The sequence below is a fragment of the Phyllobates terribilis genome, unplaced genomic scaffold, assembly GCF_046119375.1.
Source record: "Phyllobates terribilis strain yellow unplaced genomic scaffold, ASM4611937v1 Scaffold_487__1_contigs__length_1357975, whole genome shotgun sequence".
Taxonomy (NCBI): Eukaryota; Metazoa; Chordata; class Amphibia; order Anura; family Dendrobatidae; genus Phyllobates; species Phyllobates terribilis.
Window position 1 is genome coordinate 471,311 of NW_027363247.1, and position 280,600 is coordinate 751,910.

General features: G+C 46.5%; 75 non-coding genes and 13 pseudogenes across 75 annotated transcripts; all 88 read left to right on the plus strand.

The window, feature by feature from the left end:
- Positions 1-65,931: 65,931 nt before the first annotated feature.
- Positions 65,932-66,122, plus strand: LOC141229747 (U2 spliceosomal RNA). The gene has a single exon (XR_012296369.1). It is a non-coding gene; the product is annotated as a U2 spliceosomal RNA (small nuclear RNA).
- A 1,109-nt stretch (positions 66,123-67,231) lies between these two features.
- LOC141229513 (U2 spliceosomal RNA) lies at positions 67,232-67,422 on the plus strand. Its single transcript, XR_012296172.1, has one exon. It is a non-coding gene; the product is annotated as a U2 spliceosomal RNA (small nuclear RNA).
- A 6,167-nt stretch (positions 67,423-73,589) lies between these two features.
- On the plus strand, positions 73,590-73,779 carry LOC141229681 (U2 spliceosomal RNA). The gene has a single exon (XR_012296330.1). It is a non-coding gene; the product is annotated as a U2 spliceosomal RNA (small nuclear RNA).
- A 1,115-nt stretch (positions 73,780-74,894) lies between these two features.
- LOC141229716 (U2 spliceosomal RNA) lies at positions 74,895-74,986 on the plus strand (annotated as a pseudogene).
- A 792-nt stretch (positions 74,987-75,778) lies between these two features.
- LOC141229698 (U2 spliceosomal RNA) lies at positions 75,779-75,966 on the plus strand. The gene has a single exon (XR_012296343.1). It is a non-coding gene; the product is annotated as a U2 spliceosomal RNA (small nuclear RNA).
- Positions 75,967-77,075: 1,109 nt separating this feature from the next.
- Positions 77,076-77,266, plus strand: LOC141229644 (U2 spliceosomal RNA). Its single transcript, XR_012296299.1, has one exon. It is a non-coding gene; the product is annotated as a U2 spliceosomal RNA (small nuclear RNA).
- Positions 77,267-78,381: 1,115 nt separating this feature from the next.
- LOC141229524 (U2 spliceosomal RNA) lies at positions 78,382-78,572 on the plus strand. Its single transcript, XR_012296183.1, has one exon. It is a non-coding gene; the product is annotated as a U2 spliceosomal RNA (small nuclear RNA).
- Positions 78,573-79,687: 1,115 nt separating this feature from the next.
- Positions 79,688-79,878, plus strand: LOC141229535 (U2 spliceosomal RNA). The gene has a single exon (XR_012296194.1). It is a non-coding gene; the product is annotated as a U2 spliceosomal RNA (small nuclear RNA).
- A 1,115-nt stretch (positions 79,879-80,993) lies between these two features.
- LOC141229546 (U2 spliceosomal RNA) lies at positions 80,994-81,184 on the plus strand. Its single transcript, XR_012296205.1, has one exon. It is a non-coding gene; the product is annotated as a U2 spliceosomal RNA (small nuclear RNA).
- A 1,115-nt stretch (positions 81,185-82,299) lies between these two features.
- Positions 82,300-82,490, plus strand: LOC141229557 (U2 spliceosomal RNA). The gene has a single exon (XR_012296216.1). It is a non-coding gene; the product is annotated as a U2 spliceosomal RNA (small nuclear RNA).
- Positions 82,491-83,605: 1,115 nt separating this feature from the next.
- LOC141229715 (U2 spliceosomal RNA) lies at positions 83,606-83,697 on the plus strand (annotated as a pseudogene).
- A 794-nt stretch (positions 83,698-84,491) lies between these two features.
- On the plus strand, positions 84,492-84,677 carry LOC141229697 (U2 spliceosomal RNA). Its single transcript, XR_012296342.1, has one exon. It is a non-coding gene; the product is annotated as a U2 spliceosomal RNA (small nuclear RNA).
- A 1,115-nt stretch (positions 84,678-85,792) lies between these two features.
- LOC141229635 (U2 spliceosomal RNA) lies at positions 85,793-85,983 on the plus strand. The gene has a single exon (XR_012296290.1). It is a non-coding gene; the product is annotated as a U2 spliceosomal RNA (small nuclear RNA).
- A 1,112-nt stretch (positions 85,984-87,095) lies between these two features.
- Positions 87,096-87,286, plus strand: LOC141229570 (U2 spliceosomal RNA). The gene has a single exon (XR_012296227.1). It is a non-coding gene; the product is annotated as a U2 spliceosomal RNA (small nuclear RNA).
- Positions 87,287-88,401: 1,115 nt separating this feature from the next.
- On the plus strand, positions 88,402-88,517 carry LOC141229714 (U2 spliceosomal RNA; annotated as a pseudogene).
- Positions 88,518-89,040: 523 nt separating this feature from the next.
- On the plus strand, positions 89,041-89,225 carry LOC141229659 (U2 spliceosomal RNA). The gene has a single exon (XR_012296313.1). It is a non-coding gene; the product is annotated as a U2 spliceosomal RNA (small nuclear RNA).
- A 1,115-nt stretch (positions 89,226-90,340) lies between these two features.
- LOC141229581 (U2 spliceosomal RNA) lies at positions 90,341-90,531 on the plus strand. The gene has a single exon (XR_012296238.1). It is a non-coding gene; the product is annotated as a U2 spliceosomal RNA (small nuclear RNA).
- A 1,115-nt stretch (positions 90,532-91,646) lies between these two features.
- LOC141229593 (U2 spliceosomal RNA) lies at positions 91,647-91,837 on the plus strand. The gene has a single exon (XR_012296249.1). It is a non-coding gene; the product is annotated as a U2 spliceosomal RNA (small nuclear RNA).
- A 1,115-nt stretch (positions 91,838-92,952) lies between these two features.
- On the plus strand, positions 92,953-93,143 carry LOC141229604 (U2 spliceosomal RNA). The gene has a single exon (XR_012296260.1). It is a non-coding gene; the product is annotated as a U2 spliceosomal RNA (small nuclear RNA).
- A 1,115-nt stretch (positions 93,144-94,258) lies between these two features.
- On the plus strand, positions 94,259-94,449 carry LOC141229616 (U2 spliceosomal RNA). The gene has a single exon (XR_012296271.1). It is a non-coding gene; the product is annotated as a U2 spliceosomal RNA (small nuclear RNA).
- Positions 94,450-95,564: 1,115 nt separating this feature from the next.
- On the plus strand, positions 95,565-95,727 carry LOC141229701 (U2 spliceosomal RNA; annotated as a pseudogene).
- Positions 95,728-96,250: 523 nt separating this feature from the next.
- Positions 96,251-96,432, plus strand: LOC141229653 (U2 spliceosomal RNA). The gene has a single exon (XR_012296308.1). It is a non-coding gene; the product is annotated as a U2 spliceosomal RNA (small nuclear RNA).
- Positions 96,433-97,547: 1,115 nt separating this feature from the next.
- LOC141229628 (U2 spliceosomal RNA) lies at positions 97,548-97,738 on the plus strand. The gene has a single exon (XR_012296283.1). It is a non-coding gene; the product is annotated as a U2 spliceosomal RNA (small nuclear RNA).
- Positions 97,739-98,853: 1,115 nt separating this feature from the next.
- LOC141229639 (U2 spliceosomal RNA) lies at positions 98,854-99,044 on the plus strand. Its single transcript, XR_012296294.1, has one exon. It is a non-coding gene; the product is annotated as a U2 spliceosomal RNA (small nuclear RNA).
- A 1,115-nt stretch (positions 99,045-100,159) lies between these two features.
- LOC141229650 (U2 spliceosomal RNA) lies at positions 100,160-100,350 on the plus strand. Its single transcript, XR_012296305.1, has one exon. It is a non-coding gene; the product is annotated as a U2 spliceosomal RNA (small nuclear RNA).
- A 1,115-nt stretch (positions 100,351-101,465) lies between these two features.
- LOC141229661 (U2 spliceosomal RNA) lies at positions 101,466-101,656 on the plus strand. Its single transcript, XR_012296315.1, has one exon. It is a non-coding gene; the product is annotated as a U2 spliceosomal RNA (small nuclear RNA).
- Positions 101,657-102,771: 1,115 nt separating this feature from the next.
- On the plus strand, positions 102,772-102,962 carry LOC141229672 (U2 spliceosomal RNA). The gene has a single exon (XR_012296324.1). It is a non-coding gene; the product is annotated as a U2 spliceosomal RNA (small nuclear RNA).
- Positions 102,963-104,077: 1,115 nt separating this feature from the next.
- Positions 104,078-104,268, plus strand: LOC141229684 (U2 spliceosomal RNA). Its single transcript, XR_012296333.1, has one exon. It is a non-coding gene; the product is annotated as a U2 spliceosomal RNA (small nuclear RNA).
- A 1,115-nt stretch (positions 104,269-105,383) lies between these two features.
- LOC141229696 (U2 spliceosomal RNA) lies at positions 105,384-105,574 on the plus strand. The gene has a single exon (XR_012296341.1). It is a non-coding gene; the product is annotated as a U2 spliceosomal RNA (small nuclear RNA).
- Positions 105,575-106,689: 1,115 nt separating this feature from the next.
- Positions 106,690-106,880, plus strand: LOC141229708 (U2 spliceosomal RNA). The gene has a single exon (XR_012296344.1). It is a non-coding gene; the product is annotated as a U2 spliceosomal RNA (small nuclear RNA).
- Positions 106,881-107,995: 1,115 nt separating this feature from the next.
- Positions 107,996-108,111, plus strand: LOC141229711 (U2 spliceosomal RNA; annotated as a pseudogene).
- A 524-nt stretch (positions 108,112-108,635) lies between these two features.
- LOC141229658 (U2 spliceosomal RNA) lies at positions 108,636-108,816 on the plus strand (annotated as a pseudogene).
- A 1,115-nt stretch (positions 108,817-109,931) lies between these two features.
- On the plus strand, positions 109,932-110,122 carry LOC141229720 (U2 spliceosomal RNA). The gene has a single exon (XR_012296345.1). It is a non-coding gene; the product is annotated as a U2 spliceosomal RNA (small nuclear RNA).
- Positions 110,123-111,237: 1,115 nt separating this feature from the next.
- Positions 111,238-111,428, plus strand: LOC141229723 (U2 spliceosomal RNA). Its single transcript, XR_012296346.1, has one exon. It is a non-coding gene; the product is annotated as a U2 spliceosomal RNA (small nuclear RNA).
- Positions 111,429-112,543: 1,115 nt separating this feature from the next.
- Positions 112,544-112,734, plus strand: LOC141229725 (U2 spliceosomal RNA). Its single transcript, XR_012296348.1, has one exon. It is a non-coding gene; the product is annotated as a U2 spliceosomal RNA (small nuclear RNA).
- A 1,115-nt stretch (positions 112,735-113,849) lies between these two features.
- Positions 113,850-114,040, plus strand: LOC141229506 (U2 spliceosomal RNA). Its single transcript, XR_012296166.1, has one exon. It is a non-coding gene; the product is annotated as a U2 spliceosomal RNA (small nuclear RNA).
- Positions 114,041-115,155: 1,115 nt separating this feature from the next.
- LOC141229726 (U2 spliceosomal RNA) lies at positions 115,156-115,346 on the plus strand. The gene has a single exon (XR_012296349.1). It is a non-coding gene; the product is annotated as a U2 spliceosomal RNA (small nuclear RNA).
- Positions 115,347-116,461: 1,115 nt separating this feature from the next.
- Positions 116,462-116,652, plus strand: LOC141229727 (U2 spliceosomal RNA). Its single transcript, XR_012296350.1, has one exon. It is a non-coding gene; the product is annotated as a U2 spliceosomal RNA (small nuclear RNA).
- Positions 116,653-117,767: 1,115 nt separating this feature from the next.
- On the plus strand, positions 117,768-117,958 carry LOC141229728 (U2 spliceosomal RNA). The gene has a single exon (XR_012296351.1). It is a non-coding gene; the product is annotated as a U2 spliceosomal RNA (small nuclear RNA).
- A 1,112-nt stretch (positions 117,959-119,070) lies between these two features.
- LOC141229710 (U2 spliceosomal RNA) lies at positions 119,071-119,186 on the plus strand (annotated as a pseudogene).
- A 524-nt stretch (positions 119,187-119,710) lies between these two features.
- Positions 119,711-119,892, plus strand: LOC141229654 (U2 spliceosomal RNA). The gene has a single exon (XR_012296309.1). It is a non-coding gene; the product is annotated as a U2 spliceosomal RNA (small nuclear RNA).
- Positions 119,893-121,007: 1,115 nt separating this feature from the next.
- Positions 121,008-121,198, plus strand: LOC141229632 (U2 spliceosomal RNA). Its single transcript, XR_012296287.1, has one exon. It is a non-coding gene; the product is annotated as a U2 spliceosomal RNA (small nuclear RNA).
- A 1,115-nt stretch (positions 121,199-122,313) lies between these two features.
- Positions 122,314-122,504, plus strand: LOC141229729 (U2 spliceosomal RNA). The gene has a single exon (XR_012296352.1). It is a non-coding gene; the product is annotated as a U2 spliceosomal RNA (small nuclear RNA).
- Positions 122,505-123,619: 1,115 nt separating this feature from the next.
- LOC141229704 (U2 spliceosomal RNA) lies at positions 123,620-123,697 on the plus strand (annotated as a pseudogene).
- A 5,564-nt stretch (positions 123,698-129,261) lies between these two features.
- LOC141229664 (U2 spliceosomal RNA) lies at positions 129,262-129,455 on the plus strand. Its single transcript, XR_012296318.1, has one exon. It is a non-coding gene; the product is annotated as a U2 spliceosomal RNA (small nuclear RNA).
- Positions 129,456-130,570: 1,115 nt separating this feature from the next.
- On the plus strand, positions 130,571-130,761 carry LOC141229730 (U2 spliceosomal RNA). Its single transcript, XR_012296353.1, has one exon. It is a non-coding gene; the product is annotated as a U2 spliceosomal RNA (small nuclear RNA).
- Positions 130,762-131,876: 1,115 nt separating this feature from the next.
- LOC141229646 (U2 spliceosomal RNA) lies at positions 131,877-132,067 on the plus strand. The gene has a single exon (XR_012296301.1). It is a non-coding gene; the product is annotated as a U2 spliceosomal RNA (small nuclear RNA).
- A 1,118-nt stretch (positions 132,068-133,185) lies between these two features.
- Positions 133,186-133,376, plus strand: LOC141229645 (U2 spliceosomal RNA). The gene has a single exon (XR_012296300.1). It is a non-coding gene; the product is annotated as a U2 spliceosomal RNA (small nuclear RNA).
- Positions 133,377-134,491: 1,115 nt separating this feature from the next.
- LOC141229641 (U2 spliceosomal RNA) lies at positions 134,492-134,682 on the plus strand. The gene has a single exon (XR_012296296.1). It is a non-coding gene; the product is annotated as a U2 spliceosomal RNA (small nuclear RNA).
- Positions 134,683-135,797: 1,115 nt separating this feature from the next.
- On the plus strand, positions 135,798-135,988 carry LOC141229631 (U2 spliceosomal RNA). Its single transcript, XR_012296286.1, has one exon. It is a non-coding gene; the product is annotated as a U2 spliceosomal RNA (small nuclear RNA).
- Positions 135,989-137,103: 1,115 nt separating this feature from the next.
- Positions 137,104-137,219, plus strand: LOC141229712 (U2 spliceosomal RNA; annotated as a pseudogene).
- Positions 137,220-137,743: 524 nt separating this feature from the next.
- Positions 137,744-137,925, plus strand: LOC141229655 (U2 spliceosomal RNA). Its single transcript, XR_012296310.1, has one exon. It is a non-coding gene; the product is annotated as a U2 spliceosomal RNA (small nuclear RNA).
- A 1,115-nt stretch (positions 137,926-139,040) lies between these two features.
- On the plus strand, positions 139,041-139,231 carry LOC141229731 (U2 spliceosomal RNA). Its single transcript, XR_012296354.1, has one exon. It is a non-coding gene; the product is annotated as a U2 spliceosomal RNA (small nuclear RNA).
- A 1,115-nt stretch (positions 139,232-140,346) lies between these two features.
- On the plus strand, positions 140,347-140,537 carry LOC141229732 (U2 spliceosomal RNA). The gene has a single exon (XR_012296355.1). It is a non-coding gene; the product is annotated as a U2 spliceosomal RNA (small nuclear RNA).
- Positions 140,538-141,652: 1,115 nt separating this feature from the next.
- On the plus strand, positions 141,653-141,843 carry LOC141229733 (U2 spliceosomal RNA). The gene has a single exon (XR_012296356.1). It is a non-coding gene; the product is annotated as a U2 spliceosomal RNA (small nuclear RNA).
- A 2,412-nt stretch (positions 141,844-144,255) lies between these two features.
- LOC141229660 (U2 spliceosomal RNA) lies at positions 144,256-144,442 on the plus strand. The gene has a single exon (XR_012296314.1). It is a non-coding gene; the product is annotated as a U2 spliceosomal RNA (small nuclear RNA).
- Positions 144,443-145,557: 1,115 nt separating this feature from the next.
- Positions 145,558-145,748, plus strand: LOC141229734 (U2 spliceosomal RNA). The gene has a single exon (XR_012296357.1). It is a non-coding gene; the product is annotated as a U2 spliceosomal RNA (small nuclear RNA).
- A 1,115-nt stretch (positions 145,749-146,863) lies between these two features.
- LOC141229736 (U2 spliceosomal RNA) lies at positions 146,864-147,054 on the plus strand. The gene has a single exon (XR_012296359.1). It is a non-coding gene; the product is annotated as a U2 spliceosomal RNA (small nuclear RNA).
- Positions 147,055-148,169: 1,115 nt separating this feature from the next.
- LOC141229737 (U2 spliceosomal RNA) lies at positions 148,170-148,360 on the plus strand. Its single transcript, XR_012296360.1, has one exon. It is a non-coding gene; the product is annotated as a U2 spliceosomal RNA (small nuclear RNA).
- Positions 148,361-159,211: 10,851 nt separating this feature from the next.
- Positions 159,212-159,303, plus strand: LOC141229718 (U2 spliceosomal RNA; annotated as a pseudogene).
- Positions 159,304-160,093: 790 nt separating this feature from the next.
- LOC141229676 (U2 spliceosomal RNA) lies at positions 160,094-160,275 on the plus strand. Its single transcript, XR_012296325.1, has one exon. It is a non-coding gene; the product is annotated as a U2 spliceosomal RNA (small nuclear RNA).
- Positions 160,276-161,390: 1,115 nt separating this feature from the next.
- Positions 161,391-161,581, plus strand: LOC141229738 (U2 spliceosomal RNA). Its single transcript, XR_012296361.1, has one exon. It is a non-coding gene; the product is annotated as a U2 spliceosomal RNA (small nuclear RNA).
- A 1,115-nt stretch (positions 161,582-162,696) lies between these two features.
- On the plus strand, positions 162,697-162,887 carry LOC141229739 (U2 spliceosomal RNA). Its single transcript, XR_012296362.1, has one exon. It is a non-coding gene; the product is annotated as a U2 spliceosomal RNA (small nuclear RNA).
- Positions 162,888-164,005: 1,118 nt separating this feature from the next.
- LOC141229740 (U2 spliceosomal RNA) lies at positions 164,006-164,196 on the plus strand. The gene has a single exon (XR_012296363.1). It is a non-coding gene; the product is annotated as a U2 spliceosomal RNA (small nuclear RNA).
- Positions 164,197-165,311: 1,115 nt separating this feature from the next.
- LOC141229652 (U2 spliceosomal RNA) lies at positions 165,312-165,502 on the plus strand. Its single transcript, XR_012296307.1, has one exon. It is a non-coding gene; the product is annotated as a U2 spliceosomal RNA (small nuclear RNA).
- A 1,115-nt stretch (positions 165,503-166,617) lies between these two features.
- LOC141229741 (U2 spliceosomal RNA) lies at positions 166,618-166,808 on the plus strand. The gene has a single exon (XR_012296364.1). It is a non-coding gene; the product is annotated as a U2 spliceosomal RNA (small nuclear RNA).
- A 1,115-nt stretch (positions 166,809-167,923) lies between these two features.
- LOC141229742 (U2 spliceosomal RNA) lies at positions 167,924-168,114 on the plus strand. Its single transcript, XR_012296365.1, has one exon. It is a non-coding gene; the product is annotated as a U2 spliceosomal RNA (small nuclear RNA).
- A 1,118-nt stretch (positions 168,115-169,232) lies between these two features.
- Positions 169,233-169,423, plus strand: LOC141229626 (U2 spliceosomal RNA). The gene has a single exon (XR_012296281.1). It is a non-coding gene; the product is annotated as a U2 spliceosomal RNA (small nuclear RNA).
- A 1,115-nt stretch (positions 169,424-170,538) lies between these two features.
- Positions 170,539-170,729, plus strand: LOC141229627 (U2 spliceosomal RNA). The gene has a single exon (XR_012296282.1). It is a non-coding gene; the product is annotated as a U2 spliceosomal RNA (small nuclear RNA).
- Positions 170,730-171,844: 1,115 nt separating this feature from the next.
- On the plus strand, positions 171,845-172,035 carry LOC141229744 (U2 spliceosomal RNA). Its single transcript, XR_012296366.1, has one exon. It is a non-coding gene; the product is annotated as a U2 spliceosomal RNA (small nuclear RNA).
- A 1,118-nt stretch (positions 172,036-173,153) lies between these two features.
- LOC141229745 (U2 spliceosomal RNA) lies at positions 173,154-173,344 on the plus strand. Its single transcript, XR_012296367.1, has one exon. It is a non-coding gene; the product is annotated as a U2 spliceosomal RNA (small nuclear RNA).
- Positions 173,345-174,459: 1,115 nt separating this feature from the next.
- On the plus strand, positions 174,460-174,650 carry LOC141229746 (U2 spliceosomal RNA). The gene has a single exon (XR_012296368.1). It is a non-coding gene; the product is annotated as a U2 spliceosomal RNA (small nuclear RNA).
- Positions 174,651-175,759: 1,109 nt separating this feature from the next.
- Positions 175,760-175,950, plus strand: LOC141229748 (U2 spliceosomal RNA). The gene has a single exon (XR_012296370.1). It is a non-coding gene; the product is annotated as a U2 spliceosomal RNA (small nuclear RNA).
- Positions 175,951-177,065: 1,115 nt separating this feature from the next.
- On the plus strand, positions 177,066-177,256 carry LOC141229749 (U2 spliceosomal RNA). Its single transcript, XR_012296371.1, has one exon. It is a non-coding gene; the product is annotated as a U2 spliceosomal RNA (small nuclear RNA).
- Positions 177,257-178,374: 1,118 nt separating this feature from the next.
- LOC141229750 (U2 spliceosomal RNA) lies at positions 178,375-178,565 on the plus strand. The gene has a single exon (XR_012296372.1). It is a non-coding gene; the product is annotated as a U2 spliceosomal RNA (small nuclear RNA).
- A 1,109-nt stretch (positions 178,566-179,674) lies between these two features.
- Positions 179,675-179,865, plus strand: LOC141229751 (U2 spliceosomal RNA). The gene has a single exon (XR_012296373.1). It is a non-coding gene; the product is annotated as a U2 spliceosomal RNA (small nuclear RNA).
- Positions 179,866-180,974: 1,109 nt separating this feature from the next.
- On the plus strand, positions 180,975-181,165 carry LOC141229752 (U2 spliceosomal RNA). Its single transcript, XR_012296374.1, has one exon. It is a non-coding gene; the product is annotated as a U2 spliceosomal RNA (small nuclear RNA).
- A 1,115-nt stretch (positions 181,166-182,280) lies between these two features.
- Positions 182,281-182,471, plus strand: LOC141229507 (U2 spliceosomal RNA). Its single transcript, XR_012296167.1, has one exon. It is a non-coding gene; the product is annotated as a U2 spliceosomal RNA (small nuclear RNA).
- Positions 182,472-183,589: 1,118 nt separating this feature from the next.
- LOC141229508 (U2 spliceosomal RNA) lies at positions 183,590-183,780 on the plus strand. Its single transcript, XR_012296168.1, has one exon. It is a non-coding gene; the product is annotated as a U2 spliceosomal RNA (small nuclear RNA).
- Positions 183,781-184,892: 1,112 nt separating this feature from the next.
- LOC141229510 (U2 spliceosomal RNA) lies at positions 184,893-185,083 on the plus strand. Its single transcript, XR_012296169.1, has one exon. It is a non-coding gene; the product is annotated as a U2 spliceosomal RNA (small nuclear RNA).
- Positions 185,084-186,198: 1,115 nt separating this feature from the next.
- Positions 186,199-186,389, plus strand: LOC141229511 (U2 spliceosomal RNA). The gene has a single exon (XR_012296170.1). It is a non-coding gene; the product is annotated as a U2 spliceosomal RNA (small nuclear RNA).
- A 6,384-nt stretch (positions 186,390-192,773) lies between these two features.
- Positions 192,774-192,985, plus strand: LOC141229666 (U2 spliceosomal RNA; annotated as a pseudogene).
- A 1,109-nt stretch (positions 192,986-194,094) lies between these two features.
- LOC141229713 (U2 spliceosomal RNA) lies at positions 194,095-194,210 on the plus strand (annotated as a pseudogene).
- A 524-nt stretch (positions 194,211-194,734) lies between these two features.
- LOC141229671 (U2 spliceosomal RNA) lies at positions 194,735-194,920 on the plus strand. Its single transcript, XR_012296323.1, has one exon. It is a non-coding gene; the product is annotated as a U2 spliceosomal RNA (small nuclear RNA).
- Positions 194,921-196,029: 1,109 nt separating this feature from the next.
- On the plus strand, positions 196,030-196,220 carry LOC141229512 (U2 spliceosomal RNA). Its single transcript, XR_012296171.1, has one exon. It is a non-coding gene; the product is annotated as a U2 spliceosomal RNA (small nuclear RNA).
- A 1,109-nt stretch (positions 196,221-197,329) lies between these two features.
- Positions 197,330-197,520, plus strand: LOC141229514 (U2 spliceosomal RNA). Its single transcript, XR_012296173.1, has one exon. It is a non-coding gene; the product is annotated as a U2 spliceosomal RNA (small nuclear RNA).
- A 6,126-nt stretch (positions 197,521-203,646) lies between these two features.
- Positions 203,647-203,825, plus strand: LOC141229673 (U2 spliceosomal RNA; annotated as a pseudogene).
- A 1,108-nt stretch (positions 203,826-204,933) lies between these two features.
- On the plus strand, positions 204,934-205,124 carry LOC141229515 (U2 spliceosomal RNA). Its single transcript, XR_012296174.1, has one exon. It is a non-coding gene; the product is annotated as a U2 spliceosomal RNA (small nuclear RNA).
- The last annotated feature ends 75,476 nt before the right edge of the window (positions 205,125-280,600 follow it).

Sequence of the window (280,600 nt, forward strand, 5' to 3'; positions counted from 1 at the left end):
CCGCGGCCCAGGGGGCAGCGAGTCACCACTTGGCGTCACGAACAGGATACGTGACCAGCCTGCCATCTGCGGGTAATGTGCGCCTAAAGAAGTGTTTTCTGCCTTGAATGTGGCGCCCGCTCCAGAAGAACGGGCGCCATTATGTGCGTGCTAAAGAACAACAGAATGGAACCTCCCGTTGTGGGCCGGGTCCCAGAATGGCTCCAAAAGCAGTCCCTGCCCCTTGCAACAGTGACTGTCCGCATAGATGTGTCCGTCAAAGCGGGGAGGCCGACACAGGGAGTGACCGACAGCAAAGTGCCATGGGACCGCCCCCGAAAGAGGAGAGGCGGTGGAGAGAAGCTGCGTAAAGACTGGGAGGTGTCAGGCCGAGCTGACGCAGTCGCGGGAGCAGGTCGGAGTGATGTCCCTGTCCCAAATGCGGCTGGCGCTGCTCCATCCCTGGTCCCCCTGCAGCCTGAGGCTGATGACCAGGCTGGGTCAGCCTGCAGAAACCAGGGGTTCCCCCGGAGGGGGCCCCACTGTTAAACTGTTTTAGTTAACTGGACTGTACATAAGTTGCCCGGAAGGGTGCAGTTGACTTCATGTTTGCTACCCAGTTACCCGTCAGGGTACAGAGACTGACAGGCTGAGGACTGTGAGAAGCCGGACGTTGACATTGTACATAGTTTAGCACTTCTTAAAGTGCATCCTATTGGTTTTATAATTACAAATATACCTCAGAACAAAAACCCGTTTGGCGTGGCGGAAGACGAGGTCCAGGATTGGATCGTCTATGCCCTGCAGCCATGCCCAGGGCCTACGTTGAGGGTTTGTGGACGGGTCCCTCATGCTGCTACTGTTGCACCCTGGTGCTGGAACTGTCTTGAAAATTGTTTTATATGACAATACTCTTATGATGTTTTATAATGTAACCAGTAACGTTAAAAAGGGAAGAAATGTTGTTTTATGGTCAAATATGCTGATGCATCTTAAAAATTTTGCATGTCAGTTATGCCTGGTTTTGCTCTGTTCCAGCCCGCGGACGTGCTGTGTTTTACCGGGGGGGGGAATGTGGCGCCCCTGAGTGTTCAGTCGCCACAGTGGTACTGCACCTCACCCAGAGGTGTGGTGTCTCCCTTCACTCAGGTAAGATGGGAGTGCTGCACAGAACCCCCCAAAACACCTGCATCCAACATGCAGAGTGCAGCTGCTGAGCCCTGTCCCTGGCTGGAGTGGGGGGAACCCAAAGGTAGGGGGAACCAGTAGTGGGTGTGGGTGGAGGAAGCCGTTAGAGGGAGCACTTATACAGAAGGTATATAATGGGAAGCCATCTTAGGGTGGCAGTTCAGAACAGAATGGTCAGTCAGTCTACCATTGGGCCCTATAAGACGTTCTTCATCTCCCGTTGCAGTGGGGTTTTTATTTGTCAAAAAAAAAGACTGGGGGTTGCGCCCCCGCCTTGATTTTCGCGAGTTTAATCGGATCACGGTCTGGGATGCATATCCTCTCCCTCTCATCCCCGACCTCTTTAGAAAAAAATTGGCTCCTACGATTTGATTAAACTAGACCTCAGGGGGGCTTATAATCTCATTCACATTGAGGAGATGAGTGGAAGATGGCCTTCAATACTCCTGAGGGGCACTATGAAAAGCTTGTGATGGCATTTGGGTTGACTAATGCTCCCGCTTTCTTTCAACACTGTTAGTGACATTTTTAGTCATCTGGCAGGTAGATCACAACAAACCAATCTTGATGACATATTAATTGACTTACCTCCAGTCACATCAGGTACATATCAGGCAGGTCTTACAGATACTCAAAGATAATAAATTATTTGTCAAACCAGAGAAATGTATGTTCTCCATTCAGGGTTAGTTCTTATCATTCACCGTTTTTGCATGGATCTGGCCAAAGTCCGGACGGTACTGGATTGGTATTATATTCAAGACTTAAAGGCATTACAAAGTTTTTTGGGTTTCGCCAGCTACTACTGTAAGTTCATCAAAAACTTTTCGGTATTTTGCTAAATAGAAAAAAAAAATTAAGATTTTATTATTTTACTTTCCATTCTTGTAGCTAAACACAATCCAGCTAAGTTTAAAATTGAAATGAAGCCCCTGTACCCCCCTCTCTAGGTGCTTCTGTACCAAGTCTTCCCTGGTCCAGGATGATCTCTATATCACAGGCTCCAGCAATAACCTATTGACACATGATTGTGGCAGCCCTCACGTGCTGATATATCACAGTGCCAATAGAAGTGGGAAGCGGCACAGAAATCACAAAATAAAGGCAGTGTTTGTGGTAATGCAAGAATCCAGCAAGCAGAGTAATCCACACGTCATACAACAGCCCAACATGGATGATGAAAAGCTGCGTCTTCAGGCGTCTGTGTAAGAACATCATATTTTTGTTTTCCTTCCAGAATAAGCACCAAATGGAATAGCTGAATGCCAGGATACGGAGACCGGCGGGGGAAAGGAAAGCGCTGTCCGCTGGATTTTGTGCTGGTTTCACAAGCGGTCACCCTGCAGTTTTCTCCGGATAATGCTGTGGAGACTTTTCACAACACATCTAATAATTGTGAACCTTCCACTCACATGTTTATTATCTTGTCCGCTGGTCAGACTGGGGGGGATGAAAGCTGGACAAGGGATGAAGAATGATCCTTATTACATATAATGGGTGCACTGAGCGATTGTGAAAAGTCGCAGAGGACTGAGAGCAGAAGGGCAGAGGGTTTCCTCTTCCTCACAGGGACCAGCACAGAAGCCGGAGCAGAAGGGCAGAGGGTTTCCTCTTCCTCACAAGGACCAGCACAGAAGCCGGAGCAGAAGGGGAGACAAGGGCTGAGCCACTTACACAGACAGAAAGCTGAGGAGAGGAGGGCATGTTATTACTCCAGGATCCGCTCCATTCATTCCCTATGTGGCATTCAAGTGCTGAGCTCGGCTTTTCCGGAGCCCCATAGAGAATGAATGAATGGAGCAGCAGTTGATTCCTGACTTTCCACTCCTTCCCGATCAGACGATGGCTCGCAGCGGTCAGACCCCACGATCAGTAAGTGATCACCGAGCCTGTGGATAAGTGATAACTTGTTTTCTACAGACATCCCCTTTAAGTAATGGAGCATGCCAGCAGAGAAGGTGGGAGGAGGCGCTGGTTACAGGGGAAACTTTACCTCTGGAGGCCGCATTTAGGGCATGTGAGGGGCGGACACTTCCCATATTCATCATTACTGAACCCCCGCTATGTGCGGCTCTTATCTGAGCTGCAGGAGACGCAGCAGTTACTAATCAGCCGCTCTCTGTTCACTTGCAGCCGTCCGAGCTCTGCTGTGCCTGTTAGGGGTGAAGTTCGGGTCCTTCGAGGCATCTACTATGCAGCCTGCACAGCAGATCACAGCCCGAGCACAGCGTCTCCGGGTAAATCTCCACCTTGTGAGTTGCTTCTTGTGCAGCAGCCCCATGCAAGTTGCTCTGCTCTCCTCGGCCAGCTCCTGCTGAATACTGAGCTCCTCTGCCCAATCTAGGAGCTCAATAGCCCTGATCACGTCAGTGGTAGCCCAACGCTGCTGGATCAGATTTACAAATGGCAAACTAATCAGCCCTAGGTATTTCTAATATGTGCAGAGCAGGCGACATAAGTCTGACCGGTGTCCTCATAGACCTTTCCTCAGCCGGGGTCTAATAGGAGCAGTAAAATGGCCGTCATGGGGTCCATTGTTAGATCTCAGCTGCCATAGAAACTCATTGGCACCATGATCATGCCTCCCTCTCCTGTCTAAAGTGCCTAAATGCTGTGGAAGCCCCCTACTGTGTCATACAATGGATTAAGCTGCCAGGATCAAGGTTGGCTCCACTGTGGGCAGCTGAGGCAGGAGCAGGACTGTGTTACACAGCCACACTTCTGCCGCAGATCTTGTAAGGACCTGCCTGATGATAATGTGTCCTATAGAGCAGGTCTTGGTACCGGACTGCCCTGTACATATTTACCACTAGCTGGGAACCAGTTACTTACAAGGTCTAGTTTCGAATGTGTTTCCAGGATCTGTAGTTATCAGCATTTTATCCTTAAGGCCGAGTTATAATATCACTGTAACACTCTCGCCCTGTACCTGTATACTTGCCCTGTGTGCTGCACAAAAGTATATAACAAAATGTGTGTACACAGATATCTCCTGAATGGTATTACTGCTAGATCTCCTGTACATAGAAATATGAGGTTCTTAGCGCACATTTTGAGCAAATTGTGCGAGCCCATCTGCCAACGTCAAGGCGACCTCTTCAGATGGGTCCCTACACTAACATTACACTAACTTACTAACTGGGACTAGTTTTTTGTATTATTATTATTACCACCATTTTTACTATTTATTATTATTGCATTAATGCAATTAATTGTAACTGTTATAAAACGAATTAAAAAAATGTAATTCTAATTTTTTTTTATTAATCTTGTGATTCTAATAATGGTATTACTAAAATCCCTATGCCTAAAGCTGTTGATCCAGAAGAAGGCAAAAACCCCAGGACACCTTCAGCCAATTTGTGTCACAGGGGAAAAATTCCTTCTTGACCCCGGGAAAAGGCGATCAGTCCTAGGACCCTGGATCAAACCTAATAATGTTATTACAAGTTATATAATATTACACTAATTATTGTACTACTGGAGTTATTTTAATTTGTTTTTATAAATCTATTTGATATGGTTATTATTACATTGTGCTATCTTATTACAGTATTATTCTTCTTTCCTTTCACTACTAATACTGCCCTATACCTACAGTGTTGATCCAGAAGAAGGCAAAAACCCCAGGACACCTTCAGCCAATTTGTGTCACAGGGGAAAAATTCCTTCTTGACCCCGGGAAAAGGCGATCAGTCCTAGGACCCTGGATCAAACCTATTAATGTTATTACAAGTTATATAATATTACACTAATTATTGTACTACTGGAGTTATTTTAATTTGTTTTTATAAATCTATTTGATATGGTTATTATTACATTGTGCTATCTTATTACAGTATTATTCTTCTTTCCTATCACTACTAATACTGCCCTATACCTACAGTGTTGATCCAGAAGAAGGCAAAAACCCCAGGACACCTTCAGCCAATTTGTGTCACAGGGGAAAAATTCCTTCTTGACCCCGAGAAAAGGCGATCAGTCCTAGGACCCTGGATCACACTGCTATTCTACCTACTACTATTACTACTGTTATTTTATTACTTTCTTACTATTATCACTAGTATTATTACTCATATTACACTAATACGGATATACTACCACTATATTACTACCATCCCTTTCCCCCTAGAGATCTTAAGGTGCAGTTCTGTCCTCCTCCTCCTATTCTGTCCTCCTCCTCTTCCATCCTCCTCCACTTTCGTCCTCCTCCTCTTCCGTCCTCTTCCTCTTCCGTCCTCCTCCTCTTCTGTCCTCCTCCTCTTCTGTCCTCCTCCTCTTCCGTCCTCCTTCTCTTCCATCCTCCTCCTCTTCTGTCCTCCGCCTCTTCCGTCCTCCGCCTCTTCTGTCCTCCGCCTCTTCCGTCCTCCGCCTTTTCCGTCCTCCGCCTCTTCCGTCCTCTTCCTCTTCCGTCCTCTTCCTCTTACGTCCTCCTCCTCTTTGGTCCTCCTCATCTTCCGTCCTCCTCCTCTTCCATCCTCCTTCTCTTCCGTCCTCCACCTCTTCCGTCCTCCGCCTCTTCTGTCCTCTGCCTCTTCCATCCTCCGCCTCTTCCGTCCTCCGCCTCTTCCATCCTCCTTCTCTTCCATCCTCCTCCTCTTCCGTCCTCCTCCTTTTCCGTCCTCCTCTTCTTCTGTCCTCCTCCTCTTCCGTCCTCCGCCTCTTCCATCCTCCATCTCTTCCGTCCTCCGCCTCTTCCGTCCTCTTCCTCTTCCGTCCTCCTCCTGAGACGTAATAAATAGCATTAAAGCTGCAGTAATTATTTATATTATATATACACACTGCTCAAAAAAATAAAGGGAACACTCAAATAACACATCCTAGATCTGAATGAATGAAATATTCTCATTGAATACTTTGTTCTGTACAAAGTTGAATGTGTTGACAACAAAATCACACAAAAATCATCAATGGAAATCAAATTTATTAACCAATGGAGGCCTGGATTCGGAGTCACCCCCAAAATTAAAGTGGAAAAACACACTACAGGCTGATCCAACTTTGATGTAATGTCCTTAAAACAAGTCAAAATGAGGCTCAGTATTGTGTGTGGCCTCCACGTGCCTGTATAACCTCCCTACAACGCCTGGACATGCTCCTGATGAGGTTGCGGATGGTCTCCTGTGGGATCTCCTCCCAGACCTGGACTAAAGCATCCACCAACTCCTGGACAGTCTGTGGTGCTACGTGACGTTGGTGGATGGAGTGAGACATGATGTCCCAGATGTGCTCAATGGGATTCAGGTCTGGGGAACGGGCGGGCTAGTCCATAGCTTCAATGCCTTCATCTTGCAGGAACTGCTGACATACTCCAGCCACATGAGGTCTGGCATTGGGCACAACCCCCATCTGTGGACGTCTGGCCCTCATCCCACTCTCATGGAGTCGGTTTCTAACCGTTTATGCAGACACATGCACATTTGTGGCCTGCTGGAGGTCATTTTGCATGGCTCTGGAAGTGCTCCTCCTGTTCCTCCTTGCACAAAGGCAGAGGTAGGGGTCCTGCTGCTGGGTTGTTGCCCTGCTATGGCCCCCTCCACGTCTCCTGGTGTACTGGCCTGTCTCCTGGTAGCGCCTCCAGCCTCTGGACACTACGCTGACAGACGCAGCAAACCTTCTTGCCACAGCTCGCAATGATGTGCCATCCTGGATGAGCTGCACTACCTGAGCAACTTCTGTGGGTTGTAGAGTCCGTCTCATGCTACCACGAGTGTGAAAGCACAACCAACATTCAAAAGTGACCAAAACATCAGCCAGAAAGAATTGGTACTGAGATGTGGTCTGTGGTCTCCACCTGCAGAACCACTCCTTTATTGAGTGTGTCTTGATAATTGCCAATAATTTCCATCTATTGTCTTCCATTTGCACAACAGCATGTGAAATTGATTGTCAATCAGTGTTGCTTCCTAAGTGGACAGTTTGATTTCACAGAAGTTTGATTTACTTGGAGTTATATTCTGTTGTTTAAGTGTTCCCTTTATTTTTTTGAGCAGTGTATATTTTCTCATGTCATGTATTTACTACTAAAAGTAATTTTTTACATTTAGGTTTCATTAAGTGTTTTACACCGACTATTACAGACTTATTGTTTCCCTGCACATTCAAGTTTTGTGTTTTCTTTGGGCATAGATCAGCTAATAGGCACTCAGGAAAAAAAAACAGATGAAAGATCTACAAACTCTCCCTTAAGACTAAGGAGCTCACTGATAGATTCTCAGTTAGCTAATTTTGCAGCCAGCAATAGACAGTGCAGCACAGATGCTACAGAAGGCAACATTTTTAATGAAACTCAATTACAGAAATCGATTTTAGCCCCAAATACTTGCATTAAAGTAAAAAAAATGGCCCCAAAGCTGGACAACCGCTTTAACTCCTTACCAACATCTGCCGTACATGTCTGGTATAAGTCAGTAGCGGGTGTATGGAGCAGGGTCAGCTCGCCCCGTACATGGCAGATAATGGCTGTGACAAACAACCAGGACCTGCCTCTAACAGCTGTGAGTGGAGCGAAGATCTGCCCACCACTGTTAACCTGTTCAGTGCTGCTGTCAATCTCTAACAGCAGCATTAACAGTGCGCCAGCATTGGGACGCGTCGTTCCATACGCCCACCGGCGCTCCTGTGACGCGATCATAGGGCGCCGATGGACTGCTATGACATCCGGGGGTCTGCTGAAGCCTCCGTGCCTGTCATCATAAAGCTTCATTTGGGCTGTAAAGAAGACCGTGGTTTTGCTATATGGAGCATTACTGTGGTATCGCTGTATATAGCACAAGCAATCAGATGATGTATACAAATACAGTGAAAAAAAGTATATATATATTTATTAAAACCCCACACGTTCAACTCACCTCCCACTAAAAATAAAGATAATAAAAATATACACATTTTGTGGTTTGGTCTCTTTCAGAGAAATACAATCTATCAAAATATAAAAAAAAAAAACGATCAGTGAACACAGAAAAAAATTCAAAAAGACAAAATTGCATTTTTTCGTTCGCCTCAATACTGCAGAAAATCCTGTAAGAAGCGATGACCATGACATTTGTGTCCCAAAATGTTATCAATAAAGTCCTCTTGCCCTTCAAAAAATAAGCCCCCACACAGCTCCATCAACCCGGAAACTGAAAATGTTTCGGGTCTCAGAAAAAATGGTGACAGCATCAAAAAAAAGTTTTTTTCTTTTGCCAAAACTAGTGGAGAAGTTTGGTCTTGCTGTAATCACACTGAGGAGTAGGATCCTATTACCAGGTCATTTTTACCACACAATGTGCGCCGTTAAAACCGTTCCCAGAAAAACAATGTCAGGCTTTTTTTCCGCACTTTTACTGCACTTGAAATGTTTTTCCCGTTTTCTAGGACTATGTGGTAAATGAATGGTGTCATTTATAAGGACAGCTCATCCTACAAAATAACAAGACCTCACACTATGTGGACAGATACCAAAAAGTTAGAAAAGTTGGAAAAAGCGGAGGAAAAAACAGAAAAAAAACATAAATTGGTTATGTCGGGAAGGGGTAAAGCTGAAGAAACGCATGTAAGAGCAGAATATGGAGGAAGGTCAGATATCACAGACTGGTGGATACTACCTGCTCCATCGCTGGCAGAATACTCCACCCCCATGGTGTCCGCTGATATCTTCTCTTGTAGCAACGTCTCCAAACTCTATAAAACATCGGGAACAGTCAGCAGAGGGTTTGATGATTGGCTCATATTGGCGATATACTCAGGGGCATTACTGGGGCCAGGGAAGATTGGGAATGAATAGCGTATTGACTGTTAGAGATGTGATCTCTTCCATTAAAGGGGATGTCTAGTTGGAACAAGTTATCACTGATCTCTGGATAGGTGATGACCTGTCCAAGTGGGAGCACCCCTTTATTATGTGGTATATATGGAGGATGTGATATCATGCAGAGTTCTAGCAGTATTACACTTCGGTCCGTTCTGCGTGCATCTGGGCCATTCCCTATAGAGGAGCGGAGCTGGGGGAAATATCAGGATCTCGTCGCTGGATCCATCCAGATGGGAGATGTAACGAGTGCAGCGCCCCCCACTGGTGTCTCAGCGTATTATGTGTTGGGGAATAATAACTTATTGTCTGGTAAATGTGCTGATTCCTGTGAGTTGTGGTCGCTGAGTGCGTGTGATGGGATGTGGCTCCGTCCGTTATATTATATCACGTCTTATACCTATAATCTCTCGCTGATCGCAGGTGTCTGTCTTCACACTCAGATGAGAAGGAACAAACTGACGATATAGGACTTTTTTTTTTTTTCAAAATTCAAACCGAGCAATCCTATTGGCCGAGTATGAATGCAGTTACCATGGTGACAGAAGTAGCAGCAGATTTAAAGGGACAAAACACTAATATTGTACTAAAGTGTATTTTATTATATATTGCACATAACTGACTGGGTACACCTTGGTGTGGGTGGGATGGCTTTTTTTAAATCAAAAACCATGTTTACTAAGTACCCTATATTATATATATTCACTATTGCTTTTTACTTACTTATAGCAGGGTATATGCTCATATTGTTTCTATCCTAAGTTTATCTATTTTCTAATAGAGACATGACCAGTCCTCTTTAGAATTTTATAGTGACCCCATTGAGGTCATGGACTGATATTGGGGATTGCAGAGTTGGGGCAAGGTGACAGGTGACAATAAGTGACATCAAATGAAGGCTATGGTGCATACACAGTACATCAGTCGTGTTATTTCACAGAAATGCTGTTCTATAAAACACAAAATATCTTCATATGGTGAGGAGTTGTGTTGTGTTTTCATCATTTACATTCTAGCGTGGTGATCAATAAAATGTAAAATTCCTATTAAATAATTACTGAATGACAGTAGCCTGTATCCCTGGAGGACAAGTCATTTACCGCTTCACCAGGTTTGATGTTCTAATGCATTTAGATGTTTCAGTATTTGTATATATGTATATATATATTTTTTTCCCCTCTTAAGGGTATTCAAGCGCAGACAGTGACCAACTTATTCCTCGCCTTTGAAGCACAGCTTTCAATTATTCCTGTCGTAAACAAGGTAAAAAGCTTAGAGCCGAACACTATCAGACTCCTTCAGTCCCGCAGCAGGTAAATCTGTGAACATCGCCGGCACTCCTGCTGTTCCTAGTACCGATCCCTCTATGAGCGGCTGTGCAGTAATGAAGGCAGGATTCACCCCAAACTTGCTCGTCTTTTTTTTCGATTTCCAGTTCTGGTAATTAGTTATACACATGTGTATATCCAGTGGTCAACTCAAAACCTGTGTATGGAAAATGAATTGTTTGCTGTATGCATCGCATTTGTAGGATGCACACTGTTCATTTCATTATGGAGCGGAGTAGGAGGAGACTTTCATTACTGTTCCCTTTACTTCCTCCCTGCTGATAGGAAATGCCATGCTGTTTGCTTGTGTCCTGTGATTACAGCAGCCTGCAACAGTTTTCAAGCGTGCACTTCCCGACTCAGGCATCAAGCAGTAAATGATAAAATTAAAACGCTGCTATCCCTTTGTTAGTCACTTTTTTATCTTCTTCCCCCTTCTACGAATGCTGTAGTCCGTTATTCTAGAACTGCTCTAAAATAGTTCTCTCTGGAGTGTTGGGATTTGGGTTTAGGGTGGGTTAGGGAATTGAAGTTCAGATACTTTGTTCATGTTTTATACTATGGAATTACTATGTCATGTATGTTATTTGAAAGATGGAAAATTTGTATTTGGAGTTTTTCAATAAAAATTATTTGATTAAAAAAAAATCATGAAATTAAAATTCCTCCCGTTCTTGAGAAAGAATAGGATTTTTACTAAGAGGTAAATTGCACGTTCCTTGTTTTACAGGCACTTTACATTTTTGCTAGTTTTGTGCGATTACACAATTCCTTTTAAAGGCCAGTGCCAGTTGTACATCTCTCCCTAAACTCTTGTTCAGCACTATATTTTATGCCAGTTTTATTATATGGTTTCTAGATTTTGTCCAGCTTTGATAAATAATTAGTATTTATACTTTTGCTTTTAGGCTGCGTGCCCACATTGCGGATTACAAGCGTTTTTGATGTGGAATTTCCGCAGCGGAAATGCTTGTAAAACGCATGGTAATCCGCACCCCATGGTCCCCAAGGGGATTCCGCAAGTTCTATGCACATGCTGCGGATTTTTCCGCAGCTTTTATGCTGCGTTCAAAAATCCGCAGCATGTCAATTAATTTTGCGTTTCCGCAAGCTGAATTGCCTTGTGCAATGCATTAAAAACGCAAGGCAATTCCGCATGTGGAAAACGCGAGATAAACGCATGAAAAACGCGCGATAAACGCGTGCGGAATTCCGCATGCGTTTTTCCGGGAGAGGACTTGCAGAAATGAAGCAGAAATTTTCTGCTTCATTTCTGCAACGTGGGCACATAGCCTGAGGCTGAGTTCACACGATGCGTTTTTCATGCGTTTCCGCGGCATTTTTGCAGTTGCGTAAACGCCGCGGAAACGCATGAAAAACGCATGGTAGAAGGGCAGCAATGTTCCCCAATTGAAATCCGCATGTGCAGGTTTGCCTTGGTTAAAACTGCACAATCCTTTACTGGACTGGTCTACTAATGAGATTAAGTCTTGGAGTCCTAAGTGCTATGATAAATGTTGTAATGGTCGCATTGCGGCTGTGGAAAAAGGGGAATTACCTGTACCTATTCAGAATTTTTGGAAGGTTTTTTCAGAGGAGGAGTCGCAAGTTTTACCTCCTCATAGGGACTATGATTGCACCATTGAGTTTGTTTCTGGAGCTACTCTTCCCAAGAGTCGCTTATTAAATCTGACTATCCCTGAAAGAAAGGCCTTGGAGGAATACATACAGACGAGCTTGGCTGCTGGTCACATTAGACCTTCTAAGTCGCCTGTGGCCGTTGGATTTTTCTTTGCTAAAAAAAAAGACGGTGGTTTATGTCCATGTCTGGACTTTCGTGAAATTAATAAGATAACCGTACGCAATTCCTACCCATTGCCGTTAATTCCAGACTTGTTTAACCAGTTAGTGGGGACCAAGTGGTTCTATAAAATTGATCTCCGGGAGGCATACAATTTGTTACGAATGAAGGAGGGTGATGAATGGAAAACTGCTTTTAACACTCCGGTAGGTCATTTTGTGAATCTGGTGATGCCCTTCGGTCTTACCAATGCACCCGCGTTTTTTCAGAACCTTATTAATGACATCCTGAGACCTTTGATTGGCAAGAATGTGGTTGTGTATTTGGATGACATTCTGATTTATTCACCAGATCTGGATTCCCATTGGCAGAGCGTACGTGAGGTGTTGCAGTTATTGAGTGATAATTCACTTTTTGCTAAGCTGGAGAAATGTGAGTTCGCTGTGCAGAGAATTAGTTTTTTGGGCTACATTATCTCCAGCGAGGGCTTTGAGATGGACCCGGTGAAAGTTCAGGCTGTGCAGGAATGGCCTAGGCCTATTGGTTTGAAATCGATACAGAGATTTTTGGGTTTCGCCAATTATTACAGGAAATTCATTAAGAATTTTTCTATAATTGTTAAGCCACTGACTGATCTCACCAGGAAAGGTGCGAATACGGTCCAGTGGACTACTGAGGCCATTGAAGCTTTTGTGTATCTCAAGGAGAGGTTCAGTTCTGCCCCTATCCTTATGCAGCCTGATGAGACCAAGCCTTTTTTGGTCGAGGTTGATGCTTCTTCGGTGGGGGTCGGTGCAGTTTTGTCTCAGGAGAACAAGGATGGAGTACATCCCTGTGATTTTTTTTCAAAAAAATTTTCAGAAACCGAACTTAATTACGATGTTGGTAATCGGGAATTGTTGGCTATTAAACTTGCGTTTGAACATTGGCATCATTTCTTGGAAGGTGCTAAATTTCCTGTTCAGGTTTTCACAGATCATAAGAATTTGATCTATCTGGATGCTGCCAAACGCTTGAATGCCCGTCAAGCTAGGTGAGCACTTTTTTTTTCTCGGTTTAATTTTTCTGTTACCTATATCCCTGGTACTAGGAATGTTAAAGCCGATGCTTTATCTCGCAGCTTTTCCCCCATGGTTGGTACCGAGGAGGAGGAGAGCATTTTACAGGAAGGAGTTGTGGTAGCAGCATTAGACTCTGTTTTGGAAGAAGGGATTCTGAAAGCCCAAGAGGATGCCCCATCTAACACTCCTCATGGGAGATTGTTTGCGCCTAGAACCTCTAGGAGAGATTTGTTTGTGGGGTATCATGAGTCTCGGTTGGCAGGTCATCCAGGAATTTCTGGGACTAAGAGACTTATCAGTCGCAGTTTTTGGTGGCCCGGGTGGCAGAAGGAAGTCATCAAGTGGGTGCGTCAGTGTACGGTGTGTGCTAGGTCAAAGGCTTCCCATACCCCTGCTGCGGGGTTGCTTTGACCTCTGGAGGTTCCTAGTGCGCCTTGGACGCATTTGGCAATGGATTTTATTACTGACCTTCCTGTGTCCGAGGGTTTCACTGACATCTGGGTGGTCGTGGACCGTTTTAGCAAGATGTGTCATTTGGTTCCATTCATTAAGCTACCCTGCGCTAAGACACTCGCTAAGGCGTTTGTTAAGGAAATTGTCAGGCACCATGGCGTTCCCACCAACATTGTTTCTGATAGGAGACCTCAGTTTGTGGCTCGCTTTTGGCGTGCTTTTTGTGACAGGTTGGGAGTCCATTTGTCATTTTCGTCTGGTTATCATCCTGAGTCTAATGGACAGACTGAAAGAAAGAACCAGGATGTGGAACAGTTTTTGCGTTGATTTGTGGCAGACAATCAAGAGGAGTGGTCTGAGTTTCTGCCACTCGCAGAATTTGCTCTTAACAACCATACATCCTCCTCTGCTGGGTGTTCTTTTTTTGTTGTACTGGGAGACATCCGTCTTTTGGTTCGTTCTCCAAATTGCGGTCGGCGGTGCCGGAGGAGTAGAATTTTTCCGGTGACTTGGAGAGAGTTTGGACTAATGTACGTTGTAACCTACAAGAGGCTAAAAAAAAGTCCAAGAAGTATTTTAACAGGAAATGTAAAGAGGTTTTGTTTACTGTGGGTGACATGGTTTGGTTGTCCTCAAAGAATCTGCGATTGAGGATTTCCTCTAAAAAATTGGGTCCGAAGTTTGTGGGGCCTTTTAAGGTGCTTCAGGTGGTTAACCAGTCTGCTGTTAGGTTGGAGGTTCCCTCCTCCTGGAAGATTAATCCTGTGTTTCATGTTTCCTTGTTGAAAAAGGCTGATGTATCGGATAGGGAGGCCACTGTCACAGTTCCTCCGGTGGTGGAAGACGGCGAATATGAAATTTCTCGTATCCTGAATTCCAGAGAGCATAGAGGGAGATTGCAGTATCTCGTCGCTTGGAAAGGTTTCGGTCCCGAGGAATAACTCCTGGGTTAAGGCGGATGATGTCTCTGCCCCTAGACTTGTCAGAGCTTTCCACAGGAGATTTCCAGATAGGCCTGGGCCTGGAGGATCCGGAGGATCCTCATAAAAGAGGGGGTACTGTTAGAACCCTCCTGTTTGTTTTTGTTTCTATCTTGTGTTTTGCGGTCATGTGACCATCTTCCTATTTATTCCAGCTCCACCCTTCTGGCCTTGCTAGACTTCAGTGTTGTTTAGACTGTCTTTCTAGCCAGGTGCTTTTGTGCCTATCTATCTCTAGTTTGCTTGGTCCTCTGGACCTCTAGTACTTTTGTCAGTTTTTCTTTTGCTCTGCAACAACTTCTGTTAGGAGGTGTCCCATTTTTGTCCCAGTCCTTAGTTCTTTTAGGGACCCCTTCCTTTCTCTATAGGTCTCCGTACAGACTAGCCGAGGACGAAGGCGGGTCTGTTCACAAGGAACAGGTTGCCTGCTACAACGTAGGGACTCAGCTTAGTCTTACTGTGGGGACAGCTCTCCCCTTCTTTCCCTAGTTTATGTTGCAGATCATAATAATCTTGGATCTACTCATACTTAACAGACAGAACCTTCAGTGTTTCTCACTCACACACCACCTCCTCATCTCGCATCCTATCTGTCAGTGTTCCCCAAGGTTAAGTCATAGGACCCCTGCTCTTCTCCATCTACACCTTCGGCCTGGGACAGCTCATAGAGTCCCACGGCTTTCAGTATCATCTCTATGCTAACGACACACAGATTTACCTCTCTGGACCTGATATCACCTCCTTACTAACCAGAACCCCAAAATGTCTGTTCGCTATCTCATCCTTCTTCTCTGCTAGATTTCTAAAACTTAACATGGATAAAACAGAATTCATCATCTTTCCCCCATTTCACTCAGCCTCCCCATCTGACCTATCCATCAAAATCAATGGCTGTCCACTTTCCCCAGCCCACAAGCTCGCTGCATCAGAGTAACCCTGGACTCTAACCTCTCCTTCAAGCCACATATCAAAGCCCTTTCCTCCTCCTGCCGACTCCAACTCAAAAACATGGATCCGCATATTCCTCAACCATGAATCTGCAAAAACACTAGTGCACGCCCTCATCATCTCCCGCCTCGACTACTACAACCTCCTGCTCTGTGGCCTCCCCGCTAACACTCCCGTACCCCTCCAATCTATCCTAAACTCTGCTGCCCGACTAATCCACCTGCCTTCCGCCTACTCCCCGGCCTCTCCTCTCTGTCAAATGCTTCACTGACTCCCCATTGCCCAGAGACTCCAGTTCAAAACCCTAACCGTGGCATACCAAGCCATCCACTACCTGTCTCCTCCATACATCTGTGACCTAGTCTCCCGGTACACACCTACACGCAACCTACGATCCTCACAAGATCTCCTTCTCTACTCCCCTCTTATCGTTTCTTCTCACAATTGCATACAAGATTTCTCCCGTGCATCCCCCCTACTCTAGAACTCTCTACCCCAAAACATCAGACTCTCGCCTACCGTGGAAACCTTCTAAAGGAACCTGAAAACCCACCTCTTCCGAAAAGCCTACAACCTGCAGTAATCATTGCTCCACCACACCGCTGCATGACCAGCTCTACCCTCACCTACTGTATCCTCACCCATCCCTTGAAGATTGTGAGACATCGCAGGTAGGGTTCTCTCTCCTCCAGTACCAGTTTGCCATTGCGTTTTTGTTCAAGATTTTTGCAATTGTGTTTGCTATGTATACCCCCTTTTTCACATGTAAAGCACCATGGAATAAATGGAGCTAGAATAATAAATAATAATAATAATAAAGTGCCACACACAGTGTCCTGGTATCTCATCCATGCTCTTTCTATTTTATCTTTCATTTGCAGAGATATTAGCAATGAAAGTATTTGGCGCCTAATGAGTTAAAAAAAATTAAGTCCAAGTAGATGTTATCAGAGTTTTCACTGGGGGTGCGAAATTCTTCTCCCTGCATGATGCTGACCAATTATAAGCAGACGACAACACTGAAAAGAAAGATGATCACATCCCCACCATAGCTTAGAGCAGATTTCTCAGTGTCTAAGATGTAAGGATACAGACCTGGTCTCCTGGGCTAACCTCCTACATGATTAGAGCACACAACTGACTAATACCTTTCAGTTAAGGTCTCTGTGGGTGAAGGGGCAGCACAAGAGAGTTTAGTTGTGCAACATTACAAACCTTTCTAACAGCTTTCCTCCTCTTATGGCACTCTCACCTCTGCTGTTCTGCGCCTATCCCAAACTGCCTGTCCAGAAATGAGAGCACAGTGTCAGTATCACACTTAGATCCGTTGTGCTCAACTTGTACTCATTCTGCAGTGAGATTAGAGCAGACTGTCATTGCATTTCACCATAGAAGTAACCCAGAACACACTGCTCCTGTGTGAGGTGTAATAACAGCCTAATATCACTGCAGAAAGAATACAAGTTGCTTGAGCACAGAAGATATAAGTGTGATACTGGCACACTCCATAATCAGGAGAGTCAATAAAAGGGTTTGTAATGTGACACAGAGAAACTCAGCTGTGCGGCTCCTTCCTTGTCTAAGAGCTGTTACCTCTGCTTTCTAATCATGCAGAAGGTTAGACCAGGAGATCAGGACTCTCCATCATTACACATCTTAGGCTAGGTTCCCACGATGAGCTTTTGGTGAGTTTTTGATGTTGCAGAATTTCTGCACCCATTAAGATAGGTTACTTGCATTATTTCTAAAATATGCAGCGTAAAAATTCACTGAAAACTCATAGTGAGAACGTAGCTTTATACCCTAAGAAACCCGCTTTGAGCTATGGTGGGGGCGTGTTCTTCTTTTCTTTGAGTGTTGCTGCTTGCTTATGATTGGTCAGCATCATACAGGAGAAATCTGCTGCATATTTAAGGATTTCTCACAAGCCTCATTCGGGTAAGGCTGAGTGCCCACGTAGCGTTTTTCAAGCGTTTATGCTGTGGAATTTCCACAGCATAAACGCTTGTGAAACGCTAGGTAATCCGCACCCCATGGTCCCCAAGGGGATTCCGCATGTTCTATGCACATGCTGCGGATTTTTCCGCAGCGTTTATGCTGCGTACAAAAATCCGCAGCATGTCATTTAATTTTGCAGAAGCGCAGCGGAACTCCCGCCATTGACTTGCATTGAGACGCATAGAAACCGCGACTGTACATTTTTACAAGCGGCTTCTATGCGTCTCTATGTGCGGATGGTACCCAGTTCTGGAGGAGAGAAGACAATCCTCCAGACCTGGGTACCATTGTACCTTTGTACCTGTAAAAAAAGAATAAAAAAACAAATAAAGTTTATATTCACCTGTCCGGCGGCTTCTCTCTGAATGCCGGCATCGCTTGAGGACCTGCGGTGACGTCACAGTCATGTGACCGCAGGCCCTTCACCGCTCTGTCTCGCGATATGCCGGCATCCAGGAACGAGACAGGAACGAGCGCTGCAGCCACGTCGGGCATCAGGGGTGAGTATAGCTTTATTTGTTTTCATTTTTACGGTTCACACTATATAAATCCATGCTGTTTGCATGGATTTATACAGTGTGACCTAGTTGTCAAGCACTTTCCAAGTGATGCTAAAATCGCCTGGAAAGCGCTTGTCAATCTGCATGCGTTTTTTCTGCCAGGGAGATGCAGAAATGCTGCAGAAATTTTCTGCTTCATTTCTGCATCGTGGGCACATAGCCTAAATGCAAAAAGGTAAATAAAATTACCAAAATTTCCACAACAAAAGTGTAGCTATACCTACAGCGTATTCACACCCAGACTATAAGATTATGGCCGGTCTCTGGGTGGGTGTTTTTTTACACAGTAGTCAGAACCTACAACATTGTGGTGCCGTGCATTACATGAGCTATACTAATGGAGCGCCTGTCAGCATAGAGCGAATACGTCCATATACCGAGCAGCAGAAAGTGTAAGAGAAGAACTATAGAAGGATGGACCATAGTGGAGCATTCCGGACTGGAGCAACATAAGGAGCCAGAAGGCTTCCCCCCGGTATTCCATGCTATGTGCTCCTTATAAAGAGACATCTCTCCATAGACCCCTCTGTGAAGACCACCCCCTTATCCAGATGATACATTCTCACTTCCACCATATATAATGCAGACTGGCCATTTTTTTTTTTTTTTTCAGAAAATCACCAATTTTGGGTCGTCAGCTGTAAAAGAAGAAAAGCTTTACACCAGTGCTGGGAACCTATGGCAGCGTGCAGAGGGGGCAGCAGAGCCCTCCTGGGGGGCACCATGGCCGCAGCACTAGCGCTACTGGATCGGGCCGGCGGGGAGAACTCTGAGCCGCCGAGTGCCGGCACCAGCTCCGCTACTGCAGCTAGATGTGCGATCTCTCTCGGACGGAAACACATCGAGCTGAAGTGTATTGCAGCGCACGAACTAGCCAGACCCGTGCGCTGCAATACACGCTGCCGGCCAATCAGAGGCCAGCGGCTGCCGGTCAATCAGAGGCCAGCATGAATTCGGCCGGACAATCAGAGGCTAGCGGCTTCCGGACAATCAGAAGCGGCTGCCGGCCAATCAGAGGCCAGCATGACGTCAACCGGTCAATCAGAGGCCAGCATCTGCCGGCCAATCAGAGGCCAGCATGACGTCAGCCGGCCAATCAGAGGCCAGCGGCTTCCTTCCAATCAGAGGCCAGCATGAATTCGGCCGGCCAATCAGAGGCCTGCGGCTTCTGGCCAATCAGAGACCAGCATGACGTTGGCCGGCCAATCAGAGGCTAGCGACTTCCGGACAATCAGAAGCGGCTGCCGGCAAATCAGAGGCCAGCATGACGTCGGCTGGCCAATCTGAGGCCAGCGGCCGCTGGCCTCTGATTGGCCGGCAGCGTGTACTACAGCGCGCACGGACCTGGCTAGTACGTGCGCGGCAATACACTTCAGCTAGATGTGCCGACTACAGGAGAGGACGCTGCGCGGGAGAAGAAGGAAGGTGAGGAGGAGGGTTTATTATGTGTTTTTTTTTTTTTTTTTTAATATGGGATGCACAATGGCTGGGGGGGGGGAGAGGAGCATATATACGAGGATTGAGGGGAGGGCCAGCATATATACCAGGATTGAGGGGAGGGCCAGCATATATACCAGGATTGAGGGGAGGGGCAGCATATATACCAGGATTGAGGGGAGGGGCAGCATATATACCAGGATTGAGGAGAGGGCCAGCATATATACCAGGATTGAAGAGAGGGCCAGCATATATACCAGGATTGAAGGGAGTGCCAGCATATATACCAGGATTGAGGGGAGGGCCAGCATATATACCAGGATTGAAGGGAGGGCCAGCATATATACCAGGATTCAGGGGAGGGCCAGCATATATACCAGGATTGAAGGGAGGGCCAGCATATATACCAGGATTGAAGGGAGGGCCAGCATATATACCAGGATTGAGGGGAGGCCCACCATATATACCAGGATTGAGGGGAGGGCCAGCATATATACCAGGATTGAGGGGAGGGCAGCATATATACCAGGATTGAGGGGAGGGCAGCATATATACCAGGATTGAGGGGAGGGCCAGCATATATACGAGGATTGAGGGGAGGGCCAGCATATATACCAGGATTGAGGGGAGGGCCAGCATATATACCAGTATTGAGGGGAGGGCCAGCATATATACCAGGATTGAGGGGAGGGCCAGCATATATACCAGGATTGAGGGGAGGGCCAGCATATATACCAGGATTGAGGGGAGGGCAGCATATATACCAGGATTGAGGGGAGGGCCAGCATATATACCAGGATTGAGGGGAGGGCCAGCATTTATACCAGGATTGAGGGGAGGGCCAGCATATATACCAGGATTGAGGGGAGGGCCAGCATATATACCAGGATTGAGGGGAGGGCCAGCATATATACCAGGATTGAGGAGAGGGCCAGCATATATACCAGGATTGAAGGGAGGGCCAGCATATATACCAGGATTGAGGGGAGGGCCAGCATATATACCAGGATTGAGGGGAGGGCCAGCATATATACCAGGATTGAGGGGAGGGCCAGCATATATACCAGGATTGAGGAGAGGGCCAGCATATATACCACGATTGAAGGGAGGGCCAGCATATATACCAGGATTGAGGGGAGGGCCAGCATATATACCAGGATTGAGGGGAGGGCCAGCATATACACCAGGATTGAGGGGAGGGCCAGCATATATACCAGGATTGAGGGGAGGGCAGCATATATACCAGGATTGAGGGGAGGGCCAGCATATATACCAGGATTGAGGGGAGGGCCAGCATATATACCAGGATTGAGGGGAGGGCCAGCATATATACCAGGATTGAGGGGAGGGCCAGCATATATATCAGGATTAAGGAGAGGGCCAGCATATATACCAGGATTAAGGAGAGGGCCAGCATATATACCAGGATTGAAGAGAGGGCCAGCATATATACCAGGATTGAAGGGAGGGCCAGCATATATACCAGGATTGAGGGGAGGGCCAGCATAAATACCAGGATTGAAGGGAGGGCCAGCATATATACCAGGATTGAGGGGAGGGCCAGCATATATACCAGGATTGAGGGGAGAGCCAGCATATATACCAGGATTGAAGGGAGGGCCAGCATATATACCAGGATTGAGGGGAGGCCCACCATATATACCAGGATTGAGGGGAGGGCCAGCATATATACCAGGATTGAGGGGAGGGGCAGCATATATACCAGGATTGAGGGGAGGGGCAGCATATATACCAGGATTGAGGAGAGGGCCAGCATATATACCAGGATTGAAGAGAGGGCCAGCATATATACCAGGATTGAAGGGAGTGCCAGCATATATACCAGGATTGAGGGGAGGGCCAGCATATATACCAGGATTGAATGGAGGGCCAGCATATATACCAGGATTCAGGGGAGGGCCAGCATATATACCAGGATTGAAGGGAGGGCCAGCATATATACCAGGATTGAAGGGAGGGCCAGCATATATACCAGGATTGAGGGGAGGCCCACCATATATACCAGGATTGAGGGGAGGGCCAGCATATATACCAGGATTGAGGGGGGGCAGCATATATACCAGGATTGAGGGGAGGGGCAGCATATATACCAGGATTGAGGGGAGGGGCAACATATATACCAGGATTGAAGGGAGGGCCAGCATATATACCAGGATTGAGGGAAGGGCCAGCATATATACCAGGATTGAGGGGAGGGCCAGCATATACACCAGGATTGAGGGGAGGGCCAGCATATATACCAGGATTGAGGGGAGGGCAGCATATATACCAGGATTGAGGGGAGGGCCAGCATATATACCAGGATTGAGGGGAGGGCCAGCATATATACCAGGATTGAGGGGAGGGCAGCATATATACCAGAATTGAGGGGAGGGCCAGCATTTATACCAGGATTGAGGGGAGGGCCAGCATATATACCAGGATTGAGGGGAGGGCCAGCATATATACCAGGATTGAGGGGAGGGCCAGCATATATACCAGGATTGAAGAGAGGGCCAGCATATATACCAGGATTGAAGGGAGGGCCAGCATATATACCAGGATTGAAGGGAGGGCCAGCATATATACCAGGATTGAGGGGAGGGCCAGCATATATACCAGGATTGAAGGGAGGGCCAGCATATATACCAGGATTCAGGGGAGTGCCAGCATATATACCAGGATTGAGGGGGGGCAGCATGTATACCAGGATTGAGGGGAGGGCCAGCATATATACCAGGATTGAGGGGAGGGCCAGCATATATACCAGGATTGAGGGGAGGGCCAGCATATATACCAGGATTGAGGGGAGGGCCAGCATATATACCAGGATTGAGGGGAGGGCCAGCATATATACCAGGATTGAGGGGAGGGCCAGCATATATACCAGGATTCAGGGGAGGGCCAGCATATTTACCAGGATTGAGGGGAGGGCCAGCATATATACCAGGATTGAAGGGAGGGCCAGCATATATACCAGGATTGAGGGGAGGGCCAGCATATATACCAGGATTGAGGGGGGGGCAGCATATATACCAGGATTGAGGGGAGGGCCAGCACATATACCAGGATTGAGGGGAGGGCCAGCATATATACCAGGATTGAGGGGAGGGCCAGCATATATACCAGGATTGAGGGGAGGGCCAGCATATATACCAGGATTGAGAGGAGGGCCAGCTTATACACCAGGATGGGGGTGAGCACATTCTTTATTTCTGCAGTCTCTTACCCCTGCTCCTGTCTGTGGCTGCTCTATGCTGCCCTCGCCTGCTCTTTGTATCAGTTGTTTGTATCAGTAAAACCTCAATATTTAGGATAAATTGGCACTTGGCGATAAATAAGTGGGTTTTGGATTGCAGTTTGGGCACTCGGTCTCTAAAAGATTCGCCATCACTGTTTTAAACCAATCAATGTGCAAATATCAACATTTTTGAGAAAATACAATACATTTGATCAGATGTCAAAAAATATTCCAGAAAAAAAAAATTGTGATCAGAAATCATAAAGAAAAATTAACTCTTTAATACCATTTTTACCAAAAATACATTGTAAAAAAAAGAAGTGTAATTTTCTACAGTACAATATTTATTTCTATTTTTCTCAAATGAATTTTCATTTTAGGCCCCCCAAAAATTGAAAATCAATGTAAAAAGTGTATTTTAATACAATAAAAAAAATCAGGGTAATTGTTCAGTTGTATTGCCAGTTTTACAGCACGACCCGTAGCGATTTACGATCCCACAGGCCGATGAGCTACAATCTTCCTGAGAAAGGATTCATCAATGTATCAGATGCTTTCTTGCATGTTTCTACATGGAGCAATACACATATGTTCCATGTCCCTTCCTCTAAGAAACCTTCAATGAACCCTGATAGGATCTACAGAGAATAGACAAGACGTCCTTTACAGTGTTACACACTTACTCCATACTCAGTCTAATTTCATCATTCATTTTACTTTCTGCTTATAAATGCTTTCATTAAAATAATGAATATCTGCATTGAGGACAGTAGAAGAACTAGTTTGTGTTTGTTCATCAAGATGCATTATCTTGGTTTCGTCTTGGCACTGTTAACTGTTGGTAGGTAGGCAGAGTACTGGAGAGGTTGCTCCCGTCGTTCAGAGCGTTGCTCCGGTGCGGTGTTCTGTTGGTAGACTGACCGCTTTGTTGGTTTGCTATCAGGTGGTGAATCATATCGGTTATGAGATTGAGTTTATGATCCATTTGAGTTACCTACAAATATATAAAAAAAAATTCAAACAAAGAGAATAGCATAGATACAGACCACACTCCATACACATTTCACACTACCCATGAGCGCTGCCTGATATTGTAGCTTATCCCTAACCAAATCAATGGGGCACTGAGTTGCAATACCAGACACACCCCATGGACAAGAGAGGCACAGTTTTGGGGAGAAATAAAGTAGATAGATCCTTTAATGCAATATTGGTTAGCCATTTAGACATTGTTGTTTTAATTGAAAACTATAGTTGGTGCGATTCTTTTCGCAGCACTGGGTCCATCAGCCATGTCAGTAATCTTTGGATGCTGGACAGGAGCCTCAAGACCTGCCTTCTACCTTCCAAGATTCCCTGCTTCTCTTCTGATTAGCTGCATCTTTATGGTTACAGCATGATGCATATGTGACATTGCATCAGGCCGGCTAATCAGTAGAACAGCTGTGGATGCCGGGATGTAGGAGGTGGTTCTCAGGGCTCCGATGCAGCCGTCACAGATTATGGATGTGGCTGATGGACTGGGTCCTGTGAATTGACACGCACCAACTCTATTGGAAACCTTTGTCAGATTGAACTACTTAATGAACTCAGAAAGAGCTTTCTGTCCACATCCATGAAAGTAGTAGCCAACACTTAAAGGGGTTTTCTACTACTCGGACATCTCCTTCTCCATATATATATTTTTGCCCTCAGTAAAATAATAACACCTATACTCCCTTCCAGTGTTCCAGCCGTGTCGGCATTGGCTCTCCTTGGGATCACGTGACATTGTTATGTCAAGTGATCCCTGCTGCCAATCAGCGCTGGCTTCACTCTTCCTGCCTCCAGTTATAGCACATACCTGTACATCCGGAGGAAGTAAGAGCAGCAACATCTCTCACTTCCTCTGGATGTATGCAAGTTGGCCAAAGGCGGGGAGAGTAAAGTCAGCACTGATTGCCCCTAGGAATCATGAGACATAATGTCATGCTGTCACGCAAGGTGTGGGAAAGACTAAGTGCAACACAAAGGGAAAACGGAAAGGGAACCCAGACTAGGGAAAGTGGGGAGTGGAGAACTCCTAGGCTGATCTAGTGTCACCCTGTCTCCACTAATGTCCCTTTATTGGTTCTTCACCAATCGCCGCACGCATACCTCAGCCTGTCTATCCCTGGCATTAGGCTCAGGCTAGGGAACAGAAAGGATGAGCACTAGTTGATCCCCACTGAACACTAAAGACAACAAGGGGGGACAAACAAGGGAAAATCGCTTAGCTTTACTCGACTCCAGACAAATGCGCACACGTTCTCTAGCACCAGAGAGATAGAAGTACTGCTCTTGCTCAAGCCTTCACAAGGGGCAATGAATATCGCTGGCACCTCCCTCTGGCTCACAACAGGTATTTATACATCCAGGCCAGGGTGTTAATTAGCCCGAGGAAGCTAGCCCCTGGGTCCTAGAGATACATATTCTAAGAAGTTGTCTGTAAGGCCAAATGAAGAGATCTCCTGCAACCAACTGCAGGATGACTGTCTGTCACTTCTGACACACCCATGACACACGCAATCCCCAGGAGAGCCAGTGCAGACACCGCTGGAATAGTGCTGGCACTGGAGGTGAGTATAGGTGTTATTATTTTACTGGGGGACACACATATGGATTGAGAAGGAGTTGTCTGAGTAATGGAAAACCCCTTTAAGCCTCCATACACAATAGACTAAGCTAATAGTCTAAGGGGACATCCAGACTCTTCCCTGACAGATGAGGTCAGAGGAGGTAAAATTCAAACTGCCTGACCCTTAATGCCCGACCCTTTTGTTATTCAGGTGATAAGCTGCTGTCAGAGCCGTTTGGCAGTTATTTTCACAGTTCTCCACTTTGAAAACACATGAACATTTAACCACGCCAAACCTTCTCGTGTATGAGAGTTGGGAGAGGTAGTGGACGGCCGAACCAGCAATCAACGTTCAGTTATTGTGTGTGGCCACCTTAACTTGTGTGTGCAAGTCACAGATGACCACAGGTATTTAGACTCTTTGCAGTGTATGAGCAGCGCTGTAGAATTGGTGTCTGGATGCGCCATTATGTATTTTACACTTTTTCAGAGAGTGAGAAATCTTCTGTATGTAGTATGTGGTAATTGTCTGTATATCCTGTACTCCATGTGTGTATGTGTAAGTAGTAGCTGTGCATAATATAAATATATATGGTTTTATCTTATTTTCTTACCTTGTCCTCGACACGGTTCAATCTTGACCCAATTGTATTAGAGCCTCGATCTTTCACTTTATCTGGAAATAAATAAAAGTAAAAAAAAGTCATTTTTAAATTTACTATTAGAAATTAGCATTTTTTTGGGTCTACTGGCATTGAACCAAATTTGTGAAACCGTTTATGATTTACAGTTCAGAGAATATAACATGAGAAACGATTTACCTATTTTTCCACAAAGCGATGAAATATGGCATCCTTATTCTGGACAACCTCTTAAAAAAAGGCTTTCCCATTGTTACAAATGACGGCATGTTGCTTGGATTTGCTATCATATGGTGTCAGATTATTACCATTACTATTGTTAATTTCTCTAAAACATAGCATTTATTCCATTTCATAGTGGTAGGAAGTGGAATCTATCCAGAAAGAAACAGTGAGGGCTTCCCCAATGACTGGTCCAGTCTGTAAGAAACTAGAATCTCAATTTGCAGCCATGCTGTTTTGGGGTGTTGCCCCTCAGCAGTGCAAAGCATGAGATCTGATTTAGCTGTGTGAGAGACTTCAGAAGGAAAAACTTTACCCCTTAGATCCTAGTGAGGAGAGTGAAATGCCAGAGTAAGGAGGCTTATAAACCATGCAATGGCTCCCCGGGGAGCTTACGAGCCTCCTTACACTGGCATTTTTTAGACAAATCATCTTACTTTTCCTCTAAGGATTCAATTTTCTTCCTTTTTTTCTATTATTTTATCACTGTTGATGACTCCCACTGATTTGCTATAGCAATGAGATGTGCACATATATACATATATACAGTTGAAACCAGAAGTTTACATACACTATATAAAAAGACACATATGCATGTTTTTCTCAAAATCTGACATGAAATAAGAATAAACTTTTCCCGTTTTAGGTCAATTAGGATTACCATAATTTTTAATATTTGCCAAATGTTAGAATAATAAGAAAGATAATGTTTTAACCACTTCGCTCCAGAGCCTGTTTTTGCCTTCGTGACCGGGCCAATTTTTTCAATTCTGACCACTGTCACTTTATGAAGTAATTACTCTGGAACGCTTCAACGGATTCCCCTGATTCTGAGAATGTTTTTTCGTGACATATTGTACTTCATGATAGTGGTAAAATTTCTTCGATATCACTTGCGTTTATATGTGAAAAAATCGGAAATTTGGCAAAAATTTTGAAAATTTTGCAATTTTCAAACTTTGAATTTTCATGCCCTTAAATCAGAGAGATATGTCACACAAAATAGTTAATAAATAACATTTCCCACATGTCTACTTTACATCAGCACAATTTTGGAACCAAAATTTTTTTTTTGTTAGGGAGCTATAAGGGTTAAAAGTTGACCAGCGATTTCTCATTTTTCCAACAAAATTTACAAAAACATTTTTTTAGGGACCATATCTTATTTGAAGTCACTTTGAGGGGTCTTTATGACAGAAAATACCCAAAAGTGACACCATTCAAAAAACTGCACCCCTCAAGGTGCTCAAAACCACATTCAAGAACTTTATTAACCCTTCAGGTGCTTCACAGGAATTTTTGGAATGTGGAAGAAAAATATTAACATTTAACTTTTTTCACAAAAATGTTACTTTAGACCTAATTTTTTTTATTTTCACAGGGGTAACAGGAAAAAATGGACCCCAAATTTTTTTGTGCAATTTCTCTTGAGCGCGCTGATACCCCATATGTGAGGGAAAACCACTGTTTGGGCGCACTGCAGGGCTCGGAAGGGAAGGAGCGCCATTAGACTTTTTGAATATAAAATTTGTCTGAATAATTAGCAGACGCCATGTTGCGTTTGGAGAGCCCCTGATGTTCCTAAACAGTGGAAACCTCCCACAAGTGACACCATTTTGGAAACTAGACCCCTTAGGGAACATATCTAGATGTGAGGTGAGCACCTTGAACCCCAAGGTGCTTCACAGAAGTTTATAATATTGAGCTGTAAAAATAAAATTTTCACATTTTTCCCACAAAAACGTTTTATATCCCTTAATTTTGCATTATCATAAGGGTAATAGGATAAATTGCACCATGAAATTTGTTGTGCAATTTCTCCTGAACACGCCGATACCCCATATGTGGAGGCAAATTACTGTTTGGGCGCACGGCAGGGTTTGAAAGGGAAGGAGCGCCATTTGACTTTTTGAATGGAAAATTTGTTTGAATAATTAGCAGACGCCATGTCGCATTTGGGGGGCCCCTAATGTGCCTAAACAGTGGAAACCCCCCACAAGTGCCACCATTTTGGAAACTAGACCCCTTAGGAAACTTATCTAGATGTGTGGTGAGCACCTTGCACCCCAAGTGCTTCACAGAAGTTTATAATATTGAGCCGTAAAAATATAATTTTCCCACAAAAAATGTTTTTCATTCCCTAATTTTGCATTATCATAAGGGTAACAGGATAAATTGCACCATGAAATTTGTTGTGCAATTTCTCCTGAGTACGCCGATACCCCATATGTGGGGGAAAAGCACTGCTTTGGTGTACGGCAGGGTTCGGAAGAGAAAGGAGCGCTATGTTGGCTGGGATAGGTGGCAGACACCATGTCACATTTGAAGAGTCGCTGACATGCCTAAACAGCAGAAACCCCCACAAGTGACCCCGTTTTGTAAACTACATCTCTCAAGGAATTCATCTAGGGAAGTAGTGAGTATTTTTTAATTTTTAAATTTATACCATTGGGCAGTGAAAAAAGCATAATTATATTTTTACCACAAAAAAATGTTTTACCCTCAGATTTTACATTTTCACACAGGGCAATGGGTAAAAATGGTGCCGAAATGTGTCACACAATTTCTACTAAAAGTGGCAATACCCCATATGTGGCTGTATTGTACCGCTCAGCCATACGGCGAGATCTGGGGGGACGGAGTGCTATTTGACAATTGGAGAACAAATTATTGTAGAATTTGAATTTGGGAGCACAACATTTTCTGAATTTCTTTTGGGGGGCAAGGGCCATTTTGCTTTTCCAGAGCCTTTCTGCTACCAGTAACTTGGAAGTCCCTTATATTTTTAACAGATGACGGACCTGAGTGGGGACTAGCTTTTTTTGAGGACTGAGTTGAAGCTTTTATTGGGAACATTTTACGTAACATTTATCCGGCGCTCTAGGCTGAGCACTTACATCGGGGTTTCCATCTAAATTTCCAAGTGATGTAATTCAGATGAAACCCCTGCGGGATCCATTCACTATAATGAGGCAGCAGAGTTACTCTGGACTCCGTCTGGCCTCTGTTTAGCGGTGTCCTTTTTTTCAGAAGTGCACAAAACTGTGGCCAACCGCACTTTTATGCACGCCTAAAACAAATGACACCGTGGGATCCCAGGCCAGACGGCATCCACAGTGGCCTATATCTGCCTCATTAGAGGGAATCTTCCGTCATGGGTTTTGTCTGAATCACGTATTTCAGAGATTTACACGGAAACTCTTGTGTAAGCGCTCAGCGCAGAGCGCAGGATAAATGTGGGCAGAGCCTTACTGCGATCTTTGGGAGACATAATAAACAAATCAGTAGCCGGTGAAGAATTGGTTTTATTTATTTTTTACTCCTTTCCTCGTGTGATATAACTGATTAGATTACTTTATTCTTCGGGTCGGTGTGATTACAGCGATACCAGAATCATATCGGGTTTTTATGATTGACAGCTGTCACAGACTAAAAGACGCTTTTTTTTTGCAAAATCTAGTTTTTGCATCACCATATTTTGAGAGCTATAATTTTTCCATATTTTGGCTGACAGAGTCATGTGATGGCTTGTTTTTTGCGGGACGAGTTGACATTTTTATTGGTACCATTTTTGGGTACGTGACATTTTTTGATCGCTTTCTATTCCGTTTTTTGGGAGGTAAAATTAACAAAAACCAACAATTCAGGAATTGTTTTTTGAGGGTTTTTTTTATGCCGTTCTGCGTGTGGTAAAAGTGATCAGGCAGCGTTATTCTTCGGGTCAGTACATTTACAGCGATGCTACACTTACTGTATTTTTTTTATTTTTTGGCGCTTTTACACAATAAAACAATTTTATAGAAAAAAATATTTTTTTTGCATTGCTTTATTCTGAGCGCTATAACTTTTTTATTTTTCGGCTGATGGAGCTGTATGGCGGCTTTTTTTTTTGCGGAACAAGATGACGTTTTCAGCGGTACCATTTTTATTTCTATTTTGCTTTTTGATCGCATTTTTTTCCACTTTTTGTTTGGCGATATGATGAAAAAGCATATTTTTTTGCCCCGTTTTTTATTTATTTTTATTACGGTGTGCACAGAAGGAGTTAATTAGTGTGACACTTTTATAGCTTGGGTTGTTTCGGACGCGGTGATACCAAATATGTGTACTTTTTTTGGTTTTGTAAAAATATACGGATTTATTGGTTTAATATTTTATTTATTTTTTATTTATTTTGTGATTTTTTTTTAACAGTTTAAAAACTTTTTTTTTACTTTTTTTTACATTTTTACTTAGTCCCTGTATGGGACATTAATTTTTATTTTTCTGATCACTGATCTCATGTAATGTAATAGACATGTATTACATTACATGAGATCTTTGCTGACTGTTTCACACCGTGTCTCCTGCCAGGCTTCAGCTGCAGGCTGAGCCAGGCAGGACACCATATATGGCAGATCTGGAGGTGGTCATGTGACCTCCAGCTGCCATAGCTACCCCAGGTCCTGGAAGGTATCAGGGGTCGTCGGAGAGGTAAGTAAGACGACCCCCTCTCCTCTGTCTATCTTCTATATGCCGCGATCACTATAGATCGCGGCATATAGAACATAGCAAAGGGTTAACATCACTGGGACCTGATCCAATCAGGTCCCGATGATGTCCCCTGTCAGAGCTAACTCTCTGCACCGGAATCGCAGCGCTTGCAGGACCCTGGGGGTCCTGAGCGCTGCGAGACCACCCACCGTTTTTAAACGTCGGCGCTGCACAGAGCCCAGCAAGCGCCGACGTTTATCTACAGTGGGCGGTCGGGAACCGGTTAAATAATTTGCCTGCTCCAGTGGTTTTGGGGTTACCTTGGTTAAAATTGCACAATCCTGTACTGGACTGGTCTACCAATGAAATTAAGTCTTGGAGTCCTAAGTGTTATGATAGATGTTGTAACGGTCGCATTGCTGCTGTGGAAAGAGGGGAATTACCTGTACCTATTCAGGATTTTTGTAAGGTTTTTTCAGAGGAGGAGTTGCAAGTTTTGCCTCCTCATAGGGACTATGATTGTACTATTGAGTTTGTCCCTGGAGCAACTCTTCCCAAGAGTCGCTTATTTAATCTTACTATCCCTGAGAGAAAGGCCTTGGAGGAATACATACAGACAAGCTTGGCCGCCGGTCACATTAGACCTTCTAAGTCACCTGTGGTTGTTGGATTTTTTTTTGGAAAAAAAAAGGACGGCGGTTTAAGTCCATGTCTGGACTTTCGTGAAATTAATAAAATTACAGTACGCAATTCCTACCCACTGCCATTAATTCCTGACTTGTTCAACCAGTTAGTGGGGGCCAAGTGGTTCTCTAAGATTGATCTCCGGGGGGCATGCAATTTGTTACGTATGAAGGAAGGTGATGAGTGGAAAACTGCTTTTAACACTCCAGTGGGTCATTTTGAGAATCTGGTTATGCCCTTTGGTCTTACCAACGCACCAGCTTTTTTTCAGAACCTTATTAATGACATCCTAAGACCGTTGATCGGTAAGAATGTGGTGTTGTATTTGGATGACATTTTGATTTTTGCGCCGGATCTGGAGTCTCATTGGCAGAGCGCACGTGAGGTATTGCAGTTGTTAAGCGACAATTCACTTTTTGCTAAGCTGGAGAAATGTGAGTTTGCTGTGCAGAGAATTAGTTTTTTGGGCTACATTATCTCCAGTGAGGGCTTTGAGATGGATCCGGTGAAGGTTCAGGCGGTGCAGGAATGGCCTAGGCCTATTAGTTTGAAACCAATACAGAGATTTTTGGGTTTCGCCAATTATTGCAGAAAATTCATTAAGAATTTTTCTATAATTGTTAAGCCGCTGACCGATCTCACCAGGAAAGGTGCGAATACGGTTCAGTGGACTACTGAGGCCATTGAAGCTTTTGTGTATCTCAAGGAGAGGTTCAGTTCTGCCCCCATCCTTATGCAGCCTGATGAGACCAAGCCTTTTTTGGTCGAGGTTGATGCTTCTTCGGTGGGGGTCGGTGCTGTTTTGTCTCAGGAAAACAAGGATGGAGTACATCCCTGTGCTTTTTTTTTCAAAAAAATTTTCTGAGACCGAACTTAATTACGATGTCGGTAATCGGGAATTGCTGGCGATTAAACTCGCATTTGAACATTGGCGTCATCTCTTGGAAGGTGCTAAATTTACCATTCAGGTTTTTACTGATCGTAAGAATCTGATCTATCTTGATGCTGCCAAGCGCTTGAATGCCCGTCAAGCTAGGTGGGCACTTTTTTTTTCGCGGTTTAATTTTTCTGTTACTTACATCCCGTGTACCAAGAATGTAAAAGCTGATGCTTTATCTCGCAGTTTTTCTCCCATGGTTGGTACCGATGAGGAGGAGAGCATTTTACAGGAAGGTGTTGTGATAGCAGCATTGGACTCCATTTTGGAAGATGGGATTCTGAAAGCCCAGGAGGATGCCCCATCTAACACTCCCCATGGAAGGTTGTTTGTGCCTAGGAACTTTATGAGAGATTTGTTTGTGGAGTGTCATAAGTCTCGGTTGGCAGGTCATCCAGGAATTTCGGAGACTAAGAGACTTGTAGGTCGCAGTTTTTGGTGGCCTGGGTGGCAGAAGGAAGTCATTAAGTGGGTGCGTCAATGTACTGTGTGTGCTAGATCTAAGTCTTCACATGCTCCTGCTGCGGGGTTGCTTTGCCCTCTGGAGGTTCCTAGTGCTCCTTGAACGCATCTTGCTATGGATTTTATTACTGACCTTCCTGCCTCTGAGGGTTTCACTGTTATCTGGGTGGTCGTGGACCGTTTTAGCAAGATGTGTCACTTGGTTCCCTTCATCAAACTGCCCTGCGCCAGGACACTCGCTAAGGCTTTTGTTAAAGAAATTGTCAGGCTCCATGGCGTTCCTTCCGACATTGTTTCTGATAGGGGACCTCAGTTCGTGGCTCGTTTTTGGCGTGCCTTTTGTGACAGGTTGGGAGTCCATTTGTCATTTTCGTCTGGTTATCATCCTGAGTCTGATGGACAGACAGAAAGAAAGAACCAGGATGTTGAACAGTTTTTGCGTTGTTTTGTGGCTGACAATCAAGAGGGGTGGTCTGAGTTTCTGCCACTGGCTGAATTTGCTCTTAACAACCATACATCCTCTTCTGCTGGGTGTTCTCCTTTTTTTTGTTGTACTGGGAGACATCCGTCGTTTGGGTCATTCTCCAAATTGGTATCGGCTGTGCTGGAGGAGGAGAATTTTTCCGATGATTTGGAGAGAGTTTGGACTGATGTACGTCGTAACCTTCAAGAGGCCAACAAAAAATCCAAGAGGTACTTTGACAGGAAACGTCAAGAGGTTTTGTTTACTGTTGGTGACATGGTTTGGTTGTCCTCTAGGAATCTGCGGTTGAGGATTCCTTCTAAGAAATTGGGCCCGAAGTTTGTAGGTCCGTTTAAGGTGCTTCAGGTAGTTAACCAATCTGCTGTTAGGTTGGAGGTTCCTACCTCCTGGAAGATTAATCCGGTGTTTCATGTTTCCTTATTGAAAAAAGCTGATGTTTCTGATAGGGATGCCACTGTCTCTGTTCCTCCGGTGGAGGAAGAAGGTGAATATGAAATTTCTCGCATTCTTAATTCTAGATGGCATAGAGGGAGATTGCAGTATCTCGTCGCTTGGAAGGGTTTCGGTCCCGAGGATAACTCCTGGGTAAGGGCGGATGATGTCTCTGCTCCTAGACTTGTCGGAGCGTTTCACAGGAGGTTTCCTGATAGACCTGGGCCTGGAGGATCCGGAGGATCCTCATTGAAGAGGGGGTACTGTTAGAACCCTCCTGTTAGTTTTTTCTATTTTGCTGGTCACATGACTTTTTGCCTATATAATCCAGCTCCGCCCTCCTGGCCTTGCAGGACTTCAGTGTTACATTTACTCTTAAGCTAGCCAGGTGCCTTGTACCTTACTCTGTAGTTTGCTTGGTCTTTTGACCACTAGTACTTCTGTTTGTTTGTTTGTCTTTGCTCTGCTACAATTTCTGCTAGGAGGTGTCCAACTATATCCCAGTCCTTAGTTCTTGTAGGGACCCCTACCTTATATCTATAGGTCAGCGTTCGGACTAGCCGAGGACTTAGGCGGGTCTGTTCACAAGGAACAGGTCCCCCGCTGCATCGTAGGGAATCAGCTTAGTCCTATGGTAGGGACAGTTTTCCTTTCTTTCCTTAGTGTTTGTAGCAGTTCATAACAGCTCCCTGCATTCCACCGGTATGGGGCCACTCAATATTCCCACCGCGTGAAGGAGGAAGACTTAACAACCATCATGATCAATCCCCTACCTCACCACAGCTGGGCCAAGACCCAAGATAGTGACCCTGCAGTCCGCATGGTGAAAGACCTGCTGACTCGAGAAGACGTCCGTCTAGATCCGGATGCCCCAGAGGAAGCCAAGCAGCTATGGAAAGAGAAGAGCAGGCTGTTCCTCTATGAAGGTAAGCTGTGCAGAAGACTCGTCAACCACCGGACGCACGAGCTGACCTGGCAAGTCGTCCCAAGGCGAGATGCAGCTATGGTCCTGGAGGCTTACCATGACAGAGCGGGGCACTTCGGCTGGAAGAAACTGGAGTTCCTGCTAAGAGGACGGTTCTTCTGGATCAGCATGAGAGGGGCTGTAGAGAAGTGGTGCAGAGACTGTGGCCCTTGTAATCTAAGGAGGAAGGACCGCACCAGCCAGAAGACACCCTTGAGGCCCATCGTCACCAAGCAGCCTCTTGAGCTGGTAGCTCTGGACCACGTCAAATTGGCTCCAAGCCGGTCAGGATACGTTTATGCCCTGACAATCATGGACCACTATTCCCGATTTCTAGTGGTGGTCCCGGTAAAAGACTTGACAGCTCAAACGGCGGCCAGAGCCTTCCAGCAAACCTTCTGCCACCCACACGGGTATCCAGAACAGGTCCTGACAGACCAAGGTCCTGCATTCGAGGCCAAAATCTTCCAAGAGTTCTGCAACCTCTATGGCTGTAAGAAGATTCGGACAACGCCTTACCACCCACAAACCAACGGGATGTGTGAGAAAATGAACAATATAGTCATTGATCTCATGAAGGCGTTGCCCCTGGAGGAATGCAGCCTGTGGCCAGAAAAACTGCCGGACCTGATAGACTTATACAACCATATCCCGCTGAATGCTACAAACTGCACCCCGGCTTACCTGATGAGAGCCAGACCAGGTAAGCTGCCCATAGACCTGGAGATGGGAGTCCTAACACCCAAGGACACCTCCCCAGATGCGGACTGGAATACGGAAAGGCGACTGCAGTACAAGAAGGTACAGGAGAGTGTGGAGAAGAACCTGGCCCAGGCGAGACAAAAGCAAGAGAGGCTCTTCAACCAACACGTCCCTGCTTGTCCCCTGGAACCTGGTGAGCAGGTTCTGAAGCGAAAGAGAAGGCTACACAAGCTGGATGACCAGTGGGAAAGGGAACCCTACACACTACTGCAGTCTGATCACGACAACCCGAAGGTGTGCGTGGTCACTAAGGATGGAGGAGAAACCACTAGTACTGTCTCCAGAGACCACCTAAAAATGTGCCCCGAGCCACTACGGAGTGCAGAAGAGGATCAAAGTGACCTTGAACCCGCAGAGGACAAGGAAGAAATGATCAGCACCATTCTCGGAGAATTCCCTCAGTCCTGGACTCGAATAAACGGTGCCATAGTGGTACCCGTCCTGCATTTCCTGCAACCGGCTCAGCAACAACCTACACCAGAGCAGGAAGGTGGAGAAGAACAAGCAGTTCCAGAGGCAGAAGGGCCTGTACCAGCAGCCCAGGAGAGTCAACCCTCTGCTGACAGTGAGCCTGCCATGCCTGCGGTAAGCCAGAGGACCCGCAGACAGCTGCCTGCCCTGCCTGTAAGTTTAGCCAGTGACTGCACCCCGAGCGCTAGTGAGAAAAACCAGGTTAGACCACCACCAGACAGTGGGTTACGTAGGTCAACCCGAAGCACTAAGGGGCAAATGCCAGCTCGCTGGAAGATCTAAGTGGATAATGTATGTATTTAATGTGTTATGTTGTACCCTGGTTATTAATTATGTTTTTCTAGCTCATGGACTGACAGGTTATGGACGATGAATAACCGGAACTATCATGTAGATAGTTGCAGTTGGTGCCTCTTGCGAAGACGGCCACGGAAGAAAAACCTGTCTGGCGTGGCCCCGTGTGGTCCAAAGTAGGTAGTTTTGCCTTGCAGCCACGCCCAACGTTTGGGGTTTGCTTTGGACAGGTCCCCACATCGCTCAAAGACTTCGCCTTGTTGGGTGAAATGGACACCCGGTCGCGGAAGCGCCGTTTCCTTAAGGACAAAATGCACTTGTACATATGTTATGTTGTTGTTTATAACCTATATTTGTGTTTCCTGTTAGTCCCGGAGTACTAAGTTTTACTAGGGGGGAATGTGTCACCCTGGCCTGGATGCCACAAATGTATAATAAAGCTGTGTCTGAGAGCAAGGGGGAGGTTCTCTGGTCAGGGACCATTAGCATGCAGCACCTCCTGTCCCAAGTCAGTAGGGGGAGCAGGCTGACCCTATAAAAGCTGGAACTGGGGGCAGGGTTAGAGAGTTCTGGACGACCTGTCTCTGGAGTGAGAGGTGTCCCAGAGAAGGGAGAGCCAGTTCAGCTGAAGCTGAGGAGGTCGTGTGGCAGTAGAGGAGCCACGAGCCAGGGACGGAAGGCGAGGAGAGCCTGTCCTGGCTGAGAGAGAAACTGATCTACCGGACTTGGTGTTCGAGGCTGTTAGGAATCCAAGTCCTACAGCAAATAACCAGCCCGCAGGGGACTGTATGTTCCTTGGCCTAAGAAGCCCGGAGGTTCCGCCACAGCAGAAGGGACCAGCAAAGCTGCACCAGGCCAAGAGTAGAAAGGGACCCAAGTTGCAAGCCATACGGGCGAGAAGACACGGTGAGCTCAGGAACGTGGGCTGTTACACCACAAGGAGGGAAATAGCCAGAAAGAGCGCAGAGAGCATGGTAGGCCTTCACCCTCACCCTGACCAGGGCCAGCTTCCCACTTGTTCTCAGACATCCAGGCCCCCTCCTAGCCGGGACTGTTTTTGGGTCGTCTCACCTGTTCTAATAAAGACCCTGAACTGTTTAAGAGGCCTCCGTTTCCTGGCTATTGCGGTCAGAATCATCCCCTCCATCATCCATCTATATACTGCCCTGGGGCCACACTCCTCCCGTGGGGAGTTATACTACTTAGTGCTGCACACCTACATCTGCCCCAGCGGTCTGCACTGCAGCGGCGGTTAACCCTGACCGCAATCCACGGGTGGCGTAGTCGGACATTTAAAACCCTACAAATAGACTGCCACAACATTTGGTATGACCACCCTGAGCCATGGACCGGGTTGCCACTACTACCCCCATTATTGCCCTATTGCCCGGTTCCGGGTAACCCACGGCCCAGGGGGCGAGTCATATCCATAAGATAGGGCATCAATGTATGATCGGCCGGGGTCCTGCACGCAGCACCCCTGCCAATCAGAAGTTATCGGTGCTGGCGGCGGCGGCCACCGGCCGGAAGTACTTGCCTGCGGTGTTTGGCCATCCATCTGTAGTGGCCGCCGCGGGGTACTGCACATCCGCCTCCCATTCAATTGAATGGCAGTTTAATGTGCACTAACAAGTGCCAACCACTACAACATGGCGACCAGTCACCGGAAGGTAAGCACTTCCGGCCGGCGGCCACCGCCGGCACCGATAACAGCTGATGGCGGGGGTGCTGTGTGCGGGACCCCGGGCAAACATAAATTGATGCCCTATCCTATGGATATGGCATCAATGTGAAAGTAGTGGACAACCCCTTTAAAGCACAGTGGCCATGAGGTTTCTATAAAATCCCATCCACTTTGCTTGAACTGCAAAACACTCTGTTTTTGCCACAGCAAATAAATATTGTCAAAAACAAACCGAAAGCTCATTGTGGGAACATAACCCACAAGAGTACTATGGGGCCTGTGACTTCCTCCTCTATCATTCTTCCTCAGCGTCTGACGTCTCAGCACAGCGGGCCTGATGACATCACTACATGGCACCGACTGCCCTGAGATGTGCAGGCGCTTCAGAATGCTTGCTGCATAGACCGGAGCAGCGGGGAACAAGGAGGAGAGGTGAGTATTTTTTTTTTTTAAATCAATGAGCACATTTTGGTAGTCATAGTAATGTATAGAGGACCATGGGGAATTCATTATACTGTATGGAGGACGATGGAGGTGCATTATACTATATGGAGGACTATGGGGAGTGTATTATACTATATGGAGGACTATGGGTAGTGCATTATACTGTATGGAGGGCTATGGGTAGTGCATTATACAATATGGAGGACTATGGAAGTGCATTATACTACATTGAGGACTATGGGGAGTGCATTACACTACGTGGAGGACTATGGGAGTGCATTATACTATGTGGAGGACTATGGGGAGTGCATTATACTATATGGCGGAATATGGGGTGCATTATACTATATAGAGGTCTATGTGGAGTGCATTATACAGTATGGAGGACTATGTGGATTGCACTATACTATATGCAGGACTATGTATGTGCGTTTTTACCTGCAGATTTTCGGCATCTAATGAAAATCTATGGGGAAAATCCACACATAAAACTCAGCATACTCACAAGAGAAATTGACATGATGTGGATTTGATACACACACCGCAGCTCAGTTTACGCTGAATAAAATTAAAGCACAGTGGCCATGAGGTTTCTATAAATTCCATCCACTTTGCTTGAATTGTAAAACACTCAGTTTTTGCCACAGAAAATAATTAGTGTCAAAAGCAAACCAAAAGCTCATTGTTGGAACATAGGCCACGCGAGTACTATGGGGCCTGTGACTTCCTACTTCGTCATTCTTCCTCAGCATCTGACGTCTCAGTACAGCGGGCCCTATGACATCATTACATGGCATCCACTGCCCTGAGATGTGCAAGCACTTCAGAATGCTTGCTGCATAGACCTGAGCAGCGGAGAACATGGAGGAGAGGTGAGTATTTTTTTTTTAAATCAATGAACACATTGTGGTGGTCATAGTACTGTATAGAGGACTATGAGGAGTGCATTATACTGTATGGACTATATAGGACCATGGGGAGTGCATTATACTATATGGAGGACTATGGGGAGTGTGTTATACTATATGGAGGACTATGGGAGTGCATTATACTATATGGCGGATTATGGGGAGTGCATTATACTACATGGAGGACTATCGGCAGTGCCATATACTGTATGGAGGACTATGGGGAGTGTATTATACTATATGGAGGACTATGAGGAGTGCATCTTACTGTATGGAACACTATGAGGAGTGCATTTTACTATATGGAGGAGTGCATTATGCTATATGGAGGACTATGGAGAGTGCATTATGCTATATGGAGAACAATGGGGAGTGCATTATACTATATGGAGGATTATGGGAAGTGCATTATAGTATATGGAGGAATATGGGGTGCATTATACTGTATGGAGGACTATGTGGATTGCATTATACTATATGCAGGACTATGGGGAGTGCATTATACTATATGGAAGACTATGGGGAGTGCATGATACTATATGGAGGACTATAGGGTTCAGCACACTATATAAAAGATTATGATTTTGCATTATACAATATGGAGGAATATGGGGCCCATTATAGTATATAGAGGGCTATGTGGGGGCTATTATAATATTTTGAGGGCTATGTGGGAGCCTTTATACTTTGTGGAGGGCTATGTGAGGGCCAATATACTGTATGCAAGCAATTATACAGTGTGAAGGTTTGAGTGGGGACCATCATACCATGTGGAGGGCCGTGGGGGTCATTGCACTGTTTGGTTGTACTGTTTGGAGAGCTAGTGGGGGCCATTATACAGCATGGCGAGGTGTGGGGCCATTATACTGTATGATGACCTATTATACTTTATAGAGGGCTGTGTGGGGGCCAAAGCTGGGGGATCACACTGTGTCACGGTCACCATACTTTGCCGGGGGAGTTGAAGTCGAGTACAGTAGGGTCATCATTATGTGCATGTCCAGGGTACTGTGAAAGAATTCACATACTGTGTTTGTTGGGCACTTTTGTTGGTATCATACTTTAAACATGCAATGAAAGAGGAATCTGGGGCTTCAGTAGGAGGAAAATTACTTTCTAAAGGCTGGAAAGTTGTGAGATATGCTCTTCTGTGACCCCGTCGAATGTTATTTTTTTTGTTGGGTGGGGGGCAACTAGCACTTCTGCTATGGGATCCCATGATTTCTATGTACACCCATGTCTATGGGCCTGTTTACATGCCAGTGTATTTTCACAGTCTTGGGGCTCATTCACCTGTTAGTTTCTGTGCTATTTTTTATTTTTTTCACAGGTAGCATGTGTACCTATGACAGTCTATGGGGATGCTCACATGTCCATGATTTTTCATTGAGATATGTTTTATATTGATTCAAGTGTCAGATCAAATTCATCAATGAAAGTGTCCGGGTCTGTTAAAAGATGGGCCAGAACTCGGATGAAGTTTGTCCGTTTTTGACTGACCGATGGGAAAAGTACTGATGTAATTCTGACCAACCTAAGGTAAAAATCACTGATTAAACTCGCTCCATTTTTCTCGTACATGAAAAAACCTGATGTCTGAATGAGGCCTAAGTGGTCCACACAAAATTATATACAGTATCACCAATGCAAGTCTATTAGTCCGCAAAAACTGTGGACAGCATTTGGATGTCATCTGTGTGCCAGTCATGAAATGGACTGTTGGTTATGAGAAGGGGGAGAAACATTCATCAGTTTTATTTTCAGCTGAGAAAAGCTAATGAACCCTGAACAAACTGTGATGAAACTGATCAAAAACACTCATCACACTTACACCATTTTTGTGAGTAGAAGACATATCACTGTTGTATAATTCAGCACTTTACACACTACAGGGTTAACCCAACAGATTAGCTATGTAGCATCCAGAAGGCGGGAGGAGAAGAGTTAATATAAAGCTCAGTCCCAGGTTTGCCTTTAGAGTAATTAGCTTGGAGGAGCAGAGCAGCATGGAGCAGGGTGATGGCTCCACATTCCCTCTTATCCCTCAAGGAGGAGGATAGGAATTTGTCCTGATCCTCCTCCGCTGCAGCCGGCTGTGCAGGATGGGAAAGCATGAAGATGATGGGAATGTGCACTACACGGAAGGAAGATGTGTAAGGTAACTGGAACAATGAGGCCCACAGGGGAGTTACTGCCCTGTATGGAGGGGAACATACTATAGGTAAAACTGCCACCAATGGATAATGACCGATCAGTAAAGATGAGCAAGACTTTTGAAACTTACATTTGCAGAGTTTTCCCAGGAAATTCCATTCTCTGCAAATGTCTTCCAAAGCCTCTACTTGCCCTGAAAAACATGTATGACGCCATTCCCTTTTTTCCTTAACACACTAATCCCCTTCACTGCATTGATGTCGCCCTCTCTCTCTGTCTGTTTTCTATCATGTTTCATGGCTTTCTCTCCCTATTTCTATGGCTAGGCTGTGAGCTGTGATGTACTTTTCTCTATCCAGGTTCACCACAAAATGGCTGCTTCCTTTCCTGCTTCTGCTTTTATACTTGCTATAATAGTCCTTCTTAATTGTCTGAGCTATACTATGTTAGGCCTCATTCACATGTGCAGGGTTTAAACCTGTACGTGAAAAAATGGTACCGGTGTCCTCAGTTTTCGATCAGTGTTTTTCACCGATGGATAAAGAAATTACAAAGCTTCTCCTATACAATGTTAAACTTGCACAGGACACTGATGGCACACTGACCGACCCATAGACCACTATTGGACCTCTGTGTCATCCGTGCTGCCGGAAAAAAAATGGACATGGCTCTGTGTGTTCTGTATGGACACAAGGGGTGTGTAAAAACACTGGTGTGTGAATAGCACCATACATTGAGTACACGTTCTATCCATTAAAACTGCTACAACTCGTACGTGCAATGCAGATGAGACCTAATATGATGGCAGCAAGGCATTCTGGGAAAGCCCGTCTTCTCTGACTGATGCAATCTTCTGCAATGTCTCAAAAGGTGACATTCATTTTAGGCACAAAAATTCAACATGAACTTGATTCCCGTTGAATCGATTCGCTCAGATCTAGTCATCAGAAAATGTTTAAATTAGTTTGTTTTCTGTGTGTTTTTTTTTAATGTTTTCATACTTTCTTCTCACAATCTTGCAGTTCTCACACTGGCCACCAGGGCTATTTTAGACATTTACTTCTGTCCTTTCTGGAAGAATTTTCAGCAAAGCTTTTTATCAGAGGCCGGATTACAATGACCGGTAACATACAGCTGATAACGCAGGTTCCACCAATCACAGTTGATGTCACACCAGACCTTACTCCCCTTCACCCAATGATCTTTGTACAAGCTCATTGGACGCTTCAATGCAAAACAGAGGCCCTGACTTCAGACCGGTGGTGTTCATGCTAATCTTGATGAGGTCGGTGTGCTAGAGTCATGCAGAGGTCAATGAATCAGGACTATCAGAGAACTAGCGAGCCCCTTGTGTGTCTCCATGTGTGCCTTGCCAATAATCTTACTCCAGTCAGTGACTGGAGTAAGATATGTCGCACAGAGAATGCCACAGCTTATAAAATTTTGCTGGTGCCCACTTTATCAGGGCTGGGTGAAAATGGAGTGTGAACGCTAAAAAGTCACAATTTCAGCCCAGCTTCGAGTTGCGCTAAAACTTTGTGACTTTTCAAAGCTTTTTGCACTAGTATTCTGGCTTTGAATGAGGCCCATAGTGTCTAAGTGAGTTTATTGCTGTTAATGTAGATTTCCTGAAAGAACAGGACATATGAACATAGAATAGCCTCAGTGGTCAGTGTAAAAAATTCTAAGATTTCTCATTTTAAATATAAATTTTGATATGGGAAAATCTTGCCAATTTTTTTGAATGCATTTAAAGTAAACTTTTTTTATGATGCCTCCCCTTTAATTTTGCTTATGAAAATTTGGAGCTCTGAATCTGAAAAACTGAGCACCAACTACTATGAGGATTTACTGTTAGAAATGAATGAAAGGCAGATAAATTCAGAATAACATTTAATGTTTTATATGAATTTGACCCCTTTGCATATATGGGCGTAACTGTACGTCCGCGCTGAGGTGAACGCATGTGGAGGCGGCTCAGGAGCTGAACTCCTTCCACACGTGTCTGATGCAGACTGAAATAAAGGGGTTGTCCATTACTCAGACAACTCCTTCTTAATTACGGTTTCAATCATGTGAAATAGCAGCTATGCTCTCCTCTGGTGCGGGCGCCATTCCAGTGATGTCGGCGTCTGGTCTCCTGGAGCATGCATGACATATCACGGGAACCCTGCAGCCGATGCCATTCCAGTGATGTCTATGTCTGGTCTCCTGGAGCATGCATGACATATCACGGGAACCTTGCAGCCAACGCCATTCCAGTGATGTCTGTGTCTGGTCTCCTGGGGCATGTGTAGCACCCCGAGGGTTCGGTTGCTACAGGGGTATTGCACCTCAACCAGAGGTGTGATATTCCACTCCCAGGTAAGGATGGAGTGTGGACCAGGGCTCAGTTAGCTGCACACGCACACACTCCCCATTTCCGGGGGAAAGCTCGATGGTGCTCCCATTTTTGCAGGCACAACTGACCATGTCCCTGGCTGGAGTGGGGAGGGGGTAGAGAACCCAGTGGTGTAGGAGCAGAAGGGGACGGTTTCTGGAGCATAGGAAGGAGCGCATTGGGTGCAGGTCACCTGAGCTCAGCACAGAGAAGCAGATATAAGGTGGGAGCCATCTCAAGTCTAGGAGAATAGTAGGAGTAGTAAGAGAGAGAGCTGACAGGGAGCAGCAGCTCAGCCTGAGCTCAGCTCCATGAGGCAGGCCTAGAGAGAAGGCCGGGGCCAGAGAGAAGAAGAGAAGAAGGAAGGAAGAAGAAGAGACAGAGGAGTGGAAGGGCTCCAGAAACAAGAAGGCAGGAGGGATCCTAAGAGTGCAGAACGGCCAGCAACCATTGCAAACCCCATTATACCGGGTGAAAGGGTCAGGCCGTGGAAAGGTACCGGATCCCTAAGTTGGTGGAGGCGAATCTACCCTCAGCCAAGAACCGGAGGTTGTGACCATTTATTGGTGCGACCCCCCGCTAAACCTGCTAGGGAGGCACCATATAGGATAGCGGGAAGTGAAGGCCAATGCTTACCCGACACGGTCCGCGGTAGCCGGACAGAAGTCAGGACACTGGTGGGGCACGAGAGGCCAGAGAAAGGACAGAAGGGGGTCCTGTGCCATACTCCTGAATTGCCTGGGGGTTGACAGCTCCTCACCTGGTGGACACAGCACGGCTCGGGCAGTCCTTGCTGACAGAAGTGACTTGGATATCAACTGTGAGTAAAACACCCTGGACTGCATCATTGGACTCTGTGTCATTTATGCTGCGCCTGCACCATCACCCCCAGCATTCACTTTCACTGCCCTGAGGCTACACTTTTCCCATGGGGAGTTATCCTATCCCTGTGCTGCACACTAATACCAGCCTCAGCGGTCTGCCTCGCAGCGGCGGTTATCTCTGACCGCAATCCACGGGTGGCGTAGTCGGACATTCACAAAACTATAAATAGACTGCCACAGCATTTGGTCTGACCACCCTGAGCCACGGGATCGGGTTGCCACTACTACCCCCATCAGCACCGTACACTAGAAGGCCTAGTTCCGGGTACCCCACGGCTCAGGGGGCGAGTCACATGCATGACTAATCATAGGATCCCTGCAGCCAATCAGTGACTGTGACTCACCCCCTGGGCCGTGGGGCACTTGGAACCGGGCTTCAGTGTGATGATGGGGGTAGTAGTGGCAACCTGATCCCGTGGCTCAGGGTGGTCAGACCAAATGTTGTGACAATCTATTTGTAGGGTTTTGAATGTCAGACTACGCCACCTGTGGATTGCGGTCAGGGAGGACCGCCGCTGCAAGGCAGACCGCTGAGGCTGATGTAGATATGCAGCACAGGGATAGGATAACTCCCCACGGGAAGAGTGTAGCCTCAGAGCAGGTAATAGGATGCTGGGGGTGATGGTGCAGGCCGCAATAATAAAGGTCCAGAGTCTACTTCAAACAGTCCAGGGTCTTTATTGTAGGTGGTACTTATGACCCAACAGGAGTACAGGGTAGGAATGGGCCTGGGTGTCTGAGAACATTCAGGCGAACCCCACTGGTCAGGGTGAGTGGGTAGGCCTACCGTTCTCTCTGCCCTTGCTGACTATCTCCCCCTTTAGTGGTGTGATAGCCAACGTCCCTGAGCTGGCCGTGTACTACGCCTGTATGGCTTGCGACTCGGGCCTTAGGTACCTGTTGCTTCTCTGTGCTGTACCAGTCCCTCTGTGTGGCGGAGCCTCCAGGCTTCTCAGGCCCAGGGATCTAAAATCCCTCGCAGGTAGGTTATCTGCTGCCGGGCTTGCAACCCTGACAGCCTCGGATCCCAGTGTCCGGTTATGTAGTTCTCTCTCAGGGTCCCTTCTGCCTTCTTGTTTCTGGAGCCTTTCTACTCCTCTTTCTCTCCACCTTTCTTCCTTCCTTCTCCTTCTCCTCTTCTCCTTCCTGGCCCCGGCCTCTTCTCTAGGCCTGCCTCGTGGAGCTGAGCCCAAGCTGAGCCTCAGCTCCCTGTCAGCCCTCTCTGGCTGAACTTCTTCCCTCTCTGAACTAACCGACTGAACACTCTCCTAAGATGGCCCCCACCTTTTATCTGCTTCACTGTGTCTGAGCTCAGGTGACCTGCAACCAATGAGCTCCTTCCTATGCTCCAGAAACCGTCCCCTTCTGCTCCTGCATCACCGGGTTCTCTCCCCCCTCCCCACTCCAGCCAGGGACATGGTCAGTTGTGCCTGCAGTAAATGGGAGCATCTGCGAACTGTCCCCCGGAAATGAGGAGTGTGTGTATGCAGCTAACTGAGCCTTGGTCCATACTCCATCCTTACCTGGGAGTGGAATATCACACCTCTGGTTAAGGTGCAATACCCCTGTAGCGACCGAACCCTCTGGGCGCTACAACTGCATCACTCTCTCATCCTTTGAACAGAACTGACAGCCAGAGAGCAGCAGCAGATTACACTTCTTTAGGGTGTCCCTTTCGTCTGAAGGAAGTGAGAGTGAAATGGCTACTGACTGCGTGATATGAGGTCACTCGAGTCCTGGGAGACTAAGCGCAGACTTGGGTAGAACAGCAACAGCACAAAAGGTGATTATAGCTGTTTAATATGTAGGAAATATTGTGATTGAGAGCTGTTTGAGTAGTGGACAACCCTTTCTATATAGCTGACATTTTATCTCTAACAGTCGCAGTCAGAGCTTCGTTTCGGCCGCAGCTGTTAACCATTTAAATGCCGCTGGCTCCCATTGGCGCTCTGGGATGAGGCCGATGAGTTAAAATGAAAGCTGGTGGCATGCTGAAGGTCCCTGTCTCGACTATATTTGAACTGATCTGAATCAGAGCTTTGAAGGAAACTGGTATTTTCACTATATAGCATAATAATGTGGTATTGCACCGTGTCATAGAAAATATTGCAATTTCTGAAGCCACTAGTAAAGGAGCATTCCTTCACCCCTCTCACCTCCTCTTTTGCAATAGGACAAAAGAGGGCAATCTAAGCAGCCCATATGCAGAATGCCCAGTTGACAAGTAGGAAAATTAGATGTAGCTGGATAGTGAACTATGGGGGAAGGCATCGGCGAGATCTTACAATATCCCACCGCTGCCACCAATTTGTCAGGCATTTGCACACACAGACTATCCTGATTACTCACTATGTAGTTACCGGCAAGCAAGCCGTGAGCGTATGGCGTACACGCCTCCGAATTTCAACGCATTGAATGTGTATATGCCCCCATACGATCATTGCCAGCTTCACGATAACCCAATTAATAGTATTCACTGCCACCACCGATCAGTTCTAAATACAGGCCTGATCGGACTCCTGCTTTCTGGTAGCGTATGGCTTCGGGGGAGGAACGATTACAGAACAGAAGAAACAGGACTAATACATTTTATATTTAATCCAAAGGGAGGCAGGGTTTATGAAAAAATATACAAAGGATTTTACAAAGAGGGACAGTACAATACATATACAGTTACACAAAATAAAAGGTATTAATGGAAGAACTTACTAGACAGATCAGAGACTATTCAATTTACCTGGAGGAGAGGTGCTCCAATGGACTGTTATGGAGCAGGACCTGTGCTTACAAATATGTATCTCACGGCATGAGTATAGACCCATATTCAGCTGGATCTTTTATGCTGAAGGGGTGGCCCTGCCCACACACTCCCCTGTGATGACCTCATGTGGGCTCATCTCTGTCCTTCATGGTTTTATGAAATCTATAATTTCTGCAATAACTTCTCACTGGTTGATCACAGAAGTTAGCAAGTGATGCCATCTTTTTTTAATGTGATTTTGCCTTGAGAAGAATATTGAAAATTTAACCCCATGTCAATCATTGTGCCCTGTTTGGCGGGATTATAGAGGTCTACAGCATACAGTTGTAACTGGACACTTCTGCAGCTAAGAAGGGAGGGGGCAGAGAGGCAGCGAGTGACAAATGTCTCACAGCAGCTCTCAGCCAAGAAGCTGCCACAGCAAGACCCCCTTTGGACCCCAGCCATGCAGCATGCCCTTTGTGTCAGATACAGTATTCCCATAACTCGGTATTGAATTATAGCATGTCCTAGTTATTCATAATCTAGATTTTCGAGATCCCAAGAGAATGGGAAATGTCACGGTCATAGAAATATTGAGAATCTCTTTCTCCCCCTCCGAAATCCCACTCACTCTTCCCTCCTCCCCTATCTACCATTTGTCAAAGGAGCAAGAGCTTACACTCTTCCCAATTGCCCATATGCAAATAGCGGGATCCACCAAGTGTTCAGGCTAATCACCATATAAAATGGAGACAGGAGTGATGAATTGACACCTGGGTGAAAAGGATACAGCTCCTAGAATTCCTTTGAAGCTTAGCTCATCTCCATTTGCACATGTATTCAAGCTGCAGTCTGGTAGGCACTGAAATGAAATATGGAATATCAGAGTTTCTATAACACTGATTGTGATAGGATACATATTTTTAGTGGCAGGGTTAGCTAAGGAACAATATACATATTTTTCCTTATCTGAGAACAGTACGGGTGCGCTATGATGCAAGAAGGCAGGAATGACCAACCGAAGATATGTCATGTCTAGTCTCTAAAGAAAGGTAAATTTGTAATAAGAAATGTGATATTACATGGAAACTTCTGCGATCAACCAGCGAGGAGTTATTGTGGAAGTTAGAGATCTTAATAAAACCATGAAGTGGTGCCAAGCCCACAGTGAAGTCATGACAGGGGAATGTGTGGGCAGGGCCCCTTTCAGCATAAAAGTTCCAGCTGTAGTTGAGAATATAGTCATGCCGGGAATTATATATTTTATAAGCAGAGGTCCCATTGTCTGTGTAGAACTGTACCAATCTGACCTTACACGTCCTCGAGGGGGTGCGGAATGTCACGATGGTGCAAATGACAGATCCGTACCACGTGCTCCGTCTCACGTAATTGTGACGTCAGGCAGGTGGTGGGGTGTGGATTCATCAGTTCCGACAGTGGTAGGATTCTGCGGGGTCCCTCCTGCTGCCAATTTCTTTGCATTGGTGGCAAGCGGTGGGATCAAGATAATAGTGTGTGTGTGTAACACATACTCAGACACTTAAGATCAGCTCAGCACTAGACAGTCCGAGTGCAAATACTGTAAGGTGTGTGTGGGTGCATCAGGTGGCAGTTCGGTGTCACTGACCATAGAGTGCAAGGATGGCCAGTGGCACCAGGGCCAAAACCAAGGAGATGGCCAATGCACCATATGGTGTTGAGGAGGTGGAAGACCACGTTACTCTAAGAGAAGGGGAGTCCAACTTAGGCCCCCCAGAGAGAGATTCACCAGTGGTCGGTCCCGCAGTGGGCTACCCACCACCTGACCCCCTCATACAAGTTTCCCTAGCCAGTCTCCAGGTTGGAGACAGGGCCACCTATGAGACCCTCATGGCAGAACGTCAGCGGGAGCACGAGCACCAGAAAGATGTGTTCCAGCTCCAACTGCAGGCCCCAGCCAGTCGCAAGTCCCCTGAGATCCGAGTCCCGAAGCTATGGACGAATGACTTCTCCCTTCTGCACAAAGGAGGGGGCTTGGACACTTTCTTGCTGGCATTTGAAAAAAACTGCCATCAGTACCATCTGCCTGAGGAACAGTGGGTCCGGTTCCTAACCCCTCAGCTTAGGGGTAAGGCCCTGGAAATCTTTGGGTACTTGCACAGTGAGACCACCCTGAGCTATGAGGACTTCAAGCAGGCTCTGGTCTGGCAGTACAACTTGACTCCTGAGTCATACCGGAAGAAGCTCCAGAGTATGCAGTGGTGTCCTGCAGACTGCTGGGTCGATCACATGTGGGCCCTAATGAGAGCAGTTGATCCTCGTCCCAGAATCTGTCCACTGTTTTGTGTGTGAGTGGGGGTGGTGGGAGGTCCCTTGACAACTTTCAGACTGTTACCATAGGCCACGCCAGAGCAATGGGACTGTGAGACACCGGTGCTGAGATGACCCTTGTGCGGCCCGAACTGGTGTCACCCTAGGATTTGATACCTGATAAAACTTTCGCCGGCTCCGGGATTGGAGGCATCAAGCCGGCGCTGTCCATTGCCAAGGTGTATGTGATCAATGCTGCATGCTGTATGAAGTTGTATTCAAACGTTCAAGTAAAGTTCTTTTTTATAAAATGGAGTGGAAGTTCCCTAATGTGTGTGCGGTGGTTCCTGAGGTGGAAGAACCGAAGACAGCAGAGATCTGCGACCAAAACGTGAGTGTTACACACCACATACAGAGCACAGGAGAATTGGGACATGTGTCTTTATCAGGGAGCCAGAGTGTGGGAACACAGCAGCCCCTCACCACCCTGATCCCCTAACACCTCTCTCCCCATGGGGGACGAGATCAATCAAGTCAGCTGTGATGAGGCCTCAGAATGTGGCCATACGGCAGGCTGGAGAAATTTGTCCTGTGAGGTTGTTGCAGAGGGGGCAGACAAGGGGCAAACAGCTGCAGAGGGGGAGCATGCCATGGAGGGCGGGGCAGTTCCAGGAGAGATAGGGCTCCCAGGTAAGGCCGCATGGTAGGGTTCCTCCACAACCAGGATGTTAGAGGGCCAGGGTAGTCCTTTTAGACCAGATGCTTGGTCAGAAGCAGAGGAGAAACGGGCGCTACCTGCGGTCTCAGCGGCCGTAGCCACTGTTGCTTGCAGTGGTGGCACCCGGGCCCTAGTGGCCCCTCGGGAGTCCGACTGCTTCTCCCCTTCCGACCAAGTGGCTGCCGGGTCAGACGGAGGCCAGGAGACGTGGCAGGTTTGTCTATTCTGGCCATGTCCAGTCAGGGGTTTCAGGTGGCGTTAGAGACTGACAGCCTGAAGCCTCGTGAGGAGCGGGCGGCACAGCCTCCCTCGAACTCGGTCCTCCAGTGGGTGGTCTGGGACCAAGGATGGCTATACCGGGTAGCAGTCCAGCGAGGCTCACCGGAGGCGTGGCCCAGGGATCGACAGTTAGTGGTACCCTATCCGTTCAGGGTGGAGTTTGTTGCAGATGGCACACGAAATTCCGATGGCTGGACATCTAGGGATCCATAAGACCAAGGCCAGGCTAGCCCAGCATTTCTAATGGCCAAGGTTGGGGGCTGAAGTAACTGTCTACTGCCGTTCGTGTTACACCTGTCAGAGGGTGGGGAAGGTGGGGCGGTGGCCCAAAGCCCCACTGGTAACTCTGCCCATCATCGAAGAGCCTTTCAGGAGGGTGGCTGTGGATTTGGCTGGCCCGATGGCCACTCCCAGCAGCTCAAGGAAACGCTTCATACTGATGGTAGTAGACTATGCCACCCGGTACCCGGAAGCGGTAGCCTTGTCATCCATTCGGGCAGACAAGGTGGCTATCGCCTTACTGAAGATGTTCTCCCGAGTGTGTTTTCCCCAGGAAATGCTCACCGACCGGGGAACCCAGTTCATGTCGCAGCTGATGGAGACCCTCTGTAAGCAAATACAGGTGCAAAATCTGGTGACCAGCCCATACCACCCACAGACCAATGGCCTGTGCGAACTGGCACTCTGAAGCAGATGCTTAAGATGTTGGTTGACTCCTAGGGGCACGACTGGGCGCGGTACCTCCCACACCTGCTCCTTGCCTACCGGGAGGTTCCACGGGCCTCAACGGGGTTCTCCCTTTTGAGCTCCTGTACGACTGGCGTGCGCGGGGCGCCTGGCTCTGGTGAAGGAGGTCTGGGAAGGGGACTTGGCCTCCCCTGGAGTGTCAGTCATTGAATGTCTTACGCTTCCATGACAAAATGCAGGCCTTGGCACAGCTGGTGCACGACAATAACGCGAGCCCAGGCCGACCAGAAGTGATAGTACGACCAAAATGCTTGTGAAAGGACCTACCAGCGCTCCATGTGCTCGCCAGAGGTAGCCTGACCACCATTAGGTACCGAGATGAGATCCTCAGACCCCTTGTGAGACCTTATGCTGGTGCCCTGGGTGAAACCTAATGCAGGACAATGCCAGACCTCATGTGGCTGGAGTGTCAGCAGTTCCTGCAAGATGAAGGCATTGAAGCTATGGACTGGCCCGCTCATTCCCCAGACCGGAATCAGATTGAGCACATCTGGGACATCATGTCTGGCTCCATCCACCAACGTCACGTTGCACCACAGACTGTCCAGGAGTTGGAGGATGCTTTAGTCCAGGTCTGGGAGGAGATCCCACAGGAGACCATCCGCAACCTCATCAGTAGCATGCCCAGGCGTTGTAGGGAGGTCATACAGGCACGTGGAGGCCACACACAATACTGAGCCTCATTTTGACTTGTTTTAAGGACATTACATCAAAGTTGGATCAGCCTGTAGTGTGTTTTTCCACTTTAATTTTGGGGGTGACTCCATATCCAGGCCTCTATTGGTTAATAAATTTGATTTCCATTGATGATTTTTGTGTGATTTTGTTGTCAGCACATTCAACTTTGTACAGAACTAAGTATTCAATGAGAATATTTCATTCATTCAGATCTAGGAGGTGTTATTTGAGTGTCTCCTTTATTTTTTTGAGCAGTGTAGTATAAATATGCTCCAAGATAATTCTGCAGTATTTCACAGTCAAATCCAATGGGAGTAAAATATAAAAAATAACCTTTATTCAATATTTTAAAAAGATTTTAAGTGTCCAAAATCCGTCACAAATTTCCTAAAATTATCCTAAACATAGGACTATTGTGAATGGTTTTAATTTATCTCACCGGCTAACCATTTATATATATATATATTGTCTTGTTGGGAGGCCAGGGATTAGTCAAAATTCCTAGGGGTATCTCTTTATATTTATAACTCCCTTTTCAATTTGGCCTCTGGCTATTAGAAATCATGCCATCTCATTTCACCTCATTGTGAGTCTGCAGTCTGATAATGGCATTAATAATCTTCATTTTACCATGTCCTGTGCTATTCTCTTCAGAACGGCTTTATAGTGCTGCCGTCATATCCAGGTGCGGTGCTTGTTTCTCCTGATCTAGGAGCTTTATATTGAGGTAGCCTGGCTAATCATCTCTTGTAGGACTTTCTATAGAAATGCTCAGCCCTACGCGTTTCATCATTCTTATATGAGACTCTCATGGTCATCAGGGGCTCACAGTCTATGATCTTTTTTGGTTTGATAGTACGATAGTTTTGTAATAAACTTATCGGCAGGGTTGCCGGCAGCGTCTGGCGGCTAAACCAGCGTGACTTTATAGGAAAGTTGGTGCCCCCTCTTGTGCGCCCCCCCTTCTGTCATCCAATCGAGTGACTCGGGTGCGTTGCAGGCGTATCATGTTGCGATCATATAATCATGCAGGGACTCGTCTCATTCTTCCAGTAGGATCTTTTTCTCACAGAGATGTCTTGGCTGCACTGCGATCTCACAGTATTAATATGTCTTTTCTATCTAGGGAAGGAGACTGGTATATTGCATTGCATCTTATAATGTAGTCTCTACGAGTTTGTTGCGATATGAGTTGTTAATAGTGTTTGTTCGTAGTTTGTCATTTGTTTGGTTTACAGACAGATCTGCCTGTTTCATGTGCTACCTCGTCCCACCTACACTTAGATCGATGCAGAACTTCCTTTCATCGTGACAAATGCCATCTGGCTATGTCACTGCTTCCGCACCAGCAAACGCTTGCGGACGTCTATTTCCTCAAAGTTCATTTCATTTAATCGTATCAATATGTCCATAATAGACATTGGGATGACTTTTATTCTGATTGTATCGATGTATCTGTATTATTAAGTCTTCAGATGAGTATTTTATAATATAAAAACAAAGGAAGAAATTCTGATGAAATTTGTCCTATTGTTATTAAACTTCAATTTGTTCAAGAGGTCATTTTTAGTGTTGAGCGAGCATGCTCGACACTGCTCAGTACTCGCCCGAGCATCTCACTACTCGGGATGTTCGGCGAGCACCGAGCATTTCCGGGTTACTCGGGCGGGAGCTCGGGTCTTCGCCCTGTATGTTTGGCGCTCTTTACAGAGCCAATGAACATGCAGGGATTGCCAGCCAGTCACTGTAATGCCGCAGCCATGTTGTTTGTGGGCATTACAGTGATTGGTTGGCCGCACAGCGTCACCTCGAGTATTTTAAACCGGGCGCCGCCATCTTGGACACAGTCGCTCCGGATCAGACAGTGCAGAGACAGCGCTGCTGATTTAGGGAGAGATATAAACTGCGAAATAGTTAGTGTAGGGTCTGTAAAGCCAGCAAAAGCAAACAAACAGTCCTTCTCAGGACTAATATCCATCCCAGATACCAGGCAGGCAGGCTGTATAGGAGACACAGTGGTTATACCAGCAAACGCTGCATTACAGTCCTGTGTGCTCCTGTTGCTGAAATTGCTGGACTTAGCTCCAGGTCTCAGGGGACAGGAAAAATCCTTTTTTTTTTTTTTTTCCTCCTTCACACTGTACAAATACCCATCTTATTAACCTTTTGTCCCCCCCCCCCCCAAAAAAAAAAGCGTGTCTGATTTTACAGACACAAATATATCTGTTGAAAATAGTCAGGTGTAGGCTAGAGAAACAGAAGTGTTTTGCACTTCCACGGTTCAAACCTCTGTATTATCCACTTTGGCCCATTTGTATCTAAAAAAAAACATGGTTTGAGTGTGTCGCTCACTGTTCAGCCGCAATTATATCTATTTAAAAAAGTCTGGTATACCCCAGTAAACAATAACTGTGGTTTTGCCATCCCACGGTAAAAAATCTCTATTATTCAGGTTTTAGTAGTTTTTACGTAAAGAAAAACAGTAATAGTTTCTCCCTGATTGTTCAGATTGTTTAAAAGAGTCGGGTGTAGGCCAGAGAAATAGAACTGTGGTTTTCCTCTTCCACGGATCTAATCTACTTTTTATTACCCTTTTTCCATTGATAGTGTGAGTGTAAGCTATTTTACTTCCTTTACAATGGGCAAGGCGCGTGGCAAGGGACGTGGAACTGGACGTTCTGGTGATGGTTCGTGCAGAGGACGGGGCCGTGGCCAAGGTGAAAACGTGCCACAACCAACGCCACATCTTCTCGCTCCCACTTCTTGACCGAATTATTAATGAAGCACAGAACAACACCAGTATTGAGAACTGATCAGTGTGCACAGGTTATTAATTGGATAGCAGATAATACTTCCAGTTACATGGGCACCACCACCTCCGCTCTGTCTTCCACACGGTCAGCTCTTAGTAGCCGTGAGTCTCGACCGCATACTCCTCCTCACCCTGATGCTCCTTCCTCCCACCATGCTGAGTGTCGTCAGACAGCAATTGATCCCACACTTGGACACTCTGAAGAGCTGTTCACTGGTCCATTTCCATATTTGTGCCCCTCACCTGATACGCTTGTGGTGGAAGAGGAGATCCCATGTAGCGATGCCCAAATATTTGAACAGCCACGGCCAGAGGAAGTCGACGCTGCAAATTTGTCACAAGAGGTGGACGATGGCGAGACACAATTGCCAGGAAGTGAGGAGGAGCATCGTGGTGCGCAAGTGGAAGAGGAGGAGGTGGTGGATGATCTAGTAACTGACCCAACATGGCAGGAGGACATGCAGAGTGAGGCCAGCAGCACACAGGAGGAGGGAGGCAGAGTACCTCAACAGGCAGGAAGAAGCAGTGTGGTGGCCGCAGACAGAAGGCAGGCAACCGTTCCCCGTAACACCAACACGAGGGACGTTGCCAGTACAAGCAGTAGGTCTTCCAGAGTCTGGAATTTTTTTAAAGACTCTGCTGATAGCCCCAAAAAGGTCATATGTTCCACCTGCCATGCCAGCATCAGCAGGGGTGACAAAACTACCAGCCTGACCACCACCAGCATGATCAGGCACATGGCAGCCAAGCACCCGACTTTGTGGGGCGAAACCCAGGGTCCACGACCAGTGTCAGCGGGTGTCACCACTGCTTCTTCTACTGTTGTGTGTGCAAGGCAATCCCTTGTCCATACTGCATGTAAAGATTCCCCCTCCTCTCAGTCTTCACTTGTTATGGCAGTTTCTCAAGAAACAGCATCCACGTCCACGTCCCACCGCACCGTTCAGTTGTCCATATCCCAGACCTTTGAACGAAAGCGGAAATTCGCAGCTAACGCCCCACAGGCCACAGTCCTAAATTCGCACATTTCACGACTGCTTGCGTTGGAAATGCTGCTTTTTAGGCTGGTGGAGACGGAATCCTTCCGCAATCTTATGGCGGTGGCCGTCCCTCGGTACTCGGTCCCCAGCCGACACTATTTTGCCCGGTGTGCCATCCCCGCACTACACAAGCGCGTGTCCCAAAGCATCTGCCGTGCCCTCAACAACGCAGTTACTGGGAGAGTCCACCTGACAACAGACACATGAACAAGTGCTTGTGGCCAGGGACAGTACATCTCTCTGACGGCACACTGGGTAAACATAGTGGAAGCTGGGACCCAGTCGGACCTTGGGACGGAACACATCCTCCCCACACCGAGGATTGCGGGCCCTATGTCAGTCATAGTTGCCCCCATAGTGTATAGCTCCTCCTCCGCCTCCATCTCCTCCTCCATCTCCGCCTCCATCTCCTCCTCCATCTCCATCTCCTCCTCCTGTTCAGCCTCCTCCTCCATCTCCTCCATCTCCATCTCCTCCTCCTGTTCAGCCTCCTCCTCCATCTCCTCCTCCTCCATCTCCTCCTCCTGTTCAGCCTCCTCCTCCATCTCCTCCTCCTGTTCAGCCTCCTCCTCCATCTCCTCCTCCATCTCCTCCTCCTGTTCAGCCTCCTCCTCCATCTCCATCTCCTCCTCCTGTTCAGCCTCCTCCTCCATCTCCGCCTCCTTCTTCCTGTTCAGCCTCCATCTCCTCCTCCTGTTCAGCCTCCATCTCCATCTCCTCCTCCTGTTCAGCCTCCATCTCCATCTCCTCCTCCTGTTCAGCCTCCATCTCCATCTCCATCTCCTCCTCCTGTTCAGTCTCCATCTCCATCTCCTTCTCCTGTTCAGCCTCCATCTCCATCTCCATCTCCTCCTTCTGTTCAGCCTCCATCTCCATCTCAGATATCACCACATCAGTTACAAGCTGGAAGCACTGCAGTACTGCCTCCGCCAAGTGGCAACAGGCTGTGCTGAAACTCATAAGCTCAGGTGATAAACCTCACACTGCTTGTGAGTTGTGGACAGCTGTGAAAGAGCAGGCAGATCTGTGGCTGAGACTGCTGAACCTACATCCCGGCATGGTCGTGTGTGACAATGGCCGTAACCTGGTGGCGGCTCTGAGGTGAGATCACACACGTACCATGCCTGGCTCATGTGCTTAACCTCGTGGTTCAGCGGTTTCTTAAATCATACCCCGAGTTGCCAGATCTGCTCGTGAAAGTACGCCGCCTGTCAGCTCATTTTCGCAAGTCTGCTACAGCTTCCGCCGCCCTTGCTGTGTTGCAGCAGCGTTTGCAGCTTCCAGCACACCGACTGGTGTGTGATGTCCCCACACGTTGGAACTCTACCCTCCACATGTTGCAAAGGATTTGTGAGCAGAAGAGAGCAGTTGTGGTGTACCAGATACAACAAGGCCGTCGATGTTCAGGTCAGACTCCACACATAAGACCTCAGGAGTGGACCTGGATGTCTGACATATGTACCATCCTGACAAACTTTGAGGAGGCCATCATTAGTGTCAGCATCCCACTTGTCTGTCTTTTGCAACGCTCTCTGCAGAGAATTAAAGAGGAGGCATTGCAGCCAGAGTATGATGAGATGGATCAAGAAGCCGTAGTGGGCGATTACACACAGCCCAGCCTCATCTCATCCCAACGTGCATTGGGGGACAGAGGGAGAGGAGGAACAGGAGCTGCTATCAAGCGCTGTAGATGGTAGTACCTGTACAAGTGTTATACCGTTGGTTCAGCGTGGGTGGCCTGAGGACAGGGGGGAGGAGGAGAGCATGGTCCGTCGTCATCTTGGTGAGGACAAGGAAATCTTGCCCATTACCAGTCTAGCACGCATGGCTGACTTTATGTTGCGCTGCCTTAACTGTGACCCTCGCGTTGTCAAAATGTTGGGTGACAGTCATTACTGGTTGGTGACACTTGTAGACCCCCGCTACAAGGAGAACTTTCACTGTCTTATTTCTGAGGTGGAGAGGTCTACAAAAATGGGCCTGTACCAGAAGGCCCTTGCTGCAGAACTGTTAAAAAAAAAAAAAAATTCCCATCTGAACACGCTAGCGGCAGAGGTCACAGTGCGTTGACCAACCAAAGCGTACAAGCGAGAGAGAGGCAACTCCAATCTAGTAGAGGCAGGGGAACACTGTCAACGTTCTGGGACAGTTTTCTCAGACCCTGAGGCGTGGGGTACTCTCACAAGGAGTGGAAAGTTTCAAAAGATGGTGAGGGAGTACCTTGCCGACCGTACCAGCGTCCTTCGTGCCTTTTAATTATTGGGTATCCAAGCTGGACACTTGGAATGAACTCGCTCTGTACGCCTTGGAGGTACTGGCCTGCCCTGCCGCTAGCATGTTATTGGAGCTTGTTTTTAGTGCCGCTGGGGGAATTATAACTGAGCACACTCTCCTGTCAACTAACAATGCTGACAAGCTGACCCTTATCAAAATGAACAAGGGCTAGATTGGGCCAGACTTCTCATCACCACCAAATGACAGCAGAGTAACATAAAGTCAAATCCATGGTGTTATTTCGGGAGGTGTATTCCCATGCACCACTTCACACCCACACATGGGTATACGCTTCCTCATTTCGGCTGTTTTATGTTCTCCTTATCCTCAGCCTCCACCACCACTATACCACCAGGGTGACCGTGGTCCGTGTTGCCATTATTGAAAGTTCCTCCGTCCTTATTTTTGTCAGCTTTTGCTTGGAAGGCATAAGCAAAGACTGTGGGAGACCCACTCCCCAATAATGGGAATACTATTTTTAAGATGCTGTACTGTCTGGCTCTTGTAAGGGGCATTAAAAGCATCTTGTTATACCACTCTAACCTCCACGTCTCTTCTGAGGGGCATTAACAGCGTCTTGTTATACCACTCTGACCTCCACGTCTCTTGTAAGGGGCATTAAAACCGTCTTGTTAAGCTACTGGGACCTCCACGAGTCTTTGAACGGGCTCTGCATTTCCTCCTAATTTTTTGAAGCTTTTGCTTGGAAGGCATAAGCAAATACTATGGGAGACCCACTCCCCAATAATGGGACTTATGTTTGTAATATGCTGTGCTGCATGGCTCTTGTAAGGGGCATTGCAAGTTCCTCATAATTTTTGGAAAGCCTTCCATTCACTGCTTAGGCTAACAGTGTACAGGAGACCCAGTTGGTATAAATGGAAAAAACTGTTTAGTTAAGGCCCTCTGACCTCCATGTCATTTCCAAGGGGCATTGGAGTGCCTCAAAATTTTTGGTAGGCATTGCACTCACTGTATGCCCTATAACTGTGTAGCCGAACTGCTCCTTTTTGTTACAGAAACATATCCTACAAGACATATGTGGTTGACTGGCCTGATATTGATGTGAATGGTCCCTGTTCCTCCTGCTCCTTCTCCTTTGCCACTACCTCATCCATCATTTATCACCTGAAGCTTTGTTTTAATGGGAGTCATAGAACTGTGATAGTAGCAGGAAAACATCCAGAAATCCTCGGAGGAGGTAGGATATGCGCCAAAACGCTGACCACCTCAGGCCTAGCCGCTACTACATACATGCGCTTGCATTCCAAGAAAACAAAGCAGATGCTAACTTGTATCATCATCATCATGGTCCTCACCTTGGCACTCTCAACTCCCCTGATGGAGAAGCCAGGGCCCACCAGAGGAGTCTGGTTCTCTGGTGGTCTCGTCTAATGCTGCCCTAAAGCAGGCCGGGCTAAGAAAAGTGTGTGGGGGGAAGTTGACAGGAGAAATAGGGGCGGCTGGGGACCGTTTATGCAAGCAAGCAGTATGGTATTGCAGCCTGGGGGTGGGTGGGTGGCAGGTTGCATACTTGCGCTTGCATTGCAAGGAATGGGAGAGGTACAATTGAACACTGCCCTGGGACAAGGACTTGAACGGGTATAGTTGCAAGTCTGCAACGACAGGTGCAGGGTGGGAGGCATCTTCGCATGTACCATGAACAGGGGTTTGGCATGCACACACTACAGCGGAATAGGCTGTCCTTCCCACTAAATGCACTGGGGAGGGCACAGGTAATGTTTTGGTATACGCGCTTAATCTTATGTATAAGGCACAGAGGGAAAAATAGGGGCGGCTGGGGACTGAGTTTGAATACCTCGCTGCCGAAGCAGCCATGAGGTAGTGGCCAGCTTCGGCCTCCTCCAAACTAAAAGGCCCCATTTCAAGTGCAAGCTAGCAGTATGGCATTGCAGCCTGGGGGTGGGTGGGTGGCAGGCTGCACACTTATGCTTGCATTCCAAGAAAACAAAGCAGATGCTAACTTTCATCATCATCCTGCTCCTCACCTTGGCACTCTCAACTCCCCTGATGGAGAAGCCAGGGCCTACCAGAGGAGTCTGGTTCTCTGGTGGTCTAGTCCAATGCTGCCCTAAAGCAGGCTGGGCTAAGAAAAGTGTGTGGGGGGAAGTTGACAGGAGAAATAGGGGCGGCTGGGGAACGTTTATGGACACCCGGCTGCCCCCAGGCGGCTGGGGACCGTGTGTGGACACCCGGCCGCGGGGCGGCTGGGGACCCAGTGTGGATGCCCGGCTACCTGGCGGCTGGGGACTGAGTATGGATTCCAGGCCGCCAACGCAGCCATGACGTGGTGGCCAGATTTCGCCTCCATATGCCTAAAAGGCCCAATTTCAAGTGAAATCAAGCAAGCAGTATGGTATTGCAGCCTGGGGGTGGGTGGGTGGCAGGCTGCATACTTGCGCTTGCATTGCAAGGAATGGGGGAGGTACAATTGAACAATACCCTGGGACAAGAACTTGCACGGGGATAGTTGCTAGTCTGCATCTTCTGACGCGGCAAGGATCATTTCTGATGGGCACACTTTTAGGCAGTGACCTGGGTGTCAGAGATGCTTCCAGGGGTATTCCCCATGCTGTTCCCATGTATTTTCAGCACTGTATGCATGTGTCACACAGCACATGGTCAGATAAGGTTGTAAAATGTTAAAATGACATTTCCCGGTGAATGCATTTGTCACGGTTGAAAGCAATACAAAAGTGCAAAAACGTCTAAAAAATGCTACTTGTTAACATAGCCCAAGGTGTGGAGGAGTATTTTTTGGGGGGGGTTATTTATTTTACCTTATACACAAGTCTTTACCCTGGAAAGGAAGTTCCTTAACATATTTCACAGTAAAGCAGTTTCAGTTTCATTTTTGAATGTTTTAAAAGACTGCCGTCAGTGCCGCGCCAAAAATGCTCAGGTCTCCCATAGACTAACATTGGGCTCGTTGCTCGGGTCGAGCACCCGAGTATCACGGCGAGCTCGGCCCGAGATTTGAGCACCCGAGCATTTTAGTGCTCGATCAACACTAGCGTGCACGGCTGCTGGTCCTCAAACCGGGTGGACCAATCGAAGCCTGGCGCGCCGTACACCCACTCAGGTGCCGGAGGTGGAGGCTCCGCGAGGGAACCCAGCAGAAGGTTCCTGACTTCAGTGCCCGGGAGTGGAGGTTCCGGGAGGGCAACAAGTGGAAGGTCCTCAGTCAGTGCCCGGGGGTGGAGGTTCCGGGCTGAGCAGCTGCTCCAGGGAGGGCATGGCGGGGTACGGAGAGTGGTGTAGGAAGCCCAGGAGCAGGTCGGCGCTTGCAGTGCCCGGGACAGGGGATTTCTTCCCACCTGCTCCTGTGCTGCACACGGCCTCCTGGTATTCAGCGGGTTCCGCTGGGTTGCCGCTGCTGGCATCCTGTGCTGCTCTACACCGTGCTGCAAACTTCTCCAACAGCTCGCTCCTCCACTTGGTAACTGCTGCTTGCTGGGCCCGGTCCACTTGTTGGCTCAGCTCCAGAATCTCACTCTGGAGGAACTCCGCGTCCTCCGGGGATAACTTACTGGCTTCTCCCTCCAGGGTGAGGGGGGTCGCTTGCCACGGCAGCAGGCCAGAGGCGGAGGCTTGATCCTGACTTCCGTCCATGTTGTCTGCCGGGTGCGGTCTGTCTAGACTGGTTAAGACCACACCCTGTCTCCATTCCTTCTTTCCTCCTCCTCCTCCTCCTCTTTCGGGGGCGGTCCCATGGCAATCTGCTGTCGGTCACTCCTTGTGACGGCCTCCCTGCCTTGACGGACACATCTATGCGGACAGTCACAGTTGCAAGGGGCAGGGTATGCTTTTGGCGCCATTCTGGGACCTGGCCCACGATGGGAGGTTCCATACTGTTGTCTTTGATCACGCACATAATGGCGCCCGTTCTTCTGGGGCGGGCACCACATTCAGTATCATTACACAGTTCTTTAGGCACACTTCACCCACCGATAACGGGTTGGTCACTTATCTTGTTCATGACTCCAGAGCTAACGCGCCCCCTGGCAGCTGGGCCTATGGATGCCGGTATAGGGGATATCACCGTGGCTGGCCCGGTCCGTGACCCAGGGCGGTCAGTAAAAAGGGGAAGATATTGGAGGATCTGGGGAAAGTGTTTGTGACGCCACCTGTGGAATGCAGCCAAAGGGAGCTGCCGCTGCGGAGCAGTCCTCTGGAGCTGATGTTACGGCAGCAGGGATGGTGTGGCTCTCCACAGGTAGAGCTTGCTCCTGGGCAGTGTAAGGCGGTGAAAGTTGCACTGGGCGTTGTAGTGCAGGGAGGGAAAGATGGCGCAGATAAAGAATGGACGGAGGCAGTGTGATGCAGTCATCCGAGTCTTTTCTCACAGTTCTTATGACAGTTCCATTGGTGCACTGTACAGTTGTCAGCCTCCCCACGTCGCGCTGCGTTCACCAGGCAGGGGTTCAGCACTTCCTCAGGTAGATTAGGAGCACCTGACAGAACTCCACTTTCTGTGTTCCTAGCTAGACAGTCTTCACACTGGGTCTGTCTCCCTCCTGCCCTGTGCTTCCCACTCTCAATCCCATTTGGGTGCTCTGAAGCCCCTCCTGTACGTTGGAGTTCCCGGACCTGCTTGTCCCTCACGGGGATTAGAATGAGGCTTCAGCAACTGACTATATAAGCCAGAAGCCTCCCAGCTAAGACCTGGAGTTACACGGCTGGACCAGGGGTCCGTCCCCTTCCTGCGGCTTACGATCCCTGTCTTCTGACAGATGCGGGGCATACGGGTGCCGTCCTGCACTCGCCGTACCCCCTAGGATCCCTTCCTTAGATCGGAGCCTACTCCTCTGCTCCCCTCCTGGGCCTCTAGCACTGGGCCCTGCTTGTGGAGCAGAGCTCCTAAAGAGACTCTGATCCCTGACTGTTCTCCACTGACTCCTCTACCGAACTCTCCTGCCACCCTAAAATGGCTCCCCTTTATATACCTACTACTATAGTGCTCCCTTAAACTACTTCCTCCACCCACACCCACTACTGGTTCCCCCTACCTCTGGGTTCCCCCTACTCCAGCCTGGGACAGGGCTCAGCAGTTGCGCTCATGCATGTTGCCCCTCCAGCCGGCCTGGAGCAGTGTAGTGTTGAATGGGGGTGTTGGGGTTCTGGGCAGCACTCCCTCCTTGTTATGTTCTGCTACCAGAGCTAAGGAAAGAGAGGAGATCTGTCCCTACGATAGAACTCAGCTGAATCCCTACGATGTAACAGGGAACCTGATCCTGCGATCAGACCTGCTAAAGTCCTAAGCTAGTCTGTACGGAGACCTATAGATGTGGGGAAGGAATCCCTACAAGTACTAAGGACTGGGAGGAAAATGGGACACCTCCTAACAGAAATAGTAGCAGACAGACGAACAAACAAAATAGATAGAACATAGAGGTCCGTAGACCAAGCAAACTAACAGAGTTAGATACAGAGCACAGGCTAGCTAGAAAGTAGTTATACAATGAAGTCCAGCAAAGCCAGAAGGGCGGAGCAGGATAATATAGGCCAACAAGGTCATGTGACCAGCAAAGGAAAAAACCTAAGAGCAAGGTTCTAACACTCCTCACCTGAGAGAAGGAGACTCCACACCTCTGGGTGAGGTGCACTATCTCTGTGGTGACTGAACCATCAGGGGCACCACAATTACAAGTCCCATTGTTTTCTGTTTGATTAAAGTGGGCTAATATCTGGCTAATCTAGCTGCCCTAACAAATGTTCAGTTCAAATACCCGCTCCTTGTTCTCTAGGCACAAATTGCTTAGAGGCAGGCGATTACCCTCCTCCCCACAGAACACATGAGAACTCATCTGTATGTTGGGAGAGATGGCTGCTAGCCAAATAGTGTATGGCCAGGCCACAGCTATGCCACAAGGACTTGGCTGACTCCTTTTCAGTAGAGAGGAGCGGTGTTCGACTCGAACTGTTCGCCAATCTCAACTTCGAGCTGTTTTGGGCGGTGTTCGAGCCGTTCGGCGAACACGAACAATTTGAGAAAAATTCGGCTGTTCGAGGTTATGTTCGATAACTGTTCGTGCACCAAAATCATAACTGGATTTTTTCTCAGTAATGCTGAAAATTAATGTTAATACGCAGTTTGAGTGTACAGTGGGGTGGGGGGAGGGGCAGGGGATGGATCTCTGCATAAATAATGAAGATCTCCATTTTTTTTTCTCTTTCCCGCATTTACAGTAGGGAGGTGCAATCTGTCAGCCTATCAGCAGCGCACACACGGAGCGAACTGCTTTTTTTCACACAAGCAAGGGCATGTGTCATTGGCAGTGTATGTCACATGTCCTTGCCCTATAAGACCCAGCCATTTTCCCCGTCACCACCATTTTCTCACTGCTGCAGCTGCGTGTTAGACGGCACTGCTGTTGCTGTGTGCGCTATACTTTGTGTTAATTTCAAGCCAATTTTCGCACAAATCTACAGATAGCTTGGGAGTAGGGAATAGTTGTGATTGCAGTCCTTTTGAGGACTAGGTTACATCAGTTCCTATCACTTTTTGCCAGGCAGGTCTGTACTAGTGCTGTGCAAGTTTTTTTCACAGCATTTGGCTAAATCTAGCAAAGCAAATCCTTTTTGGCCTCTTGCAGTGTGTGTTAGTCAGTGGAGTAGCCTATCTGTGTTGCAAGCTACACCACCTGTGTATAGAATGCAAATTTTTTTACTGCACTTAGTGAAGGAAAACCTTTTGGGCATAGCATCATTCTATTAGTCCATCTATACTTACCTACACCAGGTTGGAAATTCAAAATAATTTTTATCTGCATCTAGCTCTGAAAAAAATGTTTGGCTTCGGCTTGTAGCAGTGTGTGGGACTTGTTCTATTAGTCCATCTATACTAACCTCCACCAGGTTGCAAATTCAAAATAATTTTTTTCTGCATCTAACCCAGTCAATACTTTTGGGCTAATACCACAGTTTGGCCACTCAGCTCTGCTCGGTTCCCATTCATTGTTTTTTGTGCAAACAACTCCAGAGTTGTCAATTAGTTCAGAGGTCCCCAACCGCCGGTCCGCGGACCAGGACCGGGCCGTTGGGGTTTTTCAGCCGGTCCGCGGGGAGAGGGGGCCCCTCCAGCCTCCAGCAGGGCCGCCATCAGGGCATGACTGCCCTGACTCCAGTATGGGGCCCGGCCGGTAGGAGCCCCCTCGGAGCCCCCCTCTTGTGCTTCTCTCTTGCTTATGGCGGTCTCTGTGAGCTTCTCAGCGACATTCAGCCAGCCAGGTATCCTGCCTGCAGTAGATGGAATGTGGCAATGGAACGCTGGCTGCGCGTGTCATAATAGGCTCTGAGCCTTTATATACCTGCGCACAGCAGCAGCCACCTTCAGTCTGCTGCTGGACAGCCAGCAGCAGCAGGAGAGGTAAGTAATCAGCAGCCCTCCTGCTAAGGGTAGACAGCTGCTCGTTCCACCCCACCCCCCGCCTTAATTGGTTCTCCTCCCTTCCAACGGTGTTGAGGCGGGTGGGAACAGCAGGGGGTGAGGGTGCTGTGTTTAAAGAGGTGGAGTTATGCAGATCTAAAACGCATGGATTGCAGCAGCAGCAAGCCGAAAAGTGCAGGCATGTAAGGGATCTAGAGGTTGACAACATGTCTTCTTAACGGGAGTCCAGGAGCTCATCTCCACAAATGGACTCTTCAGGATCCTTGGGTGGCTCCGTAGTTCGAAACCAATTCTGGTTATCGCTTCTCGGCCTTTTGGCTAAGATCAAGTGTAGTATCTGTTCTTATCAGTTTAATATCTGATACGTCCCCTATCTGGGGACCATATATTAAATGGATTTTTAGAACAGGGAGATGGAAAAAGAGCTTGCTCTGTCCACTCCACGCATTGACCTGGTATTGCAGTATCTCCAGGACCGGTGCACCCCTTCTTTAATGCAGTTTCTAAAATCAGAAAGTATTGAATTCAATGTTTTTTGTTCATTTTGCTTGTTTGTTGGATTTTGGGATGGACTCTTTGGCTTTGCTTTTATTCTCCTCATTGGATTTTTCATGTTCAAAGTTGCAGAAGCCAGATGACAAGCTCATTTTGGTTCAACTTCAGCAACTGTGCATTGCATTGCCATGTAATGTAACGCAATGCTATCTTTCTAGCTCTCCCTCTTTACTTCCTTTTGGATAAACAGACATATTAGGCAAGCATTTTGGAGCTTTCACCTAAATAACTACAGGTGGTGAGATAAGCTGCACAATATAATTGACCTTTCAGTATATTGTTGCACACACACCATCTATTTAGCAAATGCCCTTGTTATCAACAGCAGCCTTTTAAACTCACCTGAGCTAACAGGTATGTGCGCTGGTTACTCTGCTGCGCTTAAAATTTCTTTTTTGGTTTGCTACAATGCCTTTTCTGAAACGTTGTCTCCCTCTGCTGGAACACTGACTTCTTTCAATTAATGCCTGCAGACTATAAAAGAGAACCCAACCCAAAAAGTTTGGTTGATTAGTCTGTGGCATTCTGTTAAACTGTTGCTTATGGCGGTCTCTGTGAGCTTCTCAGCGACATTCAGCCAGCCAGGTATCCTGCCTGCAGTAGATGGAATGTGGCAATGGAACGCTGGCTGCGCGTGTCATAATAGGCTCTGAAACTTTATATACCTGCGCACAGCAGCGGCCACCTTCAGTCTGCTGCTGGACAGCCAGCAGCAGCAGGAGAGGTAAGTAATCAGCAGCCCTCCTGCTAAGGGTAGACAGCTGCTCGTTCCACCCCACCCCCCGCCTTAATTGGTTCTCCTCCCTTCCAACGGTGTTGAGGCGGGTGGGAACAGCAGGGGGTGAGGGTGCTGTGTTTAAAGAGGTGGAGTTATGCAGATCTAAAACGCGTGGATTGCAGCAGCAGCAAGCCGAAAAGTGCAGGCATGTAAGGGATCTAGAGGTTGACAACATGTCTTCTTAACGGGAGTCCAGGAGCTCATCTCCACAAATGGACTCTTCAGGATCCTTGGGTGGCTCCGTAGTTCGAAACCAATTCTGGTTATCGCTTCTCGGCCTTTTGGCTAAGATCAAGTGTAGTATCTGTTCTTATCAGTTTAATATCTGATACGTCCCCTATCTGGGGACCATATATTAAATGGATTTTTAGAACAGGGAGATGGAAAAAGAGCTTGCTCTGTCCACTCCACGCATTGACCTGGTATTGCAGTATCTCCAGGACCGGTGCACCCCTTCTTTAATGCAGTTTCTAAAATCAGAAAGTATTGAATTCAATGTTTTTTGTTCATTTTGCTTGTTTGTCGGATTTTGGGATGGACTCTTTGGCTTTGCTTTTCTTCTCCTCATTGGATTTTTCATGTTCAAAGTTGCAGAAGCCAGATGACAAGCTCATTTTGGTTCAACTTCAGCAACTGTGCATTGCATTGCCATGTAATGTAACGCAATGCTATCTTTCTAGCTCTCCCTCTTTACTTCCTTTTGGATAAACAGACATATTAGGCAAGCATTTTGGAGCTTTCACCTAAATAACTACAGGTGGTGAGATAAGCTGCACAATATAATTGACCTTTCAGTATATTGTTGCACACACACCATCTATTTAGCAAATGCCCTTGTTATCAACAGCAGCCTTTTAAACTCACCTGAGCTAACAGGTATGTGCGCTGGTTACTCTGCTGCGCTTAAAATTTCTTTTTTGGTTTGCTACAATGCCTTTTCTGAAACGTTGTCTCCCTCTGCTGGAACACTGACTTCTTTCAATTAATGCCTGCAGACTATAAAAGAGAACCCAACCCAAAAAGTTTGGTTGATTAGTCTGTGGCATTCTGTTAAACTGTTGCTTATGGCGGTCTCTGTGAGCTTCTCAGCGACATTCAGCCAGCCAGGTATCCTGCCTGCAGTAGATGGAATGTGGCAATGGAACGCTGGCTGCGCGTGTCATAATAGGCTCTGAGACTTTATATACCTGCGCACAGCAGCAGCCACCTTCAGTCTGCTGCTGGACAGCCAGCAGCAGCAGGAGAGGTAAGTAATCAGCAGCCCTCCTGCTAAGGGTAGACAGCTGCTCGTTCCACCCCACCCCCCGCCTTAATTGGTTCTCCTCCCTTCCAACGGTGTTGAGGCGGGTGGGAACAGCAGGGGGTGAGGGTGCTGTGTTTAAAGAGGTGGAGTTATGCAGATCTAAAACGCGTGGATTGCAGCAGCAGCAAGCCGAAAAGTGCAGGCATGTAAGGGATCTAGAGGTTGACAACATGTCTTCTTAACGGGAGTCCAGGAGCTCATCTCCACAAATGGACTCTTCAGGATCCTTTGGTGGCTCCGTAGTTCGAAACCAATTCTGGTTATCGCTTCTCGGCCCTTTGGCACGATCTATCAGGTTTACCTGTGTGGTCTTGCCTGTGAGGTGCTCTTGGTACCCTTTCTCTCGGCCTGGGGGGATCGTTCCTCTTCGGAGGGACTTATCCCCCCTGCTGCTATTGGGAGGAAGGATTAGTCCGGGAGCAACGGGAAGGGATCCCATGAAGGCTTGCGCCTTTCAGAGAGAAGAGTCGGTACGTTCCTGAGTGAAGGATGCCGGCAACGCTCACATATTCATCGGGTGATGCCCGGATGCGGAACACCGTGAGGATTGAAGTTGGAGCAGGATCGAGGACGGAGAAGAACTTGGACTACATCTGCCATAGGATTCTGCTTGGAGTTCTGGAGTTTCGGCGGGAAGACATATTCTGCTTCCAGGACAATGAGTACAAGGGGACTTACACCATCACCTTCAAGAGCCAGGGATGCTGTCACCAACTCGTACAAAAGGTAAATGAGAAAAACTACTTAGATGAATTGGATGGACTAACCTTTTGTCTCTTGTATGCCTATGACGAGATCCCTATCGTGGTGCATTTCCCGAACCCCTTTGTGGAAGCTGCAGACATCTCGACCTACCTTATCCGTTATTGTGATGATCTGAGATACCTGGGCACTGTGAAGAACGCGGTAGGCTTCTGGTGCGGCAAGAGGAGGTACATGGCCCGTCTAAAGAGGGACCCAAGCGGAGTGGGAGGAATGCTACACCCTCCCTCAACATTTGTGATCGGTAAGAGCAGAGGCTACTTATTTTACCCTGGAATGCCGGTATGTTGCAGGAACTGTGGACAAATGGGTCATACCCAAACGTCCTGCACGGGCAGGAAAGTAGACCGCTGCAATAATTGCAGCTGTTACGGACATTTAATGAAGGACTGTCCCGCTAGGAGGAAATGCAATCTTTGTGGTGAGGCGGGGCACATGTTCCGAGGATGCCCCAACAGGACCAGGACCAGGACTTACGCAGAAGCTGCATCTTCTGCAGCTGAGCCGATGCGCCCGCCGGTCTTCACTGGCGGGCCGGCGTCGGAGGGCGGTTCGAAGGGCGAGAAGGCTGGGATGGAGCAGGGAGCCGGAGGCCCCTCTGGGGCGGCCCCTGCATCGAAGTCCCTTAACGATGGGCGGACCTCGCATGGACCGGAGCGGAGGGGTCCTCCTTCTGGGAGGGTATCCTCCGTGTCGATGGTTCCCGATACCGATCCTGTTGGGCTGGAGGGTGGTGCCCCTGTGTGGTTGGCTACAGGGGACCACGCAGCGATGGCCTCAGGATCTTCCAGGGCAATTAGCCAGCCAGATGAGGGGGCTTTGCTTCTAGGTGGCGAACATCAGGGAATCTGTGTTGGTGATCTTATCCTGATGGACCAGTCTCTCCCCCTGGAGGAGGTGGAGGAAGAGGAGGACTGCACCAGTGACCTAGTGGAGTCTGCCCCGAAAAAGAGACGGAATTTCGAAGCCCCAGCGTCTCCTGGAATGTGGCTGGGAACCGTGACCTACGAGGGGGCAACCGCCGGCTCACAGAATATCGAGTCATTTGGGTCCTCTAGCCCGGATGTCCTGGAGCAATTTGGCATACAGGGCTTTGAGTCAGGTGTCCTCATGGAAGATCCACCACCCTGACCTATGAATGCCCACATTAAGACTTGTCTCACTGAATGTGAGGTCATTAAAGAGCCCAGTTCGTAGGGCTGCTCTATTTAAGTACTTAGAAACCACTGACTTTGACATATGTTTATTACAGGAATGCGGGATACAACATGCACTAAATTATAATGACATCAAGATAGATTGGAGACTGGGGCCCTCCATCTGGTCTGGCTCCAATGACAACAAGTCAGCGGGGGTGGGCTTCCTCTGTCGTGGGAGAAATATTGCTATAAATACTGTCACAGAAATAGTACCAGGCAGAGTGGTTTTAGTGCATTTTAAATTTAATGGTTTTACCCTACGTGTAATGAATGTTTATGCTTCCCCTGATAAGCAAGAGAGAATTAATTTATTTGGGATATTGCCATTGTACTGTACTGGGTCATCTCCCCTGATTGTAGGGGGTGATTTTAATTGTCTTTGTGCTAGTGAACAACGAGCGGGGGGTGACCCTTTACGCAAATTGGATAAGTCATGTCATCTATTGAAAGATTTTATAACTGATTTTAAATTATGCGATGCGTGGAGGTCACTCCTGCCGACGGACCCTGGTTATACGTGGTCCGGAAGAGGGGTGTCCTCCAGGATCGATTTTATTTTCCTATCAGATGATTTTAACCCTGTAAAATGTGTTTTAACATCAAATATATTTTCTGACCATAAGGGCTTGGAGGTGCACCTAGAATACCGGGATGAACAGAGGGTCAACAGGGGCCTCTGGCGTCTAAGTACTTACCTGCTGGAGGACCCTCTGATTCGACAAGACTTTTGTAAAGCCTATCAAGCCTGGCGGCGACAAAAACCTTCTGATGCCCCTATGGTAACCTGGTGGGAAAATTTGAAAAAAAAAAGTCAGAATGTTTTTTATAAAAGCAGGGAGACGTAAAGCTAGAGAGAAAAAAAGATGTTTTAGTGATCTTAACACCAAACTACAAACACTTTTTAAATTCAAAGAGCTAGGGGTGGAGGTGGGAGATGATATTGCTAGCCTAAAAACTGAAATTCAGAACTGCATAGACACAAAGGGGAAAGAGATTATTTTTAACTCTAGAGTTCAGCACTTGGAGGAGGGGGAGAAGTGCTCTCGCTTCTTCTTCAAAAAAGTCATGGATAAAAGAGAAGTGATCACAAATCTAGAGGGTGAAACATCTATGCAGGGAATGTTGAATGCTACTTTTAACTTTTATAAGCATCTTTTTAGTAAAAAGTGTATAGATGAGTCCTTTTTATCTGATGCTCTTAATGATCTCGATTTTAAGTTAAATTTTACAGACCAGGAGTTTTTAGAACGCGATATTGTTTTAGAGGAATTATTTTATGTTTTTAAAAGTTTCTCTAAGGGTAAAGCACCTGGGTGTGACGGACTACCTGTAGAATTTTACCTTACTTTTTGGGACATTTTAAAAGAGGACCTTTTTATGCTTTTTAAAGAAGTTTTTATTTCTGAACAGTTGCCATTTTCGTGGAGGAGAGGAGTGGTGTCTTTGATATATAAAAAAGGTGACCGCAGTACTCTAGCGAATTGGAGACCCATAACTCTCCTAAATGTTGATTACAAGGTACTTGCTAAGGTGGTTGCAGACCGGCTCAGGAGTGTCATTGCCAAACTGATCCGGCCTGAGCAGGTATGTAGTGTACCAGGCAGAAGTATTTCAGAGGTTTTAAACGTATTAAGGGATGTAATTTGGTATTCCAGAGACCGGGGTCAAAATGTAGCTCTTTTAGCCCTAGATATTGAAAAAGCTTTCGATAGAGTCTCTCATAGTTTTCTTTTTAGAGTTTTAAAAAGAATGGGTATCCCTAATAAGCTTTTAAATTGTATTAAGATTTTATATAAAAATTGTTTTAATCAAATTTCTCTTAATGGCTTTTTAACAGATGGAGTTCCCCTTGAGTCCGGAGTGAAGCAGGGATGCCCCTTGTCGCCCATCCTGTTCATCTGCGCCATGGAGCCCCTGCTGAGCGCAATAAGAAAAGACAAAGTAATTAGAGGGGTTCCTGTTCCTGGCGGAGGTGGCAGTGATGTGAGAGTCTTTGGCTACATGGATGACGTGACGGTTGTGTGCGTGGACCCTGCTTCCCTCCGGAGGGCGGTGTTGCGCATTGATTTTTTTTCCCAGGCATCCGGTTTCAAACTTAATTTAAATAAATCTGAATGTCTGACTTTGGGATCCTGGGACACCGCCCAACTCCCGCAGCTCACTATAAAACGAGACAATGTAAAAATTCTTGGAGTTGTTTTTAACGAGGAGAATGTGGGAACTCAAAGCTGGGAGAATGTCATAGAAAAAATGTCAAAGAAAATATCATTTTGGGGTTTGAGGTCCCTAACAATGGAGGGGAAAATTTTAATTATAAAATCAGTGTTGTTACCCCTCATACTGTATATAGCTATGGTGTACCCCCCCTCTGATGTTTTAATTAAAAAAATGACTAGGATGATCTTTATGTTTTTATGGAACTCCAAAATGGAAAAATTAAGGCGAGAAATAATGAGGAAGAATAAAATGAACGGCGGAAGGGATGTCCCCGATTTACATATTTATTTGTATTTAAATTATTTCTGCTTTTGTTTCAAACATTTTAATGGTAATAGTGCGCTAAGTTATTTTTTAAAATATACTTGTGGGATGATTTTTAAAAGATGGTTTAAGTTGTCGTTGAATTCCCCTGTTTTACTATGCCCCCCCAAACACCAAGCAATCTTAGAAAAGACTGTTCGATTTTATAGCCTTGGTGATTTTAAAATGGACATTTTTAAAGACCGCAAGAAGCTTTTATCTTTTCTGAGGAGGAATGAAGATGTGACCCCCATAGTAAATTTCTCAGAAGAGAGGTCGAAGCAAGTTTGGAAGAATGTCTTCGGAAAATTTTTAGCAAATGGACATAAGGACATCGCATGGATGGTGGTCCACCAGTGCCTCCCCACCAGAGAGTTTCAACACAGGAGAGGCCTGGTGGCCAGAGCCAAATGCCCCAGAGACTCATGTGTTAATGATGAAACCACCTTGCACCTTATGTGGAATTGCCCGTTTGCACAGGAACTTTGGCACAAAGTTGGGATTCTTTTAAAATGGACTTGCGGTTTAAGAGATTTTAACCATGAATATGTTTTATATGGCCTTTTTAAATGTCCGACCCCTCAACAGTATTGTATATGTTGGTGTATGATTAACTGTTTTAAAGACGCCCTTTGGAAGGCACGCAATATTTTACTTTTTAAACGTGATGCTATTTCTGTGAAGGATTGTCTTAAAATTGCTTTTAGTCAGATGTATATTTATTACTTGAGGGATGTCAAATGTATTGGGAGGAGGGATGCTAATCGTATATGGGGTTTTTATGGGTGGAATTCTGTGTTTTAATAATGTATTTGTGTTGCTGTTTTTGATTGTAAACCATCTTTTACGCACATAATAAAATATGTTGAAACCTGATCTGTTCTTATCAGTTTAATATCTGATACGTCCCCTATCTGGGGACCATATATTAAATGGATTTTTAGAACAGGGAGATGGAAAAAGAGCTTGCTCTGTCCACTCCACGCATTGACCTGGTATTGCAGTATCTCCAGGACCGGTGCACCCCTTCTTTAATGCAGTTTCTAAAATCAGAAAGAATTGAATTCAATGTTTTTTGTTCATTTTGCTTGTTTGTCGGATTTGGGGATGGACTCTTTGGCTTTGCTTTTCTTCTCCTCATTGGATTTTTCATGTTCAAAGTTGCAGAAGCCAGATTACAAGCTCATTTTGGTTCAACTTCAGCAACTGTGCATTGCATTGCCATGTAATGTGATGCAATGCTATCTTTCTAGCTCTCCCTTTTTACTTCCTTTTGGATAAACAGACATATTAGGCAAGCATTTTGGAGCTTTCACCTAAATAACTACAGGTGGTGAGATAAGCTGCACAATATAATTGACCTTTCAGTATATTGTTGCACACACACCATCTATTTAGCAAATGCCCTTGTTATCAACAGCAGCCTTTTAAACTCACCTGAGCTAACAGGTATGTGCGCTGGTTACTCTGCTGCGCTTAAAATTTCTTTTTTGGTTTGCTACAATGCCTTTTCTGAAACGTTGTCTCCTTCTGCTGGAACACTGACTTCTTTCATTTAATGCCTGCAGACTATAAAAGAGAACCCAACCCAAAAAGTTTGGTTGATTAGTCTGTGGCATTCTGTTAAACTGTTGCTTATGGCGGTCTCTGTGAGCTTCTCAGCGACATTCAGCCAGCCAGGTATCCTGCCTGCAGTAGATGGAATGTGGCAATGGAACGCTGGCTGCGCGTGTCATAATAGGCTCTGAGCCTTTATATACCTGTGCACAGCAGCAGCCACCTTCAGTCTGCTGCTGGACAGCCAGCAGCAGCAGCAGCAGGAGAGGTATGTAATCAGGAGCCCTCCTGCTAAGGGTAGACAGCTGCTCGTTCCACCCCACCCCCCGCCTTAATTGGTTCTCCTCCCTTCCAACGGTGTTGAGGCGGGTGGGAACAGCAGGGGGTGAAGGTGCTGTGTTTAAAGAGGTGGAGTTATGCAGATCTAAAATGCGTGGATTGCAGCAGCAGCAAGCCGAAAAGTGCAGGCATGTAAGGGATCTAGAGGTTGACAACATGTCTTCTTAACGGGAGTCCAGGAGCTCATCTCCACAAATGGACTTTTCAGGATCCTTGGGTGGCTCCGTAGTTTGAAACCAATTCTGGTTATCGCTTCTCGGCCTTTTGGCTAAGATCAAGTGTAGTATCTTTCGAAAAGGCGGTTTTGGATGTTGGCCGCCCTAGTAGATTGATACATTATGCACACTGGGGTTTAGGCGCTTGTTAGTACGCCAGGTGGCTAATATAGTCATCTGGTGGAAAGCATGGCCCCCCAGGATCGACGCCATTGGGCCGGGGAAGATCGAAAGCCCGAAGTGTGAAGTGCCCCAGGAGTGGTGACCCTGGGGTGCCTTAACTCGCTGGGATTGGGAACCCCACTTGAGTTTATGGCACATTTGCACTAGCACTTCAATATTTCTTTCTTCACACACACCCTTATTCCGGGCCTTCTGGCCTTAGGATGGGGAATTTTTCAATTCCCGGTCGAAGGTCCGGGCAGTATTATACTGTGAAACCTTCACTATTTATTTAATTTTTTTTTGTCACTGTGTGTCCACTTTTTCACGTGTGTCCACGTCCTTACTGGGATTTTGTCGGGATGCGGTTCCCTTACGGGTTCCTCTCTTGGCAGGTCTAGGGGGGGAGTGTGTGGCCATCAGGTTCCGCTCCCCCCTGAACCCCACTGGCTCTCCTCTTTCGGGAGGAGAGCGTTGTTGGCTCCCCTCTTCCGGGAGGGGAGCACAGTCTTTGGCTCCCAGTGCCTTGCTCGGGTGAGAACTCGGGCAGGTATTGGGGGTAAGATTGGGTCGCCTCTGGCTCCGGCTGGAGGTGGCTATTTGTCCCTGTTCCTCGCTGTGGCCTTCTGGCTCGGAGGGACGGGGAATGGTTTGGGGGACCCTTCTCCTTTTGGAGAGGGTTTCAAGAAGACCAGCATCCTAGTGCACTTTTTTTTGTGGCACTTGTCACTTTTTTAAGCGCACTCGGGTTTTGTACACGAATTCGGGCTTTCGACAAAAAAAAAAAAAATCTGTTCTTATCAGTTTAATATCTGATACGTCCCCTATCTGGGGACCATATATTAAATGGATTTTTAGAACAGGGAGATGGAAAAAGAGCTTGCTCTGTCCACTCCACGCATTGACCTGGTATTGCAGTATCTCCAGGACTGGTGCACCCCTTCTTTAATGCAGTTTCTAAAATCAGAAAGAATTGAATTCAATGTTTTTTGTTCATTTTGCTTGTTTGTCGGATTTTGGGATGGACTCTTTGGCTTTGCTTTTCTTCTCCTCATTGGATTTTTCATGTTCAAAGTTGCAGAAGCCAGATTACAAGCTCATTTTGGTTCAACTTCAGCAACTGTGCATTGCATTGCCATGTAATGTGATGCAATGCTATCTTTCTAGCTCTCCCTTTTTACTTCCTTTTGGATAAACAGACATATTAGGCAAGCATTTTGGAGCTTTCACCTAAATAACTACAGGTGGTGAGATAAGCTGCACAATATAATTGACCTTTCAGTATATTGTTGCACACACACCATCTATTTAGCAAATGCCCTTGTTATCAACAGCAGCCTTTTAAACTCACCTGAGCTAACAGGTATGTGCGCTGGTTACTCTGCTGCGCTTAAAATTTCTTTTTTGGTTTGCTACAATGCCTTTTCTGAAACGTTGTCTCCTTCTGCTGGAACACTGACTTCTTTCATTTAATGCCTGCAGACTATAAAAGAGAACCCAACCCAAAAAGTTTGGTTGATTAGTCTGTGGCATTCTGTTAAACTGTTGCTTATGGCGGTCTCTGTGAGCTTCTCAGCGACATTCAGCCAGCCAGGTATCCTGCCTGCAGTAGATGGAATGTGGCAATGGAACGCTGGCTGCGCGTGTCATAATAGGCTCTGAGCCTTTATATACCTGTGCACAGCAGCAGCCACCTTCAGTCTGCTGCTGGACAGCCAGCAGCAGCAGGAGAGGTATGTAATCAGGAGCCCTCCTGCTAAGGGTAGACAGCTGCTCGTTCCACCCCACCCCCCACCTTAATTGGTTCTCCTCCCTTCCAACGGTGTTGAGGCGGGTGGGAACAGCAGGGGGTGAAGGTGCTGTGTTTAAAGAGGTGGAGTTATGCAGATCTAAAACGCGTGGATTGCAGCAGCAGCAAGCCGAAAAGTGCAGGCATGTAAGGGATCTAGAGGTTGACAACATGTCTTCTTAACGGGAGTCCAGGAGCTCATCTCCACAAATGGACTTTTCAGGATCCTTGGGTGGCTCCGTAGTTTGAAACCAATTCTGGTTATCGCTTCTCGGCCTTTTGGCTAAGATCAAGTGTTGTATCTGTTCTTATCAGTTTAATATCTGATACGTCCCCTATCTGGGGACCATATATTAAATGGATTTTTAGAACAGGGAGATGGAAAAAGAGCTTGCTCTGTCCACTCCACGCATTGACCTGGTATTGCAGTATCTCCAGGACCGGTGCACCCCTTCTGTAATGCAGTTTCTAAAATCAGAAAGAATTGAATTCAATGTTTTTTGTTCATTTTGCTTGTTTGTCGGATTTTGGGATGGACTCTTTGGCTTTGCTTTTCTTCTCCTCATTGGATTTTTCATGTTCAAAGTTGCAGAAGCCAGATTACAAGCTCATTTTGGTTCAACTTCAGCAACTGTGCATTGCATTGCCATGTAATGTGATGCAATGCTATCTTTCTAGCTCTCCCTTTTTACTTCCTTTTGGATAAACAGACATATTAGGCAAGCATTTTGGAGCTTTCACCTAAATAACTACAGGTGGTGAGATAAGCTGCACAATATAATTGACCTTTCAGTATATTGTTGCACACACACCATCTATTTAGCAAATGCCCTTGTTATCAACAGCAGCCTTTTAAACTCACCTGAGCTAACAGGTATGTGCGCTGGTTACTCTGCTGCGCTTAAAATTTCTTTTTTGGTTTGCTACAATGCCTTTTCTGAAACGTTGTCTCCTTCTGCTGGAACACTGACTTCTTTCATTTAATGCCTGCAGACTATAAAAGAGAACCCAACCCAAAAAGTTTGGTTGATTAGTCTGTGGCATTCTGTTAAACTGTTGCTTATGGCGGTCTCTGTGAGCTTCTCAGCGACATTCAGCCAGCCAGGTATCCTGCCTGCAGTAGATGGAATGTGGCAATGGAACGCTGGCTGCGCGTGTCATAATAGGCTCTGAGCCTTTATATACCTGTGCACAGCAGCAGCCACCTTCAGTCTGCTGCTGGACAGCCAGCAGCAGCAGCAGCAGGAGAGGTATGTAATCAGGAGCCCTCCTGCTAAGGGTAGACAGCTGCTCGTTCCACCCCACCCCCCGCCTTAATTGGTTCTCCTCCCTTCCAACGGTGTTGAGGCGGGTGGGAACAGCAGGGGGTGAAGGTGCTGTGTTTAAAGAGGTGGAGTTATGCAGATCTAAAACGCGTGGATTGCAGCAGCAGCAAGCCGAAAAGTGCAGGCATGTAAGGGATCTAGAGGTTGACAACATGTCTTCTTAACGGGAGTCCAGGAGCTCATCTCCACAAATGGACTTTTCAGGATCCTTGGGTGGCTCCGTAGTTTGAAACCAATTCTGGTTATCGCTTCTCGGCCTTTTGGCTAAGATCAAGTGTAGTATCTGTTCTTATCAGTTTAATATCTGATACGTCCCCTATCTGGGGACCATATATTAAATGGATTTTTAGAACAGGGAGATGGAAAAAGAGCTTGCTCTGTCCACTCCACGCATTGACCTGGTATTGCAGTATCTCCAGGACCGGTGCACCCCTTCTTTAATGCAGTTTCTAAAATCAGAAAGAATTGAATTCAATGTTTTTTGTTCATTTTGCTTGTTTGTCGGATTTTGGGATGGACTCTTTGGCTTTGCTTTTCTTCTCCTCATTGGATTTTTCATGTTCAAAGTTGCAGAAGCCAGATTACAAGCTCATTTTGGTTCAACTTCAGCAACTGTGCATTCCATTGCCATGTAATGTGATGCAATGCTATCTTTCTAGCTCTCCCTTTTTACTTCCTTTTGGATAAACAGACATATTAGGCAAGCATTTTGGAGCTTTCACCTAAATAACTACAGGTGGTGAGATAAGCTGCACAATATAATTGACCTTTCAGTATATTGTTGCACACACACCATCTATTTAGCAAATACCCTTGTTATCAACAGCAGCCTTTTAAACTCACCTGAGCTAACAGGTATGTGCGCTGGTTACTCTGCTGCGCTTAAAATTTCTTTTTTGGTTTGCTACAATGCCTTTTCTGAAACGTTGTCTCCTTCTGCTGGAACACTGACTTCTTTCATTTAATGCCTGCAGACTATAAAAGAGAACCCAACCCAAAAAGTTTGGTTGATTAGTCTGTGGCATTCTGTTAAACTGTTGCTTATGGCGGTCTCTGTGAGCTTCTCAGCGACATTCAGCCAGCCAGGTATCCTGCCTGCAGTAGATGGAATGTGGCAATGGAACGCTGGCTGCGCGTGTCATAATAGGCTCTGAGCCTTTATATACCTGTGCACAGCAGCAGCCACCTTCAGTCTGCTGCTGGACAGCCAGCAGCAGCAGCAGCAGGAGAGGTATGTAATCAGGAGCCCTCCTGCTAAGGGTAGACAGCTGCTCGTTCCACCCCACCCCCCGCCTTAATTGGTTCTCCTCCCTTCCAACGGTGTTGAGGCGGGTGGGAACAGCAGGGGGTGAAGGTGCTGTGTTTAAAGAGGTGGAGTTATGCAGATCTAAAACGCGTGGATTGCAGCAGCAGCAAGCCGAAAAGTGCAGGCATGTAAGGGATCTAGAGGTTGACAACATGTCTTCTTAACGGGAGTCCAGGAGCTCATCTCCACAAATGGACTTTTCAGGATCCTTGGGTGGCTCCGTAGTTTGAAACCAATTCTGGTTATCGCTTCTCGGCCTTTTGGCTAAGATCAAGTGTAGTATCTGTTCTTATCAGTTTAATATCTGATACGTCCCCTATCTGGGGACCATATATTAAATGGATTTTTAGAACAGGGAGATGGAAAAAGAGCTTGCTCTGTCCACTCCACGCATTGACCTGGTATTGCAGTATCTCCAGGACCGGTGCACCCCTTCTTTAATGCAGTTTCTAAAATCAGAAAGAATTGAATTCAATGTTTTTTGTTCATTTTGCTTGTTTGTCGGATTTTGGGATGGACTCTTTGGCTTTGCTTTTCTTCTCCTCATTGGATTTTTCATGTTCAAAGTTGCAGAAGCCAGATTACAAGCTCATTTTGGTTCAACTTCAGCAACTGTGCATTGCATTGCCATGTAATGTGATGCAATGCTATCTTTCTAGCTCTCCCTTTTTACTTCCTTTTGGATAAACAGACATATTAGGCAAGCATTTTGGAGCTTTCACCTAAATAACTACAGGTGGTGAGATAAGCTGCACAATATAATTGACCTTTCAGTATATTGTTGCACACACACCATCTATTTAGCAAATGCCCTTGTTATCAACAGCAGCCTTTTAAACTCACCTGAGCTAACAGGTATGTGCGCTGGTTACTCTGCTGCGCTTAAAATTTCTTTTTTGGTTTGCTACAATGCCTTTTCTGAAACGTTGTCTCCTTCTGCTGGAACACTGACTTCTTTCATTTAATGCCTGCAGACTATAAAAGAGAACCCAACCCAAAAAGTTTGGTTGATTAGTCTGTGGCATTCTGTTAAACTGTTGCTTATGGCGGTCTCTGTGAGCTTCTCAGCGACATTCAGCCAGCCAGGTATCCTGCCTGCAGTAGATGGAATGTGGCAATGGAACGCTGGCTGCGCGTGTCATAATAGGCTCTGAGCCTTTATATACCTGTGCACAGCAGCAGCCACCTTCAGTCTGCTGCTGGACAGCCAGCAGCAGCAGCAGCAGGAGAGGTATGTAATCAGGAGCCCTCCTGCTAAGGGTAGACAGCTGCTCGTTCCACCCCACCCCCCGCCTTAATTGGTTCTCCTCCCTTCCAACGGTGTTGAGGCGGGTGGGAACAGCAGGGGGTGAAGGTGCTGTGTTTAAAGAGGTGGAGTTATGCAGATCTAAAACGCGTGGATTGCAGCAGCAGCAAGCCGAAAAGTGCAGGCATGTAAGGGATCTAGAGGTTGACAACATGTCTTCTTAACGGGAGTCCAGGAGCTCATCTCCACAAATGGACTTTTCAGGATCCTTGGGTGGCTCCGTAGTTTGAAACCAATTCTGGTTATCGCTTCTCGGCCTTTTGGCTAAGATCAAGTGTAGTATCTGTTCTTATCAGTTTAATATCTGATACGTCCCCTATCTGGGGACCATATATTAAATGGATTTTTAGAACAGGGAGATGGAAAAAGAGCTTGCTCTGTCCACTCCACGCATTGACCTGGTATTGCAGTATCTCCAGGACCGGTGCACCCCTTCTTTAATGCAGTTTCTAAAATCAGAAAGAATTGAATTCAATGTTTTTTGTTCATTTTGCTTGTTTGTCGGATTTTGGGATGGACTCTTTGGCTTTGCTTTTCTTCTCCTCATTGGATTTTTCATGTTCAAAGTTGCAGAAGCCAGATTACAAGCTCATTTTGGTTCAACTTCAGCAACTGTGCATTGCATTGCCATGTAATGTGATGCAATGCTATCTTTCTAGCTCTCCCTTTTTACTTCCTTTTGGATAAACAGACATATTAGGCAAGCATTTTGGAGCTTTCACCTAAATAACTACAGGTGGTGAGATAAGCTGCACAATATAATTGACCTTTCAGTATATTGTTGCACACACACCATCTATTTAGCAAATGCCCTTGTTATCAACAGCAGCCTTTTAAACTCACCTGAGCTAACAGGTATGTGCGCTGGTTACTCTGCTGCGCTTAAAATTTCTTTTTTGGTTTGCTACAATGCCTTTTCTGAAACGTTGTCTCCTTCTGCTGGAACACTGACTTCTTTCATTTAATGCCTGCAGACTATAAAAGAGAACCCAACCCAAAAAGTTTGGTTGATTAGTCTGTGGCATTCTGTTAAACTGTTGCTTATGGCGGTCTCTGTGAGCTTCTCAGCGACATTCAGCCAGCCAGGTATCCTGCCTGCAGTAGATGGAATGTGGCAATGGAACGCTGGCTGCGCGTGTCATAATAGGCTCTGAGCCTTTATATACCTGTGCACAGCAGCAGCCACCTTCAGTCTGCTGCTGGACAGCCAGCAGCAGCAGCAGCAGGAGAGGTATGTAATCAGGAGCCCTCCTGCTAAGGGTAGACAGCTGCTCGTTCCACCCCACCCCCCGCCTTAATTGGTTCTCCTCCCTTCCAACGGTGTTGAGGCGGGTGGGAACAGCAGGGGGTGAAGGTGCTGTGTTTAAAGAGGTGGAGTTATGCAGATCTAAAACGCGTGGATTGCAGCAGCAGCAAGCCGAAAAGTGCAGGCATGTAAGGGATCTAGAGGTTGACAACATGTCTTCTTAACGGGAGTCCAGGAGCTCATCTCCACAAATGGACTTTTCAGGATCCTTGGGTGGCTCCGTAGTTTGAAACCAATTCTGGTTATCGCTTCTCGGCCTTTTGGCTAAGATCAAGTGTAGTATCTGTTCTTATCAGTTTAATATCTGATACGTCCCCTATCTGGGGACCATATATTAAATGGATTTTTAGAACAGGGAGATGGAAAAAGAGCTTGCTCTGTCCACTCCACGCATTGACCTGGTATTGCAGTATCTCCAGGACCGGTGCACCCCTTCTTTAATGCAGTTTCTAAAATCAGAAAGAATTGAATTCAATGTTTTTTGTTCATTTTGCTTGTTTGTCGGATTTTGGGATGGACTCTTTGGCTTTGCTTTTCTTCTCCTCATTGGATTTTTCATGTTCAAAGTTGCAGAAGCCAGATTACAAGCTCATTTTGGTTCAACTTCAGCAACTGTGCATTGCATTGCCATGTAATGTGATGCATTGCTATCTTTCTAGCTCTCCCTTTTTACTTCCTTTTGGATAAACAGACATATTAGGCAAGCATTTTGGAGCTTTCACCTAAATAACTACAGGTGGTGAGATAAGCTGCACAATATAATTGACCTTTCAGTATATTGTTGCACACACACCATCTATTTAGCAAATGCCCTTGTTATCAACAGCAGCCTTTTAAACTCACCTGAGCTAACAGGTATGTGCGCTGGTTACTCTGCTGCGCTTAAAATTTCTTTTTTGGTTTGCTACAATGCCTTTTCTGAAACGTTGTCTCCTTCTGCTGGAACACTGACTTCTTTCATTTAATGCCTGCAGACTATAAAAGAGAACCCAACCCAAAAAGTTTGGTTGATTAGTCTGTGGCATTCTGTTAAACTGTTGCTTATGGCGGTCTCTGTGAGCTTCTCAGCGACATTCAGCCAGCCAGGTATCCTGCCTGCAGTAGATGGAATGTGGCAATGGAACGCTGGCTGCGCGTGTCATAATAGGCTCTGAGCCTTTATATACCTGTGCACAGCAGCAGCCACCTTCAGTCTGCTGCTGGACAGCCAGCAGCAGCAGCAGCAGGAGAGGTATGTAATCAGGAGCCCTCCTGCTAAGGGTAGACAGCTGCTCTTTCCACCCCACCCCCCGCCTTAATTGGTTCTCCTCCCTTCCAACGGTGTTGAGGCGGGTGGGAACAGCAGGGGGTGAAGGTGCTGTGTTTAAAGAGGTGGAGTTATGCAGATCTAAAACGCGTGGATTGCAGCAGCAGCAAGCCGAAAAGTGCAGGCATGTAAGGGATCTAGAGGTTGACAACATGTCTTCTTAACGGGAGTCCAGGAGCTCATCTCCACAAATGGACTTTTCAGGATCCTTGGGTGGCTCCGTAGTTTGAAACCAATTCTGGTTATCGCTTCTCGGCCTTTTGGCTAAGATCAAGTGTAGTATCTTTCGAAAAGGCGGTTTTGGATGTTGGCCGCCCTAGTAGATTGATACATTATGCACACTGGGGTTTAAGCGCTTGTTAGTACGCCAGGTGGCTAATATAGTCATCTGGTGGAAAGCATGGCCCCCCAGGATCGACGCCATTGGGCCGGGGAAGATCGAAAGCCCGAAGTGTGAAGTGCCCCAGGAGTGGTGACCCTGGGGTGCCTTAACTCACTGGGATTGGGAACCCCACTTGAGTTTATGGCACATTTGCACAAGCACTTCAAATTTTCTTTCTTCGCACACACCCTTATTCCGGGCCTTCTGGCCTTAGGATGGGGAATTTTTCAATTCCCGGTCGAAGGTCCGGGCAGTATTATACTGTGAAACCTTCACTATTTATTTAATTTCTTTGTCACTGTGTGTCCACTTATTCACGTGTGTCACGTCCTACTAGGATTTTGTCGGGATGCGGTTCCCTTACGGGTTCCTCTCTTGGCAGGTCTAGGGGGGGAGTGTGTGGCCATCAGGTTCCGCTCCCCCCTGAACCCCCCTGGCTCTCCTCTTTCGGGAGGAGAGCGTTGTTGGCTCCCCTCTTCCGGTAGGGGAGCACAGTCTTTAGCTCCCAGTGCCTTGCTCGGGTGAGAACTCGGGCAGGTGCTGGGGGTAAGATTGGGTCGCCTCTGGCTTCGGCTGGAGGTGGCTTTTTGTCCCTGTTCCTCGCTGTGGCCTTTTGGCTCGGAGGGACGGGGAATGGTTTGGGGGACCCTTCTCCTTTTGGAGAGGGTTTCAAGAAGACCAGCATCCTAGTGCACTTTTTTTGTGGCACTTGTCACTTTTTTAAGCGCACTCGGGTTTTGTACACGAATTCGGGCTTTCAAAAAAAAAAAAAAAAAAAAAATCTGTTCTTATCAGTTTAATATCTGATACGTCCCCTATCTGGGGACCATATATTAAATGGATTTTTAGAACAGGGAGATGGAAAAAGAGCTTGCTCTGTCCACTCCACGCATTGACCTGGTATTGCAGTATCTCCAGGACCGGTGCACCCCTTCTTTAATGCAGTTTCTAAAATCAGAAAGAATTGAATTCAATGTTTTTTGTTTATTTTGCTTGTTTGTCGGATTTTGGGATGGACTCTTTGGCTTTGCTTTTCTTCTCCTCATTGGATTTTTCATGTTCAAAGTTGCAGAAGCCAGATTACAAGCTCATTTTGGTTCAACTTCAGCAACTGTGCATTGCATTGCCATGTAATGTGATGCAATGCTATCTTTCTAGCTCTCCCTTTTTACTTCCTTTTGGATAAACAGACATATTAGGCAAGCATTTTGGAGCTTTCACCTAAATAACTACAGGTGGTGAGATAAGCTGCACAATATAATTGACCTTTCAGTATATTGTTGCACACACACCATCTATTTAGCAAATGCCCTTGTTATCAACAGCAGCCTTTTAAACTCACCTGAGCTAACAGGTATGTGCGCTGGTTACTCTGCTACGCTTAAAATTTCTTTTTTGGTTTGCTACAATGCCTTTTCTGAAACGTTGTCTCCTTCTGCTGGAACACTGACTTCTTTCATTTAATGCCTGCAGACTATAAAAGAGAACCCAACCCAAAAAGTTTGGTTGATTAGTCTGTGGCATTCTGTTAAGCTGTTGCTTATGGCGGTCTCTGTGAGCTTCTCAGCGACATTCAGCCAGCCAGGTATCCTGCCTGCAGTAGATGGAATGTGGCAATGGAACGCTGGCTGCGCGTGTCATAATAGGCTCTGAGCCTTTATATACCTGTGCACAGCAGCAGCCACCTTCAGTCTGCTGCTGGACAGCCAGCAGCAGCAGCAGCAGGAGAGGTATGTAATCAGGAGCCCTCCTGCTAAGGGTAGACAGCTGCTCGTTCCACCCCACCCCCCGCCTTAATTGGTTCTCCTCCCTTCCAACGGTGTTGAGGCGGGTGGGAACAGCAGGGGGTGAAGGTGCTGTGTTTAAAGAGGTGGAGTTATGCAGATCTAAAACGCGTGGATTGCAGCAGCAGCAAGCCGAAAAGTGCAGGCATGTAAGGGATCTAGAGGTTGACAACATGTCTTCTTAACGGGAGTCCAGGAGCTCATCTCCACAAATGGACTTTTCAGGATCCTTGGGTGGCTCCGTAGTTTGAAACCAATTCTGGTTATCGCTTCTCGGCCTTTTGGCTAAGATCAAGTGTAGTATCTGTTCTTATCAGTTTAATATCTGATACGTCCCCTATCTGGGGACCATATATTAAATGGATGTTTAGAACAGGGAGATGGAAAAAGAGCTTGCTCTGTCCACTCCACGCATTGACCTGGTATTGCAGTATCTCCAGGACCGGTGCACCCCTTCTTTAATGCAGTTTCTAAAATCAGAAAGAATTGAATTCAATGTTTTTTGTTCATTTTGCTTGTTTGTCGGATTTTGGGATGGACTCTTTGGCTTTGCTTTTCTTCTCCTCATTGGATTTCTCATGTTCAAAGTTGCAGAAGCCAGATTACAAGCTCATTTTGGTTCAACTTCAGCAACTGTGCATTGCATTGCCATGTAATGTGATGCAATGCTATCTTTCTAGCTCTCCCTTTTTACTTCCTTTTGGATAAACAGACATATTAGGCAAGCATTTTGGAGCTTTCACCTAAATAACTACAGGTGGTGAGATAAGCTGCACAATATAATTGACCTTTCAGTATATTGTTGCACACACACCATCTATTTAGCAAATGCCCTTGTTATCAACAGCAGCCTTTTAAACTCACCTGAGCTAACAGGTATGTGCGCTGGTTACTCTGCTGCGCTTAAAATTTCTTTTTTGGTTTGCTACAATGCCTTTTCTGAAACGTCTCCTTCTGCTGGAACACTGACTTCTTTCATTTAATGCCTGCAAACTATAAAAGAGAACCCAACCCAAAAAGTTTGGTTGATTAGTCTGTGGCATTCTGTTAAACTGTTGCTTATGGCGGTCTCTGTGAGCTTCTCAGCGACATTCAGCCAGCCAGGTATCCTGCGTGCAGTAGATGGAATGTGGCAATGGAACGCTGGCTGCGCGTGTCATAATAGGCTCTGAGCCTTTATATACCTGTGCACAGCAGCAGCCACCTTCAGTCTGCTGCTGGACAGCCAGCAGCAGCAGCAGCAGGAGAGGTATGTAATCAGGAGCCCTCCTGCTAAGGGTAGACAGCTGCTCGTTCCACCCCACCCCCCGCCTTAATTGGTTCTCCTCCCTTCCAACGGTGTTGAGGCGGGTGGGAACAGCAGGGGGTGAAGGTGCTGTGTTTAAAGAGGTGGAGTTATGCAGATCTAAAACGCGTGGATTGCAGCAGCAGCAAGCCGAAAAGTGCAGGCATGTAAGGGATCTAGAGGTTGACAACATGTCTTCTTAACGGGAGTCCAGGAGCTCATCTCCACAAATGGACTTTTCAGGATCCTTGGGTGGCTCCGTAGTTTGAAACCAATTCTGGTTATCGCTTCTCGGCCTTTTGGCTAAGATCAAGTGTAGTATCTGTTCTTATCAGTTTAATATCTGATACGTCCCCTATCTGGGGACCATATATTAAATGGATTTTTAGAACAGGGAGATGGAAAAAGAGCTTGCTCTGTCCACTCCACGCATTGACCTGGTATTGCAGTATCTCCAGGACCGGTGCACCCCTTCTTTAATGCAGTTTCTAAAATCAGAAAGAATTGAATTCAATGTTTTTTGTTCATTTTGCTTGTTTGTCGGATTTTGGGATGGACTCTTTGGCTTTGCTTTTCTTCTCCTCATTGGATTTTTCATGTTCAAAGTTGCAGAAGCCAGATTACAAGCTCATTTTGGTTCAACTTCAGCAACTGTGCATTGCATTGCCATGTAATGTGATGCAATGCTATCTTTCTAGCTCTCCCTTTTTACTTCCTTTTGGATAAACAGACATATTAGGCAAGCATTTTGGAGCTTTCACCTAAATAACTACAGGTGGTGAGATAAGCTGCACAATATAATTGACCTTTCAGTATATTGTTGCACACACACCATCTATTTAGCAAATGCCCTTGTTATCAACAGCAGCCTTTTAAACTCACCTGAGCTAACAGGTATGTGCGCTGGTTACTCTGCTGCGCTTAAAATTTCTTTTTTGGTTTGCTACAATGCCTTTTCTGAAACGTTGTCTCCTTCTGCTGGAACACTGACTTCTTTCATTTAATGCCTGCAGACTATAAAAGAGAACCCAACCCAAAAAGTTTGGTTGATTAGTCTGTGGCATTCTGTTAAACTGTTGCTTATGGCGGTCTCTGTGAGCTTCTCAGCGACATTCAGCCAGCCAGGTATCCTGCCTGCAGTAGATGGAATGTGGCAATGGAACGCTGGCTGCGCGTGTCATAATAGGCTCTGAGCCTTTATATACCTGTGCACAGCAGCAGCCAAATTCAGTCTGCTGCTGGACAGCCAGCAGCAGCAGCAGCAGGAGAGGTATGTAATCAGGAGCCCTCCTGCTAAGGGTAGACAGCTGCTCGTTCCACCCCACCCCCCGCCTTAATTGGTTCTCCTCCCTTCCAACGGTGTTGAGGCGGGTGGGAACAGCAGGGGGTGAAGGTGCTGTGTTTAAAGAGGTGGAGTTATGCAGATCTAAAACGCGTGGATTGCAGCAGCAGCAAGCCGAAAAGTGCAGGCATGTAAGGGATCTAGAGGTTGACAACATGTCTTCTTAACGGGAGTCCAGGAGCTCATCTCCACAAATGGACTTTTCAGGATCCTTGGGTGGCTCCGTAGTTTGAAACCAATTCTGGTTATCGCTTCTCGGCCTTTTGGCTAAGATCAAGTGTAGTATCTTTTGAAAAGGCAGTTTTGTCCTTGGGCTGCCCTAGTAAATTGATGCATATTACACACTGGTTTGGTGCACTTGTTAGTACGCCAGGTGGCTCATAGAGTTATCTGATGGAAAACATGGCCCTCCAGGATTGAAGTCACTAGGCTGGGTAAGTGTGAGGGCTTTGGAGCAATGTGCCCCAGGAGTAGGCGCCCTGGTGGGAGTCCAAGCTTACTGGGACTGGGAACCCCAGAAAGACTTGGCTTCGTAGCACGCCGCACCTTTGCCAATCATACTTTCTGAGCAACCCCCCCTATTCCTGGCCTCCGGGCTAGGAAGGGGAATTTTTATAAACCCGGTCGGAGGTCCGGTCAGCTTTGGGCTGAGAAACCAACACAGGCTCCAGCTCCACTAGGGTGGCAGCCTAGATGGAAGCTGGGAGCACGAAAACGGCTCTTCTCCGGCTTCGGCTAGGGAGAGCATCGGAGATCCCTGACCCTCGCTGTGGCCTTCTGGCTCGGAGGGATGGGGATGGTTTATTGGGGACCCTCTCCTCCGGAAGGGTCCACATGAATCCTCGCCTCGTGCGCTGTTTTGGTGTGACTTCGGTCACATTTTTCAGTGCCTTGGATGCAGCTTCAATCAAAAAAAAATCTGTTCTTATCAGTTTAATATCTGATACGTCCCCTATCTGGGGACCATATATTAAATGGATTTTTAGAACAGGGAGATGGAAAAAGAGCTTGCTCTGTCCACTCCACGCATTGACCTGGTATTGCAGTATCTCCAGGACCGGTGCACCCCTTCTTTAATGCAGTTTCTAAAATCAGAAAGAATTGAATTCAATGTTTTTTGTTCATTTTGCTTGTTTGTCGGATTTTGGGATGGACTCTTTGGCTTTGCTTTTCTTCTCCTCATTGGATTTTTCATGTTCAAAGTTGCAGAAGCCAGATTACAAGCTCATTTTGGTTCAACTTCAGCAACTGTGCATTGCATTGCCATGTAATGTGATGCAATGCTATCTTTCTAGCTCTCCCTTTTTACTTCCTTTTGGATAAACAGACATATTAGGCAAGCATTTTGGAGCTTTCACCTAAATAACTACAGGTGGTGAGATAAGCTGCACAATATAATTGACCTTTCAGTATATTGTTGCACACACACCATCTATTTAGCAAATGCCCTTGTTATCAACAGCAGCCTTTTAAACTCACCTGAGCTAACAGGTATGTGCGCTGGTTACTCTGCTGCGCTTAAAATTTCTTTTTTGGTTTGCTACAATGCCTTTTCTGAAACGTTGTCTCCTTCTGCTGGAACACTGACTTCTTTCATTTAATGCCTGCAGACTATAAAAGAGAACCCAACCCAAAAAGTTTGGTTGATTAGTCTGTGGCATTCTGTTAAACTGTTGCTTATGGCGGTCTCTGTGAGCTTCTCAGCGACATTCAGCCAGCCAGGTATCCTGCCTGCAGTAGATGGAATGTGGCAATGGAACGCTGGCTGCGCGTGTCATAATAGGCTCTGAGCCTTTATATACCTGTGCACAGCAGCAGCCACCTTCAGTCTGCTGCTGGACAGCCAGCAGCAGCAGCAGCAGGAGAGGTATGTAATCAGGAGCCCTCCTGCTAAGGGTAGACAGCTGCTCGTTCCACCCCACCCCCCACCTTAATTGGTTCTCCTCCCTTCCAACAGTGTTGAGGCGGGTGGGAACAGCAGGGGGTGAAGGTGCTGTGTTTAAAGAGGTGGAGTTATGCAGATCTAAAACGCGTGGATTGCAGCAGCAGCAAGCCGAAAAGTGCAGGCATGTAAGGGATCTAGAGGTTGACAACATGTCTTCTTAACGGGAGTCCAGGAGCTCATCTCCACAAATGGACTTTTCAGGATCCTTGGGTGGCTCCGTAGTTTGAAACCAATTCTGGTTATCGCTTCTCGGCCTTTTGGCTAAGATCAAGTGTAGTATCTGTTCTTATCAGTTTAATATCTGATACGTCCCCTATCTGGGGACCATATATTAAATGGATTTTTAGAACAGGGAGATGGAAAAAGAGCTTGCTCTGTCCACTCCACGCATTGACCTGGTATTGCAGTATCTCCAGGACCGGTGCACCCCTTCTTTAATGCAGTTTCTAAAATCAGAAAGAATTGAATTCAATGTTTTTTGTTCATTTTGCTTGTTTGTCGGATTTTGGGATGGACTCTTTGGCTTTGCTTTTCTTCTCCTCATTGGATTTTTCATGTTCAAAGTTGCAGAAGCCAGATTACAAGCTCATTTTGGTTCAACTTCAGCAACTGTGCATTGCATTGCCATGTAATGTGATGCAATGCTATCTTTCTAGCTCTCCCTTTTTACTTCCTTTTGGATAAACAGACATATTAGGCAAGCATTTTGGAGCTTTCACCTAAATAACTACAGGTGGTGAGATAAGCTGCACAATATAATTGACCTTTCAGTATATTGTTGCACACACACCATCTATTTAGCAAATGCCCTTGTTATCAACAGCAGCCTTTTAAACTCACCTGAGCTAACAGGTATGTGCGCTGGTTACTCTGCTGCGCTTAAAATTTCTTTTTTGGTTTGCTACAATGCCTTTTCTGAAACGTTGTCTCCTTCTGCTGGAACACTGACTTCTTTCATTTAATGCCTGCAGACTATAAAAGAGAACCCAACCCAAAAAGTTTGGTTGATTAGTCTGTGGCATTCTGTTAAACTGTTGCTTATGGCGGTCTCTGTGAGCTTCTCAGCGACATTCAGCCAGCCAGGTATCCTGCCTGCAGTAGATGGAATGTGGCAATGGAACGCTGGCTGCGCGTGTCATAATAGGCTCTGAGCCTTTATATACCTGTGCACAGCAGCAGCCACCTTCAGTCTGCTGCTGGACAGCCAGCAGCAGCAGCAGCAGGAGAGGTATGTAATCAGGAGCCCTCCTGCTAAGGGTAGACAGCTGCTCGTTCCACCCCACCCCCCGCCTTAATTGGTTCTCCTCCCTTCCAACGGTGTTGAGGCGGGTGGGAACAGCAGGGGGTGAAGGTGCTGTGTTTAAAGAGGTGGAGTTATGCAGATCTAAAACGCGTGGATTGCAGCAGCAGCAAGCCGAAAAGTGCAGGCATGTAAGGGATCTAGAGGTTGACAACATGTCTTCTTAACGGGAGTCCAGGAGCTCATCTCCACAAATGGACTTTTCAGGATCCTTGGGTGGCTCCGTAGTTTGAAACCAATTCTGGTTATCGCTTCTCGGCCTTTTGGCTAAGATCAAGTGTAGTATCTGTTCTTATCAGTTTAATATCTGATACGTCCCCTATCTGGGGACCATATATTAAATGGATTTTTAGAACAGGGAGATGGAAAAAGAGCTTGCTCTGTCCACTCCACGCATTGACCTGGTATTGCAGTATCTCCAGGACCGGTGCACCCCTTCTTTAATGCAGTTTCTAAAATCAGAAAGAATTGAATTCAATGTTTTTTGTTCATTTTGCTTGTTTGTCGGATTTTGGGATGGACTCTTTGGCTTTGCTTTTCTTCTCCTCATTGGATTTTTCATGTTCAAAGTTGCAGAAGCCAGATTACAAGCTCATTTTGGTTCAACTTCAGCAACTGTGCATTGCATTGCCATGTAATGTGATGCAATGCTATCTTTCTAGCTCTCCCTTTTTACTTCCTTTTGGATAAACAGACATATTAGGCAAGCATTTTGGAGCTTTCACCTAAATAACTACAGGTGGTGAGATAAGCTGCACAATATAATTGACCTTTCAGTATATTGTTGCACACACACCATCTATTTAGCAAATGCCCTTGTTATCAACAGCAGCCTTTTAAACTCACCTGAGCTAACAGGTATGTGCGCTGGTTACTCTGCTGCGCTTAAAATTTCTTTTTTGGTTTGCTACAATGCCTTTTCTGAAACGTTGTCTCCTTCTGCTGGAACACTGACTTCTTTCATTTAATGCCTGCAGACTATAAAAGAGAACCCAACCCAAAAAGTTTGGTTGATTAGTCTGTGGCATTCTGTTAAACTGTTGCTTATGGCGGTCTCTGTGAGCTTCTCAGCGACATTCAGCCAGCCAGGTATCCTGCCTGCAGTAGATGGAATGTGGCAATGGAACGCTGGCTGCGCGTGTCATAATAGGCTCTGAGCCTTTATATACCTGTGCACAGCAGCAGCCACCTTCAGTCTGCTGCTGGACAGCCAGCAGCAGCAGCAGCAGGAGAGGTATGTAATCAGGAGCCCTCCTGCTAAGGGTAGACAGTTGCTCGTTCCACCCCACCCCCCGCCTTAATTGGTTCTCCTCCCTTCCAACAGTGTTGAGGCGGGTGGGAACAGCAGGGGGTGAAGGTGCTGTGTTTAAAGAGGTGGAGTTATGCAGATCTAAAACGCGTGGATTGCAGCAGCAGCAAGCCGAAAAGTGCAGGCATGTAAGGGATCTAGAGGTTGACAACATGTCTTCTTAACGGGAGTCCAGGAGCTCATCTCCACAAATGGACTTTTCAGGATCCTTGGGTGGCTCCGTAGTTTGAAACCAATTCTGGTTATCGCTTCTCGGCCTTTTGGCTAAGATCAAGTGTAGTATCTGTTCTTATCAGTTTAATATCTGATACGTCCCCTATCTGGGGACCATATATTAAATGGATTTTTAGAACAGGGAGATGGAAAAAGAGCTTGCTCTGTCCACTCCACGCATTGACCTGGTATTGCAGTATCTCCAGGACCGGTGCACCCCTTCTTTAATGCAGTTTCTAAAATCAGAAAGAATTGAATTCAATGTTTTTTGTTCATTTTGCTTGTTTGTCGGATTTTGGGATGGACTCTTTGGCTTTGCTTTTCTTCTCCTCATTGGATTTTTCATGTTCAAAGTTGCAGAAGCCAGATTACAAGCTCATTTTGGTTCAACTTCAGCAACTGTGCATTGCATTGCCATGTAATGTGATGCAATGCTATCTTTCTAGCTCTCCCTTTTTACTTCCTCTTGGATAAACAGACATATTAGGCAAGCATTTTGGAGCTTTCACCTAAATAACTACAGGTGGTGAGATAAGCTGCACAATATAATTGACCTTTCAGTATATTGTTGCACACACACCATCTATTTAGCAAATGCCCTTGTTATCAACAGCAGCCTTTTAAACTCACCTGAGCTAACAGGTATGTGCGCTGGTTACTCTGCTGCGCTTAAAATTTCTTTTTTGGTTTGCTACAATGCCTTTTCTGAAACGTTGTCTCCTTCTGCTGGAACACTGACTTCTTTCATTTAATGCCTGCAGACTATAAAAGAGAACCCAACCCAAAAAGTTTGGTTGATTAGTCTGTGGCATTCTGTTAAACTATTGCTTATGGCGGTCTCTGTGAGCTTCTCAGCGACATTCAGCCAGCCAGGTATCCTGCCTGCAGTAGATGGAATGTGGCAATGGAACGCTGGCTGCGCGTGTCATAATAGGCTCTGAGCCTTTATATACCTGTGCACAGCAGCAGCCACCTTCAGTCTGCTGCTGGACAGCCAGCAGCAGCAGCAGCAGGAGAGGTATGTAATCAGGAGCCCTCCTGCTAAGGGTAGACAGCTGCTCGTTCCACCCCACCCCCCGCCTTAATTGGTTCTCCTCCCTTCCAACGGTGTTGAGGCGGGTGGGAACAGCAGGGGGTGAAGGTGCTGTGTTTAAAGAGGTGGAGTTATGCAGATCTAAAACGCGTGGATTGCAGCAGCAGCAAGCCGAAAAGTGCAGGCATGTAAGGGATCTAGAGGTTGACAACATGTCTTCTTAACGGGAGTCCAGGAGCTCATCTCCACAAATGGACTTTTCAGGATCCTTGGGTGGCTCCGTAGTTTGAAACCAATTCTGGTTATCGCTTCTCGGCCTTTTGGCTAAGATCAAGTGTAGTATCTGTTCTTATCAGTTTAATATCTGATACGTCCCCTATCTGGGGACCATATATTAAATGGATTTTTAGAACAGGGAGATGGAAAAAGAGCTTGCTCTGTCCACTCCACGCATTGACCTGGTATTGCAGTATCTCCAGGACCGGTGCACCCCTTCTTTAATGCAGTTTCTAAAATCAGAAAGAATTGAATTCAATGTTTTTTGTTCATTTTGCTTGTTTGTCGGATTTTGGGATGGACTCTTTGGCTTTGCTTTTCTTCTCCTCATTGGATTTTTCATGTTCAAAGTTGCAGAAGCCAGATTACAAGCTCATTTTGGTTCAACTTCAGCAACTGTGCATTGCATTGCCATGTAATGTGATGCAATGCTATCTTTCTAGCTCTCCCTTTTTACTTCCTTTTGGATAAACAGACATATTAGGCAAGCATTTTGGAGCTTTCACCTAAATAACTACAGGTGGTGAGATAAGCTGCACAATATAATTGACCTTTCAGTATATTGTTGCACACACACCATCTATTTAGCAAATGCCCTTGTTATCAACAGCAGCCTTTTAAACTCACCTGAGCTAACAGGTATGTGCGCTGGTTACTCTGCTGCGCTTAAAATTTCTTTTTTGGTTTGCTACAATGCCTTTTCTGAAACGTTGTCTCCTTCTGCTGGAACACTGACTTCTTTCATTTAATGCCTGCAGACTATAAAAGAGAACCCAACCCAAAAAGTTTGGTTGATTAGTCTGTGGCATTCTGTTAAACTGTTGCTTATGGCGGTCTCTGTGAGCTTCTCAGCGACATTCAGCCAGCCAGGTATCCTGCCTGCAGTAGATGGAATGTGGCAATGGAACGCTGGCTGCGCGTGTCATAATAGGCTCTGAGCCTTTATATACCTGTGCACAGCAGCAGCCACCTTCAGTCTGCTGCTGGACAGCCAGCAGCAGCAGCAGCAGGAGAGGTATGTAATCAGGAGCCCTCCTGCTAAGGGTAGACAGCTGCTCGTTCCACCCCACCCCCCGCCTTAATTGGTTCTCCTCCCTTCCAACGGTGTTGAGGCGGGTGGGAACAGCAGGGGGTGAAGGTGCTGTGTTTAAAGAGGTGGAGTTATGCAGATCTAAAACGCGTGGATTGCAGCAGCAGCAAGCCGAAAAGTGCAGGCATGTAAGGGATCTAGAGGTTGACAACATGTCTTCTTAACGGGAGTCCAGGAGCTCATCTCCACAAATGGACTTTTCAGGATCCTTGGGTGGCTCCGTAGTTTGAAACCAATTCTGGTTATCGCTTCTCGGCCTTTTGGCTAAGATCAAGTGTAGTATCTGTTCTTATCGCTTCTCGGCCTTTTGGCTAAGATCAAGTGTAGTATCATTTGAAAAGGCAGTTTTGTCCTTGGGCTGCCCTAGTAAATTGATGCATATTACACACTGGTTTGGTGCACTTGTTAGTACGCCAGGTGGCTCATAGAGTTATCTGATGGAAAACATGGCCCTCCAGGATCGAAGTCACTAGTCTGGGTAAGTGTGAGGGCTTTGGAGCAATGTGCCCCAGGAGTAGGCGCCCTGGTGTGAGTCCAAGCTTACTGGGACTGGGAACCCCAGAAAGACTTGGCTTCGTAGCACGCCGCACCTTTGCCAATCATACTTTCTGAGCAACCCCCCCTATTCCTGGCCTCCGGGCTAGGAAGGGGAATTTTTATAAACCCGGTCGGAGGTCCGGTCAGCTTTGGGCTGAGAAACCAACACAGGCTCCAGCTCCACTAGGGTGGCAGCCTAGATGGAAGCTGGGAGCACGAAAACGGCTCTTCTCCGGCTTCGGCTAGGGAGAGCATCGGAGATCCTTGACCCTCGCTGTGGCCTTCTGGCTCGGAGGGATAGGGATGGTTTATTGGGTCCCTCTCCTCCGGGAAGGGTCCACATGAATCCTCGCCTCGTGCGCTGTTTTGGTGTGACTTCGGTCACATTTTTCAGTGCCTTGGATGCAGCTTCAATCAAAAAATCTGTTCTTATCAGTTTAATATCTGATACGTCCCCTATCTGGGGACCATATATTAAATGGATTTTTAGAACAGGGAGATGGAAAAAGAGCTTGCTCTGTCCACTCCACGCATTGACCTGGTATTGCAGTATCTCCAGGACCGGTGCACCCCTTCTTTAATGCAGTTTCTAAAATCAGAAAGAATTGAATTCAATGTTTTTTGTTCATTTTGCTTGTTTGTCGGATTTTGGGATGGACTCTTTGGCTTTGCTTTTCTTCTCCTCATTGGATTTTTCATGTTCAAAGTTGCAGAAGCCAGATTACAAGCTCATTTTGGTTCAACTTCAGCAACTGTGCATTGCATTGCCATGTAATGTGATGCAATGCTATCTTTCTAGCTCTCCCTTTTTACTTCCTTTTGGATAAACAGACATATTAGGCAAGCATTTTGGAGCTTTCACCTAAATAACTACAGGTGGTGAGATAAGCTGCACAATATAATTGACCTTTCAGTATATTGTTGCACACACACCATCTATTTAGCAAATGCCCTTGTTATCAACAGCAGCCTTTTAAACTCACCTGAGCTAACAGGTATGTGCGCTGGTTACTCTGCTGCGCTTAAAATTTCTTTTTTGGTTTGCTACAATGCCTTTTCTGAAACGTTGTCTCCTTCTGCTGGAACACTGACTTCTTTCATTTAATGCCTGCAGACTATAAAAGAGAACCCAACCCAAAAAGTTTGGTTGATTAGTCTGTGGCATTCTGTTAAACTGTTGCTTATGGCGGTCTCTGTGAGCTTCTCAGCGACATTCAGCCAGCCAGGTATCCTGCCTGCAGTAGATGGAATGTGGCAATGGAACGCTGGCTGCGCGTGTCATAATAGGCTCTGAGCCTTTATATACCTGTGCACAGCAGCAGCCACCTTCAGTCTGCTGCTGGACAGCCAGCAGCAGCAGCAGCAGGAGAGGTATGTAATCAGGAGCCCTCCTGCTAAGGGTAGACAGCTGCTCGTTCCACCCCACCCCCCGCCTTAATTGGTTCTCCTCCCTTCCAACGGTGTTGAGGCGGGTGGGAACAGCAGGGGGTGAAGGTGCTGTGTTTAAAGAGGTGGAGTTATGCAGATCTAAAACGCGTGGATTGCAGCAGCAGCAAGCCGAAAAGTGCAGGCATGTAAGGGATCTAGAGGTTGACAACATGTCTTCTTAACGGGAGTCCAGGAGCTCATCTCCACAAATGGACTTTTCAGGATCCTTGGGTGGCTCCGTAGTTTGAAACCAATTCTGGTTATCGCTTCTCGGCCTTTTGGCTAAGATCAAGTGTAGTATCTGTTCTTATCAGTTTAATATCTGATACGTCCCCTATCTGGGGACCATATATTAAATGGATTTTTAGAACAGGGAGATGGAAAAAGAGCTTGCTCTGTCCACTCCACGCATTGACCTGGTATTGCAGTATCTCCAGGACCGGTGCACCCCTTCTTTAATGCAGTTTCTAAAATCAGAAAGAATTGAATTCAATGTTTTTTGTTCATTTTGCTTGTTTGTCGGATTTTGGGATGGACTCTTTGGCTTTGCTTTTCTTCTCCTCATTGGATTTTTCATGTTCAAAGTTGCAGAAGCCAGATTACAAGCTCATTTTGGTTCAACTTCAGCAACTGTGCATTGCATTGCCATGTAATGTGATGCAATGCTATCTTTCTAGCTCTCCCTTTTTACTTCCTTTTGGATAAACAGACATATTAGGCAAGCATTTTGGAGCTTTCACCTAAATAACTACAGGTGGTGAGATAAGCTGCACAATATAATTGACCTTTCAGTATATTGTTGCACACACACCATCTATTTAGCAAATGCCCTTGTTATCAACAGCAGCCTTTTAAACTCACCTGAGCTAACAGGTATGTGCGCTGGTTACTCTGCTGCGCTTAAAATTTCTTTTTTGGTTTGCTACAATGCCTTTTCTGAAACGTTGTCTCCTTCTGCTGGAACACTGACTTCTTTCATTTAATGCCTGCAGACTATAAAAGAGAACCCAACCCAAAAAGTTTGGTTGATTAGTCTGTGGCATTCTGTTAAACTGTTGCTTATGGCGGTCTCTGTGAGCTTCTCAGCGACATTCAGCCAGCCAGGTATCCTGCCTGCAGTAGATGGAATGTGGCAATGGAACGCTGGCTGCGCGTGTCATAATAGGCTCTGAGCCTTTATATACCTGTGCACAGCAGCAGCCACCTTCAGTCTGCTGCTGGACAGCCAGCAGCAGCAGCAGCAGGAGAGGTATGTAATCAGGAGCCCTCCTGCTAAGGGTAGACAGCTGCTCGTTCCACCCCACCCCCCGCCTTAATTGGTTCTCCTCCCTTCCAACGGTGTTGAGGCGGGTGGGAACAGCAGGGGGTGAAGGTGCTGTGTTTAAAGAGGTGGAGTTATGCAGATCTAAAACGCGTGGATTGCAGCAGCAGCAAGCCGAAAAGTGCAGGCATGTAAGGGATCTAGAGGTTGACAACATGTCTTCTTAACGGGAGTCCAGGAGCTCATCTCCACAAATGGACTTTTCAGGATCCTTGGGTGGCTCCGTAGTTTGAAACCAATTCTGGTTATCGCTTCTCGGCCTTTTGGCTAAGATCAAGTGTAGTATCTGTTCTTATCAGTTTAATATCTGATACGTCCCCTATCTGGGGACCATATATTAAATGGATTTTTAGAACAGGGAGATGGAAAAAGAGCTTGCTCTGTCCACTCCACGCATTGACCTGGTATTGCAGTATCTCCAGGACCGGTGCACCCCTTCTTTAATGCAGTTTCTAAAATCAGAAAGAATTGAATTCAATGTTTTTTGTTCATTTTGCTTGTTTGTCGGATTTTGGGATGGACTCTTTGGCTTTGCTTTTCTTCTCCTCATTGGATTTTTCATGTTCAAAGTTGCAGAAGCCAGATTACAAGCTCATTTTGGTTCAACTTCAGCAACTGTGCATTGCATTGCCATGTAATGTGATGCAATGCTATCTTTCTAGCTCTCCCTTTTTACTTCCTTTTGGATAAACAGACATATTAGGCAAGCATTTTGGAGCTTTCACCTAAATAACTACAGGTGGTGAGATAAGCTGCACAATATAATTGACCTTTCAGTATATTGTTGCACACACACCATCTATTTAGCAAATGCCCTTGTTATCAACAGCAGCCTTTTAAACTCACCTGAGCTAACAGGTATGTGCGCTGGTTACTCTGCTGCGCTTAAAATTTCTTTTTTGGTTTGCTACAATGCCTTTTCTGAAACGTTGTCTCCTTCTGCTGGAACACTGACTTCTTTCATTTAATGCCTGCAGACTATAAAAGAGAACCCAACCCAAAAAGTTTGGTTGATTAGTCTGTGGCATTCTGTTAAACTGATGCTTATGGCGGTCTCTGTGAGCTTCTCAGCGACATTCAGCCAGCCAGGTATCCTGCCTGCAGTAGATGGAATGTGGCAATGGAACGCTGGCTGCGCGTGTCATAATAGGCTCTGAGCCTTTATATACCTGTGCACAGCAGCAGCCACCTTCAGTCTGCTGCTGGACAGCCAGCAGCAGCAGCAGCAGGAGAGGTATGTAATCAGGAGCCCTCCTGCTAAGGGTAGACAGCTGCTCGTTCCACCCCACCCCCCGCCTTAATTGGTTCTCCTCCCTTCCAACGGTGTTGAGGCGGGTGGGAACAGCAGGGGGTGAAGGTGCTGTGTTTAAAGAGGTGGAGTTATGCAGATCTAAAACGCGTGGATTGCAGCAGCAGCAAGCCGAAAAGTGCAGGCATGTAAGGGATCTAGAGGTTGACAACATGTCTTCTTAACGGGAGTCCAGGAGCTCATCTCCACAAATGGACTTTTCAGGATCCTTGGGTGGCTCCGTAGTTTGAAACCAATTCTGGTTATCGCTTCTCGGCCTTTTGGCTAAGATCAAGTGTAGTATCTGTTCTTATCAGTTTAATATCTGATACGTCCCCTATCTGGGGACCATATATTAAATGGATTTTTAGAACAGGGAGATGGAAAAAGAGCTTGCTCTGTCCACTCCACGCATTGACCTGGTATTGCAGTATCTCCAGGACCGGTGCACCCCTTCTTTAATGCAGTTTCTAAAATCAGAAAGAATTGAATTCAATGTTTTTTGTTCATTTTGCTTGTTTGTCGGATTTTGGGATGGACTCTTTGGCTTTGCTTTTCTTCTCCTCATTGGATTTTTCATGTTCAAAGTTGCAGAAGCCAGATTACAAGCTCATTTTGGTTCAACTTCAGCAACTGTGCATTGCATTGCCATGTAATGTGATGCAATGCTATCTTTCTAGCTCTCCCTTTTTACTTCCTTTTGGATAAACAGACATATTAGGCAAGCATTTTGGAGCTTTCACCTAAATAACTACAGGTGGTGAGATAAGCTGCACAATATAATTGACCTTTCAGTATATTGTTGCACACACACCATCTATTTAGCAAATGCCCTTGTTATCAACAGCAGCCTTTTAAACTCACCTGAGCTAACAGGTATGTGCGCTGGTTACTCTGCTGCGCTTAAAATTTCTTTTTTGGTTTACTACAATGCCTTTTCTGAAACGTTGTCTCCTTCTGCTGGAACACTGACTTCTTTCATTTAATGCCTGCAGACTATAAAAGAGAACCCAACCCAAAAAGTTTGGTTGATTAGTCTGTGGCATTCTGTTAAACTGTTGCTTATGGCGGTCTCTGTGAGCTTCTCAGCGACATTCAGCCAGCCAGGTATCCTGCCTGCAGTAGATGGAATGTGGCAATGGAACGCTGGCTGCGCGTGTCATAATAGGCTCTGAGCCTTTATATACCTGTGCACAGCAGCAGCCACCTTCAGTCTGCTGCTGGACAGCCAGCAGCAGCAGCAGCAGGAGAGGTATGTAATCAGGAGCCCTCCTGCTAAGGGTAGACAGCTGCTCGTTCCACCCCACCCCCCGCCTTAATTGGTTCTCCTCCCTTCCAACGGTGTTGAGGCGGGTGGGAACAGCAGGGGGTGAAGGTGCTGTGTTTAAAGAGGTGGAGTTATGCAGATCTAAAACGCGTGGATTGCAGCAGCAGCAAGCCGAAAAGTGCAGGCATGTAAGGGATCTAGAGGTTGACAACATGTCTTCTTAACGGGAGTCCAGGAGCTCATCTCCACAAATGGACTTTTCAGGATCCTTGGGTGGCTCCGTAGTTTGAAACCAATTCTGGTTATCGCTTCTCGGCCTTTTGGCTAAGATCAAGTGTAGTATCTGTTCTTATCAGTTTAATATCTGATACGTCCCCTATCTGGGGACCATATATTAAATGGATTTTTAGAACAGGGAGATGGAAAAAGAGCTTGCTCTGTCCACTCCACGCATTGACCTGGTATTGCAGTATCTCCAGGACCGGTGCACCCCTTCTTTAATGCAGTTTCTAAAATCAGAAAGAATTGAATTCAATGTTTTTTGTTCATTTTGCTTGTTTGTCGGATTTTGGGATGGACTCTTTGGCTTTGCTTTTCTTCTCCTCATTGGATTTTTCATGTTCAAAGTTGCAGAAGCCAGATTACAAGCTCATTTTGGTTCAACTTCAGCAACTGTGCATTGCATTGCCATGTAATGTGATGCAATGCTATCTTTCTAGCTCTCCCTTTTTACTTCCTTTTGGATAAACAGACATATTAGGCAAGCATTTTGGAGCTTTCACCTAAATAACTACAGGTGGTGAGATAAGCTGCACAATATAATTGACCTTTCAGTATATTGTTGCACACACACCATCTATTTAGCAAATGCCCTTGTTATCAACAGCAGCCTTTTAAACTCACCTGAGCTAACAGGTATGTGCGCTGGTTACTCTGCTGCGCTTAAAATTTCTTTTTTGGTTTGCTACAATGCCTTTTCTGAAACGTTGTCTCCTTCTGCTGGAACACTGACTTCTTTCATTTAATGCCTGCAGACTATAAAAGAGAACCCAACCCAAAAAGTTTGGTTGATTAGTCTGTGGCATTCTGTTAAACTGTTGCTTATGGCGGTCTCTGTGAGCTTCTCAGCGACATTCAGCCAGCCAGGTATCCTGCCTGCAGTAGATGGAATGTGGCAATGGAACGCTGGCTGCGCGTGTCATAATAGGCTCTGAGCCTTTATATACCTGTGCACAGCAGCAGCCACCTTCAGTCTGCTGCTGGACAGCCAGCAGCAGCAGCAGCAGGAGAGGTATGTAATCAGGAGCCCTCCTGCTAAGGGTAGACAGCTGCTCGTTCCACCCCACCCCCCGCCTTAATTGGTTCTCCTCCCTTCCAACGGTGTTGAGGCGGGTGGGAACAGCAGGGGGTGAAGGTGCTGTGTTTAAAGAGGTGGAGTTATGCAGATCTAAAACGCGTGGATTGCAGCAGCAGCAAGCCGAAAAGTGCAGGCATGTAAGGGATCTAGAGGTTGACAACATGTCTTCTTAACGGGAGTCCAGGAGCTCATCTCCACAAATGGACTTTTCAGGATCCTTGGGTGGCTCCGTAGTTTGAAACCAATTCTGGTTATCGCTTCTCGGCCTTTTGGCTAAGATCAAGTGTAGTATCTGTTCTTATCAGTTTAATATCTGATACGTCCCCTATCTGGGGACCATATATTAAATGGATTTTTAGAACAGGGAGATGGAAAAAGAGCTTGCTCTGTCCACTCCACGCATTGACCTGGTATTGCAGTATCTCCAGGACCGGTGCACCCCTTCTGTAATGCAGTTTCTAAAATCAGAAAGAATTGAATTCAATGTTTTTTGTTCATTTTGCTTGTTTGTCGGATTTTGGGATGGACTCTTTGGCTTTGCTTTTCTTCTCCTCATTGGATTTTTCATGTTCAAAGTTGCAGAAGCCAGATTACAAGCTCATTTTGGTTCAACTTCAGCAACTGTGCATTGCATTGCCATGTAATGTGATGCAATGCTATCTTTCTAGCTCTCCCTTTTTACTTCCTTTTGGATAAACAGACATATTAGGCAAGCATTTTGGAGCTTTCACCTAAATAACTACAGGTGGTGAGATAAGCTGCACAATATAATTGACCTTTCAGTATATTGTTGCACACACACCATCTATTTAGCAAATGCCCTTGTTATCAACAGCAGCCTTTTAAACTCACCCGAGCTAACAGGTATGTGCGCTGGTTACTCTGCTGCGCTTAAAATTTCTTTTTTGGTTTGCTACAATGCCTTTTCTGAAACGTTGTCTCCTTCTGCTGGAACACTGACTTCTTTCATTTAATGCCTGCAGACTATAAAAGAGAACCCAACCCAAAAAGTTTGGTTGATTAGTCTGTGGCATTCTGTTAAACTGTTGCTTATGGCGGTCTCTGTGAGCTTCTCAGCGACATTCAGCCAGCCAGGTATCCTGCCTGCAGTAGATGGAATGTGGCAATGGAACGCTGGCTGCGCGTGTCATAATAGGCTCTGAGCCTTTATATACCTGTGCACAGCAGCAGCCACCTTCAGTCTGCTGCTGGACAGCCAGCAGCAGCAGCAGCAGGAGAGGTATGTAATCAGGAGCCCTCCTGCTAAGGGTAGACAGCTGCTCGTTCCACCCCACCCCCCGCCTTAATTGGTTCTCCTCCCTTCCAACGGTGTTGAGGCGGGTGGGAACAGCAGGGGGTGAAGGTGCTGTGTTTAAAGAGGTGGAGTTATGCAGATCTAAAACGCGTGGATTGCAGCAGCAGCAAGCCGAAAAGTGCAGGCATGTAAGGGATCTAGAGGTTGACAACATGTCTTCTTAACGGGAGTCCAGGAGCTCATCTCCACAAATGGACTTTTCAGGATCCTTGGGTGGCTCCGTAGTTTGAAACCAATTCTGGTTATCGCTTCTCGGCCTTTTGGCTAAGATCAAGTGTAGTATCTGTTCTTATCAGTTTAATATCTGATACGTCCCCTATCTGGGGACCATATATTAAATGGATTTTTAGAACAGGGAGATGGAAAAAGAGCTTGCTCTGTCCACTCCACGCATTGACCTGGTATTGCAGTATCTCCAGGACCGGTGCACCCCTTCTTTAATGCAGTTTCTAAAATCAGAAAGAATTGAATTCAATGTTTTTTGTTCATTTTGCTTGTTTGTCGGATTTTGGGATGGACTCTTTGGCTTTGCTTTTCTTCTCCTCATTGGATTTTTCATGTTCAAAGTTGCAGAAGCCAGATTACAAGCTCATTTTGGTTCAACTTCAGCAACTGTGCATTGCATTGCCATGTAATGTGATGCAATGCTATCTTTCTAGCTCTCCCTTTTTACTTCCTTTTGGATAAACAGACATATTAGGCAAGCATTTTGGAGCTTTCACCTAAATAACTACAGGTGGTGAGATAAGCTGCACAATATAATTGACCTTTCAGTATATTGTTGCACACACACCATCTATTTAGCAAATGCCCTTGTTATCAACAGCAGCCTTTTAAACTCACCTGAGCTAACAGGTATGTGCGCTGGTTACTCTGCTGCGCTTAAAATTTCTTTTTTGGTTTGCTACAATGCCTTTTCTGAAACGTTGTCTCCTTCTGCTGGAACACTGACTTCTTTCATTTAATGCCTGCAGACTATAAAAGAGAACCCAACCCAAAAAGTTTGGTTGATTAGTCTGTGGCATTCTGTTAAACTGTTGCTTATGGCGGTCTCTGTGAGCTTCTCAGCGACATTCAGCCAGCCAGGTATCCTGCCTGCAGTAGATGGAATGTGGCAATGGAACGCTGGCTGCGCGTGTCATAATAGGCTCTGAGCCTTTATATACCTGTGCACAGCAGCAGCCACCTTCAGTCTGCTGCTGGACAGCCAGCAGCAGCAGCAGCAGGAGAGGTATGTAATCAGGAGCCCTCCTGCTAAGGGTAGACAGCTGCTCGTTCCACCCCACCCCCCGCCTTAATTGGTTCTCCTCCCTTCCAACGGTGTTGAGGCGGGTGGGAACAGCAGGGGGTGAAGGTGCTGTGTTTAAAGAGGTGGAGTTATGCAGATCTAAAACGCGTGGATTGCAGCAGCAGCAAGCCGAAAAGTGCAGGCATGTAAGGGATCTAGAGGTTGACAACATGTCTTCTTAACGGTAGTCCAGGAGCTCATCTCCACAAATGGACTTTTCAGGATCCTTGGGTGGCTCCGTAGTTTGAAACCAATTCTGGTTATCGCTTCTCGGCCTTTTGGCTAAGATCAAGTGTAGTATCTGTTCTTATCAGTTTAATATCTGATACGTCCCCTATCTGGGGACCATATATTAAATGGATTTTTAGAACAGGGAGATGGAAAAAGAGCTTGCTCTGTCCACTCCACGCATTGACCTGGTATTGCAGTATCTCCAGGACCGGTGCACCCCTTCTTTAATGCAGTTTCTAAAATCAGAAAGAATTGAATTCAATGTTTTTTGTTCATTTTGCTTGTTTGTCGGATTTTGGGATGGACTCTTTGGCTTTGCTTTTCTTCTCCTCATTGGATTTTTCATGTTCAAAGTTGCAGAAGCCAGATTACAAGCTCATTTTGGTTCAACTTCAGCAACTGTGCATTGCATTGCCATGTAATGTGATGCAATGCTATCTTTCTAGCTCTCCCTTTTTACTTCCTTTTGGATAAACAGACATATTAGGCAAGCATTTTGGAGCTTTCACCTAAATAACTACAGGTGGTGAGATAAGCTGCACAATATAATTGACCTTTCAGTATATTGTTGCACACACACCATCTATTTAGCAAATGCCCTTGTTATCAACAGCAGCCTTTTAAACTCACCTGAGCTAACAGGTATGTGCGCTGGTTACTCTGCTGCGCTTAAAATTTCTTTTTTGGTTTGCTACAATGCCTTTTCTGAAACGTTGTCTCCTTCTGCTGGAACACTGACTTCTTTCATTTAATGCCTGCAGACTATAAAAGAGAACCCAACCCAAAAAGTTTGGTTGATTAGTCTGTGGCATTCTGTTAAACTGTTGCTTATGGCGGTCTCTGTGAGCTTCTCAGCGACATTCAGCCAGCCAGGTATCCTGCCTGCAGTAGATGGAATGTGGCAATGGAACGCTGGCTGCGCGTGTCATAATAGGCTCTGAGCCTTTATATACCTGTGCACAGCAGCAGCCACCTTCAGTCTGCTGCTGGACAGCCAGCAGCAGCAGCAGCAGGAGAGGTATGTAATCAGGAGCCCTCCTGCTAAGGGTAGACAGCTGCTCGTTCCACCCCACCCCCCGCCTTAATTGGTTCTCCTCCCTTCCAACGGTGTTGAGGCGGGTGGGAACAGCAGGGGGTGAAGGTGCTGTGTTTAAAGAGGTGGAGTTATGCAGATCTAAAACGCGTGGATTGCAGCAGCAGCAAGCCGAAAAGTGCAGGCATGTAAGGGATCTAGAGGTTGACAACATGTCTTCTTAACGGGAGTCCAGGAGCTCATCTCCACAAATGGACTTTTCAGGATCCTTGGGTGGCTCCGTAGTTTGAAACCAATTCTGGTTATCGCTTCTCGGCCTTTTGGCTAAGATCAAGTGTAGTATCTGTTCTTATCAGTTTAATATCTGATACGTCCCCTATCTGGGGACCATATATTAAATGGATTTTTAGAACAGGGAGATGGAAAAAGAGCTTGCTCTGTCCACTCCACGCATTGACCTGGTATTGCAGTATCTCCAGGACCGGTGCACCCCTTCTTTAATGCAGTTTCTAAAATCAGAAAGAATTGAATTCAATGTTTTTTGTTCATTTTGCTTGTTTGTCGGATTTTGGGATGGACTCTTTGGCTTTGCTTTTCTTCTCCTCATTGGATTTTTCATGTTCAAAGTTGCAGAAGCCAGATTACAAGCTCATTTTGGTTCAACTTCAGCAACTGTGCATTGCATTGCCATGTAATGTGATGCAATGCTATCTTTCTAGCTCTCCCTTTTTACTTCCTTTTGGATAAACAGACATATTAGGCAAGCATTTTGGAGCTTTCACCTAAATAACTACAGGTGGTGAGATAAGCTGCACAATATAATTGACCTTTCAGTATATTGTTGCACACACACCATCTATTTAGCAAATGCCCTTGTTATCAACAGCAGCCTTTTAAACTCACCTGAGCTAACAGGTATGTGCGCTGGTTACTCTGCTGCGCTTAAAATTTCTTTTTTGGTTTGCTACAATGCCTTTTCTGAAACGTTGTCTCCTTCTGCTGGAACACTGACTTCTTTCATTCAATGCCTGCAGACTATAAAAGAGAACCCAACCCAAAAAGTTTGGTTGATTAGTCTGTGGCATTCTGTTAAACTGTTGCTTATGGCGGTCTCTGTGAGCTTCTCAGCGACATTCAGCCAGCCAGGTATCCTGCCTGCAGTAGATGGAATGTGGCAATGGAACGCTGGCTGCGCGTGTCATAATAGGCTCTGAGCCTTTATATACCTGTGCACAGCAGCAGCCACCTTCAGTCTGCTGCTGGACAGCCAGCAGCAGCAGCAGCAGGAGAGGTATGTAATCAGGAGCCCTCCTGCTAAGGGTAGACAGCTGCTCGTTCCACCCCACCCCCCGCCTTAATTGGTTCTCCTCCCTTCCAACGGTGTTGAGGCGGGTGGGAACAGCAGGGGGTGAAGGTGCTGTGTTTAAAGAGGTGGAGTTATGCAGATCTAAAACGCGTGGATTGCAGCAGCAGCAAGCCGAAAAGTGCAGGCATGTAAGGGATCTAGAGGTTGACAACATGTCTTCTTAACGGGAGTCCAGGAGCTCATCTCCACAAATGGACTTTTCAGGATCCTTGGGTGGCTCCGTAGTTTGAAACCAATTCTGGTTATCGCTTCTCGGCCTTTTGGCTAAGATCAAGTGTAGTATCTTTTGAAAAGGCAGTTTTGTCCTTGGGCTGCCCTAGTAAATTGATGCATATTACACACTGGTTTGGTGCACTTGTTAGTACGCCAGGTGGCTCATAGAGTTATCTGATGGAAAACATGGCCATCCAGGATCGAAGTCACTAGGCTGGGTAAGTGTGAGGGCTTTGGAGCAATGTGCCCCAGGAGTAGGCGCCCTGGTGGGAGTCCAAGCTTACTGGGACTGGGAACCCCAGAAAGACTTGGCTTCGTAGCACGCCGCACCTTTGCCAATCATACTTTCTGAGCAACCCCCCCTATTCCTGGCCTCCGGGCTAGGAAGGGGAATTTTTATAAACCCGGTCGGAGGTCCGGTCAGCTTTGGGCTGAGAAACCAACACAGGCTCCAGCTCCACTAGGGTGGCAGCCTAGATGGAAGCTGGGAGCACGAAAACGGCTCTTCTCCGGCTTCGGCTAGGGAGAGCATCGGAGATCCCTGACCCTCGCTGTGGCCTTCTGGCTCGGAGGGATGGGGATGGTTTATTGGGGACCCTCTCCTCCGGGAAGGGTCCACATGAATCCTCGCCTCGTGCGCTGTTTTGGTGTGACTTCGGTCACATTTTTCAGTGCCTTGGATGCAGCTTCAATCAAAAATCTGTTCTTATCAGTTTAATATCTGATACGTCCCCTATCTGGGGACCATATATTAAATGGATTTTTAGAACAGGGAGATGGAAAAAGAGCTTGCTCTGTCCACTCCACGCATTGACCTGGTATTGCAGTATCTCCAGGACCGGTGCACCCCTTCTTTAATGCAGTTTCTAAAATCAGAAAGAATTGAATTCAATGTTTTTTGTTCATTTTGCTTGTTTGTCGGATTTTGGGATGGACTCTTTGGCTTTGCTTTTCTTCTCCTCATTGGATTTTTCATGTTCAAAGTTGCAGAAGCCAGATTACAAGCTCATTTTGGTTCAACTTCAGCAACTGTGCATTGCATTGCCATGTAATGTGATGCAATGCTATCTTTCTAGCTCTCCCTTTTTACTTCCTTTTGGATAAACAGACATATTAGGCAAGCATTTTGGAGCTTTCACCTAAATAACTACAGGTGGTGAGATAAGCTGCACAATATAATTGACCTTTCAGTATATTGTTGCACACACACCATCTATTTAGCAAATGCCCTTGTTATCAACAGCAGCCTTTTAAACTCACCTGAGCTAACAGGTATGTGCGCTGGTTACTCTGCTGCGCTTAAAATTTCTTTTTTGGTTTGCTACAATGCCTTTTCTGAAACGTTGTCTCCTTCTGCTGGAACACTGACTTCTTTCATTTAATGCTTGCAGACTATAAAAGAGAACCCAACCCAAAAAGTTTGGTTGATTAGTCTGTGGCATTCTGTTAAACTGTTGCTTATGGCGGTCTCTGTGAGCTTCTCAGCGACATTCAGCCAGCCAGGTATCCTGCCTGCAGTAGATGGAATGTGGCAATGGAACGCTGGCTGTGCGTGTCATAATAGGCTCTGAGCCTTTATATACCTGTGCACAGCAGCAGCCACCTTCAGTCTGCTGCTGGACAGCCAGCAGCAGCAGCAGCAGGAGAGGTATGTAATCAGGAGCCCTCCTGCTAAGGGTAGACAGCTGCTCGTTCCACCCCACCCCCCGCCTTAATTGGTTCTCCTCCCTTCCAACGGTGTTGAGGCGGGTGGGAACAGCAGGGGGTGAAGGTGCTGTGTTTAAAGAGGTGGAGTTATGCAGATCTAAAACGCGTGGATTGCAGCAGCAGCAAGCCGAAAAGTGCAGGCATGTAAGGGATCTAGAGGTTGACAACATGTCTTCTTAACGGGAGTCCAGGAGCTCATCTCCACAAATGGACTTTTCAGGATCCTTGGGTGGCTCCGTAGTTTGAAACCAATTCTGGTTATCGCTTCTCGGCCTTTTGGCTAAGATCAAGTGTAGTATCTGTTCTTATCAGTTTAATATCTGATACGTCCCCTATCTGGGGACCATATATTAAATGGATTTTTAGAACAGGGAGATGGAAAAAGAGCTTGCTCTGTCCACTCCACGCATTGACCTGGTATTGCAGTATCTCCAGGACCGGTGCACCCCTTCTTTAATGCAGTTTCTAAAATCAGAAAGAATTGAATTCAATGTTTTTTGTTCATTTTGCTTGTTTGTCGGATTTTGGGATGGACTCTTTGGCTTTGCTTTTCTTCTCCTCATTGGATTTTTCATGTTCAAAGTTGCAGAAGCCAGATTACAAGCTCATTTTGGTTCAACTTCAGCAACTGTGCATTGCATTGCCATGTAATGTGATGCAATGCTATCTTTCTAGCTCTCCCTTTTTACTTCCTTTTGGATAAACAGACATATTAGGCAAGCATTTTGGAGCTTTCACCTAAATAACTACAGGTGGTGAGATAAGCTGCACAATATAATTGACCTTTCAGTATATTGTTGCACACACACCATCTATTTAGCAAATGCCCTTGTTATCAACAGCAGCCTTTTAAACTCACCTGAGCTAACAGGTATGTGCGCTGGTTACTCTGCTGCGCTTAAAATTTCTTTTTTGGTTTGCTACAATGCCTTTTCTGAAACGTTGTCTCCTTCTGCTGGAACACTGACTTCTTTCATTTAATGCCTGCAGACTATAAAAGAGAACCCAACCCAAAAAGTTTGGTTGATTAGTCTGTGGCATTCTGTTAAACTGTTGCTTATGGCGGTCTCTGTGAGCTTCTCAGCGACATTCAGCCAGTCAGGTATCCTGCCTGCAGTAGATGGAATGTGGCAATGGAACGCTGGCTGCGCGTGTCATAATAGGCTCTGAGCCTTTATATACCTGTGCACAGCAGCAGCCACCTTCAGTCTGCTGCTGGACAGCCAGCAGCAGCAGCAGCAGGAGAGGTATGTAATCAGGAGCCCTCCTGCTAAGGGTAGACAGCTGCTCGTTCCACCCCACCCCCCGCCTTAATTGGTTCTCCTCCCTTCCAACGGTGTTGAGGCGGGTGGGAACAGCAGGGGGTGAAGGTGCTGTGTTTAAAGAGGTGGAGTTATGCAGATCTAAAACGCGTGGATTGCAGCAGCAGCAAGCCGAAAAGTGCAGGCATGTAAGGGATCTAGAGGATGACAACATGTCTTCTTAACGGGAGTCCAGGAGCTCATCTCCACAAATGGACTTTTCAGGATCCTTGGGTGGCTCCGTAGTTTGAAACCAATTCTGGTTATCGCTTCTCGGCCTTTTGGCTAAGATCAAGTGTAGTATCTGTTCTTATCAGTTTAATATCTGATACGTCCCCTATCTGGGGACCATATATTAAATGGATTTTTAGAACAGGGAGATGGAAAAAGAGCTTGCTCTGTCCACTCCACGCATTGACCTGGTATTGCAGTATCTCCAGGACCGGTGCACCCCTTCTTTAATGCAGTTTCTAAAATCAGAAAGAATTGAATTCAATGTTTTTTGTTCATTTTGCTTGTTTGTCGGATTTTGGGATGGACTCTTTGGCTTTGCTTTTCTTCTCCTCATTGGATTTTTCATGTTCAAAGTTGCAGAAGCCAGATTACAAGCTCATTTTGGTTCAACTTCAGCAACTGTGCATTGCATTGCCATGTAATGTGATGCAATGCTATCTTTCTAGCTCTCCCTTTTTACTTCCTTTTGGATAAACAGACATATTAGGCAAGCATTTTGGAGCTTTCACCTAAATAACTACAGGTGGTGAGATAAGCTGCACAATATAATTGACCTTTCAGTATATTGTTGCACACACACCATCTATTTAGCAAATGCCCTTGTTATCAACAGCAGCCTTTTAAACTCACCTGAGCTAACAGGTATGTGCGCTGGTTACTCTGCTGCGCTTAAAATTTCTTTTTTGGTTTGCTACAATGCCTTTTCTGAAACGTTGTCTCCTTCTGCTGGAACACTGACTTCTTTCATTTAATGCCTGCAGACTATAAAAGAGAACCCAACCCAAAAAGTTTGGTTGATTAGTCTGTGGCATTCTGTTAAACTGTTGCTTATGGCGGTCTCTGTGAGCTTCTCAGCGACATTCAGCCAGCCAGGTATCCTGCCTGCAGTAGATGGAATGTGGCAATGGAACGCTGGCTGCGCGTGTCATAATAGGCTCTGAGCCTTTATATACCTGTGCACAGCAGCAGCCACCTTCAGTCTGCTGCTGGACAGCCAGCAGCAGCAGCAGCAGGAGAGGTATGTAATCAGGAGCCCTCCTGCTAAGGGTAGACAGCTGCTCGTTCCACCCCACCCCCCGCCTTAATTGGTTCTCCTCCCTTCCAACGGTGTTGAGGCGGGTGGGAACAGCAGGGGGTGAAGGTGCTGTGTTTAAAGAGGTGGAGTTATGCAGATCTAAAACGCGTGGATTGCAGCAGCAGCAAGCCGAAAAGTGCAGGCATGTAAGGGATCTAGAGGTTGACAACATGTCTTCTTAACGGGAGTCCAGGAGCTCATCTCCACAAATGGACTTTTCAGGATCCTTGGGTGGCTCCGTAGTTTGAAACCAATTCTGGTTATCGCTTCTCGGCCTTTTGGCTAAGATCAAGTGTAGTATCTGTTCTTATCAGTTTAATATCTGATACGTCCCCTATCTGGGGACCATATATTAAATGGATTTTTAGAACAGGGAGATGGAAAAAGAGCTTGCTCTGTCCACTCCACGCATTGACCTGGTATTGCAGTATCTCCAGGACCGGTGCACCCCTTCTTTAATGCAGTTTCTAAAATCAGAAAGAATTGAATTCAATGTTTTTTGTTCATTTTGCTTGTTTGTCGGATTTTGGGATGGACTCTTTGGCTTTGCTTTTCTTCTCCTCATTGGATTTTTCATGTTCAAAGTTGCAGAAGCCAGATTACAAGCTCATTTTGGTTCAACTTCAGCAACTGTGCATTGCATTGCCATGTAATGTGATGCAATGCTATCTTTCTAGCTCTCCCTTTTTACTTCCTTTTGGATAAACAGACATATTAGGCAAGCATTTTGGAGCTTTCACCTAAATAACTACAGGTGGTGAGATAAGCTGCACAATATAATTGACCTTTCAGTATATTGTTGCACACACACCATCTATTTAGCAAATGCCCTTGTTATCAACAGCAGCCTTTTAAACTCACCTGAGCTAACAGGTATGTGCGCTGGTTACTCTGCTGCGCTTAAAATTTCTTTTTTGGTTTGCTACAATGCCTTTTCTGAAACGTTGTCTCCTTCTGCTGGAACACTGACTTCTTTCATTTAATGCCTGCAGACTATAAAAGAGAACCCAACCCAAAAAGTTTGGTTGATTAGTCTGTGGCATTCTGTTAAACTGTTGCTTATGGCGGTCTCTGTGAGCTTCTCAGCGACATTCAGCCAGCCAGGTATCCTGCATGCAGTAGATGGAATGTGGCAATGGAACGCTGGCTGCGCGTGTCATAATAGGCTCTGAGCCTTTATATACCTGTGCACAGCAGCAGCCACCTTCAGTCTGCTGCTGGACAGCCAGCAGCAGCAGCAGCAGGAGAGGTATGTAATCAGGAGCCCTCCTGCTAAGGGTAGACAGCTGCTCGTTCCACCCCACCCCCCGCCTTAATTGGTTCTCCTCCCTTCCAACGGTGTTGAGGCGGGTGGGAACAGCAGGGGGTGAAGGTGCTGTGTTTAAAGAGGTGGAGTTATGCAGATCTAAAACGCGTGGATTGCAGCAGCAGCAAGCCGAAAAGTGCAGGCATGTAAGGGATCTAGAGGTTGACAACATGTCTTCTTAACGGGAGTCCAGGAGCTCATCTCCACAAATGGACTTTTCAGGATCCTTGGGTGGCTCCGTAGTTTGAAACCAATTCTGGTTATCGCTTCTCGGCCTTTTGGCTAAGATCAAGTGTAGTATCTGTTCTTATCAGTTTAATATCTGATACGTCCCCTATCTGGGGACCATATATTAAATGGATTTTTAGAACAGGGAGAGGGAAAAAGAGCTTGCTCTGTCCACTCCACGCATTGACCTGGTATTGCAGTATCTCCAGGACCGGTGCACCCCTTCTTTAATGCAGTTTCTAAAATCAGAAAGAATTGAATTCAATGTTTTTTGTTCATTTTGCTTGTTTGTCGGATTTTGGGATGGACTCTTTGGCTTTGCTTTTCTTCTCCTCATTGGATTTTTCATGTTCAAAGTTGCAGAAGCCAGATTACAAGCTCATTTTGGTTCAACTTCAGCAACTGTGCATTGCATTGCCATGTAATGTGATGCAATGCTATCTTTCTAGCTCTCCCTTTTTACTTCCTTTTGGATAAACAGACATATTAGGCAAGCATTTTGGAGCTTTCACCTAAATAACTACAGGTGGTGAGATAAGCTGCACAATATAATTGACCTTTCAGTATATTGTTGCACACACACCATCTATTTAGCAAATGCCCTTGTTATCAACAGCAGCCTTTTAAACTCACCTTAGCTAACAGGTATGTGCGCTGGTTACTCTGCTGCGCTTAAAATTTCTTTTTTGGTTTGCTACAATGCCTTTTCTGAAACGTTGTCTCCTTCTGCTGAAACACTGACTTCTTTCATTTAATGCCTGCAGACTATAAAAGAGAACCCAACCCAAAAAGTTTGGTTGATTAGTCTGTGGCATTCTGTTAAACTGTTGCTTATGGCGGTCTCTGTGAGCTTCTCAGCCACAATCAGCCAGCCAGGTATCCTGCCTGCAGTAGATGGAATGTGGCAATGGAACGCTGGCTGCGCGTGTCATAATAGGCTCTGAGCCTTTATATACCTGTGCACAGCAGCAGCCACCTTCAGTCTGCTGCTGGACAGCCAGCAGCAGCAGCAGCAGGAGAGGTATGTAATCAGGAGCCCTCCTGCTAAGGGTAGACAGCTGCTCGTTCCACCCCACCCCCCGCCTTAATTGGTTCTCCTCCCTTCCAACGGTGTTGAGGCGGGTGGGAACAGCAGGGGGTGAAGGTGCTGTGTTTAAAGAGGTGGAGTTATGCAGATCTAAAACGCGTGGATTGCAGCAGCAGCAAGCCGAAAAGTGCAGGCATGTAAGGGATCTAGAGGTTGACAACATGTCTTCTTAACGGGAGTCCAGGAGCTCATCTCCACAAATGGACTTTTCAGGATCCTTGGGTGGCTCCGTAGTTTGAAACCAATTCTGGTTATCGCTTCTCGGCCTTTTGGCTAAGATCAAGTGTAGTATCTGTTCTTATCAGTTTAATATCTGATACGTCCCCTATCTGGGGACCATATATTAAATGGATTTTTAGAACAGGGAGATGGAAAAAGAGCTTGCTCTGTCCACTCCACGCATTGACCTGGTATTGCAGTATCTCCAGGACCGGTGCACCCCTTCTTTAATGCAGTTTCTAAAATCAGAAAGAATTGAATTCAATGTTTTTTGTTCATTTTTCTTGTTTGTCGGATTTTGGGATGGACTCTTTGGCTTTGCTTTTCTTCTCCTCATTGGATTTTTCATGTTCAAAGTTGCAGAAGCCAGATTACAAGCTCATTTTGGTTCAACTTCAGCAACTGTGCATTGCATTGCCATGTAATGTGATGCAATGCTATCTTTCTAGCTCTCCCTTTTTACTTCCTTTTGGATAAACAGACATATTAGGCAAGCATTTTGGAGCTTTCACCTAAATAACTACAGGTGGTGAGATAAGCTGCACAATATAATTGACCTTTCAGTATATTGTTGCACACACACCATCTATTTAGCAAATGCCCTTGTTATCAACAGCAGCCTTTTAAACTCACCTGAGCTAACAGGTATGTGCGCTGGTTACTCTGCTGCGCTTAAAATTTCTTTTTTGGTTTGCTACAATGCCTTTTCTGAAACGTTGTCTCCTTCTGCTGGAACACTGACTTCTTTCATTTAATGCCTGCAGACTATAAAAGAGAACCCAACCCAAAAAGTTTGGTTGATTAGTCTGTGGCATTCTGTTAAACTGTTGCTTATGGCGGTCTCTGTGAGCTTCTCAGCGACATTCAGCCAGCCAGGTATCCTGCCTGCAGTAGATGGAATGTGGCAATGGAACGCTGGCTGCGCGTGTCATAATAGGCTCTGAGCCTTTATATACCTGTGCACAGCAGCAGCCACCTTCAGTCTGCTGCTGGACAGCCAGCAGCAGCAGCAGCAGGAGAGCTATGTAATCAGGAGCCCTCCTGCTAAGGGTAGACAGCTGCTCGTTCCACCCCAAACCCCGCCTTAATTGGTTCTCCTCCCTTCCAACGGTGTTGAGGCGGGTGGGAACAGCAGGGGGTGAAGGTGCTGTGTTTAAAGAGGTGGAGTTATGCAGATCTAAAACGCGTGGATTGCAGCAGCAGCAAGCCGAAAAGTGCAGGCATGTAAGGGATCTAGAGGTTGACAACATGTCTTCTTAACGGGAGTCCAGGAGCTCATCTCCACAAATGGACTTTTCAGGATCCTTGGGTGGCTCCGTAGTTTGAAACCAATTCTGGTTATCGCTTCTCGGCCTTTTGGCTAAGATCAAGTGTAGTATCTGTTCTTATCAGTTTAATATCTGATACGTCCCCTATCTGGGGACCATATATTAAATGGATTTTTAGAACAGGGAGATGGAAAAAGAGCTTGCTCTGTCCACTCCACGCATTGACCTGGTATTGCAGTATCTCCAGGACCGGTGCACCCCTTCTTTAATGCAGTTTCTAAAATCAGAAAGAATTGAATTCAATGTTTTTTGTTCATTTTGCTTGTTTGTCGGATTTTGGGATGGACTCTTTGGCTTTGCTTTTCTTCTCCTCATTGGATTTTTCATGTTCAAAGTTGCAGAAGCCAGATTACAAGCTCATTTTGGTTCAACTTCAGCAACTGTGCATTGCATTGCCATGTAATGTGATGCAATGCTATCTTTCTAGCTCTCCCTTTTTACTTCCTTTTGGATAAACAGACATATTAGGCAAGCATTTTGGAGCTTTCACCTAAATAACTACAGGTGGTGAGATAAGCTGCACAATATAATTGACCTTTCAGTATATTGTTGCACACACACCATCTATTTAGCAAATGCCCTTGTTATCAACAGCAGCCTTTTAAACTCACCTGAGCTAACAGGTATGTGCGCTGGTTACTCTGCTGCGCTTAAAATTTCTTTTTTGGTTTGCTACAATGCCTTTTCTGAAACGTTGTCTCCTTCTGCTGGAACACTGACTTCTTTCATTTAATGCCTGCAGACTATAAAAGAGAACCCAACCCAAAAAGTTTGGTTGATTAGTCTGTGGCATTCTGTTAAACTGTTGCTTATGGCGGTCTCTGTGAGCTTCTCAGCGACATTCAGCCAGCCAGGTATCCTGCCTGCAGTAGATGGAACGTGGCAATGGAACGCTGGCTGCGCGTGTCATAATAGGCTCTGAGCCTTTATATACCTGTGCACAGCAGCAGCCACCTTCAGTCTGCTGCTGGACAGCCAGCAGCAGCAGCAGCAGGAAAGGTATGTAATCAGGAGCCCTCCTGCTAAGGGTAGACAGCTGCTCGTTCCACCCCACCCCCCGCCTTAATTGGTTCTCCTCCCTTCCAACGGTGTTGAGGCGGGTGGGAACAGCAGGGGGTGAAGGTGCTGTGTTTAAAGAGGTGGAGTTATGCAGATCTAAAACGCGTGGATTGCAGCAGCAGCAAGCCGAAAAGTGCAGGCATGTAAGGGATCTAGAGGTTGACAACATGTCTTCTTAACGGGAGTCCAGGAGCTCATCTCCACAAATGGACTTTTCAGGATCCTTGGGTGGCTCCGTAGTTTGAAACCAATTCTGGTTATCGCTTCTCGGCCTTTTGGCTAAGATCAAGTGTAGTATCTGTTCTTATCAGTTTAATATCTGATACGTCCCCTATCTGGGGACCATATATTAAATGGATTTTTAGAACAGGGAGATGGAAAAAGAGCTTGCTCTGTCCACTCCACGCATTGACCTGGTATTGCAGTATCTCCAGGACCGGTGCACCCCTTCTTTAATGCAGTTTCTAAAATCAGAAAGAATTGAATTCAATGTTTTTTGTTCATTTTGCTTGTTTGTCGGATTTTGGGATGGACTCTTTGGCTTTGCTTTTCTTCTCCTCATTGGATTTTTCATGTTCAAAGTTGCAGAAGCCAGATTACAAGCTCATTTTGGTTCAACTTCAGCAACTGTGCATTGCATTGCCATGTAATGTGATGCAATGCTATCTTTCTAGCTCTCCCTTTTTACTTCCTTTTGGATAAACAGACATATTAGGCAAGCATTTTGGAGCTTTCACCTAAATAACTACAGGTGGTGAGATAAGCTGCACAATATAATTGACCTTTCAGTATATTGTTGCACACACACCATCTATTTAGCAAATGCCCTTGTTATCAACAGCAGCCTTTTAAACTCACCTGAGCTAACAGGTATGTGCGCTGGTTACTCTGCTGCGCTTAAAATTTCTTTTTTGGTTTGCTACAATGCCTTTTCTGAAACGTTGTCTCCTTCTGCTGGAACACTGACTTCTTTCATTTAATGCCTGCAGACTATAAAAGAGAACCCAACCCAAAAAGTTTGGTTGATTAGTCTGTGGCATTCTGTTAAACTGTTGCTTATGGCGGTCTCTGTGAGCTTCTCAGCGACATTCAGCCAGCCAGGTATCCTGCCTGCAGTAGATGGAATGTGGCAATGGAACGCTGGCTGCGCGTGTCATAATAGGCTCTGAGCCTTTATATACCTGTGCACAGCAGCAGCCACCTTCAGTCTGCTGCTGGACAGCCAGCAGCAGCAGCAGGAGAGGTATGTAATCAGGAGCCCTCCTGCTAAGGGTAGACAGCTGCTCGTTCCACCCCACCCCCCGCCTTAATTGGTTCTCCTCCCTTCCAACGGTGTTGAGGCGGGTGGGAACAGCAGGGGGTGAAGGTGCTGTGTTTAAAGAGGTGGAGTTATGCAGATCTAAAACGCGTGGATTGCAGCAGCAGCAAGCCGAAAAGTGCAGGCATGTAAGGGATCTAGAGGTTGACAACATGTCTTCTTAACGGGAGTCCAGGAGCTCATCTCCACAAATGGACTTTTCAGGATCCTTGGGTGGCTCCGTAGTTTGAAACCAATTCTGGTTATCGCTTCTCGGCCTTTTGGCTAAGATCAAGTGTAGTATCTTTTGAAAAGGCAGTTTTGTCCTTGGGCTGCCCTAGTAAATTGATGCATATTACACACTGGTTTGGTGCACTTGTTAGTACGCCAGGTGGCTCATAGAGTTATCTGATGGAAAACATGGCCCTCCAGGATCAAAGTCACTAGGCTGGGTAAGTGTGAGGGCTTTGGAGCAATGTGCCCCAGGAGTAGGCGCCCTGGTGGGAGTCCAAGCTTACTGGGACTGGGAACCCCAGAAAGACTTGGCTTCGTAGCACGCCGCACCTTTGCCAATCATACTTTCTGAGCAACCCCCCCTATTCCTGGCCTCCGGGCTAGGAAGGGGAATTTTTATAAACCCGGTCGGAGGTCCGGTCAGCTTTGGGCTGAGAAACCAACACAGGCTCCAGCTCCACTAGGGTGGCAGCCTAGATGGAAGCTGGGAGCACGAAAACGGCTCTTCTCCGGCTTCGGCTAGGGAGAGCATCGGAGATCCCTGACCCTCGCTGTGGCCTTCTGGCTCGGAGGGATGGGGATGGTTTATTGGGGACCCTCTCCTCCGGGAAGGGTCCACATGAATCCTCGCCTCGTGCGCTGTTTTGGTGTGACTTCGGTCACATTTTTCAGTGCCTTGGATGCAGCTTCAATCAAAAAATCTGTTCTTATCAGTTTAATATCTGATACGTCCCCTATCTGGGGACCATATATTAAATGGATTTTTAGAACAGGGAGATGGAAAAAGAGCTTGCTCTGTCCACTCCACGCATTGACCTGGTATTGCAGTATCTCCAGGACCGGTGCACCCCTTCTTTAATGCAGTTTCTAAAATCAGAAAGAATTGAATTCAATGTTTTTTGTTCATTTTGCTTGTTTGTCAGATTTTGGGATGGACTCTTTGGCTTTGCTTTTCTTCTCCTCATTGGATTTTTCATGTTCAAAGTTGCAGAAGCCAGATTACAAGCTCATTTTGGTTCAACTTCAGCAACTGTGCATTGCATTGCCATGTAATGTGATGCAATGCTATCTTTCTAGCTCTCCCTTTTTACTTCCTTTTGGATAAACAGACATATTAGGCAAGCATTTTGGAGCTTTCACCTAAATAACTACAGGTGGTGAGATAAGCTGCACAATATAATTGACCTTTCAGTATATTGTTGCACACACACCATCTATTTAGCAAATGCCCTTGTTATCAACAGCAGCCTTTTAAACTCACCTGAGCTAACAGGTATGTGCGCTGGTTACTCTGCTGCGCTTAAAATTTATTTTTTGGTTTGCTACAATGCCTTTTCTGAAACGTTGTCTCCTTCTGCTGGAACACTGACTTCTTTCATTTAATGCCTGCAGACTATAAAAGAGAACCCAACCCAAAAAGTTTGGTTGATTAGTCTGTGGCATTCTGTTAAACTGTTGCTTATGGCGGTCTCTGTGAGCTTCTCAGCGACATTCAGCCAGCCAGGTATCCTGCCTGCAGTAGATGGAATGTGGCAATGGAACGCTGGCTGCGCGTGTCATAATAGGCTCTGAGCCTTTATATACCTGTGCACAGCAGCAGCCACCTTCAGTCTGCTGCTGGACAGCCAGCAGCAGCAGCAGCAGGAGAGGTATGTAATCAGGAGCCCTCCTGCTAAGGGTAGACAGCTGCTCGTTCCACCCCACCCCCCGCCTTAATTGGTTCTCCTCCCTTCCAACGGTGTTGAGGCGGGTGGGAACAGCAGGGGGTGAAGGTGCTGTGTTTAAAGAGGTGGAGTTATGCAGATCTAAAACGCGTGGATTGCAGCAGCAGCAAGCCGAAAAGTGCAGGCATGTAAGGGATCTAGAGGTTGACAACATGTCTTCTTAACGGGAGTCCAGGAGCTCATCTCCACAAATGGACTTTTCAGGATCCTTGGGTGGCTCCGTAGTTTGAAACCAATTCTGGTTATCGCTTCTCGGCCTTTTGGCTAGGATCAAGTGTAGTATCTGTTCTTATCAGTTTAATATCTGATACGTCCCCTATCTGGGGACCATATATTAAATGGATTTTTAGAACAGGGAGATGGAAAAAGAGCTTGCTCTGTCCACTCCACGCATTGACCTGGTATTGCAGTATCTCCAGGACCGGTGCACCCCTTCTTTAATGCAGTTTCTAAAATCAGAAAGAATTGAATTCAATGTTTTTTGTTCATTTTGCTTGTTTGTCGGATTTTGGGATGGACTCTTTGGCTTTGCTTTTCTTCTCCTCATTGGATTTTTCATGTTCAAAGTTGCAGAAGCCAGATTACAAGCTCATTTTGGTTCAACTTCAGCAACTGTGCATTGCATTGCCATGTAATGTGATGCAATGCTATCTTTCTAGCTCTCCCTTTTTACTTCCTTTTGGATAAACAGACATATTAGGCAAGCATTTTGGAGCTTTCACCTAAATAACTACAGGTGGTGAGATAAGCTGCACAATATAATTGACCTTTCAGTATATTGTTGCACACACACCATCTATTTAGCAAATGCCCTTGTTATCAACAGCAGCCTTTTAAACTCACCTGAGCTAACAGGTATGTGCGCTGGTTACTCTGCTGCGCTTAAAATTTCTTTTTTGGTTTGCTACAATGCCTTTTCTGAAACGTTGTCTCCTTCTGCTGGAACACTGACTTCTTTCATTTAATGCCTGCAGACTATAAAAGAGAACCCAACCCAAAAAGTTTGGTTGATTAGTCTGTGGCATTCTGTTAAACTGTTGCTTATGGCGGTCTCTGTGAGCTTCTCAGCGACATTCAGCCAGCCAGGTATCCTGCCTGCAGTAGATGGAATGTGGCAATGGAACGCTGGCTGCGCGTGTCATAATAGGCTCTGAGCCTTTATATACCTGTGCACAGCAGCAGCCACCTTCAGTCTGCTGCTGGACAGCCAGCAGCAGCAGCAGCAGGAGAGGTATGTAATCAGGAGCCCTCCTGCTAAGGGTAGACAGCTGCTCGTTCCACCCCACCCCCCGCCTTAATTGGTTCTCCTCCCTTCCAACGGTGTTGAGGCGGGTGGGAACAGCAGGGGGTGAAGGTGCTGTGTTTAAAGAGGTGGAGTTATGCAGATCTAAAACGCGTGGATTGCAGCAGCAGCAAGCCGAGAAGTGCAGGCATGTAAGGGATCTAGAGGTTGACAACATGTCTTCTTAACGGGAGTCCAGGAGCTCATCTCCACAAATGGACTTTTCAGGATCCTTGGGTGGCTCCGTAGTTTGAAACCAATTCTGGTTATCGCTTCTCGGCCTTTTGGCTAAGATCAAGTGTAGTATCTGTTCTTATCAGTTTAATATCTGATACGTCCCCTATCTGGGGACCATATATTAAATGGATTTTTAGAACAGGGAGATGGAAAAAGAGCTTGCTCTGTCCACTCCACGCATTGACCTGGTATTGCAGTATCTCCAGGACCGGTGCACCCCTTCTTTAATGCAGTTTCTAAAATCAGAAAGAATTGAATTCAATGTTTTTTGTTCATTTTGCTTGTGTGTCGGATTTTGGGATGGACTCTTTAGCTTTGCTTTTCTTCTCCTCATTGGATTTTTCATGTTCAAAGTTGCAGAAGCCAGATTACAAGCTCATTTTGGTTCAACTTCAGCAACTGTGCATTGCATTGCCATGTAATGTGATGCAATGCTATCTTTCTAGCTCTCCCTTTTTACTTCCTTTTGGATAAACAGACATATTAGGCAAGCATTTTGGAGCTTTCACCTAAATAACTACAGGTGGTGAGATAAGCTGCACAATATAATTGACCTTTCAGTATATTGTTGCACACACACCATCTATTTAGCAAATGCCCTTGTTATCAACAGCAGCCTTTTAAACTCACCTGAGCTAACAGGTATGTGCGCTGGTTACTCTGCTGGGCTTAAAATTTCTTTTTTGGTTTGCTACAATGCCTTTTCTGAAACGTTGTCTCCTTCTGCTGGAACACTGACTTCTTTCATTTAATGCCTGCAGACTATAAAAGAGAACCCAACCCAAAAAGTTTGGTTGATTAGTCTGTGGCATTCTGTTAAACTGTTGCTTATGGCGGTCTCTGTGAGCTTCTCAGCGACATTCAGCCAGCCAGGTATCCTGCCTGCAGTAGATGGAATGTGGCAATGGAACGCTGGCTGCGCGTGTCATAATAGGCTCTGAGCCTTTATATACCTGTGCACAGCAGCAGCCACCTTCAGTCTGCTGCTGGACAGCCAGCAGCAGCAGCAGCAGGAGAGGTATGTAATCAGGAGCCCTCCTGCTAAGGGTAGACAGCTGCTCGTTCCACCCCACCCCCCGCCTTAATTGGTTCTCCTCCCTTCCAACGGTGTTGAGGCGGGTGGGAACAGCAGGGGGTGAAGGTGCTGTGTTTAAAGAGGTGGAGTTATGCAGATCTAAAACGCGTGGATTGCAGCAGCAGCAAGCCGAAAAGTGCAGGCATGTAAGGGATCTAGAGGTTGACAACATGTCTTCTTAACGGGAGTCCAGGAGCTCATCTCCACAAATGGACTTTTCAGGATCCTTGGGTGGCTCCGTAGTTTGAAACCAATTCTGGTTATCGCTTCTCGGCCTTTTGGCTAAGATCAAGTGTAGTATCTGTTCTTTTAAGAACACAAGAGCTACGATCTACACTTGACGAGAGCGATCGAACTCGGAAGGAGAAGAGCTTCGGAGCCCAGCTGACATCGGAGAAGGAAGGCGGATATCGGTGGGAGGAAGAAGCTCTAAAGAATCCAGAAGAAGACGAAGACTCGGAGAAGAATCGGGCTGTCCTGTGGAATCTTCGAGGAAGAAAATCATCGAGACAAAGACCTTTCGGGGAATTTGTCCAGAACACGACGGGAGAAGAATCTGCATAGCTCCACCCATTCCGGGAAGAGTTCCAGATCCAGCTCCAAGAAGTAACTGCAGGAGGAAAGCCATGGTAAGCGCTGCGAGGAAGGCCGAAAAGAAGAGCCTGGAGCAGGGGACAGCCAGGAGGGCCCAGCCAGGAGCCGATTCTGACCCCAAGGACTCTGCCTCCACGACTGGCCAGCAGAAGGGACCCCAGAAGCCCCGCCACAAAGCTCCAGCCCTGGAGCCATGGATGCGGCAGACGGTGGCCCTGAAGCTGAAGGAAGTGGATGGGAGGGTGCCGGACATGTCCTCGGACGTGTTCTGCCAGAAGATGCTGCTGGATCGAGGCTTCTCCAGGTCGGACACCCTCAGCATCCAGACCTTCTTGACGGGGATCTTCTTCGTCACCTTCGCCACTGTGAACACCTGCAGGAGGTTCTGGGAAATGGTAAGCGCAAAAGGACCGGATAATTCTTTCTCTGCCTTTACAGGTAGCTGCCCTATCCAGAGGGACGAAAGGAGGATCACGGTCTCCATGCGCAACCCGCACACCCCAGGCCAAGACATCTGTACCTTCCTGAGACGCTTCTGTTTGGTTGTGAAGGAACCCTCTCACATCCTGAATGGACTCGGCATCTGGACAGGTAAGTGGTCGGTGACCGTTAGACTTCACAGGGACCTGGCGTACTCAGACGGACTTCGGCACCTGCCCCCGACATTCTCCCTGGGCAACTCCTACGGCCTCATCTATTACCCGGACATGCCGCGGAACTGCAGGAGATGCGGCAAGAACGGCCACGAGATGAAGGACTGCAAGGAGGATGCCTGCAGGATTTGTCGAGTGACGGGACACAGCTCGAAGGACTGCCCGAAGAAGACATCCTGCAACCTGTGTGGGCTGGCGGCTCATCTGTACAAGGATTGCCCCAAGCGTGAGAGATCCTGGGCATCGGTGGTTGCGACGACCCCAGCTACGGAGGACAAGGCCCCGACGACCAGGCCTGTGAAGGTCAAGGACGCGACGACCAAGGCCCCAGCGGCCAAGGCCGAGACGACCAAGGCCAAAGCGGTCAAGGAGTCGGTGGCCAAAGCCCCAGCGACGGTCCCAGCAGCTCCGAAGCAGAAGAAAAAGTCAAAGGAGGGTAAGAGTTCTGTCACCCCTCTCTCGATCCCTCCCCCTGCCACCCCCGTCCAATTCCCCCCCACCCCGGCCACCCCTGCTGAGGATTCCACTTCCTCTTCCTCCTTCCCCTACTCCTCAGCAGGTGTCCTTTCCCCTGCCCCGGCAGCCACTCTCCCTCCCCAGACCATGGTAGCGGTGGAATTAACCTTTCCTCCACCCGCCGCTATCTATTCCGAGGAGGATTTTCCCCTTTTTGTCTCCCCAGTTCCAACCCGGGGAAAGAGGAAGGTGGAGGACAGCCCTGCTACTGAATCCTCCAAAAAGAAGATTCTGGATTTCGTAGGCGAAAAGGAGGATACCCTCCCTGAGCCAGAAGAGATGGAGCACATGGTTGAGACCCTGGTGGCCGAGCCAGAAGAGGAGGAACTGGTGGTCGCCGAGATCGAGGCCGCGCTGCTTTACCAGATGGAGGAAGAGGGCCTGCTGGTGATCCCGTCACCAGCAGTCAACACCGACGAGGGACCACCCGACCGGAGTGGTAACTAAGGTGTATTGCCTGCGCTAACTTTTTCTTTTTTCCCTACATGATGGCTAATATTAACTTATTTTCCATTAATGTCAGGAGCATCAAGGACAAGTTCAGACGTCAGACTATTTATGCCTTCCTTACTTCCCAGTTGTGTGATGTTTATATGTTGCAGGAATGTTCCCTTCCCTCCTCTAGGTCCTTCAAACATCTGGCCAGGGAGTGGTCCCACGGTCCATCCTACTGGTCCGGTGGGGGTGACTGCAAGTCTGCGGGGGTCGCAATTCTGATCAGGGGGGGCGCATTCACGCTTGAGTCCGTCCAGGAGCTCATCTGCGGCAGGGCTCTTGTTGTAGATGGCAACTGGGCGGGAGAACCTGTCAGGTTCATCAACGTGTATGCGTCCCCACTGAAGAATGAGCGTTTGGAGCTTTTCCAGACCCTGCGGCTTCAGCTTGCCACCACCAGGACCTTAGTGATGGCCGGGGATTTCAACTGCCCCATCGAGGAGGATGGTCGTAGTTCTGGCACATCTGCCAAGTTGGACATCACGTCCAAGCTGCTCATCGAGATGGTAACCGAGGCCTCTCTTCAGGACGTGGTGGGCTCCATGGGGAGAGGCTCCACGAACTATTCGTGGAGCCGACCCGATGGCTCACTCCGCTCCAGGATTGACTTTGTGTTCACCTCTCGGGCAGTCAGGCAGAGTAGGCACTCGATGGTCTCCTGCTTCTTCTCCGACCACAGAGCCATTCACTTACAAGGTGTCCTTGGCGACGGTTTTTCGTCCGGCCCCGGCTCCTGGAAGCTGAATTGTGCTCTGCTGGCTCAGGATGAAGTCGTGGAGGAGCTGAGAGCAGCCTACGCAATGTGGCAGTCCTACAAGGGTAGCTTCCAAACAGTCTCTGATTGGTGGGAATATGTTAAACTTGAGTTTCGCTGTTTCTTTCAGGCCAAGGGTCGACAACAGGCGTGTGAGAAGAGGAGGGACTTCAGAGGGCTGCAGCGCGAGCTGCGGTCGCTGCAGGACCTTCTTCACTGCGGCTGGGACGTGAGGGAGGAGCTGGAGGAGACCAAGAAGAGCCTGAAAAGGCACTTTGAGGAGGAGTCCAAGCGAATCGTCTTCCGTTCCAAAGTGGAGAATCTGGAGAAGGGTGAGAAATGTAACTCATTCTTTTTCAGGAAACTTCATGCCGGTCACACGCCCCTGAACGAGCTGCGAGACGAGAGCGGAAACATGCGACGTGGGAAGGAGGACGTGATGAGGGTCGTCAGCGACTTCTACAGCGAACTCTACTCCCACAAGACTACCGACCCTGACGCTGCTGATAAGTTCCTGTCAGGTATCACTAACCATCTTGATCCTGCAGGCACGGCAGCCTTGGACAAACCTCTGATGGTGGGCGAATTGCTCTCTGCCGCTAAATCCTTTAGGACCGGCAGGACCCCGGGCAGTGATGGTCTTCCAGCGGAGCTCTATGTAGCGCTGGGAGACCTCATCTGTCCGGACCTGTTGGACCTGTACGAGGAGATGGTGGTGGAGGGTAGAATGCCTCCATCTTTGAGGGAAGGAATGGTCACGATCCTGTACAAGCGGAAGGGAGAGAGGTGCGACCTGAGGAATTGGCGTCCCATCACTCTGCTCAACGTGGACTACAAGATCCTGGCCAAGACGATGGCGACACGACTTAAGACGGTCATCGGACGGATCATCCACCCGGACCAGACCTGCGGCATCCCTGGACGTCGCATCGCAGACAGCCTCGCTCTCGTGCGGGACACGGTCGAGTACATCAAGGTCCGCCGCGCACACGCGGCCCTGGTCTCCTTGGATCAGGAGAAGGCCTTCGACCGGGTTTCCCACGAGTTCATGGGCCGAGCTCTGCACCGGTTAGGTTTGGGTAACATGTTTTGTTCGTATGTCCGTCTGATGTATTTTGATATCCACAGCTCGGTGTTGGTGAACGGCTGGAAGACTGACCCCTTCCCTGTCCTCTCTGGGGTCAGACAAGGCTGCCCTCTATCACCTCTTCTTTTTGTTTGTGTTATAGAACTCTTCGCAGAGGCTATCCGGCAGAATGGAGAGATCAGAGGGATCACCGCACCGGGTCCGGGACGACACGAGGTCAAGTGCTCGCTCTACATGGACGACGTCACCGTCTTCTGCGCTGATCGTGGTTCAGTCGACGCCCTCGTCCAGACGTGTGAGAGGTTCGGCCGGGCTTCAGGGGCCAAAGTCAACTGCAGGAAGTCGGAAGCCATGCTCTTCGGGGATTGGCAGCCGGCCTCCTCCGCCCCCTTCCCCTTCAACATTCAACCGGATTTCCTCAAGGTGCTGGGAGTCTGGTTCGGGAAGGAAGGAGCGGCCCTCAAGTCCTGGCAAGAACGCTTGGCCAAGGTGAAGCAACGGATCGGACTCTGGAGCCTCAGACACCTCACTTGTGAGGGTAAGGCACTCGTCCTGCGTAATGAGGTCCTGCCCGTCTTGCAGTACACGGCGCAGGCCTGGCCCCCACACGTCACTGTGTGCAGGGCCATTACCAGGACAGTGTTTCACTTTGTCTGGGGATCCAAGATGGACAGAGTCAGGCGGGCCGTCATGTACAAGGAGCCTCGCAAGGGTGGGAAGGGCGTTCCAGATATCCCCACCCTCCTGCGATCCTCTTTTGTGTGTGATTGTGTCCGCCGGACTTTGCAAGTCAAGAATGGCTCCGCGGGCAGGTCCATGTCTCGCTTCTTCCTGCTTCCTCTTTGGAGGCGACTCGGCTGGGACAAGTGGGACAGCTCCTTCCCCTACAACTGGACGACGCCATGGTTCTACGGAGACGTCGTTCGATTTGTGGGGGAGCATCAACTGGAGGGACTCAAGCCCGACTTGTGGAAGCCCAAAACTATCCACAAGCTAATCAGAGCCAAGGATGACGTGGAGAACATCACAGGACTTCACCAGGACACGCTGGAGACTGTGTGGACAAATGTGTCGTCTGACAGGCTGACCAACGGGCACAAGGACTTGTCGTGGATGGCGATTCAGGGCGGACTGCCCGTCCGGTCATTCATGCATGCCCGGAACCTGTGCAAGACCCGGTACTGCCCAAGGTGCCCCTTCGTGGAGGAAACATCTTTGCACACTTTTTGGGACTGCGGATTTGCACAGCGCCTATTGACTGCACTTGAGGACGACCTGAGGAACTCTGTCCCCAGGGCGAGCCTATCGCACCATTCTGTGCTTTACGGACTCTTCCCTGGGGTTCATACCGTCGGAGCCATCCAGGAGGCTTGGCGCCTTATGAACTGCTTCAAGGATGCCGTTTGGGTCGCCAGGAACCGGCTCATCTTGAGGAGGGAGAGGATGTCCATCCAGGACTGCCGCAGGCTGATCCACAGCCTGCTCAGAGATTATTCCATCATGGACGGTCCGGAGGACGAGGATGAGGACTAAACCCCTCCTCCCCCTCTCCCCTTATGTGTCTTGTCTTTCAATAAAGCTTCGGGCCTGTGATTTTCCCCTCCCCATCCCCTTTTTCCCAATCCCCATCCCTTATCACGGTTCGTCGTACTGTATTGATTGACATGCTTTTTCTTTCAGATTGAGTGTTTTGTGTAGCATAGGGGTGTGATGTGTCTAGTTAGTGCATCGTATCCTCATGCTATGTAAATATGATGTAGAATTCTGTGAGTACTGGGCTGCGGCACTGTACACTGTCTGTTAACTTATTTTTTGTGCTAATAAAAGATATATTCAATCAAAAAAATCTGTTCTTATCAGTTTAATATCTGATACGTCCCCTATCTGGGGACCATATATTAAATGGATTTTTAGAACAGGGAGATGGAAAAAGAGCTTGCTCTGTCCACTCCACGCATTGACCTGGTATTGCAGTATCTCCAGGACCGGTGCACCCCTTCTTTAATGCAGTTTCTAAAATCAGAAAGAATTGAATTCAATGTTTTTTGTTCATTTTGCTTGTTTGTCGGATTTTGGGATGGACTCTTTGGCTTTGCTTTTCTTCTCCTCATTGGATTTTTCATGTTCAAAGTTGCAGAAGCCAGATTACAAGCTCATTTTGGTTCAACTTCAGCAACTGTGCATTGCATTGCCATGTAATGTGATGCAATGCTATCTTTCTAGCTCTCCCTTTTTACTTCCTTTTGGATAAACAGACATATTAGGCAAGCATTTTGGAGCTTTCACCTAAATAACTACAGGTGGTGAGATAAGCTGCACAATATAATTGACCTTTCAGTATATTGTTGCACACACACCATCTATTTAGCAAATGCCCTTGTTATCAACAGCAGCCTTTTAAACTCACCTGAGCTAACAGGTATGTGCGCTGGTTACTCTGCTGCGCTTAAAATTTCTTTTTTGGTTTGCTACAATGCCTTTTCTGAAACGTTGTCTCCTTCTGCTGGAACACTGACTTCTTTCATTTAATGCCTGCAGACTATAAAAGAGAACCCAACCCAAAAAGTTTGGTTGATTAGTCTGTGGCATTCTGTTAAACTGTTGCTTATGGCGGTCTCTGTGAGCTTCTCAGCGACATTCAGCCAGCCAGGTATCCTGCCTGCAGTAGATGGAATGTGGCAATGGAACGCTGGCTGCGCGTGTCATAATAGGCTCTGAGCCTTTATATACCTGTGCACAGCAGCAGCCACCTTCAGTCTGCTGCTGGACAGCCAGCAGCAGCAGCAGCAGGAGAGGTATGTAATCAGGAGCCCTCCTGCTAAGGGTAGACAGCTGCTCGTTCCACCCCACCCCCCGCCTTAATTGGTTCTCCTCCCTTCCAACGGTGTTGAGGCGGGTGGGAACAGCAGGGGGTGAAGGTGCTGTGTTTAAAGAGGTGGAGTTATGCAGATCTAAAACGCGTGGATTGCAGCAGCAGCAAGCCGAAAAGTGCAGGCATGTAAGGGATCTAGAGGTTGACAACATGTCTTCTTAACGGGAGTCCAGGAGCTCATCTCCACAAATGGACTTTTCAGGATCCTTGGGTGGCTCCGTAGTTTGAAACCAATTCTGGTTATCGCTTCTCGGCCTTTTGGCTAAGATCAAGTGTAGTATCTGTTCTTATCAGTTTAATATCTGATACGTCCCCTATCTGGGGACCATATATTAAATGGATTTTTAGAACAGGGAGATGGAAAAAGAGCTTGCTCTGTCCACTCCACGCATTGACCTGGTATTGCAGTATCTCCAGGACCGGTGCACCCCTTCTTTAATGCAGTTTCTAAAATCAGAAAGAATTGAATTCAATGTTTTTTGTTCATTTTGCTTGTTTGTCGGATTTTGGGATGGACTCTTTGGCTTTGCTTTTCTTCTCCTCATTGGATTTTTCATGTTCAAAATTGCAGAAGCCAGATTACAAGCTCATTTTGGTTCAACTTCAGCAACTGTGCATTGCATTGCCATGTAATGTGATGCAATGCTATCTTTCTAGCTCTCCCTTTTTACTTCCTTTTGGATAAACAGACATATTAGGCAAGCATTTTGGAGCTTTCACCTAAATAACTACAGGTGGTGAGATAAGCTGCACAATATAATTGACCTTTCAGTATATTGTTGCACACACACCATCTATTTAGCAAATGCCCTTGTTATCAACAGCAGCCTTTTAAACTCACCTGAGCTAACAGGTATGTGCGCTGGTTACTCTGCTGCGCTTAAAATTTCTTTTTTGGTTTGCTACAATGCCTTTTCTGAAACGTTGTCTCCTTCTGCTGGAACACTGACTTCTTTCATTTAATGCCTGCAGACTATAAAAGAGAACCCAACCCAAAAAGTTTGGTTGATTAGTCTGTGGCATTCTGTTAAACTGTTGCTTATGGCGGTCTCTGTGAGCTTCTCAGCGACATTCAGCCAGCCAGGTATCCTGCCTGCAGTAGATGGAATGTGGCAATGGAACGCTGGCTGCGCGTGTCATAATAGGCTCTGAGCCTTTATATACCTGTGCACAGCAGCAGCCACCTTCAGTCTGCTGCTGGACAGCCAGCAGCAGCAGCAGCAGGAGAGGTATGTAATCAGGAGCCCTCCTGCTAAGGGTAGACAGCTGCTCGTTCCACCCCACCCCCCGCCTTAATTGGTTCTCCTCCCTTCCAACGGTGTTGAGGCGGGTGGGAACAGCAGGGGGTGAAGGTGCTGTGTTTAAAGAGGTGGAGTTATGCAGATCTAAAACGCGTGGATTGCAGCAGCAGCAAGCCGAAAAGTGCAGGCATGTAAGGGATCTAGAGGTTGACAACATGTCTTCTTAACGGGAGTCCAGGAGCTCATCTCCACAAATGGACTTTTCAGGATCCTTGGGTGGCTCCGTAGTTTGAAACCAATTCTGGTTATCGCTTCTCGGCCTTTTGGCTAAGATCAAGTGTAGTATCTGTTCTTATCAGTTTAATATCTGAAACGTCCCCTATCTGGGGACCATATATTAAATGGATTTTTAGAACAGGGAGATGGAAAAAGAGCTTGCTCTGTCCACTCCACGCATTGACCTGGTATTGCAGTATCTCCAGGACCGGTGCACCCCTTCTTTAATGCAGTTTCTAAAATCAGAAAGAATTGAATTCAATGTTTTTTGTTCATTTTGCTTGTTTGTCGGATTTTGGGATGGACTCTTTGGCTTTGCTTTTCTTCTTCTCATTGGATTTTTCATGTTCAAAGTTGCAGAAGCCAGATTACAAGCTCATTTTGGTTCAACTTCAGCAACTGTGCATTGCATTGCCATGTAATGTGATGCAATGCTATCTTTCTAGCTCTCCCTTTTTACTTCCTTTTGGATAAACAGACATATTAGGCAAGCATTTTGGAGCTTTCACCTAAATAACTACAGGTGGTGAGATAAGCTGCACAATATAATTGACCTTTCAGTATATTGTTGCACACACACCATCTATTTAGCAAATGCCCTTGTTATCAACAGCAGCCTTTTAAACTCACCTGAGCTAACAGGTATGTGCGCTGGTTACTCTGCTGCGCTTAAAATTTCTTTTTTGGTTTGCTACAATGCCTTTTCTGAAACGTTGTCTCCTTCTGCTGGAACACTGACTTCTTTCATTTAATGCCTGCAGACTATAAAAGAGAACCCAACCCAAAAAGTTTGGTTGATTAGTCTGTGGCATTCTGTTAAACTGTTGCTTATGGCGGTCTCTGTGAGCTTCTCAGCGACATTCAGCCAGCCAGGTATCCTGCCTGCAGTAGATGGAATGTGGCAATGGAACGCTGGCTGCGCGTGTCATAATAGGCTCTGAGCCTTTATATACCTGTGCACAGCAGCAGCCACCTTCAGTCTGCTGCTGGACAGCCAGCAGCAGCAGCAGCAGCAGGAGAGGTATGTAATCAGGAGCCCTCCTGCTAAGGGTAGACAGCTGCTCGTTCCACCCCACCCCCCGCCTTAATTGGTTCTCCTCCCTTCCAACGGTGTTGAGGCGGGTGGGAACAGCAGGGGGTGAAGGTGCTGTGTTTAAAGAGGTGGAGTTATGCAGATCTAAAACGCGTGGATTGCAGCAGCAGCAAGCCGAAAAGTGCAGGCATGTAAGGGATCTAGAGGTTGACAACATGTCTTCTTAACGGGAGTCCAGGAGCTCATCTCCACAAATGGACTTTTCAGGATCCTTGGGTGGCTCCGTAGTTTGAAACCAATTCTGGTTATCGCTTTTCGGCCTTTTGGCTAAGATCAAGTGTAGTATCTGTTCTTATCAGTTTAATATCTGATACGTCCCCTATCTGGGGACCATATATTAAATGGATTTTTAGAACAGGGAGATGGAAAAAGAGCTTGCTCTGTCCACTCCACGCATTGACCTGGTATTGCAGTATCTCCAGGACCGGTGCACCCCTTCTTTAATGCAGTTTCTAAAATCAGAAAGAATTGAATTCAATGTTTTTTGTTCATTTTGCTTGTTTGTCGGATTTTGGGATGGACTCTTTGGCTTTGCTTTTCTTCTCCTCATTGGATTTTTCATGTTCAAAGTTGCAGAAGCCAGATTACAAGCTCATTTTGGTTCAACTTCAGCAACTGTGCATTGCATTGCCATGTAATGTGATGCAATGCTATCTTTCTAGCTCTCCCTTTTTACTTCCTTTTGGATAAACAGACATATTAGGCAAGTATTTTGGAGCTTTCACCTAAATAACTACAGGTGGTGAGATAAGCTGCACAATATAATTGACCTTTCAGTATATTGTTGCACACACACCATCTATTTAGCAAATGCCCTTGTTATCAACAGCAGCCTTTTAAACTCACCTGAGCTAACAGGTATGTGCGCTGGTTACTCTGCTGCGCTTAAAATTTCTTTTTTGGTTTGCTACAATGCCTTTTCTGAAACGTTGTCTCCTTCTGCTGGAACACTGACTTCTTTCATTTAATGCCTGCAGACTATAAAAGAGAACCCAACCCAAAAAGTTTGGTTGATTAGTCTGTGGCATTTTGTTAAACTGTTGCTTATGGCGGTCTCTGTGAGCTTCTCAGCGACATTCAGCCAGCCAGGTATCCTGCCTGCAGTAGATGGAATGTGGCAATGGAACGCTGGCTGCGTGTGTCATAATAGGCTCTGAGCCTTTATATACCTGTGCACAGCAGCAGCCACCTTCAGTCTGCTGCTGGACAGCCAGCAGCAGCAGCAGCAGGAGAGGTATGTAATCAGGAGCCCTCCTGCTAAGGGTAGACAGCTGCTCGTTCCACCCCACCCCCCGCCTTAATTGGTTCTCCTCCCTTCCAACGGTGTTGAGGCGGGTGGGAACAGCAGGGGGTGAAGGTGCTGTGTTTAAAGAGGTGGAGTTATGCAGATCTAAAACGCGTGGATTGCAGCAGCAGCAAGCCGAAAAGTGCAGGCATGTAAGGGATCTAGAGGTTGACAACATGTCTTCTTAACGGGAGTCCAGGAGCTCATCTCCACAAATGGACTTTTCAGGATCCTTGGGTGGCTCCGTAGTTTGAAACCAATTCTGGTTATCGCTTCTCGGCCTTTTGGCTAAGATCGAGTGTAGTATCTGTTCTTATCAGTTTAATATCTGATACGTCCCCTATCTGGGGACCATATATTAAATGGATTTTTAGAACAGGGAGATGGAAAAAGAGCTTGCTCTGTCCACTCCACGCATTGACCTGGTATTGCAGTATCTCCAGGACCGGTGCACCCCTTCTTTAATGCAGTTTCTAAAATTAGAAAGAATTGAATTCAATGTTTTTTGTTCATTTTGCTTGTTTGTCGGATTTTGGGATGGACTCTTTGGCTTTGCTTTTCTTCTCCTCATTGGATTTTTTATGTTCAAAGTTGCAGAAGCCAGATTACAAGCTCATTTTGGTTCAACTTCAGCAACTGTGCATTGCATTGCCATGTAATGTGATGCAATGCTATCTTTCTAGCTCTCCCTTTTTACTTCCTTTTGGATAAACAGACATATTAGGCAAGCATTTTGGAGCTTTCACCTAAATAACTACAGGTGGTGAGATAAGCTGCACAATATAATTGACCTTTCAGTATATTGTTGCACACACACCATCTATTTAGCAAATGCCCTTGTTATCAACAGCAGCCTTTTAAACTCACCTGAGCTAACAGGTATGTGCGCTGGTTACTCTGCTGCGCTTAAAATTTCTTTTTTGGTTTGCTACAATGCCTTTTCTGAAACGTTGTCTCCTTCTGCTGGAACACTGACTTCTTTCATTTAATGCCTGCAGACTATAAAAGAGAACCCAACCCAAAAAGTTTGGTTGATTAGTCTGTGGCATTCTGTTAAACTGTTGCTTATGGCGGTCTCTGTGAGCTTCTCAGCGACATTCAGCCAGCCAGGTATCCTGCCTGCAGTAGATGGAATGTGTCAATGGAACGCTGGCTGCGCGTGTCATAATAGGCTCTGAGCCTTTATATACCTGTGCACAGCAGCAGCCACCTTCAGTCTGCTGCTGGACAGCCAGCAGCAGCAGCAGCAGGAGAGGTATGTAATCAGGAGCCCTCCTGCTAAGGGTAGACAGCTGCTCGTTCCACCCCACCCCCCGCCTTAATTGGTTCTCCTCCCTTCCAACGGTGTTGAGGCGGGTGGGAACAGCAGGGGGTGAAGGTGCTGTGTTTAAAGAGGTGGAGTTATGCAGATCTAAAACGCGTGGGTTGCAGCAGCAGCAAGCCGAAAAGTGCAGGCATGTAAGGGATCTAGAGGTTGACAACATGTCTTCTTAACGGGAGTCCAGGAGCTCATCTCCACAAATGGACTTTTCAGGATCCTTGGGTGGCTCCGTAGTTTGAAACCAATTCTGGTTATCGCTTCTCGGCCTTTTGGCTAAGATCAAGTGTAGTATCTGTTCTTATCAGTTTAATATCTGATACGTCCCCTATCTGGGGACCATATATTAAATGGATTTTTAGAACAGGGAGATGGAAAAAGAGCTTGCTCTGTCCACTCCACGCATTGACCTGGTATTGCAGCATCTCCAGGACCGGTGCACCCCTTCTTTAATGCAGTTTCTAAAATCAGAAAGAATTGAATTCAATGTTTTTTGTTCATTTTGCTTGTTTGTCGGATTTTGGGATGGACTCTTTGGCTTTGCTTTTCTTCTCCTCATTGGATTTTTCATGTTCAAAGTTGCAGAAGCCAGATTACAAGCTCATTTTGGTTCAACTTCAGCAACTGTGCATTGCATTGCCATGTAATGTGATGCAATGCTATCTTTCTAGCTCTCCCTTTTTACTTCCTTTTGGATAAACAGACATATTAGGCAAGCATTTTGGAGCTTTCACCTAAATAACTACAGGTGGTGAGATAAGCTGCACAATATAATTGACCTTTCAGTATATTGTTGCACACACACCATCTATTTAGCAAATGCCCTTGTTATCAACAGCAGCCTTTTAAACTCACCTGAGCTAACAGGTATGTGCGCTGGTTACTCTGCTGCGCTTAAAATTTCTTTTTTGGTTTGCTACAATGCCTTTTCTGAAACGTTGTCTCCTTCTGCTGGAACACTGACTTCTTTCATTTAATGCCTGCAGACTATAAAAGAGAACCCAACCCAAAAAGTTTGGTTGATTAGTCTGTGGCATTCTGTTAAACTGTTGCTTATGGCGGTCTCTGTGAGCTTCTCAGCGACATTCAGCCAGCCAGGTATCCTGCCTGCAGTAGATGGAATGTGGCAATGGAACGCTGGCTGCGCGTGTCATAATAGGCTCTGAGCCTTTATATACCTGTGCACAGCAGCAGCCACCTTCAGTCTGCTGCTGGACAGCCAGCAGCAGCAGCAGCAGGAGAGGTATGTAATCAGAAGCCCTCCTGCTAAGGGTAGACAGCTGCTCGTTCCACCCCACCCCCCGCCTTAATTGGTTCTCCTCCCTTCCAACGGTGTTGAGGCGGGTGGGAACAGCAGGGGGTGAAGGTGCTGTGTTTAAAGAGGTGGAGTTATGCAGATCTAAAACGCGTGGATTGCAACAGCAGCAAGCCGAAAAGTGCAGGCATGTAAGGGATCTAGAGGTTGACAACATGTCTTCTTAACGGGAGTCCAGGAGCTCATCTCCACAAATGGACTTTTCAGGATCCTTGGGTGGCTCCGTAGTTTGAAACCAATTCTGGTTATCGCTTCTCGGCCTTTTGGCTAAGATCAAGTGTAGTATCTTTTGAAAAGGCAGTTTTGTCCTTGGGCTGCCCTAGTAAATTGATGCATATTACACACTGGTTTGGTGCACTTGTTAGTACGCCAGGTGGCTCATAGAGTTATCTGATGGAAAACATGGCCCTCCAGGATCGAAGTCACTAGGCTGGGTAAGTGTGAGGGCTTTGGAGCAATGTGCCCCAGGAGTAGGCGCCCTGGTGGGAGTCCAAGCTTACTGGGACTGGGAACCCCAGAAAGACTTGGCTTCGTAGCACGCCGCACCTTTGCCAATCATACTTTCTGAGCAACCCCCCCTATTCCTGGCCTACGGGCTAGGAAGGGGAATTTTTATAAACCCGGTCGGAGGTCCGGTCAGCTTTGGGCTGAGAAACCAACACAGGCTCCAGCTCCACTAGGGTGGCAGCCTAGATGGAAGCTGGGAGCACGAAAACGGCTCTTCTCCGGCTTCGGCTAGGGAGAGCATCGGAGATCCCTGACCCTCGCTGTGGCCTTCTGGCTCGGAGGGATGGGGATGGTTTATTGGGGACCCTCTCCTCCGGGAAGGGTCCACATGAATCCTCGCCTCGTGCGCTGTTTTGGTGTGACTTCGGTCACATTTTTCAGTGCCTTGGATGCAGCTTCAATCAAAAAATCTGTTCTTATCAGTTTAATATCTGATACGTCCCCTATCTGGGGACCATATATTAAATGGATTTTTAGAACAGGGAGATGGAAAAAGAGCTTGCTCTGTCCACTCCACGCATTGACCTGGTATTGCAGTATCTCCAGGACCGGTGCACCCCTTCTTTAATGCAGTTTCTAAAATCAGAAAGAATTGAATTCAATGTTTTTTGTTCATTTTGCTTGTTTGTCGGATTTTGGGATGGACTCTTTGGCTTTGCTTTTCTTCTCCTCATTGGATTTTTCATGTTCAAAGTTGCAGAAGCCAGATTACAAGCTCATTTTGGTTCAACTTCAGCAACTGTGCATTGCATTGCCATGTAATGTGATGCAATGCTATCTTTCTAGCTCTCCCTTTTTACTTCCTTTTGGATAAACAGACATATTAGGCAAGCATTTTGGAGCTTTCACCTAAATAACTACAGGTGGTGAGATAAGCTGCACAATATAATTGACCTTTCAGTATATTGTTGCACACACACCATCTATTTAGCAAATGCCCTTGTTATCAACAGCAGCCTTTTAAACTCACCTGAGCTAACAGGTATGTGCGCTGGTTACTCTGCTGCGCTTAAAATTTCTTTTTTGGTTTGCTACAATGCCTTTTCTGAAACGTTGTCTCCTTCTGCTGGAACACTGACTTCTTTCATTTAATGCCTGCAGACTATAAAAGAGAACCCAACCCAAAAAGTTTGGTTGATTAGTCTGTGGCATTCTGTTAAACTGTTGCTTATGGCGGTCTCTGTGAGCTTCTCAGCGACATTCAGCCAGCCAGGTATCCTGCCTGCAGTAGATGGAATGTGGCAATGGAACGCTGGCTGCGCGTGTCATAATAGGCTCTGAGCCTTTATATACCTGTGCACAGCAGCAGCCACCTTCAGTCTGCTGCTGGACAGCCAGCAGCAGCAGCAGCAGGAGAGGTATGTAATCAGGAGCCCTCCTGCTAAGGGTAGACAGCTGCTCGTTCCACCCCACCCCCCGCCTTAATTGGTTCTCCTCCCTTCCAACGGTGTTGAGGCGGGTGGGAACAGCAGGGGGTGAAGGTGCTGTGTTTAAAGAGGTGGAGTTATGCAGATCTAAAACGCGTGGATTGCAGCAGCAGCAAGCCGAAAAGTGCAGGCATGTAAGGGATCTAGAGGTTGACAACATGTCTTCTTAACGGGAGTCCAGGAGCTCATCTCCACAAATGGACTTTTCAGGATCCTTGGGTGGCTCCGTAGTTTGAAACCAATTCTGGTTATCGCTTCTCGGCCTTTTGGCTAAGATCAAGTGTAGTATCTGTTCTTATCAGTTTAATATCTGATACGTCCCCTATCTGGGGACCATATATTAAATGGATTTTTAGAACAGGGAGATGGAAAAAGAGCTTGCTCTGTCCACTCCACGCATTGACCTGGTATTGCAGTATCTCCAGGACCGGTGCACCCCTTCTTTAATGCAGTTTCTAAAATCAGAAAGAATTGAATTCAATGTTTTTTGTTCATTTTGCTTGTTTGTCGGATTTTGGGATGGACTCTTTGGCTTTGCTTTTCTTCTCCTCATTGGATTTTTCATGTTCAAAGTTGCAGAAGCCAGATTACAAGCTCATTTTGGTTCAACTTCAGCAACTGTGCATTGCATTGCCATGTAATGTGATGCAATGCTATCTTTCTAGCTCTCCCTTTTTACTTCCTTTTGGATAAACAGACATATTAGGCAAGCATTTTGGAGCTTTCACCTAAATAACTACAGGTGGTGAGATAAGCTGCACAATATAATTGACCTTTCAGTATATTGTTGCACACACACCATCTATTTAGCAAATGCCCTTGTTATCAACAGCAGCCTTTTAAACTCACCTGAGCTAACAGGTATGTGCGCTGGTTACTCTGCTGCGCTTAAAATTTCTTTTTTGGTTTGCTACAATGCCTTTTCTGAAACGTTGTCTCCTTCTGCTGGAACACTGACTTCTTTCATTTAATGCCTGCAGACTATAAAAGAGAACCCAACCCAAAAAGTTTGGTTGATTAGTCTGTGGCATTCTGTTAAACTGTTGCTTATGGCGGTCTCTGTGAGCTTCTCAGCGACATTCAGCCAGCCAGGTATCCTGCCTGCAGTAGATGGAATGTGGCAATGGAACGCTGGCTGCGCGTGTCATAATAGGCTCTGAGCCTTTATATACCTGTGCACAGCAGCAGCCACCTTCAGTCTGCTGCTGGACAGCCAGCAGCAGCAGCAGCAGGAGAGGTATGTAATCAGGAGCCCTCCTGCTAAGGGTAGACAGCTGCTCGTTCCACCCCACCCCCCGCCTTAATTGGTTCTCCTCCCTTCCAACGGTGTTGAGGCGGGTGGGAACAGCAGGGGGTGAAGGTGCTGTGTTTAAAGAGGTGGAGTTATGCAGATCTAAAACGCGTGGATTGCAACAGCAGCAAGCCGAGAAGTGCAGGCATGTAAGGGATCTAGAGGTTGACAACATGTCTTCTTAACGGGAGTCCAGGAGCTCATCTCCACAAATGGACTTTTCAGGATCCTTGGGTGGCTCCGTAGTTTGAAACCAATTCTGGTTATCGCTTCTCGGCCTTTTGGCTAAGATCAAGTGTAGTATCTGTTCTTATCAGTTTAATATCTGATACGTCCCCTATCTGGGGACCATATATTAAATGGATTTTTAGAACAGGGAGATGGAAAAAGAGCTTGCTCTGTCCACTCCACGCATTGACCTGGTATTGCAGTATCTCCAGGACCGGTGCACCCCTTCTTTAATGCAGTTTCTAAAATCAGAAAGAATTGAATTCAATGTTTTTTGTTCATTTTGCTTGTTTGTCAGATTTTGGGATGGACTCTTTGGCTTTGCTTTTCTTCTCCTCATTGGATTTTTCATGTTCAAAGTTGCAGAAGCCAGATTACAAGCTCATTTTGGTTCAACTTCAGCAACTGTGCATTGCATTGCCATGTAATGTGATGCAATGCTATCTTTCTAGCTCTCCCTTTTTACTTCCTTTTGGATAAACAGACATATTAGGCAAGCATTTTGGAGCTTTCACCTAAATAACTACAGGTGGTGAGATAAGCTGCACAATATAATTGACCTTTCAGTATATTGTTGCACACACACCATCTATTTAGCAAATGCCCTTGTTATCAACAGCAGCCTTTTAAACTCACCTGAGCTAACAGGTATGTGCGCTGGTTACTCTGCTGCGCTTAAAATTTCTTTTTTGGTTTGCTACAATGCCTTTTCTGAAACGTTGTCTCCTTCTGCTGGAACACTGACTTCTTTCATTTAATGCCTGCAGACTATAAAAGAGAACCCAACCCAAAAAGTTTGGTTGATTAGTCTGTGGCATTCTGTTAAACTGTTGCTTATGGCGGTCTCTGTGAGCTTCTCAGCGACATTCAGCCAGCCAGGTATCCTGCCTGCAGTAGATGGAATGTGGCAATGGAACGCTGGCTGCGCGTGTCATAATAGGCTCTGAGCCTTTATATACCTGTGCACAGCAGCAGCCACCTTCAGTCTGCTGCTGGACAGCCAGCAGCAGCAGCAGCAGGAGAGGTATGTAATCAGGAGCCCTCCTGCTAAGGGTAGACAGCTGCTCGTTCCACCCCACCCCCCGCCTTAATTGGTTCTCCTCCCTTCCAACGGTGTTGAGGCGGGTGGGAACAGCAGGGGGTGAAGGTGCTGTGTTTAAAGAGGTGGAGTTATGCAGATCTAAAACGCGTGGATTGCAGCAGCAGCAAGCCGAAAAGTGCAGGCATGTAAGGGATCTAGAGGTTGACAACATGTCTTCTTAACGGGAGTCCAGGAGCTCATCTCCACAAATGGACTTTTCAGGATCCTTGGGTGGCTCCGTAGTTTGAAACCAATTCTGGTTATCGCTTCTCGGCCTTTTGGCTAAGATCAAGTGTAGTATCTGTTCTTATCAGTTTAATATCTGATACGTCCCCTATCTGGGGACCATATATTAAATGGATTTTTAGAACAGGGAGATGGAAAAAGAGCTTGCTCTGTCCACTCCACGCATTGACCTGGTATTGCAGTATCTCCAGGACCGGTGCACCCCTTCTTTAATGCAGTTTCTAAAATCAGAAAGAATTGAATTCAATGTTTTTTGTTCATTTTGCTTGTTTGTCGGATTTTGGGATGGACTCTTTGGCTTTGCTTTTCTTCTCCTCATTGGATTTTTCATGTTCAAAGTTGCAGAAGCCAGATTACAAGCTCATTTTGGTTCAACTTCAGCAACTGTGCATTGCATTGCCATGTAATGTGATGCAATGCTATCTTTCTAGCTCTCCCTTTTTACTTCCTTTTGGATAAACAGACATATTAGGCAAGCATTTTGGAGCTTTCACCTAAATAACTACAGGTGGTGAGATAAGCTGCCCAATATAATTGACCTTTCAGTATATTGTTGCACACAAACCATCTATTTAGCAAATGCCCTTGTTATCAACAGCAGCCTTTTAAACTCACCTGAGCTAACAGGTATGTGCGCTGGTTACTCTGCTGCGCTTAAAATTTCTTTTTTGGTTTGCTACAATGCCTTTTCTGAAACGTTGTCTCCTTCTGCTGGAACACTGACTTCTTTCATTTAATGCCTGCAGACTATAAAAGAGAACCCAACCCAAAAAGTTTGGTTGATTAGTCTGTGGCATTCTGTTAAACTGTTGCTTATGGCGGTCTCTGTGAGCTTCTCAGCGACATTCAGCCAGCCAGGTATCCTGCCTGCAGTAGATGGAATGTGGCAATGGAACGCTGGCTGCGCGTGTCATAATAGGCTCTGAGCCTTTATATACCTGTGCACAGCAGCAGCCACCTTCAGTCTGCTGCTGGACAGCCAGCAGCAGCAGCAGCAGGAGAGGTATGTAATCAGGAGCCCTCCTGCTAAGGGTAGACAGCTGCTCGTTCCACCCCACCCCCCGCCTTAATTGGTTCTCCTCCCTTCCAACGGTGTTGAGGCGGGTGGGAACAGCAGGGGGTGAAGGTGCTGTGTTTAAAGAGGTGGAGTTATGCAGATCTAAAACGCGTGGATTGCAGCAGCAGCAAGCCGAAAAGTGCAGGCATGTAAGGGATCTAGAGGTTGACAACATGTCTTCTTAACGGGAGTCCAGGAGCTCATCTCCACAAATGGACTTTTCAGGATCCTTGGGTGGCTCCGTAGTTTGAAACTAATTCTGGTTATCGCTTCTCGGCCTTTTGGCTAAGATCAGGTGCAGTGGTCTACCAGTTGCTGCCTTGGCCTTGGCTAGGAGGTGCCCAGGGTACCCGGCTCCTTGGCCTGGGGGGATCGCTTTGTCTAACGGCAGGGCTTCACCCTCCTGCTGCTATTGGGGAGTCGGATTAGTCCCTGGGCAACGAGAGGCGATCATCGTGTCACCACACATAGCTGTGGGGGGCAGTTCTTTTGGAGGAAGAAGATGGAGTTGACGAGGAAGAGGAACTGTTTACGGTTCTATGTGAAGACGGAGTTAGAGGATTTTTCGTTGGAGGAGAATCAGATCTTGGATATTCTGTTCAAGTATGGGACGATCATTGAAGAGGACATTTTTTGTATGCAAGAAATCAAGTTTAAAAAGGTATTTGACGTAACACTGAAGTCTGAAGAAAAGTGTATTTGTCTTCTCAAGAATTGGGAAGGAAAAGAAATTGGAGTTAATGCTCTTTTTGCTGGAAGGCCGAAAAAGGTGGTTATCTGTATGGATGACCCCTTTGTAGAGATGGAGGAAGTGATGGAGTTTTTGAAGCCATGGAGTATTTTGGTAAAATTCCAGAAGGACTACTTAAATAAAGTGGGAGTCTGGAATGGGAAGAGAAGTTTCCTAGTTTGGGAAAATGGACAAAATGAACTAAGTTTAGGAAGGATTGTTATAAATGGTAAATGTGGATTCAGTTATGTGGAAAATGGTAAAAGAAGAATTGATAATGGGAAACCTGGATTTTGTTATGAGGAAGGTGGGAAAAAAGAGGAGAAAGGGAAAAAGATATTTGAAGAATCGTTTGAAGATTGTAAAGAGAAAGAAGACAAAGATATACAAGTAGTTGAAAATAAGAAGGAGTTTGTGGGAGAGAAGCAGGAGTTCTCAGGAGTTGGGGACTCTATGTTTTGCAGACTGGAGAGAGTACCTAGAAGTAAAGACGTTAAGGAAAAAAGGAAGGTGGATGATAAGGGAAAAGAGAAAGTAATGCAGGATTGTGTTGATACCAGTGCTGAAGCTGAAGAAGATGAAAAGATTTTGCTGCAAGGTTTTGACTGGAAATTGTTGGACATGTCATGGAGGAAGAAGAAACGTGGAAGAAGAAAAATGTTGAGTTGATGTTTTTGTTGGAAGTTTTTTGTTGTTGATGTAAGGATATGTTATGTTATTTTTTATTTATTAATTATCATTAAATTTTCTTAAAAAAAACAAAAAGTTGAATTCGGATGATGAAGGCGTAGGCGACATTTTTTTGGTTATCCATGCAAATGGAATTTAATTTATGTCGCGTCTTCTGACGCATTCAATTAAAAAAATCTGTTCTTATCAGTTTAATATCTGATACGTCCCCTATCTGGGGACCATATATTAAATGGATTTTTAGAACAGGGAGATGGAAAAAGAGCTTGCTCTGTCCACTCCACGCATTGACCTGGTATTGCAGTATCTCCAGGACCGGTGCACCCCTTCTTTAATGCAGTTTCTAAAATCAGAAAGAATTGAATTCAATGTTTTTTGTTCATTTTGCTTGTTTGTCGGATTTTGGGATGGACTCTTTGGCTTTGCTTTTCTTCTCCTCATTGGATTTTTCATGTTCAAAGTTGCAGAAGCCAGATTACAAGCTCATTTTGGTTCAACTTCAGCAACTGTGCATTGCATTGCCATGTAATGTGATGCAATGCTATCTTTCTAGCTCTCCCTTTTTACTTCCTTTTGGATAAACAGACATATTAGGCAAGCATTTTGGAGCTTTCACCTAAATAACTACAGGTGGTGAGATAAGCTGCACAATATAATTGACCTTTCAGTATATTGTTGCACACACACCATCTATTTAGCAAATGCCCTTGTTATCAACAGCAGCCTTTTAAACTCACCTGAGCTAACAGGTATGTGCGCTGGTTACTCTGCTGCGCTTAAAATTTCTTTTTTGGTTTGCTACAATGCCTTTTCTGAAACGTTGTCTCCTTCTGCTGGAACACTGACTTCTTTCATTTAATGCCTGCAGACTATAAAAGAGAACCCAACCCAAAAAGTTTGGTTGATTAGTCTGTGGCATTCTGTTAAACTGTTGCTTATGGCGGTCTCTGTGAGCTTCTCAGCGACATTCAGCCAGCCAGGTATCCTGCCTGCAGTAGATGGAATGTGGCAATGGAACGCTGGCTGCGCGTGTCATAATAGGCTCTGATCCTTTATATACCTGTGCACAGCAGCAGCCACCTTCAGTCTGCTGCTGGACAGCCAGCAGCAGCAGCAGCAGGAGAGGTATGTAATCAGGAGCCCTCCTGCTAAGGGTAGACAGCTGCTCGTTCCACCCCACCCCCCGCCTTAATTGGTTCTCCTCCCTTCCAACGGTGTTGAGGCGGGTGGGAACAGCAGGGGGTGAAGGTGCTGTGTTTAAAGAGGTGGAGTTATGCAGATCTAAAACGCGTGGATTGCAGCAGCAGCAAGCCGAAAAGTGCAGGCATGTAAGGGATCTAGAGGTTGACAACATGTCTTCTTAACGGGAGTCCAGGAGCTCATCTCCACAAATGGACTTTTCAGGATCCTTGGGTGGCTCCGTAGTTTGAAACCAATTCTGGTTATCGCTTCTCGGCCTTTTGGCTAAGATCAAGTGTAGTATCTGTTCTTATCAGTTTAATATCTGATACGTCCCCTATCTGGGGACCATATATTAAATGGATTTTTAGAACAGGGAGATGGAAAAAGAGCTTGCTCTGTCCACTCCACGCATTGACCTGGTATTGCAGTATCTCCAGGACCGGTGCACCCCTTCTTTAATGCAGTTTCTAAAATCAGAAAGAATTGAATTCAATGTTTTTTGTTCATTTTGCTTGTTTGTCGGATTTTGGGATGGACTCTTTGGCTTTGCTTTTCTTCTCCTCATTGGATTTTTCATGTTCAAAGTTGCAGAAGCCAGATTACAAGCTCATTTTGGTTCAACTTCAGCAACTGTGCATTGCATTGCCATGTAATGTGATGCAATGCTATCTTTCTAGCTCTCCCTTTTTACTTCCTTTTGGATAAACAGACATATTAGGCAAGCATTTTGGAGCTTTCACCTAAATAACTACAGGTGGTGAGATAAGCTGCACAATATAATTGACCTTTCAGTATATTGTTGCACACACACCATCTATTTAGCAAATGCCCTTGTTATCAACAGCAGCCTTTTAAACTCACCTGAGCTAACAGGTATGTGCGCTGGTTACTCTGCTGCGCTTAAAATTTCTTTTTTGGTTTGCTACAATGCCTTTTCTGAAACGTTGTCTCCTTCTGCTGGAACACTGACTTCTTTCATTTAATGCCTGCAGACTATAAAAGAGAACCCAACCCAAAAAGTTTGGTTGATTAGTCTGTGGCATTCTGTTAAACTGTTGCTTATGGCGGTCTCTGTGAGCTTCTCAGCGACATTCAGCCAGCCAGGTATCCTGCCTGCAGTAGATGGAATGTGGCAATGGAACGCTGGCTGCGCGTGTCATAATAGGCTCTGAGCCTTTATATACCTGTGCACAGCAGCAGCCACCTTCAGTCTGCTGCTGGACAGCCAGCAGCAGCAGCAGCAGGAGAGGTATGTAATCAGGAGCCCTCCTGCTAAGGGTAGACAGCTGCTCGTTCCACCCCACCCCCCGCCTTAATTGGTTCTCCTCCCTTCCAACGGTGTTGAGGCGGGTGGGAACAGCAGGGGGTGAAGGTGCTGTGTTTAAAGAGGTGGAATTATGCAGATCTAAAACGCGTGGATTGCAGCAGCAGCAAGCCGAAAAGTGCAGGCATGTAAGGGATCTAGAGGTTGACAACATGTCTTCTTAACGGGAGTCCAGGAGCTCATCTCCACAAATGGACTTTTCAGGATCCTTGGGTGGCTCCGTAGTTTGAAACCAATTCTGGTTATCGCTTCTCGGCCTTTTGGCTAAGATCAAGTGTAGTATCTGTTCTTATCAGTTTAATATCTGATACGTCCCCTATCTGGGGACCATATATTAAATGGATTTTTAGAACAGGGAGATGGAAAAAGAGCTTGCTCTGTCCACTCCACGCATTGACCTGGTATTGCAGTATCTCCAGGACCGGTGCACCCCTTCTTTAATGCAGTTTCTAAAATCAGAAAGAATTGAATTCAATGTTTTTTGTTCATTTTGCTTGTTTGTCGGATTTTGGGATGGACTCTTTGGCTTTGCTTTTCTTCTCCTCATTGGATTTTTCATGTTCAAAGTTGCAGAAGCCAGATTACAAGCTCATTTTGGTTCAACTTCAGCAACTGTGCATTGCATTGCCATGTAATGTGATGCAATGCTATCTTTCTAGCTCTCCCTTTTTACTTCCTTTTGGATAAACAGACATATTAGGCAAGCATTTTGGAGCTTTCACCTAAATAACTACAGGTGGTGAGATAAGCTGCACAATATAATTGACCTTTCAGTATATTGTTGCACACACACCATCTATTTAGCAAATGCCCTTGTTATCAACAGCAGCCTTTTAAACTCACCTGAGCTAACAGGTATGTGCGCTGGTTACTCTGCTGCGCTTAAAATTTCTTTTTTGGTTTGCTACAATGCCTTTTCTGAAACGTTGTCTCCTTCTGCTGGAACACTGACTTCTTTCATTTAATGCCTGCAGACTATAAAAGAGAACCCAACCCAAAAAGTTTGGTTGATTAGTCTGTGGCATTCTGTTAAACTGTTGCTTATGGCGGTCTCTGTGAACTTCTCAGCGACATTCAGCCAGCCAGGTATCCTGCCTGCAGTAGATGGAATGTGGCAATGGAACGCTGGCTGCGCGTGTCATAATAGGCTCTGAGCCTTTATATACCTGTGCACAGCAGCAGCCACCTTCAGTCTGCTGCTGGACAGCCAGCAGCAGCAGCAGCAGGAGAGGTATGTAATCAGGAGCCCTCCTGCTAAGGGTAGACAGCTGCTCGTTCCACCCCACCCCCCGCCTTAATTGGTTCTCCTCCCTTCCAACGGTGTTGAGGCGGGTGGGAACAGCAGGGGGTGAAGGTGCTGTGTTAAAAGAGGTGGAGTTATGCAGATCTAAAACGCGTGGATTGCAGCAGCAGCAAGCCGAAAAGTGCAGGCATGTAAGGGATCTAGAGGTTGACAACATGTCTTCTTAACGGGAGTCCAGGAGCTCATCTCCACAAATGGACTTTTCAGGATCCTTGGGTGGCTCCGTAGTTTGAAACCAATTCTGGTTATCGCTTCTCGGCCTTTTGGCTAAGATCAAGTGTAGTATCTGTTCTTATCAGTTTAATATCTGATACGTCCCCTATCTGGGGACCATATATTAAATGGATTTTTAGAACAGGGAGATGGAAAAAGAGCTTGCTCTGTCCACTCCACGCATTGACCTGGTATTGCAGTATCTCCAGGACCGGTGCACCCCTTCTTTAATGCAGTTTCTAAAATCAGAAAGAATTGAATTCAATGTTTTTTGTTCATTTTGCTTGTTTGTCGGATTTTGGGATGGACTCTTTGGCTTTGCTTTTCTTCTCCTCATTGGATTTTTCATGTTCAAAGTTGCAGAAGCCAGATGACAAGCTCATTTTGGTTCAACTTCAGCAACTGTGCATTGCATTGCCATGTAATGTGATGCAATGCTATCTTTCTAGCTCTCCCTTTTTACTTCCTTTTGGATAAACAGACATATTAGGCAAGCATTTTGGAGCTTTCACCTAAATAACTACAGGTGGTGAGATAAGCTGCACAATATAATTGACCTTTCAGTATATTGTTGCACACACACCATCTATTTAGCAAATGCCCTTGATATCAACAGCAGCCTTTTAAACTCACCTGAGCTAACAGGTATGTGCGCTGGTTACTCTGCTGCGCTTAAAATTTCTTTTTTGGTTTGCTACAATGCCTTTTCTGAAACGTTGTCTCCTTCTGCTGGAACACTGACTTCTTTCATTTAATGCCTGCAGACTATAAAAGAGAACCCAACCCAAAAAGTTTGGTTGATTAGTCTGTGGCATTCTGTTAAACTGTTGCTTATGGCGGTCTCTGTGAGCTTCTCAGCGACATTCAGCCAGCCAGGTATCCTGCCTGCAGTAGATGGAATGTGGCAATGGAACGCTGGCTGCGCGTGTCATAATAGGCTCTGAGTAGTGTTGAGCATTCCGATACTGAAATATCGGGTATCGGCCGATATTCGCGGTATCGGAATTCCGATACTTAATTCCGATACTATTGCAATATCGTATACCGGAATCGGAAGTAACCATAATGCAATGAGACATTTTCATTTTATTCAGCCAATGAGGATCCTAAGAAGTGTGGGCACATCCTGTTAGGCATGTAGGCATCTTAACTAATGGCATGGCTGTGATTGGCTGCTGAAATGATGTCATGATGCACTATAAAAGCCACCGCCGCCATTTTGAGCTCACTCTGCTGTGAATTCAGTTAGGGATAGGACGCTGTTGTTCTGAGGGACAGTTTTAGCTACCTATTTGCTCTATACTGCTTTACCCAAGCTACTTTCTAAATCACTGTGCCTTGCAGTGCTAGTGCACAGTTCCCTGTGCTGTTCACCGCTATCTGCAAGGTCTGTGTGTGTGAGTGCAGCTCACCCTGTAGTGTGTGCTTCAGCCAAGTCTGGTTGTAGTGCACTCAGTGTGTGTCACTGCCTCATACATTGTCCTTTTTTGCCAATTCATAATTTTTCCTGATATCTCCTATTAGTGTGGTGGTTCCATCTGTATTCAGCTAAATTGGTTCCAAACACACTATATAGGAGTAGATAGAGAAATTTTTTTCCGTCTTGCAGCACTAGTGCACAGTGCTCTGCATCTGTACTGTTCACCGCTGTCTGCAAGGTCTGGTGTGTGAGTGCAGCTCACCCTGTAGTGTGTGCTTCAACCCCGTCTGGTTGTAGTGCACTCAGTGTGTGTCACTGCCTCATACATTGTCCTTTATTGCCAATTCATAATTTTTCCTGATATCTCCTATTAGTGTGGTGGTTCCATCTGTATTCAGCTAAATTGGTTCCAAACACACTATATAGGAGTAGATAGAGAAATTTTTTTCCGTCTTGCAGCACTAGTGCACAGTGCTCTGCATCTGTACTGTTCACCGCTGTCTGCAAGGTCTGGTGTGTGAGTGCAGCTCACCCTGTAGTGTGTGCTTCAACCCCGTCTGGTTGTAGTGCACTCAGTGTGTGTCACTGCCTCATACATTGTCCTTTATTGCCAATTCATAATTTTTCCTGATATCTCCTATTAGTGTGGTGGTTCCATCTGTATTCAGCTAAATTGGTTCCAAACACACTATATAGGAGTAGATAGAGAATTTTTTTTCCGTCTTGCAGCACTAGTGCACAGTGCTCTGCATCTGTACTGTTCACCGCTGTCTGCAAGGTCTGGTGTGTGAGTGCAGCTCACCCTGTAGTGTGTGCTTCAACCCCGTCTGGTTGTAGTGCACTCAGTGTGTGTCACTGCCTCATACATTGTCCTTTATTGCCAATTCATAATTTTTCCTGATATCTCCTATTAGTGTGGTGGTTCCATCCATATTCAGCTAAATTGATTCCAAACACACTATATAGGAGTAGATAGAGGAGCCTTTCTGCAGCATTGGGCCCTGCAGCCCCAGCCAGATTAGTATTAGCCTATTTTTTGCAGCCTCATCTATTGCATTGTAGGTTACCTTCCTACATTGTAATAGCTACAAAAAGTTTGTGATACTATCGTTATTACATCTTTAGGCACATCCAGTGTCTTTTTGTGACAAAAAAAACCTAAATAAAGTTCACCAAACACTCCACTTTACAGTTGTGTAGGCCACATTAGCTCATATTAAAGTCTAGTCCACACTTTATAAAATTAGTGTTTCTTATACCTGTTAGCAGCTGTTCAGGAATAAGCACACTAAGCCCTTAGTACTTTTCTGCCTATCTTTATCAGTCTACCAAGATGAAGAAGGCAGGGAGTAAGGCATGTGGTCGTGGTCGTGGGCGTGGGCGTGGAGTTTCTGCAGGGAGAGGACGTGAGGATTCTGTGCCTGCAGGGAGAGGACGTGGGGATTCTGTGCCTGCTGCGGGCACCAGTGACTCAGCATCCCCCAGTTTTACCAGGGAACAGTCCTTTATGCGCAGCTTTGTAGGAGCTAGCCGTACCCCACTGCTGCGCGAGGACCAAATTGAAGCCGTTGTCGGATGGATGGCAGCTAACGCATCGACTTCAATTAGTTCCAGATCCTCTCAGGTCCTGAGCACTGAAGAGCACCCATCTGTCTCTTCACCACCTGCCAAATTGCCCAGGCAGTCAGAGAGCCCTGGACAGGAGCCATCTCTACTTCTGTTCTCTGAATCTCTTGGCTTGGAAAGAGGGGGCCAGCCAAGCAGAATTCGAGAATTTGAAGAAGAGGTAGTATGCAGTGATGCGCAACCGTTTTGTCTCTCTGAATCTGAAGAGGCGGGTGGGCCAGTGCCTATGGTCAGCAGCACACCTCAGTACGCATCTGATGATGAGACTCAGGTGCCACTTTCTGGTGCGTACTGTGCTGTCGAGACTACCCAGGAGAAGCAGTTGTTTGAAGAGGGTGGTGTAGATGATGAGGTCCTTGACCCATCATGGCGTGAGGGACAGGAAGGTGGTGGGAGCAGCTCTGAGGAAGAGATTCCCCGAACGGCCCAAAAAGGAGGGAGAGGGAGGGGGCAGACTTGGTTGCCTGTAGCCTCCACTTCGGCACCCATTAGGAGCATGGCTCTTCCAAAATCCAAAGCGGGCGCTCCCAAGACTTGCAGTGCCTGGTCCTTTTTTGACACAGTTGCAGATGACATTTGCTTTGTCAAATGCAAGCTGTGTAATCAGAAGGTGAAAAGAGGGAAAAGTGTCAGCAACCTCAATACCACAAATATGTGGAAACATGTGCGGACCAAGCACGTGGTGGAGTTACACAAACACACTGAAGACCTAGGCCAACCTACAGCGCCACCTACCACCTCTTCAGCTCGTGTTGTAGCCTCTTCCTCCAGCTCACATACAGCTGGTTCGGCTTCCTCACAGGATCGCCATGGAAGAATCTCTGGCACTGTTGTACAGAGACACAGTGTAATTCCACCCACAGCACCACTTTCCCAGTCATCCTCACACTCCCAGGCCAGTCTACAGCCATCGTTAGCACAGGCATGGGAGAAAAGGCGCCCATACTCGGCAAACCACCCCCGAGCACAGGCTCTGAATGCTGGCATTGCTAAACTACTGGCCCTTGAAATGCTATCATTCAGGCTGGTGGAGACTGACACATTCCGTAACTTTATGGCATTGGCAGTCCCACAATACAACGTGCCCAGCCGCTTTTATTTCAGCAGGCAAGCCGTCCCTGCCCTGCAACATCATGTGGAGGGAAAAATTAAACATGCGCTACAAAACGCCGTCAGTAGCAAGGTCCACCTGACCACTGATGCGTGGACCAGTAAGCATGGACAGGGACGATACCTTTCCCTCACTGCCCATTGGGTAAATGTTGTGGAGCCGGGTACAGATCTTGAGAGTGGCGCTGTACGTGTTCTGCCAACTCCAAGGATTGCAGGAATCCAGTCTGTACACATTGACTCCTCCTCATACTCCAGTTCCTCTGAATCAGCGCTGCAGGAGCCGTCACGGTCTACCTCCACATCGACCCGTGAACGGTTACCTGTTATGATGACCGATATGAGCACAGCCGTGGCCAAACGTCAACAGGCCGTATTAAAATTAATTTCTTTGGGGAATCGAAGCCACACAGCGCAGGAGCTCTGGAATGCCATCAAGCAGCAGAGTGACGTGTGGTTTGTGCCAGCGAATCTCCAGCCAGGCATGGTAGTGTGTGACAATGGCCGAAATCTGGTGGCAGCTCTGGGCCTAGGCAACCTCACTCACATCCCATGTCTGGCACATGTGCTCAACTTGGTCGTGCAGAGTTTTTTGAGGGACTATCCGGATCTTGATGCACTGCTTCACAAGGTCCGCATAGAGTGCGCTCACTTGCGGCGTTCCAGCAATGCAAGATCACGCATTGCAGCTCTGCAGCGCCGATTATGTCTTCCGGAACATCGCATCATATGTGACCTACCCACCAGGTGGAATTCAACGTTACATATGTTGGAGAGGTTGTGTGAGCAGCAGGCAGCAGTAATGGAGTACCAGCTGCAGCAGGCGCAAACAAGTCGCAGTGCGCGCCGTTCACACTTCACCACCACTGAGTGGGCCTCTATGAAGGACATTTGCCACGTTTTGCGTGCCTTCGATTATTCCACGCAGATGGCGAGTGCAGATGATGCACTAGTCAGCATGACTATCCCCCTTATCTGCCTGCTTGAAAAAACACTGCAAGCACTAAGGGACGAGGTTTTGGAAGAGGTGGAGGATGAGGAGTCACAAATGCCATCTGCTTCTCTACAGTCTGCGCAACGTGGTTCCTCACAAAGGCCTAGGCAGGGGACACTTTGTGAGGAGGATGAGGAGGAGTCAATGGATGAGGAAGACATCTGTCCAGAGGAGGGAGGTACACAATGCTCTAGTAGTCAGTATCTAGAGCGAGGGTGGGGTGATGCAGAGCAGGCAGAGATCACGCCTCAAGCAGGGGACAGCGTTTCTTGGCCAGTTGGCAGTCTGCAGCACATGGTTGATTTCATGCTGCAGTGCCTCAGAAACGACCGCCGCATCGCCCACATTCTCAACACGGCTGATTATTGGGTGTCCACCCTCCTAGATCCTCGCTACCGGGACAACTTACAAAGCCTCATAACACCATTGAACCGGGAGCGTAAAATGCGGGAGTACCAAGACGCACTGGTGCATTCCATCATGTTCTCCATTCCAACCGAGAGCAGTGCTGCTAGTGCTTTACAAAGCAGCTCAGTGCGTCGAGGCAGTGGAGGAAGCTCTGCACAAAGAGGGAGCAGAAGCAGCGCCTCAGCACAAGGCAAGACCAGTATGGCCGAAATGTGGCAAAGTTTTGTGTCCCCGCCGCCACAAATGTCTACACCATCACAGACAGCTCCAGTCAGCAGGAGGCAACGTTTCCGTCAGATGGTGACAGACTACATGTCTTGCCCTCTTAGTGTACTCCCAGACGGCTCTTCTCCCTTCAAGTTTTGGGTCTGTAAGCTGGATACATGGCCAGAGCTTAGTCAGTATGCACTGGAGGTGCTAGCTTGCCCTGCTGCTAGTGTATTATCGGAACGCGTCTTTAGTGCCGCAGGTGGTGTACTAACAGACCGTCGCATGCGACTATCCTCCGATAACGTTGACCGGCTTACTTTTCTCAAAATGAACAAGGCCTGGATCTCTCATGAATTTGCCAGTCCTCTTCCAGAATAAATAATTGGTTGGCAACAGTATCCAGGTCTCCTGTTCTGTTCATGTTTCTACCACCTGAACTGTAATCCCTGAGCTCCAACACCGCCAGTTGGCGCTCGGAAGTGCCGTCTGCACAGTCAACACTTGCTGCCGTGTTATTGGGGTTCAGTAACGTCAGCTGTTCTCCTGCTGTGCGGACGGCAATTTCTCCTGATTTGTCCACATCCACTGTACTACACATTTTAAAGTTGCTCCAATTACTCCTCTGGCTCCTCTGTTTTCATTCTTATCCCTGGGCTCCAGCACCGCCAGTTGGCGCTCGGAAGTGCTGTCTGCACAGTCAACACTTGCTACCATGTTATTGGGGTTCAGTAACGTCAGCTGTTCCCCTGCTGTGCGGACGGCAATTTCTCCTGCTCTGTCCACATTCTCACTACTACAGATTTTAAAGTTGCTCCAATTACACCTCTGGCTCCTCTGTTTTCAGTATTATCCCTGAGCTCCAACACCGCCAGTTGGCGCACGGAAGTGCCGTCTGCACAGTCAACACTTGCTGCCGTGTTATTGGGGTTCAGTAACGTCAGCTGTTCTCCTGCTGTGCGGACGGCAATTTCTCCTGCTTTGTCCAAATCCACTGTACTACACATTTTAAAGTTGCTCGAATTACACCTCTGGCTCCTCTGTTTTCATTCTTATCCCTGGGCTCCAGCACCGCCAGTTGGCGCTCGGAAGTGCCGTCTGCACAGTCAACACTTGCTGCCGTGTTATTGGGGTTCAGTAACGTCAGCTGTTCTCCTGCTGTGCGGACGGCAATTTCTCCTGCTTTGTCCACATCCACTGTACTACACATTTTAAAGTTGCTCGAATTACACCTCTGGCTCCTCTGTTTTCATTCTTATCCCTGGGCTCCAGCACCGCCAGTTGGCGCTCGGAAGTGCCGTCTGCACAGTCAACACTTGCTACCATGTTATTGGGGTTCAGTAACGTCAGCTGTTCCCCTGCTGTGTTCACGGCAATTTCTCCTGCTCTGTCCATATTCACTGTGCTACTTATTTAAAACTTGCTCCAATTACACCTCTGGCTCCTCCGTTTTTAGTATTTACCCTGGGCTCCAACACCGCCAGTTGGCGCTCGGAAGTGCTGTCTGCACAGTCAACACTTGCTGCCGTGTTATTGGGGTTCAGTAACGTCAGCTGTTCCCCTGCTGTGCGGACGGCAATTTCTCCTGCTCTGTCCACATTCTCACTACTACAGATTTTAAAGTTGCTCCAATTACACCTCTGGCTCCTCTGTTTTCATTCTTATCCCTGGGCTCCAGCACCGCCAGTTGGCGCTCGGAAGTGCTGTCTGCACAGTCAACACTTGCTACCATGTTATTGGGGTTCAGTAACGTCAGCTGTTCCCCTGCTGTGCGGACGGCAATTTCTCCTGCTCTGTCCACATTCTCACTACTACAGATTTTAAAGTTGCTCCAATTACACCTCTGGCTCCTCTGTTTTCATTCTTATCCCTGGGCTCCAGCACCGCCAGTTGGCGCTCGGAAGTGCCGTCTGCACAGTCAACACTTGCTGCCGTGTTATTGGGGTTCAGTAACGTCAGCTGTTCTCCTGCTGTGCGGACGGCAATTTCTCCTGCTCTGTCCACATTCTCACTACTACAGATTTTAAAGTTGCTCCAAATACACCTCTGGCTCTTCTGTTTTTAGTATTTACCCTGGGCTCCAGCACCGCCAGCTGGTTCTCGGCAGTTCCATTGGCTCTTGTACCTTCTGCTACCCATCCGGGTTCCAGTACCGTCAGCTGGTCCTCGGTAGTTCCATTTGCTCTTGTATCTTCTGCTACCCATCCGGGTTCCAGTACCGTCAGCTGGTTCTCGGCAGTGTCTTTGGCACGGGTACTCCCTCCTGCCCAGCCTGGTTCCAGCACGCCAGCTGTTTCCGGGTAGTGTCAACGTCACTTTGCCTCCAATGCGTTGTCCTGTCGTGTTGCGGTCGGGTTAGCCGACTCTATGGTGCCTGCAGTTTAGGTGACTCCTATGTGGGCTGCGGGATCTGGCAATGAAGGCTGGTTCCATAGTGCCAATAGGACAAGCACCCTCTGTAGGACTGTGGGTTTTGGTAACTGCGGCCGGCTCGCGGCCTTGAACTTTTTTTTTACATGGGTACCTTCTGCTACCCATCCGGGTTCCAGTACCGTCAGCTGGTTCTCGGCAGTGCCTTTGGATTAGGTGCCTCCTTCTCGGTATCCAAGTTCCACCAACGTCTGCTGGTCCTTGGTAGTGCTTTCTGGCACAGGTACCTCCTGCTTAGTAACCGAGTTCCAGTAACATCAGCTGGTCCTCGGTAGTTCCATTGGCTCTTGTACCTTCTGCTACCCATCCGGGTTCCAGTACCGTCAGCTGGTCCTCGGTAGTTCCATTTGCTCTTGTATCTTCTGCTACCCATCCGGGTTCCAGTACCGTCAGCTGGTTCTCGGCAGTGTCTTTGGCACGGGTACTCCCTCCTGCCCAGCCTGGTTCCAGCACGCCAGCTGTTTCCGGGTAGTGTCAACGTCACTTTGCCTCCAATGCGTTGTCCTGTCGTGTTGCGGTCGGGTTAGCCGACTCTATGGTGCCTGCAGTTTAGGTGACTCCTATGTGGGCTGCGGGATCTGGCAATGAAGGCTGGTTCCATAGTGCCAATAGGACAAGCACCCTCTGTAGGACTGTGGGTTTTGGTAACTGCGGCCGGCTCGCGGCCTTGAACTTTTTTTTTACATGGGTACCTTCTGCTACCCATCCGGGTTCCAGTACCGTCAGCTGGTTCTCGGCAGTGCCTTTGGATTAGGTGCCTCCTTCTCGGTATCCAAGTTCCACCAACGTCTGCTGGTCCTTGGTAGTGCTTTCTGGCACAGGTACCTCCTGCTTAGTAACCGAGTTCCAGTAACATCAGCTGGTCCTCGGTAGTTCCATTGGCTCTTGTACCTTCTGCTACCCATCCGGGTTCCAGTAACATCAGCTGGTCCTCGGTAGTTCCATTGGCTCTTGTACCTTCTGCTACCCATCCGGGTTCCAGTACCGTCAGCTGGTTCTCGGCAGTGCCTTTGGATTAGGTGCCTCCTTCTCGGTATCCAAGTTCCACCAACGTCTGCTGGTCCTTGGTAGTGCTTTCTGGCACAGGTACCTCCTGCTTAGTAACCGAGTTCCAGTAACATCAGCTGGTCCTCGGTAGTTCCATTGGCTCTTGTACCTTCTGCTATCCATCCGGGTTCCAGTACCGTCAGCTGGTCCTCGGTAGTTCCTCAGCTTTCTTGTACCTTCTGCTACATTTCCAAGTTCAAGCTTTTTGAAATGGTTCTTGGTAATCACTCTGGATCTCCCTGACGAGGACCCTGAAGACGAGGACCCTGAAGACCAACCCTAAGAAGACGAGGACCCCGAAGACAATGACCCTGAAGACGAGGACCCTGAAGACCACCCCGAAGAAGACGAGGACCCTGAAGACCACCCCGAAGAAGACGAGGACCCTGAAGACCACCCCGAAGAAGACGAGGACCCCGAAGACGAGGACCCAGAAGACCAACCCGAAGAAGACGAGGACCCCGAAGACGAGGACCCCCGAAGACGACGACCCTGAAGACCACCCCGAAGAAGACCAAGAAGATGACCCTGAAGAAGTTGACCAAGAAGACAAAGAAGAGAAGACAAGCACCAAGATACAGAAAAACAAGAGACAGAAAACCAAGAAGCAGAAATACAAGAAGCTGCAGAACAAAAAGCGGAAGAACATTAAGCATAAGACTAAAAATCAGAGCAAAAGATAATATCTAAATTATAAGCAGAAGATGACTAAGCAGTGTATGGGGGTGAGTCCGTTCCTCCTCGTGGTGCCCCTGGAAAAGACCTGCTGCTGCAGGCCAAACTGAACGCGGACAAATCCTGTTGTAAATCTTTTGTGACGGGCAGAACGAAAGATGTAATGTCCAACCTTTTATAGATAACAACTACAGGAATGCCTGTCACAAATAAGAATATGATGAAGAAGAAGAATATGAAGAAGATGAAGAAGTAGAATATGAAGAATGTAAAAAAAAGAATAATACGAAGAAGGTGAAGAAGAAGAAGGTGAAGAAGAAGTGGATGAAAAAGATGCTGAGGATGATGAAGGAGAAAGTGTGGGAGAAGTAAAAAAGAAGGTGAAGAGCATGGAAGTAGTGAAACATAAATATCTGACAAAATATAAAAATACTTAACATAGTTAATATTTCCGTAACTCAGAACATAATAAAAAAATATTAATTCCTGCTATTCCATTTGACTGGGCTAAACCTCTATGCCTTTATTGTCTCCCCCACCTCCCCCAATACATTCTACATTATTCTTAGTTGTTTTCCTTCATGTAGAAATAACCTACAAGGAAAGAAAGGGTTTATTTTAATTCCGATATTTATGTCCCATTGACTTGCATTGGTTTCCGGTATCGGAATCGGCGATATCCGATACTTTTTCGGTATCGGTCCGATCCAATCCGATCCGATATTTCCCGATATCGGAAGGTATCGCTCAACACTAGCTCTGAGCCTTTATATACCTGTGCACAGCAGCAGCCACCTTCAGTCTGCTGCTGGACAGCCAGCAGCAGCAGCAGCAGGAGAGGTATGTAATCAGGAGCCCTCCTGCTAAGGGTAGACAGCTGCTCGTTCCACCCCACCCCCCGCCTTAATTGGTTCTCCTCCCTTCCAACGGTGTTGAGGCGGGTGGGAACAGCAGGGGGTGAAGGTGCTGTGTTTAAAGAGGTGGAGTTATGCAGATCTAAAACGCGTGGATTGCAGCAGCAGCAAGCCGAAAAGTGCAGGCATGTAAGGGATCTAGAGGTTGACAACATGTCTTCTTAACGGGAGTCCAGGAGCTCATCTCCACAAATGGACTTTTCAGGATCCTTGGGTGGCTCCGTAGTTTGAAACCAATTCTGGTTATCGCTTCTCGGCCTTTTGGCTAAGATCAAGTGTAGTATCTTTCGAAAAGGCGGTTTTGGATGTTGGCCGCCCTAGTAGATTGATACATTATGCACACTGGGGTTTAGGCGCTTGTTAGTACGCCAGGTGGCTAATATAGTCATCTGGTGGAAAGCATGGCCCCCCAGGATCGACGCCATTGGGCCGGGGAAGATCGAAAGCCCGAAGTGTGAAGTGCCCCAGGAGTGGTGACCCTGGGGTGCCTTAACTCACTGGGATTGGGAACCCCACTTGAGTTTATGGCACATTTGCACTAGCACTTCAATATTTCTTTCTTCACACACACCCTTATTCCGGGCCTTCTGGCCTTAGGATGGGGAATTTTTCAATTCCCGGTCGAAGGTCCGGGCAGTATTATACTGTGAAACCTTCACTATTTATTTAAATTTCTTTGTCACTGTGTGTCCACTTATTCACGTGTGTTACGTCCTACTAGGATTTTGTCGGGATGCGGTTCCCTTACGGGTTCCTCTCTTGGCAGGTCTAGTGGGGGAGTGTGTGGCCATCAGGTTCCGCTCCCCCCTGAACCCCCTTGGCTCTCCTCTTTCGGGAGGAGAGCGTTGTTGGCTCCCCTCTTCCGGGAGGGGAGCACAGTCTTTGGCTCCCAGTGCCTTGCTCGGGTGAGAACTCGGGCAGGTGCTGGGGGTAAGATTGGGTCGCCTCTGGCTCCGGCTGGAGGTGGCTATTTGTCCCTGTTCCTCGCTGTGGCCTTCTGGCTCGGAGGGACGGGGAATGGTTTGGGGGACCCTTCTCCTTTTGGAGAGGGTTTCAAGAAGACCAGCATCCTAGTGCACTTTTTTTGTGGCACTTGTCACTTTTTTAAGCGCACTCGGGTTTTGTACACGAATTCGGGCTTTCGACAAAAAAAAAATCTGTTCTTATCAGTTTAATATCTGATACGTCCCCTATCTGGGGACCATATATTAAATGGATTTTTAGAACAGGGAGATGGAAAAAGAGCTTGCTCTGTCCACTCCATGCATTGACCTGGTATTGCAGTATCTCCAGGACCGGTGCACCCCTTCTTTAATGCAGTTTCTAAAATCAGAAAGAATTGAATTCAATGTTTTTTGTTCATTTTGCTTGTTTGTCGGATTTTGGGATGGACTCTTTGGCTTTGCTTTTCTTCTCCTCATTGGATTTTTCATGTTCAAAGTTGCAGAAGCCAGATTACAAGCTCATTTTGGTTCAACTTCAGCAACTGTGCATTGCATTGCCATGTAATGTGATGCAATGCTATCTTTCTAGCTCTCCCTTTTTACTTCCTTTTGGATAAACAGACATATTAGGCAAGCATTTTGGAGCTTTCACCTAAATAACTACAGGTGGTGAGATAAGCTGCACAATATAATTGACCTTTCAGTATATTGTTGCACACACACCATCTATTTAGCAAATGCCCTTGTTATCAACAGCAGCCTTTTAAACTCACCTGAGCTAACAGGTATGTGCGCTGGTTACTCTGCTGCGCTTAAAATTTCTTTTTTGGTTTGCTACAATGCCTTTTCTGAAACGTTGTCTCCTTCTGCTGGAACACTGACTTCTTTCATTTAATGCCTGCAGACTATAAAAGAGAACCCAACCCAAAAAGTTTGGTTGATTAGTCTGTGGCATTCTGTTAAACTGTTGCTTATGGCGGTCTCTGTGAGCTTCTCAGCGACATTCAGCCAGCCAGGTATCCTGCCTGCAGTAGATGGAATGTGGCAATGGAACGCTGGCTGCGCGTGTCATAATAGGCTCTGAGCCTTTATATACCTGTGCACAGCAGCAGCCACCTTCAGTCTGCTGCTGGACAGCCAGCAGCAGCAGCAGCAGGAGAGGTATGTAATCAGGAGCCCTCCTGCTAAGGGTAGACAGCTGCTCGTTCCACCCCACCCCCCGCCTTAATTGGTTCTCCTCCCTTCCAACGGTGTTGAGGCGGGTGGGAACAGCAGGGGGTGAAGGTGCTGTGTTTAAAGAGGTGGAGTTATGCAGATCTAAAACGCGTGGATTGCAGCAGCAGCAAGCCGAAAAGTGCAGGCATGTAAGGGATCTAGAGGTTGACAACATGTCTTCTTAACGGGAGTCCAGGAGCTCATCTCCACAAATGGACTTTTCAGGATCCTTGGGTGGCTCCGTAGTTTGAAACCAATTCTGGTTATCGCTTCTCGGCCTTTTGGCTAAGATCAAGTGTAGTATCTGTTCTTATCAGTTTAATATCTGATACGTCCCCTATCTGGGGACCATATATTAAATGGATTTTTAGAACAGGGAGATGGAAAAAGAGCTTGCTCTGTCCACTCCACGCATTGACCTGGTATTGCAGTATCTCCAGGACCGGTGCACCCCTTCTTTAATGCAGTTTCTAAAATCAGAAAGAATTGAATTCAATGTTTTTTGTTCATTTTGCTTGTTTGTCGGATTTTGGAATGGACTCTTTGGCTTTGCTTTTCTTCTCCTCATTGGATTTTTCATGTTCAAAGTTGCAGAAGCCAGATTACAAGCTCATTTTGGTTCAACTTCAGCAACTGTGCATTGCATTGCCATGTAATGTGATGCAATGCTATCTTTCTAGCTCTCCCTTTTTACTTCCTTTTGGATAAACAGACATATTAGGCAAGCATTTTGGAGCTTTCACCTAAATAACTACAGGTGGTGAGATAAGCTGCACAATATAATTGACCTTTCAGTATATTGTTGCACACACACCATCTATTTAGCAAATGCCCTTGTTATCAACAGCAGCCTTTTAAACTCACCTGAGCTAACAGGTATGTGCGCTGGTTACTCTGCTGCGCTTAAAATTTCTTTTTTGGTTTGCTACAATGCCTTTTCTGAAACGTTGTCTCCTTCTGCTGGAACACTGACTTCTTTCATTTAATGCCTGCAGACTATAAAAGAGAACCCAACCCAAAAAGTTTGGTTGATTAGTCTGTGGCATTCTGTTAAACTGTTGCTTATGGCGGTCTCTGTGAGCTTCTCAGCGACATTCAGCCAGCCAGGTATCCTGCCTGCAGTAGATGGAATGTGGCAATGGAACGCTGGCTGCGCGTGTCATAATAGGCTCTGAGCCTTTATATACCTGTGCACAGCAGCAGCCACCTTCAGTCTGCTGCTGGACAGCCAGCAGCAGCAGCAGCAGGAGAGGTATGTAATCAGGAGCCCTCCTGCTAAGGGTAGACAGCTGCTCGTTCCACCCCACCCCCCGCCTTAATTGGTTCTCCTCCCTTCCAACGGTGTTGAGGCGGGTGGGAACAGCAGGGGGTGAAGGTGCTGTGTTTAAAGAGGTGGAGTTATGCAGATCTAAAACGCGTGGATTGCAGCAGCAGCAAGCCGAAAAGTGCAGGCATGTAAGGGATCTAGAGGTTGACAACATGTCTTCTTAACGGGAGTCCAGGAGCTCATCTCCACAAATGGACTTTTCAGGATCCTTGGGTGGCTCCGTAGTTTGAAACCAATTCTGGTTATCGCTTCTCGGCCTTTTGGCTAAGATCAAGTGTAGTATCTGTTCTTATCAGTTTAATATCTGATACGTCCCCTATCTGGGGACCATATATTAAATGGATTTTTAGAACAGGGAGATGGAAAAAGAGCTTGCTCTGTCCACTCCACGCATTGACCTGGTATTGCAGTATCTCCAGGACCGGTGCACCCCTTCTTTAATGCAGTTTCTAAAATCAGAAAGAATTGAATTCAATGTTTTTTGTTCATTTTGCTTGTTTGTCGGATTTTGGGATGGACTCTTTGGCTTTGCTTTTCTTCTCCTCATTGGATTTTTCATGTTCAAAGTTGCAGAAGCCAGATTACAAGCTCATTTTGGTTCAACTTCAGCAACTGTGCATTGCATTGCCATGTAATGTGATGCAATGCTATCTTTCTAGCTCTCCCTTTTTACTTCCTTTTGGATAAACAGACATATTAGGCAAGCATTTTGGAGCTTTCACCTAAATAACTACAGGTGGTGAGATAAGCTGCACAATATAATTGACCTTTCAGTATATTGTTGCACACACACCATCTATTTAGCAAATGCCCTTGTTATCAACAGCAGCCTTTTAAACTCACCTGAGCTAACAGGTATGTGCGCTGGTTACTCTGCTGCGCTTAAAATTTCTTTTTTGGTTTGCTACAATGCCTTTTCTGAAACGTTGTCTCCTTCTGCTGGAACACTGACTTCTTTCATTTAATGCCTGCAGACTATAAAAGAGAACCCAACCCAAAAAGTTTGGTTGATTAGTCTGTGGCATTCTGTTAAACTGTTGCTTATGGCGGTCTCTGTGAGCTTCTCAGCGACATTCAGCCAGCCAGGTATCCTGCCTGCAGTAGATGGAATGTGGCAATGGAACGCTGGCTGCGCGTGTCATAATAGGCTCTGAGCCTTTATATACCTGTGCACAGCAGCAGCCACCTTCAGTCTGCTGCTGGACAGCCAGCAGCAGCAGCAGCAGCAGGAGAGGTATGTAATCAGGAGCCCTCCTGCTAAGGGTAGACAGCTGCTCGTTCCACCCCACCCCCCGCCTTAATTGGTTCTCCTCCCTTCCAACGGTGTTGAGGCGGGTGGGAACAGCAGGGGGTGAAGGTGCTGTGTTTAAAGAGGTGGAGTTATGCAGATCTAAAACGCGTGGATTGCAGCAGCAGCAAGCCGAAAAGTGCAGGCATGTAAGGGATCTAGAGGTTGACAACATGTCTTCTTAACGGGAGTCCAGGAGCTCATCTCCACAAATGGACTTTTCAGGATCCTTGGGTGGCTCCGTAGTTTGAAACCAATTCTGGTTATCGCTTCTCGGCCTTTTGGCTAAGATCAAGTGTAGTATCTGTTCTTATCAGTTTAATATCTGATACGTCCCCTATCTGGGGACCATATATTAAATGGATTTTTAGAACAGGGAGATGGAAAAAGAGCTTGCTCTGTCCACTCCACGCATTGACCTGGTATTGCAGTATCTCCAGGACCGGTGCACCCCTTCTTTAATGCAGTTTCTAAAATCAGAAAGAATTGAATTCAATGTTTTTTGTTCATTTTGCTTGTTTGTCGGATTTTGGGATGGACTCTTTGGCTTTGCTTTTCTTCTCCTCATTGGATTTTTCATGTTCAAAGTTGCAGAAGCCAGATTACAAGCTCATTTTGGTTCAACTTCAGCAACTGTGCATTGCATTGCCATGTAATGTGATGCAATGCTATCTTTCTAGCTCTCCCTTTTTACTTCCTTTTGGATAAACAGACATATTAGGCAAGCATTTTGGAGCTTTCACCTAAATAACTACAGGTGGTGAGATAAGCTGCACAATATAATTGACCTTTCAGTATATTGTTGCACACACACCATCTATTTAGCAAATGCCCTTGTTATCAACAGCAGCCTTTTAAACTCACCTGAGCTAAAAGGTATGTGCGCTGGTTACTCTGCTGCGCTTAAAATTTCTTTTTTGGTTTGCTACAATGCCTTTTCTGAAACGTTGTCTCCTTCTGCTGGAACACTGACTTCTTTCATTTAATGCCTGCAGACTATAAAAGAGAACCCAACCCAAAAAGTTTGGTTGATTAGTCTGTGGCATTCTGTTAAACTGTTGCTTATGGCGGTCTCTGTGAGCTTCTCAGCGACATTCAGCCAGCCAGGTATCCTGCCTGCAGTAGATGGAATGTGGCAATGGAACGCTGGCTGCGCGTGTCATAATAGGCTCTGAGCCTTTATATACCTGTGCACAGCAGCAGCCACCTTCAGTCTGCTGCTGGACAGCCAGCAGCAGCAGCAGCAGGAGAGGTATGTAATCAGGAGCCCTCCTGCTAAGGGTAGACAGCTGCTCGTTCCACCCCACCCCCCGCCTTAATTGGTTCTCCTCCCTTCCAACGGTGTTGAGGCGGGTGGGAACAGCAGGGGGTGAAGGTGCTGTGTTTAAAGAGGTGGAGTTATGCAGATCTAAAGCACGTGGATTGCAGCAGCAGCAAGCCGAAAAGTGCAGGCATGTAAGGGATCTAGAGGTTGACAACATGTCTTCTTAACGGGAGTCCAGGAGCTCATCTCCACAAATGGACTTTTCAGGATCCTTGGGTGGCTCCGTAGTTTGAAACCAATTCTGGTTATCGCTTCTCGGCCTTTTGGCTAAGATCAAGTGTAGTATCTGTTCTTATCAGTTTAATATCTGATACGTCCCCTATCTGGGGACCATATATTAAATGGATTTTTACAACAGGGAGATGGAAAAAGAGCTTGATCTGTCCACTCCACGCATTGACCTGGTATTGCAGTATCTCCAGGACCGGTGCACCCCTTCTTTAATGCAGTTTCTAAAATCAGAAAGAATTGAATTCAATGTTTTTTGTTCATTTTGCTTGTTTGTCGGATTTTGGGATGGACTCTTTGGCTTTGCTTTTCTTCTCCTCATTGGATTTTTCATGTTCAAAGTTGCAGAAGCCAGATTACAAGCTCATTTTGGTTCAACTTCAGCAACTGTGCATTGCATTGCCATGTAATGTGATGCAATGCTATCTTTCTAGCTCTCCCTTTTTACTTCCTTTTGGATAAACAGACATATTAGGCAAGCATTTTGGAGCTTTCACCTAAATAACTACAGGTGGTGAGATAAGCTGCACAATATAATTGACCTTTCAGTATATTGTTGCACACACACCATCTATTTAGCAAATGCCCTTGTTATCAACAGCAGCCTTTTAAACTCACCTGAGCTAACAGGTATGTGCGCTGGTTACTCTGCTGCGCTTAAAATTTCTTTTTTGGTTTGCTACAATGCCTTTTCTGAAACGTTGTCTCCTTCTGCTGGAACACTGACTTCTTTCATTTAATGCCTGCAGACTATAAAAGAGAACCCAACCCAAAAAGTTTGGTTGATTAGTCTGTGGCATTCTGTTAAACTGTTGCTTATGGCGGTCTCTGTGAGCTTCTCAGCGACATTCAGCCAGCCAGGTATCCTGCCTGCAGTAGATGGAATGTGGCAATGGAACGCTGGCTGCGCGTGTCATAATAGGCTCTGAGCCTTTATATACCTGTGCACAGCAGCAGCCACCTTCAGTCTGCTGCTGGACAGCCAGCAGCAGCAGCAGCAGGAGAGGTATGTAATCAGGAGCCCTCCTGCTAAGGGTAGACAGCTGCTCGTTCCACCCCACCCCCCGCCTTAATTGGTTCTCCTCCCTTCCAACGGTGTTGAGGCGGGTGGGAACAGCAGGGGGTGAAGGTGCTGTGTTTAAAGAGGTGGAGTTATGCAGATCTAAAACGCGTGGATTGCAGCAGCAGCAAGCCGAAAAGTGCAGGCATGTAAGGGATCTAGAGGTTGACAACATGTCTTCTTAACGGGAGTCCAGGAGCTCATCTCCACAAATGGACTTTTCAGGATCCTTGGGTGGCTCCGTAGTTTGAAACCAATTCTGGTTATCGCTTCTCGGCCTTTTGGCTAAGATCAAGTGTAGTATCTGTTCTTATCAGTTTAATATCTGATACGTCCCCTATCTGGGGACCATATATTAAATGGATTTTTAGAACAGGGAGATGGAAAAAGAGCTTGCTCTGTCCACTCCACGCATTGACCTGGTATTGCAGTATCTCCAGGACCGGTGCACCCCTTCTTTAATGCAGTTTCTAAAATCAGAAAGAATTGAATTCAATGTTTTTTGTTCATTTTGCTTGTTTGTCGGATTTTGGGATGGACTCTTTGGCTTTGCTTTTCTTCTCCTCATTGGATTTTTCATGTTCAAAGTTGCAGAAGCCAGATTACAAGCTCATTTTGGTTCAACTTCAGCAACTGTGCATTGCATTGCCATGTAATGTGATGCAATGCTATCTTTCTAGCTCTCCCTTTTTACTTCCTTTTGGATAAACAGACATATTAGGCAAGCATTTTGGAGCTTTCACCTAAATAACTACAGGTGGTGAGATAAGCTGCACAATATAATTGACCTTTCAGTATATTGTTGCACACACACCATCTATTTAGCAAATGCCCTTGTTATCAACAGCAGCCTTTTAAACTCACCTGAGCTAACAGGTATGTGCGCTGGTTACTCTGCTGCGCTTAAAATTTCTTTTTTGGTTTGCTACAATGCCTTTTCTGAAACGTTGTCTCCTTCTGCTGGAACACTGACTTCTTTCATTTAATGCCTGCAGACTATAAAAGAGAACCCAACCCAAAAAGTTTGGTTGATTAGTCTGTGGCATTCTGTTAAACTGTTGCTTATGGCGGTCTCTGTGAGCTTCTCAGCGACATTCAGCCAGCCAGGTATCCTGCCTGCAGTAGATGGAATGTGGCAATGGAACGCTGGCTGCGCGTGTCATAATAGGCTCTGAGCCTTTATATACCTGTGCACAGCAGCAGCCACCTTCAGTCTGCTGCTGGACAGCCAGCAGCAGCAGCAGCAGGAGAGGTATGTAATCAGGAGCCCTCCTGCTAAGGGTAGACAGCTGCTCGTTCCACCCCACCCCCCGCCTTAATTGGTTCTCCTCCCTTCCAACGGTGTTGAGGCGGGTGGGAACAGCAGGGGGTGAAGGTGCTGTGTTTAAAGAGGTGGAGTTATGCAGATCTAAAACGCGTGGATTGCAGCAGCAGCAAGCCGAAAAGTGCAGGCATGTAAGGGATCTAGAGGTTGACAACATGTCTTCTTAACGGGAGTCCAGGAGCTCATCTCCACAAATGGACTTTTCAGGATCCTTGGGTGGCTCCGTAGTTTGAAACCAATTCTGGTTATCGCTTCTCGGCCTTTTGGCTAAGATCAAGTGTAGTATCTGTTCTTATCAGTTTAATATCTGATACGTCCCCTATCTGGGGACCATATATTAAATGGATTTTTAGAACAGGGAGATGGAAAAAGAGCTTGCTCTGTCCACTCCACGCATTGACCTGGTATTGCAGTATCTCCAGGACCGGTGCACCCCTTCTTTAATGCAGTTTCTAAAATCAGAAAGAATTGAATTCAATGTTTTTTGTTCATTTTGCTTGTTTGTCGGATTTTGGGATGGACTCTTTGGCTTTGCTTTTCTTCTCCTCATTGGATTTTTCATGTTCAAAGTTGCAGAAGCCAGATTACAAGCTCATTTTGGTTCAACTTCAGCAACTGTGCATTGCATTGCCATGTAATGTGATGCAATGCTATCTTTCTAGCTCTCCCTTTTTACTTCCTTTTGGATAAACAGACATATTAGGCAAGCATTTTGGAGCTTTCACCTAAATAACTACAGGTGGTGAGATAAGCTGCACAATATAATTGACCTTTCAGTATATTGTTGCACACACACCATCTATTTAGCAAATGCCCTTGTTATCAACAGCAGCCTTTTAAACTCACCTGAGCTAACAGGTATGTGCGCTGGTTACTCTGCTGCGCTTAAAATTTCTTTTTTGGTTTGCTACAATGCCTTTTCTGAAACGTTGTCTCCTTCTGCTGGAACACTGACTTCTTTCATTTAATGCCTGCAGACTATAAAAGAGAACCCAACCCAAAAAGTTTGGTTGATTAGTCTGTGGCATTCTGTTAAACTGTTGCTTATGGCGGTCTCGGTGAGCTTCTCAGCGACATTCAGCCATCCAGGTATCCTGCCTGCAGTAGATGGAATGTGGCAATGGAACGCTGGCTGCGCGTGTCATAATAGGCTCTGAGCCTTTATATACCTGTGCACAGCAGCAGCCACCTTCAGTCTGCTGCTGGACAGCCAGCAGCAGCAGCAGCAGCAGGAGAGGTATGTAATCAGGAGCCCTCCTGCTAAGGGTAGACAGCTGCTCGTTCCACCCCACCCCCCGCCTTAATTGGTTCTCCTCCCTTCCAACGGTGTTGAGGCGGGTGGGAACAGCAGGGGGTGAAGGTGCTGTGTTTAAAGAGGTGGAGTTATGCAGATCTAAAACGCGTGGATTGCAGCAGCAGCAAGCCGAAAAGTGCAGGCATGTAAGGGATCTAGAGGTTGACAACATGTCTTCTTAACGGGAGTCCAGGAGCTCATCTCCACAAATGGACTTTTCAGGATCCTTGGGTGGCTCCGTAGTTTGAAACCAATTCTGGTTATCGCTTCTCGGCCTTTTGGCTAAGATCAAGTGTAGTATCTGTTCTTATCAGTTTAATATCTGATACGTCCCCTATCTGGGGACCATATATTAAATGGATTTTTACAACAGGGAGATGGAAAAAGAGCTTGCTCTGTCCACTCCACGCATTGACCTGGTATTGCAGTATCTCCAGGACCGGTGCACCCCTTCTTTAATGCAGTTTCTAAAATCAGAAAGAATTGAATTCAATGTTTTTTGTTCATTTTGCTTGTTTGTCGGATTTTGGGATGGACTCTTTGGCTTTGCTTTTCTTCTCCTCATTGGATTTTTCATGTTCAAAGTTGCAGAAGCCAGATTACAAGCTCATTTTGGTTCAACTTCAGCAACTGTGCATTGCATTGCCATGTAATGTGATGCAATGCTATCTTTCTAGCTCTCCCTTTTTACTTCCTTTTGGATAAACAGACATATTAGGCAAGCATTTTGGAGCTTTCACCTAAATAACTACAGGTGGTGAGATAAGCTGCACAATATAATTGACCTTTCAGTATATTGTTGCACACACACCATCTATTTAGCAAATGCCCTTGTTATCAACAGCAGCCTTTTAAACTCACCTGAGCTAACAGGTATGTGCGCTGGTTACTCTGCTGCGCTTAAAATTTCTTTTTTGGTTTGCTACAATGCCTTTTCTGAAACGTTGTCTCCTTCTGCTGGAACACTGACTTCTTTCATTTAATGCCTGCAGACTATAAAAGAGAACCCAACCCAAAAAGTTTGGTTGATTAGTCTGTGGCATTCTGTTAAACTGTTGCTTATGGCGGTCTCTGTGAGCTTCTCAGCGACATTCAGCCAGCCAGGTATCCTGCCTGCAGTAGATGGAATGTGGCAATGGAACGCTGGCTGCGTGTGTCATAATAGGCTCTGAGCCTTTATATACCTGTGCACAGCAGCAGCCACCTTCAGTCTGCTGCTGGACAGCCAGCAGCAGCAGCAGCAGGAGAGATATGTAATCAGGAGCCCTCCTGCTAAGGGTAGACAGCTGCTCGTTCCACCCCACCCCCCGCCTTAATTGGTTCTCCTCCCTTCCAACGGTGTTGAGGCGGGTGGGAACAGCAGGGGGTGAAGGTGCTGTGTTTAAAGAGGTGGAGTTATGCAGATCTAAAACGCGTGGATTGCAGCAGCAGCAAGCCGAAAAGTGCAGGCATGTAAGGGATCTAGAGGTTGACAACATGTCTTCTTAACGGGAGTCCAGGAGCTCATCTCCACAAATGGACTTTTCAGGATCCTTGGGTGGCTCCGTAGTTTGAAACCAATTCTGGTTATCGCTTCTCGGCCTTTTGGCTAAGATCAAGTGTAGTATCTGTTCTTATCAGTTTAATATCTGATACGTCCCCTATCTGGGGACCATATATTAAATGGATTTTTACAACAGGGAGATGGAAAAAGAGCTTGCTCTGTCCACTCCACGCATTGACCTGGTATTGCAGTATCTCCAGGACCGGTGCACCCCTTCTTTAATGCAGTTTCTAAAATCAGAAAGAATTGAATTCAATGTTTTTTGTTCATTTTGCTTGTTTGTCGGATTTTGGGATGGACTCTTTGGCTTTGCTTTTCTTCTCCTCATTGGTTTTTTCATGTTCAAAGTTGCAGAAGCCAGATTACAAGCTCATTTTGGTTCAACTTCAGCAACTGTGCATTGCATTGCCATGTAATGTGATGCAATGCTATCTTTCTAGCTCTCCCTTTTTACTTCCTTTTGGATAAACAGACATATTAGGCAAGCATTTTGGAGCTTTCACCTAAATAACTACAGGTGGTGAGATAAGCTGCACAATATAATTGACCTTTCAGTATATTGTTGCACACACACCATCTATTTAGCAAATGCCCTTGTTATCAACAGCAGCCTTTTAAACTCACCTGAGCTAACAGGTATGTGCGCTGGTTACTCTGCTGCGCTTAAAATTTCTTTTTTGGTTTGCTACAATGCCTTTTCTGAAACGTTGTCTCCTTCTGCTGGAACACTGACTTCTTTCATTTAATGCCTGCAGACTATAAAAGAGAACCCAACCCAAAAAGTTTGGTTGATTAGTCTGTGGCATTCTGTTAAACTGTTGCTTATGGTGGTCTCTGTGAGCTTCTCAGCGACATTCAGCCAGCCAGGTATCCTGCCTGCAGTAGATGGAATGTGGCAATGGAACGCTGGCTGCGCGTGTCATAATAGGCTCTGAGCCTTTATATACCTGTGCACAGCAGCAGCCACCTTCAGTCTGCTGCTGGACAGCCAGCAGCAGCAGCAGCAGGAGAGGTATGTAATCAGGAGCCCTCCTGCTAAGGGTAGACAGCTGCTCGTTCCACCCCACCCCCCGCCTTAATTGGTTCTCCTCCCTTCCAACGGTGTTGAGGCGGGTGGGAACAGCACGGGGTGAAGGTGCTGTGTTTAAAGAGGTGGAGTTATGCAGATCTAAAACGCGTGGATTGCAGCAGCAGCAAGCCGAAAAGTGCAGGCATGTAAGGGATCTAGAGGTTGACAACATGTCTTCTTAACGGGAGTCCAGGAGCTCATCTCCACAAATGGACTTTTCAGGATCCTTGGGTGGCTCCGTAGTTTGAAACCAATTCTGGTTATCGCTTCTCGGCCTTTTGGCTAAGATCAAGTGTAGTATCTGTTCTTATCAGTTTAATATCTGATACGTCCCCTATCTGGGGACCATATATTAAATGGATTTTTAGAACAGGGAGATGGAAAAAGAGCTTGCTCTGTCCACTCCACGCATTGACCTGGTATTGCAGTATCTCCAGGACCGGTGCACCCCTTCTTTAATGCAGTTTCTAAAATCAGAAAGAATTGAATTCAATGTTTTTTGTTCATTTTGCTTGTTTGTCGGATTTTGGGATGGACTCTTTGGCTTTGCTTTTCTTCTCCTCATTGGATTTTTCATGTTCAAAGTTGCAGAAGCCAGATTACAAGCTCATTTTGGTTCAACTTCAGCAACTGTGCATTGCATTGCCATGTAATGTGATGCAATGCTATCTTTCTAGCTCTCCCTTTTTACTTCCTTTTGGATAAACAGACATATTAGGCAAGCATTTTGGAGCTTTCACCTAAATAACTACAGGTGGTGAGATAAGCTGCACAATATAATTGACCTTTCAGTATATTGTTGCACACACACCATCTATTTAGCAAATGCCCTTGTTATCAACAGCAGCCTTTTAAACTCACCTGAGCTAACAGGTATGTGCGCTGGTTACTCTGCTGCGCTTAAAATTTCTTTTTTGGTTTGCTACAATGCCTTTTCTGAAACGTTGTCTCCTTCTGCTGGAACACTGACTTCTTTCATTTAATGCCTGCAGACTATAAAAGAGAACCCAACCCAAAAAGTTTGGTTGATTAGTCTGTGGCATTCTGTTAAACTGTTGCTTATGGCGGTCTCTGTGAGCTTCTCAGCGACATTCAGCCAGCCAGGTATCCTGCCTGCAGTAGATGGAATGTGGCAATGGAACGCTGGCTGCGCGTGTCATAATAGGCTCTGAGCCTTTATATACCTGTGCACAGCAGCAGCCACCTTCAGTCTGCTGCTGGACAGCCAGCAGCAGCAGCAGCAGCAGGAGAGGTATGTAATCAGGAGCCCTCCTGCTAAGGGTAGACAGCTGCTCGTTCCACCCCACCCCCCGCCTTAATTGGTTCTCCTCCCTTCCAACGGTGTTGAGGCGGGTGGGAACAGCAGGGGGTGAAGGTGCTGTGTTTAAAGAGGTGGAGTTATGCAGATCTAAAACGCGTGGATTGCAGCAGCAGCAAGCCGAAAAGTGCAGGCATGTAAGGGATCTAGAGGTTGACAACATGTCTTCTTAACGGGAGTCCAGGAGCTCATCTCCACAAATGGACTTTTCAGGATCCTTGGGTGGCTCCGTAGTTTGAAACCAATTCTGGTTATCGCTTCTCGGCCTTTTGGCTAAGATCAAGTGTAGTATCTGTTCTTATCAGTTTAATATCTGATACGTCCCCTATCTGGGGACCATATATTAAATGGATTTTTAGAACAGGGAGATGGAAAAAGAGCTTGCTCTGTCCACTCCACGCATTGACCTGGTATTGCAGTATCTCCAGGACCGGTGCACCCCTTCTTTAATGCAGTTTCTAAAATCAGAAAGAATTGAATTCAATGTTTTTTGTTCATTTTGCTTGTTTGTCGGATTTTGGGATGGACTCTTTGGCTTTGCTTTTCTTCTCCTCATTGGTTTTTTCATGTTCAAAGTTGCAGAAGCCAGATTACAAGCTCATTTTGGTTCAACTTCAGCAACTGTGCATTGCATTGCCATGTAATGTGATGCAATGCTATCTTTCTAGCTCTCCCTTTTTACTTCCTTTTGGATAAACAGACATATTAGGCAAGCATTTTGGAGCTTTCACCTAAATAACTACAGGTGGTGAGATAAGCTGCACAATATAATTGACCTTTCAGTATATTGTTGCACACACACCATCTATTTAGCAAATGCCCTTGTTATCAACAGCAGCCTTTTAAACTCACCTGAGCTAACAGGTATGTGCGCTGGTTACTCTGCTGCGCTTAAAATTTCTTTTTTGGTTTGCTACAATGCCTTTTCTGAAACGTTGTCTCCTTCTGCTGGAACACTGACTTCTTTCATTTAATGCCTGCAGACTATAAAAGAGAACCCAACCCAAAAAGTTTGGTTGATTAGTCTGTGGCATTCTGTTAAACTGTTGCTTATGGTGGTCTCTGTGAGCTTCTCAGCGACATTCAGCCAGCCAGGTATCCTGCCTGCAGTAGATGGAATGTGGCAATGGAACGCTGGCTGCGCGTGTCATAATAGGCTCTGAGCCTTTATATACCTGTGCACAGCAGCAGCCACCTTCAGTCTGCTGCTGGACAGCCAGCAGCAGCAGCAGCAGGAGAGGTATGTAATCAGGAGCCCTCCTGCTAAGGGTAGACAGCTGCTCGTTCCACCCCACCCCCCGCCTTAATTGGTTCTCCTCCCTTCCAACGGTGTTGAGGCGGGTGGGAACAGCACGGGGTGAAGGTGCTGTGTTTAAAGAGGTGGAGTTATGCAGATCTAAAACGCGTGGATTGCAGCAGCAGCAAGCCGAAAAGTGCAGGCATGTAAGGGATCTAGAGGTTGACAACATGTCTTCTTAACGGGAGTCCAGGAGCTCATCTCCACAAATGGACTTTTCAGGATCCTTGGGTGGCTCCGTAGTTTGAAACCAATTCTGGTTATCGCTTCTCGGCCTTTTGGCTAAGATCAAGTGTAGTATCTGTTCTTATCAGTTTAATATCTGATACGTCCCCTATCTGGGGACCATATATTAAATGGATTTTTAGAACAGGGAGATGGAAAAAGAGCTTGCTCTGTCCACTCCACGCATTGACCTGGTATTGCAGTATCTCCAGGACCGGTGCACCCCTTCTTTAATGCAGTTTCTAAAATCAGAAAGAATTGAATTCAATGTTTTTTGTTCATTTTGCTTGTTTGTCGGATTTTGGGATGGACTCTTTGGCTTTGCTTTTCTTCTCCTCATTGGATTTTTCATGTTCAAAGTTGCAGAAGCCAGATTACAAGCTCATTTTGGTTCAACTTCAGCAACTGTGCATTGCATTGCCATGTAATGTGATGCAATGCTATCTTTCTAGCTCTCCCTTTTTACTTCCTTTTGGATAAACAGACATATTAGGCAAGCATTTTGGAGCTTTCACCTAAATAACTACAGGTGGTGAGATAAGCTGCACAATATAATTGACCTTTCAGTATATTGTTGCACACACACCATCTATTTAGCAAATGCCCTTGTTATCAACAGCAGCCTTTTAAACTCACCTGAGCTAACAGGTATGTGCGCTGGTTACTCTGCTGCGCTTAAAATTTCTTTTTTGGTTTGCTACAATGCCTTTTCTGAAACGTTGTCTCCTTCTGCTGGAACACTGACTTCTTTCATTTAATGCCTGCAGACTATAAAAGAGAACCCAACCCAAAAAGTTTGGTTGATTAGTCTGTGGCATTCTGTTAAACTGTTGCTTATGGCGGTCTCTGTGAGCTTCTCAGCGACATTCAGCCAGCCAGGTATCCTGCCTGCAGTAGATGGAATGTGGCAATGGAACGCTGGCTGCGCGTGTCATAATAGGCTCTGAGCCTTTATATACCTGTGCACAGCAGCAGCCACCTTCAGTCTGCTGCTGGACAGCCAGCAGCAGCAGGAGAGGTATGTAATCAGGAGCCCTCCTGCTAAGGGTAGACAGCTGCTCGTTCCACCCCACCCCCCGCCTTAATTGGTTCTCCTCCCTTCCAACGGTGTTGAGGCGGGTGGGAACAGCAGGGGGTGAAGGTGCTGTGTTTAAAGAGGTGGAGTTATGCAGATCTAAAACGCGTGGATTGCAGCAGCAGCAAGCCGAAAAGTGCAGGCATGTAAGGGATCTAGAGGTTGACAACATGTCTTCTTAACGGGAGTCCAGGAGCTCATCTCCACAAATGGACTTTTCAGGATCCTTGGGTGGCTCCGTAGTTTGAAACCAATTCTGGTTATCGCTTCTCGGCCTTTTGGCTAAGATCAAGTGTAGTATCTGTTCTTATCAGTTTAATATCTGATACGTCCCCTATCTGGGGACCATATATTAAATGGATTTTTAGAACAGGGAGATGGAAAAAGAGCTTGCTCTGTCCACTCCACGCATTGACCTGGTATTGCAGTATCTCCAGGACCGGTGCACCCCTTCTTTAATGCAGTTTCTAAAATCAGAAAGAATTGAATTCAATGTTTTTTGTTCATTTTGCTTGTTTGTCGGATTTTGGGATGGACTCTTTGGCTTTGCTTTTCTTCTCCTCATTGGATTTTTCATGTTCAAAGTTGCAGAAGCCAGATTACAAGCTCATTTTGGTTCAACTTCAGCAACTGTGCATTGCATTGCCATGTAATGTGATGCAATGCTATCTTTCTAGCTCTCCCTTTTTACTTCCTTTTGGATAAACAGACATATTAGGCAAGCATTTTGGAGCTTTCACCTAAATAACTACAGGTGGTGAGATAAGCTGCACAATATAATTGACCTTTCAGTATATTGTTGCACACACACCATCTATTTAGCAAATGCCCTTGTTATCAACAGCAGCCTTTTAAACTCACCTGAGCTAACAGGTATGTGCGCTGGTTACTCTGCTGCGCTTAAAATTTCTTTTTTGGTTTGCTACAATGCCTTTTCTGAAACGTTGTCTCCTTCTGCTGGAACACTGACTTCTTTCATTTAATGCCTGCAGACTATAAAAGAGAACCCAACCCAAAAAGTTTGGTTGATTAGTCTGTGGCATTCTGTTAAACTGTTGCTTATGGCGGTCTCTGTGAGCTTCTCAGCGACATTCAGCCAGCCAGGTATCCTGCCTGCAGTAGATGGAATGTGGCAATGGAACGCTGGCTGCGCGTGTCATAATAGGCTCTGAGCCTTTATATACCTGTGCACAGCAGCAGCCACCTTCAGTCTGCTGCTGGACAGCCAGCAGCAGCAGCAGCAGGAGAGGTATGTAATCAGGAGCCCTCCTGCTAAGGGTAGACAGCTGCTCGTTCCACCCCACCCCCCGCCTTAATTGGTTCTCCTCCCTTCCAACGGTGTTGAGGCGGGTGGGAACAGCAGGGGGTGAAGGTGCTGTGTTTAAAGAGGTGGAGTTATGCAGATCTAAAACGCGTGGATTGCAGCAGCAGCAAGCCGAAAAGTGCAGGCATGTAAGGGATCTAGAGGTTGACAACATGTCTTCTTAACGGGAGTCCAGGAGCTCATCTCCACAAATGGACTTTTCAGGATCCTTGGGTGGCTCCGTAGTTTGAAACCAATTCTGGTTATCGCTTCTCGGCCTTTTGGCTAAGATCAAGTGTAGTATCTGTTCTTATCAGTTTAATATCTGATACGTCCCCTATCTGGGGACCATATATTAAATGGATTTTTAGAACAGGGAGATGGAAAAAGAGCTTGCTCTGTCCACTCCACGCATTGACCTGGTATTGCAGTATCTCCAGGACCGGTGCACCCCTTCTTTAATGCAGTTTCTAAAATCAGAAAGAATTGAATTCAATGTTTTTTGTTCATTTTGCTTGTTTGTCGGATTTTGGGATGGACTCTTTGGCTTTGCTTTTCTTCTCCTCATTGGATTTTTCATGTTCAAAGTTGCAGAAGCCAGATTACAAGCTCATTTTGGTTCAACTTCAGCAACTGTGCATTGCATTGCCATGTAATGTGATGCAATGCTATCTTTCTAGCTCTCCCTTTTTACTTCCTTTTGGATAAACAGACATATTAGGCAAGCATTTTGGAGCTTTCACCTAAATAACTACAGGTGGTGAGATAAGCTGCACAATATAATTGACCTTTCAGTATATTGTTGCACACACACCATCTATTTAGCAAATGCCCTTGTTATCAACAGCAGCCTTTTAAACTCACCTGAGCTAACAGGTATGTGCGCTGGTTACTCTGCTGCGCTTAAAATTTCTTTTTTGGTTTGCTACAATGCCTTTTCTGAAACGTTGTCTCCTTCTGCTGGAACACTGACTTCTTTCATTTAATGCCTGCAGACTATAAAAGAGAACCCAACCCAAAAAGTTTGGTTGATTAGTCTGTGGCATTCTGTTAAACTGTTGCTTATGGCGGTCTCTGTGAGCTTCTCAGCGACATTCAGCCAGCCAGGTATCCTGCCTGCAGTAGATGGAATGTGGCAATGGAACGCTGGCTGCGCGTCTCATAATAGGCTCTGAGCCTTTATATACCTGTGCACAGCAGCAGCCACCTTCAGTCTGCTGCTGGACAGCCAGCAGCAGCAGCAGCAGCAGGAGAGGTATGTAATCAGGAGCCCTCCTGCTAAGGGTAGACAGCTGCTCGTTCCACCCCACCCCCCGCCTTAATTGGTTCTCCTCCCTTCCAACGGTGTTGAGGCGGGTGGGAACAGCAGGGGGTGAAGGTGCTGTGTTTAAAGAGGTGGAGTTATGCAGATCTAAAACGCGTGGATTGCAGCAGCAGCAAGCCGAAAAGTGCAGGCATGTAAGGGATCTAGAGGTTGACAACATGTCTTCTTAACGGGAGTCCAGGAGCTCATCTCCACAAATGGACTTTTCAGGATCCTTGGGTGGCTCCGTAGTTTGAAACCAATTCTGGTTATCGCTTCTCGGCCTTTTGGCTAAGATCAAGTGTAGTATCTGTTCTTATCAGTTTAATATCTGATACGTCCCCTATCTGGGGACCATATATTAAATGGATTTTTAGAACAGGGAGATGGAAAAAGAGCTTGCTCTGTCCACTCCACGCATTGACCTGGTATTGCAGTATCTCCAGGACCGGTGCACCCCTTCTTTAATGCAGTTTCTAAAATCAGAAAGAATTGAATTCAATGTTTTTTGTTCATTTTGCTTGTTTGTCGGATTTTGGGATGGACTCTTTGGCTTTGCTTTTCTTCTCCTCATTGGATTTTTCATGTTCAAAGTTGCAGAAGCCAGATTACAAGCTCATTTTGGTTCAACTTCAGCAACTGTGCATTGCATTGCCATGTAATGTGATGCAATGCTATCTTTCTAGCTCTCCCTTTTTACTTCCTTTTGGATAAACAGACATATTAGGCAAGCATTTTGGAGCTTTCACCTAAATAACTACAGGTGGTGAGATAAGCTGCACAATATAATTGACCTTTCAGTATATTGTTGCACACACACCATCTATTTAGCAAATGCCCTTGTTATCAACAGCAGCCTTTTAAACTCACCTGAGCTAACAGGTATGTGCGCTGGTTACTCTGCTGCGCTTAAAATTTCTTTTTTGGTTTGCTACAATGCCTTTTCTGAAACGTTGTCTCCTTCTGCTGGAACACTGACTTCTTTCATTTAATGCCTGCAGACTATAAAAGAGAACCCAACCCAAAAAGTTTGGTTGATTAGTCTGTGGCATTCTGTTAAACTGTTGCTTATGGCGGTCTCTGTGAGCTTCTCAGCGACATTCAGCCAGCCAGGTATCCTGCCTGCAGTAGATGGAATGTGGCAATGGAACGCTGGCTGCGCGTGTCATAATAGGCTCTGAGCCTTTATATACCTGTGCACAGCAGCAGCCACCTTCAGTCTGCTGCTGGACAGCCAGCAGCAGCAGGAGAGGTATGTAATCAGGAGCCCTCCTGCTAAGGGTAGACAGCTGCTCGTTCCACCCCACCCCCCGCCTTAATTGGTTCTCCTCCCTTCCAACGGTGTTGAGGCGGGTGGGAACAGCAGGGGGTGAAGGTGCTGTGTTTAAAGAGGTGGAGTTATGCAGATCTAAAACGCGTGGATTGCAGCAGCAGCAAGCCGAAAAGTGCAGGCATGTAAGGGATCTAGAGGTTGACAACATGTCTTCTTAACGGGAGTCCAGGAGCTCATCTCCACAAATGGACTTTTCAGGATCCTTGGGTGGCTCCGTAGTTTGAAACCAATTCTGGTTATCGCTTCTCGGCCTTTTGGCTAAGATCAAGTGTAGTATCTGTTCTTATCAGTTTAATATCTGATACGTCCCCTATCTGGGGACCATATATTAAATGGATTTTTAGAACAGGGAGATGGAAAAAGAGCTTGCTCTGTCCACTCCACGCATTGACCTGGTATTGCAGTATCTCCAGGACCGGTGCACCCCTTCTTTAATGCAGTTTCTAAAATCAGAAAGAATTGAATTCAATGTTTTTTGTTCATTTTGCTTGTTTGTCGGATTTTGGGATGGACTCTTTGGCTTTGCTTTTCTTCTCCTCATTGGATTTTTCATGTTCAAAGTTGCAGAAGCCAGATTACAAGCTCATTTTGGTTCAACTTCAGCAACTGTGCATTGCATTGCCATGTAATGTGATGCAATGCTATCTTTCTAGCTCTCCCTTTTTACTTCCTTTTGGATAAACAGACATATTAGGCAAGCATTTTGGAGCTTTCACCTAAATAACTACAGGTGGTGAGATAAGCTGCATAATATAATTGACCTTTCAGTATATTGTTGCACACACACCATCTATTTAGCAAATGCCCTTGTTATCAACAGCAGCCTTTTAAACTCACCTGAGCTAACAGGTATGTGCGCTGGTTACTCTGCTGCGCTTAAAATTTCTTTTTTGGTTTGCTACAATGCCTTTTCTGAAACGTTGTCTCCTTCTGCTGGAACACTGACTTCTTTCATTTAATGCCTGCAGACTATAAAAGAGAACCCAACCCAAAAAGTTTGGTTGATTAGTCTGTGGCATTCTGTTAAACTGTTGCTTATGGCGGTCTCTGTGAGCTTCTCAGCGACATTCAGCCAGCCAGGTATCCTGCCTGCAGTAGATGGAATGTGGCAATGGAACGCTGGCTGCGCGTGTCATAATAGGTTCTGAGCCTTTATATACCTGTGCACAGCAGCAGCCACCTTCAGTCTGCTGCTGGACAGCCAGCAGCAGCAGGAGAGGTATGTAATCAGGAGCCCTCCTGCTAAGGGTAGACAGCTGCTCGTTCCACCCCACCCCCCGCCTTAATTGGTTCTCCTCCCTTCCAACGGTGTTGAGGCGGGTGGGAACAGCAGGGGGTGAAGGTGCTGTGTTTAAAGAGGTGGAGTTATGCAGATCTAAAACGCGTGGATTGCAGCAGCAGCAAGCCGAAAAGTGCAGGCATGTAAGGGATCTAGAGGTTGACAACATGTCTTCTTAACGGGAGTCCAGGAGCTCATCTCCACAAATGGACTTTTCAGGATCCTTGGGTGGCTCCGTAGTTTGAAACCAATTCTGGTTATCGCTTCTCGGCCTTTTGGCTAAGATCAAGTGTAGTATCTGTTCTTATCAGTTTAATATCTGATACGTCCCCTATCTGGGGACCATATATTAAATGGATTTTTAGAACAGGGAGATGGAAAAAGAGCTTGCTCTGTCCACTCCACGCATTGACCTGGTATTGCAGTATCTCCAGGACCGGTGCACCCCTTCTTTAATGCAGTTTCTAAAATCAGAAAGAATTGAATTCAATGTTTTTTGTTCATTTTGCTTGTTTGTCGGATTTTGGGATGGACTCTTTGGCTTTGCTTTTCTTCTCCTCATTGGATTTTTCATGTTCAAAGTTGCAGAAGCCAGATTACAAGCTCATTTTGGTTCAACTTCAGCAACTGTGCATTGCATTGCCATGTAATGTGATGCAATGCTATCTTTCTAGCTCTCCCTTTTTACTTCCTTTTGGATAAACAGACATATTAGGCAAGCATTTTGGAGCTTTCACCTAAATAACTACAGGTGGTGAGATAAGCTGCACAATATAATTGACCTTTCAGTATATTGTTGCACACACACCATCTATTTAGCAAATGCCCTTGTTATCAACAGCAGCCTTTTAAACTCACCTGAGCTAACAGGTATGTGCGCTGGTTACTCTGCTGCGCTTAAAATTTCTTTTTTGGTTTGCTACAATGCCTTTTCTGAAACGTTGTCTCCTTCTGCTGGAACACTGACTTCTTTCATTTAATGCCTGCAGACTATAAAAGAGAACCCAACCCAAAAAGTTTGGTTGATTAGTCTGTGGCATTCTGTTAAACTGTTGCTTATGGCGGTCTCTGTGAGCTTCTCAGCGACATTCAGCCAGCCAGGTATCCTGCCTGCAGTAGATGGAATGTGGCAATGGAACGCTGGCTGCGCGTGTCATAATAGGCTCTGAGCCTTTATATACCTGTGCACAGCAGCAGCCACCTTCAGTCTGCTGCTGGACAGCCAGCAGCAGCAGCAGCAGGAGAGGTATGTAATCAGGAGCCCTCCTGCTAAGGGTAGACAGCTGCTCGTTCCACCCCACCCCCCGCCTTAATTGGTTCTCCTCCCTTCCAACGGTGTTGAGGCGGGTGGGAACAGCAGGGGGTGAAGGTGCTGTGTTTAAAGAGGTGGAGTTATGCAGATCTAAAACGCGTGGATTGCAGCAGCAGCAAGCCGAAAAGTGCAGGCATGTAAGGGATCTAGAGGTTGACAACATGTCTTCTTAACGGGAGTCCAGGAGCTCATCTCCACAAATGGACTTTTCAGGATCCTTGGGTGGCTCCGTAGTTTGAAACCAATTCTGGTTATCGCTTCTCGGCCTTTTGGCTAAGATCAAGTGTAGTATCTGTTCTTATCAGTTTAATATCTGATACGTCCCCTATCTGGGGACCATATATTAAATGGATTTTTAGAACAGGGAGATGGAAAAAGAGCTTGCTCTGTCCACTCCACGCATTGACCTGGTATTGCAGTATCTCCAGGACCGGTGCACCCCTTCTTTAATGCAGTTTCTAAAATCAGAAAGAATTGAATTCAATGTTTTTTGTTCATTTTGCTTGTTTGTCGGATTTTGGGATGGACTCTTTGGCTTTGCTTTTCTTCTCCTCATTGGATTTTTCATGTTCAAAGTTGCAGAAGCCAGATTACAAGCTCATTTTGGTTCAACTTCAGCAACTGTGCATTGCATTGCCATGTAATGTGATGCAATGCTATCTTTCTAGCTCTCCCTTTTTACTTCCTTTTGGATAAACAGACATATTAGGCAAGCATTTTGGAGCTTTCACCTAAATAACTACAGGTGGTGAGATAAGCTGCACAATATAATTGACCTTTCAGTGTATTGTTGCACACACACCATCTATTTAGCAAATGCCCTTGTTATCAACAGCAGCCTTTTAAACTCACCTGAGCTAACAGGTATGTGCGCTGGTTACTCTGCTGCGCTTAAAATTTCTTTTTTGGTTTGCTACAATGCCTTTTCTGAAACGTTGTCTCCTTCTGCTGGAACACTGACTTCTTTCATTTAATGCCTGCAGACTATAAAAGAGAACCCAACCCAAAAAGTTTGGTTGATTAGTCTGTGGCATTCTGTTAAACTGTTGCTTATGGCGGTCTCTGTGAGCTTCTCAGCGACATTCAGCCAGCCAGGTATCCTGCCTGCAGTAGATGGAATGTGGCAATGGAACGCTGGCTGCGCGTGTCATAATAGGCTCTGAGCCTTTATATACCTGTGCACAGCAGCAGCCACCTTCAGTCTGCTGCTGGACAGCCAGCAGCAGCAGCAGCAGCAGGAGAGGTATGTAATCAGGAGCCCTCCTGCTAAGGGTAGACAGCTGCTCGTTCCACCCCACCCCCCGCCTTAATTGGTTCTCCTCCCTTCCAACGGTGTTGAGGCGGGTGGGAACAGCAGGGGGTGAAGGTGCTGTGTTTAAAGAGGTGGAGTTATGCAGATCTAAAACGCGTGGATTGCAGCAGCAGCAAGCCGAAAAGTGCAGGCATGTAAGGGATCTAGAGGTTGACAACATGTCTTCTTAACGGGAGTCCAGGAGCTCATCTCCACCAATGGACTTTTCAGGATCCTTGGGTGGCTCCGTAGTTTGAAACCAATTCTGGTTATCGCTTCTCGGCCTTTTGGCTAAGATCAAGTGTAGTATCTGTTCTTATCAGTTTAATATCTGATACGTCCCCTATCTGGGGACCATATATTAAATGGATTTTTAGAACAGGGAGATGGAAAAAGAGCTTGCTCTGTCCACTCCACGCATTGACCTGGTATTGCAGTATCTCCAGGACCGGTGCACCCCTTCTTTAATGCAGTTTCTAAAATCAGAAAGAATTGAATTCAATGTTTTTTGTTCATTTTGCTTGTTTGTCGGATTTTGGGATGGACTCTTTGGCTTTGCTTTTCTTCTCCTCATTGGATTTTTCATGTTCAAAGTTGCAGAAGCCAGATTACAAGCTCATTTTGGTTCAACTTCAGCAACTGTGCATTGCATTGCCATGTAATGTGATGCAATGCTATCTTTCTAGCTCTCCCTTTTTACTTCCTTTTGGATAAACAGACATATTAGGCAAGCATTTTGGAGCTTTCACCTAAATAACTACAGGTGGTGAGATAAGCTGCACAATATAATTGACCTTTCAGTGTATTGTTGCACACACACCATCTATTTAGCAAATGCCCTTGTTATCAACAGCAGCCTTTTAAACTCACCTGAGCTAACAGGTATGTGCGCTGGTTACTCTGCTGCGCTTAAAATTTCTTTTTTGGTTTGCTACAATGCCTTTTCTGAAATGTTGTCTCCTTCTGCTGGAACACTGACTTCTTTCATTTAATGCCTGCAGACTATAAAAGAGAACCCAACCCAAAAAGTTTGGTTGATTAGTCTGTGGCATTCTGTTAAACTGTTGCTTATGGCGGTCTCTGTGAGCTTCTCAGCGACATTCAGCCAGCCAGGTATCCTGCCTGCAGTAGATGGAATGTGGCAATGGAACGCTGGCTGCGCGTGTCATAATAGGCTCTGAGCCTTTATATACCTGTGCACAGCAGCAGCCACCTTCAGTCTGCTGCTGGACAGCCAGCAGCAGCAGCAGGAGAGGTATGTAATCAGGAGCCCTCCTGCTAAGGGTAGACAGCTGCTCGTTCCACCCCACCCCCCGCCTTAATTGGTTCTCCTCCCTTCCAACGGTGTTGAGGCGGGTGGGAACAGCAGGGGGTGAAGGTGCTGTGTTTAAAGAGGTGGAGTTATGCAGATCTAAAACGCGTGGATTGCAGCAGCAGCAAGCCGAAAAGTGCAGGCATGTAAGGGATCTAGAGGTTGACAACATGTCTTCTTAACGGGAGTCCAGGAGCTCATCTCCACAAATGGACTTTTCAGGATCCTTGGGTGGCTCCGTAGTTTGAAACCAATTCTGGTTATCGCTTCTCGGCCTTTTGGCTAAGATCAAGTGTAGTATCTGTTCTTATCAGTTTAATATCTGATACGTCCCCTATCTGGGGACCATATATTAAATGGATTTTTAGAACAGGGAGATGGAAAAAGAGCTTGCTCTGTCCACTCCACGCATTGACCTGGTATTGCAGTATCTCCAGGACCGGTGCACCCCTTCTTTAATGCAGTTTCTAAAATCAGAAAGAATTGAATTCAATGTTTTTTGTTCATTTTGCTTGTTTGTCGGATTTTGGGATGGACTCTTTGGCTTTGCTTTTCTTCTCCTCATTGGATTTTTCATGTTCAAAGTTGCAGAAGCCAGATTACAAGCTCATTTTGGTTCAACTTCAGCAACTGTGCATTGCATTGCCATGTAATGTGATGCAATGCTATCTTTCTAGCTCTCCCTTTTTACTTCCTTTTGGATAAACAGACATATTAGGCAAGCATTTTGGAGCTTTCACCTAAATAACTACAGGTGGTGAGATAAGCTGCACAATATAATTAACCTTTCAGTATATTGTTGCACACACACCATCTATTTAGCAAATGCCCTTGTTATCAACAGCAGCCTTTTAAACTCACCTGAGCTAACAGGTATGTGCGCTGGTTACTCTGCTGCGCTTAAAATTTCTTTTTTGGTTTGCTACAATGCCTTTTCTGAAACGTTGTCTCCTTCTGCTGGAACACTGACTTCTTTCATTTAATGCCTGCAGACTATAAAAGAGAACCCAACCCAAAAAGTTTGGTTGATTAGTCTGTGGCATTCTGTTAAACTGTTGCTTATGGCGGTCTCTGTGAGCTTCTCAGCGACATTCAGCCAGCCAGGTATCCTGCCTGCAGTAGATGGAATGTGGCAATGGAACGCTGGCTGCGCGTGTCATAATAGGCTCTGAGCCTTTATATACCTGTGCACAGCAGCAGCCACCTTCAGTCTGCTGCTGGACAGCCAGCAGCAGCAGCAGCAGGAGAGGTATGTAATCAGGAGCCCTCCTGCTAAGGGTAGACAGCTGCTCGTTCCACCCCACCCCCCGCCTTAATTGGTTCTCCTCCCTTCCAACGGTGTTGAGGCGGGTGGGAACAGCAGGGGGTGAAGGTGCTGTGTTTAAAGAGGTGGAGTTATGCAGATCTAAAACGCGTGGATTGCAGCAGCAGCAAGCCGAAAAGTGCAGGCATGTAAGGGATCTAGAGGTTGACAACATGTCTTCTTAACGGGAGTCCAGGAGCTCATCTCCACAAATGGACTTTTCAGGATCCTTGGGTGGCTCCGTAGTTTGAAACCAATTCTGGTTATCGCTTCTCGGCCTTTTGGCTAAGATCAAGTGTAGTATCTGTTCTTATCAGTTTAATATCTGATACGTCCCCTATCTGGGGACCATATATTAAATGGATTTTTAGAACAGGGAGATGGAAAAAGAGCTTGCTCTGTCCACTCCACGCATTGACCTGGTATTGCAGTATCTCCAGGACCGGTGCACCCCTTCTTTAATGCAGTTTCTAAAATCAGAAAGAATTGAATTCAATGTTTTTTGTTCATTTTGCTTGTTTGTCGGATTTTGGGATGGACTCTTTGGCTTTGCTTTTCTTCTCCTCATTGGATTTTTCATGTTCAAAGTTGCAGAAGCCAGATTACAAGCTCATTTTGGTTCAACTTCAGCAACTGTGCATTGCATTGCCATGTAATGTGATGCAATGCTATCTTTCTAGCTCTCCCTTTTTACTTCCTTTTGGATAAACAGACATATTAGGCAAGCATTTTGGAGCTTTCACCTAAATAACTACAGGTGGTGAGATAAGCTGCACAATATAATTGACCTTTCAGTATATTGTTGCACACACACCATCTATTTAGCAAATGCCCTTGTTATCAACAGCAGCCTTTTAAACTCACCTGAGCTAACAGGTATGTGCGCTGGTTACTCTGCTGCGCTTAAAATTTCTTTTTTGGTTTGCTACAATGCCTTTTCTGAAACGTTGTCTCCTTCTGCTGGAACACTGACTTCTTTCATTTAATGCCTGCAGACTATAAAAGAGAACCCAACCCAAAAAGTTTGGTTGTTTAGTCTGTGGCATTCTGTTAAACTGTTGCTTATGGCGGTCTCTGTGAGCTTCTCAGCGACATTCAGCCAGCCAGGTATCCTGCCTGCAGTAGATGGAATGTGGCAATGGAACGCTGGCTGCGCGTGTCATAATAGGCTCTGAGCCTTTATATACCTGTGCACAGCAGCAGCCACCTTCAGTCTGCTGCTGGACAGCCAGCAGCAGCAGCAGCAGGAGAGGTATGTAATCAGGAGCCCTCCTGCTAAGGGTAGACAGCTGCTCGTTCCACCCCACCCCCCGCCTTAATTGGTTCTCCTCCCTTCCAACGGTGTTGAGGCGGGTGGGAACAGCAGGGGGTGAAGGTGCTGTGTTTAAAGAGGTGGAGTTATGCAGATCTAAAACGCGTGGATTGCAGCAGCAGCAAGCCGAAAAGTGCAGGCATGTAAGGGATCTAGAGGTTGACAACATGTCTTCTTAACGGGAGTCCAGGAGCTCATCTCCACAAATGGACTTTTCAGGATCCTTGGGTGGCTCCGTAGTTTGAAACCAATTCTGGTTATCGCTTCTCGGCCTTTTGGCACGATCTGTAGTGGGTTGTGACATTGGGCTGAAGGTTACTGTGGTGGCAGAACCGATTCTTGGCCTTTGGAGATATCCAGTGCTGCTTTTGGGAATCGGTGCTAAAGCTGCAGTGCCTTTTCTTTACGGAGGACGGTGTGTTGGAGGGAGGACGAACTTCGTGGAGGCTGCGATCCGTGTGTGATATTTTCCTTGGTATCTGGAAAAGAAGAGGAAAATCATGGAGACAAGGAGAAACCCTGGAGGAAGGAAGGAGAATCAAGCAAGCAACCCGAATGATTATTTCTCGGAGGAGCATCCGCTGAAGGACACCATCAGGTTCGTGGTTGCTCCTGACCACCGGCAGGTGAAAGATTCTCAATTTATTTTCAATGTTATTTGTAAGCTCTTGAAGATCGACAAGGAGCATCTTTTTTGCTTTCAATCTTTTTTTTCTCGAGGACTTTATGATGTTACGCTTAATAAAGCCTCGCAGTGTGAAAGTGCCTACGCTCTTTATGAAGTAAATAAAGAGAAGGTAGAGCTGGAGGGGGTGAAAGTAATCCCCTCTTTTCAGTTTTCAATGAAAGTACTGACGATTCATTTGTTTAGTCCATTTATTACAGACTCTGAGGTTGAAAGTTACCTATCAATGTATTGTGACAAAATCATCCCTAAGAGACGCGGGGAAACACAGTTTGGAGTGTGGAACGGGAAACGTGTGTATGTGGTATCATTTAGGAAGAACCCGAATGAGGAGGGGGGCGTGTCCAGACCTCCGCTGCAGGTTTATATCAACCATAGCCGCGGTTATTTATTCTTCCCAGGGATGCCACACTACTGCCGTGTGTGTAAAAAATATGGACATCTGGATGCAGAATGTAACAAGTGTTTTAGTTGCATGGGTACTCCTCACCAGATGGATGAGTGCCCTAAAAATAAGAAAAAGGATGTAGAGGAGATGGACACATCGCCTGAAGAACAGCAACAAGAAGCTAAAGACGATGTGGAAGCAGGCATTGCTGCTGAAGAGGAAAAAGGGGAAGAGGAGAAAGAAAGGAGTGAGAAGGAGGAGACAGAAAGAAAGAGAAAAGAGGAAGAGGAGGGACGGGCAATGAAGGAGAAGAAGAAGGAGGAACGGGTTAAAAAATCACAAGAAGAAGAGGAAAGGAAGTTGGAAGAAAGGAAGAGAAAGAAGGAAGAGGAAAAACAGAAGAGGATAGAGGACATAGAAAAAAGGGCCATGGAGATAAAGAAACAGATGGAAAGGAAAAAGAGAGAAGAGCAGAAGAAAGAAGATAAGAAGAAAGAAGATAAGAATGAAAAGAAGAAGATAGAAGAACAGAAGAAAGAAGATCAGAAGAGAGAAGAGAAGAGTCAAATGTTGCAAGAAATTTCTCCACTAAGTAAAGGGAGTAGTTGTGGAAGGGAAAGTGATATTCCAGAAGTAGTGGAGTCCACTCCTACTAATTCCCTGTCGCAGAGCTTACCTTGCGCGCAGGTACAAATGGACTGCACAGAAAAATCTCTAAAAAGAAGTGTGGATAGAAGTGATAATGAAGGAATACCATGTGGTGGGAAAGTAAAGGCATTAGAAGCAACAAGTCTGCTGGGGAGTGTGTCATCTTCGGATGTATCAGATCTGGAGGTAGACCCATCTTCTCCGGCAGTAGAGAATGAGGGCGGAGGGAAGAGCCCTGCACTAAATGTTAGAAGATGATCCGCTCAATGTCCCTGAATGTTCAGGGGTTTAACGACCTATATAAGAGAACTGCTTTATATGATTTTTTAAATAATGAAAATATTGATTTTATCTTTCTACAAGAATGTAATTTGACAAAAAAAATAAGCTATGAATATTTACAGGGTATATGGAAGGGTAACTTATGCTTTTCTGGTGGGAACGAGTCAAAAAGTGATGGTGTGGGGTTTTTATGCTCTAAAGATTGGGAGATTGTAAATTATGAAGAGATATACCCTGGGAGGATTTTAAGAATTGATGTGCAGAAAAATGGGAAGAAAGTGAGGTGTTTTAATGTGTATGCAAATGCAGAAAAAGCCTTGAGATTACATTTGTTTGAACTTTTGCAGCTGTTTTTACCTGGAGTAGATCCATTAGTTTTAGGTGGGGATTTTAATTGTCATTTAAAAAATGTAAAAGATGGGTCAGCTTCATGTCTTAGAAATATTTTAGCAGCTTTTAATCTTAAAGATACATGGGCATTAGATGGACAAAAAAAGGAGCATGAAGTCACTTGGGTGGGGAGAGGTGTTTCATCCAGAATAGATTATATTTTTATATCTCAAGCCCTAACATGCTCAGGTTTTAAAACGCATTCAACACCTTTTTCAGATCATAAAATAATAGAATGTAGTTTTAAAATAGAATCAGATGTGGATAAAAGACCGTCACACTGGAAATTTAATGTATCCCTACTACAAGACGAGGTGGTTATGGAAGGTTTTAAAAAGCTGTATGAAAAACTGAAGCTAAAAAAAACGTTTTTTAAATCTATTTTTAATTGGTGGGATTTTGTCAAGAAGGAGGTAAAAATATTTTTTATTAAAGAAGGAAAGAAGAAAGCTGCTGCAAAACGTATTTTTTATAATGATCTTAATGCTAAACTGCAATGTTTTTTTCACCTCGAAAATAACGGATGTGATATGCAGGAGGCGATCCGAACAACAAAAGAAAAGATCCAAAACTGCCTGAAAGAAAAAGGTAAAGAAATTATTTTTAATTCCCGAGTAAAAGTTTTAGACGAGGATGAAAAATGCACAAAATTCTTTTTTAAAAAAATATGTGACAAGAAGGATTATATGAAGGTTTTGGAAGGAGAAACAAGTTTGGAGGGGAAGAAGATGAAAGCAAAAGAATTTTATGATGATTTATTTTCTGTTAAAAACACGGATGTGTCTCTAAAAAAACATTTTTTAGAAGGACTGGAAAAAAATTTTAATGCGGAAGATAAATCTTTTTTAATAGGGAATTTTACTAAAGAGGAAGTTTTTAATACAATTAATACGCTACAAAATAACAAAACGCCGGGAGCAGATGGACTACCTGTTGAATTTTACAAGTGTTTATGGGAGATCATGGGTGAGGATTTTTATGAAGTAATTTTAGAAGCAGAAGCATCTTTTAGTGTCCCAGAGTCGTGGTGGGAGGGTCTTATTGTTTTATTATTTAAGAAAGGAAATAAAGAACTGATTAAAAATTGGAGACCAATAACCCTTTTAAATACGGACTGTAAGGTATATGCAAAGTTACTAGCAAATAGATTAAAAAAGGTAATCGGCTCAGTAATAGAAGTGGATCAGACGTGTGCAGTGCCAAATCGGAGAATCAGCGACTCATTGATTTTAATCAGGGATGTTTTATGGGATGTTTTAGACAGAAAACAAAAGCTTGCTCTAATTACTTTGGATTTTGAAAAAGCGTACGATAGAGTTGCCCATGATTTTTTATTTGCAGTTTTAGAGAAAATGGGATGCCCGGATGTTTTTAGCAAACGTATTAAATCTCTTTACAAATCATGTTTTAGCAAAATATCTATTAATGTTTTTTTATCTGATAATGTAAAAATAAACTGTGGCGTTAAACAGGGGTGTCCCTTATCCCCTATTCTTTTTATTTGTGCAATTGAACCACTTTTAGCAGCTTTTAGGAGAGATAAGGTAATCAATGGTTTTTTTATTCCCGGGAGTTGCAATGAACAAGTTAAAGTGGTGGCATATATGGATGATGTGACGGTTTTAGTTAAAGACACTAGAAGCATGAACAGAGCCATAAGAACAGTGGATTGGTTTGGGGGCGCATCGGGTTTTAAAATTAACATGGAAAAATCTGGTATTTTAACTGTTGGTGATTTTATTGTAGATTCTGAGTGTAAATTAACAAGAATGAATGAAGTAAAAATTTTAGGTATTTATTTCTCAGAGTCAGGTGGTAATGTTAAGAAATTGGGAGTCTCTGCTGGAAAGAGTTAAGAAAAAGATTACTTTCTGGCAGTTGAGAGATCTTACCCTGGAAGGAAAAATTTTAATTATTAGACAGGTTTTACTCCCAATGTTTTTATATGTCTCAACAGTTTTTATCCCCCAAAATAATATCATGAAGAGAGTTATTAAGGTATGTTTTAATTTTTTATGGAGATCCAAGATGGAAAGAGTAAAGAGAGAGGAGATATATAAATCAAAGAAAAAAGGTGGGAAAGGTTTTCCGGATATTAGGTCCTTTTTATATGCAAAGTATGTAGCGAACTGGGTATGCACTTTATTAGGACCAGGCTCTAAGCTAAAGTTGTTTTCTATATATAATTTAGGTTTCTATATTAGAAATTATAAATGGTTGGAGATGTCTCTAAATAGGCCTTATAGGTTTTTACCTCCAGGAAATTATATTGTTTTAGAAAAAATTTTAAGAGATTTTAAACTTAAGATGGTCGAAATAAATGTTCTTAAATGCCATAAAAAAATCCTAAAAATCCTGGAAGAGAGAATAGGTATCAGTCCTGTGGAACATTTTTCATTCAAAATTGTGGAAAGAATCTGGATGAATGTAAATTATAGTGTGTTATCTAATGAACACAGGGATTTACTCTGGTGTATAGTAAAAGACTGCCTGCCAACCCGTGAGTTCCAACACAGGCGTGGGTTGGTAAGATCTGAAGTGTGCCCAAGATCCAGGTGTGGGAATAGTGAAACACCCATGCACATCTTCTGGAATTGTAATTTTGCACAGACAATATGGAGGAAAGTGTGCAATATAGTGAGAGCTGTGAGTACTGTTAATTTTTTGGATTTTAACAGAGTATTTTATGGGATGGGGATAAGAGAGGAGGATTTTAAAATTGTATGGATTATTATTGCATGTGTGAAGGCGGCATTGTGGAAAGCAAGGAACATTTTAGTGTTTAAACATAAGGAAGTAACAGTCGACCAGTGTATTAAATTATGTCTAAGTTATTTGTACATGTATTTCTGGAGGGACAAAATGACGCTTGGCAAGGTGAAAGCAAATGAGAAATGGAAACAATGTAAATGGAATGAACTTACCTTGTAAGCTTTGATTTTTTGAAAACCTGTGGAAAAACAAAAAAACAAAAACAAAAACAAACAAAAAAAAATAGCCAAAACTATATATTTTTTTTTTAAAAAAAAAAGAGGGAAAAAATAAATAAATATATATATATAAAAGAAAAAGAAAATAAAAGATTTGGAGAAGTATTAAAATTGGTAGAATGCACGATGATGGATTTGAGTCTTCTTATCTTTTTGTTGATTCCAAGACTTTGTAATCTGAGTGTAAAAAAAAAAAAAAAAAAATCTGTTCTTATCAGTTTAATATCTGATACGTCCCCTATCTGGGGACCATATATTAAATGGATTTTTAGAACAGGGAGATGGAAAAAGAGCTTGCTCTGTCCACTCCACGCATTGACCTGGTATTGCAGTATCTCCAGGACCGGTGCACCCCTTCTTTAATGCAGTTTCTAAAATCAGAAAGTATTGAATTCAATGTTTTTTGTTCATTTTGCTTGTTTGTCGGATTTTGGGATGGACTCTTTGGCTTTGCTTTTCTTCTCCTCATTGGATTTTTCATGTTCAAAGTTGCAGAAGCCAGATGACAAGCTCATTTTGGTTCAACTTCAGCAACTGTGCATTGCATTGCCATGTAATGTAACGCAATGCTATCTTTCTAGCTCTTCCTCTTTACTTCCTTTTGGATAAACAGACATATTAGGCAAGCATTTTGGAGCTTTCACCTAAATAACTACAGGTGGTGAGATAAGCTGCACAATATAATTGACCTTTCAGTATATTGTTGCACACACACCATCTATTTAGCAAATGCCCTTGTTATCAACAGCAGCCTTTTAAACTCACCTGAGCTAACAGGTATGTGCGCTGGTTACTCTGCTGCGCTTAAAATTTCTTTTTTGGTTTGCTACAATGCCTTTTCTGAAACGTTGTCTCCCTCTGCTGGAACACTGACTTCTTTCAATTAATGCCTGCAGACTATAAAAGAGAACCCAACCCAAAAAGTTTGGTTGATTAGTCTGTGGCATTCTGTTAAACTGTTGCTTATGGCGGTCTCTGTGAGCTTCTCAGCGACATTCAGCCAGCCAGGTATCCTGCATGCAGTAGATGGAATGTGGCAATGGAACGCTGGCTGCGCGTGTCATAATAGGCTCTGAGCCTTTATATACCTGCGCACAGCAGCAGCCACCTTCAGTCTGCTGCTGGACAGCCAGCAGCAGCAGGAGAGGTAAGTAATCAGCAGCCCTCCTGCTAAGGGTAGACAGCTGCTCGTTCCACCCCACCCCCCGCCTTAATTGGTTCTCCTCCCTTCCAACGGTGTTGAGGCGGGTGGGAACAGCAGGGGGTGAGGGTGCTGTGTTTAAAGAGGTGGAGTTATGCAGATCTAAAACGCGTGGATTGCAGCAGCAGCAAGCCGAAAAGTGCAGGCATGTAAGGGATCTAGAGGTTGACAACATGTCTTCTTAACGGGAGTCCAGGAGCTCATCTCCACAAATGGACTCTTCAGGATCCTTGGGTGGCTCCGTAGTTCGAAACCAATTCTGGTTATCGCTTCTCGGCCTTTTGGCTAAGATCAAGTGTAGTATCTTTTGAAAAGGCAGTTTTGTCCTTGGGCTGCCCTAGTAAATTGATGCATATTACACACTGGTTTGGTGCACTTGTTAGTACGCCAGGTGGCTCATAGAGTTATCTGATGGAAAACATGGCCCTCCAGGATCGAAGTCACTAGGCTGGGTAAGTGTGAGGGCTTTGGAGCAATGTGCCCCAGGAGTAGGCGCCCTGGTGGGAGTCCAAGCTTACTGGGACTGGGAACCCCAGAAAGACTTGGCTTCGTAGCACGCCGCACCTTTGCCAATCATACTTTCTGAGCAACCCCCCCTATTCCTGGCCTTCGGGCTAGGAAGGGGAATTTTTATAAACCCGGTCGGAGGTCCGGTCAGCTTTGGGCTGAGAAACCAACACAGGCTCCAGCTCCACTAGGGTGGCAGCCTAGATGGAAGCTGGGAGCACGAAAACGGCTCTTCTCCGGCTTCGGCTAGGGAGAGCATCGGAGATCCCTGACCCTCGCTGTGGCCTTCTGGCTCGGAGGGATGGGGATGGTTTATTGGGGACCCTCTCCTCCGGGAAGGGTCCACATGAATCCTCGCCTCGTGCGCTGTTTTGGTGTGACTTCGGTCACATTTTTCAGTGCCTTGGATGCAGCTTCAATCAAAAAAAAAATCTGTTCTTATCTGTTTCATATCTGATACGTCCCCTATCTGGGGACCATATATTAAATGGATTTTTAGAACAGGGAGATGGAAAAAGAGCTTGCTCTGTCCACTCCACGCATTGACCTGGTATTGCAGTATCTCCAGGACCGGTGCACCCCTTCTTTAATGCAGTTTCTAAAATCAGAAAGTATTTAATTCAATGTTTTTTGTTCATTTTGCTTGTTTGTCGGATTTTGGGATGGACTCTTTGGCTTTGCTTTTCTTCTCCTCATTGGATTTTTCATGTTCAAAGTTGCAGAAGCCAGATGACAAGCTCATTTTGGTTCAACTTCAGCAACTGTGCATTGCATTGCCATGTAATGTAACGCAATGCTATCTTTCTAGCTCTCCCTCTTTACTTCCTTTTGGATAAACAGACATATTAGGCAAGCATTTTGGAGCTTTCACCTAAATAACTACAGGTGGTGAGATAAGCTGCACAATATAATTGACCTTTCAGTATATTGTTGCACACACACCATCTATTTAGCAAATGCCCTTGTTATCAACAGCAGCCTTTTAAACTCACCTGAGCTAACAGGTATGTGCGCTGGTTACTCTGCTGCGCTTAAAATTTCTTTTTTGGTTTGCTACAATGCCTTTTCTGAAACGTTGTCTCCCTCTGCTGGAACACTGACTTCTTTCAATTAATGCCTGCAGACTATAAAAGAGAACCCAACCCAAAAAGTTTGGTTGATTAGTCTGTGGCATTCTGTTAAACTGTTGCTTATGGCGGTCTCTGTGAGCTTCTCAGCGACATTCAGCCAGCCAGGTATCCTGCCTGCAGTAGATGGAATGTGGCAATGGAACGCTGGCTGCGCGTGTCATAATAGGCTCTGAGCCTTTATATACCTGCGCACAGCAGCAGCCACCTTCAGTCTGCTGCTGGACAGCCAGCAGCAGCAGGAGAGGTAAGTAATCAGCAGCCCTCCTGCTAAGGGTAGACAGCTGCTCGTTCCACCCCACCCCCCGCCTTAATTGGTTCTCCTCCCTTCCAACGGTGTTGAGGCGGGTGGGAACAGCAGGGGGTGAGGGTGCTGTGTTTAAAGAGGTGGAGTTATGCAGATCTAAAACGCGTGGATTGCAGCAGCAGCAAGCCGAAAAGTGCAGGCATGTAAGGGATCTAGAGGTTGACAACATGTCTTCTTAACGGGAGTCCAGGAGCTCATCTCCACAAATGGACTCTTCAGGATCCTTGGGTGGCTCCGTAGTTCGAAACCAATTCTGGTTATCGCTTCTCGGCCTTTTGGCTAAGATCAAGTGTAGTATCTGTTCTTATCAGTTTAATATCTGATACGTCCCCTATCTGGGGACCATATATTAAATGGATTTTTAGAACAGGGAGATGGAAAAAGAGCTTGCTCTGTCCACTCCACGCATTGACCTGGTATTGCAGTATCTCCAGGACCGGTGCACCCCTTCTTTAATGCAGTTTCTAAAATCAGAAAGTATTGAATTCAATGTTTTTTGTTCATTTTGCTTGTTTGTCGGATTTTGGGATGGACTCTTTGGCTTTGCTTTTCTTCTCCTCATTGGATTTTTCATGTTCAAAGTTGCAGAAGCCAGATGACAAGCTCATTTTGGTTCAACTTCAGCAACTGTGCATTGCATTGCCATGTAATGTAACGCAATGCTATCTTTCTAGCTCTCCCTCTTTACTTCCTTTTGGCTAAACAGACATATTAGGCAAGCATTTTGGAGCTTTCACCTAAATAACTACAGGTGGTGAGATAAGCTGCACAATATAATTGACCTTTCAGTATATTGTTGCACACACACCATCTATTTAGCAAATGCCCTTGTTATCAACAGCAGCCTTTTAAACTCACCTGAGCTAACAGGTATGTGCGCTGGTTACTCTGCTGCGCTTAAAATTTCTTTTTTGGTTTGCTACAATGCCTTTTCTGAAACGTTGTCTCCCTCTGCTGGAACACTGACTTCTTTCAATTAATGCCTGCAGACTATAAAAGAGAACCCAACCCAAAAAGTTTGGTTGATTAGTCTGTGGCATTCTGTTAAACTGTTGCTTATGGCGGTCTCTGTGAGCTTCTCAGCGACATTCAGCCAGCCAGGTATCCTGCCTGCAGTAGATGGAATGTGGCAATGGAACGCTGGCTGCGCGTGTCATAATAGGCTCTGAGCCTTTATATACCTGCGCACAGCAGCAGCCACCTTCAGTCTGCTGCTGGACAGCCAGCAGCAGCAGGAGAGGTAAGTAATCAGCAGCCCTCCTGCTAAGGGTAGACAGCTGCTCGTTCCACCCCACCCCCCGCCTTAATTGGTTCTCCTCCCTTCCAACGGTGTTGAGGCGGGTGGGAACAGCAGGGGGTGAGGGTGCTGTGTTTAAAGAGGTGGAGTTATGCAGATCTAAAACGTGTGGATTGCAGCAGCAGCAAGCCGAAAAGTGCAGGCATGTAAGGGATCTAGAGGTTGACAACATGTCTTCTTAACGGGAGTCCAGGAGCTCATCTCCACAAATGGACTCTTCAGGATCCTTGGGTGGCTCCGTAGTTCGAAACCAATTCTGGTTATCGCTTCTCGGCCTTTTGGCTAAGATCAAGTGTAGTATCTGTTCTTATCAGTTTAATATCTGATACGTCCCCTATCTGGGGACCATATATTAAATGGATTTTTAGAACAGGGAGATGGAAAAAGAGCTTGCTCTGTCCACTCCACGCATTGACCTGGTATTGCAGTATCTCCAGGACCGGTGCACCCCTTCTTTAATGCAGTTTCTAAAATCAGAAAGTATTGAATTCAATGTTTTTTGTTCATTTTGCTTGTTTGTCGGATTTTGGGATGGACTCTTTGGCTTTGCTTTTCTTCTCCTCATTGGATTTTTCATGTTCAAAGTTGCAGAAGCCAGATGACAAGCTCATTTTGGTTCAACTTCAGCAACTGTGCATTGCATTGCCATGTAATGTAACGCAATGCTATCTTTCTAGCTCTCCCTCTTTACTTCCTTTTGGATAAACAGACATATTAGGCAAGCATTTTGGAGCTTTCACCTAAATAACTACAGGTGGTGAGATAAGCTGCACAATATAATTGACCTTTCAGTATATTGTTGCACACACACCATCTATTTAGCAAATGCCCTTGTTATCAACAGCAGCCTTTTAAACTCACCTGAGCTAACAGGTATGTGCGCTGGTTACTCTGCTGCGCTTAAAATTTCTTTTTTGGTTTGCTACAATGCCTTTTCTGAAACGTTGTCTCCCTCTGCTGGAACACTGACTTCTTTCAATTAATGCCTGCAGACTATAAAAGAGAACCCAACCCAAAAAGTTTGGTTGATTAGTCTGTGGCATTCTGTTAAACTGTTGCTTATGGCGGTCTCTGTGAGCTTCTCAGCGACATTCAGCCAGCCAGGTATCCTGCCTGCAGTAGATGGAATGTGGCAATGGAACGCTGGCTGCGCGTGTCATAATAGGCTCTGAGCCTTTATATACCTGCGCACAGCAGCAGCCACCTTCAGTCTGCTGCTGGACAGCCAGCAGCAGCAGGAGAGGTAAGTAATCAGCAGCCCTCCTGCTAAGGGTAGACAGCTGCTCGTTCCACCCCACCCCCCGCCTTAATTGGTTCTCCTCCCTTCCAACGGTGTTGAGGCGGGTGGGAACAGCAGGGGGTGAGGGTGCTGTGTTTAAAGAGGTGGAGTTATGCAGATCTAAAACGCGTGGATTGCAGCAGCAGCAAGCCGAAAAGTGCAGGCATGTAAGGGATCTAGAGGTTGACAACATGTCTTCTTAACGGGAGTCCAGGAGCTCATCTCCACAAATGGACTCTTCAGGATCCTTGGGTGGCTCCGTAGTTCGAAACCAATTCTGGTTATCGCTTCTCGGCCTTTTGGCTAAGACCAAGTGTCTTGTCTGGGGTCCTTGAGTGTTTTCCCTTGGCCTTCCGGCATCGCCATCTTGATGGCTTAAGCCGGTTGCTGCTTTAGGGGGAGAACGAGGAGGAACGAGAGAGTGATCATAATGGGCGTGAAGATACGCTATGCTGGGACCGATGACAATCGGGTTCGCAATGCATTCCGCATTGAAGTTGATGCTGCTGTCAGAGAGCGTTTCAATCTGTCGTATATGGTGCACGAGGTGATCTTCAAAATCCTGGAAGTGACAAGAGAAAACATCGTCTGCCTGCAGGAATCCCGGAAAGAAGGACGGTATGTCTTGGTGCTACAATCTATGGCGGCTTGCCGGAACCTGTATAAGAAGTTGAGGGAGCAGGAGAAGAATCCAACCTTGCATGGTTTGACTTTTACAGTCTTGTACTCCAAAGGTGATGTTCCCCTAGTCATATTTATGTATAATCCCTTTGTGCACGAACATGACATTGCGACTTTTCTTAAGAGGCATTGTGACTTTGTGAGCAACAGTCACAAAATCATGAACGAGGAGAACTTATGGACTGGCAAATACAGATATTTTGTCAGATTTGGGGAAAGTTCTTCAGAGCCTGGAGGTGTTCATTACCCTTCCCAAAGTTTCTCTATCGGGAGAGATAGGGGTATTCTCTTCTTTCCTGAGGCCCCAGTTTTTTGCAGGAAATGTAAGAAGTACGGACACTTACAAGAGGTTTGTACTGCTGTGCCTGTTTGCTCCAAGTGCAACCAAAGTGGGCATGTTGCTAAGGACTGTACCAATCCAATTGTTTGCAATGCTTGTGGTATGGAGGGGCATGCCTTTAAGGATTGTACTCGTCGTGCGAACGAGGGCAAGGCAAGGGCATACTCTGAGGTGGTCTCGAACTCTCCGAGGCCTAAGAGTGTGGCACCTGAGGCCGCAGTTTCTTCCAGGGTGAAGGTAGTGGAACAGCGTGTGGAGACTGCTCCAGTGAGGGCGTCTGCTGACCTACTGGTGGAGCCCGGGAGAGTGGAAGAGGTTCTGGCAGCTGAGATGGATATTTCTTCCTATCAGGGGGGTTTCATTGACTCCTTTTGTGAAGAACGTGAGGGAGCCTTGGAAATCCCAGGGGACCAGGCTCTCAGTTGGAGCAGTGAAAGTATGGATGAAGAGGGAGCTGGAGGTCAAGGAGACTTCACTGAGACTGGGGTGAGGTCTTCTGAGGAACCGGACCGCGCTAAGAATAAAAGGGCCCGGTTGTCTGAACCATCAAGTAGCCAATGCGTGGCAAGTCCGGTGAGTGAGCGGGATTACCCAGTGGTTTCTCTTTCTCCTGCGTCAACGGCTTACCTGGAGGAGAATTTGGAGTCCACTATCTTTCAGCTAAGTGGGAGTTCGCCGGATGACAAAGGATAAGGAAGGCATGTTTTTTTGCTGAGACTGGTGTTTCTGGTTTTTGAGCCAAAGAATGGTCTCTAAACCAAATTGGGACATTGCGTCCCTTAATGTAAGACTTTTAAAGTCTAGAGTTAGAAGATCTGTGATTCTGGACTTCTTACATAACCATTCTTTTGATATTATGTGTCTACAGGAGTGTGGTATAGAAGAACCCCTGGAAGACGCTGATTGGCCATATGGCCAGCATATCTGGTCTGGCTCTAGTGGGAATAAAAATGATGGAGTTGGGATAGTATTAAATAATAGAAATTTTGTTTTTGAATATTATAAGGTAATAGAGGTGGGTCGTTGCATCTCTGCAGTTGTGTGTGGGAGGGGGTGGAAAGTTAAAATTATAAATATTTATGGTCCTACAAAAAAAGAAGACAGGTTAAGTTTATTAGATAAATTATGTTTAGAATTACCTGGTAGGATCCCTGTGATAGTAACAGGTGATTTTAACTGTGTAACTGAGGGGAAAGTTGATGCCTCAGGAAAAAAATTGGCAAACATTATTTCTGATTTTTTCTTTTTTGATGCTGCTGAGGTTTATTTGGGGAAGCCACCACCACCAACCTATAAAGCTGACAGGGGTGGGATAACATCTAGGATTGATAGGATGTTTTTTTCTAAAAATATAATATGTGATGGTTTTTCTCAATTTTCAGTTCCTTTTTCGGACCATGTGTGCCTGAAAGGTGAGTTTAGAGGGGATTTAAGGCGGGTGCATGGGAGAGGTGTGTGGAAATTGAATGTGAGTTTGCTTGAGGATGAGAGAATTGTGAATGATTTTAAGAAAAAATATAGTTGGTGTAAATCTCAAAAGAGTAAGTTTGAAAGTGTGTTGGTGTGGTGGGATTGGATGAAGTATGAAGTGCAAAAGTTTTTTCGTCGATGGGGCTATAAAAAGGCTGCCATGGTTAGGAGTCAATATAAAGATTTAATGATGAGGGTGGAATGGCTAGAGAAAATGAGGATGTGTGGTGTGGATGTGGATGATTTGTTAAGAAGTGCGAGAGAGGATTTGAAGAGGACTTTGGAGAGGAAGGGAAGGGAAATAATTTTTAGGTCAAAGGTGGTCCATCTTGATAAAGATGAAAAGTGTTCAAGATATTTCTTTAAAAAAATAAATGGTAAGAAGGAGGGTATGGAGGAGATTTTTGATGTGGATGGTGTTTGTGTGAGTGGGGAGGATGTAATGAAGGAAGTGGTCACGTTTTATGCTGAGTTGTTTGGCAGGAAGTGGGTGGATGAGAGTTTGAAAGAAGAAGTGCTTAAGACTTTGGATTGTAAGGTGGATAAGGATGGATGTTCTGGTCTATGTGAGGCAGTGATTGAGGAGGAAGTTAAGAAAGCGGTGTTTGGTGCAAGGAAAAATGTGACGCCTGGGAAGGATGGTTTGCCTGTGGAGCTATATGTTATGATGTGGGAAGTGATGGGTATGGATTTAGTGGAAGTGTGTCAGTTTATGTGGGAGAATGGGATGCTTGCGGGTTCAATGAAGGAGGGAGTGGTGGTCTTAATCCATAAGAAAGGGGATAAAAGGTGTTTGAGTAATTGGAGGCCAATTACGCTTCTGAACGCCGATTACAAGGTATTCAGTAAAATTTTGGCGTGTCGGATGCGTGTGGTTGTAGCTGATGTGATTGGTAAAGATCAAGTGTGTGCAGTGCCTGGTAGATGTATGACGGATAATCTGTGTCTTTTAAGAGATGTGTTGTGGGATTGTAAAGTAAGAAAGCAGAAGTGTATGGTGATGGCTGTTGACTTTGAAAAGGCGTTTGATCGCGTGTCTCATGTGTTTCTATTTGAGGTTTTGCGTAGAATGGGTTTTCCGGAGAAATTTGTGCGTGCCGTGAGAGGATTGTATGGGGAGGTGATGAGTGAATTTCTGGTGAATGGGTTTTTGAGTGAGAAAGTGTGTATTAGGTCTGGTGTGAGGCAAGGTTGTCCCATGTCACCGGTATTATTTGTGTGTGTGATTGAGCCACTGCTGTGTATGATTCGGAAAGAGAAAGTGGTGCGTGGTTTGTTAGTGCCAGGGAGTGGTGGAATGACTGTGAAAGTCTTAGGATATATGGATGATGTAGTAGTGGTGAGTGAGAGTGTGGCCTCTATGGAGAGAGTAAAATTGTTGTTGAATTTTTTTTGTGGCGCGTCAGCGTTTCGTGTGAATTGGAACAAATGCATGTTTAAATGTTTTGGTGACAATAGGATTAAGATGGATGGTGTGGCTGGTGTGGATGGTGCAATTAAAGTGTTGGGAGTTTTTTTTAATGATGATTTGAAAGGTTATGAGAGTTGGGATGAATGTGGTGAGCGGATTGTGCGGAAGATGAATTTTTGGAAGTTACGTTCTTTGTCTTTGGTAGGGAAGGTTCTTATAATTAAGGCTGTTATTCTCCCTATTTTGCTTTATGTTTCTTGTATTTTTCCAGTGCCCTATAGGAAAATTAAAAAAGTGGAGAAACTAATTTTTGTGTTTTTTTGGGGCAGTAGGATGGAAAGACTTAAGAGAGAGATTTTGTTTAAGCAATATTTGTATGGGGGACTAAAGTTTCCGAATATTGAAGTGTTTCTAACATTGCATTTTATTAAGACTACGGTCATTTTGATTGGGAAGAATAATAAAGGGGCATTTATGTGTAAGTATTTGGCTGGATGGATGCTGTATGGTCTGAATTGGGTGAAGCGTGATAAGAATGTGCCTGTTGCTTTTAAGTGTCCTGAGTGGTATGGTTTGATTGAGAAGTTTGTGAGGAAGAATGATTTGTTAGCAGTTGCAATGAAAGACTTTATGTTGGTTAAGAAGGTGATGGGGAAGATGTGTGTGAATGAGTGTGAGAGTAATGTGGTGGGATTGTGTTCTATGGAAGTTGCGCGGGTATGGAAGAAGTTAAGCATTCAAGGTGTGTCGAATAGACAGCGAGATACAGTATGGATGGGCCTTCATAATATTTTGCCAGTGAGGGATTTTCAGAAGAAAAGAGATCTCATAAGATCTGCAGTATGTCCAAGGGATGGTTGTGGAGCGAATGAGACGGTGAGGCACCTTATGTGGGATTGTAATTTTGCGTATGATGTGTGGAAAGGTGTGGGTGGACTGTGTAAAGGGGTTGCTGGTGTGAAGTTTATTGATTGGAGAGTGGCTATGTTTGGTTTTGGTGCTAGTCGTCGTGGCCTAGAAAGGATGATGTGGTTTATTATGGTGTGTGTGCAGGAGAGCTTGTGGGATGTGAGAAATTTGTGTGTGTTTAAAAGAGTAAATTTAACAGTAAATGATTGTATTAGGTTGATCTTAGCAAGACTATATGTAATCTATTTGTGGGATACAAGAGAAGGTGGTGGTGGTGAAACAGATTCTGAAGGTGTGTGGAAATACCTTAAGTGGCAGGATATGGTTAAATACCGTTGATATTTTTTCTGGAAATGTCTCTGGCATAGGATTACTTGTTTGTATTTTTGTTGAATAATACTTTAATAAAGAAACCACAATGATGCTTATGAAGTGGCAGTATAACTTATGACGAAGTCTGGTTAACTGTTTGCTTATATCTAAACCTGAGTGGTTTTTAAAAAAAAAAAAAAAAATCTGTTCTTATCAGTTTAATATCTGATACGTCCCCTATCTGGGGACCATATATTAAATGGATTTTTAGAACAGGGAGATGGAAAAAGAGCTTGCTCTGTCCACTCCACGCATTGACCTGGTATTGCAGTATCTCCAGGACCGGTGCACCCCTTCTTTAATGCAGTTTCTAAAATCAGAAAGTATTGAATTCATTGTTTTTTGTTCATTTTGCTTGTTTGTCGGATTTTGGGATGGACTCTTTGGCTTTGCTTTTCTTCTCCTCATTGGATTTTTCATGTTCAAAGTTGCAGAAGCCAGATTACAAGCTCATTTTGGTTCAACTTCAGCAACTGTGCATTGCATTGCCATGTAATGTAACGCAATGCTATCTTTCTAGCTCTCCCTCTTTACTTCCTTTTGGATAAACAGACATATTAGGCAAGCATTTTGGAGCTTTCACCTAAATAACTACAGGTGGTGAGATAAGCTGCACAATATAATTGACCTTTCAGTATATTGTTGCACACACACCATCTATTTAGCAAATGCCCTTGTTATCAACAGCAGCCTTTTAAACTCACCTGAGCTAACAGGTATGTGCGCTGGTTACTCTGCTGCGCTTAAAATTTCTTTTTTGGTTTGCTACAATGCCTTTTCTGAAACGTTGTCTCCCTCTGCTGGAACACTGACTTCTTTCAATTAATGCCTGCAGACTATAAAAGAGAACCCAACCCAAAAAGTTTGGTTGATTAGTCTGTGGCATTCTGTTAAACTGTTGCTTATGGCGGTCTCTGTGAGCTTCTCAGCGACATTCAGCCAGCCAGGTATCCTGCCTGCAGTAGATGGAATGTGGCAATGGAATGCTGGCTGCGCGTGTCATAATAGGCTCTGAGCCTTTATATACCTGCGCACAGCAGCAGCCACCTTCAGTCTGCTGCTGGACAGCCAGCAGCAGCAGGAGAGGTAAGTAATCAGCAGCCCTCCTGCCAAGGGTAGACAGCTGCTCGTTCCACCCCACCCCCCGCCTTAATTGGTTCTCCTCCCTTCCAACGGTGTTGAGGCGGGTGGGAACAGCAGGGGGTGAGGGTGCTGTGTTTAAGAGGTGGAGTTATGCAGATCTAAAACGCGTGGATTGCAGCAGCAGCAAGCCGAAAAGTGCAGGCATGTAAGGGATCTAGAGGTTGACAACATGTCTTCTTAACGGGAGTCCAGGAGCTCATCTCCACAAATGGACTCTTCAGGATCCTTGGGTGGCTCCGTAGTTCGAAACCAATTCTGGTTATCGCTTCTCGGCCTTTTGGCTAAGATCAAGTGTAGTATCTGTTCTTATCAGTTTAATATCTGATACGTCCCCTATCTGGGGACCATATATTAAATGGATTTTTAGAACAGGGAGATGGAAAAAGAGCTTGCTCTGTCCACTCCACGCATTGACCTGGTATTGCAGTATCTCCAGGACCGGTGCACCCCTTCTTTAATGCAGTTTCTAAAATCAGAAAGTATTGAATTCAATGTTTTTTGTTCATTTTGCTTGTTTGTCGGATTTTGGGATGGACTCTTTGGCTTTGCTTTTCTTCTCCTCATTGGATTTTTCATGTTCAAAGTTGCAGAAGCCAGGTGATAAGCTCATTTTGGTTCAACTTCAGCAACTGTGCATTGCATTGCCATGTAATGTAACGCAATGCTATCTTTCTAGCTCTCCCTCTTTACTTCCTTTTGGATAAACAGACATATTAGGCAAGCATTTTGGAGCTTTCACCTAAATAACTACAGGTGGTGAGATAAGCTGCACAATATAATTGACCTTTCAGTATATTGTTGCACACACACCATCTATTTAGCAAATGCCCTTGTTATCAACAGCAGCCTTTTAAACTCACCTGAGCTAACAGGTATGTGCGCTGGTTACTCTGCTGCACTTAAAATTTCTTTTTTGGTTTGCTACAATGCCTTTTCTGAAACGTTGTCTCCCTCTGCTGGAACACTGACTTCTTTCAATTAATGCCTGCAGACTATAAAAGAGAACCCAACCCAAAAAGTTTGGTTGATTAGTCTGTGGCACACTATTAAAATCCCACTTATTAAACCTGACAGGGCACACCTGTGAAGTGAAAACCATTTCCGGTGACTACCTCTTGAAGCTCATCAAGAGAATGCCAAGAGTGTGCAAAGCAGTCATCAAAGCAAAAGGTGGCTACTTTGAAGAACCTAGAATATAAGAGATATTTTCTGTTGTTTCACACTTTTTTGTTAAGTATATAATTCCACGTGTGTTAATTCACAGTTTTGATGCCTTCAGTGTGAATGTACAATTTTCATAGTCATGAAAATACAGAAAAATCTTTAAATGAGAAGGTGTGTCCAAACTTTTGGTCTGTACTGTATATCTGATTTAAGGGCATGGAAATTAAAATTTTGAAAATTGTGACATTTTCAAAATTTTCATCAAATTTCTGATTTTTTTCACAAATAAATGCAAGTGATATCGAAGAAATTTTATCACTAACATGGAGTGCAATATGTCACGAAAGGACAGTCTCAGAATCAGGGGGATCCGTTGAAGCGTTCCAGAGTTATTACCTCATAAAGTGACAGTGGACAGAATTGTAAAAATTGGCCTGATCATTAAGGGCATAATTGTCTCCGTCCTTAAGGGGTTAATGTAGTTTTGAAAAAAATACTGTTTTATTAGCAGCAGATTATCAGGACTACTTGGCCTGATGCTAGGTAGTCCAACCCCGCCTCCATCACTGATTGGCAGCTCAGTGGTATGAGGGCGGAGCTATCTAGATCTCAGAATTCAGAGATCTCTTAGATCTGTGGCAGATAAAACAGTTTTTAATCAATACTGCAGCACCCAGTAAAGTAAGTGATACATCGCTGTAATCATGGTCTCTGTCTCTACATCATGCTGGTGGTTACAGATTCTCTTTAATAAATTTTAGTGTGATTAATATAACTCAACTAAAAATAGCAATAAAATACCGCAGTAATATACAACCATGATGAATGCAAGCAGAAAGAACTTCAATACTACTCCTTTTTGTAAGGTAATAACATTATTCCAGCCATTAATTCACTGAGAGAAAATCTAATAACGCTCAGTTTCCAGCCTATCGAGAAATTTCAAAAACACAAGTCTCTAAGTAAAAAGGATTATACATTCAGATAACTCCTACTCCTCCATTCTCATCAGTCAGACTGATGAGCAGAAATTGTCAAGAACTCGAAGTATGGCTCACTGCGCTTTTATTTCGTGTCTGCTTTGAAGTTATCTATTACTTGCAGCCCACCCCCTTGGGGAACCTGAATATATATTTTATTCCATCTGCTCCAAACTCAGAATTCAGTAGAAGAAATAAACTGCAACACAGGAGACAATGAGAAGCAAAGAGCCAATGCATCGGGAAATAGTGAGATTCCAAGCTGCGGGAAAAGATTTTATGATAAAGGTAAATTATCAACATTATAGATGATGAGCCCAGATGGGGGCTGGAAAAAAAAGATTCCTGGAGCAGGCATTTATGAAGACTCTGAACTGACATGTTGTCATGTTAAAGGGAAGCTGTCACATCCTAGTTACTATGTAAACTGCCCTCATAGCGTTGATAGTGATGCAATGTACATCACTAACACACTTTTTTCATTATAATTGGTGCAACTATAATGAGTGTATAGCACTTTATATACTTATACCCTACCTACTCGTTCAGTCATAGGGGTGTGATCCTCACATTCAGTCATGGGTGGCGCCGCCCAGGTGTTTGAATTTTGCTCCCGGTGAGCGTTGAAGTTATGGGACGCTTGTGCAGTATGACACAGCTGACAGCAAAGCTTGTAGCGCTGGGAGCCGCGCATGCGCTGTGACGATTGGGGGTGAGGGGTACCACGCATACCAGGATTGAGGGGTACCACGCATACCAGGATTGAGGGATGAGGGGTACCACGCATACCAGGATTGGGGGTGAGGGGTACCACGCATACCAGGATTGGGGGGTGAGGGGTGCCACGCATACCGGGATTGGGGGTGAGGGGTGCCAGGCATACTGGGATTGGGGATGAGGGGTGCCATGCATACCGGGATTGGGGATGAGGGGTGCCACGCATACCGGGATTGGGAATGAGGGATGGGGTGCCATGCATACCAGGATGAGGGATACCATACACACCAGGATAGGGATGGGGTACCATGCATACCAGGATGAGGGATACCATACACACCAGGATAAGGATGAGGGGTGCCATGAATACCGGGATTGGGGGTGAGGGGTTCCACGCATACCGGGATTGGGGGTGAGGGGAGCCACGCATACCAGGATGAAGGGTGCCATGCATAACGGGAATGGGGGTGAGGGGAGCCACGCATACCGGGATGAGGGGTGCCACGCATAACGGAAATGGGGGTGAGGGGTGCCACGCATACCGGATTGGGAGTGAGGGATAGGGTGCCATGCATACCAGGATGAGGGATACCATACACACCAGGATAGGGATGAGGAGTGCCACGCATACCGGGATTGGGGGGATGAGGGGTGCCAGGCATACTAGGATTGGGGGTGAGGGGTGCCACGCATAACAGGATTGGGAGTGAGGGATAGGGTGCCATGCATACCAGGATGAGGGATACCATACACACCAGGATAGAGGTGAGGGGTGCCACGCATACCAGGATTGGGGGTGAGGGGTGCCATGCATACCAGGATTGGGGGTGAGAGGTACCACGCATACCAGGATTGGGGGTGAGGGGTGCCACGCATACCAGGATTGGGGGTGAGGGGTGCCACGCATACCAGGATTGGGGGTGAGGGGGGCCACGCATACCAGGATTGGATGGTGGGGACAGGATGGGGGCAGCACAAATACAAGGAGGGGGGCAGCACATACCAGCATGGGAGACCATATACCAATAAAAATGCTCGCCACCTGGACGTAGAACGGGTTCAATAGCTAGTAAGTATGTAAAGTGCTATACACTCATTATAGTTGCACCAATTATAATGAAAAAAGTGTGTTAGTGATGTACATTGCATCACTACCAACGCTATAGGGGCAGTTTACATAGCAGCTAGGACGTTTCCCTTTAAGGAAATAGATGGCATTTAGATGAGTTTAATGATGCTTGGACACATCGCACAATATTGATCTGTGCTCTCCATTCATCTCCACCTTTTATCGCACAGCTGGGAAGTTAGAATGACAGGGGGCAATGCTCTTTCCAGGATTAATCTGTTTTTTTTTCTAGGCTTTAACATCAAAATGACACTGAAAAAAATCACATTGAGATATCTAAACTAAGGTGGGGGCATAGACCGAGGGTGGGGAGAGGTGGAGTATGGACTGGGGGTAGGGTAAGGTGGGGCATGGACCGGGGGTGGGGCAGAGGTGGGGGCATAGACCGAGGGTGGGGTAGAGGTGGGGGCATGGACCGGGGGTGGGGTAGAGGTGGGGGCATGGACCGGTAGTGGGGTGGAGGTGGGGGCATGGACCGGGGTGCGGGGTGGAGGTGGGGGCATGGACCGGGGGGTGGGGCATGGACCTGGGGTGGGGCATGGACCGGGGGTGGGGTGGAGGTGGGGGCATGCCCGGGGTGCGGGGTGGAGGTGGGGGCATGGACTGGGGGTGGGGTAGAGGTGGGGGCATGGACCGGTAGTGGGGTGGAGGTGGGGGCATGGACCGGGGTGCGGGGTGGAGGTGGGGGCATGGACCGGGGGTGGGGGCATGGACCGGGGGGTGGGGCATGGACCAGGAGTGGGGTAGAGGTGGGGGCAAGGACCTGGGGTGGGGGCATGGACCTGGGGTGGGGCATGGACCGGGGTGGGGTAGAGGTGGGGCATGGACTGGGGGGGTGGGGTATAGGTGGGGCATGGACCGGGGGTGGGGCATGGACTGGGAGTGGGGCAGAGGTGGGGCATAGGAGGGGCATGGACCGGGGGTGGGGCATGGACCAGGGGTGGGGGCATGGACCGAGGGTGGGGCATGGACCGAGGGTGGGGCATGGACCAAAGTGGGGCAGAGGTGGGGCATGTACCAGGGGTGGGGCAGAGGGGGGCATGGACCGGGGGTGGGGCATGGACCGGGGGTGGGGCAGAGGTGGGGGCATGGACCGGGGATGGGGCAGAGGTGAGGCATGGACCGGGGCAGAGGTGGGGCATGTGCCTTGAGCACTGTTAGCCGGGAGAGCTGTCACTGTGTGGTCAGTGTTGTGGCACCAGTCACCTGCCATCACCTTCCCCAGCAGCTCACCCATCACACCTGTCCCTGTGCTGTAGCTGCTCTGTGTCCAGCTGACAATCCTCTCCTGCTCCTCACAGACCTGTATAATGGAGCAGCTCTTCTGAGGGATAACGTCACCCGGCGGCAGAGCTTCCCACAGTGCGGAGCTCATTCACGGAGGCCGCAGCACAGTCCGCAGGTCACTACGAGGAGCCCGGTCCTGCAGGCTGAAGTGATGTAGTAGCGCAGCTACCGGGGGCAAAGACTGTGACCGCCCCGGGCCCCGCGCTCTGAGGGGCCACCCGGAGCTGAAAAGGTTAAACTGTGCGGCTTTGCCTCTATTGGGCCCTTTGAGCTGGGGGCCCCTCCGCAGGGTCACTGTATAGGCGACATCTGCAGATACACTTGAATGCGATGGAGAAGGAAACGTTACGTCACAGCTGACGCTCCCTCCCCCATCGTTCTATCTCAGCGTCTAACGTCTCAGCACGATGACGTCACTACGTAGCGTCCTCTACGCTGGGAGGTGCGACGCATAGAACACAAGCTGCGGCGACCGCGGAGGAGAGGTGAGTATAGTATTTTTTTTTTTAGGACATTGTTGTGGCCATTAAATTACATTTAAGACTATGGGGCTGCATTATACTATATGGGAGTGCTTTACACTGAATGGGCAATAGGGGTGCATTATACTATATGGGGCTGCATTATACAGAGCTATATAGAGGGTCTGAGAGGGGGGATATACTGCAGGATGGGACGGTATATAGATGAGAGGTGGGATATACTGCAGGATGGGACGGTATATAGGTGAGAGGTGGGATATACTGCAGGATGGGACGGTATATAGGTGAGAGGTGGCATATACTACAGGCTGGGGCTGTATATAGATGAGAGGTGGGATATACTGGAGGATGGGGCTGTATATAGGTGAGAGGTAGGATATACTACAGGATGGGGCTGTATATAGATGAGAGGTGGGATATACTGCAGCATGGGACGGTATATAGGTGAGAGGTGGGATATACTACAGGATGGGATGGTATATAGGTGAGAGGTGGGATATACTACAGGATGGGATGGTATATAGATGAGAGGTGGGATATACTACAGGATGGGATGGTATATAGGTGAGAGGTGGGATATACTGCAGGATGGGGCTGTATATAGGTGAGAGGTGGGATATACTGCAGGATGGGGCTGTATATAGGTGAGAGGTAGGATATACTACAGGATGGGGCTGTATATAGGTGAGAGGTGGGATATACTGCAGGATGGGGCTGTATATAGGTGAGAGGTGGGATATACTGCAGGATGGGGCTGTATATAGGTGAGAGGTGGGATATACTACAGGATGGGATGGTATATAGGTGAGAGGTGGGATATACTACAGGATGGGATGGTATATAGGTGAGAGGTGGGATATACTGCAGGATGGGGCTGTATATAGGTGAGAGGTGGGATATACTACAGGATGGGATGGTATATAGGTGAGAGGTGGGATATACTACAGGATGGGATGGTATATAGGTGAGAGGTGGGATATACTGCAGGATGGGGCTGTATATAGGTGAGAGGTGGGATATACTGCAGGATGGGACGGTATATAGATGAGAGGTGGGATATACTACAGGCTGGGGCTGTATATAGGTGAGAGGTGGGATATACTGCAGGATGGGGCTGTATATAGGTGAGAGGTGGGATATACTGCAGGATGGGACGGTATATAGGTGAGACGTGGGATATACTGCAGGCTGGGGCTGTATATAGGTGAGAGGTGGGATATACTGCAGGATGGGGCTGTATAGGTGAGAGGTGGGATATACTGCAGGATGGGGCTGTATATAGGTGAGAGGTGGGATATACTACAGGATGGGGCTGTATATAGGTGAGAGGTGGGATATACTGCAGGATGGGACGGAATATAGGTGAGAGGTGGGAAATACTGCAGGATGGGGCTGTATATAGGTGAGAGGTGGGATATACTGCAGGATGGGGCTGTATATAAGTGAGAGGTGGGAAATACTGCAGGATGGGGCTGTATATAGGTGAGAGGTGGGAAATACTGCAGGATGGGGCTGTATATAGGTGAGAGGTGGGATATACTACAGGATGGGGCTGTATATAGGTGAGAGGTGGGATATACTGCAGGATGGGGCTGTATATAGGTGAGAGGTGGGATATACTGCAGGATGGGGCTGTATATAGGTGAGAGGTGGCATATACTACAGGATGGGGCTGTATATAGGTGAGAGGTGTGATATACTGCAGGATAGGGCTGTATATAGGTGAGAGGTAGGATATACTACAGGATGGGACGGTATATAGGTGAGAGGTGGGATATACTACAGGATGGGGCTGTATATAGGTGAGAGGTGGGATATACTGCAGGATGGGGCTGTATATAGGTGAGAGGTGGGATATACTACAGGATGGGGCTGTATATAGGTGAGAGGTGGGATATACTGCAGGATGGGACCGAATATAGGTGAGAGGTGGGAAATACTGCAGGATGGGGCTGTATATAGGTGAGAGGTGGGATATACTGCAGGATGGGGCTGTATATAGGTGAGAGGTGGGATATACTGCAGGATGGGGCTGTATATAAGTGAGAGGTGGGAAATACTGCAGGATGGGGCTGTATATAGGTGAGAGGTGGGAAATACTACAGGATGGGGCTGTATATAGGTGAGAGGTGGGAAATACTGCAGGATGGGGCTGTATATAGGTGAGAGGTGGGATATACTACAGGATGGGGCTGTATATAGGTGAGAGGTGGGATATACTGCAGGATGGGGCTGTATATAGGTGAGAGGTGGGATATACTGCAGGATGGGGCTGTATATAGGTGAGAGGTGGCATATACTACAGGATGGGGCTGTATATAGGTGAGAGGTGTGATATACTGCAGGATAGGGCTGTATATAGGTGAGAGGTGGGATATACTACAGGATGGGGCTGTATATAGGTGGGAGGTGAGATATACTGCAGGATGGGGCTGTATCACTATTCTGCTGTTACATCGTGTCTTATCCTCCATTCACCTCCAGAGCTACACTCACTATTCTGCTGTTACATCGTGTCTTATCCTCCAATAAACTCCAGAGCTGCAGTCACTATTCTGCTGTTACATCGTGTCTTATCCTCCAGTCACCTCCAGAGCTGCAGTCACTATTCTACTGTTAAATCAGGTCTTATCCTCCAGTCACCTCCAGAGCTGCACTCACTATTCTGCTGTTACATCGTGTCTTATCCTCCAGTAAACTCCAGAGCTGCAGTCACTATTCTGCTGTTACATCGTGTCTTATCCTCCAGTCACCTCCAGAGCTGCAGTCACTATTCTGCTGTTACATCATGTCTTATCCTCCAGTCATCTCCAGAGCTGCAGTCACTCTTCTGCTGTTACATTATGACCTATCTTCCAGTCACCTCCAGAGCTGCAATCACTATTCTGCTGTTAAATCATGTCCTATCTTCCAGTCACCTCCAGATCTGCAGTCACTATTCTGGTGTTACATCAAGTCTTATCCTCCAGTCATTTCCAGAGCTGCAGTCACTATTCTGCTGTAATATCGTGTCTTATCCTCAAGAGCTGCACTCACTATTCTGCTGTTACATCATGTCTTATCCTCCAGTCTCCTCCAGAGCTGCAATCACTATTCTGCTGTTACATCGTGTCTTATCCTCCAGTCACCTCCCAAGCTGTAGTCACTATTCTGCCGTTACATCGTGTCTTATCCTCCAGTCACCTCCAGAGCTGCACTCACTCTTCTGCTGTTACATCGTGTCTTATCCTCCAGTCACCTCAAGAGCTGCAGTCACTATTCTGCTATTACATCGTGTCTTATCCTCCAGTCACCTCAAGAGCTGCAGTCACTATTCTGCTGTTACATCGTGTCTTGTCCTCCAGTCACCTCCAGAGCTGCACTCACTATTATGCTATTGCTTCATGTCTTATCCTCCAGTCACCTCCAGAGCTGCAGTCACTATTCTGCTGTTACATCGTGTCTTATCCTCCAGCCACCTTCAGAGCTGCACTCACTATTCTGCTGTTACATCGTGTCTTATCCTCCAGTAAACTCCAGAGCTGCAGTCACTATTCTGCTGTTACATCGTGTCTTATCCTACAGTCACCTCCAGAGCTGCAGTCACTATTCTGCTGTTACATCAGGTCTTATCCTCCAATCACCTCCAGAGCTGCACTCACTATTCTGCTGTTGCATCGTGTCTTATCCTCCAGTCACCTCCAAAGCTGCACTCACCATTCTGCTGTTACACTGTGTCTTATCATCCAGTCACCTCCAGAGCTGTAGTCACTATTCTGCTGTTACATCATGTCTTATCCTCCAGTCACCTCCAGAGCTGCAGTCACTATTCTACTCTTACATCATGTCCTATCTTCCAGTGACCTCCAGAGCTGCAGTCATTATTCTGCTGTTACATCATGTCTTATCCTCCAGTCACCTCCAGAGCTGCAGTCACTATTCTACTCTTACATCATGTCCTATCTTCCAGTGACCTCCACAGCTGCAGTCATTATTCTGCTGTTACATCAGGTCTTATCCCCCAGTCACCTCCAGAGCTGCAGTCACTATTCTGCTGTAATATCGTGTCTTATCCTCCAGTGACCTCAAGAGCTGCACTCACTATTCTGCTGTTACATCATGTCTTATCCTTCAGTCACCTCCAGAGCTGCAATTACTATTCTGCTGTTACATCGTGTCTTATCCTCCAGTCACCTCCCGAGCTGTAATCTCGATTTTGCTGTTACATCATGTCTTATCCTCCAGTCACCTCCAGAGCTGCGTCACTATTCTGCTGTTACATCAGGTCTTATCCTCCAGTCACCTCCAGATCTGCACTCACTATTCTGATGTTACATCGTGTCTTATTCTCCAGACACCTCCAGAGCTGCAGTCACTATTCTGCTGTTACATCGTGTCTTATCCTCCAGCCACCTCCAGAGCTGCACTCACTATTCTGCTGTTACATCGTGTCTTATACTCCAGACACCTCCAGAGCTGCAGACACTATTCTGCTGTTACATCGTGTCTTATCCTCCAGTCACCTCAAGAGCTGCACTCACTATTCTGCTGTTACATAGTGTCTTATCCTCCAGTCACCTCCAGAGCTGCACTCACTATTTTGCTGTTACATCGTGTCTTATCCTCCAGTCACCTCAAGAGCTGCACTCACTATTATTTTGTTACATCGTATCTTATCCTCCATTCACCTCCAGAGCTGCAGTCACTATTCTGCTGTTACATCGTGTCTTATACTCCAGTCATCTCCAGAGCTCCAGTCTCTATTCTGCTGTAACATCGTGTCTTATCCTCCAGTCACCTCCAGAGCTGCAGTCACTATTCTGCTGTTACATCGTGTCTTATCCTCCGTTCACCTCCAGAGCTGCAGTCACTATTCTGCTGTTACATCGTGTCTTATCCTCCAGACACCTCCAGAGCTGCAGACACTATTCTGCTGTTACATCGTGTCTTATCCTCCAGTCACCTCCAGAGCTGCAATCACTATTCTGCTGTTACATCGTGTCTTATCCTCCGTTCACCTCCAGATCTGCACTCACTATTCTGCTGTTACATCGTGTCTTATCCTCCAGCCACCTCCAGAGCTGCACTCACTATTCTGCTGTTACATCGTGTCTTATACTCCAGACACCTCCAGAGCTGCAGACACTATTCTGCTGTTACATCGTGTCTTATCCTCCAGTCACCTCAAGAGCTGCACTCACTATTCTGCTGTTACATCGTGTCTTATCCTCCAGTAAACTCCAGAGCTGCAGTCACTATTCTGCTGTTACATCGTGTCTTATCCTCCAGTCACCTCCAGAGCTGCAGTCACTATTCTGCTGTTACATCATGTCTTATCCTCCAGTCACCTCCAGAGCTGCAGTCACTCTTCTGCTGTTACATTATGACCTATCTTCCAGTCACCTCCAGAGCTGCAATCACTATTCTGCTGTTAAATCATGTCCTATCTTCCAGTCACCTCCAGAGCTGCAGTCACTATTCTGGTGTTACATCAAGTCTTATCCTCCAGTCATTTCCAGAGCTGCAGTCACTATTCTGCTGTAATATCGTGTCTTATCCTCAAGAGCTGCACTCACTATTCTGCTGTTACATCATGTCTTATCCTCCAGTCTCCTCCAGAGCTGCAATCACTATTCTGCTGTTACATCGTGTCTTATCCTCCAGTCACCTCCCAAGCTGTAGTCACTATTCTGCTGTTACATCGTGTCTTATCCTCCAGTAAACTCCAGAGCTGCAGTCACTATTCTGCTGTTACATCGTGTCTTATCCTACAGTCACCTCCAGAGCTGCAGTCACTATTCTGCTGTTACATCAGGTCTTATCCTCCAATCACCTCCAGAGCTGCACTCACTATTCTGCTGTTGCATCGTGTCTTATCCTCCAGTCACCTCCAAAGCTGCACTCACCATTCTGCTGTTACACTGTGTCTTATCCTCCAGTCACCTCCAGAGCTGTAGTCACTTTTCTGCTGTTACATCATGTCTTATCCTCCAGTCACCTCCAGAGCTGCAGTCACTATTCTACTCTTACATCATGTCCTATCTTCCAGTCACCTCCAGAGCTGCAGTCATTATTCTGCTGTTACATCATGTCTTATCCTCCAGTCACCTCCAGAGCTGCAGTCACTATTCTACTCTTACATCATGTCCTATCTTCCAGTGACCTCCACAGCTGCAGTCATTATTCTGCTGTTACATCAGGTCTTATCCCCCAGTCACCTCCAGAGCTGCAGTCACTATTCTGCTGTAATATCGTGTCTTATCCTCCAGTGACCTCAAGAGCTGCACTCACTATTCTGCTGTTACATCATGTCTTATCCTCCAGTCACCTCCAGAGCTGCAATTACTATTCTGCTGTTACATCGTGTCTTATCCTCCAGTCACCTCCCGAGCTGTAATCTCGATTTTGCTGTTACATCATGTCTTATCCTCCAGTCACCTCCAGAGCTGCGTCACTATTCTGCTGTTACATCAGGTCTTATCCTCCAGTCACCTCCAGATCTGCACTCACTATTCTGATGTTACATCGTGTCTTATTCTCCAGACACCTCCAGAGCTGCAGTCACTATTCTGCTGTTACATCGTGTCTTATCCTCCAGCCACCTCCAGAGCTGCACTCACTATTCTGCTGTTACATCGTGTCTTATACTCCAGACACCTCCAGAGCTGCAGACACTGTTCTGCTGTTACATCAGGTCTTATCCTCCAGTCACCTCCAGATCTGCACTCACTATTCTGATGTTACATCGTGTCTTATTCTCCAGACACCTCCAGAGCTGCAGTCACTATTCTGCTGTTACATCGTGTCTTATCCTCCAGCCACCTCCAGAGCTGCACTCACTATTCTGCTGTTACATCGTGTCTTATACTCCAGACACCTCCAGAGCTGCAGACACTGTTCTGCTGTTACATCGTGTCTTATCCTCCAGTCACCTCAAGAGCTGCACTCACTATTCTGCTGTTACATAGCGTCTTATCCTCCAGTCACCTCCAGAGCTGCACTCACTATTTTGCTGTTACATCGTGTCTTATCCTCCAGTCACCTCAAGAGCTGCACTCACTATTATTTTGTTACATCGTATCTTATCCTCCATTCACCTCCAGAGCTGCAGTCACTATTCTGCTGTTACATCGTGTCTTATACTCCAGTCATCTCCAGAGCTCCAGTCTCTATTCTGCTGTAACATCGTGTCTTATCCTCCAGTCACCTCCAGAGCTGCAGTCACTATTCTGCTGTTACATCGTGTCTTATCCTCCGTTTACCTCCAGAGCTGCAGTCACTATTCTGCTGTTACATCGTGTCTTATCCTCCAGACACCTCCAGAGCTGCAGACACTATTCTGCTGTTACATCGTGTCTTATCCTCCAGTCACCTCCAGAGCTGCAATCACTATTCTGCTGTTACATCGTGTCTTATCCTCCGTTCACCTCCAGATCTGCACTCACTATTCTGCTGTTACATCGTGTCTTATCCTCCAGCCACCTCCAGAGCTGCACTCACTATTCTGCTGTTACATCGTGTCTTATACTCCAGACACCTCCAGAGCTGCAGACACTATTCTGCTGTTACATCGTGTCTTATCCTCCAGTCACCTCAAGAGCTGCACTCACTATTCTGCTGTTACATCGTGTCTTATCCTCCAGTCACCTCAAGAGCTGTAGTCTCTATTCTGCTGTTTCATAAGGTCTTATCCTCCAGTCACCTCCAGAGCTGCACTCACTATTCTGCTGTTACATCGTGTCTTATCCTCCAGTCACCTCCAGAGCTGCAGTCACTATTCTGCTGTTACATCGTGTCTTATCCTCCAGCCACCTCCAGAGCTGCACTCACTATTCTGCTGTTACATCGTGTCTTATCCTCCAGACACCTCCAGAGCTGCAGACACTATTCTGCTGTTACATCGTGTCTTATCCTCCAGTCACATCCAGAGCTGCGTCTCTATTCTGCTGTTACATCAGGTCTTATCCTCCAGTCACCTCCAGATCTGCACTCCCTATTCTGCTGTTACATCGTGTCTTATCCTCCAGTCACCTCCAGAGCTGCAGTCACTATTCTGCTGTTACATCGTGTCTTATCCTCCAGCCACCTCCAGAGCTGCACTCACTATTCTGCTGTTACATCGTGTCTTATCCTCCAGACACCTCCAGAGCTGCAGACACTATTCTGCTGTTACATCGTGTCTTATCCTCCAACCACCTCCAGAGCTGCAGTCACTATTCTGCTGTTACATCGTGTCTTATCCTCCAGACACCTCCAGAGCTGCAGACACTATTCTGCTGTTAAATCGTGTCTTATCCTCCAGTCACCTCCAGATCTGCACTCACTATTCTGCTGTTACATCGTGTCTTATCCTCCAGACACCTCGAGAGCTGCACTCACTATTCTGCTGTTACATCGTGTCTTATCCTCCAGTCACCTCCAGAGCTCCAGTCTCTATTCTGCTGTTACATCGTGTCTTATCCTCCAGTCACCTCCAGAGCTGCAGTCACTATTCTGCTGTTACATCTTGTCTTATCCTCCGTTCACCTCCAGAGCTGCACTCACTATTCTGCTGTTACATCGTGTCTTATCCTCCAGTCACCTCAAGAGCTGCACTCAATATTATTTTGTTACATCGTATCTTATCCTCCATTCACCTCCAGAGCTGCAGTCACTATTGTGCTGTTACATCGTGTCTTATACTCCAGTCATCTCCAGAGCTCCAGTCTCTATTCTGTTGTTACATCGTGTCTTATCCTCCAGTCACCTCCAGAGCTGCAGTCACTATTCTGCTGTTACATCGTGTCTTATCCTACGTTCACCTCCAGAGCTGCACTCACTGTTCTGCTGTTACATCGTGTCTTATCCTCCAGACACCTCCAGAGCTGCAGACACTATTCTGTTGTTACATCGTGTCTTATCCTCCAGTCACCTCCAGAGCTGCAATCACTATTCTGCTGTTACATAGTGTCTTATCCTCCGTTCACTTCCAGAGCTGCACTCACTATTCTGCTGTTACATCGTGTCTTATCCTCCAGACACCTCCAGAGCTGCAGTCACTATTCTGCTGTTACATCAGGTCTTATCCTCCAGCCACCTCCAGAGCTGCACTCACTATTCTGCTGTTACATCGTGTCTTATACTCCAGACACCTCCAGAGCTGCAGACACTATTCTGCTGTTACATCGTGTCTTATCCTCCAGTCACCTCAAGAGCTGCACTCACTATTCTGCTGTTACATCGTGTCTTATCCTCCAGTCACCTCAAGAGCTGTAGTCTCTATTCTGCTGTTTCATAAGGTCTTATCCTCCAGTCACCTCCAGAGCTGCACTCACTATTCTGCTGTTACATCGTGTCTTATCCTCTAGTCACCTCCAGAGCTGCAGTCACTATTCTGCTGTTACATCGTGTCTTATCCTCTAGCCACCTCCATAGCTGCACTCACTATTCTGCTGTTACATCATGTCTTATCCTCCAGTCACCTCCAGAGCTGCGTCTCTATTCTGCTGTTACATCAGGTCTTATCCTCCAGTCACCTCCAGATCTGCACTCACTATTCTGCTGTTACATCGTGTCTTATCCTACAGACACCTCCAGAGCTGCACTCACTATTTTGCTGTTACATCGTGTCTTATCCTCCAGTCACCTCAAGAGCTGCACTCACTATTATTTTGTTACATCGTATCTTATCCTCCATTCACCTCCAGAGCTGCAGTCACTATTCTGCTGTTACATCGTGTCTTATCCTCCAGTCATCTCCAGAGCTCCAGTCTCTATTCTGCTGTTACATCGTGTCTTATCCTCCACTCATCTCCAGAGCTCCAGTCTCTATTCTGCTGTTACATCGTGTCTTATCCTCCAGTCACCTCCAGAGCTGCAGTCACTATTCTGCTGTTACATTGTGTCTTATCCTCCGTTCACCTCCAGAGCTGCAGTCACTATTCTGCTGTTACATCGTGTCTTATCCTCCAGACACCTCCAGAGCTGCAGACACTATTCTGCTGTTACATCGTGTCTTATCCTCCAGTCACCTCCAGAGCTGCAATCACTATTCTGCTGTTACATCGTGTCTTATCCTCCGTTCACCTCCAGATCTGCACTCACTATTCTGATGTTACATCGTGTCTTATTCTCCAGACACCTCCAGAGCTGCAGTCACTATTCTGCTGTTACATCGTGTCTTATCCTCCAGTCACCTCCAGAGCTGCAGTCACTATTCTGCTGTTACATCGTGTCTTATCCTCCAGCCACTTCCAGAGCTGCACTCACTATTCTGCTGTTACATCGTGTCTTATCCTCCAGACACCTCCAGAGCTGCAGACACTATTCTGCTGTTACATCGTGTCTTATCCTCCAGCCACCTCCAGAGCTGCAGTCACTATTCTGCTGTTACATCGTGTCTTATCCTCCAGACACCTCCAGAGCTGCAGACACTATTCTGCTGTTACATCGTGTCTTATCCTCCAGTCACCTCCAGAGCTGCGTCTCTATTCTGCTGTTACATCAGGTCTTATCCTCCAGTCACCTCCAGATCTGCACTCCGTATTCTGCTGTTACATCGTGTCTTATCCTCCAGTCACCTCCAGAGCTGCAGTCACTATTCTGCTGTTACATCGTGTCTTATCCTCCAGCCACCTCCAGAGCTGCACTCACTATTCTGCTGTTACATCGTGTCTTATCCTCCAGACACCTCCAGAGCTGCACTCACTATTTTGCTGTTACATCGTGTCTTATCCTCCAGTCACCTCAAGAGCTGCACTCACTATTATTTTGTTACATCGTATCTTATCCTCCATTCACCTCCAGAGCTGCAGTCACTATTCTGCTGTTACATCGTGTCTTATACTCCAGTCATCTCCAGAGCTCCAGTCTCTATTCTGCTGTTACATCGTGTCTTATCCTCCAGTCACCTCCAGAGCTGCAGTCACTATTCTGCTGTTACATTGTGTCTTATCCTCCGTTCACCTCCAGAGCTGCAGTCACTATTCTGCTCTTACATCGTGTCTTATCCTCCAGACACCTCCAGAGCTGCAGACACTATTCTGCTGTTACATCGTGTCTTATCCTCCAGTCACCTCCAGAGCTGCAATCACTATTCTGCTGTTACATCGTGTCTTATCCTCCGTTCACCTCCAGATCTGCACTCACTATTCTGATGTTACATCGTGTCTTATTCTCCAGACACCTCCAGAGCTGCAGTCACTATTCTGCTGTTACATCGTGTCTTATCCTCCAGCCACCTCCAGAGCTGCACTCACTATTCTGCTGTTACATCGTGTCTTATACTCCAGACACCTCCAGAGCTGCAGACACTATTCTGCTGTTACATCGTGTCTTATCCTCCAGTCACCTCAAGAGCTGCACTCACTATTCTGCTGTTACATCGTGTCTTATCCTCCAGTCACCTCAAGAGCTGTAGTCTCTATTCTGCTGTTTCATAAGGTCTTATCCTCCAGTCACCTCCAGAGCTGCACTCACTGTTCTGCTGTTATATCGTGTCTTATCCTCCAGTCACCTCCAGAGCTGCAGTCACTATTCTGCTGTTACATCGTGTCTTATCCTCCAGCCACTTCCAGAGCTGCACTCACTATTCTGCTGTTACATCTTGTCTTATCCTCCAGACACCTCCAGAGCTGCAGACACTATTCTGCTGTTACATCGTGTCTTATCCTCCAGCCACCTCCAGAGCTGCAGTCACTATTCTGCTGTTACATCGTGTCTTATCCTCCAGACACCTCCAGAGCTGCAGACACTATTCTGCTGTTACATCGTGTCTTATCCTCCAGTCACCTCCAGAGCTGCGTCTCTATTCTGCTGTTACATCAGGTCTTATCCTCCAGTCACCTCCAGATCTGCACTCCCTATTCTGCTGTTACATCGTGTCTTATCCTCCAGTCACCTCCAGAGCTGCAGTCACTATTCTGCTGTTACATCGTGTCTTATCCTCCAGCCACCTCCAGAGCTGCACTCACTATTCTGCTGTTACATCGTGTCTTATCCTCCAGACACCTCCAGAGCTGCAGACACTATTCTGCTGTTACATCGTGTCTTATCCTCCAGCCACCTCCAGAGCTGCAGTCACTATTCTGCTGTTACATCGTGTTTTATCCTCCAGACACCTCCAGAGCTGCAGACACTATTCTGCTGTTACATCGTGTCTCATCCTCCAGTCACCTCCAGATCTGCACTCACTATTCTGCTGTTACATCGTGTCTTATCCTCCAGACACCTCCAGAGCTGCACTCACTATTCTGCTGTTACATCGTGTCTTATCCTCCAGTCACCTCAAGAGCTGCACTCAATATTATTTTGTTACATCGTATCTTATCCTCAATTCACCTCCAGAGCTGCAGACACTATTCTGCTGTTACATCGTGTCGTATACTCCAGTCATCTCCAGAGCTCCAGTCTCTATTCTGCTGTTACATCGTGTCTTATCCTCCAGTCACCTCCAGAGCTGCAGTCACTATTCTGCTGTTACATCGTGTCTTATCCTCTGTTCACCTCCAGAGCTTCACTCACTATTCTGCTGTTACATCGTGTCTTATACTCCAGTCACCTCCAGAGCTGCAGTCACTATTCTGCTGTTACATCATGTCATATCCTCCAGTCACCTCCAGAGCTGCACTCACTATTCTGATGTTACATCATGTTTTATCCTCCAGTCACCTCCAGAGCTGCACTCACTATTCTGCTGTTACATCACGTCTTATCCTCCAGTCACCTCCAGAGCTGCTCTCACTATTCTGCTGTTACATCATGTTTTATCCGTCCAGTCACCTCCAGAGCTGCACTCACTATTCTGTTGTTACACCGTGTCTTATCCTCCAGTCACCTCCAGAGCTGCACTCACTATTCTGCTGTTACATCATGTTTTATCCGCCAGTCACCTCCAGAGCTGCACTCACTATTCTGCTGTTACATCATGTCTTATCCTCCTGTCACTTCCTGAACTGCAGTCACTATTCTGCTGTTACATCGTGTCTTATCCTCCAGTCACCTCCAGAGCTGCGTCACTATTCTGCTGTTACATCAGGTCTTATCCTCCAGTCACCTCCAGATCTGCACTCACTATTCTGCTGTTACATCAGGTCTTATCCTCCAGTCACCTCCAGATCTGCACTCACTATTCTGCTTTTATATCGCCTCTTATCCTCCAGTCACCTCCACAGCTGCTCTCATCATTCTGCTGTTACATTGTGTCTTATCCTCCAGTCAACTCCAGAGCTGTAGTCACTATTCTGCTGTTACATCATGTCTTATCCTCCAGCCACCTCCAGAGCCGTAGTCTCTTTTCTGCTGTTACATCATTTCTTATCCTCCAGCCACCTCCAGAGCTGCAGTCACTATTCTGCTGTTTCATCTTGTCTTATCCTCCAGTCACCTCCTAAGCTGTAGTCACTATTCTGCTGTTTCATCGTGTCTTATCTTCCTGTCACCTCCAGAGCTGCAGTCTATATTCTGCTGTTACATCACGTCTTATCCTCCAGTCACCTCCATAGCTGCACTCACTATTCTGCTGTTACATCGTATCTTATCCTCCAGTCACCTCCAGAGCTGCAGTCACTATTCTGCTGTTACATCATGTCATATCCTCCAGTCACCTCCAGAGCTGCACTCACTATTCTGATGTTACATCATGTTTTATCCTCCAGTCACCTCCAGAGCTGCACTCACTATTCTGCTGTTACATCACGTCTTATCCTCCAGTCACCTCCAGAGCTGCTCTCACTATTCTGCTGTTACATCATGTTTTATCCGTCCAGTCACCTCCAGAGCTGCACTCACTATTCTGTTGTTACACCGTGTCTTATCCTCCAGTCACCTCCAGAGCTGCACTCACTATTCTGCTGTTACATCATGTTTTATCCGCCAGTCACCTCCAGAGCTGCACTCACTATGCTGCTGTTACATCATGTCTTATCCTCCTGTCACTTCCTGAACTGCAGTCACTATTCTGCTGTTACATCGTGTCTTATCCTCCAGTTACCTCCAGAGCTGCGTCACTATTCTGCTGTTACATCAGGTCTTATCCTCCAGTCACCTCCAGATCTGCACTCACTATTCTGCTGTTACATCAGGTCTTATCCTCCAGTCACCTCCAGATCTGCACTCACTATTCTGCTGTTACATCGCCTCTTATTCTCCAGTCACCTCCAGAGCTGCACTCATCATTCTGCTGTTACATTGTGTCTTATCCTCCAGTCAACTCCAGAGCTGTAGTCACTATTCTGCTGTTACATCATGTCTTATCCTCCAGCCACCTCCAGAGCTGTAGTCTCTTTTCTTCTGTTACATCATTTCTTATCCTCCAGCCACCTCCAGAGCTGCAGTCACTATTCTGCTGTTTCATCTTGTCTTATCCTCCAGTCACCTCCTAAGCTGTAGTCACTATTCTGCTGTTTCATCGTGTCTTATCCTCCTGTCACCTCCAGAGCTGAAGTCACCATTCTGCTTTTACATCATGTCTTATCCTCCAGTCACCTCCAGAGCTACACTAACTATTCTGCTGTTACATAGTGTATTATCCTCCAGTCACCTCCAGAGCTGCACTCACTATTCTGCTGGTGCATCATGTCTTATCCTCCTGTCACCTCCAGAGCTGCAGTCACTATACTGCTGTTACATCATCTATTATCCTCCAGCCACCTCCAGAGCTACAGTCACTATTCTACTGTTACATCGTGTATTATCCTCCAGTTACCTCCAGAGCTGAATTCACCATTCTGCTGTTACATCATGTCTTATCTTCCAGTCACCTCCAGAGCTGCTGTCACTATTCTGCTCTTACATCAGGTCTTATCCTCTAGTCACCTCCAGAGCTGCAATCATTATTCTTCTGTTACATCGTGTCTTATCCTCCTGTCACCTCCAGAGCTGCAATCACTATTCTACTGTTACATCCTGTCTTATCCTCCAGTCACCTCCAGAGCTGCAGTCACTATTCTGCTGTTACATCACGTCTTATCCTCCAGTCACCTCCATAGCTGTACTCACTATTCTGCTGTTACATCGTATCTTATCCTCCAGTCACCTCCAGAGCTGCAGTCACTATTCTGCTGTTACATCAAGTCATATCCTCCAGTCACCTCCAGAGCTGCACTCACTATTCTATTGTTACACCGTGTCTTATCCTCCAGTCACCTCCAGAGCTGCACTCACTATTCTGCTGTTACATCATGTTTTATCCGCCAGTCACCTCCAGAGCTGCACTCACTATTCTGCTGTTACATCATGTCTTATCCTCCAGTCACTTCCTGAACTGCAGTCACTATTCTGCTGTTACATCGTGTCTTATCCTCCAGTCACCTCCAGAGCTGCGTCACTATTCTGCTGTTACATCAGGTCTTATCCTCCAGTCACCTCCAGATCTGCACTCACTATTCTGCTGTTACATCAGGTCTTATCCTCCAGTCACCTCCAGATCTGCACTCACTATTCTGCTGTTACATCGCCTCTTATCCTCCAGTCAGCTCCAGAGCTGCAGTCACTGTTCTGCTGTTACATCATGTCTTATCCTCCAGCCACCTCCAGAACTGCACAAACTATTCTGCTGTTACATCATGTCTTATCCTCCAGTCACCTCAAGAGCTGCAGTCACTATTCTGCTGTTACATCAGGTCTTATCCTCCACTCACCTCCAGAGCTGCAGTCACTATTCTGCTGTTACATCATGTCCTATCCTCCAGTCACCTCCAGAGCTGCTGTCACTATTCTGCTGTTACATCAGGTCTTATCCTCCATTCACCTCCAGAGATGGACTCACTACTGTTACATCGTGTCTTATCCTCCAGTTACCTCCAGAGCTGAATTCATCATTCTGCTGTTACATCATGTCTTATCCTCCAGTCATCTACAGAGCTGCACTCACCATTCTGCTGTTAAATCATGTCTTATCTTCCACTCACCTCCAGAGCTGCAGTCACTATTCTACTGTTACATCAGGTCTTATCCTCCAGTCACCTCCAGAGCTGCAATCATTATTCTGCTGTTACATCGTGTCTTATCCTCCTGTCACCTCCAGAGCTGCACTCACTATTCTGCTGTTACATCGTATCTTATCCTCCAGTCAACTCCAGAGCTGCAGTCACTATTCTGCTGTTAAATCATGTCTTATCCTCCAGCCACCTCCAAAGCTGCACTCACTATTCTGCTGTTAAATCATGTCTTATCCTCCAGTCACCTCCATAGCTGCACTCACTATTCTGCTGTTACATCGTATCTTATCCTCCAGTCACCTCCAGAGCTGCAGTCACTATTCTGCTGTTACATCATGTCATATCCTCCAGTCACCTCCAAAGCTGCACTCACTATTCTGTTGTTACACCGTGTCTTATCCTCCAGTCACCTCCAGAGCTGCACTCACTATTCTGCTGTTACATCATGTTTTATCCGCCAGTCACCTCCAGAGCTGCACTCACTATTCTGCTGTTACATCATGTCTTATCCTCCTGTCACTTCCTGAACTGCAGTCACTATTCTGCTGTTACATCGTGTCTTATCCTCCAGTCACCTCCAGAGCTGCGTCACTATTCTGCTGTTACATCAGGTCTTATCCTCCAGTCACCTCCAGATCTGCACTCACTATTCTGCTGTTACATCGCCTCTTATCCTCCAGTCACCTCCAGAGCTGCACTCATCATTCTGCTGTTTCTTCATGTCTTATCCTTCAGTCACCTCCAGAGCTGCAGTCACTGTTCTGCTGTTACATCATGTCTTATCCTCCAGCCACCTCCAGAACTGCACAAACTATTCTGCTGTTACATCATGTCTTATCCTCCAGTCACCTCCAGAGCTGCAGTCACTATTCTGCTGTTACATCAGGTCTTATCCTCCACTCACCTCCAGAGCTGCCCTCACTATTCTGCTGTTACATCGTATCTTATCCTCCAGTCACCTCCAGAGCTGCAGTCACTATTCTGCTGTTACATCATGTCATATCCTCCAGTCACCTCCAGAGCTGCACTCACTATTCTGTTGTTACACCGTGTCTTATCCTCCAGTCACCTCCAGAGCTGCACTCACTATTCTGCTGTTACATCATGTTTTATCCGCCAGTCACCTCCAGAGCTGCACTCACTATTCTGCTGTTACATCATGTCTTATCCTCCAGTCACTTCCTGAACTGCAGTCACTATTCTGCTGTTACATCGTGTCTTATCCTCCAGTCACCTCCAGAGCTGCGTCACTATTCTGCTGTTACATCAGGTCTTATCCTCCAGTCACCTCCAGATCTGCACTCACTATTCTGCTGTTACATCAGGTCTTATCCTCCAGTCACCTCCAGATCTGCACTAACTATTCTGCTGTTACATCGCCTCTTATCCTCCAGTCACCTCCAGAGCTGCACTCATCATTCTGCTGTTACTTCGTGTCTTATCCTTCAGTCACCTCCAGAGCTGCAGTCACTGTTCTGCTGTTACATCATGTCTTATCCTCCAGCCACCTCCAGAACTGCACAAACTATTCTGCTGTTACATCATGTCTTATCCTCCAGTCACCTCCAGAGCTGCAGTCACTATTCTGCTGTTACATCAGGTCTTATCCTCCAGTCACCTCCAGATCTGCACTCACTATTCTGCTGTTACATCGTATCTTATCCTCCAGTCACCTCCAGAGCTGCAGTCACTATTCTGCTGTTACATCATGTCATATCCTCCAGTCACCTCCAAAGCTGCACTCACTATTCTGTTGTTACACCGTGTCTTATCCTCCAGTCACCTCCAGAGCTGCACTCACTATTCTGCTGTTACATCATGTTTTATCCGCCAGTCACCTCCAGAGCTGCACTCACTATTCTGCTGTTACATCATGTCTTATCCTCCAGTCACTTCCTGAACTGCAGTCACTATTCTGCTGTTACATCGTGTCTTATCCTCCAGTCACCTCCAGAGCTGCGTCACTATTCTGCTGTTACATCAGGTCTTATCCTCCAGTCACCTCCAGATCTGCACTCACTATTCTGCTGTTACATCAGGTCTTATCCTCCAGTCACCTCCAGATCTGCACTCACTATTCTGCTGTTACATCGCCTCTTATCCTCCAGTCACCTCCAGAGCTGCACTCATCATTCTGCTGTTTCTTCATGTCTTATCCTTCAGTCACCTCCAGAGCTGCAGTCACTGTTCTGCTGTTACATCATGTCTTATCCTCCAGCCACCTCCAGAACTGCACAAACTATTCTGCTGTTACATCATGTCTTATCCTCAAGTCACCTCCAGAGCTGCAGTCACTATTCTGCTGTTACATCAGGTCTTATCCTCCACCCACCTCCAGAGCTGCACTCACTATTCTGCTGTTACATCGTATCTTATCCTCCAGTCACCTCCAGAGCTGCACTCACTATTCTGCTGTTACATCATGTCATATCCTCCAGTCACCTCCAGAGCTGCACTCACTATTCTGTTGTTACACCGTGTCTTATCCTCCAGTCACCTCCAGAGCTGCACTCACTATTCTGCTGTTACATCATGTTTTATCCGCCAGTCACCTCCAGAGCTGCACTCACTATTCTGCTGTTACATCATGTCTTATCCTCCAGTCACTTCCTGAACTACAGTCACTATTCTGCTGTTACATCGTGTCTTATCCTCCAGTCACCTCCAGAGCTGCGTCACTATTCTGCTGTTACATCAGGTCTTATCCTCCAGTCACCTCCAGATCTGCACTCACTATTCTGCTGTTACATCAGGTCTTATCCTCCAGTCACCTTCAGATCTGCACTAACTATTCTGCTGTTACATCGCCTCTTATCCTCCAGTCACCTCCAGAGCTGCACTCATCATTCTGCTGTTACTTCATGTCTTATCCTTCAGTCACCTCCAGAGCTGCAGTCACTGTTCTGCTGTTACATCATGTCTTATCCTCCAGCCACCTCCAGAACTGCACAAACTATTCTGCTGTTACATCATGTCTTATCCTCCAGTCACCTCCAGAGCTGCAGTCACTATTCTGCTGTTACATCAGGTCTTATCCTCCAGTCACCTCCAGATCTGCACTCACTATTCTGCTGTTACATCGCCTCTTATCCTCCAGTCACCTCCAGAGCTGCACTCATCATTCTGCTGTTACATTGTGTGTTATCCTCCAGTCAACTCCAGAGCTGTAGTCACTATTCTGCTGTTACATCATGTCTTATCCTCCAGCCACCTCCAGAGCTGTAGTCTCTTTTCTGCTGTTACATCATTTCTTATCCTCCAGCCACCTCCAGAGCTGCAGTCACTATTCTGCTGTTTCATCTTGTCTTATCCTCCAGTCACCTCCTAAGCTGTAGTCACTATTCTGCTGTTTCATCGTGTCTTATCCTCCTGTCACCTCCAGAGCTGAAGTCACCATTCTGCTTTTACATCATGTCTTATCCTCCAGTCACCTCCAGAGCTACACTAACTATTCTGCTGTTACATAGTGTATTATCCTCCAGTCACCTCCAGAGCTGCACTCACTATTCTGCTGGTACATCATGTCTTATCCTCCTGTCACCTCCAGAGCTGCAGTCACTATTCTGCTGTTACATCATCTATTATCCTCCAGCCACCTCCAGAGCTACAGTCACTATTCTACTGTTACATCGTGTATTATCCTCCAGTTACCTCCAGAGCTGAATTCACCATTCTGCTGTTACATCATGTCTTATCTTCCAGTCACCTCCAGAGCTGCAGTCACTATTCTGCTCTTACATCGTGTCTTATCCTCCTGTCACCTCCAGAGCTGCAATCACTATTCTACTGTTACATCCTGTCTTATCCTCCAGTCACCTCCAGAGCTGCAGTCACTATTCTGCTGTTACATCACGTCTTATCCTCCAGTCACCTCCATAGCTGTACTCACTATTCTGCTGTTACATCGTATCTTATCCTCCAGTCACCTCCAGAGCTGCACTCACTATTCTGCTGTTACATCATGTCATATCCTCCAGTCACCTCCAGAGCTGCACTCACTATTCTATTGTTACACCGTGTCTTATCCTCCAGTCACCTCCAGAGCTGCACTCACTATTCTGCTGTTACATCATGTTTTATCCGCCAGTCACCTCCAGAGCTGCACTCACTATTCTCCTGTTACATCATGTCTTATCCTCCAGTCACTTCCTGAACTGCAGTCACTATTCTGCTGTTACATCGTGTCTTATCCTCCAGTCACATCAGGTCTTATCCTCCAGTCACCTCCAGATCTGCACTCACTATTCTGCTGTTACATCAGGTCTTATCCTCCAGTCACCTCCAGATCTGCACTCACTATTCTGCTGTTACATCGCCTCTTATCCTCCAGTCAGCTCCAGAGCTGCACTCATCATTCTGCTGTTACTTTATGTCTTATCCTTCAGTCACCTCCAGAGCTGCAGTCACTGTTCTGCTGTTACATCATGTCTTATCCTCCAGCCACCTCCAGAACTGCACAAACTATTCTGCTGTTACATCATGTCTTATCCTCCAGTCACCTCCAGAGCTGCAGTCACTATTCTGCAGTTACATCAGGTCTTATCCTCCACTCACCTCCAGAGCTGCAGTCACTATTCTGCTGTTACATCATGTCCTATCCTCCAGTCACCTCCAGAGCTGCTGTCACTATTCTGCTGTTACATCAGGTCTTATCCTCCATTCACCTCCAGAGATGGACTCACTACTGTTACATCGTGTCTTATCCTCCAGTTACCTCCAGAGCTGAATTCATCATTCTGCTGTTACATCATGTCTTATCCTCCAGTCATCTACAGAGCTGCACTCACCATTCTGCTGTTAAATCATGTCTTATCTTCCACTCACCTCCAGAGCTGCAGTCACTATTCTACTGTTACATCAGGTCTTATCCTCCAGTCACCTCCAGAGCTGCAATCATTATTCTGCTGTTACATCGTGTCTTATCCTCCTGTCACCTCCAGAGCTGCACTCACTATTCTGCTGTTACATCGTATCTTATCCTCCAGTCAACTCCAGAGCTGCAGTCACTATTCTGCTGTTAAATCATGTCTTATCCTCCAGACACCTCCAGAGCTGCACTCACTATTCTGCTGTTAAATCATGTCTTATCCTCCAGTCACCTCCATAGCTGCACTCACTATTCTGCTGTTACATCGTATCTTATCCTCCAGTCACCTCCAGAGCTGCAGTCACTATTCTGCTGTTACATCATGTCATATCCTCCAGTCACCTCCAAAGCTGCACTCACTATTCTGTTGTTACACCGTGTCTTATCCTCAGTCACCTCCAGAGCTGCACTCACTATTCTGCTGTTACATCATGTTTTATCCGCCAGTCACCTCCAGAGCTGCACTCACTATTCTGCTGTTACATCATGTCTTATCCTCCAGTCACTTCCTAAACTGCAGTCACTATTCTGCTGTTACATCGTGTCTTATCCTCCAGTCACCTCCAGAGCTGCGTCACTATTCTGCTGTTACATCAGGTCTTATCCTCCAGTCACCTCCAGATCTGCACTCACTATTCTGCTGTTACATCAGGTCTTATCCTCCAGTCACCTCCAGATCTGCACTCACTTTTCTGCTGTTACGTCGCCTCTTATCCTCCAGTCACCTCCAGAGCTGCACTCATCATTCTGCTGTTTCTTCATGTCTTATCCTTCAGTCACCTCCAGAGCTGCAGTCACTGTTCTGCTGTTACATCATGTCTTATCCTCCAGCCACCTCCAGAACTGCACAAACTATTCTGCTGTTACATCATGTCTTATCCTCCAGTCACCTCCAGAGCTGCAGTCACTATTCTGCTGTTACATCAGGTCTTATCCTCCACTCACCTCCAGAGCTGCACTCACTATTCTGCTGTTACATCGTATCTTATCCTCCAGTCACCTCCAGAGCTGCAGTCACTATTCTGCTGTTACATCATGTCATATCCTCCAGTCACCTCCAGAGCTGCACTCACTATTCTGTTGTTACACCGTGTCTTATCCTCCAGTCACCTCCAGAGCTGCACTCACTATTCTGCTGTTACATCATGTTTTATCCGCCAGTCACCTCCAGAGCTGCACTCACTATTCTGCTGTTACATCATGTCTTATCCTCCAGTCACTTCCTGAACTGCAGTCACTATTCTGCTGTTACATCGTGTCTTATCCTCCAGTCACCTCCAGAGCTGCGTCACTATTCTGCTGTTACATCACGTCTTATCCTCCAGTCACCTCCAGATCTGCACTCACTATTCTGCTGTTACATCAGGTCTTATCCTCCAGTCACCTCCAGATCTGCACTAACTATTCTGCTGTTACATCGCCTCTTATCCTCCAGTCACCTCCAGAGCTGCACTCATCATTCTGCTGTTACTTCATGTCTTATCCTTCAGTCACCTCCAGAGCTGCAGTCACTGTTCTGCTGTTACATCATGTCTTATCCTCCAGCCACCTCGCACAAACTATTCTGCTGTTACATCATGTCTTATCCTCCAGTCACCTCCAGAGCTGCAGTCACTATTCTGCTGTTACATCAGGTCTTATCCTCCACTCACCTCCAGAGCTGCAGTCACTATTCTGCTGTTACATCATGTCCTATCCTCCAGTCACCTCTAGAGCTGCTGTCACTATTCTGCTGTTACATCAGGTCTTATCCTCCATTCACCTCCAGAGATGGACTCACTACTGTTACATCGTGTCTTATCCTCCAGTTACCTCCAGAGCTGAATTCATCATTCTGCTGTTACATCATGTCTTATCCTCCAGTCACCTACAGAGCTGCACTCACCATTCTGCTGTTAAATCATGTCTTATCTTCCACTCACCTCCAGAGCTGCAGTCACTATTCTACTGTTACATCAGGTCTTATCCTCCAGTCACCTCCAGATCTGCACTCACTATTCTGCTGTTACATCAGGTCTTATCCTCCAGTCACCTCCAGATCTGCACTCACTATTCTGCTGTTACATCGCCTCTTATCCTCCAGTCAGCTCCAGAGCTGCACTCATCATTCTGCTGTTACTTTATGTCTTATCCTTCAGTCACCTCCAGAGCTGCAGTCACTGTTCTGCTGTTACATCATGTCTTATCCTCCAGCCACCTCCAGAACTGCACAAACTATTCTGCTGTTACATCATGTCTTATCCTCCAGTCACCTCCAGAGCTGCAGTCACTATTCTGCTGTTACATCAGGTCTTATCCTCCACTCACCTCCAGAGCTGCAGTCACTATTCTGCTGTTACATCATGTCCTATCCTCCAGTCACCTCCAGAGCTGCTGTCACTATTCTGCTGTTACATCAGGTCTTATCCTCCATTCACCTCCAGAGATGGACTCACTACTGTTACATCGTGTCTTATCCTCCAGTTACCTCCAGAGCTGAATTCATCATTCTGCTGTTACATCATGTCTTATCCTCCAGTCATCTACAGAGCTGCACTCACCTTTCTGCTGTTAAATCATGTCTTATCTTCCACTCACCTCCAGAGCTGCAGTCACTATTCTACTGTTACATCAGGTCTTATCCTCCAGTCACCTCCAGAGCTGCAATCATTATTCTGCTGTTACATCGTGTCTTATCCTCCTGTCACTTCCAGAGCTGCACTCACTATTCTGCTGTTACATCGTATCTTATCCTCCAGTCAACTCCAGAGCTGCAGTCACTATTCTGCTGTTAAATCATGTCTTATCCTCCAGCCACCTCCAGAGCTGCACTCACTATTCTGCTGTTAAATCATGTCTTATCCTCCAGTCACCTCCATAGCTGCACTCACTCTTCTGCTGTTACATCGTATCTTATCCTCCAGTCACCTCCAGAGCTGCAGTCACTATTCTGCTGTTACATCATGTCATATCCTCCAGTCACCTCCAAAGCTGCACTCACTATTCTGTTGTTACACCGTGTCTTATCCTCCAGTCACCTCCAGAGCTGCACTCACTATTCTGCTGTTACATCATGTTTTATCCGCCAGTCACCTCCAGAGCTGCACTCACTATTCTGCTGTTACATCATGTCTTATCCTCCAGTCACTTCCTAAACTGCAGTCACTATTCTGCTGTTACATCGTGTCTTATCCTCCAGTCACCTCCAGAGCTGCGTCACTATTCTGCTGTTACATCAGGTCTTATCCTCCAGTCACCTCCAGATCTGCACTCACTATTCTGCTGTTACATCAGGTCTTATCCTCCAGTCACCTCCAGATCTGCACTCACTATTCTGCTGTTACATCGCCTCTTATCCTCCAGTCACCTCCAGAGCTGCACTCATCATTCTGCTGTTTCTTCATGTCTTATCCTTCAGTCACCTCCAGAGCTGCAGTCACTGTTCTGCTGTTACATCATGTCTTATCCTCCAGCCACCTCCAGAACTGCACAAACTATTCTGCTGTTACATCATGTCTTATCCTCCAGTCACCTCCAGAGCTGCAGTCACTATTCTGCTGTTACATCAGGTCTTATCCTCCACTCACCTCCAGAGCTGCACTCACTATTCTGCTGTTACATCGTATCTTATCCTCCAGTCACCTCCAGAGCTGCAGTCACTATTCTGCTGTTACATCATGTCATATCCTCCAGTCACCTCCAGAGCTGCACTCACTATTCTGTTGTTACACCGTGTCTTATCCTCCAGTCACCTCCAGAGCTGCACTCACTATTCTGCTGTTACATCATGTTTTATCCGCCAGTCACCTCCAGAGCTGCACTCACTATTCTGCTGTTACATCATGTCTTATCCTCCAGTCACCTCCAGAGCTGCAGTCACTATTCTGCTGTTACATCATGTCTTATCCTCCAGTCACTTCCTGAACTGCAGTCACTATTCTGCTGTTACATCGTGTCTTATCCTCCAGTCACCTCCAGAGCTGCGTCACTATTCTGCTGTTACATCAGGTCTTATCCTCCAGTCACCTCCAGATCTGCACTCACTATTCTGCTGTTACATCAGGTCTTATCCTCCAGTCACCTCCAGATCTGCACTAACTATTCTGCTGTTACATCGCCTCTTATCCTCCAGTCACCTCCAGAGCTGCACTCATCATTCTGCTGTTACTTCATGTCTTATCCTTCAGTCACCTCCAGAGCTGCAGTCACTGTTCTGCTGTTACGTCATGTCTTATCCTCCAGCCACCTCCAGAACTGCACAAACTATTCTGCTGTTACATCATGTCTTATCCTCCAGTCACCTCCAGAGCTGCAGTCACTATTCTGCTGTTACATCAGGTCTTATCCTCCACTCACCTCCAGAGCTGCAGTCACTATTCTGCTGTTACATCATGTCCTATCCTCCAGTCACCTCCAGAGCTGCTGTCACTATTCTGCTGTTACATCAGGTCTTATCCTCCATTCACCTCCAGAGATGGACTCACTACTGTTACATCGTGTCTTATCCTCCAGTTACCTCCAGAGCTGAATTCATCATTCTGCTGTTACATCATGTCTTATCCTCCAGTCACCTACAGAGCTGCACTCACCATTCTGCTGTTAAATCATGTCTTATCTTCCACTCACCTCCAGAGCTGCAGTCACTATTCTACTGTTACATCAGGTCTTATCCTCCAGTCACCTCCAGAGCTGCAATCATTATTCTGCTGTTACATCGTGTCTTATCCTCCTGTCACCTCTAGAGCTGCACTCACTATTCTGCTGTTACATCGTATCTTATCCTCCAGTCAACTCCAGAGCTGCACTCACTATTCTGCTGTTAAATCATGTCTTATCCTCCAGCCACCTCCAGAGCTGCACTCACTATTCTGCTGTTAAATCATGTCTTATCCTCCAGTCACCTCCATAGCTGCACTCACTATTCTGCTGTTACATCGTATCTTATCCTCCAGTCACCTCCAGAGCTGCAGTCACTATTCTGCTGTTACATCATGTCATATCCTCCAGTAACCTCCAGAGCTGCACTCACTATTCTGTTGTTACACCGTGTCTTATCCTCCAGTCACCTCCAGAGCTGCACTCACTATTCTGCTGTTACATCATGTTTTATCCGCCAGTCACCTCCAGAGCTGCACTCACTATTCTGCTGTTACATCATGTCTTATCCTCCAGTCACTTCCTGAACTGCAGTCACTATTCTGCTGTTACATCAGGTCTTATCCTCCAGTCACCTCCAGATCTGCACTCACTATTCTGCTGTTACATCAGGTCTTATCCTCCAGTCACTTCCAGATCTGCACTCACTAGTCTGCTGTTACATCGCCTCTTATCCTCCAGTCACCTCCAGAGCTGCACTCATCATTCTGCTGTTACATCATGTCATATCCTCCAGTAACCTCCAGAGCTGCACTCACTATTCTGTTGTTACACCGTGTCTTATCCTTCAGTCACCTCCAGAGCTGCAGTCACTGTTCTGCTGTTCCATCATGTCTTATCCTCCAGCCACCTCCAGAACTGCACAAACTATTCTGCTGTTACATCATGTCTTATCCTCCAGTCACCTCCAGAGCTGCAGTCACTATTCTGCTGTTACATCAGGTCTTATCCTCCACTCACCTCCAGAGCTGCAGTCACTATTCTGCTGTTACATCATGTCCTATCCTCCAGTCACCTCCAGAGCTGCTGTCACTATTCTGCTGTTACATCAGGTCTTATCCTCCATTCACCTCCAGAGATGGACTCACTACTGTTACATCGTGTCTTATCCTCCAGTTACCTCCAGAGCTGAATTCATCATTCTGCTGTTACATCATGTCTTATCCTCCAGTCATCTCCAGAGCTGCAGTCACTATTCTGCTGTTACATCGTGTCTTATCCTCCAGCCACCTCCAGAGCTGCACTCACTATTCTGCTGTTACATCAGGTCTTATCCTCCACTCACCTCCAGAGCTGCCGTCACTATTCTGATGTTACATCAGGTCTTATCCTCCAGTCACCTCCAGAGCTGCTGTCACTATTCTGTTGTTACATCAGGTCTTATCCTCCGTTCACCTCCAGAGATGCACTCACTATTCTGTTGTTACATCTTGTCTTATCCTCCAGTCACCTCCAGAGCTGCAGTCACTATTCTGCTGTTACATCGTGTCTTATCCTCCAGTCACCTCAAGAGCTGCAGTCACTATTCTGCTGTTACATCATGTCTTATCCTCCAGTCACCTCATGAGCTGCAGTCACTATTCTGCTGTTACATCGTATCTTGTCCTCCAGTCACCTCCAGAGCTGCACTCACTATTATGCTGTTACTTCATGTCTTATCCTCCAGTCACCTCCAGAGCTCCAGTCAGTATTCTGCTGTTACATCGTGTCTTATCCTCCGTTCACCTCCAGAGCTGCACTCACTATTCTGCTGTTACATCGTGTCTTATCCTCCAGACACCTCCAGAGCTGCAGTCACTATTCTGCTGTTACATCGTGTCTTATCCTTCAGTCACGTCAAGAGCTGCACTCACTATTATTTTGTTACATCGTATCTTATCCTCCAGTCACCTCCAGAGCTGCTGTCACTATTCTGCTGTTACATTGTGTCTTATACTCCAGTCATCTCCAGAGCTGCAGTCTATATTCTGCTGTTACATCACGTCTTATCCTCCAGTCACCTTCATAGCTGCACTCACTATTCTTCTGTTACATCGTATCTTATCTTCCAGTCACCTCCAGAGCTGCAGTCACTATTCTGCTGTTATATCACATCATATCCTCCAGTCACCTCCAGAGCTGCACTCACTATTCTGCTGTAACATCATGTTTTTTCCTCCAGTCACCTCCAGAGCTGCACTGACTATTCTGCTGTTACATCACGTCTTATCCTCCAGTCACCTCCAGAGCTGCTCTCACTATTCTGCTGTTACATCATGTTTTATCCGTCCAGTCACCTCCAGAGCTGCACTCATCATTCTGCTGTTACATTGTGTCTTATCCTCCAGTCTCCTCCAGAGCTTTAGTCACTATTCTACTGTTACATCACGTCTTATCCTCCAGCCACCTCCACAGCTGTAGTCTCTTTTCTGCTGTTACATCATTTCTTATCCTCCAGCCACCTCCAGAGCTGCAATCATTATTCTGCTGTTACATCGTGTCTTATCCTCCTGTCACCTCCAGAGCTGCACTCACTATTCTGTTGTTACATCGTGTCTTATCCTCCAGTCACCTCCAGAGCTGCACTCACTATTCTGCTGTTACATAATGTTTTATCCGCCAGTCACCTCCAGAGCTGCACTCACTATTCTGCTGTTACATCATGTCTTATCCTCCAGTCACTTACTGAAGTGGAGTCACTATTCTGCTGTTACATCGTGTCTTATCCTCCAGTCACCTCCAGAGCTGCGTCACTATTCTGCTGTTACATCAGGTCTTACCCTCCAGTCACCTCCAGATCTGCACTCACTATTCTGCTGTTACATCAGGTCTTATCCTCCAGTCACCTCCAGATGAGCACTCACTATTCTGCTGTTACATCGCCTCTTATCCTCCGGTCACCTCCAGAGCTGCACTCATCATTCTGCTGTTACATTGTGTCTTATCCTCCATTCACCTCCAGAGCTGCAGTCACTATTCTGCTGTTACATCATGTCTTATCCTCCAGCCACCTCCAGAGCTGTAGTCTCTTTTCTGCTGTTACATCATTTCTTATCCTCCAGCCACCTCCAGAGCTGCAGTCACTATTCTGCTGTTTCATTGTGTCTTATCCTCCAGACACCTCCAGAGCTGTAGTCACTATTCTGCTGTTACATCGTGTCTTATCCTCCAGTCACCTCCTGAGCTGTAGTCACTATTCTGCTGTTACATCATGTCTTATCCTCCAGTCACCTCCAGAGCTACACTAACTATTCTGCTGTTACATAGTGTATTATCCTCCAGTCACCTCCAGAGCTGCACTCACTATTCTTCTGTTACATCATGTCTTATCCTCCAGTTACCTCCAGAGCTGCAGGCACTATTCTGCTGTTACATCATGTCTTATCTTCCAGTCACCTCCAGAGCTGCAGTCACTATTCTGCTGTTACATCATCTATTATCCTCCAGCCACCTCCAGAACTACAGTCACTATTCTACTGTTACATCGTGTCTTATCCTCCAGTCACCTCAAGAACTGCAGTCAGTATTCTGCTGTTACATCAAGTCTTAATCTCCAGTCACCTCCAGAGCTGCACTCACTATTCTGCTGTTACATCGTGTCTTGTCCTCCAGTCATCTCCAGAGCTGCAGTCACTATTCTGCTGTTACATCATGTCTTATCCTCCAGTCACCTCCAGAGCTGCACTCACTATTCTGCTGTTACATCGTGTCCTATCCACCAGTCACCTCCAGAGCTGCAGTCACTATTCTGCTGTTACATGGTGTCTTATCCTCCAGCCACCTCCAGAGCTGCAGTCACTATTCTGCTGTTACATCAGGTCTTATCCTCCACTCACCTCCAGAGCTGCAGTCACTATTCTGCTGCTACATCATGTCTTATCCTCCAGTCACCTCCAGAGCTGCTGTCACTATTCTGCTGTTACATCAGGTCTTATCCTTCATTTACCTCCAGAGATGCACTCACTATTCTACTGTTAAATCGTGTCTTATCCTCCAGTTACCTCCAGAGCTGCAGTCACTATTCTGCTGTTACATCAGATCTTATCCTCCAGTCAACTCCAGAGCTGCACTCACTATTCTGCTGTTAAATCATGTCTTATCCTCCAGCCATCTCCAGAGCTGCACTCACTATTCTGCTGTTACATCGTGTCTTATCCTCCAGTCACATCCAGAGCTGCAGTCACTATTCTGCTGTTACATCGTGTCTTATCCTCCAGCCACCTCCAGAGCTGCAGTCACTATTCTGCTGTTACATCAGGTCTTATTCTCCACTCACCTCCAGAGCTGCAGTCACTATTCTGATGTTACATCAGGTCTTATCCTCCAGTCACCTCCAGAGCTGCTGTCACTATTCTGTTGTTACATCAGGTCTTATCCTCCGTTCACCTCCAGAGATGCACTCACTATTCTGCTGTTACATCTTGTCTTATCCTCCAGTCACCTCCAGAGCTGCAGTCACTATTCTGCTGTTACATCGTGTCTTATCCTCCAGTCACCTCATGAGCTGCAGTCACTATTCTGCTGTTACATCTTGTCTTGTCCTCCAGTCACCTCCAGAGCTGCACTCACTATTATGCTGTTACTTCATGTCTTATCCTCCACTCATCTCCAGAGCTGCAGTCACTATTCTGCTGTTACATCATGTCTTATCCTCCAGTCACCTCCAGAGCTGCACTCACTATTCTGCTGTTACATCGTGTCCTATCCTCCAGTCACCTCAAGAGCTGCCGTCACTATTCTGCTGTTACATCGTGTCTTATCCTCCAGTCACCTCCAGAGCTGCACTCACTATTCTGCTGTTACATCGTGTCTTGTCCTCCAGTCATTTCCAGACCTGCAGTCACTATTCTGCTGTTACATCATGTCTTATCCTCCAGTCACCTCCAGATCTGCACTCACTATTCTGCTGTTACATCGTGTCCTATCCTCCAGTCACCTCCAGAGCTGCAGTCACTATTCTGCTGTTACATCATGTCCTATCTACCAGTCACCTCCAGAGCTGCACTCATCATTCTGCTGTTACATTGTGTCTTATCCTCCATTCACCTCCAGAGCTGCAGTCACTATTCTGCTGTTACATCATGTCTTATCCTCCAGCCACCTCCAGAGCTGTAGTCTCTTTTCTGCTGTTACATCATTTCTTATCCTCCAGCCACCTCCAGAGCTGCAGTCACTATTCTGCTGTTTCATTGTGTCTTATCCTCCAGACACCTCCAGAGCTGTAGTCACTATTCTGCTGTTACATCGTGTCTTATCCTCCAGTCACCTCCTGAGCTGTAGTCACTATTCTGCTGTTACATCATGTCTTATCCTCCAGTCACCTCCAGAGCTACACTAACTATTCTGCTGTTACATAGTGTATTATCCTCCAGTCACCTCCAGAGCTGCACTCACTATTCTTCTGTTACATCATGTCTTATCCTCCAGTTACCTCCAGAGCTGCAGGCACTATTCTGCTGTTACATCATGTCTTATCTTCCAGTCACCTCCAGAGCTGCAGTCACTATTCTGCTGTTACATCATCTATTATCCTCCAGCCACCTCCAGAACTACAGTCACTATTCTACTGTTACATCGTGTCTTATCCTCCAGTCACCTCAAGAACTGCAGTCAGTATTCTGCTGTTACATCAAGTCTTAATCTCCAGTCACCTCCAGAGCTGCACTCACTATTCTGCTGTTACATCGTGTCTTGTCCTCCAGTCATCTCCAGAGCTGCAGTCACTATTCTGCTGTTACATCATGTCTTATCCTCCAGTCACCTCCAGAGCTGCACTCACTATTCTGCTGTTACATCGTGTCCTATCCACCAGTCACCTCCAGAGCTGCAGTCACTATTCTGCTGTTACATGGTGTCTTATCCTCCAGCCACCTCCAGAGCTGCAGTCACTATTCTGCTGTTACATCAGGTCTTATCCTCCACTCACCTCCAGAGCTGCAGTCACTATTCTGCTGCTACATCATGTCTTATCCTCCAGTCACCTCCAGAGCTGCTGTCACTATTCTGCTGTTACATCAGGTCTTATCCTTCATTTACCTCCAGAGATGCACTCACTATTCTACTGTTAAATCGTGTCTTATCCTCCAGTTACCTCCAGAGCTGCAGTCACTATTCTGCTGTTACATCAGATCTTATCCTCCAGTCAACTCCAGAGCTGCACTCACTATTCTGCTGTTAAATCATGTCTTATCCTCCAGCCATCTCCAGAGCTGCACTCACTATTCTGCTGTTACATCGTGTCTTATCCTCCAGTCACATCCAGAGCTGCAGTCACTATTCTGCTGTTACATCGTGTCTTATCCTCCAGCCACCTCCAGAGCTGCAGTCACTATTCTGCTGTTACATCAGGTCTTATTCTCCACTCACCTCCAGAGCTGCAGTCACTATTCTGATGTTACATCAGGTCTTATCCTCCAGTCACCTCCAGAGCTGCTGTCACTATTCTGTTGTTACATCAGGTCTTATCCTCCGTTCACCTCCAGAGATGCACTCACTATTCTGCTGTTACATCTTGTCTTATCCTCCAGTCACCTCCAGAGCTGCAGTCACTATTCTGCTGTTACATCGTGTCTTATCCTCCAGTCACCTCATGAGCTGCAGTCACTATTCTGCTGTTACATCTTGTCTTGTCCTCCAGTCACCTCCAGAGCTGCACTCACTATTATGCTGTTACTTCATGTCTTATCCTCCACTCATCTCCAGAGCTGCAGTCACTATTCTGCTGTTACATCATGTCTTATCCTCCAGTCACCTCCAGAGCTGCACTCACTATTCTGCTGTTACATCGTGTCCTATCCTCCAGTCACCTCAAGAGCTGCCGTCACTATTCTGCTGTTACATCGTGTCTTATCCTCCAGTCACCTCCAGAGCTGCACTCACTATTCTGCTGTTACATCGTGTCTTGTCCTCCAGTCATTTCCAGACCTGCAGTCACTATTCTGCTGTTACATCATGTCTTATCCTCCAGTCACCTCCAGATCTGCACTCACTATTCTGCTGTTACATCGTGTCCTATCCTCCAGTCACCTCCAGAGCTGCAGTCACTATTCTGCTGTTACATGGTGTCTTATCCTCCAGCCACCTCCAGAGCTGCGGTCACTATTCTGCTGTTACATCAGGTCTTATCCTCCACTCACCTCCAGAGCTGCAGTCACTATTCTGCTGCTACATCATGTCTTATCCTCCATTCACCTCCTGAGCTGCTGTCACTATTCTGCTGTTACATCAGGTCTTATCCTTCATTCACCTCCAGAGATGCACTCACTATTCTTCTGTTAAATCGTGTCTTATCCTCCAGTTACCTCCAGAGCTGAATTCACCATTCTGCTGTTACATCATGTCTTATCCTCCAGTCACCTACAGAGCTGCACTCACCATTCTGCTGTTAAGTCATGTCTTATCTTCCAGTTACCTCCAGAGCTGCAGTCACTATTCTGCTGTTACATCAGATCTTATCCTCCAGTCACCTCCAGAGCTGCAATCATTATTCTGCTGTTACATCGTATCTTTTCCTCCAGTCAACTCCAGAGCTGCACTCACTATTCTGCTGTTAAATCATGTCTTATCCTCCAGCCACCTCCAGAGCTGCACTCACTATTCTGCTGTTACATCATGTCTTATCCTCCAGTCTCCTCCAGAGCTGCAGTCACTATTCTGCCGTTACATCGTGTCTTATCCTCTAGTCATATCCAGAGCTGCAGTCACTATTCTGCTGTTACATCGTGTCTTATCCTCCAGCCACCTCCAGAGCTGCAGTCACTATTCTGCTGTTACATCAGGTCTTATCCTCCACTCACCTCCAGAGCTGCAGTCACTATTCTGATGTTACATCAGGTCTTATCCTCCAGTCACCTCCACAGCTGCAGTCACTATTCTGCTGTTACATCTTGTCTTATCCTCCAGTCACCTCCAGAGCTGCAGTCACTATTCTGCTGTTACATCGTGTCTTATCCTCCAGTCACCTCAAGAGCTGCAGTCACTATTCTGCTGTTACATCATGTCTTATCTTCCAGTCACCTCATGAGCTGCAGTCACTATTCTGCTGTTACATCATGTCTTATCCTCCAGTCACCTCCAGAGCTGCACTCACTATTCTGCTGTTACATCGTGTCCTATCCTCCAGTCACCTCCAGAGCTGCAGTCACTATTCTGCTGTTACATCATGTCTTATCCTCCAGTCACCTCCAGAGCTGCTGTCACTATTCTGTTGTTACATCGTTTCTTATCCTCCATTCACCTCCAGAGATGCAATCACTGTTCTGCTGTTACATGGTGTCTTATCCTCCAGTCACCTCCAGAGCTGCAGTCACTATTCTGCTGTTACATTGTGTCTTGTCCTCCAGTCACCTCCAGAGCTGCACTCACTATTATGCTGTTACTTCATGTCTTATCCTCCAGTCACCTCAAGAGCTGCACTCACTTTTCTGCTGTTACATTGTGTCTTATCCTCCAGTCACCTCCAGAGCTGCAGTCACTATTCTGCTGTTACATCAGGTCTTATCCTCCAGTCACCTCCAGAGCAGCAATCATTATTCTGCTGTTACATCGTGTCTTATCCTCCTGTCACCTCCAGAGCTGCAATCACTATTCTACTGTTACATCATCTATATTCCTCCAGTCACCTCAAGAGCTGCACTCTCTATTCTGCTGTTACATCGTATCTTATCGTCCAGTCAACTCCAGAGCTGCACTCACTATTCTGCTGTTATTTCATGTCTTATCCTTCAGTCACCTGCAGAGCTGCAGTCACTGTTCTGCTGTTACATCATGTCTTATCCTCCAGCCACCTCCAGAGCTGCACTCACTATTCTGCTGTTACATCATGTCTTATCCTCCAGTCACGTCCAGAGCTGCAGTCACTATTCTGCCGTTACATCGTGTCTTATTCTCCAGTCACCTCCAGAGCTGCAGTCACTATTCTGCTGTTACATCGTGTCTTATCCTCCAGCCACCTCCAGAGCTGCAGTCACTATTCTGCTGTTACATCAGGTCTTATCCTCCACTCACCTCCAGAGCTGCACTCACTATTCTGCTGTTACATCATGTCTTTTCCTCCAGTCACCTCCAGAGCTGCTGTCACTATTCTGCTGTTACATCAGGTCTTATCCTCCATTCACCTCCAGAGATGCACTCATTATTCTACTGTTACATCGTGTCTTATCCTCCAGTTACCTCCAGAGCTGAATTCACCATTCTACTGTTACATCATGTCTTATCCTCCAGTCTCCTACAGAGCTGCACTCACCATTCTGCTGTTAAACCATGTCTTATCTTCCAGTCACCTCCAGAGCTGCAGTCACTATTCTGCTGTTACATCATGTCTTATCCTCCACTCATCTCCAGAGCTGCAGTCACTATTCTGCTGTTACATCATGTCTTATCCTCCAGTCACCTCCAGAGCTGCACTCACTATTCTGCTGTTACATCGTGTCCTATCCTCCAGTCACCTCCAGAGCTGCAGTCACTATTCTGCTGTTACATGGTGTCTTATCCTCCAGCCACCTCCAGAGCTGCAGTCACTATTCTGCTGTTAAATCAGGTCTTATCCTCCACTCACCTCCAGAGCTGCAGTCACTATTCTGCTGTTACATCATGTCTTATCCTCCAGTCACCTCCAGAGCTGCTGTCACTATTCTGCTGTTACATCAGGTCTTATCCTCCATTCACCTCCAGAGATGCACTCACTTTTCTACTGTTACATCGTGTCTTATCCTCCAGTTACCTCCAGAGCTGAATTCACCATTCTGCTGTTACATCATGTCTTATCCTCCAGTCACCTACAGAGCTGCACTCACCATTCTGCTGTTAAATCATGTCTTATCTTCCAGTCACCTCCAGAGCTGCAGTCACTATTCTGCTGTTACATCATGTCTTATCCTCCACTCATCTCCAGAGCTGCAGTCACTATTCTGCTGTTACATCATGTCTTATCCTCCAGTCACCTCCAGAGCTGCACTCACTATTCTGCTGTTACATCGTGTCCTATCCTCCAGTCACCTCCAGAGCTGCAGTCACTATTCTGCTGTTACATGGTGTCTTATCCTCCAGCCACCTCCAGAGCTGCAGTCACTATTCTGCTGTTACATCAAGTCTTATCCTCCACTCACCTCCAGAGCTGCAGTCACTATTCTGCTGTTACATCATGTCTTATCCTCCAGTCACCTCCAGAGCTGCTGTCACTATTCTGCTGTTACATCAGGTCTTATCCTCCATTCACCTCCAGAGATGCACTCACTATTCTACTGTTACATCGTGTCTTATCCTCCAGTTACCTCCAGAGCTGAATTCACCATTCTGCTGTTACATCATGTCTTATCTCCCTGTCACCTCCAGAGCTGCAGTCACTATTCTGCTGTTACATCAGGTCTTATCCTCCAGTCACCTCCAGAGCTGCAATCATTATTCTGCTGTTGCATCGTGTCTTATCCTCCTGTCACCTCCAGAGCTGCAATCACTATTCTACTGTTACATCCTGTCTTATCCTCCAGAGCTGCAGTCACTATTCTGCTGTTACATCATCTATATTCCTCCAGTCACCTCAAGAGCTGCACTCTCTATTCTGCTGTTACATCGTATCTTATCGTCCAGTCAACTCCAGAGCTGCACTCACTATTCTGCTGTTATTTCATGTCTTATCCTTCAGTCACCTCCAGAGCTGCAGTCACTGTTCTGCTGTTACATCATGTCTTATCCTCCAACCACCTCCAGAGCTGCACTCACTATTCTGCTGTTACATCATGTCTTATCCTCCAGTCACGTCCAGAGCTGCAGTCACTATTCTGCCGTTACATCGTGTCTTATCCTCCAGTCACCTCCAGAGCTGCAGTCACTATTCTGCTGTTACATGGTGTCTTATCCTCCAGCCACCTCCAGAGCTGCAGTCACTATTCTGCTGTTACATCAGGTCTTATCCTCCAGTTACCTCCAGAGCTGAATTCACCATTCTGCTGTTACATCATGTCTTATCCTCCAGTCACCTACAGAGCTGCACTCACCATTCTGCTGTTAAATCATGTCTTATCTTCCAGTCACCTCCAGAGCTGCAGTCACTATTCTGCTGTTACATCATGTCTTATCCTCCACTCATCTCCAGAGCTGCAGTCACTATTCTGCTGTTACATCATGTCTTATCCTCCAGTCACCTCCAGAGCTGCACTCACTATTCTGCTGTTACATCGTGTCCTATCCTCCAGTCACCTCCAGAGCTGCAGTCACTATTCTGCTGTTACATGGTGTCTTATCCTCCAGCCACCTCCAGAGCTGCAGTCACTATTCTGCTGTTACATCAGGTCTTATCCTCCACTCACCTCCAGAGCTGCAGTCACTATTCTGCTGTTACATCATGTCTTATCCTCCAGTCACCTCCAGAGCTGCTGTCACTATTCTGCTGTTACATCAGGTCTTATCCTCCATTCACCTCCAGAGATGCACTCACTATTCTACTGTTACATCGTGTCTTATCCTCCAGTTACCTCCAGAGCTGAATTCACCATTCTGCTGTTACATCATGTCTTATCCTCCAGTCACCTACAGAGCTGCACTCACCATTCTGCTGTTAAATCATGTCTTATCTTCCAGTCACCTCCAGAGCTGCACTCACTATTCTGCTGTTACATCATGTCTTATCCTCCACTCATCTCTAGAGATGCAGTCACTATTCTGCTGTTACATCATGTCTTATCCTCCAGTCACCTTCAGAGCTGCACTCACTATTCTGCTGTTACATCGTGTCCTATCCTCCAGTCACCTCCAGAGCTGCAGTCACTATTCTGCTGTTACATGGTGTCTTATCCTCCAGCCACCTCCAGAGCTGCAGTCACTATTCTGCTGTTACATCAGGTCTTATCCTCCACTCACCTTCAGAGCTGCAGTCACTATTCTGCTGTTACATCATGTCTTATCCTCCAGTCACCTCCAGAGCTGCTGTCACTATTCTGCTGTTACATCAGGTCTTATCCTCCATTCACCTCCAGAGATGCACTCACTATTCTACTGTTACATCGTGTCTTATCCTCCAGTTACCTCCAGAGCTGAATTCACCATTCTGCTGTTACATCATGTCTTATCCTCCAGTCACCTACATAGCTGCACTCACCATTCTGCTGTTAAGTCATGTCTTATCTTCCAGTCACCTCCAGAGCTGCAGTCACTATTCTGCTGTTACATCAGGTCTTATCCTCCAGTCACCTCCAGAGCTGCAATCATTATTCTGCTGTTACATCGTGTCTTATCCTCCTGTCACCTCCAGAGCTGCAATCACTATTCCACTGTTACATCATGTCTTATCCTCGAGTCACCTCCAGAGCTGCACTCACTATTCTGCTTTTACATCGTATCTTATCCTCCAGTCAACTCCAGAGCTGCACTCACTATTCTGCTGTTAAATCATGTCTTATCCTCCAGCCACCACCAGAGCTGCACTCACTATTCTGCTGTTACATCATGTCTTATCCTCCAGTCTCCTCCAGAGCTGCAGTCACTATTCTGCCGTTACATCGTGTCTTATCCTCCAGTCACCTCCAGAGCTGCAGTCACTATTCTGCTGTTACATCACGTCTTATCCTCCAGTCACCTCCAGAGCTGCAGTCACTATTCTGCTGTTACATCAGGTCTTATCCTCCACTCACCTCCTGAGCTGCAGTCACTATTCTGTTGTTACATCGTGTCTTATCCTCCAGTCACCTCCAGAGCTGCACTCACTATTCTGCTGTTACATCATGTTTTATCCGCCAGTCACCTCCAGAGCTGCACTCACTATTCTGCTGTTACATCAGGTCTTATCCTCCAGTCGCCTCCAGAGCTGCTGTCTCTATTCTGTTGTTACATCAGGTCTTATCCTCTGTTCACCTCCAGAGATGCACTCACTATTCTGCTGTTACATCTTGTCTTATCCTCCAGTCACCTCCAGAGCTGCAGTCACTATTCTGTTGTTACATCGTGTCTTATCCTCCAGTCACCTCAAGAGCTGCAGTCACTATTCTGCTGTTACATCGTGTCTTGTCCTCCAGTCACCTCCAGAGCTGCACTCACTATTATGCTGTTACATCGTGTCTTGTCCTCCAGTCACCTCCAGAGCTGCACTCACTATTCTGATGTTACATCATGTCTTATCCTCCAGTCACCTCCAGAGCTGCACTCACTATTCTGCTGTTACATCGTGTCCTATCCTCCAGTCACCTCCAGAGCTGCAGTCACTATTCTGCTGTTACATCATGTCTTATCCTCCAGTCACCTCCAGAGCTGCTGTCACTATTCTGTTGTTACATCGTTTCTTATCCTCCATTCACCTCCAGAGATGCAATCACTGTTCTGCTATTACATGGTGTCTTATCCTCCAGTCACCTCCAGAGCTGCAGTCACTATTCTGCTGTTACATCGTGTCTTGTCCTCCAGTCACCTCCAGAGCTGCACTCACTATTATGCTGTTACTTCATGTCTTATCCTCCAGTCACCTCAAGAGCTGCACTCACTATTCTTTTGTTACATCATGTCTTATCCTCCAGTCACCTCCAGAGCTGCAGTCACTATTCTGCTGTTACATCATCTATATTCCTCCAGTCACCTCAAGAGCCGCACTCTCTATTCTGCTGTTACTTCATGTCTTATCCTTCAGTCACCTCCAGAGCTGCAGTCACTATTCTGCTGTTACATGGTGTCTTATCCTCCAGCCACCTCCAGAGCTGCAGTCACTATTCTGCTGTCACATCAGGTCTTATCCTCCACTCACCTCCAGAGCTGCTGTCACTATTCTGCTGTTACATCAGGTCTTATCCTCCTTTCACCTCCAGAGATGCACTCACTATTCTCTGTTACATGGTGTCTTATCCTCCAGCCACTTCCAGAGCTGCAATCATTATTCTGCTGTTACATCATGTCTTATCCTCCAGTCACCTCCCGAGCTGCAGTCACTATTCTGCTGTTACATCGTGTCTTATCCTCCTGTCACCTCCAGAGCTGCAATCACTATCCACTGTTACATCATGTCTTATCCTCCAGTCACCTCCAGAGCTGCTCTCACTATTCTGCTGTTACATCGTATCTTATCCTCCAGTCAACTCCAGAGCTGCACTCACTAATCTGCTGTTAAATCATGTCTTATCCTCCAGCCACCTTCAGAGCTGCACTCACTATTCTGCTGTTACAGCATGTCTTATCCTCCAGTCTCCTCCAGAGCTGCAGTCACTATTCCGCTGTTATATCGTGTCTTATCCTCCAGTCACCTCCAGAGCTGCAGTCACTATTCTGCTGTTACATCGTGTCTTATCCTCCTGTCACCTCCAGAGCTGCAATCACTATTCCACTGTTACATCATGTCTTATCCTCCAGTCACCTCCAGAGCTGCTCTCACTATTCTGCTGTTACATCGTATCTTATCCTCCAGTCAACTCCAGAGCTGCACTCACTATTCTGCTGTTAAATCATGTCTTATCCTCCAGCCACCTTCAGAGCTGCACTCACTATTCTGCTGTTACAGCATGTCTTATCCTCCAGTCTCCTCCAGAGCTGCAGTCACTATTCTGCCGTTACATCGTGTCTTATCCTCCAGTCACCTCCAGAGCTGCAGTCAATATTCTGCTGTTACATCAGGTCTTATCCTCCACTCACCTCCAGAGCTGCAGTCACTATTCTGATGTTACATCAGGTCTTATCCTCCAGTCACCTCCAGAGCTGCTGTCACTATTCTGTTGTTACATCAGGTCTTATCCTCCGTTCACCTCCAGAGATGCACTCACTATTCTGCTGTTACATCTTGTCTTATCCTCCAGTCACCTCCAGAGCTGCAGTCACTATTCTGCTGTTACATCGTGTCTTATCCTCCAGTCACCTCAAGAGCTGCAGTCACTATTCTGCTGGTACATCATGTCTTATCCTCCAGTCACCTCCAGAGCTGCAGTCACTATTCTGCTGTTACATGGTGTCTTATCCTCCAGCCACCTCCAGAGCTGCAGTCACTATTCTGCTGTTACATCAGGTCTTATCCTCCACTCATCTCCAGAGCTGCAGTCACTGTTCTGCTGCTACATCATGTCTTATCCTCCAGTCACCTCCAGAGCTGCTGTCACTATTCTGCTGTTACATCAGGTCTTATCCTCCATTCACCTCCAGAGATGTACTCACTATTCTACTGTTAAATCGTGTCTTATCCTCCAGTTACCTCCAGAGCTGAATTCACCATTCTGCTGTTACATCATGTCTTATCCTCCAGACACCTACAGAGCTGCACTCACCATTCTGCTGTTAAGTCATGTCTTATCTTCCAGTTACCTCCAGAGCTGCACTCACTATTCTGCTGTTACATCAGATCTTATCCTCCAGTCACCTCCAGAGCTGCAATCATTATTCTGCTGTTACATCGTGTCTTATCCTCCTGTCACCTCCAGAGCTGCAATCACTATTCCACTGTTACATCATGTCTTATCCTCCAGTCACCTCCAGAGCTGCACTCACTATTCTGTTGTTGCATCATATCTTATCCTCCAGTCAACTCCAGAGCTGCACTCACTATTCTGCTGTTACATCGTATCTTATCCTCCAGTCAACTCCAGAGCTGCACTCACTATTCTGCTGTTAAATCATGTCTTATCCTCCAGCCACCTCCAGAGCTGCACTCACTATTCTGCTGTTACATCATGTCTTATCCTCCAGTCTCCTCCAGAGCTGCAGTCACTATTCTGCTGTTACATCGTGTCTTATCCTCCAGTCACCTCCAGAGCTGCAGTCACTATTCTACTGTTACATCGTGTCTTATCCTCCAGCCACCTCCAGAGCTGCAGTCACTATTCTGCTGTTACATCAGGTCTTATCCTCCACTCACCTCCAGAGCTGCAGTCACTATTCTGATGTTACATCAGGTCTTATCCTCCAGTCACCTCCAGAGCTGCTGTCACTATTCTGTTGTTACATCAGGTCTTATCCTCCGTTCACCTCCAGAGATGCACTCACTATTCTGCTGTTACATCTTGTCTTATCCTCCAGTCACCTCCAGAGCTGCAGTCACTATTCTGTTGTTACATCGTGTCTTATCCTCCAGTCACCTCAAGAGCTGCAGTCACTATTCTGCTGTTACATCGTGTCTTGTCCTCCAGTCACTTCGAGAGCTGCACTCACTATTATGCTGTTACTTCATGTCTTATCCTCCACTCATCTCCAGAGCTGCAGTCACTATTCTGCTGTTACATCATGTCTTATCCTCCAGTCACCTCCAGAGCTACAGTCACTTTTCTGCTGTTACATCGTGTCCTATCCTCCAGTCACCTCCAGAGCTGCAGTCACTATTCTGCTGTTACATCATGTCTTATCCTCCAGTCACCTCCAGAGCTGCAGTCAATATTCTACTGTTACATCAGGTCTTATCCTCCAGTCACCTCCAGAGCTGCTGTCACTATTCTGTTGTTACATCAGGTTTTATCCTCCGTTCACCTCCAGAAATGCACTCACTATTCTGCTGTTACATCTTGTCTTATCCTCCAGTCACCTTCAGAGCTGCAGTCACTATTCTGCTGTTACATCGTGTCTTATCCTCCAGTCACCTCAAGAGCTGCAGTCACTATTCTGCTGTTACATCATGTCTTATCCTCCAGTCACCTCATGAGCTGCAGTCACTATTCTGCTGTTACATCGTGTCTTGACCTCCAGTCATCTCCAGAGCTGCAGTCACTATTCTGCTGTTACATCATGTCTTATCCTCCAGTCACCTACAGAGCTGCACTCACTATTCTGCTGTTACATCGTGTCCTATCCTCCAGTCACCTCCAGAGCTGCAGTCACTATTCTGCTGTTACATGGTGTCTTATCCTCCAGCCACCTCCAGAGCTGCAGTCACTATTCTGCTGTTACATCAGGTCTTATCCTCCACTCACCTCCAGAGCTGCAGTCACTATTCTGCTGCTACATCATGTCTTATCCTCCACTCATCTCCAGAGCTGCAGTCACTATTCTGCTGTTACATCATGTCTTATCCTCCAGTCACCTCCAGAGCTGCACTCACTATTCTGCTGTTACATCGTATCCTATCCTCCAGTCACCTCCAGAGCTGCACTCACTATTCTGCTGTTACATCGTGTCTTATCCTCCAGTCACCTCCAGAGCTGCTGTCACTATTCTGTTGTTACATCGTTTCTTTTCCTCCATTCACCTCCAGAGATGCAATCACTGTTCTGCTGTTACATGGTGTCTTATCCTCCAGTCACCTCCAGAGCTGCAGTCACTATTCTGCTGTTACATCGTGTCTTGTCCTCCAGTCACCTCCAGAGCTGCACTCACTATTATGCTGTTACTTCATATCTTATCCTCCAGTCACCTCAAGAGCTGTACTCACTTTTCTGCTGTTGCATTGTGTCTTATCCTCCAGGCACCTCCAGAGCTGCACTCACTATTCCGCTGTTACCTCATGTCCTATCTACCAGTCACCTCCAGAGCTGCACTGACTATTCTGCTGTTACATCGTATCTTATTGTCCAGTCAACTCCAGAGCTGCACTCACTATTCTGCTGTTATTTCATGTGTTATCCTTCAGTCACCTCCAGAGCTGCAGTCACTGTTCTGCTGTTACATCATGTCTTATCCTCCAGCCACCTCCAGAGCTGCACTCACTATTCTGCTGTTACATCATGTCTTATCCTCCAGTCACGTCCAGAGCTGCAGTCACTATTCTGCTGTTACATCGTGTCTTATCCTCCAGTCACCTCCAGAGCTGCAGTCACTATTCTGCTGTTACATCGTGTCTTATCCTCCAGCCACCTCCAGAGCTGCAGTCACTATTCTGCTGTTACATCAGGTCTTATACTCCACTCACCTCCAGAGCTGCACTCACTATTCTACTGTTACATCATGTCTTATCCTCCAGTCACCTCCAGAGCTGCTGTCACTATTCTGCTTTTACATCAAGTCTTATCCTCCATTCACCTCCAGAGATGCACTCACTATTCTGCTGTTACATCGTGTCTTATCCTCCAGTTACCTCCAGAGCTGAATTCACCATTCTGCTGTTACATCATGTCTTATCCTCCAGTCACCTACAGAGCTGCACTCCTGCACTCACCATTCTGCTGTTAAATCATGTCTTATCTTCCAGTCACCTCCAGAGCTGCAGTCACTATTCTGCTGTTACATCAGGTCTTATCCTCCACTCACCTCCAGAGCTGCAGTCACTATTCTGCTGCTACATCATGTCTTATCCTCCACTCATCTCCAGAGCTGCAGTCACTATTCTGCTGTTACATGATGTCTTATCCTCCAGTCACCTCCAGAGCTGCACTCACTATTCTGCTGTTACATCGTGTCCTATCCTCCAGTCACCTCCAGAGCTGCAGTCACTATTCTGCTGTTACATCATGTCTTATCCTCCAGTCACCTCCAGAGCTGCTGTCACTATTCTGTTGTTACATCGTTTCTTATCCTCCATTCACCTCCAGAGATGCAATCACTGTTCTGCTGTTACATGGTGTCTTATCCTCCAGTCACCTCCAGAGCTGCAGTCACTATTCTGCTGTTACATCATGTCTTATCCTCCAGTCACCTCCAGAGCTGCACTCACTATTATGCTGTTACTTCATGTCTTATCCTCCACTCATCTCCAGAGCTGCAGTCACTATTCTGCTGTTACATCATGTCTTATCCTCCAGTCACCTCCAGAGCTGCACTCACTATTCTGCTTTTACATCGTGTCCTATCCTCCAGCCACCTCCAGAGCTGCACTCACTATTCTGCTGTTACATCATGTCTTATCCTCCAGTCACGTCCAGAGCTGCAGTCACTATTCTGCTGTTACATCGTGTCTTATCCTCCAGTCACCTCCAGAGCTGCAGTCACTATTCTGCTGTTACATCGTGTGTTATCCTCCAGCCACCTCCAGAGCTGCAGTCACTATTCTGCTGTTACATCAGGTCTTATCCTCCACTCACCTCCAGAGCTGCACTCACTATTCTACTGTTACATCATGTCTTATCCTCCAGTCACCTCCAGAGCTGCTGTCACTATTCTGCTTTTACATCAAGTCTTATCCTCCATTCACCTCCAGAGATGCACTCACTATTCTACTGTTACATCGTGTCTTATCCTCCAGTTACCTCCAGAGCTGAATTCACCATTCTGCTGTTACATCATGTCTTATCCTCCAGTCACCTCCAGAGCTGCAGTCACTATTCTGCTGTTACATCATGTCTTATCCTCCAGTCACCTCATGAGCTGCAGTCACTATTCTGCTGTTACATCGTGTCTTGTCCTCCAGTCACCTCCAGAGCTGCACTCACTATTATGCTGTTACTTCATGTCTTATCCTCCACTCATCTCCAGAGCTGCAGTCACTATTCTGCTGTTACATCATGTCTTATCCTCCAGTCACCTCCAGAGCTGCACTCACTATTCTGCTGTTACATCGTGTCCTATCCTCCAGTCACCTCCAGAGCTGCAGTCACTATTCTGCTGTTACATCAGGTCTTATCCTCCACTCACTTCCAGAGCTGCAGTCACTATTCTGCTGTTGCATCATGTCTTATCCTCCAGTCACCTCCAGAGCTGCTGTCACTATTCTGCTGTTACATCAGGTCTTATCCTCCATTCTCCTCCAGAGATGCACTCACTATTCTACTGTTACATCATGTCTTATCCTCCAGTTACCTCCAGAGCTGAATTCACCATTCTGCTGTTACATCATATCTTATCCTCCAGTCACCTACAGAGCTGCACTCACCATTCTGCTGTTAAGTCATGTCTTATCTTCCAGTCACCTCCAGAGCTGCAGTCACTATTCTGCTGTTACATCATGTCTTATCCTCCAGTCACCTCATGAGCTGCAGTCACTATTCTGCTGTTACATCGTGTCTTGTCCTCCAGTCACCTCCAGAGCTGCACTCACTATTATGCTGTTACTTCATGTCTTATCCTCCACTCATCTCCAGAGCTGCAGTCACTATTCTGCTGTTACATCATGTCTTATCCTCCAGTCACCTCCAGAGCTGCACTCACTATTCTGCTGTTACATCGTGTCCTATCCTCCAGTCACCTCCAGAGCTGCAGTCACTATTCTGCTGTTACATCAGGTCTTATCCTCCACTCACTTCCAGAGCTGCAGTCACTATTCTGCTGTTGCATCATGTCTTATCCTCCAGTCACCTCCAGAGCTGCTGTCACTATTCTGCTGTTACATCAGGTCTTATCCTCCATTCTCCTCCAGAGATGCACTCACTATTCTACTGTTACATCATGTCTTATCCTCCAGTTACCTCCAGAGCTGAATTCACCATTCTGCTGTTACATCATATCTTATCCTCCAGTCACCTACAGAGCTGCACTCACCATTCTGCTGTTAAGTCATGTCTTATCTTCCAGTCACCTCCAGAGCTGCAGTCACTATTCTGCTGTTATATCAGGTCTTATCCTCCAGTCACCTCCAGAGCTGCACTCACTATTCTGCTGTTACATCGTATCTTATCCTCCAGTCAACTCCAGAGCTGCACTCACTATTCTGCTGTTAAATCATGTCTTATCCTCCAGCCACCTCCAGAGCTGCACTCACTATTCTGCTGTTACATCATGTCTTATCCTCCAGTCTCCTCCAGAGCTGCACTCACTATTATGCTGTTACTTCATGTCTTATCCTCCACTCATCTCCAGAGCTGCAGTCACTATTCTGCTGTTACATCATGTCTTATCCTCCAGACACCTCCAGAGCTGCACTCACTATTCTGCTGTTACATAGTGTCCTATCCTCCAGTCACCTCCAGAGCTGCAGTCACTATTCTGCTGTTACATCGTGTCTTATCCTCCAGTCACCTCCAGAGCTGCACTCACTATTCTGCTGTTACATCGTGTCTTATACTCCAGTTACCTCCAGAGCTACTGTCACTATTCTGCTGTTACATCATGTCTTATCCTCCAGTCACCTCCAGAGCTGCAGTCACTATTCTGCTGTTACATCGTGTCTTGTCCTCCAGTCACCTCCAGAGCTGCACTCACTATTATGCTGCTACTTCATGTCTTATCCTCCAGTCACCTCAAGAGCTGCACTCACTATTCTGCTGTTACATCATGTCTTATCCTCCAGTCACCTCCAGAGCTGCACTCAGTATTCTGCTGTTACCTCATGTCCTATCTACCAGTCACCTCCAGAGCTGCACTGACTATTCTGCTGTTACATCGTGTCTTATCCTCCAGTCACCTCCAGAGCTGCACTCACTATTCTGCTGTTACATCGTGTCTTATACTCCAGTTACCTCCAGAGCTGCTGTCACTATTCTGCTGTTACATCATGTCTTATCCTCCAGTCACCTCCAGAGCTGCACTCACTATTCTGCTGTTACATCATGTCTTATCCTCCAGTCACCTCCAGAGCTGCAGTCACTATTCTGCTGTTACATCATCTATTATCCTCCAGTCACCTCCAGAGCTGCACTCACTATTCTGCTGTTACATCGTGTCCTATCCTCCAGTCACCTCCAGAGCTGCAGTCACTATTCTGCTGTTACATGGTGTCTTATCCTCCAGCCAACTCCAGAGCTGCAGTCACTATTCTGCTGTTACATCAGGTCTTATCCTCCACTCACCTCCAGAGCTGCAGTCACTATTCTGCTGTTGCATCATGTCTTATCCTCCAGTCACCTCCAGAGCTGCTGTCACTATTCTGCTGTTACATCAGGTCTTATCCTCCATTCACCTCCAGAGATGCACTCACTATTCTACTGTTACATCGTGTCTTATCCTCCAGTTACCTCCAGAGCTGAATTCACCATTCTGCTGTTACATCATGTCTTATCCTCCAGTCACCTACAGAGCTGCACTCACCATTCTGCTGTTAAGTCATGTCTTATCTTCCAGTCACCTCCAGAGCTGCAGTCACTATTCTGCTGTTACATCAGGTCTTATCCTCCAGACACCTCCAGAGCTGCAATCATTATTCTGCTGTTACATCGTGTCTTATCCTCCTGTCACCTCCAGAGCTGCAATCACTATTCCACTGTTACATCATGTCTTATCCTCCAGTCACCTCCAGAGCTGCACTCACTATTCTGCTGTTACATCGTATCTTATCCTCCAGTCAACTCCAGAGCTGCACTCACTATTCTGCTGTTAAATCATGTCTTATCTACCAGTCACCTCCAGAGCTGCACTGACTATTCTGCTGTTACATCGTGTCTTATCCTCCAGTCACCTCCAGAGCTGCACTCACTATTCTGCTGTTACATCGTGTCTTATACTCCAGTTACCTCCAGAGCTGCTGTCACTATTCTGCTGTTACATCATGTCTTATCCTCCAGTCACCTCCAGAGCTGCACTCACTATTCTGCTGTTACATCATGTCTTATCCTCCAGTCACCTCCAGAGCTGCAGTCACTATTCTGCTGTTACATCATCTATTATCCTCCAGTCACCTCCAGAGTTGCACTCACTATTCTGCTGTTACATCGTGTCCTATCCTCCAGTCACCTCCAGAGCTGCAGTCACTATTCTGCTGTTACATGGTGTCTTATCCTCCAGCCAACTCCAGAGCTGCAGTCACTATTCTGCTGTTACATCAGGTCTTATCCTCCACTCACCTCCAGAGCTGCAGTCACTATTCTGCTGTTGCATCATGTCTTATCCTCCAGTCACCTCCAGAGCTGCTGTCACTATTCTGCTGTTACATCAGGTCTTATCCTCCATTCACCTCCAGAGATGCACTCACTATTCTACTGTTACATCGTGTCTTATCCTCCAGTTACCTCCAGAGCTGAATTCACCATTCTGCTGTTACATCATGTCTTATCCTCCAGTCACCTACAGAGCTGCACTCACCATTCTGCTGTTAAGTCATGTCTTATCTTCCAGTCACCTCCAGAGCTGCAGTCACTATTCTGCTGTTACATCAGGTCTTATCCTCCAGACACCTCCAGAGCTGCAATCATTATTCTGCTTTTACATCGTGTCTTATCCTCCTGTCACCTCCAGAGCTGCAATCACTATTCCACTGTTACATCATGTCTTATCCTCCAGTCACCTCCAGAGCTGCACTCACTATTCTGCTGTTACATCGTATCTTATCCTCCAGTCAACTCCAGAGCTGCACTCACTATTCTGCTGTTAAATCATGTCTTATCCTCCAGCCACCTCCAGAGCTGCACTCACTATTCTGCTGTTACATCATGTCTTATCCTCCAGTCTCCTCCAGAGCTGCAGTCACTATTCTGCCGTTACATCGTGTCTTATCCTCCAGTCACCTCCAGAGCTGCAGTCACTATTCTGCTGTTACATCGTGTCTTATCCTCCAGCCACCTCCAGAGCTGCAGTCACTATTCTGCTGTTACATCGTGTCTTATCCTCCAGCCACCTCCAGAGCTGCACTCACTATTCTGCTGTTACATCATGTCTTATCCTCCAGTCACCTCCAGAGCTGCTGTCACTATTCTGCTGTTACATCAGGTCTTATCCTCCATTCACCTCCAGACATGCACTCACTATTCTCTGTTACATGGTGTCTTATCCTCCAGCCACTTCCAGAGCTGCAATCATTATTCTGCTGTTACATCGTGTCTTATCCTCCTGTCACCTCCAGAGCTGCAATCACTATTCCACTGTTACATCCTGTCTTATCCTCCAGTCACCTCCAGAGCTGCACTCACTATTCTGCTGTTACATCGTATCTTATCCTCCAGTCAACTCCAGAGCTGCACTCACTATTCTGCTGTTAAATCATGTCTTATCCTCCAGCCACCTTCAGAGCTGCACTCACTATTCTGCTGTTACATCATGTCTTATCCTCCAGTCTCCTCCAGAGCTGCAGTCACTATTCTGCCGTTACATCGTGTCTTATCCTCCAGTCACCTCCAGAGCTGCAGTCACTATTCTGCTGTTACATCGTGTCTTATCCTCCAGCCACCTCCAGAGCTGCAGTCAATATTCTGCTGTTACATCAGGTCTTATCCTCCACTCACCTCCAGAGCTGCAGTCACTATTCTGATGTTACATCAGGTCTTATCCTCCAGTCACCTCCAGAGCTGCAGTCACTATTCTGCTGTTACATCGTGTCTTATCCTCCAGTCACCTCAAGAGCTGCAGTCACTATTCTGCTGGTACATCATGTCTTATCCTCCAGTCACCTCATGAGCTGCAGTCACTATTCTGCTGTTACATCGTGTCTTGTCCTCCAGTCATCTCCAGAGCTGCAGTCACTATTCTGCTGTTACATCATGTCTTATCCTCCAGTCACCTACAGAGCTGCATTCACTATTCTGCTGTTACATCGTGTCCTATCCTCCAGTCACCTCCAGAGCTGCAGTCACTATTCTGCTGTTACATGGTGTCTTATCCTCCAGCCACCTCCAGAGCTGCAGTCACTATTCTGCTGTTACATCAGGTCTTATCCTCCACTCACCTCCAGAGCTGCAGTCACTATTCTGCTGCTACATCATGTCTTATCCTCCAGTCACCTCCAGAGCTGCAATCATTATTCTGCTGTTACATCGTGTCTTATCCTCCTTTCACCTCCAGAGCTGCAATCACTATTCCACTGTTACATCATGTCTTATCCTCCTGTCACCTCCAGAGCTGCACTCACTATTCTGTTGTTGCATCATATCTTATCCTCCAGTCAACTTCAGAGCTGCACTCACTATTCTGCTGTTACATCGTATCTTATCCTCCAGTCAACTCCAGAGCTGCACTCACTATTCTGCTGTTAAATCATGTCTTATCCTCCAGCCACCTCCAGAGCTGCACTCACTATTCTGCTGTTACATCATGTCTTATCCTCCAGTCTCCTCCAGAGCTGCAGTCACTATTCTGCCATTACATCGTGTCTTATCCTCCAGTCACCTCCAGAGCTGCAGTCACTATTCTGCTGTTATATCGTGTCTTATCCTCCAGCCACCTCCAGAGCTGCAGTCACTATTCTGCTGTTACATCAGGTCTTATCCTCCACTCACCTCCAGAGCTGCAGTCGCTATTCTGATGTTACATCAGGTCTTATCCTCCAGTCACCTCCAGAGCTGCTGTCACTATTCTGTTGTTACATCAGGTCTTATCCTCCGTTCACCTCCAGAGATGCACTCACTATTCTGCTGTTACATCTTGTCTTATCCTCCAGTCACCTCCATAGCTGCAGTCACTATTCTGTTGTTACATCGTGTCTTATCCTCCAGTCACCTCAAGAGCTGCAGTCACTATTCTGCTGTTACATCATGTTTTATCCTCCAGTCACCTCATGAGCTGCAGTCACTGTTCTGCTGTTACATCGTGTCTTGTCCTCCAGTCACCTCCAGAGCTGCACTCACTATTATGCTGTTACTTCATGTCTTATCCTCCACTCATCTCCAGAGCTGCAGTCACTATTCTGCTGTTACATCATGTCTTATCCTCCAGTCACCTCCAGAGCTGCACTCACTATTCTGCTGTTACATCGTGTCCTATCCTCCAGTCACCTCCAGAGCTGCAGTCACTATTCTGCTTTTACATCATGTCTTATCCTCCAGTCACCTCCAGAGCTGCTGTCACTATTCTGTTGTTACATCATTTCTTATCCTCCATTCACCTCCAGAGATGCAATCACTGTTCTGCTGTTACATGGTGTCTTATCCTCCAGTCACCTCCAGAGCTGCAGTCACTATTCTGCTGTTACCTCGTGTCTTGTCCTCCAGTCACCTCCAGAGCTGCACTCACTATTATGCTGTTACTTCATGTCTTATCCTCCAGTCACCTCAAGAGCTGCACTCACTTTTCTGCTGTTGCATTGTGTCTTATCCTCCAGTCACCTCAAGAACTGCACTCACTATTCTGCTGTTACATCATGTCTTATCCTCCAGTCACCTCCAGAGCTGCACTCACTATTCTGCTGTTACCTCATGTCCTATCTACCAGTCACCTCCAGAGCTGCACTGACTATTCTGCTGTTACATCGTCTTATCCTCCAGTCACCTCCAGAGCTGCACTCACTATTCTGCTGTTACATCGTGTCTTATACTCCAGTTACCTCCAGAGCTGCTGTCACTATTCTGCTGTTACATCATGTCTTATCCTCCAGTCACCTCCAGAGCTGCACTCACTATTCTGCTGTTACATCATGTCTTATCCTCCAGTCACCTCCAGAGCTGCAGTCACTATTCTGCTGTTACATAATCTATTATCCTCCAGCCACCTCCAGAGCTACAGTCACTATTCTACTGTTACATCGTGTATTATCCTCCAGAGCTGAATTCACCTTTCTGCTGTTACATCGTGTCTTATCTTCCTGTCACCTCCAGAGCTGCAGTCACTATTCTGCTGTTACATCAGGTCTTATCCTCCAGTCACCTCCAGAGCTGCAATCATTATTCTGCTGTTACATCGTGTCTTATCCTCCTGTCACCTCCAGAGCTGCAATCACTATTCTACTGTTACATCCTGTCTTATCCTCCAGTCACCTCCAGAGCTGCAGTCACTATTCTGCTGTTACATCATCTATATTCCTCCAATCACATCAAGAGCTGCACTCTCTATTCTGCTGTTACATCGTATCTTATTGTCCAGTCAACTCCAGAGCTGCACTCACTATTCTGCTGTTATTTCATGTCTTATCCTTCAGTCACCTCCAGAGCTGCAGTCACTGTTCTGCTGTTACATCATGTCTTATCCTCCAGTCACCTCCAGAGCTGCACTCACTATTCTGCTGTTACATCATGTCTTATCCTCCAGTCACGTCCAGAGCTGCAGTTACTATTCTGCTGTTACATCGTGTCTTATCCTCCAGTCACCTCCAGAGCTGCAGTCACTATTCTGCTGTTACATCGTGTCTTATCCTCCAGCCACCTCCAGAGCTGCAGTCACTATTCTGCTGTTACATCAGGTCTTATCCTGCACTCACCTCCAGAGCTGCACTCACTATTCTGCTGTTACATCATGTCTTATCCTCCAGTCACCTCCAGAGCTGCACTCACTATTCTACTGTTACATCGTGTCTTATCCTCCAGTTACCTCCAGAGCTGAATTCACCATTCTGCTGTTACATCATGTCTTATCCTTCAGTCACCTACAGAGCTGCACTCCTGCACTCACCATTCTGCTGTTAAATCATGTCTTATCTTCCAGTCACCTCCAGAGCTGCAGTCACTATTCTGCTGTTACATCATGTCTTATCCTCCAGTCACCTCATGAGCTGCAGTCACTATTCTGCTGTTACATCGTGTCTTGTCCTCCAGTCACCTCCAGAGCTGCACTCACTATTATGCTGTTACTTCATGTCTTATCCTCCACTCATCTCCAGAGCTGCAGTCACTATTCTGCTGTTACATCATGTCTTATCCTCCAGTCACCTCCAGAGCTGCACTCACTATTCTGCTGTTACATCGTGTCCTATCCTCCAGTCACCTCCAGAGCTGCAGTCACTATTCTGCTGTTACATCAGGTCTTATCCTCCACTTACCTCCAGAGCTGCAGTCACTATTCTGCTGTTGCATCATGTCTTATCCTCCATTCACCTCCAGAGCTGAATTCACCATTCTGCTGTTACATCATGTCTTATCCTCCAGTCACCTACAGAGCTGAACTCACCATTCTGCTGTTAAGTCATGTCTTATCTTCCAGTCACCTCCAGAGCTGCAGTCACTATTCTGCTGTTACATCAGGTCTTATCCTCCAGTCACCTCCATAGCTGCAATCATTATTCTGCTGTTACATCGTGTCTTATCCTCCTGTCACCTCCAGAGCTGCAGTCACTATTCCACTGTTACATCATGTCTTATCCTCCAGTCACCTCCAGAGCTGCACTCACTATTCTGCTGTTACATCGTATCTTATCCTCCAGTCAACTCCAGAGCTGCACTCACTATTCTGCTGTTAAATCATGTCTTATCCTCCAACAACCTCCAGAGCTGCACTCACTATTCTGCTGTTACATCATGTCTTATCCTCCAGTCTCCTCCAGAGCTGCAGTCACTATTCTGCCGTTACATCGTGTCTTATCCTCCAGTCACCTCCAGAGCTGCACTCACTATTCTACTGTTACATCGTGTCTTATCCTCCAGTTTCCTCCAGAGCTGAATTCACCATTCTGCTGTTACATCATGTCTTATCCTCCACTCACCTCCAGAGCTGCAGTCACTATTCTGATGTTACATCAGGTCTTATCCTCCAGTCACCTCCAGAGCTGCAGTCACTATTCTGTTGTTACATCAGGTCTTATCCTCCGTTCACCTCCAGAGATGCACTCACTATTCTGCTGTTACATCTTGTCTTATCCTCCAGTCACCTCCAGAGCTGCAGTCACTATTCAGCTGTTACATCGTGTCTTATCCTCCAGTCACCTCAAGAGGTGCAGTCACTATTCTGCTGTTACATCATGTCTTATCCTCCAGTCACCTCATGAGCTGCAGTCACTATTCTGCTGTTACATCGTGTTTTGTCCTCCAGTCACCTCCAGAGCTGCACTCACTATTATGCTGTTACTTCATGTCTTATCCTCCACTCACCTCCAGAGCTGCACTCACTATTCTGCTGTTACATAGTGTCCTATCCTCCAGTCACCTCCAGAGCTGCAGTCACTATTCTGCTGTTACATCGTGTCTTATCCTCCAGTCACCTCCAGAGCTGCACTCACTATTCTGCTGTTACATCGTGTCTTATACTCCAGTTACCTCCAGAGCTGCAGTCACTATTCTACTGTTACATCATGTCTTATCCTCCAGTCACCTCCAGAGCTGCAGTCACTATTCTGCTGTTACATCGTGTCTTGTCCTCCAGTCACCTCCAGAGCTGCACTCACTATTATGCTGCTACTTCATGTCTTATCCTCCAGTCACCTCAAGAGCTGCACTCACTATTCTGCTGTTACATCATGTCTTATCCTCCAGTCACCTCCAGAGCTGCACTCAGTATTCTGCTGTTACCTCATGTCCTATCTACCAGTCACCTCCAGAGCTGCACTGACTATTCTGCTGTTACATCGTGTCTTATCCTCCAGTCACCTCCAGAGCTGCACTCACTATTCTGCTGTTACTTCGTGTCTTATACTCCAGTTACCTCCAGAGCTGCTGTCACTATTCTGCTGTTACATCATGTCTTCTCCTCCAGTCACCTCCAGAGCTGCAGTCACTATTCTGCTGTTACATCGTGTCTTGTCCTCCAGTCACCTCCAGAGCTGCACTCACTATTATGCTGCTACTTCATGTCTTATCCTCCAGTCACCTCAAGAGCTGCCCTCACTATTCTGCTGTTACATCATGTCTTATCCTCCAGTCACCTCCAGAGCTGCACTCAGTATTCTGCTGTTACCTCATGTCCTATCTACCAGTCACCTCCAGAGCTGCACTGACTATTCTGCTGTTACATCGTGTCTTATCCTCCAGTCACCTCCAGAGCTGCACTCACTATTCTGCTGTTACATCGTGTCTTATACTCCAGTTGCCTCCAGAGCTGCTGTCACTATTCTGCTGTTACATCATGTCTTATCCTCCAGTCACCTCCATAGCTGCACTCACTATTCTGCTGTTACGTCATGTCTTATCCTCCAGTCACCTCCAGAGCTGCAGTCACTATTCTGCTGTTACATCATCTATTATCCTCCAGTCACCTCCAGAGCTGCACTCACTATTCTTCTGTTACATCGTGTCCTATCCTCCAGTCACCTCCAGAGCTGCAGTCACTATTCTGCTGTTACATGGTGTCTTATCCTCCAGCCACCTCCAGAGCTGCAGTCACTATTCTGCTGTTACATCAGGTCTTATCCTCCACTCACCTCCAGAGCTGCAGTCACTATTCTGCTGTTGCATCATGTCTTATCCTCCAGTCACCTCCAGAGCTGCTGTCACTATTCTGCTGTTACATCAGGTCTTATCCTCCATTCACCTCCAGAGATGCACTCACTATTCTACTGTTACATCGTGTCTTATCCTCCAGTCACCTACAGAGCTGCACTCACCATTCTGCTGTTAAGTCATGTCTTATCTTCCATTCACCTCCAGAGCTGCAGTCACTATTCTGCTGTTACATCAGGTCTTATCCTCCAGTCACCTCCAGAGCTGCAATCATTATTCTGCTGTTACATCATGTCTTATCCTCCTGTCACCTCCAGAGCTGCAATCACTATTCCACTGTTACATCATGTCTTATCCTCCAGTCTCCTCCAGAGCTGCAGTCACTATTCGGCCGTTACATCGTGTCTTATCCTCCAGTCACCTCCAGAGCTGCAGTCACTATTCTGCTGTTACATCGTGTCTTATCCTCCAGCCACCTCCAGAGCTGCACTCAATATTCTACTGTTACATCGTGTCTTATCCTCCACTCACCTCCAGAGCTGCAGTCTCTATTCTGATGTTACATCAGGTCTTATCCTCCAGTCACCTCCAGAGCTGCTGTCACTATTCTGTTGTTACATCAGGTCTTATCCTCCGTTCACCTCCAGAGATGCACTCACTATTCTGCTGTTACATCTTGTCTTATCCTCCAGTCACCTCCAGAGCTGCAGTCACTATTCTGCTCTTACATCGTGTCTTATCCTCCAGTCACCTCAAGAGCTGCAGTCACTATTCTGCTGTTACATCATGTCTTATCCTCCAGTCACCTCATGAGCTGCAGTCACTATTCTGCTGTTACATCGTGTCTTGTCCTCCAGTCATCTCCAGAGCTGCAGTCACTATTCTGCTGTTACATCATGTCTTATCCTCCAGTCACCTACAGAGCTGCACTCACTATTCTGCAGTTACATCGTGTCCTATCCTCCAGTCACCTCCAGAGCTGCAGTCACTATTCTGCTGTTACATGGTGTCTTATCCTCCAGCCACCTCCAGAGCTGCAGTCACTATTCTGCTGTTACATCAGGTCTTATCCTCCACTCACCTCCAGAGCTGCAGTCACTATTCTGCTGCTACATCATGTCTTATCCTCCACTCATCTCCAGAGCTGCAGTCACTATTCTGCTGTTACATCATGTCTTATCCTCCAGTCACCTCCAGAGCTGCACTCACTATTCTGCTGTTACATCGTGTCCTATCCTCCAGTCACCTCCAGAGCTGCAGTCACTATTCTGCTGTTACATCATGTCTTATCCTCCAGTCACCTCCAGAGCTGCTGTCACTATTCTGTTGTTACATCGTTTCTTATCCTCCATTCACCTCCAGAGATGCAATCACTGTTCTGCTGTTACATGGTGTCTTATCCTCCAGTCACCTCCAGAGCTGCAGTCACTATTCTGCTGTTACATCGTGTCTTGTCCTCCAGTCACCTCAAGAACTGCACTCACTATTCTGCTGTTACATCATGTCTTATCCTCCAGTCACCTCCAGAGCTGCACAGACTATTCTGCTGTTACATCGTCTTATCCTCCAGTCACCTCCAGAGCTGCACTCACTATTCTGCTGTTAAATCATGTCTTATCCTCCAGCCACCTCCAGAGCTGCACTCACTATTCTGCTGTTACACCATGTCTTATCCTCCAGTCTCCTCCAGAGCTGCAGTCACTATTCTGCCGTTACATCGTGTCTTATCCTCCAGTCACCTCCAGAGCTGCAGTCACTATTCTGCTGTTACATCGTGTCTTATCCTCCAGCCACCTCCAGAGCTGCAGTCACTATTCTGCTGTTACATCAGGTCTTATCCTCCACTCACCTCCAGAGCTGCAGTCACTATTCTGATGTTACATCAGGTCTTATCCTCCAGTCACCTCCAGAGCTGCTGTCACTATTCTGTTGATACATCAGGTCTTATCCTCCGTTCACCTCCAGAGATGCACTCACTATTCTGCTGTTACATCTTGTCTTATCCTCCAGTCACCTCCAGAGCTGCAGTCACTATTCTGCTGTTACATCGTGTCTTATCCTCCAGTCACCTCAAGAGCTGCAGTCACTATTCTGCTGTTACATCATGTCTTATCTTCCAGTCACCTCATGAGCTGCAGTCACTATTCTGCTGTTACATCGTGTCTTGTCCTCCAGTCACCTCCAGAGCTGCACTCACTATTATACTGTTACTTCATGTCTTATCCTCCACTCATCTCCAGAGCTGCAGTCACTATTCTGCTGTTACATCATGTCTTATCCTCCAGTCACCTCCAGAGCTGCACTCACTATTCTGCTGTTACATAGTGTCCTATCCTCCAGTCACCTCCACAACTGCAGTCACTATTCTGCTGTTACATCATGTCTTATCCTCCAGTCACCTCCAGAGCTGCTGTCACTATTCTGTTGTTACATCTTTTCTTATCCTCCATTCACCTCCAGAGATGCAATCACTGTTCTGCTGTTACATGGTGTCTTATCCTCCAGTCACCTCCAGAGCTGCAGTCACTATTCTGCTGTTACATCGTGTCTTGTCCTCCAGTCACCTCCAGAGCTGCACTCACTATTATGCTGCTACTTCATGTCTTATCCTCAAGTCACCTCAAGATCTGCACTCACTTTTCTGCTGTTACATTGTGTCTTATCCTCCAGTCACCTCAAGAACTGTACTCACTATTCTGCTGTTACATCATGTCTTATCCTCCAGTCACCTCCAGAGCTGCACTCACTATTCTGCTGTTACCTCATGTCCTATCTACCAGTCACCTCCAGAGCTGCACTGACTATTCTGCTGTTACATCGTGTCTTATCCTCCAGTCACCTCCAGAGCTGCACTCACTATTCTGCTGTTACATCGTGTCTTATACTCCAGTCACCTCCAGAGCTGCACTCACTATTCTGCTGTTACATCATGTCTTATCCTCCACTCACCTCCAGAGCTGCAGTCACTATTCTGCTGTTGCATCATGTCTTATCCTCCAGTCACCTCCAGAGCTGCTGTCACTATTCTGCTGTTACATCAGGTCTTATCCTCCATTCACCTCCAGAGATGCACTCACTATTCTACTGTTACATCGTGTCTTATCCTCCAGTTACCTCCAGAGCTGAATTCACCATTCTGCTGTTACATCATGTCTTATCCTTCAGTCACCTACAGAGCTGCACTCACCATTCTGCTGTTAAGTCATGTCTTATCTTCCAGTCACCTCCAGAGCTGCAGTCACTATTCTGCTTTTACATCAGGTCTTATCCTCCAGTCACCTCCAGAGCTGCAATCATTATTCTGCTGTTACATTGTGTCTTATCCTCCTGTCACCTCCAGAGCTGCAATCACTATTCCACTGTTACATCATGTCTTATCCTCCAGTCACCTCCAGAGCTGCACTCACTATTCTGCTGTTACATCGTATCTTATCCTCCAGTCAACTCCAGAGCTGCACTCACTATTCTGCTATTAAATCATGTCTTATCCTCCAGCCACCTCCAGAGCTGCACTCACTATTCTGCTGTTACATCATGTCTTATCCTCCAGTCTCCACCAGAGCTGCAGTCACTATTCTGCCGTTACGTCGTGTCTTATCCTCCAGTCACCTCCAGAGCTGCAGTCACTATTCTGCTGTTACATCGTGTCTTATCCTCCAGCCACCTCCAGAGCTGCAGTCACTATTCTGCTGTTACATCAGGTCTTATCCTCCACTCACCTCCAGAGCTGCAGTCACTATTCTGATGTTACATCAGGTCTTATCCTCCAGTCACCTCCAGAGCTGCTGTCACTATTCTGTTGTTACATCAGGTCTTATCCTCCGTTCACCTCCAGAGATGCACTCACTATTCTGCTGTTACATCTTGTCTTATCCTCCAGTCGCCTCCAGAGCTGCAGTCACTATTCTGCTGTTACATCGTGTCTTATCCTCCAGTCACCTCAAGAGCTGCAGTCACTATTCTGCTGTTACATCATGTCTTATCTTCCAGTCACCTCATGAGCTGCAGTCACTATTCTGCTGTTACATCGTGTCTTGTCCTCCAGTCACCTCCAGAGATGCACTCACTATTATGCTGTTACTTCATGTCTTATCCTCCACTCATCTCCAGAGCTGCACTCACTATTATGCTGTTACTTCATGTCTTATCCTCCACTCATCTCCAGAGCTGCAGTCACTATTCTGCTGTTACATCTTGTCTTATCCTCCAGTCACCTCCAGAACTGCACTCACTATTCTGCTGTTACATAGTGTCCTATCCTCCAGTCACCTCCAGAGCTGCACTCACTATTCTGCTGTTACATCATGTCTTATCCTCCAGTCACCTCCAGAGCTGCTGTCACTATTCTGTTGTTATATCGTTTCTTATCCTCCATTCACCTCCAGAGATGCAATCACTGTTCTGCTGTTACATGGTGTCTTATCCTCCAGTCACCTCCAGAGCTGCAGTCACTATTCTGCTGTTACATTGTGTCTTGTCCTCCAGTCACCTCCAGAGCTGCACTCACTATTATGCTGCTACTTCATGTCTTATCCTCCAGTCACCTCAAGAGCTGCACTCACTTTTCTGCTGTTACATTGTGTCTTATCCTCCAGTCACCTCAAGAACTGCACTCACTATTCTGCTGTTACATCGTGTCTTATCCTCCAGTCACCTCCAGAGCTGCAGTCACTATTCTGCTGTTACATCAGGTCTTATCCTCCAGTCACCTCCAGAGCTGCAATCATTATTCTGCTGTTACATCGTGTCTTATCCTCCTGTCACCTCCAGAGCTGCAATCACTATTCTACTGTTACATCCTGTCTTATCCTCCAGTCACCTCCAGAGCTGCAGTCACTATTCTGCTGTTACATCATCTATATTCCTCCAATCACCTCAAGAGCTGCACTCTCTATTCTGCTGTTACATCGTATCTTATCGTCCAGTCAACTCCAGAGCTGCACTCACTATTCTGCTGTTACTTCATGTCTTATCCTTCAGTCACCTCCAGAGCTGCAGTCACTGTTCTGCTGTTACATCATGTCTTATCCTCCAGCCACCTCCAGAGCTGCACTCACTATTCTGCTGTTACATCATGTCTTATCCTCCAGTCACCTCCAGAGCTGCAGTCACTATTCTGCCGTTACATCGTGTCTTATCCTCCAGTCACCTCCAGAGCTGCAGTCACTATTCTGCTGTTACATCAGGTCTTATCCTCCATTCACCTCCAGAGATGCACTCACTCTTCTACTGTTACATCGTGTCTTATCCTCCAGTTACCTCCAGAGCTGAATTCACCATTCTGCTGTTACATCATGTCGTATCCTCCAGTCACCTACAGAGCTGCACTCCCCATTCTGCTGTTAAATCATGTCTTATCTTCCAGTCACCTCCAGAGCTGCAGTCACTATTCTGCTGTTACATCGGGTCTTATCCTCCAGTCACCTCCAGAGCTGCAATCATTATTCTGCTGTTACATCGTGTCTTATCCCCTTGTCACCTCCAGAGCTGCAATCACTATTCCACTGTTGCATCATGTCTTATCCTCCAGTCACCTCCAGAGCTGCACTATTCTGCTGTTACATCGTATCTTATCCTACAGTCAACTCCAGAGCTGCACTCACTATTCTGCTTTTAAATCATGTCTTATCCTCCAGCCACCTCCAGAGCTGCACTCACTATTCTGCTGTTACATCATGTCTTATCCTCCAGTCTCCTCCAGAGCTGCAGTCACTATTCTGCCGTTACATCGTGTCTTATCCTCCAGTCACCTCTAGAGCTGCAGTCACTATTCTGCTGTTACATCGTGTCTTATCCTCCAGCCACCTCCAGAGCTGCTGTCACTATTCTGCTGTTACATCAGGTCTTATCCTCCACTCACCTCCAGAGCTGCAGTCACTATTCTGATGTTACATCAGGTCTTATCCTCCAGTCACCTCCAGAGCTGCTGTCACTATTCTGTTGTTACATCAGGTCTTATCCTCCGTTCACCTCCAGAGATGCACTCACTATTCTGCTGTTACATCTTGTCTTATCCTCCAGTCACCTCCAGAGCTGCAGTCACTATTCTGCTGTTACATCGTGTGTTATCCTCCAATCACCTCATGAGCTGCAGTCACTATTCTGGTGTTACATCGTGTCTTGTCCTCCAGTCACCTCCAGAGCTGCACTCACTATTATGCTGTTACATCTTGTCTTATCCTCCAGTCACCTCCAGAGCTGCAGTCACTATTCTGCTGTTACATCGTGTGTTATCCTCCAATCACCTCATGAGCTGCAGTCACTATTCTGCTGTTACATCGTGTCTTGTCCTCCTGTCACCTCCAGAGCTGCAGTCACTATTCTGCTGTTACATCAGGTCTTATCCTCCAGTCACCTCCAGAGCTGCAATCATTATTCTGCTGTTACATCGTGTCTTATCCTCCTGTCACCTCCAGAGCTGCAATCACTATTCTACTGTTACATCCTGTCTTATCCTCCAGTCACCTCCAGAGCTGCAGTCACTATTCTGCTGTTACATCATCTATATTCCTCCAATCACCTCAAGAGCTGCACTCTCTATTCTGCTGTTACATCGTATCTTATCGTCCAGTCAACTCCAGAGCTGCACTCACTATTCTGCTGTTACTTCATGTCTTATCCTTCAGTCACCTCCAGAGCTGCAGTCACTGTTCTGCTGTTACATCATGTCTTATCCTCCAGTCACCTCCTGAGCTGCAGTCACTATTCTGCCGTTACATCGTGTCTTATCCTCCAGTCACCTCCAGAGCTGCAGTCACTATTCTGCTGTTACATCGTGTCTTATCCTCCAGCCACCTCCAGAGCTGCAGTCACTATTCTGCTGTTACATCGTGTCTTATCCTCCAGAGCTGCACTCACTATTCTGCTGTTACATCATGTCTTATCCTCCAGTCACCTCCAGAGCTGCTGTCACTATTCTGCTGTTACATCAGGTCTTATCCTCCATTCACCTCCAGAGATGCACTCACTCTTCTACTGTTACATCGTGTCTTATCCTCCAGTTACCTCCAGAGCTGAATTCACCATTCTTCTGTTACATCATGTCTTATCCTCCAGTCACCTACAGAGCTGCACTCCCCATTCTGCTGTTAAATCATGTCTTATCTTCCAGTCACCTCCAGAGCTGCAGTCACTATTCTGCTGTTACATCGGGTCTTATCCTCCAGTCACCTCCAGAGCTGCAATCATTATTCTGCTGTTACATCGTATCTTATCCTCCAGTCAACTCCAGAGCTGCACTCACTATTCTGCTTTTAAATCATGTCTTATCCTCCAGCCACCTCCAGAGCTGCACTCACTATTCTGCTGTTACATCATGTCTTATCCTCCAGTCTCCTCCAGAGCTGCAGTCACTATTCTGCCGTTACATCGTGTCTTATCCTCCAGTCACCTCCAGAGCTGCAGTCACTATTCTGCTGTTACATCGTGTCTTATCCTCCAGCCACCTCCAGAGCTGCAGTCACTATTCTGCTGTTACATCGGGTCTTATCCTCCACTCACCTCCAGAGCTGCAGTCACTATTCTGATGTTACATCAGGTGTTATCCTCCAGTCACCTCCAGAGCTGCTGTCACTATTCTGTTGTTACATCAGGTCTTATCCTCCGTTCACCTCCAGAGCTGCACTCACTATTCGGCTGTTACATCGTGTCTTATACTCCAGTTACCTCCAGAGCTGCTGTCACTATTCTGCTGTTACATCAAGTCTTATCCTCCAGTCACCTCCAGAGCTTCAATCATTATTCTGCTGTTACATTGTGTCTTATCCTCCTGTCACCTCCAGAGCTGCAATCACTATTCTACTGTTACATTATGTCTTATCCTCCGGTCACCTCCAGAGCTGCAGTCACTATTCTGCTGTTACATCATGTCTTATTCTCCAGTCACCTCCAGAGCTGCTGTCACTATTCTGTTGTTACATCGTGTCTTATCCTCCATTCACCTCCAGAGATGCAATCACTGTTCTGCTGTTACATGGTGTCTTATCCTCCAGTCACCTCCAGAGCTGCAGTCACTATTCTGCTGTTACATCGTGTTTTGTCCTCCAGTCACCTCCAGAGCTGCACTCACTATTATGCTGTTACTTCATGTCTTATCCTCCAGTCACATCAAGAGCTGCACTCACTTTTCTGCTGTTACATCGTGTCTTATCCTCCAGTCACCTCAAGAGCTGCACTCACTATTCTGCTGTTACATCATGTCTTATCCTCCACTCACCTCCAGAGCTGCACTCACTATTCTGCTGTTACCTCATGTCCTATCTACCAGTCACCTCCAGAGCTGCACTGACTATTCTGCTGTTACATCGTGTCTTATCCTCCAGTCACCTCCAGAGCTGCACTCACTATTCTGCTGTTTCATCGTGTCTTATCCTCCAGTTACCTCCAAAGCTGCAGTCACTATTCTGCTGTTACATCATGTCTTATCCTCCAGTCACCTCCAGAGCTGCAGTCACTATTCTGCTGTTACATCATGTCCTATCTACCAGTCACCTCCAGAGCTGCAGTCACTATTCTTATGTTACATCAGGTCTTATCCTCCAGTCACCTCCAGAACTGCAGTCACTATTCTGCTGTTACATCGTGTCTTATTCTCCAGTTACCTCCAGAGCTGCAGTCACTATTTTGCTGTTACATCATGTCTTTCCTCCAGTCACCTCCAGAGCTGCACTCACTATTCTGTTGTTACATCATGTCCTATCTACCAGTCACCTCCAGAGCTGCACTCACTATTCTGATGTTACATCAGGTCTTATCCTCCAGTCACCTCCAGAGCTGCAATCATTATTCTGCTGTTACATCGTGTCTTATCCTCCTGTCACCTCCAGAGCTGCAATCACTATTCTGATGTTACATCAGGTCTTATCCTCCAGTCACCTCCAGAGCTGCAGTCACTATTCTGATGTTACATCAGGTCTTATCCTCCAGAGCTGCTGTCACTATTCTGTTGTTACATCAGGTCTTATCCTCCGTTCACCTCCAGAGCTGCACTCACTATTCGGCTGTTACATCGTGTCTTATACTCCAGTTACCTCCAGAGCTGCTGTCACTATTCTGCTGTTACATCAAGTCTTATCCTCCAGTCACCTCCAGAGCTGCAATCATTATTCTGCTGTTACATTGTGTCTTATCCTCCTGTCACCTCCAGAGCTGCAATCACTATTCTACTGTTACATTATGTCTTATCCTCCAGTCACCTCCAGAGCTGCAGTCACTATTCTGCTGTTACATCATGTCTTATCCTCCAGTCACATCAAGAGCTGCACTCACTTTTCTGCTGTTACATCGTGTCTTATCCTCCAGTCACCTCAAGAGCTGCACTCACTATTCTGCTGTTACATCATGTCTTATCCTCCAGTCACCTCCAGAGCTGCACTCACTATTCTGCTGTTACCTCATGTCCTATCTACTAGTCACCTCCAGAGCTGCACTGACTATTCTGCTGTTACATCGTGTTTTATCCTCCAGTCACCTCCAGAGCTGCACTCACTATTCTGCTGTTTCATCGTGTCTTATCCTCCAGTTACCTCCAAAGCTGCAGTCACTATTCTGCTGTTAGATCATGTCTTATCCTCCAGTCACCTCCAGAGCTGCACTCACTATTCTGCTGTTACATCATGTCCTATCTACCAGTCACCTCCAGAGCTGCACTCACTATTCTGTTGTTACATCATGTCCTATCTACCAGTCACCTCCAGAGCTGCACTCACTATTCTGATGTTACATCAGGTCTTATCCTCCAGTCACCTCCAGAGCTGCAATCATTATTCTGCTGTTACATCGTGTCTTATCCTCCTGTCACCTCCAGAGCTGCAATCACTATTCTACTGTTACATTATATCTTATCCTCCAGTCACCTCCAGAGCTGCAGTGACTATTCTGCTGTTACATTATCTATTATCCTCCAGTCACCTCCAGAGCTGCACTCACTATTCTGCTGTTACATCGTGTCTTATCCTCCAGTCACCTCCAGAGCTGCACTCACTATTCTACTTTTACTTAATGTCTTATCTTTCAGTCACCTCCAGAGCTGCAGTAACTATTCTGCTGTTACTTCATGTCTTATCCTCCAGCCACCTCCAGAGCTGCACTCACTATTCTGCTGTTACATCAAGTCTTATCCTCCAGTCACCTCCAGAGCGGCAGTCACTCTTCTGCTGTTACATCGTGTCTTATCCTCCAGTCACCTCCAGAGCTGCTGTCACTATTCTGCCGTTACATCGTGTCTTATCCTCCAGTCACCTCCAGAGCTGCAGTCACTATTCTACTGTTACTTGGTGTCTTATCCTCCAGTCACCTCCAGAGCTGCACTCACTATTCTGCTGTTACATCGTGTCTTATCCTCCAGTCACCTCCAGAGCTGCACTCACTATTCTACTTTTACTTAATGTCTTATCTTTCAGTCACCTCCAGAGCTGCAGTAACTATTCTGCTGTTACTTCATGTCTTATCCTCCAGCCACCTCCAGAGCTGCACTCACTATTCTGCTGTTACATCAAGTCTTATCCTCCAGTCACCTCCAGAGCGGCAGTCACTCTTCTGCTGTTACATCGTGTCTTATCCTCCAGTCACCTCCAGAGCTGCTGTCACTATTCTGCCGTTACATCGTGTCTTATCCTCCAGTCACCTCCAGAGCTGCAGTCACTATTCTACTGTTACTTGGTGTCTTATCCTCCAGTCACCTCCAGAGCTGCACTCACTATTCTGCTGTTTCATCGTGTCTTATCCTCCAGTCACCTCCAGAGCTGCAGTCTTTTATCTACTGTTACATCCTGTCTTATCCTCCATTCACCTACAGAGATGCACTCACTATTCTGTTGTTACATCGTGTCTTATCCTCCAGTTACCTCCAGAGCTGCAGTCACTATTCTGCTGTTACATCATGTCTTATCCTCCAGTCACCTCCAGAGCTGCACTCACTATTCTGCTGTTACATCATGTCCTATCTACTAGTCACCTCCAGAGCTGCACTCACTATTCTGCTGTTACATCCAGGGCTGTGGAGTCGGAGTCGTGGAGTCAGAGTTAGTTTTGGTTGGAGTCGGAGTCGGTAGAAATGTACCGACTCCGACTCCAGCTTTAAAAAAATGTATTAATATTTCATAATTGAACTTTCATATGAATTTTATAAATGTTACTTAAATTTATATGTTCTATCAAACTATGAACAACAGTGATAAGCAGTTCTGCTGGAGATAGAGACATTTCTTACTTCTTGTGTGTCACTGTTCTCCACTGCCCTTATCTAATCTTATAATTGGTTAACCTCATGCTGCCCCAACCCCCCTACTTACAATGTATGAAACTGAAAGTGAAAATGTGTTGCAAATTCTTAGTAGTAAAGCTCCTCCTCTAGACTAGATGTTTACTAGGTGTTATGCACACGCCCGGGCTAAGCGGCGTGTGCGTGTGATTGGTAGTGATTCCACTGGACCGTGCCGGAGAGTGAATGCCTGGAGGGGCGTGACTAAGTATTCACCCGATCCGACCAGGGTCGCACGACGGCATACGACGCCAGTGCACCAAGGAGGAACCGAGCAGAGGGACCAGGTGCTACTCCAGGACAGACCCCGGACACGGCTGTTGACCCACACAGGGGAATACAGGAACAGGCTGGTAGGCTGGCTCACAGACTGGTGGGTATAGGCAGGCACGACTGGTATGCAGGCAGGCGGGTATGCAGGCAGGGGGGTAAAGGCAAGCACAGCTAGAGTGCAGACAGGGAGGCACTAGCAGGTAGGAACACAGGCGGGATAGGACCCAGTACACACCGGGACTCAGGAACAATACAGGCAGAGGGTTACAGGCAAGCACAGCTAGAGTGCAGACAAGGCTGAGCAGGGAGGACAGGGCTCTGTTCACACGGAACAGACAGGAAGGGAAAGACAGAGCCAGATACTCACACAGTACTTGCAGAGACAACAAGCAGGAGTTAGGTACGAGTTCAGACTCTGCAGAAAAAGGAAGGGAACGGACATAGAGGCAAAACAGGTAAAGGACAGGAGAGAGTTCAGACTGGAACTGAGTGTACGGAGGAGACCGACACTGCAGAGGGATACAGGAGCGGGTCTGGGAATACGGCCCCCAGAGAGGCGGAACGAACAGGCAAGGAGCGTGTTCAGACAGGACAGACCAGACGCAGGAGCGGGTCTAGGAAATCGGCCACTAGAAGGCGGAACGAACAGGCAAGGAGCGTGTTCAGACAGGACAGACCAGACACAGGAGCGGGTCTAGGAAATCGGCCACTAGAAGGCAAGAGGAACAGGCAAGGAGCGAGTTCAGACAGGTCAGACAAGATACAGGAACGGGTCTAGGAAATCGGCCACTAGAAGGCAGGAGGGAAGAGACGGGACCTGGCACCTTCAGAGTGCAAGCACACACTGAAGGAAACACTATGCTCAGGCAGGGATAGAAGGGAGCTGCTGAGCTATATACCAAGTGACAGACAGCAATAGGCTGAGGACGCACAAGGGGTGTGACCCACAGCAGGTACAAAAGGCAGGAAGTGATCGGGCGCCGCCCTTAAGCAGCAGAAACAGACACAAACAGACAGCATGGAGGGAAGCCAGAGAGACATTCTGGACAGGAGATCAAGTGCGCCCTCTTGCACAGTGGGAGATGGACCACCATGCAAGGACGCCGCCAGGTATGTTACAGTACCTCCCCCCTTACGCCCCCTCTTCTTCAGGCCTGCCAGAATCTTCCGCAGGGAATTCGAGGGCCAGTCGTTCACTGGGTTGGAGGGGGACAGAGACTTAAGGGTAATCTCTGCTTCGAGGTACATCTTGTCAAGCTCACAGGAAGAAATAGACGGGTTATCAGGTACATAATGAGGAAAAGTCACTGTCTCTTTGTTATCTGGTGGTATCCCGGAGGATTCAGGAAACAACTGGAGGTCCTCCGCCGGGTCAGAAGAGTGCAGAGGCTCAGAGAAAACAACTGCTTCAGAGTACACTAGGTCGGACTCACTGGAGGAAGCAGGCGAGGTATCGGGTACCGAGTATAGGAAAGTCTCTGTCCATTCACCACCAGGTGGCACCCCGAAGGGTTCTGGAGACAGCTGGCGGTCCTCCGCCTGGTCAGAGGGGTGTAGAGACTCACGGGTAACCTCTGCTTCAGAGTACACTAGGTCGGACTCACTGGAGGAAGCAGGCGAGGTATCGGGTACCGAGTATAGGAAAGTCTCTGTCCATTCACCACCAGGTGGCACCCCGAAGGGTTCTGGAGACAGCTGGCGGTCCTCCGCCTGGTCAGAGGGGTGTAGAGACTCACGGGTAACCTCTGCTTCAGAGTACACTAGGTCGGACTCACTGGACGAAGCAAGCGAGGTATCAGATCCAGGATATAGGAAAGTCTCTGTCCATTCACCACCAGGTGGCACCCCGAAGGATTCTGAACACAACTGGAGGTCCTCCGCCTGGTCGGAGGGGTGTAGAGACTCAGGAGTAACCTCTGCTTCGGAGTACACTAAGTTGGACTCACTGGACGAAGCGAGCGAGGTATCAGGTACAGAGTATAGGAGAGTCTCTGTCCTTTCGCTACCAGGTAGCACCCCGAAGGGTTCAGGAGACAACTGGAGATCCTCCGCCTGGTCGGAGGGGTGTAGAGACTCGGAGGTAACTACCACTTTGGGGTACCCATTGTCAGGCTCACAGGACGAAGCGGACAAAGTATTGAGTACCGGGTGTAGAGAAGTCTCTCTCCATTTGTCATCGAGTGGTATCCCGGAGGGTTCAGGAGGCAACAGGGGATCCTCCGCCAGGTAGTAGAGGTGCACAGACTCTGAGGTAACCACAGCTTTGGAGCATCCTTGGACATGCACACCGGTTAAAGAGAAAGAAGCATCTGATGCCGGGTGCAGGAAGTTCTCCTGTGTGGAGTCTGGATGGGCAGAAGTCTCTTCGGCCAGGAGAACTGGTGCACTACCCACGCACATTACCCATTGGGGTTTCTCCGGGATACAGGGAGATGAAGCTTCAGTAGGGACTTCAAAGTTAGGGTCCTCGAAGACCATACGAAAGGCCACCAGGAAGGCCTGCAGGTCAAGGATGACAGGATCCCATGCTTCCCATAGGGGGGTGACCCATTTCAAGGCATCACCCGCTAGGTAGTCAATCATAAAGGCCACTTTAGCCCAATCGGAAGGAAAATAGAGAGGGTAGGCCTTAAAGTGTAGCATGCATTGCTCCACAAATGCACGACACTGTCTTGGATCCCCATAGTAACGTGGCGGATCCGCAGGAACGAGAGCTGATAGATCCATCTGGACGGGTGCGTAATTCGCCTGGAACTCAGCTAAAGGGGGAAAAAAATTTATTTATTTATTTTAATGCATGTATTCGCTGGAAAAACTTCTCAAAGAGCGAAGGCCGTGGGGCTCAACGGGAACCATGGCCTGAGCATGCTGTTATGCACACGCCCGGGCTAAGCGGCGTGTGCGTGTGATTGGTAGTGATTCCACTGGACCGTGCCGGAGAGTGAATGCCTGGAGGGGCGTGACTAAGTATTCACCCGATCCGACCAGGGTCGCACGACGGCATACGACGCCAGTGCACCAAGGAGGAACCGAGCAGAGGGACCAGGTGCTACTCCAGGACAGACCCCGGACGCGGCTGTTGACCCACACAGGGGAATACAGGAACAGGCTGGTAGGCTGGCACACAGACTGGTGGGTATAGGCAGGCACGACTGGTATGCAGGCAGGCGGGTATGCAGGCAGGGGGGTAAAGGCAAGCACAGCTAGAGTGCAGACAGGGAGGCACTAGCAGGTAGGAACACAGGCGGGATAGGACCCAGTACACACCGGGACTCAGGAACAATACAGGCAGAGGGTTACAGGCAAGCACAGCTAGAGTGCAGACAAGGCTGAGCAGGGAGGACAGGGCTCTGTTCACACGGAACAGACAGGAAGGGAAAGACAGAGCCAGATACTCACACAGTACTTGCAGAGACAACAAGCAGGAGTTAGGTACGAGTTCAGACTCTGCAGAAAAAGGAAGGGAACGGACATAGAGGCAAAACAGGTAAAGGACAGGAGAGAGTTCAGACTGGAACTGAGTGTACGGAGGAGACCGACACTGCAGAGGGATACAGGAGCGG